Here is a 246,972-nt window from a genome sequence, read left to right as displayed (position 1 = left end):
CTATCTCTCTCTACATTCCCCCCTCATCTCTCTCTACATTCCCCCTATCTCTCTCTACATTCCCCCCTCATCTCTCTCTACATTCCCCCTCACCTCTCTCTACATTACCCCTAATCTCTCTCTACATTCCTCCCTCACCTGTCTCTGTCTTACCCCCTCTCTTCATCTCTCATTCTGATTCCCCCTCTCTCTCTTCATTTCTCCCCTTCATCTCTCTCTACATCCCCTATCTCTCTCTACATTCCCCCCTAATCTCTCTCTACATTCCCCCATCATCTCTATACATTCCCCCCTATCTCTCTCTACATTCCCCCCCTCATCTCTCTCTACATTCCCCCCTCATCTCTCTCTGTCTTACCCCCTCTCTTCATCTCTCATTCCCTCCACTCTCTCTCATATCCCCCCTCATCTCTCTCTACATTCCCCCTATCTCTCTCTACATTCCCCCCTATCTCTCTCTACATCCCCCCCTCATCTCTCTCTACATTCCCCCCTATCTCTCTCTACATTCCCCTCTCATCTCTCTCTACATTCCCCCCTATCTCTCTCTACATTCCCCCCTCATCTCTCTCTACATTCCCCCTATCTCTCTCTACATTCCCCTCATCTCTCTCTACATTTCCCCCTCATCTCTCTCTACATTCCCCCCTCATCTCTCTCTACATTTCCCCCTCATCTCTCTCTACATTCCCCCCCTCATCTCTCTCTACATTCCCCCCTATCTCTCTCTACATTCCCCCCTCATCTCTCTCTACATTCCCCCGATCTCTCTCTACATTCCTCCCTCATCTCTCTCTACATTCCCCCCCTTCATCTCTCTACATTCCCCCCTATCTCTCTCTACATTCCCCCCTCACCTCTCTCTACATTCTCCCCCATCTCTCTCTACATTCCTCCCTCACCTCTCTCTGTCTTACCCCCTCTATTCATCTCTCATTCCTTCCCCTCTCTCTTCATTTCTCCCCTTATCTCTCTCTACATTCCCCCTATCTCTCTCTACATTCCCCCCTCTCATCTCTCTCTACATTCCCCCTATCTCTCTCTACATTCCCCCCTCTCTCTCTCTACATTTCCCCCCTCATCTCTCTCTACATTCCCCCCTATCTCTCTCTACATTCCCCCTATCTCTATCTACATTACCCCCTATCTCTATCTACCATCGCCCCTCATCTCTCTCTACATCCCCCTCATCTCTCTCCACATTCCCCCCTATCTCTCTCTACATTCCCCCCCTCATCTCTCTCTACATTCCCCCCTATCTCTCTCTACATTCCCACCTCATCTCTCTTACATTCCCCCCTCATCTCTCTCTACATTCCCCCCTATCTCTCTCTACATTCCCCCCTCATCTCTCTCTACATTCCCCCTATCTCTCTCTACATTACCCCCATCTCTCTCTACATTCCCCCCTCATCTCTCTCTACATTCACCCCTATCTCTCTCTACATTACCCCATCTCTCTCTACATTCCCCCCTCATCTCTCTCTACATTCCCCCCTATCTCTCTCTACATTCTCCCCTATCTCTCTCTACATTCCCCCTCATCTCTCTCTACATTCCCCCCCTCATCTCTCTCTACATTCCCCCCTCATCTCTCTCTACATTCCCCCCCTCATCTCTCTCTACATTCCCTCCTATCTCTCTCTACATTCCCCCCTCATCTCTCTCTACATTCCCCCTATCTCTCTCTACATTCCTCCCTCATCTCTCTCTACATTCCCCCCCCTCATCTCTCTACATTCCCCCCTATCTCTCTCTACATTCCTCCCTCACCTCTCTCTGTCTTACCCCTCTATTCATCTCTCATTCCTTCCCCTCTCTCTTCATTTCTCCCCTCATCTCTCTCTACATTCCCCCTATCTCTCTCTACATTCCCCCCTCATCTCTCTCTACATTCCCCCTATCTCTCTCTACATTCCCCCCTCATCTCTCTCTACATTTCCCCCTCATCTCTCTCTACATTCCCCCCCTATCTCTCTCTACATTCCCCCCTACTCTCTCTCTACATTACCCCCTATCTCTCTCTACATCCCCCCTCATCTCTCTCTACATTCCCCCTCATCTCTCTCTACATTCCCCCCTATCTCTCTCTACATTCCCCCCTCATCTCTCTCTACATTCCCCCTATCTCTCTCTACATTCCCCCCTCATCTCTCTCTACATTCCCCCCTATCTCTCTCTACATTCCCCCCTCATCTCTCTCTACATTCCCCCTATCTCTCTCTACATTACCCCCATCTCTCTCTACATTCCCCCCTCATCTCTCTCTACATTCCCCCCTATCTCTCTCTACATTACCCCATCTCTCTCTACATTCCCCCCTCATCTCTCTCTACATTCCCCCCTATCTCTCTCTACTTTCTCCCCTATCTCTCTCTACATTCCCCCCTATCTCTCTCTACATTCCCCCCTCATCTCTCTCTACATTCCCCCCTCATCTCTCTCTACATTCCTCCCTCATCTCTCTCTACATTACCCCCATCTCTCTCTACATTCCCCTTATCTCTCTCTACATTCCCCCCTCATCTCTCTCTACATTCCCCCCTCATCTCTCTCTACATTCCTCCCTCATCTCTCTCTACATTCCCCCCCTCATCTCTCTCTACATTACCCCCTCATCTCTCTCTACATTCTCCTCTATCTCTCTCTACATTCCCCCCTCATCTCTCTCTACATTCCCCCCCTCATCTCTCTCTACATTCCCCCCTATCTCTCTCTACATTCCCCCCTCATCTCTCTCTACATTCCCCCCTCATCTCTCTCTACATTCCCCCCTCATCTCTCTCTACATTCCCACTATCTCTCTCTACATTCCTCCCTCATCTCTCTCTACATTCCCCCCCTCATCTCTCAACATTCCCCCCTCATCTCTCTCAACATTCCCCCCTCATCATCTCTCTACATTCCCCCCTCATCTCTCTCTACATTCCCCCCTATCTCTCTCTACATTCCCCCCTTATCTCTCTCTACATTCCCCCTATCTCTCTCTACATTCCCCCCTCACCTCTCTCTACATTCCCCCCTCATCTCTCTCTACATTCCCCCCTCATCTCTCTCTACATTTCCCCCTATCTCTCTCTACATTCCCCCCTATCTCTCTCTACATTGCCCCCTAATCTCTCTCTACATTCCCCCCTATCTCTCTCTACATTCCCCCCTATCTCTCTCTACATTCCCCCATCACCTCTCTCTACATTCTCCCCCATCTCTCTCTACATTCCCCCCTCATCTCTCTCTACATTCCCCCCATTCTCTCTCTACATTCCCCCCTATCTCTCTCTACATTCCCCCTCATCTCTCTCTACATTCCCCCCTATCTCTCTCTACATTCCCCCCCTCATCTCTCTCTACATTCCCCCCTCATCTCTCTCTACACTTACCCCTTATCACTCTCTACATTCCCTCCTCATCTCTCTCTACTCTCCCCCCAATCTCTCTCTACATTCCCCCCTCATCTCTCTCTTACATTCCTCCCTCACCTCTCTCTGTCTTACCCCCTCTCTTCATCTCTCATTCCTTCTCCTCTCTCTTCATTTCTCACCTTCATCTCTCTCTACATTCCCTCCCCTATCTCTCTCTACATTACCCCCTATCTCCTCTACATTCCCCCTATCTCTCTCTACATTCCCCCCTCATCTCTCAACATTCCCCCCCGTCATCTCTCTCAACATTCCCCCCTCATCTCTCTACATTCCCCCCTCATCTCTCTCTACATTCCCCCCCTATCTCTCTCTAGCATTCCCCCCTATCTCTCTCTACATTCCCCCTCACCTCTCTCTACATTCCCCCCTCATCTCTCTCTACATTCCCCCCTCATCTCTCTCTACATTTCCCCCTATCTCTCTCTACATTCCCCCCCTATCTCTCTCTACATTCCCCCCTAATCTCTCTCTACATTCCCCCCTATCTCTCTCTACATTCCCCCTATCTCTCTCTACATTCCCCCCTTCACCTCTCTCTACATTCTCCCCCCATCTCTCTCTACATTCCCCCCTCATCTCTCTCTACATTCCCCCCATTCTCTCTCTACATTCCCCCCTATCTCTCTCTACTTCCCCCCTCATCTCTCTCTACATTCCCCCCTATCTCTCTCTACATTTCCCCCCTCATCTCTCTCTACATTCCCCCCCTCATCTCTCTCTACATTACCCCTTATCACTCTCTACATTCCTCCTCATCTCTCTCTACTCTCCCCCCAATCTCTCTCTACATTCCCCCCTCATCTCTCTCTACATTCCTCCCTCACCTTTCTCTGTCTTACCCCCTCTCTTCATCTCATTCCTTTCCCTCTCTCTTCATTTCTCTCCCCTTCATCTCTCTCTACATTCCCCCTATCTCTCTCTACATTACCCCCATCTCTCTCTACATTCCCCCGCTCATCTCTCTCTACATTCCCCCCTATCTCTCTCTACATTTACCCCATCTCTCTCTACATTCCCCCCTCATCTCTCTCTACATTCCCCCCTATCTCTCTCTACATTCTCCCCTATCTCTCTCTACATTCCCCCTCATCTCTCTCTACATTCCCCCCCTCATCTCTCTCTACATTTCCCCCCTCATCTCTCTCTACATTCCCCCCTCATCTCTCTCTACATTCCCTCCTATCTCTCTCTACATTCCCCCCTCATCTCTCTCTACATTCCCCCTATCTCTCTCTACATTCCTCCCTCATCTCTCTCTACATTCCCCCCCCCTCATCTCTCTACATTCCCCCCTATCTCTCTCTACATTCCTCCCTCACCTCTCTCTGTCTTACCCCCTCTATTCATCTCTCATCTCCTTCCCCTCTCTCTTCATTTCTCCCCTCATCTCTCTCTACATTCCCCCTATCTCTCTCTACATTTCCCCCCTCATCTCGTCTCTACATTCCCCTATCTCTCTCTACATTCCCCCCTCATCTCTCTCTACATTTCCCCCTCATCTCTCTCTACATTCCCCCTATCTCTCTCTACATTCCCCCCTATCTCTCTCTACATTACCCCCTATCTCTCTCTACATCCCCCCTCATCTCTCTCTACATCCCCCTCATCTCTCTCTACATTCCCCCCTATCTCTCTCTACAATTCCCCCCTCATCTCTCTCTACATTCCCCCTATCTCTCTCTACATTCCCCCCTCATCTCGTCTCTACATTCCCCCCTATCTCTCTCTACATTCCCCCCCTCATCTCTCTCTACATTCCCCCTATCTCTCTCTACATTACCCCCATCTCTCTCTACATTCGCCCCCTCTATCTCTCTCTACATTCCCCCCTATCTCTCTCTACATTACCCCATCTCTCTCTACATTCCCCCCTCATCTCTCTCTACATTCCCCCCTATCTCTCTCTACTTTCTCCCCTATCTCTCTCTACATTCCCCCCTATCTCTCTCTACATTCCGCCCTCATCTCTCTCTACATTCCCCCCTCATCTCTCTCTACATTCCTCCCTCATCTCTCTCTACATTACCCCATCTCTCTCTACATTCCCCTTATCTCTCTCTACATTCCCCCCCTCATCTCTCTCTACATTCCCCCCTCATCTCTCTCTACATTCCTCCCTCATCTCTCTCTACATTCCCCCCTCATCTCTCTCTACATTACCCCCTCATCTCTCTCTACATTCTCCTCTATCTCTCTCTACATTCCCCCCCTCAATCTCTCTCTACATTCCCCCCTCATCTCTCTCTACATTCCCCCCTATCTCTCTCTACATTCCCCCCTCATCTCTCTCTACATTCCCCCCTCATCTCTCTCTACATTCCCCCCTCATCTCTCTCTACATTCCCACTATCTCTCTCTACATTCCTCCCTCATCTCTCTCTACATTCCCCCCCTCATCTCTCAACATTCCCCCCTCATCTCTCTCAACATTCCCCCCTCATCTCTCTCTACATTCCCCCCTCATCTCTCTCTACATTCCCCCCTATCTCTCTCTACATTCCCCCTCTTATCTCTCTCTACATTCCCCCCTATCTCTCTCTACATTCCCCCTTCACCTCTCTCTACATTCCCCCTCATCTCTCTCTACATTCCCCCCTCATCTCTCTCTACATTTCCCCCCCTATCTCTCTCTACATTCCCCCCTATCTCTCTCTACATTGCCCCCTAATCTCTCTCTACATTCCCCCCTATCTCTCTCTACATTCCCCCTATCTCTCTCTACATTCCCCCCTCACCTCTCTCTACATTCTCCCCCATCTCTCTCTACATTCCCCCCTCATCTCTCTCTACATTCCCCCCATTCTCTCTCTACATTCCCCCTATCTCTCTCTACATTCCCCCCTCATCTCTCTCTACATTCCCCCCTATCTCTCTCTACATTCCCGCCCTCATCTCTCTCTACATTCCCCCCTCATCTCTCTCTACATTACCCCTTATCACTCTCTACATTCCCTCCTCATCTCTACTCTACTCTCCCCCCCTATCTCTCTACATTCCCCCTCATCTCTCTCTACATTCCTCCCTCATCCTCTCTCTGTCTTACCCCCTCTCTTCATCTCTCATTCCTTCCCCTCTCTCTTCATTTCTCCCCCTTCATCTCTCTCTACATTCCCCCCTATCTCTCTCTACATTACCCCCATCTCCCTCTACATCTCCCACTATCTCTCTCTACATTCCCCCCTCATCTCTCACATTCCCCCTCTCTCTCAACATTCCCCCCTCATCTCTCTCTACATTCCCCCCTCATCTCTCTCTACATTCCCCCCTATCTCTCTCTACATTCCCCCCTATCTCTCTCTACATTCCCCCCTCACCTCTCTCTACATTCCCCCCTCATCTCTCTCTACATTCCCCCCTCATCTCTCTCTACATTTCCCCCTATCTCTCTCTACATTCCCCCCTATCTCTCTCTACATTCCCCCCCTAATCTCTCTCTACATTCCCCCCTATCTCTCTCTACATTCCCCCCTATCTCTCTCTACATTCCCCCCTCACCTCTCTCTACATTCTCCCCCATCTCTCTCTACATTCCCCCCTCATCTCTCTCTACATTCCCCCCCATTCTCTCTCTACATTCCCCCCTATCTCTCTCTACATTCCCCCCCTCAATCTCTCTCTACATTCCCCCCTATCTCTCTCTACATTCCCCCTCATCTCTCTCTACATTCCCCCCCTCATCTCTCTCTACATTACCCCTATCACTCTCTACATTCCCTCCTCATCTCTCTCTACTCTCCCCCCCAATCTCTCTCTACATTCCCCCCTCATCTCTCTCTACATTCCTCCCTCACCTCTCTCTGTCTTACCCCCCTCTCTTCATCTCTCATTCCTTCCCCTCTCTCTTCATTTCTCCCCTTCATCTCTCTCTACATTCCCCCCTATCTCTCTCTACATTACCCCCTATCTCCCTCTACATTCCCCCTATCTCTCTCTACATTCCCCCTCATCTCTCTCTACATTCCCCCCTCATCTCTCTCTACATTCCCCCCTATCTCTCTCTACATTCCCCCCCTCATCTCTCTCTACATTCCCCCCTCATCTCTCTCTGTCTTACCCCCTCTCTTCATCTCTCATTCCTTCCACTCTCTCTCTTCATTTCCCCCTCATCTCTCTCTACCTTCCCCCCTCATCTCTCTCTACATTCCCCCTATCTCTCTGTACATTCCCCCCTCATCGCTCTCTACATTCCCCCCTATCTCTCTCTACATTCCCCCCTATCTCTCTCTACATTCCCCCTCATCTCTCTCTACATTCCCCCCTCATCTCTCTCTACATTTCCCCCACATCTCTCTCTACATTCTCCCCTATCTCTCTCTACATCCCCCTCTCTCTCTCTACATTCCCACCTCATCTCTCTCTACATTCCCCCTCATCTCTCTCTACATTCCTCCCTCATCTCTCTCTCAACATTCCCCCTCATCTCTCTCTACATTACCCCCTCATCTCTCTCTACATTCTCCCTATCTCTCTCTACATTCCCCCCTCATCTCTCTGTACATTCCCCCCTCATCTCTCTCTACATTCCCCCTATCTCTCTCTACATTCCTCCCCTTATCTCTCTCTACATTCCCCCCCTATCTCTCTCTACATTCCCCCCTCACCTCTCTCTACATTCCCCCCTCATCTCTCTCTACATCCCCCCCTCATCTCTCTCTACATTTCCCCCTATCTCTCTCTACATTCCCCCCTTATCTCTCTCTACATTCCCCCCTATCTCTCTCTACATTCTCCCTCACCTCTCTCTACATTCTCCCCCATCTCTCTCTACATTCCCCCATCTCTCTCTACATTCCCCCCTATCTCTCTCTACATTCCCATCTCTCTCTACATTTCCCCCTATCTCTCTCTACATTCCCCCTATCTCTCTCTACATTCCCCCCTATCTCTCTCTACATTCCCCCCTCATCTCTCTCTACATTCCCCCCTCATCTCTCTCTACATTTCCCCCTATCTCTCTCTACATTCCCCCCTTATCTCTCTCTACATCCCCCCTATCTCTCTCTACATTCCCCCCTCATCTCTCTCTACATTCCCCCCTCATCTCTCTCTACATTCCCCCCTCACCTCTCTCTACATTACCCCCTATCACTCTCTACATTCCCTCCTCATCTCTCTCTACATTCCCCCCAATCTCTCTCTACATTCCCCCCTCATCTCTCTCTACATTCCTCCCTCACCTCTCTCTGTCTTTACCCCCTCTATTCATCTCTCATTCCTTCCCCTCTCTCTTCATTTCTCCCCTTCATCTCTCTCTACATTCCCCCCTATCTCTCTCTACATTATCCCCCTATCTCCCTCTACATTCCCCTATCTCTCTCTACATTCCCCCCTCATCTCTCTCTACATTCCCCCCTCATCTCTCTCTCTACATTACCCCCTCATCTCTCTCTACATTCCCCCTATCTCTCTCTACATTCCCCCCCTCATCTCTCTCTATACATTCCCCCCTCATCTCTCTCTGTCTTACCCCTCTCTTCATCTCTCATTCCTTCCACTCTCTCTCTTCATTTCCCCCTCATCTCTCTCTACATTCGCCCCTATCTCTCTCTACATTCCGCCCTATCTCTCTCTACATCCCCCCTCATCTCTCTCTACATTCCCCCCTATCTCTCTCTACATTCCCCTCCTTATCTCTCTCTACATTCCCCCCTATCTCTCTCTACATTCCCCCCTCACCTCTCTCTACATTCCCCCCTCATCTCTCTCTACATTCCCCCCTCATCTCTCTCTACATTTCCCCCTATCTCTCTCTACATTCCCCCCTCATCTCTCTCTACATTCCCCCCTATCTCTCTCTACATTCTCCCTCACCTCTCTCTACATTCTCCCCCATCTCTCTCTACATTCCCCCCTTCATCTCTCTCTACATTCCCCTAGCATCCCCATCCTCTCTACATTCCTCCCCTACTCTCTCTCATTTCCCCCTATCTCTCTCTACATTCCCCCCTATCTCTCTACATTCCCCCCTATCTCTCTCTACATTTCCCCCTATCTCTCTCTACATTCCCCCCTATCTCTCTCTACATTCCCCCCTCATCTCTCTCTACATTCCCACCTCATCTCTCTCTAACATTTCCCCCTATCTCTCTCTACATTCCCCCCTTATCTCTCTCTACATTCCCCCCTAATCTCTCTCTACATTCCCCCCTCATCTCTCTCTACATTCCCCCCTCATCTCTCTCTACATTCCCCCCCTCACCTCTCTCTACATTACCACCCCTATCACTCTCTACATTCCCTCCTCATCTCTCTCTACATTCCCCCCAATCTCTCTCTACATTCCCCCCTCATCTCTCTCTACATTCCTCCCTCACCTCTCTCTACATTCCTCCCTCACCTCTCTCTGTCTTACCCCCTCTCTTCATCTCATTCCTTCCCCTCTCTCTTCATTTCTCCCCTTCATCTCTCTCTACATTCCCCCTATCTCTCTCTACATTCCTCCCTCATCTCTCTCTACATTCCCCCCCCCTCATCTCTCTACATTCCCCCCTATCTCTCTCTACATTCCTCCCTCACCTCTCTCTGTCTTACCCCCTCTATTCATCTCTCATCCTTCCCCTCTCTCTTCATTTCTCCCCTCATCTCTCTCTACATTCCCCCTATCTCTCTCTACATTCCCCCCTCATCTCTCTCTACATTCCCCCTATCTCTCTCTACATTCCCCCCTCATCTCTCTCTACATTTCCCCCTCATCTCTCTCTACATTCCCCCCTATCTCTCTCTACATTCCCCCCTATCTCTCTCTACATTACCCCCTATCTCTCTCTACATCCCCCCTCATCTCTCTCTACATCCCCCTCATCTCTCTCTACATTCCCCCCTATCTCTCTCTACATTTCCCCCCTCATCTCTCTCTACATTCCCCCTATCTCTCTCTACATTCCCCCCTCATCTCTCTCTACATTCCCCCCTATCTCTCTCTACATTCCCCCCTCATCTCTCTCTACATTCCCCCTATCTCTCTCTACATTACCCCCATCTCTCTCTACATTCCCCCCTCATCTCTCTCTACATTCCCCCCCTATCTCTCTCTACATTACCCCATCTCTCTCTACATTCCCCCCTCATCTCTCTCTACATTCCCCCTATCTCTCTCTACTTTCTCCCCTATCTCTCTCTACATTCCCCCCTATCTCTCTCTACATTCCGCCCTCATCTCTCTCTACATTCCCCCCTCATCTCTCTCTACATTCCTCCCTCATCTCTCTCTACATTACCCCCATCTCTCTCTACATTCCCCTTATCTCTCTCTACATTCCCCCCTCATCTCTCTCTACATTCCCCCCTCATCTCTCTCTACATTCCTCCTCATCTCTCTCTACATTCCCCCCTCATCTCTCTCTACATTACCCCCTCATCTCTCTCTACATTCTCCTCTATCTCTCTCTACATTCCCCCCTCATCTCTCTCTACATTCCCCCCTCATCTCTCTCTACATTCCCCCCTATCTCTCTCTACATTCCCCCCCTCATCTCTCTCTACATTCCCCCCTCATCTCTCTCTACATTCCCCCCTCATCTCTCTCTACATTCCCACTATCTCTCTCTACATTCCTCCCTCATCTCTCTCTACATTCCCCCCCTCATCTCTCAACATTCCCCCTCATCTCTCTCAACATTCCCCCCTCATCTCTCTCTACATTCCCCCCTCATCTCTCTCTACATTCCCCCCTATCTCTCTCTACATTCCCCCCTTATCTCTCTCTACATTCCCCCTATCTCTCTCTACATTCCCCCCTCACCTCTCTCTACATTCCCCCCTCATCTCTCTCTACATTCCCCCCTCATCTCTCTCTACATTTCCCCCCTATCTCTCTCTACATTCCCCCCTATCTCTCTCTACATTCCCCCTATCTCTCTCTATCATTCCCCCCTATCTCTCTCCTACATTCCCCCCTATCTCTCTCTACATTCCCCCCTCACCTCTCTCTACATTCTCCCCCATCTCTCTCTACATTCCCCCCTCATCTCTCTCTACATTCCCCCCATTCTCTCTCTACATTCCCCCCTATCTCTCTCTACATTCCCCCCTCATCTCTCTCTACATTCCCCCCTATCTCTCTCTACATTCCCCCCCTCATCTCTCTCTACATTCCCCCCTCATCTCTCTCTACATTACCCCTTATCACTCTCTACATTCCCTCCTCATCTCTCTCTACTCTCCCCCCAATCTCTCTCTACATTCCCCCCCTCATCTCTCTCTACATTCCTCCCTCACCTCTCTCTGTCTTACCCCCTCTCTTCATCTCTCATTCCTTCCCCTCTCTCTTCATTTCTCCCCTTCATCTCTCTCTACATTCCCCCCTATCTCTCTCTACATTACCCCCTATCTCCCTCTACATTCCCACTATCTCTCTCTACATTCCCCCCTCATCTCTCAACATTCCCCCCTCATCTCTCTCAACATTCCCCCCTCATCTCTCTCTACATTCCCCCCTCATCTCTCTCTACATTCCCCCCTATCTCTCTCTACATTCCCCCCTATCTCTCTCTACATTCCCCCCTCACCTCTCTCTACATTCCCCCCTCATCTCTCTCTACATTCCCCCCTCATCTCTCTCTACATTTCCCCCTATCTCTCTCTACATTCCCCCCTATCTCTCTCTACATTCCCCCTAATCTCTCTCTACATTCCCCCCTATCTCTCTCTACATTCCCCCCTATCTCTCTCTACATTCCCCCCTCACCTCTCTCTACATTCTCCCCCATCTCTCTCTACATTCCCCCCTCATCTCTCTCTACATTCCCCCCATTCTCTCTCTACATTCCCCCCTATCTCTCTCTACATTCCCCCCTCATCTCTCTCTACATTCCCCCCTATCTCTCTCTACATTCCCCCCTCATCTCTCTCTACATTCCCCCCTCATCTCTCTCTACATTACCCCTTATCACTCTCTACATTCCCTCCTCATCTCTCTCTACTCTCCCCCCAATCTCTCTCTACATTCCCCCCTCATCTCTCTCTACATTCCTCCCTCACCTCTCTCTGTCTTACCCCCTCTCTTCATCTCTCATTCCTTCCCCTCTCTCTTCATTTCTCCCCTTCATCTCTCTCTACATTCCCCCCTATCTCTCTCTACATTACCCCCTATCTCCCTCTACATTCCCCCTATCTCTCTCTACATTCCCCCCTCATCTCTCTCTACATTCCCCCCTCATCTCTCTCTACATTCCCCCCTATCTCTCTCTACATTCCCCCCCTCATCTCTCTCTACATTCCCCCCTCATCTCTCTCTGTCTTACCCCCTCTCTTCATCTCTCATTCCTTCCACTCTCTCTCTTCATTTCCCCCTCATCTCTCTCTACATTCCCCCCTCATCTCTCTCTACATTCCCCCCTATCTCTCTGTACATTCCCCCCTCATCTCTCTCTACATTCCCCCCTATCTCTCTCTACATTCCCCCCTATCTCTCTCTACATTCCCCCTCATCTCTCTCTACATTCCCCCCTCATCTCTCTCTACATTTCCCCCACATCTCTCTCTACATTCTCCCCTATCTCTCTCTACATCCCCCCTATCTCTCTCTACATTCCCACCTCATCTCTCTCTACATTCCCCCCTCATCTCTCTCTACATTCCTCCCTCATCTCTCTCTACATTCCCCCCTCATCTCTCTCTACATTACCCCCTCATCTCTCTCTACATTCTCCTCTATCTCTCTCTACATTCCCCCCTCATCTCTCTGTACATTCCCCCCTCATCTCTCTCTACATTCCCCCCTATCTCTCTCTACATTCCCCCCTTATCTCTCTCTACATTCCCCCCTATCTCTCTCTACATTCCCCCCTCACCTCTCTCTACATTCCCCCCTCATCTCTCTCTACATCCCCCCCTCATCTCTCTCTACATTTCCCCCTATCTCTCTCTACATTCCCCCCTTATCTCTCTCTACATTCCCCCCTATCTCTCTCTACATTCTCCCTCACCTCTCTCTACATTCTCCCCCATCTCTCTCTACATTCCCCCATCTCTCTCTACATTCCCCCCTATCTCTCTCTACATTCCCATCTCTCTCTACATTTCCCCCTATCTCTCTCTACATTCCCCCTATCTCTCTCTACATTCCCCCCTATCTCTCTCTACATTCCCCCCTCATCTCTCTCTACATTCCCCCCTCATCTCTCTCTACATTTCCCCCTATCTCTCTCTACATTCCCCCCTTATCTCTCTCTACATTCCCCCCTATCTCTCTCTACATTCCCCCCTCATCTCTCTCTACATTCCCCCCTCATCTCTCTCTACATTCCCCCCTCACCTCTCTCTACATTACCCCCTATCACTCTCTACATTCCCTCCTCATCTCTCTCTACATTCCCCCCAATCTCTCTCTACATTCCCCCCTCATCTCTCTCTACATTCCTCCCTCACCTCTCTCTGTCTTACCCCCTCTCTTCATCTCTCATTCCTTCCCCTCTCTCTTCATTTCTCCCCTTCATCTCTCTCTACATTCCCCCCTATCTCTCTCTACATTATCCCCTATCTCCCTCTACATTCCCCCTATCTCTCTCTACATTCCCCCCTCATCTCTCTCTACATTCCCCCCTCATCTCTCTCTACATTACCCCCTCATCTCTCTCTACATTCCCCCCTATCTCTCTCTACATTCCCCCCCTCATCTCTCTATACATTCCCCCCTCATCTCTCTCTGTCTTACCCCCTCTCTTCATCTCTCATTCCTTCCACTCTCTCTCTTCATTTCCCCCTCATCTCTCTCTACATTCCCCCTATCTCTCTCTACATTCCGCCCTATCTCTCTCTACATCCCCCCTCATCTCTCTCTACATTCCCCCCTATCTCTCTCTACATTCCCCCCTTATCTCTCTCTACATTCCCCCCTATCTCTCTCTACATTCCCCCCTCACCTCTCTCTACATTCCCCCCTCATCTCTCTCTACATTCCCCCCTCATCTCTCTCTACATTTCCCCCTATCTCTCTCTACATTCCCCCCTCATCTCTCTCTACATTCCCCCCTATCTCTCTCTACATTCTCCCTCACCTCTCTCTACATTCTCCCCCATCTCTCTCTACATTCCCCCCTCATCTCTCTCTACATTCCCCCCTATCTCTCTCTACATTCCCCCCCTATCTCTCTCTACATTTCCCCCTATCTCTCTCTACATTCCCCCCTATCTCTCTACATTCCCCCCTATCTCTCTCTACATTTCCCCCTATCTCTCTCTACATTCCCCCCTATCTCTCTCTACATTCCCCCCTCATCTCTCTCTACATTCCCACCTCATCTCTCTCTACATTTCCCCCTATCTCTCTCTACATTCCCCCCTTATCTCTCTCTACATTCCCCCCTATCTCTCTCTACATTCCCCCCTCATCTCTCTCTACATTCCCCCCTCATCTCTCTCTACATTCCCCCCTCACCTCTCTCTACATTACCCCCTATCACTCTCTACATTCCCTCCTCATCTCTCTCTACATTCCCCCCAATCTCTCTCTACATTCCCCCCTCATCTCTCTCTACATTCCTCCCTCACCTCTCTCTACATTCCTCCCTCACCTCTCTCTGTCTTACCCCCTCTCTTCATCTCTCATTCCTTCCCCTCTCTCTTCATTTCTCCCCTTCATCTCTCTCTACATTCCCCCCTATCTCTCTCTACATTACCCCCTATCTCCCTCTACATTCCCCCTATCTCTCTCTACATTCCCCCCTCATCTCTCTCTACATTCCCCCCTCATCTCTCTCTACATTACCCCCTCATCTCTCTCTACATTCCCCCCTATCTCTCTCTACATTCCCCCCCTCATCTCTCTCTACATTCCCCCCTCATCTCTCTCTGTCTTACCCCCTCTCTTCATCTCTCATTCCTTCCACTCTCTCTCTTCATTTCCCCCTCATCTCTCTCTACATTCCCCCTATCTCTCTCTACATTCCGCCCTATCTCTCTCTACATCCCCCCTCATCTCTCTCTACATTCCCCCTATCTCTCTCTACATTCCCGCCTCATCTCTCTCTACATTCCCCCCTATCTCTCTGTACATTCCCCCCTTTTCTCTCTCTACATTCCCCCCTATCTCTCTCTACATTCCCCCCTATCTCTCTCTACATTCCCCCTCATCTCTCTCTACATTCCCCCCTCATCTCTCTCTACATTTCCCCCTCATCTCTCTCTACATTCCCCCCTTCATCTCTCTCTACATTCCCCCCCTATCTCTCTCTACATCCCCCATCTCTCTCTACATTCCCCCCTCATCTCTCTCTACATTCCCCCTATCTCTCTCTACATTCCTCCCTCATCTCTTTCTACATTCCCCCCCCTCATCTCTCTACATTCCCCCCTATCTCTCTCTACATTCCCCCCTCACCACTCTCTACATTCTCTCCCATCTCTCTCTACATTCCTCCCTCACCTCTCTCTGTCTTACCCCGTCTCTTCATCTCTCATTCCTTCCCCTCTCTCTTCATTTCTCCCCTCATCTCTCTCTACATTCCCCCCTCATCTCTCTACATTCCCCCTATCTCTCTCTACATTCCCCCCTCATCTCTCTCTACATTCCCCCCTATCTCTCTCTACATTCCCCCTATCTCTCTCTACATTACCCCCTAATCTCTCTCTACATCCTCCCTCACCTCTCTCTGTCTTACCCCCTCTCTTCATCTCTCATTCCTTCCCCTCTCTCTCTTCATTTCTCCCCTTCATTTCTCTCTACATTCCCCCCTCATCTCTCTCTACATTCCCCCCTATCTCTCTCTACATTCTCCCCTATCTCTCTCTACATCCCCCCCTCATCTCTCTCTACATTCCCCCCTATCTCTCTCTACATTCCCCCCTCATCTCTCTTTACATTCCCCCCTATCTCTCTCTACATTCCCCCCTCATCTCTCTCTACATTCCCCCCTATCTCTCTCTACATTCCCCCTCATCTCTCTCTACATTCCCCCCTCATCTCTCTCTACATTCCCCCCTTTTCTCTTTCTACATTTCCCCCTCATCTCTCTCTACATTCCCCCTCTCATCTCTCTCTACATTCCCCCCTATCTCTCTCTACATTCCCCCCTCATCTCTCTCTACATTCCCCCTATCTCTCTCTACATTCCTCCCTCATCTCTCTCTACATTCCCCCCCCTCATCTCTCTACATTCCCCCCTATCTCTCTCTACATTCCCCCCTCACCTCTCTCTACATTCTCCCCCATCTCTCTCTACATTCCTCCCTCACCTCTCTCTGTCTTACCCCCTCTATTCATCTCTCATTCCTTCCCCTCTCTCTTCATTTCTCCCCTCATCTCTCTCTACATTCCCCCTATCTCTCTCTACATTCCCCCCTCATCTCTCTCTACATTCCCCCTATCTCTCTCTACATTCCCCCCTTATCTCTCTCTACATTACCCCCTAATCTCTCTCTACATCCTCCCTCACCTCTCTCTGTCTTACCCCCTCTCTTCATCTCTCATTCCTTCCCCTCTCTCTCTTCATTTCTCCCCTTCATCTCTCTCTACATCCCCCCTATCTCTCTCTACATGCCCCCTTAATCTCTCTCTACATTCCCCCCTCATCTCTCTCTACATTCCCGCCTATCTCTCTCTACATTCCCCCCCTCATCTCTCTCTACATTCCCCCCTCATCTCTTTCTGTCTTACCCCCTCTCTTCATCTCTCATTCCTTCCACTCTCTCTCTTCATTTCCCCCTCATCTCTCTCTACATTCCCCCCTCATCTCTCTCTACATTCCCCCTTACCTCTCTCTACATTCCCCCCTCATCTCTCTCTACATTCCCCCTATCTCTCTCTACATTCCCCCCTATCTCTCTCTACATTTCCCCCTCACCTCTCTCTACATTCCTCCCTCACCTCTCTCTGTCTTACCCCCTCTCTTCATCTCTCATTCCTTCCCCTCTCTCTTCATTTCTCCCCTTCATCTCTCTCTATATTCCCCCCTATCTCTCTCTACATTACCCCCTCATCTCTCTACATTCCCCCCTCATCTCTCTCTACATTCCCCCCTCACCTCTCTCTACATTCCTCCCTCATCTCTCTCTACATTCCCCCCTATCTCTCTCTACATTCCCCCCTCACCTCTCTCTACATTCCTCCCTCATCTCTCTCTACATTCCCCCTATCTCCCTCTACATTACCCCCTAATCTCTCTCTACATTCCCCCCTCATCTCTCTCTACATTCCCCCCTATCTCTCTCTACATTCCCCCCTCACCTCTCTCTACATTCCTCCGTCATCTTTCTCTACATTCCCCCCTATCTCCCTCTACATTACCCCCTAATCTCTCTCTACATTCCTCCCTCACCTCTCTGTCTTACCCCCTCTCTTCAACTCTCATTCCTTCCCCTCTCTCTTCATTTCTCCCCTTCATCTCTCTCTACATTCCCCCCTATCTCTCTCTACATTCCCCCCCTCATCTCTCTCTACATTCCCCCCTCACCTCTCTCTGTCTTACCCCCTCTCTTCATCTCTCATTCCTTCCCCTCTCTCTCTTCATTTCTCCCCTTCATCTCTCTCTACATTCCCCCCTCATCTCTCTCTACATTCCCCCCTATCTCTCTCTACATTCCCCCCTCATCTCTCTACATTCCCCCCTCATCTCTCTCTATATTTCCCCCTCATCTCTCTCTACATTCCCCCCTCATCTCTCTCTACATTCCCCCCTCATCTCTCTCCGTCTTACCACCTCTCTTCACCTCTCATTCCTTCCCCTCTCTCTTCATTTCTCCCCTTTATCTCTCTCTACATTCCCCCCTCATCTCTCTCTACATTCCCCCTCATCTCTCTCTACATTCCCCCTCTCATCTCTCTCTACATTCCCCCCTAATCTCTCTCTACATTCCCCCCTCATATCTCTCTGTCTTACTCCCTCTCTTCACCTCTCATTCCTTCCCCTCTCGCTCTTAATTCTTCCCTCATCATCTCTCTGCCTCATCCCCCCTCTCTTAATTTCCCCCTCGTCTCCTCATTCCCCCTGCTCTCTCTTTCCCTCATTGTCTACCTTCCTCATTCTAAGCCTTTGTTTATACGTAGACATGGCTCTGTGGTGACTGACACTTGGAACTGCTCATTCTGCTGCCAGTATGTATACTGATGGATGATTGGTTGGCGGTGCGGTTCTGGTCACTGAGTGAGCACGAGGTGAGAACCATTGTGTTTGGTTCACTTTGGTAACATGGACTGAGGTAATGGCTAGGAGTGTCCTGCAAAAACAATTCCACTCAAACTGAATGGTTGGTGTAGAAGGGCCAGCTCTGCAAGGTTCCCCCATCCTAAACAACCACTATCACCCCTATATAACCTAACATCACCTCTCTATTACAGATTGCTTTCCATACCTGTTACTGCAGATTCCCGGCCACTAACCCCACTGTAATACACTGCCAGTATAGGAAATCATAATCTTACAGCTACCAAATCCAAGATGGATGAGTAAATAATTTGTGATAATTAAACATGGGTGAATGTGTAAGGAATCTACGGAAGTCATACACTCTCATTAATGTTCATTATTCTATGTTTGCACCATATCTATAAATCCAATTGGGGTTGGACTGGCCCACAGGGCACAGGGGAAATCCCCAGCAGGCCCCACTGCCTGTAGGCCTATGCCCCTCCTCTAGGTGTCAGGTTCCAGACCTCAAATTATAGATTGTTACTCTATTAGACAGTCAGTTACCTGGTGGAGCAGGACCACTGATCAGCATGGGGGCTTGGTTCGCTTCTATAGAAACTACACGAGATTTGCCTAATAGTTAGCCAAGTGCCAGTGGTGGCTGGCCACACCCCTTCTGGTGGATGACCACACCCCTTAAGCATGGGCCCCTCCCACTGTATTCCCCCGGTGGGCCTTCATGTCCCTGTCTGACACTGAATCCAGCCAGTGGCAAATGCAGGATTTCTAGAGGGGGGTTTCCAAATGCTTAATTTTAGAGTGAGTGTGGCCTGTCCACGAAGAAGGCATAATTAGCACTTATCCAGCTTTAATATGTTACATACAAAGTATATTGTGTTGCATAATGCAAGCATATACAGGACCAGTGATCATAGTGAGCCATTAGATGCGGCAGTAGGTCCATCCTGTCTGAGCAGAATGTTTTTTTTCAGATGTGGGCACCATTCCTGAGCATTGGAACAAATCCAGGAGTCTGAGAGAGCAGCAGAAGAACCTAGCACTGCCCTTGACATATATGTACATATCAGTCTCCTTATGTACTGGATAGTGTATTATTATACAATATTAATAATTAACCCTATTGATGGTCTATAGCAGTGCACCCCTAACAGTGCATGTTTTCCACATCTTCAAGTTGGCGCACAGGTGTATTTATTTATTTTAAAAGATCCATAGGTGGTGCTAATCATTTCATTTGTGATACTGAGAAGAACATGCAGCACTAGTAACATTCTATTATATTACTATTTCTATTGTGGTCATGGTGTGTGCTGGGGAGGGGGGTTTCCAGGCAGATGGAACCCCCCCCCCCCCTGTGTTTGCCTATGAATCCAGCCCTGTATTATTCCCTCTAATATTTATTAGATACCCTTCTAGAACAGATTTTATATATACAGTGCAATAGTTAAGATAACATTTCTGTGTTGCCTGTATCTTTTCTGACGTATTCAAAACTATGATGATGTAAGTTTAATGTAGTTGACAATGGCAGAGGTCTTCGTTCTAGCTAGGTACCATCCCTGGGGATTTTCACCATGTGTGTGGGTATATAACGCTATGACACCTGGATCCTGCACCGTCAGTGTGTGCGTCTTTTACCGGTATTACTTCCGAGACTTTATGCTAATGCGGCTACAAAGACCTTCCCCGGTGTACAGCCGTGTGTCTGCGTGTGCAGGGACTGAGACGCCCACTTTGAGCGTCTTTAGATGCTCAAATACCGCTTGCTGCGTCTTTAGACGTAACCGTCACTTGCGCAATTGAAACTAGTGCCAGCCCCATGCTAGGTATAGCCTCCCAGTTAGAGTATGGGGTCCAATGTGAGCGGTTCTGCGTCTGAGTTTGCAACCACAATCAGCGACACTCCCATAAAATGGACCATCTCCGTGCGTCTGATTAGCCACCTCCCAGCACATTGTCAAGACAATTCTGAGACCGTGCGTCTCAATCGAAACTATGACACATGTCGCAGTGCGACATCAACATCGTGTCTAAAACAGGCCCATGAACGCTGCGTCATTTCTCTGCGATCAATTCCCTACGATGCACAACATAACCAGCCTGAGCAGTCATTATTCTTTTGTTTTATCGACGTACTTTGTGTTTGCATTGTTTAATAATTATCAGAGCTTGGTCCAGTGACTTTACCGTTCATTGCTCTGTCCAGGTCAATGTCACCAAATAGGAACTTGATCTTTTCGGCAGCGTGGTCTGCGTTAGAGGAGCCGTGGACGGCGTTCTCCAGTACAGTCTTCGCGAACAAGCTCCTCAGAGAATTGGGAGAACTTTTCTGAGCCTCGGTGGGGTCTGTGGGCCCCATTAGTGATCTCCACTCCTGCACTGCGTTTTCTTTACTAAGGATCATCATTAAACAAGGACCCCTGGAAGCAAATGAAACAGAGAAACCCTTCAGTGGTGGCATATTCTCTCACTCTGGGCAAAATTTACTAAGCGGCTGGTTCTAAACCCCGGTTTGGTGGCGGTCTGACGGCGGGTTCTATTCTGTTCTAAACCCTGGGGGTTTGGTGGCGGTTTTGCAGCGGTTTCTAAATGACAGCCTTGTTCTATTCTATTCTAAAATGTGTTTTGATGGCAGTTTTGCAGCGGTTTTGGCCTTAGTAAATCTGCAGATAGCAAAACCGCCGCCAAACCGCAGTCAAAACACATTTTAGAATAGAATAGAACAGGGCTGTCATTTAGAAACCGCTGTAAAACTTCCACCAAACCCCCGGGGTTTAGAACAGAATAGAACCCGCTGTCAAACCGCCACCAAACCGCCGGGGTTTAGAACCAGCCGCTTAGTAAATTTTGCCCTCTCTCTCTCTATATAAAAAGCCAAGTAGTAATTAAAATGATGTAATCAAGGCATGTAAAGACAGTTGGTCTGAACTCTGACTTCTCCCACCAGTGTCAGTGATGTCACTTTCAGAGAGTTCCAGCATAACTCACATCTCCAGCCTCCAAACACTTCTGTTATTTCCCAAACTTACTCATCACATACCGCCTCATGATGAAAATACAGTCACTCCTGATAATCATCCAACAACAACAAATGTATAACAGCATAGAAGAAAGGTAAACGGCACACAGCGATGCACAGGCCATGTACGGAAAGAAAAAAACTCTGTAGAGGAGAAAAGATGAGGCTAATCCCAAAATGTACAATAGTAAAAATGAAGTACTGATAAGAGAAATAAACAGATGAGGGAGAGAGGGAGGTGGAGGTTAGAGATAGTGTAAGCGGGGAAGAGAAAAAAGAAAAAGTGGGAGGGGGGCGCTTAAGAGAGACAGGAGGAAAAAAAGCCAGGCAGTGTCGGGGATAATATCTAGTAGAATATAATATCAAAATATGTAATTTTGTGATTTTTTTAACCATACCATAAAAAGGAAACACAAGCTGAATAAAAGCACATAAAAGTTAACTAATTACTAACTAAAAATATTAGTGTCTAAATGTGATGGCACCAAACGAAATCTCACTTGTCAGACTAACCTACCTGCACATATAGTCGACAAGTTGGTCATAAAATGGCTTGCCCTTGTGTTCTCTGTAAAACTCCTCAGCCATTTCTTTGCTCAGGCTGGTCTCCTTTATTTGAGAGATGTTAAATCCAGAAGCTTGAATCCTTCCCATGATTTCCTCTGTAAATATAAGTTTATTTAAGCACGAGCACATTTTGTCAGTATACACAAAATTCTTTCACTAAGAGGTGTTTAATTCCTCTGTAACTTTTTATCTTGGATAACAGGAATTTGTGAGGACATTCCAGTATAATAAAAAAAAACATGGGGAACAACATGAGCTACCTCAGTACAAGGGGAGTTATTGTATGTAAAGCAGCGGACAGTCAGAATGAGAAATCTCACTGGTGCAGATGTGAGACAGAGGGTAGAGGAAGCGCTGATCAGGAGAGCTTACAGATTAGCGGGCAATGCTAAGTCAGTAGGAGCTACTGAGATTCGGATTGTAGCTGGTAGAACATGCTGATGGAGTAGAATCACGTGATTGCAGGATAGGCTACAGGGAAGAGGTGGATTCTGAGAGAGCAGAAAAAAGATTGAGACATGATCAATGTCTCATCTTGATAATATAAGTTTTTCCACCGCTGCCCAAGAGCCACCTTTTTCCCACCACAGAACGGATATGTAACCATTGCCTGGGAGTCACTACATCACCACCACAGAACAAGTACATAACCGCTGCCCAGGAGCCACCTTTTTCCCACCACAGAACAGGTAAGTAACCATTGCCTGGGAGTCACTACATCACCTCCACAGAACGAGTACATAAACGCTGCCTGGGAGACACCTTTTTCCCACCACAGAACGGGTATGTAACCATTGCCTGGGAGTCACTGCATCCCCACCACAGAACGAGTACATAGCCGCTGCCTGGGAGTCACCTTGTCGCCACCACAAAATGGGTACTACTACCTGGGAGCCACTTTGTCCCCACCACAGGACGAATATGTAACTACTATCTGGTAGCAACCTTGTCCCCACAAAAGGACCAATACCTAAACTGCTGCTTTGGATTTACCTTGTCCTCACTACAAGGCGGGTACGTAAGATAATAATGTTAGAGGTGAGGGGGGGCAAAAGTGTTACAAGGGAAGAGCTCTGCAAGCCCCCCTCCCTATGTGACATGACCACATCCCCTCTAGGTGTGCTCAGAACTCAAAGACAATGAGTGGACTCTCACTACCCTGAGAGGTATGGTATAACTGCAAAGAGGTGTAGACAAGACTTGTAAACAAATTAGGACAATCGCCCAATGTGGCCCTTAGAACGAAAATGGTTGTGCACTTCTACAATCTATCAGTTTATGGGTCCGATTCAATTAATTAATTGTCACCCTGGAACTGTTCAATTAAGTGCACATCTCCACATGCTAAGCCCCAGACGGTGCCCCTAGGGCCTGATTCAGAGTAGTACGCAAACCCAAAGTGCATGTGCAGGTCTCCCTGTGCTAGACTGCTCACAGTTTCCCCAACCTGCAGCCTGATGAACAGGCTGCGGCCATTTGGGTACGGGGAGTGGGTGGGGCTGGCCTACGTTCCAGAAAACTGTGGCGTGTCACCCTTTTCTTCAGGGAGTGCTGAGGCCAGGTTCTTCAGCTTCCAACACAGACTTCCTGGCCTCATCAATGGAGCTTCGAGGGGCAATCTGAATAGCCTCAAATGGTGCAGCCTCAATTATGTGTTAACGTAACCAATTCAGGGGACAAAGAAGTTTGTTATATTGCACGTGGCACTTTAGTGTATTTGAATGTTTTCATCATAACAGGTGGAATCAATCAAGATTGCTAATTAGCTTCTGTCTACCAGACAGAAGCTATGAACCTGGGGCATATATGTATCTCCCTTGATAACTTACCCAGTGCTTTTGTCACAGTATGTACAGCACGGAATAGCCATAATTCAAACAACTCCTCATATCAAAATATGTTACATTTAGCCCCACCGTAGACACTGCCATCTTGTCCAGCAAATCCTTGCCTACTATACATCATGGTACTTTATAGATAAGCTGTCCCTGGCAGAATCATCTTTACACACTTCTGTATAGTCCTCAGCCCTTCTCACCTTTGTGTTCTTCCAACGCGTCAGGTTTAATAGCTGCTAGGGTGTGCTCCACTGGGAAGAAAAAACTGATTTCCTTTTCTGCCTCATCTGAGGTTGAACTTCCATGGAGTTGGTTAATTGCACTTTCCTGGGGAGTAAACTGAGCTCGCAGGCTAAGATCAGACACATAAATGTGATAAATTAGTCCTGAGGCAAACCAGAAACAAGCAAGAAGATGGAGGCAAACCAGAAACATGACAAGAAGATGACGGCATACCAGAAACATGACAAGAAGATGTAGGCAAACTAGAAACATGACAAGAAGATGGAGGCACACCAAGAACATGAAGATGGAATTAGCTGAAGAATTATCTACACAGTTTCACTAAAAGTCAGTACAGAAGTCCCCCACTGGTTCTCGCTTGCAGGGCAATGTGATTTGTTGGCTGTCCCAAGGCAGGATATATGTAATGTTTGTCTGCCATAACTGCATGACAAATTTGAGTGTTAGTATACAATGGGCCGGATTCAGAGGTGGGTGCAGAAGCGGCTGCATCTATTGGTGATCTGCCGCCTGCGACTTTTCCGCTACAAGGTCCTTCCCTAGTGTACATTAGAATGTGCAAGGACTGAGACGGCCACTGTCAGTGTCCGTGGATGCTGTAATACTGATTGATGCGTGTTTAGAGGCACCATCGAAACTTGCACCTGCTCACCTGCAGGTGAAGTTTTTCCACCCGAGTTCGAACTCCTATGTGAGTGGTTGAGCGTCTCTGTAGGTAGCCACCGACAGTGTATAACATTATGGGACAGATGCAACTATAACTATATTGGTCAGCTATAGTCAGCTGGTTCTTGACTTTATTCACAAAGTGATTGACAGGCAGGGACTGTTTGTGGCCGACAAAGGGGAGGGGGAAGACGCGACAAAAAACGTTGGGACCGTTTTCGGAGCATCTTAGCATGCAACCGCAATCCCGTACGCAGTTAAAATGGCTCCAGTGTCTCAGTTCTTACGCCCATTTTGCACGACCATACAGTTACTCAGAAGTCCGATAATCGACTGATCGCCATCTTTGTACGCAGCCACTTGGATTTGTGAAGCCTCCGGTGGGCTTCTCGGAACAAATCCGGGCGGCTGGGATATTTGCATATTTTTGCACAGCTGCTGCGTACAATTTTTTTTAGCTACGGCGGCATTAGCGACCATTTATGAATCAGACCCTCTGTTTACACCTCCACAGGCTGAAACCAAAATCAGGTAGTGGGCGGTAAAGCGCAAGACGCCCGGAAGCCGATCCGTTGGCACCTGCTCTTAATTGAATCTGTCCCTAGATGTTACCGTTAATAGACAGGTTATTTCCTGCCCTCAATAAAATGTGTCACATTGTGGATGCGGGAGTGTTGGGACCAATAGACATGTAACATCACTTCCTGGACAAACAAATGCTGATGTCCTTACTTAGGAGCGAAACTTATTATTTTGATAGGTGAAAAAGTTAGAAATACAGCGTATTATGGTGTAAACATCTAAAAAAATTAATTATATATTTATTTTTTTAATTATTATTTATTTATTTTTTTTATGTTTTTTTATTTATTATTTTTATATTATTTATATTATATTTTATTGTGATATTTCTAATGTTATAAAAAAAACCTGAAATATCACAATCTAGTAATGTTACTCAAATAATTTACATTCCCTGTATTAATAAAATGAGCAGCTATACAAATATAGGGCCTGATTCACCAAGGAACGCAGTTGCTAATTTGCACGCAATCAGTCGATTGTTGCGTACTGGGCATGCATATGCATTGCAGCGCGCGTGTGTGAAATAGCCATAGCGATCCAAACTGCGATGGCAGAGGCTACGCAGACCCATCGCAGAGTGATTGACAGGAAGTGCCGTTTGTGGGTGGTGACGGGGGGGGGTGGTCTGGCAAACGCAGACGTGTGCCAGTGCGTTGCAGCATAAATTACGCAGCCTGGGGCCTCATAGCGTGCGCTGAAGTTAGCAATTCCTGAGTGAGGTCTGACCTGCCTTATCTGTGCGTATGGGTCCGATAATACTCGATGTTACTGATTATTTTGCTATGTTGCCCAAGTATACGAATGTGAATAAGGGAAAGTAGGCGTCCTTATGTTAGGCTGTGGACCTCAATGCGACTGCAGACATATACATATCACCGATGATATTACCGTAGCATGCGTATTAGCAGAACTGCGATCCTTGCTGAATCAGGCCCATAAACAAGGACAAGATGCTGAAAGCTGCCGTTAGCGTCATCCGAATGTTCTACAGACCTGTCTGGTTTCTCAGTCAGTGCCTTGGAAACATTAGCAGGTCCTAGCAGGTCCCTCCAGTGCCTCACTGCATTTTCCTTCACCAGTGCCAGGGCCAGAACGGGGCCACTGATAGAAACAATGAAAGAATGACAATGCACCACACGCTATGATCATTATATTCCTTGCACCAAGCATCTGGAGTAGGACAAGAATAGGTTGGTGTTTATTCCAGGGAGTAAAAGAGCCTCTCACCTGGTCATTTGCTGCTCCAGGGCTGGGTAATAGTCTTCATCTACATGCTCCTTGTAGAGCTCCCGAACCTGATGCGGAGTCAGCATGATCTCCTTCTGCATTGCTATAGAGAAACCAGCTTCTCGGATACTTTGTAGGACCTCATCTGGAACACAGTAATGACGGACGAATGTTCCACGCACCTGATACCAAGAAGGATTCACAAACTCTTTGTACCACTCAGTCCTGACGCCAGCGCTCTACTAACACATCGCCATCCGTTATGGCAGCATATTTTAGATACCATTTGTTAGAGCTGCAACAGTTTGTCCTACAGTTGACTATTACATATTGGCTTTCAAGCATTCTTGGGGCCATTAAGCACATAAGGTGGAAGCAGAATTGAACGCAAGTCGGTTTTGCTGACGGATCCTGCGTGTTTTTGCACCGCGCAGGCTCCGAAGCAGAGCGCAGGTATCTAGGAGTTGTATGCAACTCAGTCGCAGGCTAGCCAGGGGCGCGTCGTTGCAACTGCGCAGACTCGGGCGGCTGTGAAGACATGCCTGTATTCAGGCTGGTCCAAGTGTGCACTGACAATGATGGCGGCTATGAAACCAAGCGTACGGAGAGAGGAGCATTGCGGTCACACTGACGTACGCATCTCGGTATTTGGTCATATATCTGGAGTTCAGTGTTTTCAGATTAATCTTTTCCGGAAGGTCTAGGTCTGATAATCCCTGATAATGATGCAGAGCTGGAGCAGGGCTCACTGCCATCCTGTGCCGGCAGGAGAAAGTGAAGAGCTGCTCTGATGCTCCAGAAGGCTCTACACTCTGCAGCACCACTGCATTCAATGCACCCTGCTAGCCAGGTGCTGATGCCATGGGGCAGCGACAGTGATGTCCTCAGGGTCCTGCACCTTGTGTAGTGGCACTGCTCGCACACCCCTCCCTATGGGCCTGTGATAATGACGGGAATGAAACCAAGTGTATGGATAGTGGCGATGCGGTCTTATAGACAGATACATCTCGAACAACCACATCTTTCATCATGCGGTAATACAGGAGCAAGCATGGACACTTTGCATTCATCTCTGCACCGGCCTCTTTATATTTGAATGCATGGTATAGAACTGTACAGCCTCCGTACCTTTCCTATCCTTCAGGACCTCCGGTCTGATCAATGCTAAGGTCCGTTCTGGGGTGCCGGAGGTGGTTTCCTCTGTGAGCTGTTGCTGAAGCTTATAGTTGGGGAAGAAGAAGGCCAGCTCCCTGCTCGCTTGTTCCCGGTCACTGCTTCCATGTACTGCATTATACAGGACCTCCGTGCCATACTGAGCTCGCAAGCTGTCAGATACAAGGTGTTTGTTTTATATACCATTTTTAGTATAAAGTACAAGGTACAGTAGTACAAGTTCACAAGTCATATTGAAAATAAAGTAAATAACTGACAGAAGCATTTATAACATATAATCATGTAATGTTACAGAGTTACCCAATATACCCAACTAACATTGTTAGGAGGAAACAAGATTTAAAGAATAAAGTAAAACACAATTATGCTAAAGAAATATACAATTCTTCCTCTTATAATGCCACAACTGGTGTTATAATGAGGCTGGAGGTAAATAGGGCAATGTGTCATACAAAAAATAACTAGACTTAGGGCCAAATGTAATAGGGTGAGAGTTTAGAAAATGTGAGAGTTTAGCAGTAATCTCTCACATTGGTTGAGTTTTATCTTCAAAATGGGAAAACATCTGAATGAGATTTTAAATCGTGAGAGTTTTTTAAGTCTAAAAAAACATGCAAGTTTGCTCTGTTACTTTGTTTTTGGACACTATTACATTGGCAAAGTTTAAAAAGTGTCAGAAACTCTCACTTTTCTAAACTCTCACCCTATTACATTTGGCCCTATATCTTATTGCATCTCTCAGGAAAGAACAGATGTAGTAATATATGAAAGTGGCGTTATAAATGGTCATGGTATAAAGGGAAGTGCTGTAGAATAATAATTAAACATCATACTGATGCCTCTTAATCCATGTTATACCGGAAATATCAAATGATTCCAGAGATGATCAGCGCATGTTACATAAATCCTAAAACATCAGTCTAGGTCAGTGGTTCTTAAACTCGTCCTCAGGACCCCACACAGTTCACTTTTTGCAGGTGTATTCATTAGTCACTGACACGTTTTAAAAGATCCACAGGTGCAGCTATCAGTTTCACTAGTACTTATGTGAGGAGACCTGCAAAACATGCACTGTTTGGGGTCCTGAGGACCGAGTTTGAGAACCCGTGGTCTAGGTTAATTAAGTTTATATCTCTAAGCTGATTGGTTAAATGTAATAGCCTGCGTGATGCAGGCATTAGCGTGTTCCCGTCGAGTCTGCCCAATGTTTTAAAGGGGCTGCAGCTATCGCTTTCAACAGCTGCAGTTTTCGTTGCTGCAAACATAGCACAGTCCCTGGTTATTAATACCTGCTGCTGTTATCAGGACCGGCTTCACCATAATCCAGAGGTGAAACGGGCCCACACAAATAACGTCCGTTAGTCGCCGGATAATACATCTCCCCCTCTGAGCCTGATACTCCCCTAGGTCTGATCTATGCTCCGTAACCTGCACCACACTTGTGTCAAATGTCAAGATTTTTTTCAATTCCATATTATCACATCTTCTACTTTTTTTTCCCCCCCAGTTATGTGCAACTGAGATACAGAAGGGACAACGGGTGCGAGAACAACTCTCCCTGCCAGTCTCTACCCTGGAACATGGGAGGAGTCTTTCACATTATCGAACTGGCACATTGGAGGGTCTAGGTAAGCATCCTGATAAACTTTCCATACATATTCCCAACGCTGCCAGATGCTTGGTTACCGGACACTGGAAGCCCCTGGAGCCCCCTCCCGACAATAGAATCTTAGTAATATTTGTTGCTTAGTAACGATGGAGAAAATCTCGGCGTATTTGAATAACAAATTTTAAAAATTATGCCCAGATGAGGTGGCGACTGGTTAACTTATAATAGTTCATCCCTTCCTGGGCTTGTCAGACCTTATACTATAGACACATTAGTAGGTGCTATCCTGTCAGCCACACTTGAGTGCTTTCTTCTCTTTCTCTAAGTAAGACTGCAGGGATCCTGGTCTCAGCCTCTATCCCCCTCCCCCTTTTTCCCTATCCCATCCCACCTACATTTCCTTGCTGCTGCCAGTATTACACCTTAGGGCCTAATTCAGAGCCGGACGCTATTTGCCGTATATTAGGGCCGTATATTTAAATTAAGCGCTCGCTCTTTGCGGTCTGTTGACGCCTCTATGTCTGAACGAGCGAACGAAACATGCGCTCCCTATTTAAAAAAAAAACGCCCCCTGGCCGCTCGCATCATACGTCATCTCCGCTATTTATTAGATTAATCGAGTACATCGAACGGCGTATGAACTGCTCGCTATTCTTGTGGTAGCATTTTCCTACCGCAATCATGCGAGCACTTCAGACTAAAAGACAACCAAGTGACGTGGTCAATGACGCTGCTTTGTTAATTATGCACACCCTTAAAACGCCCGTTTTGACCGTTTGGCACGCCTGCGTTCGGATCTCCACTCCCCGTTTTCAAGCACCTTCCCCTGTTACCCACCCACAAACGCCTCATCCTGTCACTCAAATTAGCAGGCATTCTCTATTTTGCGAGCACACGATTTCCGACCGCACTGACTAGTTTGCGCATGCGTATTACAACCCATACGCATGCGCAGATGTGCGAACATCGCTCGGAGCGAACGAGCGGCCACTTACGAGCGGCTCTGAATCAGGCCCTTAGGCCTGATTCAGAGATGGACACAAGGCCGATATTTACTTCATTGTGTGATTATTGACAAAATGTGCACACATCTTAGGGGTCTATGTACAAAACCTTGGAGAGAGATAAAGTGGTTGGAGATAAAGTACCAACCAATCAGCTCCTAACAGTCATGTTTCAAACACAGCCTGAGACTTAGGAGCTGATTGGTTGGTACTTTATCTCTATCCAAGGCTTAGTAAATAGGTGCTGATTCAGAGCCGCTCGCTAGATGCGATCGCTCGCATGATGTGTATGCAAATTGCGTAGGAAGTACAATCGCACAGCAATGCGTTAGCACGCCCAGTATTTCTTAGGGAGCGATCACATAGTGTATGCAGACGTCCACCAGCCTGTCTTAAGACGCCCACTTGTGCACATCATGTCCAGGAAGTGTATGCAACCATCGGTACATCGGGTAACATCGGATGCTATCGCAGCGCTTGAGGTTGACCATACCCTTCCGCAAGCACTTCAGTGTAAGAACCAGCCAGGTGACGTGTACTATGATGCTGTCCTATAATTTTGCACACCTCTAAAACGCCGTTGAGATGCTCAGGCACGCCTGCGTCTGCACCTCCACTCCCCCGTTTTTAATGGCCAGCCCCTGTTACCACCTACCAAACGGCTTCTCCTGTCACTCACTCTGCTGGGCTGTCTATGTGCAGCGAGCGAAGGCATTGTGAACTTTCGCTAATAATAATAAGGTATGCGCACAATGCATACACAATGCATAACATCGGCAGCAGCGAGCGTTTGCATCTTAGCGAGCGGGTCTGAATGAGCTCCATAGACCTCTAAGTCGCACAGCACATGCTGCAAAGTACATTACCGCAGTCGCTCGCAGCTACTTGCAGTGTAACTGACAGACATTATCCTATTCTGCTGCTTGACAATTAGCCCTTAAATATATAAAGGCTTTTTCAGGACATCGAGTCCATTTTATTGAACTGCAATAAGCAATTAAAGCAAGCGACATATATCATTATTTGGGCACTTATCATATTGGGGAAAATGACTCGTCTTAATTGTTATACAATCCCTATTCTGTTATTGCTGTGCGGCTACTGTTGAATTTTATTTGCTCTAAAACCAACATAATAAATATTTTATTTCATCTAATACCTTTGAGTAACTAACTATTCACATTGCTTGTTTTCTGTCAGGCTGTAGGTCTACCAGACACTGGCCTCTATACACTCACCTGTCAGGCTGTAGGTCTACCAGACACTGGCCTCTATACACTCACCTGTCATCCTGTAGGTCTACCAGACACCGGCCTCTATCCACTCACCTGTCAGGCTGTAGGTCTACCAGACACTGGCCTCTATCCACTAACCTGTCAGGCTGTAGGTCTACCAGACACCGGCCTCTATACACTCACCTGTCAGGCTGTAGGTCTACCAGACACTGGCCTCTATCCACTCACCTGTCAGGCTGTAGGTCTACCAGACACCGGCCTCTATCCACTCACCTGTCAGGCTGTATGTTTACCAGACACCAGCCTCTATCCACTCACCTGTCAGGCTGTAGGTCTACCAGACAACGGCCTCTATACACTCACCTGTCAGGCTGTAGGTCTACCAGACATCGGTCTCTATCCACTCACCTGTCAGGCTGTAGGTCTACCAGACACCGGCCTCTATCCACTCACCTGTCAGGCTGTAGGTCTACCAGACACCGGCCTCTATCCACTCACCTGTCAGGCTGTAGGTCTACCAGACACTGACCTCTATCCACTCACCTGTCAGGCTGTAGGTCCACCAGACACCGGCCTCTATCCACTCACCAGTCAGGCTGAAGTTCTACCAGACACCGACCTCTATACACTCACCTGTCAGACTGTAGTTCTACCAGACATCAGCCACTATACACTCGCCTATCAGGCTGTAGTTCTACCAGACACCGGCCTCTATACACTCAACTGTCAGGCTGTAGGTCTACCAGACACCGGCCTCTATCCACTCACCTGTCATGCTGTAGGTCTACCAGACACCGGCCTCTATCCACTCACCTGTCATGCTGTAGGTCTACCAGACACCGGCTTCTATCCACTCACCTGTCATGCTGTAGGTCTACCAGACACCGGCCTCTATCCACTCACCTGTCAGGCTGTAGGTCTACCAGACACCGGCCTCTATACACTCAACTGTCAGGCTGTAGGTCTACCAGACACCGGCCTCTATACACTCACCTGTCAGGTTTTTCCTTCTTGGCAATTTCCACATCCGTTGGGCCAATGAACTCCCGCCATGCAGGGATCACATCCTCCTCTCCTGTGTTAGAGATTATTAGGACGTGGCACGGGCCACTGGACATGAACTGTATCAGCTCCTCAAACTTTTCCTGGTCAAACAGATATCAGCTGTGTTACTTTGGAAAATCTCCTGTTAAACTGTCAAATGTAAATGTTAAACTCTACAAATATACATATACCTTAGGAGTCAATGGGTCCGATCCAAATACGCACGCAATGCAGATGTTCCATATGTATATCGCAGTGTCTCCTTCCAAACATTCTCTAAACATGGCTTCTGTGGCTGCGGCTCGCTGACTCGCCAGTGACGCTCCCATAACACGCTCATGAGACGGCTTTAGTATGCGTTCAGGCCACCTTCCAGTAACCGACCAGAAACGCCCATGGCTGCCCGCCGCCAGCTCAAATGGAAGCAACCCCAAACACAACAGTTGCCTCTGTGTAGGCTCAGGGGTACGCATGCGCCGTAGGAGTTTCCAGGACTTTTCACATGTGCGCAGTAGCAAATAGTCACTAAACTGCGCAAACATCTGCTCCTTTACATTAGTGATGACCATCGACGGGTCTGTCAATAATGGTCGATGGTTTTCCACCATCAGCAATTGACCATCGAAGGTAAATGGTTAGACTATGCTCACAGGGGGGGTCAACAGGCACCATCAGGGGACAGCCACTGATGTCTATCCGACAGTGGCCCCCTCATCGAAGGTGAAAACACCTCACCATCATAATTAGACCATAGATGGTTGCTAACCATTGATGATCGATGGCCACCCTTACTTTAGATACTGTTTTGAAAATGCAATGAACGGGTATATAAAACTCCTCCCCACTTTGTAATTTGTGGACATCATTGATGGTTTCCAACATCCAGTGACCTTAGCGTATAATACTTGGCATTTCATTGACATTAATCTATTGGGAGAATGACGTGGTGGGAGCTGATCGTGTCTTGTTTTACGGAGTACTCACCTCTCCCGCTCTGTGCTGATACAGGTCTCTGGCTTCAGACTCGGTCATTGTCCTCTCTTCATTGGCCAAGATTTCAAATCCAGCCTCCTGTACCTGAAAATGAGCCCAACAGCCTCATGACTCCTGTACTACTCCCCAAATGAGTATACTCAACATACAGCTAGAAAATGCTATAGATGATCACCGGCAATACATATATATACAGTATTTGTAGTCCTCACCTTCATAATTATTTCATCTGCCTTCCCATGAGCGACGACATCAGGTTTAATGATGGCTACCGTATAAGATTTTCCAGATGGAACTATAAGTGGACAGTAAAAAGATAACATTAGTAAGAGACAATACAATGATATTTTACCAACGGGGCATCTATGGTTTACTATATTATATGTATGCCAGGCCTCCTGACTAAAGGCACAACCAGGCCACATTCTTTGTTCTGTTTTGTTCTTGGCTTTACAAAATAAAGGTAGAGGAATGGCACTGGCATGTAATAGGGCAACGGTGACTACCTCATATCTCCGCATGCCAATAAAGAGAGCCGAGAAGGCACAAATAACGGTGACAACTACAGTAACAGTTATATCTACCTGTCCTTACAAATTATATATTCATTGTATAATGCAGACTGTGCCATATACAAGGGTGGGTTTAATATACATTGTAGAATTGAACGCATTTCGCATTTATATACTTGTATATATATCACACTTATATATGCATGTATCGCAATACTTTGTTTTCTCCATGATAGCTCCCATATAATATACCTGTCCTACTATACTGCTTACGTTGGGAATCCCTCCTGCCTGAATGGAGAAAGCCAGATGGCTTACCGGAATTCTCATTGTTAATGGGGTATAGGCTGAGCTCAGGCGTCCCGCTGTCACACTTTTTTGCTCATATTTTGCTATTTTTAGTATATGCAGGATGGGGATCTGTTTCCGCTCAACCATCCATTGGTGGTCTTCAGCGTCTAGGCTTGTGCAGCTCCTCTCTCGCTAGCCCTCTCATTTTCCTTCAAGCAGACCTCTGTTACTGTGGACATGTCTATGAGGACATCCATCACTGTGTCCCTCCTGGTCTGCGTATCCACAAATAAGCCGTCTCTGTGCCTAAATCATAACCTAATGCTATACCCAGTTGCACAAAGCCAATGTCTGCCCAAGATGCACCGAAGCCAAGTGTACTGGGCACACCTGTCACCCACGCAGCTGCTCATAAATGTATTTGCCCTTGGACTCCACAGAGCTAGCTAAACCTGAGCATTTTGTGTATTGCTAGCACAACAAATATTGACATGTGCATTGCGAATAAAAAAACATACAAGGTTTGACATGACTATTCTTCTTGTACTCAACATTCTCAGTTGCTGCAGTTACACCTCTCCTCGCTTATAGGTGCGACAGACGTCTCTTACTTGGCCATGCTGGAAGCGGTGTCAGTTGACGTTGCACCGCCCACCATGCTGGATATCGAGTCAACTATATGGCTGAAGCCCCACAGAATTGGGATGGATACAGTACGATCTTTCCTCTGTGCTGGGCGAGCTATTGGCAGTTGACATGTGTGGACTCTTCTTGTGATCTGGTCACTGCCTTCTTTTCCGCTTTTGGCCAATGTCATGTCGGTGATGTGGAGGATGCTAACTGTAAATCAATGGCGATGGAAGGATACCACAATCATAGCAGTCAAGCTCTGAGCTTTGTAGTAGCCCCCCACTTCCTGCTGACTCTGATGGACTGGTGTGCCTGGATGAGGTAAGGTGGTAAGGGGTGGGCAGATCCAGTTGCTGCTGTCCTAGGGTCTTGCTTCTAATCTGCTGCTGCTGTTCCTTGTATAGGTCACCAGTCTTGCCGCTTCATACGTCATGTTTGCTGCTTTGCTTTGTTCTTCAGGCTTTTTGGTCACTTGGGTGAAGTTGGTCTCTCTTTGTGGCACCATTACAGGATTAGCACCTAAGAGAGGTGGAGTCATCCTCTGTAGCTACTTCCTGAAATTGTCAGGAAAGGATCTTCCTCCGTGTTGGTCTCTGGCCGGCAGTGGCAGGCTGGACACCAGACATAGCAGTAGTCTGTTTAGTGAATGGGTCGCGATGACTACAGACTGAGGGAGGAGACACAAAAATACTATGTGATAGAGGCAGAATCCGGAACTGGAGTGCGGCCTGCCTCCTACCATGCCTCCTACCGTGCCTCCTACCGTGCCTCCTTCCATGCCTTCTATCATGCCTCCCTGCAGCTAACTGCCCCCCTCAGTTGCAAAGGTGTAAAAGGGAGATAGATTTAGTAGCCCCTTCCCCCTTCTTTCCTGCTGTTGGACCATGGTCTTACTCCACCATATCTTGCTTCTCCTCATTTCTCGGCAACACCGTGGTAGCAAATCAGGAACCATTGCTTAAGATTTTAGCGTTTAATGGAAGTTTTTTGGGATTGCCTTTGGGCAATATAACACAGTTTTATGAAGTGGTTATAATTAATTACAATTTATAGACCGCAAACTCAGACAACAAGATATTTATTTTAGTGTCCATCCATAAATAATGAGATGAGATAATGACGTACAAGTTATACAGATTAATATAAGTAGGTGATGGTAAAAGTCACTCACCTAATTCGTCATCATTAGCCTGAGCTGGGAGAGGGGACGTCTCCTCCTCTTCCTCCAGGAGAGCCGCATCTTTTATCTAAGACAGATATCAAAAGTACAGAATATTATTCAAGTAGCTCATAATGTGTTGCCACAATCTGACTAATTGTTTAATTGAACATCTACAATCACAGTACTCAGAAATGTAATATCCTGTGTTTCCTTAAACAAAGTACCAACAGCCGAATACACCATGAGAAGGGAATTCTGCTTTCTGACTGTTGCTAATTATTAATTGCAGTACACAGCAATATACACCAGGGGGCGCTAACAGTTTTCGCCATATTCTGTACACTTTGCAACATGTTGCTGATCCCTATTTAATGTCACTTCTTGTGTTAGATCTGTAGAGACACCATAACATTGCGATTTCATTATGAAGTTATGGACACAGGGCCTGATTCAGACCCGGACGCTATGCTGCGCTCGCTCGCATTGAGCGATTTTTCGCAATCTGCGCATGCATATAAGTCACAATGCGCGCGCGCGAACCAGTCATTGCGATGGGAGAGTGGTCGCCCGTAGCCCGCAGTCGGGCCGCTATTTTGAGTGACAGATAGTGCCGTTTGTGGGTGGTAACAGGGGAAGGTGCTTGAAAACGGGGGTGTGGATGTGCGAATGCAGGCGTGCCCACCATCAGAATGGCATTTAATGGGCGTGCATAATTAGCAAAGTAGCGTCATTACACACGTGACTGGGTTGTATTTTAGCCTGAACTGCTCGCAATGTTGTGGTGGGAAATGGCTACCACAAGCGCTGCGAGCAGCTCCGATGGCTCTCGATGTTCCCGATTAATCCTACAACTGCCGGAGATGACGTGTGTTGCGAGTGGCAAAGGGGCGTCTTTATACAGGTGCGAGCGCATAGTGCGGCCGCTCGCTATTACTTAGTGGGCGGCTTTACGCGACGAGCACATGATTTAAATAGCCGGCCCCTTTTAGCCAGCGAGCGGACGCAAATAGCGTCCGGGTCTGAATCAGGCCCACAGTGTGGATGCCGCACACAGATGGCTGACGTTGTTAGTCTAGGCATGCGACCGAGTGGCACTGTGCACGCACCACAATAGTAATGGAAAGCGGGCGCCCCTTAACCACGCATGTGACCGAAAATGGGGTGTGGTCTAATTACCATAGGCAACACCCCCTAAATTACACTATTTGGGGGTATGCCCGTATGGCACGCCTCTTGTTTAAAGTCAGACTGGGGGCGAGCCCAGCACTCCGTCAGTAGTTGGGCTGCCCCCAGCCCTCTCTCTTCACTAAATGTGCGTGCCATCCATTCAGAGTCCGGTACCAACGCGCAGCTGCAGCAGTGTGGGTCCTCATCCTCCCGACCACCCGGGGGACACTTCGGCCTGCAGGTGGAACAGCGGGACTGTGCCCGAAAAACGGGACTGTCCCGCTGAAATCGGGATGGTTGGGAAGGGTGCACCCTCTAAAGGGTGGCGCCTCTGTTCGACAGCACTGGTCACACCCCCGAAAAGCCGACCCTAATACAGAATATGTCTTCTACAGTGGCCTAGGGTGACAATATAGCAATAAAATAATACAATATGTACATACACAATGGTTCTTATCTTATATATTGACATAAATGAACACTTACCACATTGCGTTCCAGGCCATGGTTCAATACCTTCTTCTCTGCCTCTAGTTGGTCAATGATTGTTTTCTGCAGTAAAGGGGCATTGGCGCCTCTCACCACTGCAACCAGCTCTCCACCCTGCCAGGGCGCAAACAGATGAACTCCGTCATATAAATCTCTAAACCTGGGCAAAGCAACAGAATCAACTGTGCAAACCAAAACCATAGCACAATGTAGCAGCCGGTTTTATTTCAGGCAGAAGGGGGTCTCTCCTCCCATGAGAACCATGCTCCCAGAGTCATGAAATGGTACATTTACTGTATTACAGGAGGCTGTAGTTCCCCTGATGTACCTATTAGGTTCTTTGTGATTTTGGAAAGTGTCCTATTAGCTGATCTTTAGGGGCATTTCATGTCACCCCCCCCCTCCTGTGAAGATGTCTCAATGTTCTTCATTTGCAAACAATTCTAATCAGTGCAGAACTATGGACTATGCGTCTATGCACAGAGGCGCTGTTGCGATTGAGAAATGTTTGTAATGTTGTGGGCGATCCTGATAATGCATCTTTGTACGTCGGGTGTCTCACATTACAGCAGCTGCAGCGTACTAAATCGCAGCAGCAACGGGTTTAGGGCCTGATTCAGCAAGGAACGCACGGATTCACACGCACGCACCCGGCCGCTGCGAGAATATGCTAATTAATGCATACGCACGGCAATCACAGCGCAAACATGCCGATGCCCAGCACTACATAATGCCGCCCCCTTTACCGTCTGCTAACGTCCGTATTGATGCGCAAGGCTGAGAAAACATCAGGAACATCGAGTAACATTGGAGCCGCACGCAGACTAAAGGTATACCTGACCCTGCCTCTCTGTGGCTAATTTATACACGCCCCTGTAACAGGGTGCGAACGCACTGGCACGCCTACATTCGGCCGATCGCTCCCTGTATCCACCCACAAACGGCACTTCCTGTCAAATACTTTGCCCTGGATCTGAGTATTCATTGCGCTTGCTTTTGCGGAGGCAGTGAACGGTTCGCGCACTGCGATACAGAAGCATGCGCAGCCTGCGAACATCGGCCGATTGCATGCGACTGCATCCGTGCGTTCCGTGGTGAATCAGGCTCTTAGTGTACACCTCTGTATCAGGCCCTTAAGTGGGAATGGGATTGTATTGCCGGTGGCTATTTAGCCGCTGGTTCAATTCCCGACAACGCGAACCGGCAGGTGTAAATCCCGATAGCGGAAGTAAGTAAACCTAACCCTCCCCTCTCCCCCCTTAATCCTAACCCTCCCTTATGGGTGCCTAACCCTAACTTCCTCCTGTTAGTGCCTAAACCTAACCCCCCCCTCCCCGCCCCCTAAACCTAACCCTCCCGGGGGTTGCCTAACCCTATACTCCCCCCAGGGGTGCCTAACCCTAAGTTATCCCGGGAACTATCATTAGCCTACCATTAGTCCCATGCCGGGATTTCACAGTCGGGAAGCCAGTGGTCAGGGGGTGCCTAACCCTAAGTTCCCCCCAGGAGCCCCCTAACCTATCCCTTCCCCCCCCGCTGCTAAGAGGATGGGTGGGACGGACTTACCTCATTCGGTCCCGTGTCGTTCTGGATTCCGGCGTCGGGATTATGATAGGCGTCAGTATCTTGACGCCTATCATACATCCCCCACCGCATTTTCTCGTCAGGATTGTGACCGGCGGCCTTGCGACCACCGGTCACATAACTACATCCCCCTTAAGTATTCTAAATAAATTCCAATACGAATCTCTGTATGCCTGTGTCCTTTATCGTTACAGTAGCTTCTGTGCTGGAATCTAATGGGAAACAACTGTCAGGAAACATGCAAAGGAAAAACCAGGTTATTCCCGCAGCCACCTAGGACTGACTCACCGCGAAGAAGAGGAAGGTAGGTTCACATTTTCCTCTGTATTTCTCAAGAGCATCAATACTGTCAGCTTCAGCCTGGTCAATAGAACACAAGTGTGACAATAAACATATATGAGACTACAAAGAAGATGTGAACAAATGAACTAGTTAAAATACAAAACATTAGCAAAAAACAGCCACACGATGTAAAAGCAAGTTGCATGGAAAGCTGGTAACACACAAGGAGAAATAATCAACCAATCTGCCCATTACCACTTGTCTTGGAGTCACATGTGGAACCCAAAATACCAGTAATATTGGCCAAAATCCAGTTGTGCTTGGCCGAGATTGGGGCAGAGGCTTTTATTTTCCTATGTGTATGGCCATTGGTCAATTGCGCTCAAGAGCACAGCTGGGGGGAGGCAGGTGGGGCATGTGCCCTTGGTGACAAAGAGATGGACTTCAGCAGGGAATTCAGAGGCGGGTTGGATAGATGGAAAAAAATGCTGTAAACCCAAGGAGGAGGAGGAATAGAAGTTGACAGTATATCCTCATCCCCTCCCATGGGTCGTGCTCTGCAGCAATAGGCACCACAGCCTGTCTCCCTTCTGATGACCCCTTCTCCTCACTCAGCCTTCCTGAGTCCTGTGGCTGCAACAAGATGACAAGATGAAATTACCAGCGATTAAGTTAGGGTATAGGGGAAGGGAGGTTAAGGTTTTAATAGGGTTAATAAGATTGTGTTTTTCTTTAACAAGATTGAGGAAAGAAATTACTAGAATTATTTGATGATGGTGGCGCTAATTAATAATGGCGATTATTAAGGTAATGACTGGAGGGGTTAATTGCATTATATGAATGTCATTAATGCTCTCTGTATTACATGCCTGTCACTGATGCTCTCTGCATTACATGGCAGCCACTGATGCTATCTGTATAGCATGGCAGCCATTATGAGATGTTTTGAATTATATGGCAGTCACTGTGATATTCGTTGCATTACATGGCTGTAACTGATGCTCTCTGCATTATATGGTGGTCACTGATGCTCTCTGTATTACATGGTGGTCACTGATGCTCTCTGTAATATATGGCGGCCACTGATGCTCTGCATTATATGGTGGTCACTGCTGCTCTCTGTACTACATGGTGGTAACTGATGCTCCCTGTATTACTGTATACAGCTGTCACTGATGCTCTCTGCTTTATATTGCGATGACTGTAACATTCTCTGTATAGTATGGCGGTCACTGTAATGCTCTGCAGTAGGTGTGGTAGTGTAGTATATATATATATATATATATATTATATATATATATATATGCAGCTTACATTTAGTTTTTCTGAAAGTCGAATCTGAACAGGGAACAAACTATGGGCCTGATTCAGACCCACTCGCAAGCGGCTGTCTGCTCGCAAGTGGGTCGATGTTCTGCACTGAGCATGCGCACGACGGAGGGAGCTCCGTCGTGCGCATGCGCCAGACGCGACGAGCGAAGGAAAGTCCTTCGCTCGTTGTGTCTGATCAAAGGGGGCGTGCTGTCGATGTTGATTGACAGCACACCCCCTTTGGTGGGCGTGCCGGGGGCGTGCCTCCCTGACGGGGGCGTTCCTAAGGGAACGCCTACCGTCAGAAGCCGACCCACTGACATCACTAGTGATGTCAGTGGGAGTGATTTTGGCTCTGATAGAGCCAAAATCACTCCGGGCCTTGCGGTTGAAAACCTCAACCGCAGGCTCCGGCTCGCAGTTTCGATGGTCGCGATGGTCACGACCATCGCGGCCATCAAACTGCACGCTCGTATAGGCTGTGGGTGGTGACCCACAGCTATACGAGCGTCCAGGAGGACGCTCCATTTTTATGGAGGGCGGCCCTCATTCAGAGCGTGCGCTCTGCTCAGAGCGTACGGCTCTGAATGAGGGCCTATATTAGAAGGAAATAATTACAATAGTCTACAGTCTGGATGACTTTTCTTACTAACAACAACAAATATAAAATCTACATTTACTGCCTGTTAGCACTGTGCTGTGTTACCCCCTAAGTAACAGCCATTGTCTATAGTCACTGTATATTCAGTAATGACTGAATGACTGCAAGAATACTTACTATAATATAAAGCAGTTGCTATTTGGTGTTACTCCAGAAACACTATAATCCATTATTATTGAAAAATCTATTTTATACTCTTCAACAACGATCAATGGACAGAGGGCCTGATTCAGACCCGCTCGCAAGCGCTATGCGTTCGCAAGCGGGTCGATGTTGGGGCATTGCGCATGCCCCGGAGCGAGTGAGAAATTCACTCGCTCCAGGGCTCGCTACAAACGGGGCGGCTGTTGATGTCGATCGACAGCTTGCCTCGTTTTGTAGGCGGGGAGGGGGGGTGGCTGGCCAAACGGAGGCGTTCCCGAAGGAACGCCTGCCGTTTGAGGGCGGCCCCACTGACATCACTAGTAATGTCAGTAGTTGAGCTTCCTGCTCTATTAGAGCAGGAAGCTCACTGGGGCTTGCGGGAACGAGACCCTACCACAAGGGTCTCGTCGCAAGCCCGATGGTCACGACCATCACCTGGCCGCTCGCAAAAGCTGTGGGTGGTCACCCACAGCTATGCGAGCGCCAGGAGGCCGGTTTTTTTAAAAAAGCGGCCGCCCTGATTCAGAGCAAGCGCTCGCTTTTTGCAAGCGGCTCTGAATCAGGCCCAGAGTAATTAAACTTAGGGAACAAATGTTTGATCTTTATATTACAGATAGTGCCAGCCTTACTACTCTACATGTTTACATGCACAGACAGCAGTGACCATGTTACTCGTTCATATCATTCATAGACCACATCATAGCAGTGGCCAAATAATTACAAAAAATTGTAGCCCACTTTTGCCATAACAAAAATGACTCTTACATGCTACTGCCTTTATGGCATGGGTTTCCACGTTGTGTCACTTTCTGAAGAAGCCAAATTTGAAAAAAATAAAATTTTGTTGTTAGCACGGGCTAGACTCAAAGGCAAAGGTTACACCAGATGAAAATTTCAGTGCAGGTATACCAAGGTATTATAATGACAATATTCATAAATATGATACTTGAAATAAAGATATTCTCTATGTCTCCTTTTTGTGTCTAGAAATATCTAAATAAAGGCCAAGCAAGAAGTATATTTAGAGAGAATATGAAAAGGTAAATATGATGGGGAGGAAGGGCACAGCACGTGGCAACCTACAATGGGTAGATCGACCCGTATGTACCCTCATGTACCCTCAGGGCCGTATGTACCCTAAGGGCTGCCGAGAGAGTGGGAAAGTGGGTACTCTTACCCGGCCCAGGCCTGTTGGAGGTGCCTGGCAGGGGCCCGGGTCCTGTAGCCCCGCCCCCCTGCCCACATAACAAATGCAGCAGCCAGGGCAGGGAGACAGAAGAGAATTCTGTGCCCTGGGCCGGGGATGGAGGCCCCTCCCTCCCTCTGTAATGTGGGGGGAGGAGCGCTCACATTCGCACACACCACCCCGCCTCTCACCCTCTTTGCCCTTCTGCTCCACGGGAGGTTTCTGTCCTCCCTGAGCTCGCCTTACGACACCTGCGTTACGGTTTTACAGGTGTACCGCCCCAGTCAAACTCCCCACCAGTTAGTCTGACACCGATGCCTAACTGTGTGGAGTTTGTATATTCTCCCTGTGCTTGCGTGGGTTTCCTTCCGGGTACTCTGGTTTCCTCCCACACTCCAAAAATATACTGGTAGGTTAAATGGCTCCCAACAAACATTAACCCTAGTGTGTAAGTATGTGCATGTACATGTGGTTGGGAACATAGGTCCTGATTCAGAGGCGCTCGCTATTTACGAGAGCTCGCTCTGAATCAGGGTGGATCTTTTAAAAAAAAAAATCCGCCTCCAGGCGATGGTCGCGATTATCGCGACATCGTGCTTGCGACGAGACCCTTGTGGTAGGGTCTCGTCCACTGCAAGCCCCAGTGAACTTCCTGCTCTGATAGAGCAGGAAGTTCACTACTGACATCACGTGTGATGTCAGTAGGGCCGCCCACAAACGGCATGTGTTCCTTCGGGAACGCCTCCGTTTGTGCAGCCTCCCCTCCGACCCGCCTACAAAACGAGCTGTCGATCAACATCGACAGCCGCACCGTTTTGCTGCGAGCCCCGAGCGAGTGAAGTTCTCACTCGCTCCGGGACTTGCGCACGCCGCACGTGCGCTCTGCCCGACCATCGACTCGCTTGCGAGCGCTATGCACTCGCGAGCAGGTCTGAATCAGGCCCGTAGATTGTAAGCTCCACTGGAGCAGGGACTGTTGTTAATGGACAAATATTCTCTGTAAGGTGCAGCGGAATAAGTGAGCGCTATATAAATAACTGGTAATAAATACATTTTTCTGGCGTAGTCTATAAAATGACAGTTAAAAGCTGACTGGTAAACAGATTTTAGAATTGAATTTCTAATCTATGCTAGGAAGAGGTAGCTATACTGTGAATGTCTAACAGCAATATGTTATTCATCTATGAACACCGCCAAGCTATCTTGCAATTGATTTAATATGCTTAAATTATTTCATATTTCATATTATTTTATGCTTTATTGGGATTCTTACCACAGCAAACTGCAGCAGGTCATCGCCTAGTTCATTTTTAATTTTTCGGAACAAGCTGACCACTGTTTTACATGGACCACACCAGGCCTGATAGACGTCCACCACTAGAGAAAGAGCCAGGGAAGCAAACATTAGCGAGTTGTGATGTTACAGACTATGTCACCCAATAACAAACTCCACAGACATAAAACCTTAAACTAATTAAGAATCATTTATTTGTCCAGGTGATCGTGTAATTTCAGTTAACGCTACCCTAACCTCCCCGCTTAGTGCCTAACCCTAACCTCCCCCCTTAGTGCCTAACCCTAACCCCCCCTCCCCGCTCCCTAAACCTAACCCTCCCAGGGGGTGCCTAACCCTAACCCCCCTCCCTAGTGCCTAACCCTAACCCCCCCCTTCCCCTAGCCTAACCCTAACCTTCCCTGGGAAGCCGCAATATAACTTGACCATCGCGACCATCATCATGGCCGCTCGCATAAGCTGTGGGTCGCAACCAAAAAAAAAAAAAAAAGCCCTGATTCAGAGCGGGCGCTCGTTCAGATTGTCCGGCTCTGAATCAGGCCCACAATACCATATGCTAGATATTGGCTGCAACATCTTAGTTAATGTGGCCAACACTATGCATTGGTATATATAATTAATTTATACCAGGTTTGTTCTAAGCTGCCATAACTGATAATGGTTCTCAAGACACTGGCCTCTGGGCCTGATTCAGAGCCGGACGCTCTGACAGAGCGCTCGCTCTGAATCAGGGCGTTTTTTTTTTTTTTCATGGAGCGGCCTCCTGGCCGCTCGCATAGCTGTGGGTGACACATACACATAGATAATAAATAAATGACAGTATTTACATTTAAGGCACAAAACACATTGATGACATTACAGTGTACAAGGGATTACCCAAGGGTTACTCTAAGGCACAATGACAAGGCCCAGATAATGATAGTACATTGCAGTAGTCATATACTGTATTATTAATGAGGCTTTTGGATACTGCTACAGGTTCTAGAGATAAAGTAAAGACATAGATCCGTATTCAATTAGTTTTGCGTACGCAATAAAGTTTTGCATGCCAGAGTTTTCGCCTACATCGCGTATTTTAACCGCGGAAACTTATCACACGCGTACCCGCGATTCGCCCTATTCAATTCCAAAAGACGCGAAAACGGAGACATGCGAAGTCAGAACAGGCGAAAAGTGGTGTCTGAATCGGGGAAATCAGCCTGACACCCCCAAAAAAGATGCAGAAACATTGGGGATCAATGTAGTAGTGCCCGATTAGTCCTAATGAAACAGTTTGGGGTACTTAAGCTCGCACAATTGCCTCTAATTAGCGTCTTTGCACAAGTGGTGAAGAATGGCATAAAGTAGTATTTTTAGGAGAAAATAAGTATTTCTGACACATTTTGGGTACTTGGAAATGGGTGCACGCATATTTAAAAGTTGCTAAAATTAAGTTATAAGAAATGTCAACAACGCACCTTCAGCAAACACCCGCAATAACAAAAACACCTCCCCCATACTTGCAGAACCCCCAAAAGTCAACTTGCTACTTTTTAGGTTTGTACCCCCACTTTGCACTTTTTCGCCCCCTTTTTCAAAGTGGCTTTTTGGGGTGTTCCTCACTTTTTTGTAGGTTTTTTGACGCAGTTATCCTTTGGGGGGCTGTCCCATGGGCGCTGAGTGGTTTCCCCACCTTTGCACCCCAAAATAGCAATTTTTCTCCACCTATTCAGAGGCAAATATTTTCGCTTATTACATTGCATTGCGTTTTCGCGTACGCGAAAAGTGTTTGCAGTTGAATACGGAGATCATTTTCCGCCTGCCGAAAAGTCGCAATCAGCGATACTTTCTGGCGGATCTCGGCTTTTCACTTCGAATTGAATACGGGCCATAGAGAGCTAAATTAACTAATTAATGATTGCAATTTGGAAGAAAAACGTAGCTTTCATACATATGAGTCCTTTGGAAGACAGAACCTCCTCCCAATGTTCTTGGTTAGTCACTGCAATCTGATAAGAGAAACAAAACAAAGTTTAGATTATTATGTGCATGGTCATACACAATGTTACAACCAAAATGCAAAGAGAAAGTGTCTGTAAATGTTGCAAATGAAGATAATGTAACTTTTATTTAAAAAACTGGTAACAATAAAATATTTTGTTCATGTATAAGAACAAACAGTGAAATACAGGTTGAGTCTCCCATATCCAAAATGCTTGGGACCAGGGGTATTTTGGATAACGGAATATTCCGTATTTTGGAATAATTGCATATCATAATGAAATATCTTGGGAATGGGACCCCAATATACACACAGAATGCATTTATGTTATATACACCTTATACACACAGCCTGCAGGTCATTTTCTACAATATTTTCAATAATTTTGTGGCTCAAGCAAAGTTTGTGTACATACATGAAATAAATTTATGTTTAATTTCCACCCTATACACACAGCCTGAAGGTTATTTTATACCATATTTTTAATAATTTGTGCCTTAGACAAAGTTTGTGTACATTGAACCATCAAAAATCAAAGGTTTTATTATCTCAGTCATGCGAAAATTATTCCGTATTTCGGAATATTACGTATTTCGGAATATTTGGATATGGGAGACTCAACCTGTATTTATTATAAAATGACAGAAAGTGTGTATTGGAAAAAAACATATAGAAATTGTGAAAATAAAATATTTATCAGCTGTACTCCTGTCTTGTGTCTTCTCTTTTTGTAAATGCAATCTTTGCAATGGTGGGATGGCTGTACTCGATACTGCTACAGTCCAACCATTGCAAAAGCAATATATTTTTATACCTCTGAGACAGATTTAAATATTAAAAACAAATTTCGGAATTAATCTGGCCAATGGCGATGCTTAAGACATTTGCACAAATTATGCAGACATAGATACTCCATTAATTTAGTGATCAGCAAAATGCCATTATATAAGGGTTTATTTATAAATTGGTCATTTCATTTCACAAACATCGGCAATGATCCTTCTGTACGGTGTGTGTTGTGGATTCTAAATAGTGCAAATAATACAGGTCAAAATTCACTTGACAGTAGTATTGCTTAAGACATTTGTACCAATTAGGCAGTCATAAATACTCCATTAATTTATTCATAAGAAAAATGTCATTGTATAAGGGTATATCTATAAATGGGTAATAATCCTATTTCACAAACACTGGGAGGGATCCCTTTGTATGGTGTGTTTAGGAATGTGGATTCCAATATTCTAAATACATCACCAACGGAATAGTGAGGGGCCATAGTGTTAAGACTAAACACCCTGTTTAAGGCGCGATAACGGGCATTCCCCGACCTATCTTCCCGCGCGATGCTGTTTTCCCCGGCGCTAAAGGCAGAAAACAGCCTCGCGCCGGGACTGTTGTCGGATTTCTGCTCTCATCCCCAGGGAGATGCGAGAAGAAATCCTAGTCAGACTTGGCAGCGTGGTGTATTGAATAGCTCCGGGAGCTCACTCCCGGCGCTATTCACATCGCATAGAATAGAATCGTGCCCAAGGTCTCGTACGCACATGCGCACAACTAACCGTACGCATGTATGGTTTGGAAACATCGGATACGTACGACTGAGCGGCCACTTACGACCGACTCTGGATGAGGTCCAGAGAGAGAGATGAGAAAGAGAGGGAGGGAGAGATGGGAGAGAGAGAGAGGGAGAGATGAGAGAGAGATGAGAGAGAGAGAGAGGGAGGGAGAGATGGGAGAGAGAGAGAGAGAGAGATGGGAGAGAGAGAGAGGGAGAGATGAGAGAGAGAGAGAGAGATGAGAGATGAGACAGAGAGGGAGGGAGAGATGGAAGAGAGAGAGAGGGAGAGATGAGAGAGAGAGAGAGAGAGAGAGAGGGAGGGAGAGAGAGATGAGAGAGAGAGAGAGATGAGCGAGGGAGAGATGAGAGAGAGAGAGATGAGAGAGGGAGAGATTAGAGAGAGATGAGAGAGAGAGAGAGAGAGGGAGGGAGAGAGAGATGAGAGAGAGAGGGAGGGAGAGATGAGAGAGAGAGGGAGAGATGAGAGAAAGATGAGAGAGAGAGGGAGGGAGAGATGATAGAGAGAGAGAGAGAGAGAGAGAGAGAGAGAGAGAGAGAGATGAGAGGGATGAGGGAGGGAGGGAGAGAGAGAGGGAGGGAGGGAGAGATGAGAGAGAGAGGGAGGGAGAGATGAGAGAGGGAGAGATGAGAGAGAGAGAGATGAGAGAGGGAGAGATTAGAGAGAGATGAGAGAGAGAGAGAGAGAGAGAGAGAGAGAGAGAGGGAGGGAGGGAGAGAGAGATGAGAGAGAGAGGGAGGGAGAGATGAGAGAGAGAGGGAGGGAGAGATGAGAGAGGGAGAGATGAGAGAGAGAGAGATGAGAGAGGGAGAGATTAGAGAGAGATGAGAGAGAGAGAGAGAGAGAGAGAGAGAGAGAGAGAGAGACGAGAGAGAGAGAGAGAGAGAGAGAGGGAGGAGAGAGAGATGAGAGAGAGAGGGAGGGAGAGATGAGAGAGAGAGGGAGAGATGAGAGAAGATGAGAGAGAGAGGGAGGGAGAGATGATAGAGAGAGAGAGAGATGAGAGGGATGAGGGAGGGAGGGAGAGATGAGAGAGAGAGGGAGGGAGAGATGATAGAGAGAGAGAGAGAGATGAGAGAGAGAGGAGGGAGAGAGAGAGAGAGAGAGAGAGAGAGAGAGAGAGAGAGAGAGAGATGAGAGAGAGAGGGAGGGAGAGATGAGAGAGGAGGGAGAGATGAGAGAGAGAGAGAGAGAGAGAGAGAGAGAGAGAGATGAGAGAGAGAGAGAGGGAGAGATGAGAGAGAGAGAGAGAGAGAGAGAGAGAGAGAGAGAGTGAGAGTTAGAGCTGTCAGTAAGTAACATTCGCGATAATTGCTGATGTATTAGCAGTGGTGTAATGCTGTCCCCTAGGATAACCCCCATGGGAGCAGTGTGTCTGACTTTGGGGGTCTCACCTGGAAGGTCAGGTCTTTCTTCTTGCCGGCCATGGCTGCTGGCTCCAACCTGCGGGTCCCTGGCTGCCGGCCCCGCGTCGCCTAGCAGCACAGACGCTGGCTCCGGTTACCATGACTACACAAACAGCGGATACTGGGCTAGGAGCAGAGAAGAGGGGGGAGGAACATCAGTGCGTGGAGCCAATAGCTGAGCGCCGGCACATCGCTCTCCCCGCCCCGAGCGTAACGTCACCCACCAATGCGTCCAGATTTCAAAGCCATCCGGAGTTGCCGTTACCATGGTGACCGGGGTGTGTGGCTCTGGCGTGATGACGTCACACGCTGACTGCGCTCCACCTGACCTGTTCTGCTGGTTACTTACTTACCGCAGCTGGATGCGCACCTTACTCCCAGCCTTGCGCACCGCTCGCCGTCTGCTGCTCCAGGCCGTGGCCGGGGTGATGAGCGTGTGTGCGGGAGTGAGCGCTGCCCTGGAGCCCGTCCCGCTGCTCCGGCTGCCGGCGGTGGCCGGGGCTGAGCCCAGCAGATGCAACGACGTGTTGCTGTGCCCGCCGCGGGGGAGAGGGCAGCGGCTGCACCACGTGGTCTACTTCCCGGGAGACGTGCAGGCGAGTGCGAGCTCTGGGCGTCATGGTGGTGGTGGGTGCCTGGCTGGCATTAGCCTGGGTAACTGACATCAGCCTGGCTAATTGACTGGCATTAGCCTGGGTGCTTGGCTGGCATCAGCCTGGGTAACTCTGGCATTAGCCTGGGTAACTAGCGCGTGGAGCCGGTAACTAGCATTAGCCTGGCTGCATCAGCCTGGGTAACTGGCATCAGCCTGGGTAACTGGCATCAGCCTGGGTAACTGACAGGTTCTGAGTCGCACATGGGCTGTGAATGGAATGCTGCTGGTCTCTGCGATCGCCCAGCGTCCGCCAGTGCTGGTGTCATCACTCTATAGAGTGTAAGCCAGCGGGCCGGGTCCTCATACCTCTTTTTGTCTGTTCTTACCCAGTATGTTTTTTATTTTCAATTGTTCAGTGCAATGGAATATGCTGGTGCTATATAAGTAACTGCTAATAGCCTCCTTACATCTACCTGTGCTGGGTGTAAGAGATCTGGCTGAAATGGGGATTCCCTTCAGCATACGTGGGCCTCAGTATAGGATGTGGCTTTGGCTACATGCCCTAGTGATGGGTTCGCCACCCATGGTGCTTTCTATCGATGGCAGGAAACCATCAGAGGGGAGCTAAGGCTGGTCTGAACCATTGATGATCATCCCTGCTGGGGGTTGAGGGAAGGTTTCAGGGCTCCCATGGCACACGAGACCTTTCTCTGTGCGTGCGCCCAGCTGACACCCAGAAACACCCATTTCACAGACTGAAAGAAACAGCAGAGATGTCTGACTCTGCATCGTTTGCAGACTCCTCGATACCCGTGTGTTCCCTGCGGCTCCTGCGCAGCCTGCTAAATATTGCTGGATGTGGCCGCACTTGGAACTGCGTGCGACTCAGAGGGAGGCCCAATAGGTGGAAATCAGCAGATAATGGACCCACCTGTGGCAGCTGCACCTGATAAAGGGCCATTCATTTCCCTCTAGTGTACCCAGAACATAACTAGTAATGACAGACTGGATGCTGTGCATTATGCAGGGGTGACACGTGCGTCCTGACTGTAAACCAGTGGTTCCCAAACTCTCTTCAAGGCACGTAGCAGTTCAGGTTTTAAGTATTTCCATAGTTGAGCACAGGTGGTGTTGGCTGAGGCACGAATTAAGTCACCTCATGGATATCTTTAAAACCTGAACTGTTAAGCTGGCCACACACTAGACCAACTTACATCCAACCAGCCAACTTGTTGATTGGTTGGAATGAAAATCTGGTAATGTATGGGAGTAACTGATGATCAGCAATTTGCTCCTAAATGCCAGAAAACAGATGAAAATGATCTTCAGACAAATTTGTTAAATTTTTTTATCTAAACAATTTGTTCAAACAGTTTTTGTTCATTTTCCGATGTTTGGGAGCAAATTGCTGATTGTCATTTGCTTTCATTCCTTACCAGATTTTCATTCCAACCAATCAACAAGTTGGCTGGTTGGATGTAAGTTGGTCTAGTGTGTGGCCAGCTTTAGAGGACAGAGGGCCTCATTCAGAGGCGGTTGTAGGATGCAAGCGGTCGTTCTGAAACAGGGCGGCAGCTTGCATCCTGACCGGCCGCCTCCATGTCGGTCGTTAGGCTGTGGGTTAACACCCACAGCTCTAACGACCGCTAAGGGTGATGGTCGCGACGGTCAAGACCATCGGGGCTTACGACGAGACCCTAAGGTAGGGTCTCATCAACCTTAAGCCCCAGGGAGCTTCCTGCTCTGTTTGAGCAGGAAGCTCCCCACTGACATCACTGATGATGTCAGTGGGGCCGCCCCCAAACGGCATGCGTTCCGATAGGAACGCCTCCGTTTGGCCGGGCACGCCACCGGCCTGCCCAGCAAACGGGGCGAGCTGTCACTCAACATCGACAGCTCGCCCCGTCTGCAACAAGACCCCTAACGACGGCTCACCCGTCGTTACCCGGGTCTCGCGCATGCGCACTGGAGCAACATCGACCAGGTCGCGAGCTCGTAGAGCTAACGACCGGGTCTGAATAAGCTCCAGAGTTTGGGAAACTCTTCTGTAAACTGATGGGTTAAGTTCAGTATTGTGTATACAATGGGGTCACTTCAATTATAAGTGAATAAGTGCATCTATATGACGCACGTATGGTACCACCGGACTCAGACTTTTGTTTACAGCCCCATAGGGCCATGTACAAAAATCCACAAGATCGGGCCACGAGGGGGGCGAGTTGCTTGTCGTTGGCGGCATTGCCATGCCGTTACAATGGTATCTCGTTCTAAATTAATTTGACCCCAATATATGCTTGTATCTGACCGTGTGTCTTTAAACTGGCAGATAGCAGCTTTGTAAATGCACCTCTTGTTACTCAACCTTGAGTTGCACCATTTTAATTGGGAAAATGTATCCCAGAAATAATGAAATGTATTTGTCATTAGATTCCTAGTGAATCGATAGGTTCCAGCGTCATGAATATATATTCAGCCTACAGAACAGCGGTCTTCTCTGTGGCTATAGGGGAGTATTTTACCGGATGACACCTACAAATATTGTGTAAGGTATTAAATCAAATATTACAGGTACAAATATTAGTGCAGGAAATCACAGACACGATAATGGGTCTGGGTTTTAAAGAACCACTTACACCTAACATACAAATTCACAATTAACATTTAACTATTAGTAACTTGGAAAAGAGTTTCAGGAACTGAACACGACTGATATATTTTAGATAAACTTGCATTTGTAGAGGGAGATCTTTCTGTATAAACCACATTTACTATCAATAACTGATGGACACTGGAGCCACATATTGCAGAAAAGGACTGATACCAGAGAACAATAGCTTCTCAACAAATGTATGTATTCGTCCCTATTTAAGTAGAGTTGGGAGTAAATCTGTTCAGACTTGCTATTGGACAAATCATAGGCCCGATTCTGGTGTTGGCAGTATTTTTCAGTCACAAGGAAGCAGCAGTACAGTGTCGTCCAACTAAAGTGCAAATGCAGCAGGAGGTGTCTGTAGGAATTAGATTGCCTCTTACATGCATCTGCGATCAGAGTGCAGCGTCCATAGACGCTGCTTTGGATCACCATTGCGACCGACGGTCTCTGCCCTCGGCCAGGCTGTGTAAGCTGAAGCTTACTCAGCCAGGCTGTCAGCACCCCTCTGCCTGGTCTAGAAAGTCTGACTATGCAGACCCTGGGCTCGGCACGCCTACAAAATGGGGTAGACACGCCCCTATTTTGTATAGTGGTCCTGATTGCCACCCACCAAACGCTGCAGCATGTCCATCGGGGCACTGCAAGCGATCACACAGGACCCGTTCTGCACATGAGCAGACCCCCAAACATAGTATGTAAGCTATCAGGTTTAGATACACATCCTAATCAGGCCCTATGTTGCTATGTAAGGGGTGCAAATGAAATGTTTACTACATATAATAAAATGGTCTGTCTTTTTATTAATTGGTTTATGGCTTATTGTGGTTCCAGAATCATCGTGATGTCATGGCGAGTCACTCTGAGAATTTCCGCTGGAAACATTGGAGCCTGGAAGACATCGCCGCCATTCTTTCCCAGCGCTTCCCTTCCAGTTACATCTGGGTGGTAAAACCGTCCCGCATGCATCTGCACAAGTTCAGTTGCTACGACAATTTCGTGGAGAGCAACATGTTTGGGGCACCACAGCACAGTGTTGGTCTGGAAGCTTTCAGGCAGCTTCATTCCTTACTTGTAAACGCTTTCACCGTGGCACAGAACATGCTGATCTCCCAGAGTGATGAGTATTGTGTCGGCATAGGCCATGACTCCTCTGGGCATCCCGCAAATGGCTGCCATTCAGAAGGAGAAGATATTGCTCACTACACCAACCACGCTGCAACCTACCTCGGCTCACCATCCGCCAAGGGATCCCTGACGCTTACTCTGATCGGCTTCAGCAAAGGATGTGTCGTATTAAATCAGCTGCTTCATGAATTGCAAGAGGCCAGAAAAGATAAAGAGATCGCTTCTTTTGTAGGCAACATAGAATCAATGTATTGGCTGGACGGGGGACATTCCGGGGGCAGCAACACGTGGATTACCTGCCCGGATATATTAAAACTGTTTGCTCACACGGGGATTGTAGTCCACACTCACGTCACCCCTTACCAAGTCAGCGACGCCATGCGATCCTGGATTGGTGAGGAGCACAGGAAGTTTGTAGAGCTTCTAAAACGATATAACGTGATGGTGGATAGCCATTTGCACTTTGCGTATGAAACACCTTCTTTGGAGAACCATTTCCGGGTTCATGAAGTTTTCTGAGCTTCCCTAGTGTGTGGTCTACAGACACGATTGTGCTTCCAGGGACTTGATCGGTATTGGAGTTAAATGAACTGGTTTGCGTAATTGCAAGTTGTACTTGTTACTAGCACTGATCATTCTACGCTGATGTCTAATTAAGCTCTGCCAGCCTACAGCTTACAGTCATCATGTATCTGTGGGCATTTTGTTAGTGACTTAACCTGGGATTTATGGAGATGTTGGCAGATCCTTTACGTCTATGATGGATTGTCGTCCTATATGTTTCTAGGTGAATTTAATCCAGTCCTGTCCTGCATCATCAACAAACTGTATTAAATGTGGTTATGGGAACATGTACCAGGCGGCAAATGCTGGTCTTACGCTGTCGTTCTTGTTTCATGTCTGTGTTATATGATATTATAAACTGCAGCATGAGAGGTAATGCCTGTACATTCTATACTTCTTATCAGGAGCTCTGGGGCTGCAGTTTGTTGTAATATGTGGTAATGGACAGTCCAGACCACATCCCGCACATCTGTAACCACTATTGAGGTGTCCTCTGCAGTATTACCACTATAATTGTCATTCTAGGAATTTCGGTTGTCCTTTGGATTTGTCTGTAGTAACACTTGCAAAATATGAGGGGGTTCTACTTCTGAAGACCATGAATCGTAGGAATGCCAATGTGCGAGACCTAGGCCAAGGACACTGCTGTCAGCGGTATAACCTTAATAAAGGCCACCTACTCCGGTCCATTGTGTGTTGTCTAACTTTGGTTTTACAGATAAATAACGGTTTCACCATTGCTCTTGTCCCTGATAGTTATTAGACGGGTCACTGGATGCCTGACAGTCGGTTTGTTTTGGGGTTTGCTAAGAATAGAAATTATGATTATATTGGTAAATATTAACAAATCAGAGTGGAATCGGTATTAGCTGTAAAATATTGCAGGATCATGGGCAGCCTGCTAAGCCGAGCCATCTGCCAGCCTCATCCTGCACGTAGTGAGCAGGGAGGTAGTGTTCATTCTAGCACCCTGCACCTGTCACACCCTGTGCAGTTCCTCTTTCCTGCCTGGGGTGTCACTCTTTGCTCTGGTGCTTCTAGCACACTCAGGTAATGCAACAAACTGCTTAGATACAGGCCAGTGTGTGCTAGAAGCACCAGAGCAGAAAGTGACACCCCAGGGAGGAAAGAGGATTGTGACAGGTGCAGGGTGCTAGAATGAACACGAGAGATATAGGGGAGAGCGCTAACATGTAGCTAAGCAAGGTTCCTGGCATTACTAGTCAATCTTATGCTAAAATTAAATGGTTTTTACGTTCTCTCTTACTGCCTACAAATATTAGTCTGTATGATGTCTTAACCCATTCCCTGAGTACCCCCAACTACTGGGGCTGGATATTTCTGAGTCTACGCCCAAACCAGGGTGGCTTTTCTTACCTGCCCTGAACAAGCTGCAGACACCTGACCAAATAGACACACGTACACACACACACACACACACACACACACACACACACACGTGCGCCCTGGATCTCCCACTCACCTGAACATTCGTATAAATCACCTGCTTGCTGTGCCTGTGATCGTTTCAAACCAAGTTCACTCTGTTTTAGACCGAACTGAAGTAACTGTGATGTAGCTACGGCTGCCTGTGGATGCTGTACAGTAATTGTAACATTACAATAGTGTTATTTTACTTTTTGGTTAATGGGTAATCTGCCTATAATGTGCATTATGCCAATTTTCTCTTTGGTTAATGAAGCCTGTTTGCATGAATTGCATTTGATGACTGAACTCTAGGCCGGGTTGGCTGCTGTATTCGCAGTGTGTTCCGAAAAGACGTATAATTTTATTGATACTATGCAAAGGAAGATTATACAGTGCCACGAAACTTTCTGTACATTTATAGGATTTAACTAAGTTTAACAAATGTGTCCTTAATCTGCGTAAATAAAAACATTGGGCAGCTTTTGTTGCACCCCTGCGCTGACTCTTGTTACTGCCTCCAAATGCTGCATTTTCAGGGATTATTGTGTTTTGTTTTTTTTTGCACTCGAGCAGTTTGGGAATATTTCACCCCACCCTGTTCTAGATGGGATGTAAATAAGTCGCATGTAATGTGTGACCGAGGTTGCCGAACTTGTCTATTAGTGCCTTGGTGGGTGGAAGAGGGGCTCTTGGAACAAGCTGGAGCTGCTGAAAGGACCAGAATAGAAAATTGTGAACTGATTGTCCCGCTAACAATACAGGTATTCTGTTCTCCATACGGTACAGTTGTATTGCTTTTCATTTATACTCGGGTATATTGTTTCCCTGGGATATTCAGGGGCTGCGAGTGCGTTTTTCTGGCACTGACGGCATTAGCCGCAGCTGTGAATGGCGAGTATATGTTATGACCACCGGGCAGCAGGTGAGTGGTCTGGCACGTCATCAGTGACATGGACAGGGACGAGTGACCTGGGACAGAAGGCCACTATCCCTCCTATCTAGGCAGCAGCAAACGTAACTGTCTAAACTAGCAGAGGAAGCAGAAAGCTCGAACACTATTTTGTTTTTTACTTGTCCATGCTGAAATGTTAGGTTAGCGCTCAGCAGGAGTGTTGGCAATCTCATCCCTTAGTTCAGTCTTAAACTGCAGCAAGACCTCTACGCAGTCCCGTTTAGGGCCGGTCACAGCAGGTGCTTTCTCTTCCACAGACTCATGGGAGGAGATAGTGGCAGGCTTGGGACTTGAGAAGGCTTGGATGGGTGGAACCAGGCAGTGTTGTTCTGATGTAGAGTAAGGACAGTGAGTGTGCTCATGTAATTTTTGCGAACACACGCAGACCTGGAAAGAGATGGATAGACACCTGAGAAAGCCGGGTGATATGGATAATGATGACTATAGACATTTGAGAAAGCCAGGTGATATGGATAATGATGACTATAGACAGATGCCTGAGAAAGCCAGGTGATGTGGATAATGATGACTATAGACAGATGCCTGAGAAAGCCAGGTGATATGGATAATGATGACGATAGACAGATGCCTGAGAAAGCCAGGTGATATGCATGATGATGAAACATCTGTCAGCAGAACTAGAGAACCACTTGTGATTTGCTGTAGGCAAAAACTCCACCAACACTGATTGGTGCTTTCCACACTGCTCGGGCCCAGAATATTAGTGAGCGCATGTGTTAACATCTATTTATTTTGCGCACCCAAAACAACTTTTTTGGCTGTGTTAGAGCAGGTTTAACAAACTAAATGGTGTCTCATAGCAAATGCGTTTGCGGCAAATAAAATAAATGGTTTACTGTATGGTTGTAAGTCTTGTGCTCTGCAAAGGTATTTGTTTTTTTGCATGCTTTATTTTTTCTGTGTAGGAGTAATTAGAGCTCATTTTTCCAAATCTCCATGAACCCCAAAAATGAGACATATGGTAAGAACTTACCTTTGTTATAGCTCTTTCTGTGAAGTCCATAAGGTCCACAGGGAGACCTTGGGGTTTAGGTGATGGCAAGGACATCCGGGCACCACGCAGTTAATTTTTTCTCCCCTGATGCACTGGGCCTCTCCCTATACCCCGTGCCAGAGGCACCTCAGTTCATAATAAGCCAAAGGCCGGAGGAGTATTAGAGAGAGAAGAAAGTCTGGAACACTCCAGAATCGCATATAACGAGACGGAAAACCGGTGACCAGAGTGAAGCCCATCTGAAGCAAGGAGCGTCAGGGTGGGTGCCCTGTGGACCCTATGGACTTCGAAGAAAAAGAGATGGCAAGAATTTACCTTTGTTATATCTCTCATTTTCTTCTTCAGGGTCCATAGGCTCCACAGGGGAGACCTTGGGGATGTCCCAAAGCAGTCCTTCAAGGGTGGGACTGCTCTTGATCTGGCAGGAGAATCCGGCGCCTGAAGGAAGCATCCTGAGAAGCAAATATATCCGCCCGTTCCTGGTGAAAAATCAGAAATGGGGAATGACAGGAAAGCGTCCCTAAGTCTGACACCCGTCTGGCCGAAGCAATGGCCAGAAGAAAAACAGCCTTCGCTGTCAACCACTTGAGATCCACTGAGGGCAGTGGTTCAAATGGAGGGCTCTGGAGAGCCTTAAGGACAACAGCCACTGGCCAGGAGGAGAGGTATTTAGGGGGACCCAGGCTCCGCGTTCCCGAGAGATCTGCGACTTTGCAAGCGGTGATCCACTGTGACTTACCTGCCTCCCCGTGAATCCGGCTATAGTCCTGGGAGTCCCACTGGGTCTAGCTAGCACAGACCCTGGGCTGCCGCCGCGTTCCCCAAATCAGTACCAGCGTCTCGCTGCCGGCGGGGTGTAGAGCGGCCACTAGTAAAAACAATAGTAGAAATCTTCAGGGGATATTTACACAGCCCCACTGCGCTACAGTGACCCGACTCCGGCCGGGCACCAAACGAAACTGAGGTGCCTGGGGGCGGGGTTTAGGGAGAGGCCCAGTGCATCCTAGGAGAAAATTTTAACTGCGTTATGCCCGGATGTCCTTGCCATCACCGAAACCCCAAGGTCTCCCGGTGGAGCCTATGGACCCTGAAGAAGAAATTTAAACTTTGATGCAGCAGAGACTAAAAACTTTGTAAGGGGTCAATTTAATTTAGGCGCGAGTAAGTGCAGCTATATGTCGCGCTTACTGTACCACCAACCGTGTGGATTTTGTTTGCAGCTGGGGCGGGGGGACAAGTTTCCATGCCAGTGTTTCTACAGCGTTGCAACAGCAACTCACCACTCCCCTCGCTCCTAATTGAATTGATCACTAATGCTAGCCATACGCCTACGTGATTTCAGGCCGATTATCTGATTTTCAACGCACCGTACAATGAAACGTGTGGTTTTTTTTTTAGGTAGGATACGATGCGCGCTCCCACAGCCTTCGAAACGGGAGACCTCTATTACTGGGAGGTCCTGGAAATGTTGCACCAAGAAACCTGTTATACCTACTTTTACACTGAAGTTCCAGGTCTGAACTGGGATTTGGAACATGTTTCCAACTCTGATCAGACCTGGGACAGAGACTTACTGACTGCGGCGCCGACCCGGGGTATGGCTGGGCTGTCACCGTTCACACCAGAGCCGGGTCTGCAGTAACCTGGCTCTTCCGGCATTGCAGTGGACGCTTGGAGATGTCATCTCCAAGCACCACTTAAGCCGGCCTATCGGGTAGCATGTGGCACGATCCTGGTCATAGTAACTCGGATCTCGCCGTGTTTACTGCAGGGTAACACGGGAACGACCCGTGGCCAACCCTGCAAACTACCTGAGTTGGGTCCCTGGTCTCGAGTGGATACATTTACACTGAGAAAAATCCTGGATTGATGCCCGTTCATGTGCAAAAACCCAGGATCTTGAAGCGGTGTAAAAGGTATTAGTGATACTGTCACATCTCTTTCTTTTATCTGAGACAGATTTTTCTTGATTATTAGGAATGATCACCTCTATAACTGAGACAATTGCTGTTGGGATCTCTTTAAGTGAGATTAGTGCAGTTTATTAACCGCTATAAATTAGACGACCGCCTTTGGGCTGGGTACATGCTAGACTAGTCAAAATGCCATATCCCTGCTTAAAACCAATAAGGAACAGGTTGGAAGGGGTGTTAGCCTAGATTGAATTTGTCTCATACCTTCAGGTGTGCATAAGAGCATACTAAATAGACTATGTAGAAAGGGGCCCCAGACTGCACACCAGTGGATATATATATATATATATATATATATATATAATATAAATAAAATGGGAGGTGCTACCTATGGAGACCAATGTTGCAAACAAGAAGAAGAGTTACAGGTGCACAACTCCAACATTACTAATTATATATTGTCACAGTCGTGTTCCCGGGCTGGGCCTTGGACCTGTATTACTCAGTTCAGATGCTCGCTGGAGGAGACTTGGTTTGATGAAGTTCCTCCACATGAGAGGGTGCAGACGACTGGTAGGGGATTGATGTAACACGGAAGTTGCTTGATGCGGCTGGAAAGCCGTATAAGGGATGCTGGAAGCATGGACTGCTAGGTGCAGCTAAGGAGCCGTATGGTAAAGGTGGCAGCACAAGCTGCTGGGTGTGGCTAAGGAGCCGTAAGGTGATGGTGGTAGCTTGGACGCTACTTGGAGCGGCTTGGAAGCCGTATGGAGATGGTGGTAGCGTGGAAGCTACTTGGAGCGGCTGGGTAGCCGTATGGAGATGGTGGTAGCGTGGAAGCTACTTGGATCGGCTGGGTAGCCGTTTGCAGATGGTAGCGTGGAAGCTACTTTGAGTGGCTGGATAGCCGTTTGGTGATGGTGGTAGCGTGGAAGCTACTTGGAGCAGCTGGATAACCGTTTGGAGATGGTGGAAGCTACTTGGAGCAGCTGGATAGCTGTTTGGAGATGGTGGTAGCGTGGAAGCTACTTGGAGCAGCTGGATAGCCGTTTGGAGATGGTGGTAGCGTGGAAGCTACTTGGAGTGGCTGGGTAGCCGTATAGAGCGGTGCCAACACCTACGGAGCACAGTGGTGAGGCTCACTTAGTTAGACTAAGGGACTTGTTGCACTGGCAACTTGTGTCAGCCGTAGGGATCCTCTTATAGGGAACGCAGGGTGCTGGTAGGCTGAGAGAGAAGGAGAAGCCTCCTTATTGGTGGTAGTGGAGACACATGGGCAAATCCAAGATGGCCACGGAAAGGTTAAGTGTAAAACATTGTACATTTTCCTTTCTTGCACTTTTAGCACATCTATTGTTTGTTTAATATATATGTATTTTTTTTACATCTTTTATTTTTCACCTCACTACATGCAGCAGTAGCTGCTCTTATCTATCTAACACCTTTTTACACTTCACCTTTCCTTATTGGAGTGATGCCCTGGGGTGGCTCAGCTGGGCTTGTTTGGGGGTGTCCTGCGCACTGGATTTCAACCCCAGTATGTTAGGGACCTACCCTCAGAGGTTACCTGGGTGCGGTGGGTAGGCCCATAATCATGTATTTATTGCAAAATTCTATTGCAAAATGTATTGTATTATATATAATTGGTAATGTTGGAGTTGTGCACCTGTAACTCTTCTTCTTGTGTTGCAACATTGGTCTCCATAGGTAGCACCTCCCATTACATATCTATATCCATCCAGGGTGTGCAGTCTAGGGCCCCTTTCTACATAATCTCGTTAACGACCCTATATCTATAACGACCTATGCCGTTAGGTCGTTGGTCAGATTGCACAGTGTGTATGTCCGGGAGTACCGGGGAGTTCAAGGGAAATTGTTGATGACATTGCATCGATTAGGACAGGTTTTGACAAGTCTCTATTACCCCTTTTACACCGGAGCTAAAACCTGGGTTACTGCAGGGTTTACCAGGGTAGCTCCTTGGTGTAGAAGGGGAGAGGGTTGGATCGCCGGGTCGAGTGGCCCGGCAATACAACCCATGTAACTTGCAGGGTTTAACACTGGAGTAACCCGTGAAGCCCTACAGTGTGAACGTCGCGCTTCAGATCACGATGACCTGGAGCGTGCTGCATGCCGGCCGATTGGTCCGGCTTCAGTGGTGCTTGGAGATGACGTCATCTTCAAGAGTCCACTTCAACGCCAAAAAAGCCGTGTCTATGCAGACCCGACACCGGTGCGTGAACGGCGCCGACACAGGAATGTCCTGGGTCGGCCCCGGCTAAATTCCGGGTCTGATCCGGATTGGAACCCTGTTCCAACTCTGGGTCAGAACCGGAATTTAGGTGTAAAAGGTTTATAAGTGTACCTGGACTTAGAGGGGTATCCCCTTACACATGACTTTCATAGAACCACTGAGTCAACCTGCATAAGTAAGAACCTGTATAAGTGAGACAAACACTTCTTGAACCTGGATAAGTGAGACACTGGATAAGTCATCCCTTGAGATCCCACTTATCCAGTTTCGGCTGTATATATATATATATATATATATATATTTATACCCTGTGAAAGAATGTAACTTGCACTCTAATTACCAGTCAACTGACAAATGCTTGAAATGAAGTTGGTTATATTTAGAGATGGAATCCAATGTATGTGGCTTCAGGAAATCATGTTTCCATTTCTGTAACTAGCCCACAACTTATCTCAGAATACATCATTAGAATTTTCAATCTAACTGGCCAACGAGACCATTCTATCCATATATGACCCAAATACATTCATATCGCTTCATTGTGCTGAAAGGGTATAGAATTAGTATAGTGTAGGCTTACAACAACTGTACAGAGGGGCGCTCCAATATCTGACAGGCCTGGGCTGAGGTCAGTAGACTAGAATGTGTTTTGGAAATCCAGATCTTAATAGGTGCCATTAATGCTAGGTATACACTAGATGATTTCTCAAACTATATGGCAAATTGGACTGACATATCATCCGGATCGTCTGGTTTGTATGCACTATGCGCGCTCCTGTGTGGTGACATCAAGGTCGTTCCATCGGCTGTGCATACACGGCAGAGGAAGCGACCCAGCTGCCAACGCCAGGAGGGTGAATGGGGCAGGTGAACGATATATCGGATGGTTGGACATCGGATCATTCAGTGTGTACGGGCTGCCCAATATATCGTGCCATCAGACGTCGCATTAGCTGGTCGGGTAATGTGTGCCTGGCTTAAGTCCTTCATCCGCCACCCACAGAACTTTGTGTGTTCCATGTTTCATATAAGAACTCAGTATAGCCTGTGATAATGTCTTAGTACCTCTGGACAGAATGCTTTGGTAACATTAGAAAGACAATGCTGATTCTCCAGCATGTACAGCACCAGTTGTTCCCAATTCATGGGGTTTTTTTATATTGATTTTGCTTTAAACAAAACTCTGGGAAACGTGTAAAAACTAGCTGTAGAGCCACACTACCCTAGCACATGTGTGTACTGTATACTATACATTAATCTATGGGTGGGCAATAAGCCGCCCCCCCAGCTGTTGTAGAACTACACATCCCAGCATGCCCTGCCACAGTTTTGCTACTTGGCTATGCTAAAACTGTTGCGAGGCATGCTGGAATTTGTAGTTCAACAACAGTTGGATGGCTGCTTATTGCCCTTCCCTCCATTAATCCCTTGTGTGTACCCTGCATGGTGCAGAGGGTTACTTTGCTGGAGCATGTCTTCACACCAAATTTCAGAGGTTCCTGGAGAGATGGCCTTTTTGAAGCAGGTGCTGGCTCACATGTAGATCCTGAGTAGTGAGTCCTTGGAGACTGATACAACATGGAGGATGGATGAAGGCGTCAGTGCTGCAGTGAGTGTGCGGGAGGGGTCCCGGCCGGGAGGTGCTGCTCAGATTGCATACATGGTGATGGGGGATCTGTGGAGAGGCTATTTACATCCTTCCTTTACATGGCTAAACCCGGGGTGAAGAGGGCGATAATTAATGAGTGCCCAGAACAATTGAATTGCAACACTGGGCGCTCATTAATAATCACACCTAAAAAAACAAATGAATCGCCCCCATTGACTTCAAAGTATATCCAATAATCACTTAATCGAACTACTGGATATATATTTTAGATTAATTACCCCAACAAACAGTCTGATCATATTATTGCCAGATGGAAGGGCCTATTCATCATACGATAAATGGACCGTTAACCATGCAGAAACGCTAGTTATTTAGGTTACCGGGCCAGTCTTCATCAGGGGTCCAAATAGGACCACCTGATATTCAGCAAACTCAAAGATTTGGATTTTACCTGCGAGAACAAGCGCCATCTTCAGATGGCGCTTTTTCTCGTGGCCCTGCTCTTTCCTATGGGAAGGAGTTCCCAGGTTGCGAAGAGGGTTCCGAGCGGATCCCTCCGCCGCCTCCTCACTGACTCCTCGGCGGCTTTGCTCATGCGCAAAAGCCAGGCGTGTGGACAGGTAAGTAACGCAGCTACTTTTGTATCGGCGCTACTAATCGTGGGGACAGCTGCTTTTTGGAGCAACTGTCCCTTAACCTAGTAGCGCACGCAGGGGGGGGGTTTCTGAGTACATAGAAACCCCCCCTGCCAGGCCAATCCGTCCCCGCAGCGCACAAGTATTATTTGTTTTTTAAAGTGAGACAGAGTTTTGTCTCTCTCATCAGGCCGGTGAGGTCTGTGAGCTCTGAATGGGCAGCTTCCGCGTAGCTATGGACAGGGCCGGACTGGCCATCTGGCAGTTCTGGCAAATGCCAGAAGGGCCGATGCCAAGATGGGCCGGTCCGGCTACTGAGATGCCCGGCTGAAAATCCCTCCCAAAATGGCCGCAATGTAATGCTCAGAAGGAGAGGTGGGCTCTAGTGTCCGTTAGGGAAGCACATGCTCGGCTGGAGGCGAAGCTCTTGCTTCCCTGGGTGCTACACATCACAGTGCACCCAAATCCCCCCCCCCTGCGATCACTAGAGTGCCAACACCCCCTGATCACAGCAACCACCCCCTGATCACAACAAGCGCCCCCCCCCCCCCGGGGGTTACTCCCACGATCACAACTGCGCCCCCCCCCCCCCGTAGGTGCCCCCCCACGATCAAAACAGAGCCCACTGAGGGTGCACCCCCCCACGATCATAAGAGTGCCTACCCCCATGAAATCACCGGAGCACCACTGTCCCCATCCGGATATCACAGCAGCACCAACTTGCAGGTAGGTGCTGATGCTAGAACCCCCTTACAGTGCTATATAAGTGTGTGAGTGTATATGTGTATATATATATATATATATATATAATGTGTTATGTATGTAAGTGTGTGTATGTGTATATATATATATATACACACATACATATAGGTGTGTGTATATATATATATATATATGTTGTGTGTATGTATATATATATGTGTATATATATAGGTGTGTGTGTATATATATATATATATATATATATATATGTAATACATGTATATAGGTGTGTGTGTGTGTATAGGTGTATGTATAGTGTGTATATGTGTGTGTATATATATATATATATATATATGTATATAGGTGTGTGTGTATATATATATATATATATACACACACCACCCACGGCGGCACTCGCAGAGATAACAATACAGGGTCACAACGACCTCTCAGCCGTTCAACGGCCGAGAGGTCGTTATGACCCTGTATTGTTATCTCCGCGAGTGCCGCCGTGGGTGGTGTATATTTCTCTGAGGAGTTGGAGGGCACCCGACTTTTGTTTTTATTTACATTCAGCCTTGCGGAGTGCTGATATTTGCATTTTAAATATATATACATTATATATATATATATATATATATATATATATAAACAGAAAACTCAGCACTCACCATTGTTAAATCACTCACAATAATACATAAATAATGGGGGTTTGGTTCATGGATTGATCAATGCATTTAAGCCTGCAGCCCACATCACGGGACCCCATTTCTATGCAGGTCCTACAGTATCCGTCATACTTATGGAAACCTGGTAGCTGCTATCACAGAGTTTAAAGTGAAAACATGTTAACTGGTTTAAAGCTCACCTGCCAACTAACTAATGGCTTGCCTTGAAAAGCCATTAGTTAGTTGGCAGGTGAGCTTTAAACCAGTTAGAGCCGCTCCCTCCACTCCATCTCTGTCCACAGTTAAAGCCGGTTGATGTAACCTCAGGTGATGTAAATCGGCACCCATCTTGACCACAGGTCTGTGTTCCGAGCCTCTCTTTCATGCTCGTCGTGTCACTTCCGGTCACCTGTTACATCAACCGGGAGCGGCTCTCTTAACAGGGAAACCATACCTTTAGTCTGGCAAGTTGATCCATGTCTGGCAATAGGTTTAGCTTATGCTTATTAGGCGGGGTATATATATCGGAAGGCTTTGCATGTCTCCTCATACCTTGAAAAAGATACAATAGTATCGAAACGCGTTGGTGGAGGAGCTGCGTGAGGACTTTTTTGGACACTTCCCAGTTGGTCCGTCTAACAACTACCGGGGACGCCTGAGATTTCGGACTTATGCTTTGTTGTCTACTGATTGGGTAGACCAATTCATCTGGTGAGGGTCCATTTATTCCACACTCGCATTTGTTTCATTCATTATGTTTTAAATCTGTATTTGGAATTAAAAATAGTATTACACTATTTTTGGAATTATTTCTCTCTTTACATATACAACGTTGGAGATTGTGTTTATTAAAAGAAAAAGGAAAACCATTTATTCGGAAGAGAACTACAAGTTTTAATACATGCTGTTCTGTCTACTTTTTATAGTAGACCATCCATAATGGTACGAGTCTGAAAAAAGAAGGGGGTCATTGTGATATAAAAGAGATCTTAAATGTATTGCACTATGAAATTTCTTCTGGTTTTTTTTTTTTTTTTGAGGTCTAGTTTATCTTTAAGCGCCTGAGGATTATTGTTGGTAATATTTTTTCAATATGATTTTCATATTAGGCTAGAACATTTATCACTTATTTCAAATAGTGATGTTTGTACATTCAAAGAATGTCCCCCCTATAGTGGCCATTTTGTTGGAGTACCTTTTAACATTATAACAGCAATCGCCCTATAGTTTAAAACACATATTGGCATGAACATATTAGCAATAATACATATATATCAGCATATTTCTTTAAAAACACTAGCAGCAAGATGGAGTTAAAATCAAAATAAAAATTGACTAAAATGAGGATGTAAATAGAGGAGGATACATTAAAAGTGCAAAACAGATCAGTGCATTGACATTAAAACGCATATACATGCGGGCATCATAAAAAATAGGGTTATAAATATCACTAAATATTACAGATATGCAAAATAAAATTATAAAAATGGTGCGATCTCATATGTTTCATTCAGACCAAATGGGGCCATTGTGTTTAGAGTATAGATCCAATACATTTCACGTTGTGACAGTTTCTTTTCCCCATCTCCGCCCCTATCCCCCAGTGAGACACATTCTATAGCTTTATACTTTAAACCAGTGGGGTCTGCATTGTGATATTTGCAAAAATGTTTGGGACAGAGTGGTTGTCAACCCTGTTTCTTATTCCTCGTATATGTTCTTGGATTCTCAGTTTCACATTTCTTTTTGTCTTGCCTACATATTTCAAATGACAAGGACATTCAATTACGTATATAACCCAATTGCTCATGCAATTCATCAGACTCTTGATTTTAAAAGAAGATGTATTATCATGATTGGAGAAGTGGCTGTTATTGATATTCACAAACTTACAGATATTACAATTATTGCATTTAAAAAAACCTTTTGTTTGCCTAAGCTATTGTGGGGGTTTGGTTTCTAATGTTTTTAGATTGCTGGGAGCAAGAGAATTTTTTAGATTATTTGCTTTCCTAAAAGCCAGCAATGGTTTGTCCGGGAGTACTTTTCCAAGAATTTGATCAGTTTTTAGTATATTCCAATGTTTAATGAATATTCTTCGTATTTCTTTTTCTTTGCTGTTATATTGAGTGACAAAAATTGGGTTGTTTTTGGTTGTAGTCCTAGGTCTGTAGACCAAAAGATCTTCCCGTTTGATACTGGCCGCTCTTTCTGTAGCTTGGCATACGATTTCTTCTGGATATCCCCTTTCCCGAAACCTGTTGGAATAGATTTCCGCTTGTTCTTTAAAAGTCTCCATCGATGTACAGTTTCTTCGTAGACTACAGAATTGGGAGAATGGTATATTAGTTTTCCAACTATTTTTGTGTCCTCTTTTAAAATGTACATAACTATTGGTGTCAACCGATTTTATATAGTTACGACTCTTGATTCCACAATTGTCGCTACTTAAAATTAGATCCAGGTACTCGATTTCATGTTCATTAAATTTATGTGTAAAACATAAATTATAATCATTTACTTTAATATACTCCATAAAAGACATAAAATCGATTTCCGTGCCATCCCAGATAATTAAAATATCGTCTATGTACCTGGTGTACAGAAAAATTTGTTTTTTAAAAAAAGGGTTTCCATTAATATATTTACGCTCCCAGCTTCCCATATGGAGATTGGCAAAACTGGGAGCAAAAACGGTGCCCATTGCTGTACCTTCGATTTGAATATAAAAATCATCCAAAAATTTTAAATAGTTATGGCTTAAAATAAATTTCATTAAAAGGCAGATAAAATCCTTATGGTTTTCATTGATTAAGACATCTTCATCTAAAAATTCACGGCAGCTAGATATACCTTTGCTGTGTGGAATCGAGGTGTACAGGGATTGCCCATTTATAGCCTTCTTGCCACTGTATGGTATTCAGTATCTGTAGGATCGACGTAGTGTCTTTCACAAAGGATTCTAAAGTGCCCACATACTTGTTTAGGAACTTCTCCACATATTTTGAGCATCCCGAGGTCAAGGAGTCAATCCCTGATACTATGGGGCGCCCCGGGGGATCCACTAATCTTTTGTGGATCTTGGGCAGATAATAAAAAGTAGGGATGACTGGATTATTTTTTATTAAAAATTGGTGTTCATCCTTCGTGATAATGTCCGTGTGGAGTGCTTCCACTAAGATTTTACGTAGATCCTCTAAATACTAGAGTGGGATCTTTTTCTAATTTCCTATATGATGTTGGATCTCCCAGAAGTCTGTGGGCTTCTTTGATATAGTCCTTCCGATTAAGGATGACAAGTCCACCCCCTTTGTCTGCCTGTTTGAAGATAAGTTGTTCATTACAATCCCTGTACACCTCGATTCCACACAGCAAAGGTATATCTAGCTGCTGTTAATTTTTAGATGAAGATGTCTTAATCAATGAAAACCATAAGGATTTTATCTGCCTTTTGAATGAAATTTATTTTAAGCCATAACTATTTTAAATTTTTGGATGATTTTTATATTCAAATCGAAGGTACAGCAATGGGCACCGTTTTTGCTCCCAGTTTCGCCAATCTCCATATGGGAAGCTGGGAGCGTAAATATATTAATGGAAACCCTTTTTTTAAAAAACAAATTATTCTGTACACCAGGTACATAGACGATATTTTAATTATCTGAGATGGCACGGAAATCGATTTTATGTCTTTTATGGAGTATATTAAAGTAAATGAATATAATTTATGTTTTACACATAAATTTAATGAACATGAAATCGAGTACCTGGATCTAATTTTAAGTAGCGACAATTGTGGAATCAGGAGTCGTAACTATATAAAATCGGTTGACACCAATAGTTAAGTACATTTTAAAAGTGGACACAAAAATAGTTGGAAAACTAATATACCCTTCTCCCAATTCTGTAGTCTACGAAGAAACTGTACATCGATGGAGACTTTTAAAGAACAAGCGGACATCTATTCCAACAGGTTTTGGGAAAGGGGATATCCAGAAGAAATCGTATGCCAAGCTACAGAAAGAGCGGCCAGTATCAAACGGGAAGATCTTTTGGTCTACAGACCTAGGACTACAACCAAAAACAACCCAATTTTTGTCACTCAATATAACAGCAAAGAAAAAGAAATACGAAGAATATTCATTAAACATTGGAATATACTAAAAACTGATCAAATTCTTGGAAAAGTACTCCCGGACAAACCATTACTGGTTTTTAGGAAAGCAAATAATCTAAAAAATTCTCTTGCTCCCAGCAATCTAAAAACATTAGAAACCAAACCCCCACAATGGATTAGGCAAACAAAAGGTTTTTTTAAATGCAATAATTGTAATATCTGTAAGTTTGTGAATATCAATAACAGCCACTTCTCCAATCATGATAATACATCTTCTTTTAAAATCAAGAGTCTGATGAATTGCATGAGCAATTGGGTTATATACGTAATTGAATGTCTTTGTCATTTGAAATATGTAGGCAAGACAAAAAGAAATGTGAAACTGAGAATCCAAGAACATATACGAGGAATAAGAAACAGGGTTGACAACCACTCTGTCCCCAAACATTTTTGCAAATATCACAATGCAGACCCCACTGGTTTAAAGTATAAAGCTATAGAATGTGTCTCACTGGGGGATAGGGGCGGAGATAGGGAAAAGAAACTGTCACAACGTGAAATGTATTGGATCTATACTCTAAACACAATGGCCCCATTTGGTCTGAATGAAACATATGAGATCGCACCATTTTTATAATTTTATTTTGCATATCTGTAATATTTAGTGATATTTATAACCCTATTTTTTATGATGCCCGCATGTATATGCGTTTTAATGTCAATGCACTGATCTGTTTTGCACTTTTAATGTATCCTCTATTTACATCCTCATTTTAGTCAATTTTTATTTTGATTTTAACTCCATCTTGCTGCTAGTGTTTTTAAAGAAATATGCTGCTATATATGTATTATTGCTAATATGTTCATGCCAATATGTGTTTTAAACTATAGGGTGATTGCTGTTATAATGTTAAAAGGTACTCCAACAAAATGGCCACTATAGGGGGGACATTCTTTGAATGTACAAACATCATCACTATTTGAAATAAGTGATAAATGTTCTAGCCTAATATGAAAATCAGCCTTAATTCAAGGACAAAATTTGTTATAGGTGATTTTAACAGCATCGCTCATAACAACTTCTTATAATGCATTACAATAGCATGTCTCCGGCGAAGTGTTTACCGCGCATGCGCGGGAAACACAAAATGGCGCCACGAGTCACGCGTGATGCTTCATCTCTCTTAGAGACCCACGAGATGTCAGGGTGTTTCGCGCATGCGCGGGGAAACATAAGATGGCGCCGCGACTCACGACATGGAGGTATGCATCTCCCGGAATTTCGCGAGTGTGATATCAATCCCGCGCATGCGCGATACCCAACAAAATGGCGCCAAACAACGGAAATACCAGAAACACCTGTATTAGACACTAATAATTGTATCTAAGGGTATATAAGACAGCATGTTAGACTAATGTGTGTGAATCCTCCTGAAGAAGTCCAGCTACATTTGCAATAAGGACGAAACGCGTTGAGGACTGTGGATGTATTCCTAACTCTGAAACCAGCTACTATCAGATAAGCCTATTTGAATCTTTATTAATGTAATTCTTCATTTCTTTGTGTGTTGTGTGTATTTTTGATTAAAATCTTTTAAACGTACTACACTATGAGAAGTGTCCTCTTTCTCCTTAAATCCTATATTTGGAGGATGTAACAAGCTACGTTTGGGGAATATAAGAGGACTACTTTGGTGAAGCCCGAATAAGGACTCATATTATTGCCTGTTGCTCTGGGTTATAACGGTACGCATGCCAATTTTAAATAGAGTGTGCTGTATATTTCATATAATACTACACTATATAGGCGCTTGTTCTCACCTTTTGTTTTCCATAAACCTTCCTGGATCACACAACAATTGATTCTCCTGGAGAACATACAGCAGCCACCACAAAAAACGGGACTATAGTGGACTATATCATCCATATCTATAGAGATTAACTGCATATACACAGAAACTTATGGGATTGAGCGCTGTCTCAGTATCTCACTATAATATATATATATATATATATATATATATAAATAAATATATATATATATATATATATATATATAAATATATAGATATCTCCCCAGAAATTTTTTCCAGCCAGGTGGTATCCAAAAGTAGCCGGGTGGGGGCCTCGCAATTATGCGCGCGCCGGGAAAAGGGGTTTATCCCTTACCAATCCAGCCCGACAGGTCTCAGGCTGCTCCCCCATTGGCTCTCAGTCGAAAGTGCCCATTATGCAGTGCCCCCTGTATTTGTGCCCTTTATACAGTGCCCCCTGTAGTTTTCTCCTTTATGCATTGCCCCCTGTAGTTTTAGCTTTGCCCTTATGCAGTGCCCCCTGGCTGAAGTAGTGTCCCTATGTAGTGCCCTCAGACTTGTCCCTTATGTAGTGCCCGCAGGCTTAAATAGAGCCCCCAGATTGGCCCCTTATGCAGTGCCCCCAGGCTTAAATAGTGTCCCTTATGCAGTGCCCTGTTAGAGCCGAAATCTCTCTGGGGCTTGCAGCAACGAGACCCTACCACAAGGGTCTCGTCGCAAGCCCGATGGTCTTGACCATCACGACCATCTTCCTGGCCGCTCACTATAGCTGTGGGTGGTCACCCACAGCTATGCGAGCGGCCAGGAGGCCGTTCTAATAAAAAAAACAAAAACGTCCCTGATTCAGAGCGAGCGCTCTGTCAGAGCGTCCGGCTCTGAATCAGGGCCATGGACACCGGTTCCTTCAGCAGTAGAGCTAATGTAATGCTCTTATAATTGTTACTGCTGGAACCAATGTAACACTGATATAACCCATAATGCCAGACTTTAACTGACTAATAATCTCTGAGTTTATGTAATGCTCATATATTTTATGTTCTTAGATTGAACTTAACCATTTACTATTACTGAATTGACGTAATGCACGTATAACTCTGGTTGCCAGATTCATGTGTATGTCTATTTACAGCCTAATGAACAGTAAATTATCGTCTGACATTATGACAGGGTAATATGCGGGGATAAGGTGACAACATCAGATACCATTCTCCCACTCCCATATGACATTTGAGATACAAAGTGGAGCAGTGTGTACAAATTTAACCTACCGTATGAGTACAATTATACTAGCGGCTCCATATTGATTGCATGGTTCTAGCTTCTAAGATGTTAGAAGCTACTGGTTCTTTCAGCAGCTAATAATTTTCTTTCATTATATGTATGAGATCCTACGTTTATTCCAGTCTCAATTGGCGACCTAGTTATATGGACACATTGCGGCCATAACCTATATGCATGTCCTAACAATTTCAATATGCAGTGGATATTGTAGAATTACCCTACCATTGTTAGGGATGTTAGGCTAACAGTATTCCACATATAATTGGTCCCAATTCAATGCATTTTGATTTGCTATTTTGGATTCATATACTGTATATTTATGATCTCCTTGTGATAGATTTCTTACCTACCAGTATCCATTCTTGGTTTACCATTACACGCGCAGGTGTGGTAATAAGGCAATTTAATAAGTAATAAGCACACAAATACGTTTTATATTTAATATTTCACTGGAGAAAATACAATTAATTCTATATATATTTTTAATATTTATCAATAAAAGTTAATTTTCAATTACATTTCATGAAAGTGTGTCAACAAAAGGACATTTCTGTCTTTTTTTTTTTCTCCTTGTATGTGTGTAATGTGCAGTGTGTGTATTGTGCAGTGTAAGTGTCTGTGTGTAATGTGCAGTGTAAGTGTCTGTGTGTAATGTGCAGTGTAAGTGTCTGTGTGTAATGTGCAGTGTGTGTAATATGCAGTGTAAGTGTCTGTGTGTAATGTGCAGTGTAAGTGTCTGTGTGTAATGTGCAGTGTAAGTGTCTGTAATCTGCTCTGAGTGTCTGTGTGTAATGTGCCGTGTAAGTGTCTGTGTGTAATGTGCAGTGTAAGTGTCTGTGTGTAATGTGCAGTGTGTGTAATGTGCAGTGTAAGTGTCTGTGTGTAATGTGCAGTGTGTGTAATGTGCAGTGTAAGTGTCTGTGTGTAATGTGCAGTGTGTGTAATGTGCAGTGTAAGTGTCTGTGTGTAATGTGCAGTGTGTAATGTGCAGTGTAAGTGTCTGTGTGTAATGTGCAGTGTAAGTGTCTGTGTGTAATGTGCAGTGTGTGTAATGTGCAGTGTAAGTGTCTGTGTGTAATGTGCAGTGTAAGTGTCTGTGTGTAATGTGCAGTGTGTGTAATGTGCAGTGTAAGTGTCTGTGTGTAATGTGCAGTGTAAGTGTCTGTGTGTAATGTGCAGTGTAAGTGTCTGTGTGTAATGTGCAGTGTAAGTGTCTGTGTGTAATGTGCAGTGTGTGTAATGTGCAGTGTAAGTGTCTGTGTGTAATGTGCAGTGTAAGTGTCTGTGTGTAATGTGCAGTGTGTGTAATGTGCAGTGTAAGTGTCTGTGTGTAATGTGCAGTGTAAGTGTCTGTGTGTAATGTGTAGTGTAAGTGTCTGTGTGTAATGTGCAGTGTAAGTGTCTGTGTGTAATGTGCAGTGTGTGTAATGTGCAGTGTAAGTGTCTGTGTGTAATGTGCAGTGTAAGTGTCTGTGTGTAATGTGCAGTGTGTGTAATGTGCAGTGTAAGTGTCTGTAATCTGCTCTGAGTGTCTGTGTGTAGGGGGGGAGGAGGGGGGCAATCCAAATTGGGAATACAACTATACTTACACACATAGGCGAAACTAAGGGGTGGTCCGGGGGTGCACCGGACCACCCATTAGCCTCTGGTGCTGATTCTAAATTTTTTATATGTAATTAATGGGCACCGCCACCCGGTCAGTAACGCGTTACCTCCGCGTCTGACCAGGAGGACCTTCCCCAGATCCGCCTCCCCCGCATCGGCACCAATAGGATCAGTCATCTGATCCTGCTGATGCACAAGCGCGCGGTGACGTCATGAGGTCGGGCCGCGCGCGATCGCATTCTTGTGAGGACTGGAGGAGCGGAGTTGCAATGGCAGTCCAAACCACTCAGGACCGGCATCGTGGTCCCGGCCGGATACTTGGGGGGGCACCTCCCACGCTCTGCCTACCTACTCCAATGGCCGGACATTCGGGGGTCCTGCGGCCGCCCGCTACTACCCCCAGAGGCTGCCTGGACACGGCACTGATAGTGTGGGCATCAGCAGCATCTTCTGCATTGTCTGTCCTGGAGAGAGCTGAGCAGAGCATCACCGGAGTGGGGGTGGAGCCCAGCTGCCTGATGACAGCTGCAGCAGCCAGGCTCAGAGGAGCAGGACTAAGAAGTTCCCTTTCTGGCATGCGTTGTCATAGGTAAGTGAGGGGGACAGAGTGTAGGTAAGATAGGGGAAGGGGGGCTCAGTGTAGGTGAGATGAGGGAGCACGGTGTGGGTGAGATGGGGCAGAGTGCGGGTGAGATGAGGGAAGAAGGGGAGTGTAGGTAAGATAAGGGAAGGGGGGCTCAGTGTAGGTGAGATGAGGGAGCACGGTGTGGGTGAGATGAGGGAAGAAGGGGAGTGTAGGTAAGATAAGGGAAGGGGGGCTCAGTGTAGGTGAGATGAGGGAGCACAGTGTGGGTGAGATGGGGCACAGTGTGGGTGAGATGGGGCAGAGTGTGGGTGAGATGAGGGAAGAAGGGGAGTGTAGGTAAGATAAGGGAAGGGGGGCTCAGTGTAGGTGAGATGAGGGAGCACAGTGTGGGTGACATGAGGAAAGAGGGAGCACAGTGTGGGTGAGATAATGCAAAAATAATATATGTTATGATGGCAATAGTAATGTTAGTATAAAGGATATATATAAACCTCAAAATATCTTATGAAGAAGAAAAATGGGACTAATATACATTATACTAATATACTAATGCAATCATAATATGTATTCTTTTTACATGTGTATGAGTAAGTGTGTGTGTGTGTATATATATAGAGAGAGAGTGAGAAAGAGAGATCTTATAACGGCTTCAAGTTATGTCGGTCGGGCGTCAAGTAGCCGGTGAAGTCAAGCTACCGCCGATAGGCAAGTAAGGATCCAGCGCTTGGCAAGCTGAGGAGCGGCGCTGACCCCTGCAGGGAAGGGCTGGTGCAGAGGGTACCCTTCTGTGTCCGCCAAGGTCAGTAGAGCAGGTAAGGTTCCAGTGGGACAACCCTTCGTCATTATTGAGATATAGATATATATATATATGCACAAGTTTAGGGTCACACTCACATCATAGATAGTCATCATCACTGGGGTGCATCCAGGACTTGGGGTCCATAAATACAGAGCAGAAAAAAGGAGCACTCACCAGATTTTTCTTAAAGATGTATCAATCAGGTTTATTCCATATAGAGAATATAGGTTAGGCTGGAAAAAAGATATCCCAACGTTTCGGTCCATATAGGGCCATCTTCAGGAGGCACCCCAGTGATGATGACTCTATCTATGATGTGAGTGCGACCCTAAACTTGTGCCTATATTGAAGGAAATCTCCTGGTGGAATTTTCTTCTGGTCTGACACCCATCGTTCTCTTAGACATTTTGCTCAGTATGCCCAGATGCTGTTCTTTTTGCACTTTTTTTGTGGGAGTTTTCTAGTGTATTTTTTCTATTTTTCTTTTATATTTTTTTCTGGTGTATTGGTCATTCTCTTCAGTGCCTCTCTTGCGTGTTGTTTTGTCTTTTTATATTTGTATTTTTACGGGTTGCCGTCGCGTCACTTCCGGTGCTTGCTGTGCGACACTGGAAGCCTGTGTTTGTTCTTAAGTGGTTTCAGGTGAGGTTGATTTAGATTAATGGTATATGCTATGTTCCTGTCCCATTACTGGCCGTGCTCCTGACGAAGGTGGTTGTTACCCCCGGAATGGCTGTTGGGCTGGCTACTACTGGGATGGCGTACATTCACATATGGATATGATGAGTACTTTTCTCATATTAGATTCTACTGATGTTGATTTACCATGATCCTTAAAGCCTCCCTTCTCTCTGCCTTGATGCAGTATATACTATAATGCACTTTACGCTTGTGCACATAAATGTTTTTTCTATTCTTCATTAATCTGGATGTGCTGACTCTTTTTTTGTATGTACATTAACCTTACTTATGTGCCAGGCACTCCTCACTATGTGTGTATATATATATATATATATATATATATATATATATAAAACGGCACTAGAGAGCATTATTTAAATGTAGCAAAAAGTTGTATTGACAAGGACATCAACGTTTTGGAGCTGCTGCCATGTCGTCAGGACCAAACAGATGATACAAATGAATAACATAACACTTACCGACATATATACCAACACCAAACACCTCCCATCACTGCTCCCACGCTAGTGTCCTGCTTCCGGAAGAGTCATCAAGAAGCAGACTTCTGGTTACTCACCCGGCCGTAACCAGAGGAACCGCAAGCTTACGTTCCATCTGGACCACTCGGGCAGGTTCCGGATTGCTGCCCTGACTCCACCCAAACAGGAAATCCCAGCTCAAAAATTAAAACAACAAGTAAATAAATACATATATTAATGAATAAATACACAGACCAACCATCAATCCTCTATGGGTAACATGTCACATTACATAGCTCAAATTCCACATATCATAGCCAATTCGGCCATCTGTTATTTAACATTAATAACAGCTCAGTGGAAAAAAAAAATCTCCCCACCATACATGGCAAGTACAAAGAAAACCAATAAAGGATATGTGAAAAAACAGAAAAGGATAAAGCAAAATAGAAACAAGTAACACAAATACCATAATACTACATCAAATGTAAAAAATTGATAAGAAACCACAATACATAATACCAATAGCAGGTTAGTCCCTCACATGGAATTCCAGTTAATGTTATCATTCAACCTTTTAGGGGAAATAGTCCCTAATCCTAGGATCCACCGTGCTTCTTTAATGAGAGCCTTAGCTAGAGATATAGGTACATGATCAATGGCAAAATATTTTAAAGATTCCAGAGTGTGGTTCAGGTTCGTGTGGTCCAGATCAAACGCAAACTTGCGGTACGGCCTGGTGAGTGACCAGAAGTCTGCTTGTTGATGACTCTTCTGGAAGCAGGACACCAGCGTGGGAGCAGTGACGGGAGGTTTTTTGTGTTGGTATATATGTGGGTAAGTGTTATGTTATTCATTTGTATTATCTGTTTGGTCCTGACGACGGGGCAGCAGCTCTGAAACGTTGCTGTTCTTGTCAATACAACTTTTGCTACTTTTAAATAATTCACTAGGACACGCCCCCTCCCAGTCAGTCAATCCCCCTTTCCAGGAGTGCGCGCGCCTCCGGCGCGCACATGATAACTCTGCCTGCATCTTGGCTCCCTGCCCTAACCCTGGTCTGGCATGAACACTAATAGGAATAACATTACAATTCTTTGCTGCCTAAATAATGATCACAAACACAGCGCCAAACTTCCAAGGTAACAAGTTCTGTTAATGGGCTGTAACTGGGACCACCCATTACCAAATGTCTAGTTTCGCCTATGTTACACAATACATTGTAAAAATGTAACTATCCATGTGTGAGAGGCATGTGGGTGATATATATATACATACTGTATGCAGAAACCCCCCCTTCACAAATCCTGCATTTGCCCCTGTAACTGGAGGAATGATGAATGCTCTGTGTAACGTATCCCCCGCGGCGAGGTGAATACGGCCCCCAATGATAAATAGGCCCCTAGTAAGAGATACATGGAAATGCTACTGAATGTATAAATATTTGTCGAAGCCGGATGATTGGCTGAGCCAGAATCTGTTTAAAATCAAGATCTGCAAGACGCCATTTTACGACTAGTCGCAAAACGCCATTTTAGCTATAACAAAAAAAAAACTTACATTAAACATTCAGGGTTGACAAGACGGGTTTTGTGGATTTGTCTGTGACAAGTGATTGAAGAATATACAAAGATACAGTGAGCGTTTGCTCTGCACACAGAACAGTATGCCTATGAAAACTGAACCACAATACAGACATTGCTATACTCAGACAGAGTGAATTAGGAAACCATTGTTAGGCATTTAAGCTATCGATAGCCATTGTAGGACGTTAGTATCTGATGTGGTTTAAGCTAAATAAACCAGTGTATTTATGTCTGAGGCTTAAACGAATTAGCCTTGCCTTTGTGATTTTATTAGACATCCGTTTGATCACCTGTGTAAACCCCCATTACCTGTCATTTTTGTAAATCCAGACAAGTAATGTCAAAACCAAGTAATGAATTAATATAGATATATATTATATATATATATATATATGTATTAATTCATGATAAATACATGCAAGCAAATAGACAATCAAATCGCATGTGTACCCACAATGCGTGTATATATATATATATATATATATATATATATACAGTTGCTATTTCATACACACGAACGCATATCTGCACAGCGCTAACTAGCGTCTTTTCCTCATATTCCTAATGCTCATATATTACACAATTACATAAAAAAGGTTCCGCAACAATAAAGGTTATTACCCAAGGTTTTATTTATATTTGCAATACTGTGAAATGTATGTTATATGATAACTATGTTTTAGTACATGATAAGCAGATCGTGTTTGGTACTGTTCTAAACTACTGTGTCTTTGCAGATCTCCGGATCCATCGTTGGGGATATCGTAACATGTGTCTGCGAATTATGAACTATAAGAGAGTTAGGGCTCTATTTATTAACATTATTTTTACTAAAATAAAGTGAAAAAGGGTGTTTTCACACCCTTTTCACATTATTTTAGTTTCACCTGTAGTTACTACAGGGCAATTGGAGTAGAATTAGTAAAATTCTACTCCAACCCCCAGTATCACTTATTTTTAGTAAAGCAGATCGCATTTCCCATAATTGTAATGGGAAACGTGATCCGACCTAAGTTACTAAAAATAAATTGTAAAAAAATACCGGGGGAAGCCCTGTGATAATAACGCCACCTGGAGGTGGCGTTATCCAGGGTCTCCCCCGGTTACCGGGCTCCCACTCTGCTCTAACGGGGAGAGCAGAGGCGGGAGCCGGTACCAGTAATCACCTATGTGGTCTAAGCAGACCCCAAGCTGATTACTGTAAAAAAAAGAAAAAAAAAATTAAACATTTATTTTTTACTTACCTGAATCCAGGGACCGGTGATCGGGCCTCCGGTGATGGCTCCTCTCCGGTCAGCTGGTCTCCCATAGTACACTGGGGCCCGTTCATCAGGTGATCGGGCCCCAGTGCAGTATGGGAGATCACCTGATCGGGAAGCCCGGAGAAGATCACCGGAGGCCAGGAGGATGCAGGTAAGTGTAATGAAGGGAGGGGGGGGTCCGCGATCGCGGGGGCGTGGCTTAGCGCTGGGGGCGGGGCTTAGCGTCGGTGGGGGGGTAGTAGCGGTGGTCGGTCGGCGCATGCGCGGGCTCTTAGTCGCGGTATTTTTTCCGAAAATACCGCGACTAGAGTGCGGATGGGATCCGCAGGGACAGAGCTTTATCGCAAGCTCTGTCCCTGCAAGGGATTTATAGTAAATCCCTGTGATACTGCCTGAATTCGCAATGCGAATTCACTCGGTAATATCACACTACAATCCGCATTCAATATGCGGATTGTAGTAAATAGAGCCCTTAGACATTAAAATGTACTTTGTAATGTAACTAGATTAGATTTATTATGCAGCAGGAAAGTGGACACAATGGGCTGTTGGAGGCTGGATTGTGATCTTTGCACTGACCTATGAACTGTACTGTAACAGAAGAAGCAAGAAGAAGAACCAATGGGAACATGCCAACGTGTTTTATTGTGTTGCTTATCTCGGTAAGGGTATATATGTAGATGCTCTGAAACTGGACTCCCAGTCTTCCTGCTTTGCTGTTGACGGAGGTTTCATCTTGATGCCGGGATCTGGTTCCAGAGCGCATGCGTATGTATCGACTGTACCTTGTGACTGTATCATTTATTTGCGCTAATTGTATTAGATCACAGCGTGTAACTATCTGTACTTTTCTTGAATAATAGCTTTTGTGCATTGGACCACAAGGCCAAAGTCTGAAAGCATTTATTGTTGTGTGCGACTGTTCATAGCGCTAATTAGCACCACCTATGGTCTAGAGGTTATAGGCAGGATTCTGTAGAGGTTTATAGGCAGGATTCTGTGAAGTTATAGGCAGGATTGTATAAAGGTTTAAATAGGCTATAACAGTTGGGGGCTCGCAGTGTGAAGCACGCTACCGCACACGGTAACACACGGTCAGCGTTCTCTCAGCAAAAGGGTGGAGGCGCCATAACAGGAGATGCATTTAGCCATCGCCTGTTACCATTTTGTTGCTGATAGCGCGCTACCCGTTATTGTTAAAGGAGAGCTAATTAAGAGTCCAGGGACAAGGGAGAAAAAAAGTTTTGTTTTCCTTCATTGATTAAATTTCAGATGTAAAAGGGGAAGTCGCACAATAGCGTAACACGTTTTGTGTAGTAGTCGCATAATTGTATATGCGACTAATCGCACAATAGCGTACATGTATTTCCGGTAGTGCTGCCACATGTTTTAAACAAAGCCGTTGAGATTGCAGTTTGTTATTGATAGCATTGTTGTAAGTATCTCGATCAGTGTTGCCGTACTCTGGGAGAACGTTTATTTTTCTGCGCAGGAAAAGAGTGTGTAACAGTGAGCATTTGTTGGTTTAGGGTGTAACACAGTTCCTAAGGTTAGACATATCGTATGACCTTTAAGTGTTAGGCGCAGGAGTTCGCCTAGTAGCTCGGTAGTAGCTACCGTTCTATACACATCAGCAGGTGTACATGTTGTCTTTGTTGTAGGGATCGGCTCTCAGTGTGATTGCAGTGTTCAGTAATCAGTTAGGGTTATTTGAGCATTGTTATTGAACCGCACAATTGTGGAAAATTGTGATTGTGAACTGAGTAGAGGGTTGATGAAATCACTGAGAAGGGTAGGGATTAGTGGAATTTCTACATGCTAGCCGTTGGAAAGTAGTCAAAAAGGGATCAGGTGAGTGGAAGCAGCCTTATTCTTCCATAGGTGCGTGGAAGCAGCCTTGTTGTTCTTCCATAGGTTTGTGGGCGCGTCCTGTTAAGACGTCCACAGGTAAGTGAAAGTATCTTGATTGTCTTTCACCAGTTTAAATCTTTATTAAAAAACTTAGGGTTCTCCCAGGATGGGGGCCAAGCAAACAGTAGAGATGTTAGATGATGTGCTGTTGTTGGAAGCGCCGCTTGGCTCGGCACGGCATATTATGCACACTAAGTACGGTGTCTATGCAACTAGGTATTGTGATATATGGTTTAATATGACTAGGAAGAGTGTTAGACCGTTTCCCAGAATTGGCAGCTTTGATAAGGAGATATTGAACAGTGTCCGAGAGAACATCTGTTTGATGCGTTCTCGAGTGAAAAAGATAAAGTATAATGATTGTTTAAAACTGTGGCAGCGCGAGGGGGACGCGTGGCTTAAGGGTGTGCACGCAACGCAAAACAGCGTCGCGAGCACAACACAGGGCAATGTGCATGCGACGCTAAGCTGCATCACGCACGCATCGCTCAATAGCACGCACGCACGCACCGCAAGGTAGCGTTGCGGAAGGTAGTACCAGTAGTTCACGCGCACCACCACCGCCCTATGCAGATGGAGGTGTAGGTACAGTCGATGTAAAAACCCATAAAAATTTAACAAATAACTTATACCCTCTCTTAAGCATGATAAAAACATCATCAAAAAGAGAGAGACACAGAGCGAGAAGCTAATGGCTGTTAGTATTCTAGCTTTAGAAGGAATGAATGTACCATCACAGCCACCAAACACACAAACACCAGCACAGATACACGCCCTCACAAATCCTATTCAGCCACAAACACAACCCTATCCCACATATCATACACAGCCACAAAACCCATACTATCCTCAGCCACCATATTATCCTCAAAATCTTTATCCTCACCCACAATCTTTCCTCACCGCTCAACCCACACAACAACCTTTTCACCCACCCCACTCACGAAAGTGCTTTAACTGCAACCAAGTGGGACACATAAGTAAGAACTGTAGAGTGAAGAAGGTGGGACCCCCAAACCAGGGAGTACCTGTATATCCTCATAGAGGTTATACACAGAATACCGGAAATTCCCAACAGTCACCAGCTCCAATAGTAGCCTTAAATGCTGTATTGGAGAATGAAAGTCAGCGCTAGGGGTCAGGTCATACCTGTAGTCTACAGATAGTCGGGTTAACAGGAAGTACTAGGGAAGAACCGGTAATGATGGTTGATGTAGCTGGTACTAAACATCCTTTTCTTGTAGACACAGGGGTGACCAGATCAGTGACAAAATATCCAGCTAATTTACAGGTGACCAGCGAGACAGTACCAGCAATGGGCGTAACGGGTAAAAATGCTACATTATCCTTTGACAGAACCTGCAGAAGTTACTATCGGTCCATTGCACACCAGGCATTCTTTTCTCCTGGCTGCAGAGGCTCCTACTAACTTATTGGGAAGAGATTTATTGTGCAAGATGGGATGTGTCATTTATTGTACCCCTGATGGTGTATTTATAAATGTCCCAGAAAGATTTGCACATGAGGTGAGGGATGTATTGGACACTCCCCAAAGGTTAATGTTTCACTCTACTGTTACAGGTAAAAATCCATCTCAGGTAGATCAAATGTTATCCCAAATCCCAGATTCACTTTGGACTAAGGATGGACAGGACACTGGATTAATGGCAAACGTAGCTCCCATAATGGTAAATCTAAAAAGCGGTAGGCAAGCTCCAAAAATTCCCCAGTATCCCTTAAAACAGGAGGTAGAATTAGGGGTTTATCTCATAATTGAGAGGCTATCACAGCAGGGAATTTTAGTCTGTACAGCAAGTGTAGCCAACAGTCCCATTTTTCCAGTAAAGAGCAATATAAAAAGTAGCCAGGGGCAGCGCACAAACCTTAAACTAAATAGATGTATGTTAATGTGATGTCACAAAACATGGGAAATGAGTGGGAAATAAGTAAAAGAATAATGTTTAATGATATATTAATAACAAAGTCCTAAATGCCAAGGTCTAATCAATTAATGAAAATTGATTGTGATCATATGTGAATCCAGAACAAATGTCCTGTTGAGGATATTACACATATAGATGAATCCAATGATAATGAAGGATGAAAAAGAACCAGAAGAAAAATCCCCCCGGGCAACGTGCATAAAGACTAATCATAAGGTACTGTAGATAAGACTAGCGGGACGCCGCTAGATCTTTTTCAGACGATACTCTTGCATACGTTTCTCTTACAAACCACCAACAGGAAGATGCAGGTGGATACACGGCATATGTGACTTTTTCATCCTTCAAGTTTTTTTGCCCATCAATCTTACACCTCTATATTATTTGTTGAACATTATCATTGGATTCATCTATATGTGTAATATCCTCTACCGGACATTTGTTCTGGATTCACATATGATCACAATCAATTTTCATTAATTGATTAGACCTTGGCATTTAGGACTTTGTTATTAATATATCATTAAACATTATTCTTTTACTTATTTCCCACTCATTTCCCATGTTTTGTGACATCACATTAACATACATCTATTTAGTTTAAGGGTTGTGCGCAGCCCCTGGCTACTTTTTATATTGCTTCTCGGTGGATGAGGTCAGACATCCCCCAGGACAGCAGCACACCTTTTACTTTGAAGTCCACACTATTTACACAAGGTGCGCTAGTCCACCATCCCGCATAATATTTTCCAGTAAAGAAGGCTGGTGGTAGGGGTTATAGCTGGTACAAGACCTTAGAGGGGTTAATAAAGTGGTAGAGAGCCGGGATGCAATCGGAAAACCGACTGTCTTAATCCCGACAGCCGGCTTCCCGATTGCTTTATCCCAGCGTGGGATAAATGACCGGCGTCTATATCTAGATGCCTGTCATTTACCTGACGCTGGGAGACCGGCGCCCGGCATCCCGATCGAAGGGATGCCGGGCACCGCCAGCGGACAGCCGTGGGGGGGAGGGTTAGGTTTAGGGCACCCGGGGGTGACTTAGGGTTAGGCATCCCCCCGGGAGGGTTAGGGTTAGGCTAGGGGGAGGGAGGGTTAGGGTTAGGCACCCCCGGGGGGGACTTAGGGTTAGGCACCCCCCCGGGAGACTTAAGTTTAGGCAGCGGGGAAGGGGGGGTTAGGGTTAGGAACTTAGAGAGGGGATTAGGGTTAGGGTTAGGCACCCCTAATGAGGGTTAGGGTTAGGGGGTTAGGTTAGGTTAGTAGATACTTACCTATCCACGATCGGGATTTCCAGCGCTGTGAGGCTTCCGCTACCGGGCTCTCTGCTTTTGTCGGCCAGGCGCTGACGGGATTCGAACTGTCGGCCACAGGGCCGGTGGTATTTCATACTGATTCCAGAGAGCCAATTCCCCGTAGTGCCAAATCCAGCTGTCATCCTTATGCAGATTCCACCAAACGCAACCCATTTCACTGTCATTGACCTCTGTTCTGCTTTCTTCTCTGTACCTCTTCATCCTGACTGTCAGTACCTCTTTGCCTTTACATACAGGGGTGTACAATACACATGGACACGATTACCCCAGGGTTTCATAGACAGCCCCAGTATCTTCTCCCAGGCCTTACACGACTGTTTACAATCTTTTCATCCTTCCAATGGATCTGTTCTAATACAATATGTGGACGATTTATTATTGTGCCCTGATTAATTTATATCATGTTTTAATGATACTAAACTGTTCTGCTTCATCTCTCACACACAGGACACAAGGTTGCTAAGGACAAATGCAGCCATGCCAGGCTAAGGTCAAGTACTTGGGATACTGTCTCAACCCAGGGGCTAAGACACTACCTAGAGCAGTAGCTATTAATAACAGGGTTTAGTTGTACAAAAGGCTGCTCTCTGGCCGTGACTGCTGTAGATATGTCACAGTCTGACATGTCTGGTACAGCGTAGCCAGCTGCAGCAGCAGTGCCCGATGCCCACCCCCTTTCCTCTCTGCATGGTGACTGCTCCCTGCCCCGGGACCAGCCACTCATCTACTGTTGCTTTCCTGTCCCTTCTCCCACTCCTCATCATGGCTCTGCCCCCTCCCAATCCAAGGCTCCACCCACTATTACACTCACTGCCTATATGATTTCTCCTGGGTCCTCAACCAGCTGCTCTGTGGGGTGATCATGAGGAGCCTCAGAATCTCCTACAATCACAGGTAAGTATCTGTGGTGGGATGGGTACTTTTTAGTTTTATATGGGAGTTGTGGTATATATTAATATTATTAGGGGTGTATTAATGTTATCTTGATGGGGTGGGTTGTATAATGTTACGTTAGGGAGGGTGTATTACCATTACGGGACTGTGGACCTCCATTCAGAGCCGCTCGCAAAATGCGAGCGCTCACTCTGAATGAGGGCGGCAGCTTTTCTTTTGAAAGGTGGACACCTGGCTGCTCGCTAAGCTGTGGGTTACTACCCACAGCTTTAGCGAGTAACTAGGTGATGGTCGCGATGGTCGAGACCATCGGGGCTTGCGACGAGAACCCTTGTGGTAGGGTGTCGTCTACCGCAAGCCCCAGACAGCTTCCTGCTCAGAGCAGTGATGTCAGTAGGGGCGCCTACAAATGGCAGGCGTTCCTTCAGGAACGCTTCCGTTTGTCTGGCCACCCCCCCACAACACGCCTACAAAATGGGGCGAGCTGTCGATCAACATCGACAGCCACCCCTTTTGTAGCGAGCCCCGGAGTGAGAGAATTTCTCTCTCGCTTTGGGGCTTGCGCACGCGGCGTGCGCAAGCGACATGTGCGCATTGCCCCACCATCGACCTGCTTGCGAGCGCATAGGTGCTTGCAAGCGGGTCTGAATGAGGCCCTGTGTGTTAATGTTGTATTGGGTTATATTGAAGTTATTTGGGGATGGTGTAATGTTATGTGGGTGGAGATGGGTTCTAGTAATTTCTTTTTGGGAGTGAGTAAGGAGATGAATTTTATACGTATAGAGCACAAAGGATTTGTTTTATTTAGACACACACACATATATATATATATATATATATATATATATATACACAGTATGTCGAAGCCGGATAATTGGCTGAGACAGGATCGGTTTAAAATTAAATCTGCATGACGCCATTTTGCGAATGGCAATGAGACGCCATTTTGCGACTGGCCGCACAGCGCCATTTTAGTGAATCTCACCCATTATAAGTACATACGGCGATGCTATTATTTAACGTCATGCGATTCCCACGCAATAGAAAGAAGTTAAAAGTCCTCACCATATAAATACAGACAGTCACTAAAACATATAAAATGATCAACCTGCAAAACATGTACCATGGCGTACTCCACAAACACGTAGCCGCACAGCGCTAACTAGCGTCTTTTCCCAATTCCCCAATACTTACACACTGCACACTTACATAAAAGGTTCCCTAGTATTAAAGTGTAATATCCAAGGTTTTATTCAGTATTATTAATGTGAAATAAATATAATTTGATATCTAAGGTTTAGTACGTGGTAAGCAGACCGTGTTTGGTGTTGTACTGATCCACTGTGTCTTTGCAGATTTCTGGTACCATCGGTGAGAAGATCGCAACATGTGTCTGCAAACTGTGAACTATAGAGAGTTAAACATTAAAATGTACTCTGTAATGTAGCCAGCTTAGATTTATTATGCAGCGGACACAAAGAGCTGTTGGAGGCTGGATTGTGTCCATATGAATTGACCTATGAACTGTACTGTAACAGAAGAACCAGGAAGAAGAACCAATGGAATCATGCCAAACTGTTCTATTGTATTGCCTATCTCTGCAAGAGTATATATGTGGGCTCTCCAAACCTAGATGCTCAGTCTGCTGCTTTGCTGTTTGACAGAGGTTTCTACTTGATGCCGGTATCTGGTCCAGAGCGCATGCATATGTAACAACTGTACCTTGGGTCTGTATGATTTATTTGTGCTAATTGTATTTAGATCACAGCGTGTAACCATCTGTATTTTATATTGAATAATAACTTTTTGTGCTTTGGAACCACATTCAAAGTCTGAAGGCATTTATTTCTGGTGTGACTCATAACGCTAAATAGCGACAATTTTAGAAGGTATAGGCAGGAATCAATACAACTTTAGAAGGTATAGACAGGCAGGAATCGATAGTTGAGGGCTCGCAGTGGGAATCACGTTACCAATCAAACGGTAACACGGTCAGCGATCTCTCAGCAAAAGGGTGGAGGCACCACAGCAGGCAAGGACGCATACGTCTTTGAAAATCTGCTACCATTTTGTTGCTGAGAGTCCGCTACCTGTTATTGTGTGAGGCCAAGGGGCGCTGATTAGAATCCAGGGACAAGGGCGAAAGAAATGTTTTTTTCTCCGTTGATGGAAGTTTTCATGCTTAAAGGGGAAGTAGCATAATAGCGTAAGGGTAATAATACGTTTTGTGTAGTAGTCGCATTATTGTGTATGTGACTGGTCGCACAATAGTGTACACGTATTTCCGGTATTGCTGCCACGTGTTTCAAACAAAGCCGTTGAGAGTGCACGGTGATATTGATAGATAGCATTGTTGTAAATATCATGATCAGTGTTGCCATAGTCTGGGAAAACGTGTATTTTTCTGCGCAGGAAAAGGGTGTGTAACAGTGAGTATTTTATGGTAGGGGTAACATGTTCCCTAGTTAAGTGTATCGTAGGACCCTAAAGTGCTAGGCGGCTGGTGTTGGCCTAGTGGCTCGGTAGTAGATACCTCAGTCTATACACATAAGCAGGTGTAGTTGCTGTCTTTGTTGTAGTTTCGGCTCTCAGTGTGATTACAGTGTTCAGTGATCAGTTAGGGTTATTTGAGCATTGTAATTGAACCGCACATTTTTGGCTAAATTGTGATTGTGAACTGAGTAGAGGGTGGACGAAATCACTGAAAAGGGTAGGTGTTGATGGAATGCCTACATGCTAGCAGTTGAAAGGTAGTCAAAAATGGATTAGGTGAGTAGAAGCAGCCTGTAGATTCTTCCATAGGTGAGTGGAAGCAGCCGGGATTCTTCCACAGGTAAGTGAAAGTGTCTTGATTTTCTTTCACTGGTTTAAATCTTTATTGAAAAGCTTAGGGTTCTCCCAAGATGGGAGCCAAACAAACGGTAGAGATGTTAGATGATATGCTACTATTGGAAGCGCCGCTTGGGTCGGCACGGCATGTTATGCATATAAGGTACGGTGCTTATGCAACTAGGTATTGCGATGTATGGCATAAAATGACGATGAAGAGTGTTAGACCTTTCCCCAGAATTGGCAGCTTTGATAAGGAGGTATTGAACAATGTCCGGGATGGCATCTGTAGGGTGCATTCTCGAATGAAAAAGGTAAAATATAACGAGTGTTTAAATTTGTGGCAGCATGAGGGGGAGGCGTGGCTTAAAGGTGTGCACGCGATGCAAAATAGCGTCACGAGCACGTTACAGGAGAGTGCACACGCAGCGCTAAACCGCGGTGCGTGCGCGCTGCGAAATAGCGCACACGTGATAGCATTGTGGAAGGTATTGTCAGTGGTTCACGCGCACCACCACCGCCCTATAAGGAATGGGGGTGCAGGTACAGTTGTTGTAAGAACCCATAAAAATGTAACAAGTAACTTGTACCCTCTCTTGAGTAATCACAAAGAAAATGTTTATGATGCGGATGATGAACCTGTTGTTATGTCTGCCATTTCCCATGCTGTACACATGTTAGATGTTCCATCACAACAAGCACGAGTGGTGGCCCATCTTCATCAGTGATAGTACAGGAAGTGTTAACACCCACTGCACCCGTAGAGCAAGTTGTTAACCCTGTACATAGCAGTAGTAGACTGAGGGCCTGATTCAGAGCCGCTCGTAAGTGGCCGCTCGTTCGTTTTCAAGCGATGTTCGCACATCTGCGCATGCGTATGGGTTGTAATGCGCATGCGCCAACCAGTCAGTGTGGTCAGAAATCGTGTGCTCGCAAAATAGCGAGTGCCTTCTAATTTGAGTGACAGAATGAGGCATTTGTGGGTGGTAACAGGGGAAGGTGCTTGAAAACGGGGAGTGGAGATCCGAATGCAGGCGTGCCAAACGGTCAAAACGGGCGTTTTAAGGGTGTGCATAATTAACAAAGCAGCGTCATCGACCACGTCACTTGGTTGTCTTTTAGCCTGAACTGCTCGCATGATTGCGGTAGGAAAATGCTACCACAAGAATAGTGAGCAGTTCATACGCCTTTCGATGTACTCGATTAATCTAATAAATAGCGGAGATGACGTATGATGTGAGCGGCCAGGGGGCGTCTTTACAAAATTGCGAGCGCATGTTTCGTTTGCTCGCTCAGACATAGAGGCGTCAACAGACCACAAAGAGCGAGCGCTCATTTTAAATAGCCAGCCCCTTTTTCTGAACGAGCGTCCGCAAATAGCGTCCGGCTCTGAATCAGGCCCTGAATCCCCAGCCAGGTAACAAGGTTAGCAATGCGGTCGGTCTGCATCCCATCCGGACAATAACTGTTCCGAATGTGAATGCAGATGCGAACGGTGTAGTACCCACAAGGAATGTAGCGATGCATTGTCCTTGGACAAGAACGGAGCTAAATTCCATAATGAATGATTTCCCTGATCCTAAAAAGGAATTAGCCAAATGACAAAGATTTTTGAAACATTTGGGTAATGCTCACGAGCCAACCAATAAAGATTGGAGAGTGGTGTTAAGGGCTTGTCTTCCACACAATACCGATGTGAAAAAGTTTATCACGGATTGCGTATTGGACGGAGACGGTCCATTAACAGACGAAGATAATCAAGGTAACATTACCCGCATAATAACTCAATTGGGCGTATATTTTCCAGTAGTAGTTAACAGGAGTAAAATTTTCACCATAAAACAAAAAGAGAGTGAATCTGCAGAGGATTATTGTAACCGAGCTCTGCAGGCTATCACCCAGTACACTGGGATAGAGGATATTAAAGATAGCACTCATCACAGGGGAATGATCATTACGGTACTTATGGATGGTCTAAAAGACAATCTAAAGACCCGAGTTCAGACCTCACTACCTGGCTGGAGTTACTGTAGACACACTCAGGGAATCCGCTATTGAACATGATAAAAACATCCTCAAAAAGAGAGAGACCTAGAGCGAGAAGCTAATGGCTGTTAGTATTCAAGCTCTAGAAGGAATGACTGTAACATCACAGCCACCAGACACACATGCACCTGCACAGCTACACGTCCTCACCAACCCTACACCTCCATAAACACAGCCCTACCCCACTTCTCACACACAGCCACAAAACCCATACTATCCACAGCCACCATACTACCCTCAAAATCCCTATCCACACTCACAATCTTTCTCTACTGCTCAACCCACACAGCAACCCTTTCACCCACCCCTCTCACGAAGGTGCTTTAACTGCAACCAAGTGGGACATGTAAGTAGGAACTGTAGGGTGAAGAAGGTAGGACCCCCTAACCAGGGAGTACCTGGATAGCCACCTAAAGGATATACACAGAGCACAGGAAATTTCCAACAGTCACCAGCTCCAATTGTGGCCTTGAATGCTGTATTGGAGGGTGAGAGTCAACGCTAAGGGTCAGGTCATACCTGTAGTCTACAGATAGTCAGGTTAACAGGATTGTGCTAGGGAAGAACTGGTGGTAATGGTTGATGTAGCTGGCACTAAACATCCTTTTCTTGTAGACACAGGGGCGACCAGATCAGTGATAAAATCTCCCGCTAATTTACAGGTGACTAGCGAGACAGTACCAGCAATGGGTGTAACGGGTAAGGTGCAACATTATCCTTTAACAGAATCCACAGAGGTTACTATCGGGCCATTGCATACCAGGCATTCTTTCCTCCTGGCAGCAGCGGCTCCTACTAACCTACTGGGAAGGGATTTGTTATGTAAGATGGGATGTGTCATATATTGTACCCCTGATGGTATATTTCTAGATATCCCAGAGAGAGTTGCGCATGAGGTGAGGGATATATTAGACACTCCCCAAAGGATAATGTATCACTCTACAGGTTCAGGTAAACATCCATCTCAGGTAGAGGTTATCCCAAATTCCAGACTCTCTTTGGACCAAAGATGGACAGGACACTGCATTAATGGCAAATGTAGCACCCATAATGGTAAATCTAAAAAGCAGTAGGCAAGCTCCAAAAATTCCCCAGTACCCATTAAAACAGGAGGTAGAATTAGGGGTACAGCAGGGAATTTTAGTCCGTACAGCAAGTGTAGCCAACAGTCCCATCTTTCCTGTAAAGAAAAGTGGGGGGAGGGGTTATAGGCTGGTACAAGACCTTAGAGGGATTAATAAGGTGGTAGAGAGCCAATTTCCCATAGTGCCAAATCCAGCTGTCATTCTTATGCAGATCCCACCAAATGCAACCCATTTCACTGTCATTGACCTCTGCTCTGCTTTCTTCTCTGTACCTCTTCATCCCGACTGTCAGTACTTATTCGCCTTCACATACAGGGGTGTACAATACACATGGACATGATTGCCCCAGGGTTTCATAGACAGCCCCAGTAACTTCTCCCAGGCCTTACACGACTGTTTACAATCCTTTCAACCTGCCAATGGACCTGTTCTAATTCAATATGTGAACAATTTATTGTTATGTTCTGATTCGTTTATGTCATGTTTAAATGATACTAAACTTTTATTGCTTCATCTCGCAAACAGGACACAAGGTTGCTAAGGACAAACTACAGCCATGCTAGCCCAGGGTTAAATACTTGGGACATTGTCTAACTCAGGGGTTACGACATCTGACAATCAGAATCCACGCCATACAGACCATGACACTGCCGCAAAATCAATAGCAAATTCGTACCTTCTTGGGAAAGTGTGGATACTGCAGAATGTGGATCCCAGGTTTTTCTATTTTGGCCTTGCCATTACAGGACTTAGGACCTCATTCAGAGGCGGTCGCAAGAAGTGAGCGCTCTCTCTGAATGAGGGCGGGCGCTTCATTTTTTAAAGTGCGGCCTTCTGGTCGGAAGCTAAGCTGTGGGTTACCATCCACAGCTTAGCTTGCGACCAGGTTGATGGTCACGATGGTCATCACCATCGCGACCATCGGGGCTTACGACGAGACCCTAAGGTTGTGTCTCAGCACTCGTAAGCCCCAGGGAGCTTCCTGCTCTGTTTGAGCACTAAGCTCCCCACTGACATCATTGATGATGTCAGTGCGGTCGCCCACAAAATGACATGGGAACGCCTCCGTTTGTGTTGCCACACCCCGCCCCGCCTACAAAACGAGGCGAGCTGTCGATCACCATCGACAGCCGCCCCTTTTGTAGAGAGCTGCGGAGCGAGAGATTTTCTCTCTCGCTCTGGGGCTTGCGCACTCACAGTGCAGCTGTTGTGCGTGCGCAGGACTAACCATCGAGTCGGTTGCGAGCGCATTGGCGCTTGCGACCGACTCTGAATGAGGTCCTTAGTCTCTTCCTCAAAGCCCGATCGTGTCATACACACAGAGGAATCAGAGCAGGCTTTCCTTAACCTTAAGGATAGTCTGACAAGAGCACCTGCATTGGGAATACCTGATTATGAAAAACCTTTTGATTTGTATTGTACAGAAGCTGACGGTTGTGCAGCAGGTGTCCTCACACAAAAACACGGTGATGCCAGTAGGCCCGTAGCATACTACAGTGCACAATTGGACACTGTGGCAAGATCACTCCCAACATGTTTAAAAAGTGTAGCAGCAACTGCTCTATTGGTCAGTAAGAGTGAGGATGTGGTATTAGGCCATGATATGATTGTTTATATTCCCCATGCTGTATCTGCTTTGCTGAACTCTGCCCAAACCAGACATGTCTCCTCAGCTAGATTCACAATGACGAGGATGTTATAGAGGCCGAACCTTTAGGCCCACCACACTCTGCCCAAGTGGCGGAACTGGTGGCATTAAAGAGACCGTGTGAGTTAGCGGAAGGTAAATCCGCTAATATCTACCCTGACTCTAGGTACGCCTTTGGGGTAGTACAAGATTTTGGCACTCTATGGCGTCTGAGAAAGTTTATGACAGCAGCAGGCACACCAATTGCACATTCCAGACATCTAAAAGGACTATTGACAGCAATCCAATTTCCTAAGACAGTGGCGGTAATTAGTAAGCCCATACATGTGAGGATGATCCGGCGTCACTGGGCAACAACAGGGCAGACGAAGCTGCAAAATGGGCAGCATGGTTGGGGTGTGGCCTAGGAGCGCATGGAGTAGCACGCAGGGTGAAGTGCTCTCCAGGTCTCATCTATCCGCCTTACATATCCTGCTTTCCCCCGGGACCCAAATTCTAACCGGCTGGTGTTGGAAGGTGCGGTGATCCTCCGGGCTGACGGCTGAGTCACTGAGCCACGCTACCGGTGCTGCCGGAGCCTTCTTCTCTGGGGCCTGCTGCCGGGACTGGCCACGTGACACGCCGGCCGCGTTTCCGTCGGACTTCACCGGACACAGCGCACTGAGCTGTGCTCTATACATACTGAGGCGCTGAAGAGGTGAGACCATCTGGGGACTGCTGGAAGAGGGGCTGAGGAGAGGTGCAGAGACACCACGGTAGTGCAGGCTGCTAGCCCGGTCACGTGATGGGCCGACGCCATCTTTCCTTAGTGGAGGGGTTTACCCTGAATCGCTCTGTGGTGGCAGGGGTGACTGCTGAATAACCGGGAGGAGCTCAATACTGTGTTTTCATCTCTCCTGTCCTGCTGATATCTATTAAACCTGGGTATCCTATACTGACCTGCAAAGAGGGATATCAAGTCTAATCTGATTAACATATCTCAGCACTTGCTGCTGCAAGTTATTTTTCTCTTACAAATAGCCCTGTATGTGCTTTATATAGCTCACATCAAATATTCGTTGCTTTATCTGTGCATAAGCGCATAATTGTGCGGACTGTATTATCTGCATATAAACATGGTGAAGTGCCATCATCCAGCTGTGGCTGCAAAATTAGTACAATATGCATAGAGGCTCTGGCGCTCAATCTAAAGCTGCTGATCATGGGAGTGAATCTCCTCCTGTTTCGCCCGCTGAGTCGGCGGCCTCAACTTCAGATACTCCCTCGGATATTGCGATGCAGAGGGTTATTGATGCAGTTACGGCATGTGAAACTAGACTCTCTGATAAAATTGGTGAAGTCCAATCGGACCTATCGTTGATACATCATGATTTGCAATGTGTCAGAGAACGTGTGGGCGAGCTCGAAACCCGCACGTCCACTCTAGAAGATCAAATAACACCTTTAGGTGTCAGAGTTGGATCCCTGGACACGCAGATGCCAGCGGTCCAGAAAAAACTGTCAGATATGGAAGGGCGGCTGAGAAGAAATAATGTGAGGTTCGTGGGTCTGCCAGAAAAGGAAGAGGGCAATAACCCAGAACAATTTATTGAAAAATGGCTGACCGGCACTTTCGGTAAAGACTCCTTTTCACCATACTTTTCAGTGGAGAGAGCCCATCGTATCCCCTTTAGGCCTCTGCCACCGGGGGCCCCGCCTCGCACGCTCATTGCGAAGCTCCTTTACTACAGAGATCGGGATGCTATCCTTCGCTTGACCCGTACGAATGGCACTCTGACGTGGAATGGGACTCTGATTTCCGTGTTTCGAGATTTTGCCATAGAGATTCAAAAAGAGAGGGCACAGTTCTCAACTATAAAAAGGCGCCTGAGAGATCTCAACATACCTTATGCCATGATTTATCCGTCTAAATTGAGGGTGGTTGCTGATGGAGAAACGAAGTTCTTTGCATCCCCATGGGACGCGGCCCTGTGGCTAGACCGGCGCAGGCTGGCGAGACTCCCCTTAGCCCAAGACTGAATCTTGCATACTTCCTTCCTGTTGGTGTGCTTTTTGAATCGTTACAACTATCTAAAGTCCGTATGTATACGAATATTTTGAATGTGATAAATGCTGTTTGAATTGTCAAAACATGTACTATGCAAATTAAAATTTTTATTATTTTTTGTATGTTAAGGTACAGAGAATATTTTCCAATGGAGAATTTTAATTTTTTTTTTGAATTCCCGGGTACACATTTATAGACCTGGGGACCTCATTGTGTTATGCCTTAGGGCCATTATATTTTTTTGCTCTAGTTACATTGTGTAGGTAGAGGGACAGTGGGCCTGATTCAGAGCCGCTCGTAAGCGGCCACTTGTTCGCTCCGAGCAATGTTCGCACATCTGCGCATGCATATGGGTTGTAATGCGCATGCGCCAACCAGTCAGTGCGGTCGGAAATCGAGCGCTCGCCAAATAGCGAGTGCCTGCTAATTTGAGTGACAGGATGAGGCGTTTGTGGGTGGTAACAGGGGAAGGTGCTTGAAAACGGGGAGTGGAGATCCGAACGCAGGCGTGCCAAACGGTCAAAACGGGCGTTTTAAGGGTGTGCATAATTAACAAAGCAGCGTCATCGACCACGTCACTTGGTTGTCTTTTAGCCTGAACTGCTCACATGATTGCGGTAGGAAAATGCTACCACAAGAATTGCGAGCAGTTCATACGCCTTTCGATGTACTCGATTAATCAAATAAATAGCGGAGATGACGTATGATGCGAGCGGCCAAGGGGCGTCTTTACAAAATAGCGAGCGCATGTTTCGAACGCTCGCTCAGACATAGAGGCGTCAACAGACCGAAAAGAGCGAGCGCTCAATTTAAATAGCCAGCCCCTTTTTCTGAACGAGCGTCCGCAAATAGCGTCCGGCTCTGAATCAGGCCCTGTGTTAACTTATAATTACACATTCCTAGTTGATTATTACATGGTGTAAGGAATAAGAGGGGGGGAGGGTTTTGTTTAGTTTAGGGATGAGGTATGCCGTAGTTCAGGCTGGTATACAGGGTGGGGGGTGGTTGAAGGGGGTAAAATGTTTGGAATTTCTTGTGCTATTTTGTTTCTGTATCCTTCATAGTTCACAAAATTTTGTACTATCTGAGGATTGGACGAATGGTCTCTCCATTTATAAATATTATAATATTTCAAGATGGCATCACTAAATGTCAATTTTTTATTGTGGAATGTTAGAGGGTGAAATGACAAGATCAAGTGCTCTCTGGTCATTAGACAAATTAAACAATATACAGCGGATGTTATTTGCCTAATGGAGACACACTTAGTTGGAGGACGATTAATGTCATTAAAGAAACCTTGGGTGGGTTGGGCGTACCACTCAACGCACACGTCAATGTCTAGGGGGGTTTCGATACTGGTACGTAAGTCAATTCCCTTTGTATTAGATCAGATACAATCCGATGTGGGGGGCAGATATGTTTTTCTAAAATGCAGAATACACTCTGTCATTGTTGCTTCTGGCGATATATATCCCTCCCCCGTATTCACACGGAATTCTTAAAAAGGCAGACGAATTTATAGCTATGTTCCCAGGACTACCAATAGTATGTGCCGGTGACTTTAACAATGTAATGAATTTGTCACTAGACAGATTTGCTGGCACACGCCAGGACGGTGGAGACCGGGGGACTGGGTTTGCGAACATGGTGCGTGAGATGGGCCTACTGGACGCATGGAGACTTAGGCACCCGCATAAAAGGCAATACTCTTACTTCTCATCTACTCATAGATCATTTTCCAGAATTGATTTGGCCCTAGTATCACCAAATATTATGCCCCGTATACAAAGGATCCACTACCAAACTAGGGGCATCTCTCACCACTCTCCTATTTCACTGACCATTGACTTAGAAGGCCATAGAGGACAATCATTCTGGAAATTAAATCCGTTTTGGTTAACACGAATGGGTGCTGGTCTCGAATTGGAAGCTGCATGGTCAGAATTATTTTATTTAAATAGTGAACCGTCTTTTCGACCTGGTTTGTGGGATACTTTTAAAGCATTCCTTAGGGGTACGTTGATACAGAGGGTGGCTAGTCTTAAATCGTTCTATAAAAAACAGGAGCTTGAATTGGAGACAATGTGTAGAACGCTGGAGCTGACTTACCTTTCTGATAATTCTGAATCTAACAGACAGGATTGGGTAAATGCGCAAAAGGCATGGACAAAATGCCTGGAGGATAAGGCAAACTTTAAACTGCTATTTTCTTCTCACATCCAATATGCCTTAGGGGATAGACCTGGATCATATCTGGCCAATTTGGCTAGAGGCGAGCGACCATCTATAAATGTAGCCCAAATTATTGACCAAGATGGAGTGGTATATAACAAGGTACCAGATATAGCTAAAGAATTTGCGAAATACTACAGTCAATTGTATAGTTCTCGTTTGAATGATGAGATACAGGATATTCATAACTACTTGGCAGATATAGATCTTCCAAGACTTAGTCTAGAAGGCCGTGATAACCATAGAGGAGATTGAGTTAGCCATTAACTCCTTTCCCACCAGCAAAGCTCCAGGGGTGGATGGCATCCCTATTGAGTTGTATAAGAAACATAAAGCCTTTTATTTGCCTTGCCTGCTTAAACTTTTTAATCAAATATATGAATATAACAAACTCCCTTACTCTATGTCAGAAGCTCTTATAATTGTTTTACCCAAGCCTGGTAAAGATGCCTCACGTACAGATTCGTACAGGCCCATATCATTACTACCTACTGATGTAAAGATAATAGCAAAAATTCTACCTACTAGAATTAACCAAGTTATACTACAATTAATTCACCCGGATCAAACGGGCTGCATGCCTGGCAAATCAACTGCCATTAATCTCAGACGCCTGTTCGCCCATTTGCAAAAAGCCCAAAGTGATGACTCAACGTCTGTCATAATGTCCCTTGACACCGCTAAGGCGTTTGATTCAATGGAGTGGGAATACTTATGGGAGACACTGGAGGGATTTGGAATTGGTCCGAGATTTACAAAATGGGTTAAATTACTGTACTCAGCTCCAGTGGCAAGAGTTGCGGTAAATGGATTTGTCTCCTCCCAGTTTCCGCTGTTTCATGGTACTAGGCAAGGCTGTCCCCTGTCTCCTATCTTGTTTGCCCTTGGCATGCAAAATTAGAGTCTGCCGTCATATATCAGGACTTACCGTGGGAACTAAAATAGATAAGATTACGCTATACGCATATTTTATTGTTCATTTCAAAATATGCGGTTTCCATACTGTATGTTTTGAGTACTATTGATACATTCGGTAGATACTCCGGTCTATGCATGAACTGGGACAAATCCTTCGTGCTCCTATTTGTAGATCCTGGCCCAACTGATCCACTGCAACGCTTCTCGCTAAATTGGGTAAATTCTTTTAAATACCTTGGAATCTGGATTACAAAGGATCCCTCATGGTATCTGGCCCTTAATATTAATCCCCAGCTGGTGTTTATTAAAACTCGAGTCTCTGCTTGGGGCAAATTACCACTCACTATGACAGGCCGGGTAAACATAGTTAAAATGGTCGTACAGCCCAAACTATTGTATGTTCTACACCATTCCCCAATATATATTCCACAGCGAATATTTAAACAGATTGATGGCCTGCTTTCCTCTTTAATTTGGTCGGTATGGGAGAGTTCGAATTAAAACTGACACATTGACTAGACGAAGAGATTCAGGTGGTCTGGCATTGCCCTCATTTAAATTATACTACTATGCCATGCAACTGGCACACTTATGGGAGTGGTTTCAAGTAATACAGGCAGATTCAATGCTAAACTACATTATGGCTATGAGCGGCACGGGTTTGTCTCCGGTTCAACTACTCCTTAGCGATAGTTTGGGAATTGTCAAAATTCCCCTGTTTAAACAAGCTCTCATGATTTGGAGATTGACCTCGCGGATTTTAAAGGTGGAGGGATTAGATCCGGATACTCCGTTGGCTCACTCAAGGACGTTTACTGAGCTTTCTGAGTTACAAGTTGGGGAAGTGTGGGGAAAATGGGGAGTGACATCTGTTGGGCAGTTATATCGAGAGGGATATCTCAGCAAATTCAAGATGAGTTTAAAGTCCCTGGGGAGTATTTTTACAGATTCCTTCAATTTAGGCATGCACTTAATGCTCAATTCAGAGGGGCCCCTCTGCTTCTCCGTGACTCACCGCTTAAAATACCGATGACGTCTATAGGTTCTCACCGCCTGATCTCTATTTTATATAATAAACTATTGGATGGGCATCATTCATCTGACCTAGCCCATATTAGACAAAACTGGGTAAATGATGTTGGTGTAATTTCTGACGAGGCGTGGCAAATAGCCTTGGCCAGTCCGTGCACTGCCACAGCATCTGCTCGTTTTCAACAGATACAGTTGTTTATACTTCACAGAGTATATATGACACCTGCCAGGTTATACGCAATTGGGGGTAGGGCAAACACGCAATGTCCCAAATGTAACTCAATGGAGGGAAATTTCTGGCACCTTATGTGGCAATGTCCACAGATAAACACTTTTTGGCAAAAAGTATGTCGCATTATATCGGATACAGGTATACCATAAGATGTCCTCACTCCGGTATCGTGCGTTCTGGCTAACACTGAGGATGATTCTATTAGTAAATAACCTAAAATATTTGTAAACAACATGTGCATGCTTGCTAAAGTGTGCATAGCGAGGGAATGGATGGCACCTAGTGGCCCGAATATTAACACATGGCTATCACTGGTAAACAAAACAGTTTCACATGAAAAATATGTATTTATAGCCAGGAAGTCAGAAAAGAAATACCTTAAAGTATGGTCTAGGTGGCTTGAATCGTCACATGCCCGTCATACCAATTAATAGTCCGTCGGTGATTAGTAACTGTTTAATGAGTCCTGCTGATAATTATTAAATACTTGATATAATAATTTTTCTATGTATAATGTTTCATTGTGATTCATAAAGTTAAAAGACACATGTATTTAAGGCTTGCTAGATCGAAATAATTGCAATTGATCATGTTTGGTCCTCCTTTTTTCCCTCTTTCTATATATTTTACGTTGATGTTTAAAATATAACAAATAAGAGGCCACGTCCATGTTATCTTTGAAAAAGAATATATAACTTTATTGTGAATTAACAACTGTCAATATAATATATTGTTTTTACAACAATTCAGCAATGTCAGTTTAATTTTATGTTTGTGTTGTTTATAAAAATCAATAAAAATGTATTGAATTAAAAAAAAAAATGGGCAGCAGGGTTAAAAATGAATGTACCAACTGAACAAATGATGACTTTTCAAACGATTGACATGCTGAAATTAATTGAGATGCAAAATTTGTGTTCCATTAAGGAAAAGGCAGCCTGGAGGTCCAAGGGATGTGGGCAAGAGTCCAAGCCTGGCTGAGGCAGCGCACGGTCTGACTCATTTGGGAAAGCAAGGTATGTGCAAATTGGTGAGAGCATACTGGTGTGCACCAGGTTTTTTGTCTCAAGCGGAAAAGAGGGCAATGTCCTGTCTGACCTGCTTGAGGAAAAACATTGGGAAAATGATCCCTACCGAACCATCCCACATTCCTCCGACTGATGGACCTTTCCAAGTAATACAAATTGATTTCATCCAATTACCACCCTGCAGGAATCTCAAGTATGTATTAGTGTGCACTGATGTGTTTTCTAATTGGGTTGAGGCATACCCAGTGGCCACTAATACTGCTGCGTTTACTGCCAATAAAATTGTTCAGGAGTTTGTATGCAGATACGATATCCCTAAAATTATTGAAAGTGATAGGGGTACTCATTTCACAGGTGATGTTTTCCAAAATATGTGTAAGGTGATGGGTATTAATAGCAGACTTCACACCCCCTACCGACCGCAAGCCAGTGCCAAGGTGGAGAGGATGAACGGGACTATTCAAAACAAATTAAGTAAAATCATTGCGGAAACTGGACTGGGTTGGCCAGAAGCACTACCACTTGTCCTTCATAGTATCAGGACAACTCCTAGACCCCCTCTCAATCTGTCCCCCTTTGAAATACTGTTTGGTAGACAACCTCATTTGATTATAAGTCCACAGGAAGATTTGAAAGGTAACAACGAGGTAACTGTAAAGTATCTTATAATAATGAGTAAACAGTTAAAACAGCAACAGCAGAAACTGAAATTGTTGTGACATGAGATGCCTGAAACAAACTGTCATGATGTTGAACCAGGAGAATTTATGATCAGAAATTTCTTGCATTCAGGTTGTCTAACAGATCGGCGGGAAGGTCCGTATCAGGTGTTGCTGATGAGTACAACTTCATTGAAGGTGGCGGAGAGAGATCCATTCCACTCACTGTAAGAAGGTCAACCAACCGGTGGAGAAACAAGGCGGAATTGAGGCAGATAACGTAGACCTGTCAATTGCGAGTCTGTTCCGGGCAGGTTAAAGGTTACAGTGAGATACCTGAGGTAAAAGAAATTTTGTACATCTTTATTTTCAGCAATGGATTGGCCTGCTGTGGTTATTTTTGTGTTTTCTCCCAGAGTCCTCATTATTCTGGGTTGTTTCGGGATCTCTGGTTTCTGTGACGGGGGAGAGAGGACGGAGAGGGGAGCTGATGGTGATATCATTTAAATGAAGTCGGGAGACGGAGTGCTAAACATACAAGGTGTCATGGCCAGGGTTTCTCGGCATGGTTGTCACCGGGTATTACCTGTGAGGTCGTTATGGTGGGGGTCTCTGGCAGTAGTGCTGGTGTTTGGCAAGGGGCATTGGCTGCGCGTAGTTCTGTGCGGGCACATTGTCAGTAGGCCTGGTGAGGTCTGACGGTGTTTCTGTTCCATTGGCATGGGCGCCGCCATCTTGCCTGCGGCCATGTGATTCCAGCTGTCCAATCCTGGTAGGTCATGTGCTCATTCCAGCCAGTCACAGCGCGGCACTGAGTGTTTAGGAAGGTCCAGAGCCTTCCTTCCTTTGCCAGTACAATGTGTTTCTCAGCTGCTGCTGAGAGTACCTGTGCCTTACCTGCCTGTTTGTTATATGCTTCTAGCCTGAACTTTGCCTGCTCCAACCTGCTGGACTTACCCTGCACCCTCCATATACCTTCTTACCTGCCTGAGTACCTGAACCTGCTGTTTCCCTGCACCTTGCTTCATTTCACTCCCAGCTGGACTTCACTACCTCTGCTTGCATCAGTTACAGCTCACCAAACCTGCATTCAGTTACAGCTCATCAAACCTGCATTCAGTTACAGCTCATCATACCTGCATTGTTTTCAGCTCACCATACTTATTTACTGGACTGTTCCTGCCTGTCACTATCTGGACATTTCCCCATTAACCCCCACTACAGTTATCAAGTGCACTTTAGTGCTATACCTGGACTTTTCCATTTGCCATTCTCATGTCTTCTAAGTCACTTATTAAAAACTCCACTTTTTCATTTAAGTCTGCTTCTGTGTCTGCTCCTATCACCACCCCGGGTCCACAAAATATTCAGAACTTCACGCAAGGGCAGTATCTGACCAAACCCAGTACAGTAACTGTTAGGAGATCTGTTATTCAGGATACTCGGAGACAGTGTGAAGGTCTATTGTCTGAGGATTATTGTATGTGTGAGTTCTGTGGGTCCGTAGTCGATGAGAGATGCATCCAACAGTGCCAACCCAAGTATAACCAGTATTGGGGTGGATATCCTTTAGAGGATTATCATACCATGGTGGGCAAAATTCTAAACCAAACCGACTGTTGGGTGTGCTCTCACGTGCCCCAAGGACAACATAATGTAGGGTTAGTGCCATTCCCATTGAATGTCTCTGAAATTTTTGAATCACAAAGAGGGCATGCACTGGATGGAAAATTTCTTAAGTCCAACCCACCTCATTTTAAACTCCACCAGTACCAAGTAGATAAATCACTCTTATGTTTAAACATCACCAACTCCAATGACCCAGGAAGTTGGGAGGTGACTGGGAATAACCAGACGATGACCTTCTCACTAAGAGCTGACCGTGAGCCTATGAATTATGAACTGTTACGCACAATTAGATCAGGTGGAAGACATTTCCGGTATAAATATATACGCTAACTAACATCAAAGAAATGATTGGTAAGGTACCAGAAGGATATTGTGCCAAGATATTACAATGAGAAACCTGTATGAGTCAAATGGGAGAACCGGAAGTAGGATCACTTGCAAGGGAAATTTGTGGGTTACTGATGTCTACTATTCCTTATGTTCTCCCCAATGATGTATATTTTATATGTGGTAGAAAAGCGTATAAGTGGCTCTCTCCGAGTTCCGAAGGTTTGTGTTACCTGGGAAGAGTAGTCCCAGAGGTTATGACCCTTACACATGGTGAAATGCTTGGTATTCATAAAAACACACCATCACCAAATCTTCACACATAGTATGAACACAGAGACAAAAGAAATATGATACCTGGTGACGTGCATAAAGCCACACAGTTAATTAGTGAGACAACTGGCTTTCAAGTTTTGGTAGCATTGGATCCCACCAGGATCGCTCGGGGTACACTAAATTTTAGATATATCCAAGATCTTGCTAAATTAATAGATAATATCACCGAGATGTATGATGACTCATTTAGATATACAGGTAGGGAGATGCAAGCTTACAAGAAAGAACTGGTACAACATAGACTAGTGTTAAATTATTTAACAGCTGTCACTGGGGGGTATTGCGTAACTTTAGCCACCCAATTTGGAGTAAAGTGTTGCACTTACATTACCAACGATACAAGTGACCCCAAGGAGGTGATAGACAGGAAGATGGATGAAATTCTGCAGCTGAAATGGGAGTTTCGGAAGAACCATAATGCTTCAGTGGCTGAAGTAGAGGAGAAGGTAGAGGAATGGGTTTCATGGTTGAACCCAGTGAAATGGTTCTCAGGTCTAGGAGAGTGGGTCCAGGAAATGATTGCGAGTATTATAATGCTTTAGTGTACTATAAGCGCCTGTATTATCCTGGTGTCTTTTAATACTTTACATGTTCTATGTTGTTATTGTGAATTATAGTACAAGTGGAGATCTATTGCGCACTGGACTAGTGCAAAGGTAAGAGGTATGGCTGCACTAATGAAAGGGTGTCCAGCCTTTCTAATATAGAGAAAAACAAATGTGAGCAAATGCGCTCTATACCCCTTACAAATATATAAGTACGTATGATTGCATATGGTGCATACAAAATGACCCAATTGGCTAAAAGATATATATTTACTGAAGAAAAACATACATGAATAAAGAGCAAACAATATTATCAAAGTATTGTAGTGGATGGTGAATGAATCGTCAGATTATACACATGCAGGTGAGTATGGTGTACAGCTGTATGGGGCAAGTCTCGAGGTGCGTGCCTCTCTGTAAGAGAATGAGTCCCCCACTGTTACAAAGTGGGATATGATGTGATAAAACAACACACTGCTGGGATCTGGAGATAATTTGGCTGGGAAGAGTTAATGTGTAAGGGGGGGGAATAAGTTGGTGCGGCGTCCCGCACGATAAAGTCAGTGGACAGCGGCGTGTAGGATGAGTATAGATGCCCGGGGTGATGTTCTGGGGTAAGCAGTACGGGTATATACCTGGATAACAGTGGGAGGCGTAGGACACTAACACCGAGTCCGGGCCGTGGACCTCGCCGGAGAGCACCGTGCTGACTCCGTGACCACCGGCGCGTCCAGTCGGACGGGACTGCGTGGTGTAACAGAGACGGATGATCGGAGATGGCTCTGGTGGGAACAGTCCCCGTTCTCCAGACCTGCTAAGGCACTCACCTCCTCCTGCCTCGACAGGACTCCGCTCTTACCCCTGCCGGCTCGATGATCTCTGGGATCCTCCTCTCTGGTCTGGTGTCCCTTGTTACGTGTCCTGGCAGTAAGTGTCAGCCGACACTGTGGATTCAGTGTTTCTCTCCAGTCCTCGCTTGTGGGTTAAATAGGATTATGGTTCTGGTGCCAACGCGTTTCGACCCACAGAGGGTCTTCTTCAAGGCAATGTGGTTAATGTCCAGTCTCAAGGGTGTGTTTTTAAACTTGCAGTCCCAGTCACAAGCTCCATTGATTGGTGCTGGTGTAATGGGGCGTGGTAACTTGATTGCTAATTGAATCTGATCTCTTAAGTGTGTATGAGCATCACTTGGTAGAATTGACAATATACCATGATTGCAAAGCAAATCACAGACATAATAAAAATATTTTCGTCTGATTAAATCCACGGTGGATATAACCCTGATGTTGAATACCAATGTATTCACCTCATACGGCCTTATACTCTATGCCGTGTGTCTTGTGTCCACTTTATATAATTGTATGATATAAATTTTATTTTATTCTGATTCATTAAAGGTTATGTTTTAACTGTCTTCTTCAGATTATACATAGGAGTGCACCATTATAGAGTACTTTCGTTTGGTTGCTTTACAACCAAACGCTTCTTTTTCTAGATCATATTTTACTCTAGGTAGAACCACCAATTTTTGATGTTCGGGCATATAATTAATGTACTTTCAAATTGAAATATCGACATTTAACTTTGGCTTTACTTGCCTATGTTAATATCTTAATTTTGATCAGTGCAGTGATTTCCCTTTCCGGGGATAATGTTTTGCCTAGGGTGCTGTGACACCTTGCATGATGATACGTATGCGCAGTATGCACCATTAACGGATCTACGTACGCGGTTGCATTTGCAATCCATGCTGAATCAGGCCCAATATACAGTTGCTTGTTATAAGTAAACCACATATTCCAGTAGGTGCAATTAGAATATTCAAAAATGCATGAGGACTATATCATTGTGATAACACTGTGAGCGGCAGCGTATCTTACACCCCAGTAACCTGTCACTCACACTTTGGGCCGCATTTATCAATGAGTTTTATCATTCATAACGAGAGATAAAACTAATTGTGTATGATAAATGGTGCTCCAGCCAATCAGCTCCCAACTGTCATCTGTTTAAAAAATGACAGTTAGGAGCTAATTGGCTGGAGCATAATTTATCATACTCAACGAGTTTTATCTCTCCTTTTGAGTGATAAACCTGGTTGATAAATAAGGCCCTTTATCTTTCCATAATATAACAGACAATAATCACAGAGATCCGGGTCACTACTACTAATACACTTCTTTGCAACATAGTATAATTGTGCATATAGCAGAATATGTAGATAGTATTCACTTATACCCCCCTTTCCCCCCACATACCAATTGGGAAAATCACTGGGAATGCATTTGGACCCATTGCTCTACTCTTTTAGCATTGCCTGGGCCTCTCACCTCTGGGCCCCATAGCCATTTGCTGTTGTGAGTGGCCTAAGATAGGATAACTGCAAGTTTTCTCAGTAGACCTAAACACAGGAAAACTGGTATGCATATGACAAAATCTTCCACCACAATTACTGCCTCATGTCACATATATTAATTGGTGACAGGTTACTAAGATAGATGTGATTATGTAATTGTAAATATTACTATTAGTTCATTTATGTAATGCAGCATTTTAGCTTCAGTGGCCCATTAAGTCATGCTGTATCCATGACAACAGCACTAAAACATTAGTCATCAAAGGTTGTCATTGTGACATCACTTGTGATTGTTCAACCTGGCTAAGAGCTCTGGAGTCTTATGACATAACAGCCAGACCACTGAAGAGCATCAGACTTTAGCTTCATTTATTTCTTTATTGATTTATTTAGTTATATATTTAGTTTATTATTCATATATTTCATTTATTTTATTATATTTTACGTAGAATTAGGTATAGGCAGTAGGATAAGTTTTTTTTATATTTATTTATTATATATTTCATTTATTATATTGTACTTAGAATTAGATATAGGCAGTAGGATAATTTTTTTTCTATTTATATTTATTTATATATATTTCATTTATTATATTGTACTTAGAATTAGGCAGTAGGATAGGATTTATTTATATTTTTATTATATTTTTATATATTTATTTTATTATTTTCTACTTAGAATTAGTTAGTGTTAGTTAGTATTTTATTATATTTATTTAATTTTTAGGTAGATTTTAGTTTTATTTAGTTTAATTAGGACTCCAGTCCTAATTAGGACTCTTCAGTCTTTGCTGGTTGTGAGTGACAAGCAGAGTTATGGACAGTGGGTAAGTACGATAAGCGAGTCACTACAATAGTAAGCTATAGGGTGAATAGTAATGGGGATCACATTGGTAAGGGGTTACAAATAGTGTATAGGTGACTGTGCACATAATAGAGTCAGATATTATGCAGACATACAATACCACTGATTTCTGCAGGCCAGTATAGAGGGTACAGATTTGTAACTAAGGGGTCTGTTTACTAAGCCTTGGGTGGAGATAGTGTATGAAGATAAAGTACCAGGTAACTAGCTCCTAACTGTCATTTTTCAAAAACAGTCTCTGACATGGCAGTTAGGAGCTGATTGCTGGTACTTTATCTCCGTCCACTTTATATCCATCCAAGGCTTAGTAAATACACCCCTAACTTTGTTATAGTTTTAGAGCTATTCTCTTAGCAAAAATTAAATATAACAAAATGTATTTAGTCAAGGAGCCGATATCACCCTCAAAATTATTCCACATGCAAATGAGTCTTCATTTTGTGGGACTAAGTATTTAAATAAGATTAAAGCACATTTACAGAGGAATGACCTGATCTGTGGGTGGCTGCAGAGTTTCTACCTGCAAAACTATTTGTATTACTATTAGCACTTAGGAGAGGCCACTAATTGGGGATTGCTGTTATACTCTCAGTAGGATGACATTATAACCTCAAATTATAACTGTTATCACTATGAGCATATTAGCCAGAACTACAATCCTGCAAAAGTAGCTGCACCCCCATTTTATGATGGCATTTCCCAAAAGCGGTATGTTACCCTCCTGTGCTGGGCGCACACAAAATACAGCAAACAATGAATTGCAGAGGGGCATGTAAGGATGCTAAATAGTATCCATTATCTTCATTTGAAAATACTGTAACTGATCATTATTATCATATATAATAGAGAAAACTTTCTAATCACAGGACGCCAGCCGAGTTACATCCTGCTAAGAGGAGGAGAGTAGACAGCAGCCGAGATTCCCTGTCTACTTTCCTCGGACAGAAGGAGAGAGAGGCTTTCTGTGAATTGCTGGGTAAGGCTTATTCTCTTATTATTTATTATCACTTACACATAATGTCTCAGGGTGCACTTCACTATTGATGCTTAATAATCAGTATTTACTGATAAACTCTACTTGGAAGAACCAATAGTTTGTAGAATCCACTCATTCCATTTTCTGGAGATGGATGAATTTTACCAACTATTGGTTCTTCCAAGTGGAGTTTATCAGTGACTACTGGGCCTGATACAGGGAAGGACAGATGTGCAGAGCGGCCCACAAGCGGCTGTGCAAATACTGTTAAAAATTAGTTCCTAAACACCATTGTAGTGTTGTTATAATCCCAACCCCCATATCTGGACCCAGGGGTGCAACTAGGTATTTGGAGGCCCCATAGCAAAAGTTTGTAAGGTCACTTATGTACCACCCATTGAGCACTGGGGAGCATTCATCTGCCTACTTCGCTGGCACAGACCCACAGCCAGGACCTCAGAAAAACCTGGGTAATAAGTAAACACACTGTCACCATTATCTTGGCGCCCATTGGTGAGCAGTTAACATTCAAAGCTGGAGAGTTGCTGGTTTGCCCAATGGGTACAAAGCATTCAGCAAACCCCAATAAAGCATGGTGGCAGAGTAAGCTCCTCCCAGCACAATGGGTACAAAGCATTCAGCAAACCCCTATAAAGCATGGTGGCAGAGTAAGCTCCTCCCAGCACAATGGGTACAAAGCATTCAGCAATCCCCTATAAAGCATGGTGGCAGAGTAAGCTCCTCCCAGCACAATAGGTACAAGCATTCAGCAAACCCCTATAAAGCATGGTGGCAGAGTAAGCTCCTCCCAGCACAATGGGTACAAAGCATTCAGCAAACCCCTATAAAGCATGGTGGCAGAGTAAGCTCCTCCCAGCACAATGGGTACAAAGCATTCAGCAAACCCCTATAAAGCATGGTGGCAGAGTAAGCTCCTCCCAGCACAATAGGTACAAAGCATTCAGCAAACCCCTATAAAGCATGGTGGCAGAGTAAGCTCACCCCAGCACAATGGGTACAAAACATTCAGCAAACCCCTATAAAGCATGGTGGCAGAGTAAGCTCCTCCCAGCACAATGGGTGCAAAGCATTCAGCAAACCCCTATAAAGCATGGTGGCAGAGTAAGCTCCTCCCATCACAATGGGTACAAAGCATTCAGCAAACCCCTATAAAGCATGGTGGCAGAGTAAGCTCATCCCATCACAATAGGTACAAAGCATTCAGCAAACCCCTATAAAGCATGGTGGCAGAGTAAGCTCCTTCCAGCACAATGGGTGCAAAGCATTTAGCAAACCCCTATAAAGCATGGTGGCAGAGTAAGCTCCTTCCAGCACAATGGGTGCAAAGCATTTAGCAAACCCCTATAAAGCATGGTGGCAGAGTAAGCTCATCCCATCACAGGAAGATTTAAACTTTAATAAGAGAAGATTCAGTTGCAAAGTTTTGTTTATATGCTACATTACTTTATGTATGACATGTATAGCATAATGAATACTATTATATGGATAGCTATGTAGAAAGTCAGTTACCTATCAACCAATGAAATTCTGTCATGTTCCCCACTATATCCTGTAACATTATTACATTTCATGCTTTTCATTTCAGGATTACCTATAATCCAGCGTTTCCTGCAGAGGGATAAGAAAATGTGGATGTCTGACAAGGTATTTCCTTATTATTATTAGCCAGTACTTCTCTCACTATACAGCACTTTATAGGGGATTCCAACTTCATACGTTTTTTCTTTCATATGGAAGTACCCCATATCGCTTCCGGTAATGTACATATACCAATGACTGTCTCTTCCGACGAAAGGTTATTTGTGTGTAAGGTTATCTCAGAGGCATGCTAAGAGATGAGGGGGCTCTCATAGTAAAGCACCCCCCATACCAGTGCTGGCTGTGCTTGTGCCCATGTAGTGCCCCTCCCCATACTTGCTCCCGGCTGTACGGCCATCTTTCCAGCAATGTATCTCTCACAGTGACCGATTCTTTACTATCTGTTGTGAGGGCTCCATCTTTCCCAATATGTTGCCGGAAAGATACTTCTATTGGATGACCTGTACCCTTGAGGGCACTATTGTGTGGCATATTATGAATTGGTGGGGGCACTATTGTGCGGCATATTATGAATTGGTGGGGGCACTATTGTGCAGCATATTATGAATTGGTGAGGGCACTATTGTGTGGCATATTATGAATTGGTGAGGGCACTATTGTGCAGCATATTATGAATTGGTGAGGGCACTATTGTGTGGCATATTATGAATTGGTGGGGGCACTATTGTGCAGCATATTATGAATTGGTGAGGGCACTATTGTGTGGCATATTATGAATTGGTGGGGGCACTATTGTGTGGCATATTATGAATTACTGAATTGAATTCAAAAGGGTATAAATAATATGTGCCTATTTAAATGCATGTCCATAACTATATGTTTCGGATTTAGCAAGGCATCGCGCCCAAAATGTTTCCCATTGGTGGTCAGCACCCTGCCAAACAAATCCTAGAGTGGGCACTACTAGATCACATTTAGATCCACCAAAACTAAGCTCCCAAATCCCATATCTATGTTACCAATAGTACAGCTGGTGTATGTATACACGCATTTTTCCATCTAATCATGTATCTGGTTATTCTATTCTAGTACTTACTGGCGATGGCCCTCATTTATTTCAAGAGGGCTGGTCTCACCATGGATGAATACACCATTGGCAACTTTTACTGCGCACTGTAAGTATTTTAACTCATTGATTCATCAGATGAGACTGGAATGCAAAATGCAAGTCAGGTTTTAATTATTATTTCCTGTGTTCCAACTTAAATTGACAAATGTATAATTTGCTATCAGTGTAACATCAGGACACAGCAATGTACTGGCCAGTCTAATCTTTTTATCACTGATTATCATGGCAATATAAGTGTACATATCACAGTGATTTAACAGTGATTTATCACCATGGAAGGTGAGCACCAATACCCAGCTGCCATGGAGACAAAAATCCAGAGCTGTAAAAGTTAGTTATCACTCTAGAGACCTCCGTTCTCCTCTGAGTATGTACGTGGCCAGGACATCAGTATAACTGACAGCGTAATATAAAAATACAACAATATCCCCCAAAAATACTATTTATTTCTGGGAGAGGAACGATATGCCCATTGTTTTAAAAAGATCAAGGTGATTCTTTCTTTTACTGCCATCCTGAGATGGCGCTAACAAAATAGGAATCGTTTTGGATAGTTGATAAATGATACAATAGCTGGAGAGGAAATTATCTATGGAAATCTCATTACTAAATTGTGTTCAGTAAAGAGAGGCCCTTTACACCATTATGCCCAGAGAAGGGCTGTACCCTTCCATACCACAGTCTATCCATAGCCTTATACTTGGCATACAAGGAGCTGTGGAAAACATGGTAGGTCCTCTGTAATACTGGTAATTTAGACATGTTTGCAAATTTGATGGTTATTATGTTGCAAAAACTTACTGTGGTCTTCTGTTTCTGTAGTTTTCTGGCCAATCAAACAGAGGAAGACAAACTTTTTTACAAAAGAATGTACGATGACATCGCTAAGGTGTATCCACTAAGGTTCTTCCAGAAGAAAAAAAATACATTTTGGGTCAGGATTCAGCGCCGCACATACGTGGCTCCAGAAGAGCTGGAAGAGGTGTGTAATGTAGTAGATTAAGGCCCTCATTCAGAGCCGTACGCTCTGAGCAGAGCGCACACTCTGAATAAGGGCCGCCCTCCATGAAAATGGAGCGTCCTCCTGGACGCTCGTATAGCTGTGGGTCACCACCCACAGGCTATACGAGCGTGCAGTTTGATGGCCGCGATGGTCTTGCCCATCGCAACCATCGAAACTGCGTACAAAAGCCTGTGGTTGAGTTTTTCAACCACAAGGCTCGGAGTGATTTTGGCTCTATCAGAGCCAAAATCACTCCCACTGACATCACTAGTGATGTCAGTGGGCCGGCTTCTGACGGGAGGCGTTCCCGTGGGAACGCCCCCGTCAGGGAGGCACGCCCCCGGCACGCCCACCAAAGGGGGCGTGCTGTCAGTCAACATCGACAGCACGCCCCCTTTGAAGAGACACTACGAGCGAAGGAAAATCCTTCGCTCGTCGCGTCTGGCGCATGCGCACGACGGAGCACCCCCCGTCGTGCGCATGCTCAGTGCAGAACATCGACCCACTTGCGAGCGGACAGCCGCTCGCGAGTGGGTCTGAATCAGGCCCTAAGTTCATAGGTGAGAATGTCATGGATCACACTGGGAGTAAAGTTACCTACACACTATACAATGATTGGGTGATCGGCCTTATTTATGTTATAGTGTGTATGAACGATTGTTTTAGCGATTTGCTGATAAAACGGTTAGAAAACATCCAGAAACGCATTCCTTCCACTGACCGATCTGTTGGTCAAGAACGAAAATCTCTGCCTCAATTTCCCGATATTGAGCAGTGTGTGTGCTTTCTCCATAATCTGCACGTATCCCCTGTATTCTCCTGTCACTGTCATCCTCCATAATCTGCCCGTATCCCCTGTGTTCTCCTGTCACTATGTCATCCTCCATAATCTGCCCGTATTCCCTGTGTTCTCCTGTCACTATGTCATCCTCCATAATCTGCCTGTATTCCCTGTGTTCTCCTGTCACTGTCATCCTCCATAATCTGCCCGTATTCCTTGTTCTCCTGTCACTATGTCATCCTCCATAATCTGCCCGTATCCCGTGTTCTCCTGTCACTATGTCATCCTCCATAATCTGCCCGTATCCCGTGTTCTCCTGTCACTGTGTCATCCTCCATAATCTGCCTGTATTCCCTGTGTTCTCCTGTCACTGTCATCCTCCATAATCTGCCCGTATTCCTTGTTCTCCTGTCACTATGTCATCCTCCATAATCTGCCTGTATTCTGTGTTCTCCTGTCACTGTGTCATCCTCCATAATCTGCCCGTATCCCGTGTTCTCCTGTCACTATGTCATCCTCCATAATCTGCCCGTATCCCCTGTGTTCTCCTGTCACTATGTCATCCTCCATAATCTGCCCGTATTCCCCGTGTTCTCCTGTCACTATGTCATCCTCCATAATCTGCCCGTATTTCCTGTGTTCTCCTGTCACTATGTCATCCTCCATAATCTGCCCATATTCCCCGTGTTCTCCTGTCACTATGTCATTCTCCATAACCTTCCCGTATTCCCTGTGTTCTCCTGTCACTATGTCATCCTCCATAATCTGCCCAGATCCCGTGTGTTCTCCTGTCATTATGTCATCCTCCATAATCTGCCCGTATCCCCTGTGTTCTCCTGTCACTGTCATCCTCCATAATCTGCCCGTATTCCCTGTGTTCTCCTGTCACTATGTCATCCTCCATAATCTGCCCGTATTCCCTGTGTTCTCCTATCACTATGTCATCCTCTATAATCTGAACGTATCCCGTGTTCTCCTGTCACTATGTCATCCTCCATAATCTGCCCGTATCCCGTGTTCTCCTGTCACTATGTCATCCTCCATAATCTGCCCGTATCCCGTGTTCTCCTGTCACTATGTTATCCTCCATAATCTGCCCGTATCCCGTGTTCTCCTGTCACTATGTCATCCTCCATAATCTGCCCGTATCCCCTGTATTCTCCTGTCACTGTCATCCTCCATAATCTGCCCATATCCCGTGTTCTCCTGTCACTATGTCATCCTCCATAATCTGCCCGTGTTCCCTGTGTTCTCCTGTCACTATGTCATCCTCCATAATCTGCCCGTATCCCCTGTGTTCTCCTGGCACTATGTCATCCTCCATAATCTGCCCGTATCCCCTGTGTTCTCCTGTCACTATGTCATCCTCCATAATCTGCCTGTATTCCCTGTGTTCTCCTGTCACTGTCATCCTCCATAATCTGCCCGTATTCCGTGTTCTCCTGTCACTATGTCATCCTCCATAATCTGCCCGTATCCCCTGTATTCTCCTGTCACCCTCCATAATCTGCCCATATCCCGTGTTCTCCTGTCACTATGTCATCCTCCATAATCTGCCCGTATTCCCTGTGTTCTCCTGTCACTAGGTCATCCTCCATAATCTGCCCGTATCCCCTGTGTTCTCCTGGCACTAGGTCATCCTCCATAATATGCCCGTATCCCCTGTGTTCTCCTGTCACTATGTCATCCTCCATAATCTGCCTGTATTCCCTGTGTTCTCCTGTCACTGTCATCCTCCATAATCTGCCTGTATTCCCTGTGTTCTCCTGTCACTGTCATCCTCCATAATCTGCCCGTATTCCGTGTTCTCCTGTCACTATGTCATCCTCCATAATCTGCCTGTATTCTGTGTTCTCCTGTCACTATGTCATCCTCCATAATCTGCCCGTATCCCCTGTGTTCTCCTGTCACTATGTCATCCTCCATAATCTGCCTGTATTCCCTGTGTTCTCCTGTCACTCTCATCCTCCATAATCTGCCCGTATTCCGTGTTCTCCTGTCACTATGTCATCCTCCATAATCTGCCTGTATTCTGTGTTCTCCTGTCACTATGTCATCCTCCATAATCTGCCCGTATTCCCCTGTCACTATGTCATCCTCCATAATCTGCCCGTATCCCCCGTGTTCTCCTGTCACTATGTCATCCTCCATAATCTGCCCGTATTTCCTGTGTTCTCCTGTCACTATGTCATCCTCCATAATCTGCCCGTATCCCGTGTTCTCCTGTCACTATGTCATCCTCCATAATCTTCCCGTATTCCCCGTGTTCTCCTGTCACTATGTCATCCTCCATAATCTGCCCGTATCCCGTGTTCTCCTGTCACTATGTCATCCTCCATAATCTGCCCGTATTCCCTGTGTTCTCCTGTCACTATGTCATCCTCCATAATCTGCCCGTATTCCCTGTGTTCTCCTGTCACTATGTCATCCTCCATAATCTGCCCGTATCCCGTGTGTTCTCCTGTCACTGTCATCCTCCATAATCTGCCCGTATTCCCTGTGTTCTCCTGTCACTATGTCATCCTCCATAATCTGCCCGTATTCCCTGTGTTCTCCTATCACTATGTCATCCTCTATAATCTGAACGTATCCCGTGTTCTCCTGTCACTATGTCATCCTCCATAATCTGCCCGTATTTCCTGTGTTCTCCTGACACTATGTCATCCTCCATAATCTGCCTGTATCCCCTGTGTTCTCCTGTCACTATGTCATCCTACATAATCTGCCCGTATTCCCTGTGTTCTCCTGTCACTATGTCATCCTCCTTGTGGGTGGACATATGCAAAATGAGTGTAGTGTGGTGGAAAAGCGGGAGTAATGGGATTATACATTAGTATGGGGATGTGGAAATTGTGTCATTCATCCAAAAAAGCATTTTTCTTTTAAGTTGAGTGTGTAACTGTACGCCGCCTTGAGATGGTGTACAGGCCCCCGACAGCCTTCGTAAGTGCAGGGAGGGATCTTTGCAGATTCCTCCCTGCTCTATCGACACCATCTTCAGCAGCTGTCTACTACTGCTCCCTTCCTCCTCCTCCTCTCGACAGAACATGCAGGCTATCTTACAAGCTCTCTCGGTGCAGGGAGAAGAGGGGGCTCCACACAGGAAACACAGGGGAGAGGGGAGACACAAGCAGGAGCTGCAGCCTGAGAGCAGAAACATGCAGAGGAGGTGCAGGCAGGGAGTGGAGACATGGGCAGAGGAGGTGCGGGCAGGGAGTGGAGACATGGGCAGAGGAGGTGCGGGCAGGGAGTGGAGACATGGGTAAAGGAGGTATAGGCAGGGAGCAGGGACATGGGCATAGGAGGTGTAGGCAGGGAGCAGGGACATGGGCATAGGAGGTGCCGACAGGGAGTGGAGACATGGGCAGAGGAGATGCAGGCTGGCTGCGGAGACATGGGCAGAGGAGGTGCAAGCAGGGAGAGGGGAGACATGGGGTGGAGGTGCTGGCTGGGAGTGGAGAAATGAGGTGCGGGCAGGCAGAAGGGAGACATGAGGATGAGGTGTTTGCTGGTAGCGGAGACAGAATATATTAAAGGGAAAAGTATCACGATTCCAAAAAGTTGACTCCGCAGAAAGAGCAGTTTTTCGGAAGTGGTACTTTAGTTAATGAGGCATGATGAATGAGGCATGATGAATGATGCAGAGTATTCAAAGCATAATTTTCACCATTGATAATTATGTAATGATGAATACACCCCTATGTCCCTGAAAAGTTGAATTATAGTTTTCTTTTGTTTTTATGTTTTTTTTAACTAGGTGATGAGAGGGGACGATCACTGGGCGTGGAGACGAGAGAGGAATATCCACCTAGGAGGGGCCATAAGGCACTATATGCCCAGGAACACCATACCTGCTGGCCCACCTCCTGTGAGAGCAGAGGGAAGCCCAGCTGCCAGCGCCCGCCTTGCCGAGGTGCCACAGAGGAGGCGGAGTGGAGGCTGCCGCTGTGTATAAATCATACCATCACCCACATCTCAGACACAGCAAAGAAAAAGATCACTTTCTGCATATTTTTAATAAAATGAATGAATGTATACTTTTTGGAGCTGATATTTATTAATGTACATATAAGTAGTGTAAAAATACATACATGCTTGTTTCTAACAATTGACACATTTTGATAAAGTGTTACCATTTGTCATCTGCAAACTCTTTGTCTCCTCATTGCCTCCTATCTGACTCTGCGATGTCTTTATATGAGCATTTTCTGTGCATTACCCGTCAATGGTAGCATACAATATGCTTTACACAGTAACAATCCCCCTGTTCCCCTGAGCAATACTGGGCAGCCTGTCATGGAGCACAAAATAATAAGCGCCACATGGACAATAGGTGTTCCTCACTTACGGGCGGATTCAATTAGCCAGGAAAAGCCGCGGTTTGCCAAAAAGGTGTATCGTGCTATGCTATTAGCCGCGGCTGCACAAAGCTGGCGAGTGTTAACTATAAAAATGATTGCAAAAAACAAAGCAGATGTTTATAAGTTATAAATATATTCTTTGTATTATTCTCGTCATTTTTATATCACATCTCAGGAGTAGTACAGGGGAGGCTCTGCCTGCACGTCCCTGCTGAACACCCCTAACACCTCTGTACCAGCAGTTACATTTCCAAAGCCGTTCACATATAATCTGCGACAAGATCCACATAGCCTTGGATATAATAATATTAGTGTGCAGCACGGATGAAACAGACCCTTCCCTCACTATAAAGTCTGCAAATTATAATTTTTTCCACCAAATTCAAATAGTAATAAAATAAAAAGTTAAAAATGCAAAATGGTCACAGAGCGATGGTCGCCACGATATTTACAAAACAATACCGCACCCCAGCATTAGTCCTTCCAATTACAGCTTCATTATGCAGACAGAAGCTTTGTAACCATCTGCAGTAACTGTACAGTATGACTATAAACAGGCAAAAAATGAATCTACAATACAGAACATTGTCCCTGCACCTTATCACGGTGTCACACCTTGTATACAGTGCACATACTTCTTCTACCATACTCTGTAGTACTAGCTGATTACACAGCTGTACAGCGATACGAGATATAACTGGTACAGCAATAGTTGTGTAACAGTAACCAGGGGAAGAGATGTGGGAATGGGATAGATTTCCAATATTTCCCTATAACAGTTCCATACAATATAAAAATAGATTTATTCCATTTTTCAATTACAAGAAGCACTAACAAACAATAAAATAACAAAAAATGAAAGAACATGGAAATTTAATTCCAGGCGATGATCAGGGATGATACAACAGACCCAGTAAAATATATATATACATCTTCATTTGCAGTCTGTGTATAAAGTTCTATTCAAAGTTTGCACTGTAGGCTTTGGCCTGTACACGTAATACCATTTTCCTAGCATAGAAATCTTTATACTCCTCAGGCAGTTCATCCAGAGTCTTCAGTGCCCGATCTAAGATCTGCGCTGCCCTGGAGGCCGCCGTGAGGTCCTTGTTACCGTACGTGTCCGTTTTATCGTAGAACTCAGGGGGCAGGTGCTTCCAGAACACGTTTACTCCCACGCCAAACTCTTCCGCCACCGTATTGTGAAACCACAAAGCTAGAACCAACAAGAGGAATGAAGTAACATTTGCATAGACAGATTATAGTAGCTTTAGTGATTCTAGGTTATAAAAAACGTGGTCATATCTAGAGTTCTAATTCCGGACATGCAAAGACTGAATACCAGTCACCAGCTGGGACCAGATGGGCTAATAGTCCGGTACAGCCATCTAGCTCCGCCTCTCTGCGCTCTGCTCGGCCGGCATGCTTAGACGAGGCATGCCGCCAGGCCACTCCCCCACGACTAACCTCACGCTCCCACTCCTCTGTTTCCATGCACACACGCCTATGCCGATCGTCTGTAAAGAATGCCATGGCTGATTTGTAGCACCAGTCCGTCCCTGGTGAGGAAAGATGGCGAATGCACTGGGCCTGATTAAGAGTTGTATGCAAGTCCGCTTTCCAGGCGGATCTCGCGATTTGTCGGCTACTGCACATATGTCAGAGCCTGCATGCACAACTTTACGCAAGTACGGGCAACTTAGAGTCGTACCACATCTCCGCTTGTGGTTTAATGGGCGCCACTAGGCGTTCGCGCGCAGACTATGTGTTCTGTGGGCGTGTAAACAGAATTGCCGGATATTCAGACGTGGGTGTACGAAGAGGCCTAGCTGATTTTAGGCAGATCTCTTCCACCAGGAATAGAGCTGGCGCAAGTCTGCGCCAATAGTGACGATGGCTACTTTCACAAGCGGAGGGATGTCGACGGTGCTGCAGCATAATACAGGCAACTCTGAATCCACATTTATTTTCGAGCAGACAATGTCGCCATATAGCGTGTGTCGCTAAGTCAGGCCCATTGTGACTGAAGGGCTGTAAAACACCTCTGCTGGTAAACAGAGATACACATCTGTCTACAGATGGACAGTGTCCTGAGCCTGCTTGTAATGTAGCATGGTAAACACGTGTCCTTACTCAGCTTTGCTCTCAGCGCAACATGTTCACTAGAGTGAACATGTCACCTCTCCGCTCAGCACAAGATCTGCGTCTCTCATCCCCACGCATTACTTGCTCCCATTCACGGTTACGGGACTTTCTTCGGGCTGCACCCACTCTATGGAATGCCTTAGCACGCACAATAAGACTTTCCTCTAGTCTCCTATCCTTCAAGCGTTCCCAGAAAACTCACCTCTTCAGACAAGCTTATCAGATCCAGAACCGCCCACATAACCTTCATAGCTTCCATGTCTAATTACATCCCCTCTCACAGTCCACACACAACCTCACATATTGTCTTTCTTTCACATCCTCCTGACATTTGGCCGACATTCCTGTGTGACTGGATCATGCAGGCCACCAAGAAACTCTGCAGTCTGGCTGGACCAAATTGCAATATATAGCACCTAACCTTGTGTATCAATGCCTATTTCCCTATAGATCAGTGGTCAGGGAACAGGGGTAAATTACCCCACATGGGGTAAAAATTAAATTCCTGGGGGTAATGGATGGACAGCCGGGCATGCATATGAATCATTCTATAATATAGAATGATTCATATGCATGCCTGGCTGTGCCACAGGGAGGCTCTAAGCCGGATGCCCGCTGAGATGTTATTACCAGCGGGCGCCCGGCTCCTTCCCTGTAGCGCCGAGTTAGCCGGAGGCTGGAGTTCTCTTCTGAACTCCAGCTTCCGGCTCTCTCCATGTGCACTCCTTCCTTTCAAATCAAGGGGGTAACGGCAGCGTATCTAAATATATTTTGGGGTAAAAGGTAAAAAAGTTCCCTGACCCCTGCTATAGATAGTAAGCTTGTGAGCAGGGCCTTCCAACCTATATATCTGTCCATTATTACCCAGTTTTGGTCTATTAATGTTCCAATTGTAAACGGAATATGCTGCGCTATATAAGAAACTTAATAAAAATAAAATAGAGTGGCACCAGATTTTGCGCTAAAGTTTTTGCAAGTGTTCTGTATTTTCCCCTTTGCCGTCACTACTGTACTGTACTTAACGCAGCACTTTCAATTGCACAAAATTCACACAAATATTTGCGTAAAAGTACCATAATATTAGTGACAAAATGAAGCATCATATTACTGACAACGCAGCAGAGAGCGTGAAGACTGATCAACATTCGTCTATACAGAAGCGTGACAATGCGGCTAAACATAGGGAGATCATATCATACACATGCTACAGTGATCTATGACATACATGACACACAATGTACAGTAGGACATGACTAACACCTATAGCCGCATTCTCAGTCTTCTGCCTCATTGTAGCACAGCTTAGTAAGGACACATCTGTACACGTATTTATCTCCCTTCTACAACTTCCATAATAACCACTGTAAAGCCCACCGTCATAGCAGTCTCTCTCTGCCTGATCCTTGCCACATCAATATCACCACCGCACTATGGGCCGGATCCAATTAACCGCGGTAAATTATCGCGTGAGGAAAAGGGTCGTATCCTTAGGCTTTTATTCCCGAGGTTATTAAATTACAACCCCTTTTCCCTCGCGTGATAAAACTGCGGCTAACACTTGTTAACCCATAGGTTCCGGGTAAAGTACCCGGAGCTATGGGTTAACGCATTCTCGGCACCCGCAGTAAGGGCACGCTGCGGATTTCTGTTCGAGCCTCCCTCAGACTCGAAGCCTGTGGGTTGTAACTGAATAGCCCTGGCCAACCAATTAGCCCGCGGTTAATTACCATGGCTAATTGAATCCGGCCCATGTGACTCGGTGTAAGGACACCTTCATATAATAGCGCCTGTATTGTGCTGTGAGAAGTCCGGCCGGGTCTGCCCATCCCCTCCCAAACTCACAGGCAACTCTGGATGCCTGTCCCTGCGTTACCCGACATCACAGCTGGGCGACGGGGTGGGCCAATGAAAGCCCGTTGCATCATCAACCCCAGAGGGCTGTCTGGCGGTCTATTTAAACCACTGTGTGCTTCAACTTCGGCTGACCTGGTAGGCCCTCAGTGAGGCCCCATTTTAATTGTTAGGTGTCCGATTCCTATTTTGCCACCCCTGCCCTCTACTATACCACCACCGTCGGCGCTAGGCCAAAAGGTATTGGTTAGGCAGACTGGAGGCCTGAACCACAGCGGGCACAAGGCACCATTTGCTTCTCTGCTACTTTGGGCAGGCGGAGGCCTAAGCAACAGCAGGCACTAGGCCCCATTTGCACCCAACCCCCTCACTTTAGGCTGCGGTTATTGTTAAGTCGGCGCTAGGCCGTATGTATTGTATTGCTCAGCACTAGGTCGCAGGTATTGTTAAGTCAGCATTAGGCCGTGTGCACTGAATCGTTTGGCACTAGGCCACTGGTATTGTTTAGACAGCTCTAGGCCGTGTGTATCGCCATTGTCGTGCTCTCCTGATCTAAGTAAATGGCCCCGGTCACCGGCTGGGCCCCATCCCCCGCAGTCCGTCCCCCATTGAAGGTAGGCCGCTCAGGTAATCATCTGCTTGCTAGGGTATTGTGATTATCGTATTGTCCTAAAACTGATATGCCGCTAGTTGTCGGTAGGAGCGTCATCAATGAAAGCCGTTAGGTGTGAGGTAAGTGACCGACTACACCTGCAGAGCAGCAAGCGTAGATCCCGACACCGCCTCTAACACTGCTTAGTGTAAAGACGTGGGATAACGGTGAGGTAATAGTTCCTGGAGCCTGGAAATGGCTGTAGAGGTAATCCTAGGTGTGGTCAGGGAGTGAGTACGGAATGTATAAAGTGCCTCACCTGGGATAAACAGCACATCCCCAGCGTGTAAGGTACATTCATATCTCCGCGCCTGAGAGAAAAGCGGATACTTGGCAAAGTCTGGGTTATCCACATTTAACACCTCAGATTTGTCACCTGAAAACAAAGTCCATACATATCAATGTAATATGACATAAAGAGAAGCAGGAGTGCTGAAACTATTCTGTGAGACTAATATAAGGAATGTGTCATTATAGGGTGAACGTAACAGGATGCTTTATACTGTGTCCTTGGCAGGAGAAGATTTGGGAGAGGAGGGGAGAATGGGGGAATCACTGCAGCTGCAAACTTGTAACGTACCGTATGCTGCCCGTGGTGTCCTGTGTACAGCAATAGTACCGTGTGATGCCCGTGGTGTCATGTGTACAGTAATAGTACCGTGTGCTGCCCGTGGTGTCCTATGTACAGTAATAGTACTGTGTGCTGCCCGTGGTGTCCTGTGTACAGTAATAGTACTGTGTGCTGCCCGTGGTGTCCTGTGTACAGTAATAGTACAGTGTGCTGCCCGTGGTGTCCTGTGTACAGTAATAGTACAGTGTGCTGCCCGTGGTGTCCTGTGTACAGTAATAGTACAGTGTGCTGCCCGTGGTGTCCTGTGTACAGTAATAGTACAGTGTGCTGCCCGTGGTGTCCTGTGTATAGTAATAGTACTGTGTGCTGCCCGTGGTGTCCTGTGTACAGTAATAGTACAGTGTGCTGCCCGTGGTGTCCTGTGTACAGTAATAGTACAGTGTGCTGCCCGTGGTGTCCTGTGTACAGTAATAGTACAGTGTGCTGCCCGTGGTGTCCTGTGTACAGTAATAGTACAGTGTGCTGCCCGTGGTGTCCTGTGTACAGTAATAGTACAGTGTGCTGCCCGTGGTGTCCTGTGTACAGTAATAGTACAGTGTGCTGCCCGTGGTGTCCTGTGTACAGTAATAGTACAGTGTGCTGCCCGTGGTGTCCTGTGTACAGTAATAGTACTGTGTGCTGCCCGTGGTGTCCTGTGTACAGTAATAGTACAGTGTGCTGCCCGTGGTGTCCTGTGTACAGTAATAGTACAGTGTGCTGCCCGTGGTGTCCTGTGTACAGTAATAGTACTGTGTGCTGCCCGTGGTGTCCTGTGTACAGTAATAGTACTGTGTGCTGCCCGTGGTGTCCTGTGTACAGTAATAGTACAGTGTGCTGCCCGTGGTGTCCTGTGTACAGTAATAGTACTGTGTGCTGCCCGTGGTGTCCTGTGTACAGTAATAACAAGAGATATGGTAAGAACTTACCTTTGTTATCTCTGTTTCTACGAAGTCCATAGGGTCCACAGGGTTGACCTTGGGGTATAGGTTGGGAACCAAATCCGGGCACCACGCAGTTAAAGCTTTTAGCTCCCAGGATGCACTGGGTCCACTCTCCCTATAACCCCACCCCCAAGCCAGAGGCACCTCAGTTTGATAGTAGCCAAAGGCCGGAGGAGGAGAGAAAAAGAGAGAGAAAACTGGAACACTCAATAACCATACTCACCGAAATGGGAGACGGAAAACCGGTGACCAGCCACACAGCCCATATGAAGCCAGGTGCGTCAGGGCGGGCGCCCTGTGGACCCTATGGACTTCGTAGAAACAGAGATAACAAAGGTAAGTTCTTACCATATCTCTTGTTTTCTACTTCAGGGTCCATAGGGGGTCCACAGGGTTGACCTTGGGGATGTCCCAAAGCAGTTCAACCAAGGGTGGGGACGCTCCTGTGCTGAGAGGAGAATCCGTCGCCAAAAAGGAAGCATCCTGAGAGGCAAAAGAAACCAATGCCTAGAACCTTAAAAAGGTGTGGACAGAAGACCACGTGGCCACCTAGTAAGGCAAAACAGCCGAGGCGCCACAGCGAGCCGCACACGAGGGTCACATGGCCCGAGAAAAAACAAGCATCAACAACAGGAAGGCCTACCCATGGGTAGGCCCCTGAGGAAGACCTACGAGGCCATCCAAGTCAACATTTGGTTATAGGCCGGCCATCCTTTCCTGTGAAAACCAGAAATCTCAGACCACCAATAAGGAGTCCGATTTCCGTAAGGAACCTGAACGGATCACATAAATCCAAAGAGGCCAGACCACAGTCAATGAGGCCACACCAGCCGAGAGGACTGGGGACAGAATGGCCGTACCATAAGTTCCAGAATAATATGGAACCTGAAAACCACTAAGAAGAAACACAGGGCGAGAGCAACTCCCACCCTGACATGATGCCCTCCAGAAGAGGGAGCCACATGAGAACGCTCCCAATTCAGACACTCTCCTGGTTGATATAAACACCCTGAGAGAAAGAGAGAGCCTAAGCAATAGACCATGTAATGGCTATCACAACCAGCGGTTCCATTGACTGTCCCCGGAGGTAACGAAGAACCACTACTTACTCCCAAGGAGTCCCTAGGGAGGACAAATGGAGGCATAATCAAGAAAACACTCCAAAGGATGAACTGGATACCAGAGTGAAGCAATTCCATATCTTAACCATACTGACAGTGTAGAGATCCGCACTGTCAGGAAGACCAGGCCAAGTGTGAAACCCAAGCCAGCCGGAAGGAATGCCAGAATATCTGGAAATCCTGGACACCGGAGGATTGTATCGACAGGTACAATACCATAAGATTTATGGCTGCCACAGTTTGTGGTAGGTCCCAGCAAAAGCTGATCCATGTGCTCTAATCATTCCAACGATGACAAAGCCAGGGAAGCCGTAAGACCACTGTAAGGACACAGTCAAAGACAAACGACCCAGGTCCAAGGCAAAACCAAGGACCCTGAGACAACAGGTCCGGGCAGTGAAGCATCAGGGATGGAGTATCGATGTAGAGACTCCGAAGATCCAAGTACCCCTGACATCTGGGGCAATCAGGAGCCACCAGCAGGAAAGCATCTCCGTCTCGATTGAAAACACTTCCAAAGACCTCGAGGAAGAAGGGAGACCGGAGAACACAGGTACACAAAGTGGAAGGACCACTTCACCGACAAAGAGTCGCTGAAGTTTGCTTCAGAATCCCCAGAGCTGAACTGTAACACCCTAGTGTGATAAAGTCAGAAGGCCATGAGGGTCACCTCAGGGGGGCCCCCCCTGCTCACCAGGAGATGAAACCTCTCTTGGGGAAGAGACTAGTCCCCGGGATGCACGTCGTGACGGCTGAGGACTCCCGCTGCCCAATGGAGAGCTCCTGAAATGAACGCTGCCGAGATGGTCGGGAGGAGACCCTCGGACTATGTCCGAATATGTGACATACCTGTCATTGCCACCCAACGAACAGTGTTGCTAAAAAGGAAGCCACTGTCCTGACCCTGTCGGACTGAACCTTTTCAGGTTCACCGGGAAACAAGAGTTATGCCAGAGTAAGTTAATTGACAGGGTGGAATCGACAGACGTCCAACTGCACTGAAAAGGATTCGGTCCAGACACTGTCCCTAGCAAAGAAAACCCTGGACGAGATGGCCATAGCCACCCGGACAGGGACCGACTTGCCTCCGGAGAGAGCATCATCGTTTGAACAGTTATCCGACAGAAAAAACTCATTCCATCTGGAGATGAGCCAATTATGGAAAGGCCTGGAATGGAACTGAGCCCATTCCACCATGCATCCCAGAGTGTAAAGACATCTGTCGACTGCGCAGACAACCATGTACTCCTAATGGAGGAGATTCCGTCTTACGCCAGAAGAATTCTCAGATTCTGAGAATCCAGCAGGGATCCTAGATGAAGAATACCCAGAGAGGGATGCAGGGAGGACTTTTTCCCCGTTGATTAAACGTCTGCACCCTGAAGAAGCCACAGTCATCCTGACCTGGCCGTAAAGTACCCCGGTGATCCCGCTAAGAGCAGGAGGCCGTCCAGGTACAGGAGCATTGGGATATACTGAACAGAAGAACTGTCAGAAAATCCAAAACGCTGGTAAACCCCTGTGGGGCTGAGGACAGTCCCAACAGGCAGAGCCCGAAAAATTGTAAGTGTTGCTGTGATACAGCAAACCTCAGCCCATGCTGAGGAAAGGTCTCTGTAAGTACCCGTAGGCACGCGTCCTGTATATCCAGTGATACCCTAAAGTCCCCAGGTTCCAAACATCGTATGATGGAGCATAGGGATTTCCTCCTGAGCCCAGGTAGCTTTAGGAACTGGTTCAGGGAATTGAGACAGAGAACAGGCCAAAGAGGACCATTCAGCCACCGCACCAGAAAGAAAACAGAACAACCAGTCCCTCACTGAGATAGTGGGGATGGCCCAATTAGCTCCGCTTACCGCAACAACTGCATAGCTTTCTGGATCTGTAAGGCCCTTGTAAAGAGGGCGTACCCTCCTACCCACGTAGCCGCGGCAACTTGACACTAATACCGGGCGAACTGAGAAAATCGGTATCTCCCAGTTGTAGGCCTGTCCCGTCAGACTGAAGAGATATCCGTAGGTTCAGAAGCAGGATCGGCTGGCAGTCCAGGCCTGCTCGGTACTGGATATGTCGGCCCTTGTAGATGCCGACAGTCTACGAAGAAACAGACCTTTAGGCTGACCGAGAGGACAAAAAAGACTTAACAGACTTAGTCTGAGGCCTTGTAGTGTGCATAGCTGAAAGCGGTAAACTTGTCGTTAGTAATACTGCCAATGTTACTACAATCTTGTCAAGGTCAGGACCAAACAATATCAACCCTAAAGATGGTATCTGCACCTCTGCATTCTCAGAGCGCAGCCATAGGGTATTACGGAGGATACAGTCGCAGCCGGAACTCTGAAAGTTAGGAGACTGGTATCCAATATAGGCATGTCCACCTATGACAACTGCATATATTACATGAGCGACCAAATACATTTGAACCCCCGACGTGTTGGAGGGGAAAAAACGTTACAAATGCATCAACCCAATATGCAATAGTATTAACCAACCATGCTATAGCCATGGTAGGATGGGTAACAACTCCTGAAAGCAAGTATACTGATTTCAGGCAGAGTTACCACCTACGGATCCGAAGAATCCGACCACGCAGGAATGGGAGGCGTAGTAACGTCTGTAATCAGACGAGTAACACGCCCATCCCCCCCAGGAGGGGCTCGTGATGACCCTCAGGGAATTTGGGACAGGAGGCCAAACACTGTTGTAACACCTCCTATCTGGCAACAGCCAGAGTCCCGCTATGCGATCCACCCGCTAGTCAGCAACAGGTAACCCGAAGGCACGCAATACTGAGGGTGTATGATACAGGTGCAGGTCAACATTCACTCTAACCAGAATGGACCTGCTACCAGCCCTAAAGCAGGGATAATAATACCTGAAATAGGCTTCCCCCCGTGTAAGAGGGAAAGAGCCCCGAACAGTACCCAGTTCACGGCAGAGCCAACTGGGAAGTAACCACAGGGCGTCAACCACGCCAATTAGCGTTTCGTAGAAAACGACATCCACCCAGGGTGGCTGTTGTGGTAATCCCTGCAAGGGGAATGACAGACTATTGTGGCACCAGGGGGAATTCATATACTGCGAAAAACCCCTGCAGGGAGCGGTAGTCTGTGTCACAGGGGAAGAGTGCAAGAAGCTGCGAGATACCCTGAGATGAAAAGGGCAGTATGGTGAAGTAACCCCAAGTGAGGTACAACAATGGGGCCCGCCCGGCGATCCGCAATTGAGAGGATCCCGAGAAAACAAACCGCCCAAGGGGGTCGTGAAAGAGGCCGGCACCAGATGACGCCACATACAGAACCCTTTATGAGTCAAACCCTCCGCACTAACACCTGCAGCACATGACTTGCAGGATAGTAAAAATGGGTGCAGTATAACGCTCTATCTCCTGGTCAGACATATCTGACCCATCTTGGCGGAAATATTAAGCAGCGCTATACTGGTCCTGACTGATGCCAAAAATTAGCTGCAGGGACCCATTTTCAGCGTATGCAACACACAGTTCCATCTAAAATATGGCAACGTGCAGCACGCAACAGTATGTGACAAACCACACAAATATTAACAAGTATATAAATGTGAGGTCTCAGAACCACCCTAAGTACAGCTGTATTAGGGCAGATAAAGAAAAGGGATAGATATACACTGACAGGTGAGAGAATAAAGTACAGTCAGCACTAGCATAAGTCACATACAATGCAGATATATACATATATACATAAACATGTCATATAATATACTGCACTATTACACTGCATGCAACTTACCCAGATTCAGTGTCTGGGAAGGCTACAGCGCTGTGTACACTGACCTGATGGTGAGGTACGCAGGGGGACTGGACTCACTGCCATCTCCGGAGATTTCTGCTGCACCACAGAGATAAAATGGCCGCTGGAGACCTCAGAGGAAGCGTGGCCCGCGGAGGAAGCAGCTCAGCGACGCCAGACTATAGATACTGAAAGGCGCGCTGAGCTGAGGGGAGGAGCCGCTGTAACAGGGAAGGCTGCCTCCCCTGGCCGGCTATTAACCCCCGGGACGCCGGCTCCCTGCACCGATCGTTAAGTCCCTGGTGGTCTAGTGGACACACGGGGTATGGGGGGCCCGCCGCCACTGCCGGCGCCTCCGGTCTGTCCCCTGAGACCGGAGGCACATGACTGCATTTGAAATGCGCGGATCACCGCAAGCGGTGATCCGCGACCTTACCTGCTCCCCGTGGATCCGGCAGCAGTCCTGGGCGCCCGCAGAGTCCGGCTAGTACAGACTCTGGGGTCCCGCTGAGATCCCCAGATCTGTACTGGCGTCTCAGCGCCAGCGGGGTGACGGAGCGGCAGCTTAGACGTCCTATGGACAGTCCGACGCTGCCGCTCTGAAGAGTCCAAAGTCCATGAAAAAACTTTGTCCCTAAAAAAAATAAAATAAGCTTAGGGGCTGCTAATCAGCTCCCCCTGCGCTAACGGTGACCCGACTCCGGCCGGGCACCAACTTAAACTGAGGTGCCTCTGGCTTGGGGGTGGGGTTATAGGGAGAGTGGACCCAGTGCATCCTGGGAGCTAAAAGCTTTAACTGCGTGGTGCCCGGATTTGGTTCCCAACCTATACCCCAAGGTCAACCCTGTGGACCCCCTATGGACCCTGAAGTAGAAAGTACTGTGTGCTGCCCGTGGTGTTTTATGTACAGTAATAGTACTGTGTGCTGCCCGTGGTGTCCTGTGTACAGTAATAGTACTGTGTGCTGCCCGTGGTGTCCTGTGTACAGTAATAGTACTGTGTGCTGCCCGTGGTGTCCTGTGTACAGTAATAGTACTGTGTGCTGCCCGTGGTGTCCTGTGTACAGTAATAGGACTGTGTGCTGCCCGTGGTGTCCTATGTACAGTAATAGTACTGTGTGCTGCCCGTGGTGTCCTATGTACAGTAATAGTACTGTGTGCTGCCCGTGGTGTCCTATGTACAGTAATAGTACTGTGTGCTGCCCGTGGTGTCCTGTGTACAGTAATAGTACTGAGTGATAACAGGAGTGTAGTGTGACTGGGTTATCAGGTGATATAAGGGGGTATAAGGGGCTGCACATAACATCAGTGCCTAAGACAGTCTACAATTACCCAGCAGCTGCGCACGCTGAGGTGGCCCCACTGAGATCAGATATGTTATTGTGTAGCTAAGTAGCTGCTTACTTAATAAATATCTATATCTTTTTCACAATAGTGGCTATTGTTGTGTTACTTTTTGCTGCCGAGCCCCTTACCCAGACAGTTAATGTCCCTTTAGTGACAAATGTGCTGATTTTTTTTGTTATTTGTGAAATACTAAACAAAAAAAAACACCTTTTGGTACCACAGACGCCAGGGGAAAGTGTGTCTTCCGTACCTGACAGGTATAAGTATGGCGCATCCCGTGGACTATACAAGACGACTCTTTTTTTCCCAGTCACCTGAATGAGCAGGTTATCCATCACCTGAAAGTAGAGTAATTGCCTGTCGGTCAGGAGAGTGACGGTGAGCGGTCAGACTGATGGACAGACGCCATTAATGACAGCAAATAATAACTTGTAAAGTCTTCTGATAACTACAATTAATTGTTGAAGAGACTTTGGTCTAAGCAGATTGTAGAAAACATACCAGCCACTAAATAATCCATCTGTATCAGAGATAGCCCCCAATCTTATACCCCTTTTCCACTGCCCCAAAAAACCCGGGTTATTGCCGGCTCGCCACCGGGTCAGGCTGCAGTGGAAACGGCTCCCAAAAAGATAACCCAGGGTCAATTTACCCACCAATCCTACCAAGTTCTCGACCAGGGTTGAATACGGGTATGACCCGGGTTACATGCCAGTGGAAACGGACCCTACCCGGGTTAGGCGACCCTGGTAACATTTCTAGACGGTGATTGGAGCTTCTAAGGCCCTTTTGTGACCTCATCTTTGTGTGCCTCAAAAAATACAGAGTGCCGATGTGTCCTAGCATAAAGAAACTGTACTTTGGGCGCTGTAGAAGAAAACGGAATCCATGCTGGGTAGGGGCATAACGTAGGAGGGAGTACAAGCACGGACAATCATTTCAATGCCTGTGTGCTGGTGCTTTAAACTCATACCCCATGGTAACAGTGTCATTCGTAGGATGAAACAGATATAATGTTTTAGTGTGGCCTATCTGCCAATGCATTTTTAGGTTTGCCAAAATCCCTGCCCATGGCACTTGTCTATCCCCCTATACATTCCCGGGTACCATACATCATAGTGCGTCCAGAGCTGAAGTCCTGGAGAGCTGATACGGAACACACTGGAGAAGAATTGGTCTTTCTTGAAGAACTCCGGAATCTGGATGTCAGCCGCCAGCTCTGGGAACTGCGTATTGAGGTCTGCAATATCCTGCATACACAAATAGGTGACAAACACAGAGATAAGGTGTCAGGAGGTGACAAGAAAGGACAGAACATCAGTGATCTTCATAGTGCTCAGATTTGCTGTGACTACAGCATTCTCACTTTTATTCACCCAGTATTCATATAAAGCAGAACAGGTTATCTGGCAATCAGTGCTTGGTGCAAGGAAGCAGGATTAGGATGAAGAGATAATTATATGCAGGCTGGGGCAAAAGAGAATAAAACATAGGGCCTGATTCAGACCCGCTCGCGAGCGCTATTCGCTCGCAAGTGGGTCGATGGTGGCCCAGTGCGCATGCGCACGACGGAGCCGGCTCCGTCGTGCGCATGCGCGAGACCTGGATAGCGACGGGGAAGCCGTCGCTCCGGGTCTCGCTACAAAGGGGGCGTGCTGTCGATGTTGAGTGACAGCACGCCCCCTTTGGTGGGCGGGCCGGGGACGTGTCTGCCCAGATGGAGGCGTTCCCGTGGGAACGCCTACCGTCTGGGGCCGGCCCTACTGACATCACAAGTGATGTCAGTGGGAGTGCTTTTGGCTCTGATAGAGCCAAAAGCACTCTTGGGCTTGCGGCAACGAGACCCTACCACAAGGGTCTTGTCGCAAGCCCGATGGTCGCGATGGTCTTGACCATCGCAACCATCATCACTGGCGCTCGCATAAGCTGTGGGTGGTAACCCACAGCTATGCGAGCGTCCAAGAGGCCGCACCATTAAAAAAAAAAAAAACGCCCTGGTCAGAGCGGGCGCTCGTTCAGAGCGTCCGGCTCTGAATCAGGCCCATAGATCTATGTGACGTTATGCAGTTTATGCTGAATTGTGCAAGTTGTAAATACCTTTCTGCTTCTTCAGAAAACTTTGACTTGTTAGGAAATAGCATTCTTTTATTTATTTCCCCATACACATCAACTAAATCTACCCAAAATGACCAAAAACAAGTTCTTATTGATGGTGCAAGAAAGAGAACGAAAAAGCAAATGTGTGTATTTCTTTTTGTTTTTGTTTTTTTTGTTTAACACAATCATGAAATACTTTGTGGTTCTTGTTTCGGCATTAATCCACCTTCCCAAAACAGCCAGAAGCAGGATTCTACACATCGGTTTTCATTAAAAAATCTGCACTTAAATATGATATTGTTATTATTGTATAACTCCCAACTTCTTAAAATTGTCTGCTAAATGGGGTACTATTATCTGCTGACCACAAGGGGGCTTACTGTCTTTCAAATGAGGATGCACCCAAGTGTGGATGTGCCAGGATGGGGGAGATTGGCACCTTTAAAGGCCTTCCCAGTCCCTGGCTCTGCTAGTATTTCTGCAGGGCAGGGTAATTTTGTCTGGTGATCAGACAGGCAATACCCACTAATGGTGCGTACACACTGGGCGATTAAAGTGGACGACTGAACGATAACGATATCGTTATCGTTCAGTCGTCCACTTTATCGTCCATTTTTAACACAAAAAAGATGAACGATGACGACGACGCGCGTTCCCGTCATCGTCATCGTTCATCTTTTTTGTGTTAAAAATGGACGATAAAGTGGACGACTGAACGATAACGATATCGTTATCGTTCAGTCGTCCACTTTAATCGCCCAGTGTGTACGCACCATTAGAGGGCGACATCAATTGAAAGAGGATTTACCGAGTTCTCTGAGTTTATTGAAGCCAGGATGGGAAAGATTTCTCCATTCCTGATCATGATGTCTGTAGTTCGGAGGGCCAGACAAGGAATACTAGGGGGGCACATGGTTTGAAAGAAGGAGAGCCTATCATTTAAACAAGGGTGTCACAGAGTCTGTAGGCGCCAGGATGGGAGAAAGTTTATCCCGATTCTCTGGCATTTTACAGCATAGTATAGTGACTGGGAGGGAGCCAGGCTTAGTGAGGTCACCATGCCTCCTGGTGCGATGACCTCATCCAACTTCGTTCCTCTCCCATCTCACCAGCAGTAACTAGCAGTGGGGGACTTTTAGGTAAGTTTTATAGGCGGCTTAGGTATGCTGATACATTGCGATCAGTAGGTGGTCTCTATAGGTCAGTAAGAACCTTATTATCCTGAACAAGCACACCTGTGTCTATAAAGGATTTTGGTGATGTGCTATCAGGACAGGGCTCCCTTCCTCCCGATTCAACTTAGTACAAACTTTACATTCCAGTTGTCCAACACGGATATTGGTGCGGCATGCTAATTGTGAAAATATATATCAGCATAATGCTTTAAACAACTACAGTCAGGTCCATAAATATTGGGACATTGACAGAATTTTCAGATTTTGGCCTCTAGTCACCACCACAATGGCTTTGAAATGAAACAAACAAGATGTGCTTTACCTGCAGACTTTCAGATTTAATTTGAGGGTAATTACATCCAAATCGGGTGAACGGTGTAGGAATTACAACGGTTTCTATATGTGTCTCCCACTTTTTAAAGGGGCCAAAAGTAATGGGACAAGCTAAACAATCCTAAATCTAACTTTCACTTTTTAATACTTTGTTGCAAATCCTGTGCAGGCAATTACAGCCTGAAGTCTGGAACGCATAGACATCACCAGACGCTGGGTTTCATCCCTGGTGATGCTCTGCCAGGCCTCTACTGCAAATCATTGGTACAATATATTCCTGTATGCTTTTGTTACCCAGAAAACAGGATAATGTCGGCAGGAAAAAAAAAGTGCAGTGAGCGGATTTAGTTCTACGAACCAATATACAGTATGTACCGTATACACGCAGGTTATACAATAGCATCTCAGCTGCTGTTTCTATGCTTGTTTGGTGTTTCTGCGTGCGTAGTAATATTTACTGTGTGCGCTTACTTTTTACCTTGCGAGGGTCTTCACCCAAAGATCTGAGATAGTACTTCTCATCCTAAAACAGAGAAATAAAGGCACATTTGGAGAAATTAGTTGTCAAGTGTAATGTAGTCATAATTAACGATAAGTTACTTTTTTTTTTACTCAACTAAAGTACATTTCACACATTTTGGGGGCTTGACTTAGGCAGCATCATGTGGTATAGGTTTTAACTTCAACTGTAATAAATGGGTAACCGTAAGCAAAACCCCCCCCAAAAGTGTGTGGAGGGAGGGGGGGGGATCTGTTTCGCCATACTGATCTAGGCTGTTTAGTAAATGGCTTTTACCGAGTAGGGTATCAAACGTGTGTTCAGTTCTCTTACAAAAATAATTGTTATAGTTAGAAAAAAATGTACCTTTTCTTTTCTAAAGGTTTCGTTCACATAGATCAGGAGTGTGAAGGGATTAAAACAAAATATAGAAATGTGACATCACAGGGTCAGTCCTGATGCCCCCTTAAACATGTGACTTATTGACAACGTAAATCAAGCTCCAATGAGCCGTACTTTAGGAGAAAAGGGAACGTTTGTAATTACTTAGCAGTGGGTTAAAAGAATTGCCGGCAGTAATTTAAAATCCCTTTTTTTTTTTTTGTAAACAACTCCCGATATAGTCATAGCCAACAAACACAACCCAATCTCCCAAATGGCCGAGCAGAGCATCGGCAGGGGTGCGAGTCATAGAGCATAGTGCGGCAGCCACCTGACTGCGTTCATAGATGACGAATATACCCCCTCTTTTACCGTCACCATCCCCCATCATGTTATATAACCAGGAAATGAAAGATAATTAGCACTAAAGTCCTAGGTTACGGTTCCAGGTTTGGAGTATAATACCCAACATCTTCTCTTCAACACGCATGTATGAGGAGACAGGTATGAGACTTCATATGTAATTAATAATGATGTATTGGCTGCGCAGACTACTTATAATGATTCAAGGATGTAAAAAAAAGAAACATTTAATGATATGCATATATAAAATAACAATATAATCTCACAAATGATACATCTAAAACTGTATTCTGAAATTGAATAACTATAATGTAATGTCCCATACAAAAATAAATAAACATAGAATGATGCCTTTGAATTAGGAGGTAAATATTTACCATGTCCAGATAATATTACTGCGTTTGATGCCAACCATTCTGGAAAAAACTCCGGAGTAATGTCTTAGATAATGAAGCAATGAGATCCGAGATATCCACAGGTAGTGTAGAAAAGATAGGTATCCCGCTTATATGTCTCATAGGACGGCGTCCCACCTATGTACAGTCCGCTTGGAACAAAACAGCCAGTGTGTTCCAGATGTGAGCAATGTGGTGGAAGCTCTGGTCCACTATAACAAGTGAAGGATCAGACAGGGCAGTCCAATACAATGGGGATATGTACTGCCGCGTGTACTGACCAGGTGAGAAACGCCAGCACTAGGTCCCGTTCAGCAGTGTGATAATGACTCTCAAACACTGCAGCTGGATGAGGAACCAGACGGGGAACTCTGCTTCAATATAAATACACACTGCCGTAGGATATAAATGATCAATTATAGCCGGCAATGTTCCGTACGGCAGTCTTACTGTAATATGGACAGCAGTGTAGCATCCGGCACCAGGCTGGTGGATAAATTCCAACTGAAAGACTCTTCCACCACATTGCTCACGTCTGGAACACGCTGGCTGTTTTGTTCCAAGCGAACTGTACGTAGGTGGGATGCCGTCATATGAGACATATAAGCGGGATACCTGTCTTTTCTACACTACCTGTGGATATCTCGGATCTCATTGCGTCATTATCTAAGACATTACTCCGGAGTTTTTTCCAGCATCATTGGCATCAAACACAGTAATATTATCTGGACATGGTAAATATTTACCTCCTAATTCAAAGGCATCATTCTATTTTTATCTATTTTATTTTTGTGTGAGACATTACATTATAGTTATTCAATTTCAGAATACAGGGCCTAATTCAGACCCGCTCGCGAGCGCAGGAAGCTCGCGAGTGGGTCGATGGTGCCCTAATGCGCATGACGGAGGGAGCTCCGTTGTGCGCATGCACGAGACCCGCATAGCGACAGCCAAGCTGTCGTTATGGGTCTCGCACCAAAGGGGGCGTGCTGTCGATGGTGAGTGACAGCACGCCCCCTTTGGTGGGCGTGGCTGCCAGACGGAGGTGTTCCCATGGGAACGCCTACCGTCTGAGTCCGGCCCCACTGACATCAGGAGTGATGTCAGTGGGAGTGATTTTGGCTCTGATAGAGCTAAAATCACTCCAGGGCTTGTGGCTGGGAGACCCTACCGCAGGGTCTCGTCGCAAGCCCGATGGCCGCGATGGTCTTGACCATCGCGACCATCATCATGCCGCTTGCTATAGCTGTGGGTGGTCACACACAGCTATACGAGCGGCCAGGAGGCCGCTCCATTTTAAGGTAGGAGGGCCCTGATTCAGAGCGAGCGCTCTGGTCAGAGCGTCCGGCTCTGAATCAGGCCGACAGTTTTATATGTATCATTTGTGAGATTATATTGTTATTTTATATATGCATATCATTAAATGTTTATTTTTTTACATCCTTGAATCATTATAACTAGTCTGCGCAGCCAATACATCATTATTTGTTTCTTGGAGACATAGCACAGTTTTCCTTAATTGGCAGCTGCATTTTAGATATTTAATCGGATATTCCTACACATGCGAGCGCCACTGGCACTAATATATTTGCTTTTCATATGTAATTAGTCAGGACAGCAAACCCCGAAAGGGCCGCGCCGTAGACAGACGTTACCTCTGTCGAAATCAAATAATCGGATATGAGCGTTTGTAATTATTATCTGACGATTTAGTCATCTATGGTCGGATGACGAATTGCTTGGACGCTACCCTGCGACAGCACAATTCGTATACGCACAAATATATTTTATATCACTACAGAATTGGTCAGAGTGTGGGAGACAGGTCTGGTGTGTATGTTTGTGGGTGTTTGCATATGTATTGAGAAGGCTCCGCATACTGAAACTAGTATGCCTGTAACAAACAATTGAAATGTACACAGAAACTAGCATGCTCAAAAGAAGTTATCTAAATGAAAATTTAAGGGTTGTTGTAAAAGAACCTGCAAGTCATTTGCAATTGTAGGCCTCTTTGTTCAGTACTAGCCTAGTCCAAAGGAATTGGAATTTAGACTAGGGGAATTGGTATGAAATACCGCCGGCCGCATTCCCGGCAGCGGCAGCCCGACATCAGCAGAGATCCCGGCAGCGGAAGCCCGACAGCGCTGGAAATCGCGATCGTGGATAGGCAAGTATTGTCTAACCCAGGGATTCCCAACCACGGTCCTCAAGGCACACTAACAGTCCAGGTTTTAAAGATAGCCATACTTGAGCACAGGTGACTTAATTAGTACCCAAGTTATTTTGATTTAACTGCCTGTGCTCAAGCATGGATATCACTAAAACCAGAACTGTTAGTGTGCCTTGAGGACCGCGGTTGGGAATCACTGGTCTAACCTAACCTAACCTAACCCCCCTAACCCTCCTTAGGGGTGCCTAACCCTAACCACCCCCCTAAATGCCTAACCCTAACCACCCCCTTCCCCGCTGCCTAAACCTAAGTCCCCCGGGGGGAATGCCTAACCCTAAGTTCCCCCCCCCGGGGTACCTAACCCTAACCCTCCCCCTAGCCTAACCCTAACCCTCCCGGGGGGGTGCCTAACCCTAAATCCCCCCCGGGTGGCCTAAACTTCACTCTCCCCCCCGCGGCTGTCCGCTCATGGCGCCCGGCATTACTACGATCGGGATGCCGGGCGCCGGTCTCCCGGCGTCGGGGAAATGCCGGGCGTCTACATCTAGATGCCCGGCATTTCACCCTTGCCGGGATATGACAGTCGGGGAGCCGGCTGCCGGTATTTAGGCAGTCGGCTTCCCGATTGCATAGCGTGAATAGGTAGAGGAAGACCATTGAATTAATTAGAATGTGGCACCTACAAGCAGCTGTGGGTAATAAGCTTCTATTTACACCTTAGAACTAGTCCAGGCAATACTTGGATGTTAAAATATGTCAGAAATAGGGAGGAAGCCGCATCATGTATTCCCGAAATATGGATCATCGAGAGAATTTGGTTATATTGGGAAATGTTGTATGCATTAAAGGGGTTACTTTTAATTAGTTATGCAGAGGGAAGACTACACAAAGAAACAGCTCCAAGACCAAGCCATCCCCCTAATGACACTATATGAACTATCCAATGAGAAGATCAAGCTGGAACAAGAACCAATGAAACAGTGTTTGTCTGTCCCCATTGTGTTGATACATCTTGGAAGAGTATATATATGTTTGCGCAATGGACTAGGCCAGTAGTCGTTACCTGTTTGATGACCACAGACGTCAGGATTGATCGGCTGGGACCTGGTACCAGGGTGCAAGCGTATGTATTTGGCTGTAACCTTGTATGATAATTGTACTTGCGCTCATTGTCTAGATCAAAGCGTGTATTATTTCTTTTTGTCGAATAATATAACTTTTTGTGCTTTGGAAACACAATCGGGCTGGTCTGCAATTATTATTGTGTGCAACGCTAAGCAGCGACTTTAGGGGTATAGAGATAGGTAGGATTCCATACCTCTGAGATGAAGAAGTCCGTGTGCTTGTCCTCCGCTGCCCTATGCACAAATACGTTAAATGGCAGAGATCTGAAAGAGAAAAAGCCGGCAGTGAGAAGAGACATCACGTTTTATTAGTCTTCATTCTAGCACCTTGCACCTGTCACACCCCGTGCAGTTCCACTTTCCTGCCTGGGGTGTCGCTCTCTGCTCTGGTGGTTCTAGCACACTCAGCTGATGCAATAGACTTCTGATATACAGACCAGAGTGTGCAAGAAGCACCCGAGCAAAGAGCGGCACCCCAGGCAGGAAAGAGGAACTGCACGAGTTCTGACAGGTGCAGGGTGCTAGAGTGAAGACTATTTTATGTTTTCAGCAGCTTATGAATTGTTTAACGGACCATGTAAATGTAAATGACAGACTGACACAGATACAGAAAAAACGGGAATGTTAGAAACAAAGTGAACATAGATAGGCGTTAGCGGATGTCTCCAGGTATGGTCAATCCCTTCTACCTAAATATAAATACATCATAGTAACGTTAATAATGCTTCATACTGTATCAGTAAGTGGTATTTCTCATGCATTTCAGAGAGATGGGAATAAGTAAAGGAACAGTGTTACCGTCCCGGCCTCATCACCTGTATAAGAAATTCTTCTGGATAAAATCCATCTGTGGCACCTCAGACACGTGGATTTTCACCTCTCGCCCGCCACCTTTCCTGCTCATATAATCCAAGCTCCACTGGGTCTTACAGGCTCCCAAATCCAAGTCTGTCAGCACCGCCGGCTTCCTCTACGAATCAAACGTCATCCAGTTACATGCAAACCTTAAATGTTCCATAATATCTGTTGATCGGTGTAATGGCTCCGTCATGGCACCCTCACTGGACATGCCTAGATAGGTCAGAGTTACTTGTGTTGGGAATGGGGTACACCATATCTGAGGGGGGCGTATGACCCTGGACTTAAGAGTTTTCTACTGATGAATCTCAGAATATAGAATGACCATTAAGGTTGGGTACGATTACAGATAAAGGGGTAAATTTGTTACACCAAGTCGTCGCTTCTCAATGTGTGTAAGCATGTCATTTATACACAGCGTGTTTAGCTGTGATTAGTATTGCCATATAAAAATACAAGTGTCCTATATACGGGCTCATGCTCAGCACACCGCTGACGCTCGGTGATACCTCCAGGCCACTTTACGCCGGTCTCAGCTCACACGAGATGCAGCAATCATGCGCCATTTGCGAGTTCGGATGCATTGCGCGGCACATGCGTACACCGTGATTTGTAGTTCAGGCGCATGCGTAGACGGCACGAAATCAGGAGGTGCCTCTGTTTTCCCAGATACGTCCAAGGCAGAATGGGGCACAGTATGGGCAAAGCATGAATATAACAATACCGCAAATGACCAGTCACAGTTATTTATCATTATTTTAGGCTTTGATTCTGTCAATGTGTTATTATTGAACGGTTTATAGTAGTTATATATATATATATATATATATATATATCTCCACCGCCGTCACAGCAAGGTGTTATTAGCTCATTATGTTTACCGTGTTTTTTAAAGACTCAAAATATAAATAAATAAATATATTTACTTATTTATTTACTGACCCAGGCATCTTTTTTTGTCTAATCGCCCACACTACCTTTTCGGCAAAAAAATGCGCCCGACGCTAGCAAAGTAACACAGGACCTGGCGACTCACTCACTCACGCCAGGCAAGTCGCGCTACGTGGTGTATTGAGGCTAGATGTATGAGGACACATCTGTACTTCTAAAGCAGGGGTGGGGAACCTTTTTTCTGCCGAGGGCCATTTTGATATATATAACATTATTTGCGGGCCTGGTTTAGGCCATGCCCCCTCCGCATGATGTGACATGGGGGCGGGGCCACAATCGCCGGTGATTACAGCAATGCCTGGAGCATCCTGAGGATGCTCCGGGGAGCTGTAAGGGCAGCTGTGTGACTGAAGCATCTTAAGGACGCTCCAGGTGGCACTGCTGATTCAAATGATCCCGAGGGCCTTATAATCCCCCCCGGGCAGGAGGTTCCCCATCCTTGATCTAAAGTATTGCAGCAACAGCTACACTGCTTCTACAGCCATTTCCCTGTGCAATTCATGATGCCATTCCAAAGTGTGCACCTGCTGACTGTAGAGTAACCTAATGTTAAATTGCTATGAACAAGCACATTTTGAAGAAAAAAAACAAAGGAAGGGGGGAAACTACCAAATCCATTTATTCCAAGCTGAATTTTATTGTTTGGGAACACATATTACAGAAAAATCCCTTTTTAAGCATAGACACCCATTAAGTAGGAACTTACGCTGAAACCGGGACAGATAGGGAGGGAATAATACAAACACAGCCAAATCTTAAATTCGTTTGGAAAATGGATGGTGACCGTACAGTATAAATATAGTTAATGGACAGATCTGGCCACTGTCCCAAGCACTTTGGGCCGGAACCAGGTGAACGTTAACTGCACGCAATGGCGATATACACGCAGCTCGCCGATGTTAGAAATACTGCGCATGCGCCCGCGTTGCATCCCGATGGTTACCGCCGGGAAACGCAGAAAGAATTTGGACGCAAGAGCCGTGAATTTAACTTGACGTTCCTTGGGGGTAACAGGGGATTGGTTAGAGAGACCAGGTGTGTCGCTGTCTACAACTACATCTAAAGACCTAGTAGCGCTGACACACGACGCCATGTTCAGACAAAGAAAATGCATCCGCCATAGGCCTAGTGCAAGCTTCGATGGTGCAAATGACGATGCATCTAAATTTCCCCTCGGGGAGGCTTAGCGCCACTGCAAGTATGCGTCTGAGCTTGAAGATCATAGATAGAGGAATTCGCATAGCGTCGAAGACACAACTGGGGCAAAAGACGCGGCTGCGTCCACCTCTAAATCAAGCGCTAGGTGTCTAGATCTAGGTGTAATCTGACCACACACAATGAATAGATTTGGCTGTTTTGCTTTGTGTCTGATGTGAACTGTGATCGCCAATTATTTTGGCCAAAACAACCGGCAAATTGGGGTGTATCTGATCTAAGGCTAGCGGGCCAGGCCTCTGCATGAATGGACAGATTTACTAATAGAATTACTGTTGCAGATTAGTGTAAGCAAAGCAATAAGGCAACACAGTGAGTGGTTAGCATTAGCAACTCACAGCCCTGAGGTTTTGAGTTCAATTCCCAGCCAAGGTACTATCTGAATTAAGGGTCTGATTCAGAGCCGGACGCTATTTACGCTCGCTCATTCAAAAAAAGGGGGTGGCTATTTAAATGAACAGTTCGCTCTTTGCGGTCTGTTGACGCCTCTAGGTCTGAACGAGCGAACAAAACATGCGGACGTTTTTTTCGAAAAAACGCCCCCTGGCCGCTCGCACCATTCGTCATGTCCGCTATTTATTAGATTAATCGAGTACATCGAACGGCGTATGAACTGCTCGCTATTCTTTTGGTTGGTTTTTCCTACCGCAATCATGCGAGCAGTTCTGGCTAAAAGACACCCAAGTGACGTGGTCGATGACGCTGCTTTCTTAATTATGCACTCCCATTAAACGCCCGTTTTGACCGTTTGGCACGCCTGCGTTCAGATCACCACTCCCCGTTTTCAAGCACCTTCCCCTGTTACCACCCACAAATGCCTCATTCTGTCACTCAAAATAGCAGGCATTCACTATATTGCGAGCACACGATTTCTGACCGCACTGACTGGTTCGCGCATGCGTACTAAAACCCATACGCATGTGCAGATGTGCGAACATCGCTCGGAACGAACGAGCGGACGCTTACGAGCGGCTCTGAATGAGACCCTAAGTTTGTATGTTCTCGCCATGTTTGTGTGGGTTTCCTCCGGGTGCTCCGGTTTTCTCCCATGCTCCAAAAACATACTGGCAGGTCAATTGGCTAATCTGCTGCATTAATTGACTGTTAATAAATAATTTTATGTGTTGTGCTTAGTGCAGAACATTAATTCATATGTTAAGCATTTACCAAAGGATAGAGTTCATGTAGAAACCTGTTTTTATCCACTCCGGAGTATCTCGGCACAAGGACTTTTGTTGATTTAAACTCCATAGCACCTATACAAGAAATAGATGGTGAAAATAGTTTCCGGACAGCTGCATTTGCAAAGGTTAATAAAAAAGACAAACATTCATTTTTTTTGTCTATACGTATGTTGAGTGAAATCCCAGTAAGGTATAGGACACCATTTGCAACAATGCAGACTCAGCTCACAGTAGCGACTTCCCCAATAGAAAAATCGAAATAAAAGAGTATGCAGCAGCAGCAATATACAAGGCTGTGGTTCTTTTATTCAAAAAGCCGGGAATAGCGGCATAAGGGAGTCAGAAAAATATGGCAGTGTGCAGTAAGCAATTCTGCAGAACTCTTTGATAAACCAGAGTTCTTGTCGCCTTCAAGAGGAGGTAAAACGATACAAGTCATCCACAACCATCAGACGTAAGGTCGCACATGCGCAGCACCAGTGCCAGGACAGAACCCAACAGCGAAAGCTTTTGCCGCTGTCATAAGGTTCCCCGGGACAAGTGCCTATCTGAGGGGCTGTACTGGCTCAAGGGCATTGATTAATAACCTTGAAACGCATTCCCAAATCACTGTGAATAGAGGAGATAAGGGATATTAGTTTTTTGGGTATTTTTTCCAATTATAATATATAGAACCCTCCTAATATAAAAATGCATTGCCTGATCATCAAATGATTCACACAACTGACACCCCACTTATTGGAGCAGTAACGCGTGAATAAGTGCGTCAGTGGTAAATAGTAGCCTCAGTCACAAAGGCTAATACACAATATATTTGGTATACTAAGGGCGGTATTCAATTGTTATAGCGCGCCCGATCTCCCGTCTAAAGTGACGGGAGATCGCGGGGCGCTATTCAATTGTTGCTGTTTTCCGTGCTGATTGCACCCAAAGTGGTTGGGTTTAGCCGCGTAAAATGGCTACCCCCGACCAAAGTGCTGGGCGCGATCGCAAAAAGTGCTGTTTGGGCCCTGGGACTGCGAGCTGAAATGGTGCGCTGGCAGCTGATCGCGCCCGACAGGAGGAGCAACTGAATAGCTCCAGTCAGGCGCATAAAGGGGAAAAACAATTGAATACCGCCCATTATCTCCAAAAAGGGTGTTAGTGCTCCGTCTCAATAAAATTATCACTGTACATGAATGAGTAACAAATAGTCAATGTTTGCCGACACTCTGACACTAAAGAGCCTATTTACTAATACTCCTTTTCCACTGCTGCAATAACCCAGGTTATTACCGGGCAGGGTTGCATAAAAATCAAATTTTTAAAAAAACCATCAAAAACGGATTTATTTGATTTAAATCAGATTTTTTTGGTGTTAAATAGGATTTTTTAATTACATTTTTTTTTTAAGTAAACGTTTTACATTTTAAAACATTTATTTAAAGAAAAAAAAATTTAATTAAAAAATCCTATTTAAATCAAATAAATCCATTTTTGATTTTTTTTTTTTTTTTTTAAATCCAATTTTCATGCAACCCTGCTACTGAGTCTTCCCGAGTCACGGCTCAGTGGAAAAGGGTCCCTGAAAAATACCCAGGTAGCTACCAGGGTTGGTCCCAGAATGGACCCAGGTAATGGTGCAGTGTAAACGGCGCGACCCGGGTTATCTAACCTGGGCCATGCCTAAAATTAGCTGATTGGTGGTTGTGGAGCAGTCACCTCCCACTTTTTATGACCTCACAAGTTTAGCAGGACAGACCCGGGTTCAGTGTGAACGTGGCTGAGCTGGGAATAACCCTGATCGAAGGTGCAGTGTAAATATGGTCTAACGGTATACAATCGGGAAGCCGGCTGCTGGAATCCCGGCAGCCGGCTTCCCGACTGCTTTATCTCACCGTGGGATAAATGATTGGCGTCTATATCTAGACGCCACTCATTTCCCCGACGCCTGGAGACAGGCGCCCGACATCCCGATCGAGCGGATACCGGGCGCCGCGAGCGGACAGCCGCCGGTGGGGGGGGGGGGGAATTAGGGTTAGGCACCACCCCCGGGAGGGTTAGTTTAGGGGGAGGGAGGGTTAGGCACCCCCAGGGGAGACTTAGGGTTAGGCTTCCGCTGCCGGGCTCTGCTGTTTTGTCGGGCTGCCGCTGCCGGGATTCGATCTCCCGGCCATGCGGCAGCCGGCATATCATACAGATTCAGGTCTAACCAGGGTTGGAACCATATCCGAAAACCCAGGTCAGACCCAGGTTTTTGGTGGAAAACGGGTATTAGAGAGAGCGATAACAAAGATTTTCTATTGACGCTTATCACAGAAATTAAAAAATATATTTTTTTTCACCAGATTTAACAACAAAATATTGCCGAGGCAGCTGGAAGATTGCACCTTCCATTAAATAAATATTTTAATAATTTTTTCTTCAGGGAAAACTGTAATATTTTAATAATAGAGCATTTTTGCCTATCCCGAGATGGTGATCTTGGCAGGAGGACAGCCGCTGTCTCTGGTAAATATGCTTTCCCATGCTGCTGATACCTGTGTTCACCGGGGAAATGGGTTTTTACCCTGTAATAACTAGGCCTGCCAGTAAAGTATAAGTAAACAGGCAGCAATCAAGTCTAGATATCGTGTTCCCACTAGGCAAGTGTGACACAAGGACACACCCCCTCCCCAATTGACCATGCCACATTTTTGGAGCACTTGCGACAGAGGTGCGAGCAGAAAGCAAGTGCACGCACCCTCAGCGCCCTGCCCGCAGTCTACCGGGAACCCTAAGATATAAAATTATACCTTCCAACATCGGTTTTCGGAATTAACGGACAGGTGGCGTAGCCACGACGTGGAGGGGACATTTCTGCAGCACTGATGGGTGAGCTCAGCTGCTCCTTTACTAGTGCCAGCCACACTACTGTAAACCAGTGGTTCCCAAACTTTTTTGAACCAGGGACCCCTGAGAATATACACGTTTATCACAGCACCCCTAGGCCAATAGTTTGTTATTGATAAACACAAAAAAATTATTCAACCAGGTAAACTGTGCTGACCTGTCATCTTTAGGTTCAGTATGTGGCGGTGGGCAGGGACCAGCTTCTTTTCGTCCACATATTTTATGTCTGGCAGATGTCAGCGCTGGTTTTGCCTATCCTATTGGCCAAAAATAATTTGATTTGGTCATGGACCACCAACCCATGGCATCCCTGTAACTGCTCCAGCCAGTCTGGGAACCAGTGCTGTAAACCATTAAGTGCTGCGCACACGGCGGATATTCGCTCTTTGTCTGCGCCGCTCCTCCAACATGTGACATCATACCAAGAAGGACCAGAGTAACCTAGTGACGCTACGGTCGGCTCTGCGGAAGCTCACCGCTGGATCCAGGGAGAAAATGAGCACCTTGGAGCGTTCTAAGGACACTGCAGCCAATGGCTCTCTAGGCTGTAAGGTGCCAATTCTGTCACCCTACATGTAGGATTGCTAGATCATCCCTTTAATAAGGGACACATATAGATTACACAGGTTCTGTGGCTGCTTAAAGGCAGGTGATATGGAGACTTGAAATCAGTCATAGAACCTGTGTAATGTATGTGTCCCGTATTAAAGGGATGAGGTGGCGACCCTACGCTGCATGCCAAATACATGAAGAGATGGTGCCGCCTGCTAGTGGCACTGGCACTGCTCGCCCACCTCCAGTGACGGCCATGACCAGGCGTATCAGTGGTAGGTGCATGCAGAACCCATTCACAGCTCTGCGGAGCAGCAGGGCACAATCATACCTCACCCAAGGGCCTCATTTATAAAACGCGCTGTGTATGATAATGGTGCTCCAGCCAATCAGCTCCCAACTGTCATTTTTCAAACAGGTGACAGGAGCTGATTGGCTGGAGCACCGTTATCATACGCAATGAGTTTTATCTCTGGTTGCGTATGATAAAACTCGTTGATAAATGAGGCCCAAAACGGGCAGCCCCAGTGGTGACGGAGCACCCCCAATAGGGATTGTCCTGCTGATATTGGGACGGTTGGGAGGTATGGGCTATACCAGTGTTGGCTAACCTGGACACTCCAGCTGTTGTGGAACTATATATCCCAGCATGCCCTGCCACAGTTTTAGCATGCCCTAATACCAAAACTGTAGCAGTGCATGCTGGGTTATGTAGTTCCATAACAGCTGGAGTGTCAAGGTTAGCCAACACTGGGCTATACCAATATATTTCTGACCTGCCATACGCTGGGTGGTTAGGGTTAGGTGGTAGTGGTCCCGGCCTTGAGGGGGGTGGAGGATGCAGGTGCTGAAGCTCCCACTGCGCATGATGGAGAAGGGACAGACCATCCACCATTACTATACAGACTTCTATCTGGCCTGAGACCATGTTCCACATGGATGAGGCAATAATGACATTTCATTTTAAAGTTTTGAACTACCCTCTACATGAGGAATACAGTGTCAGGGAGAGAGATCACTTCCAGGCTTCACACCCAGCACTTCTACCACTCACTGACTGCTCACTCACACTCACACTCACTCTCTCCGTCAGAGGGAATAGTCACCCGGCCAGGGACGCCTCTCTCTGAAGCAGCAGGGCGGAACTCTCGCGCACGGTTAGTGTTTCCGGGGAGACAGATGAGGTGACGCACAGGGGATCCCGGTGTGAGAAGAGCTGGATCCCCTTCAGTTTATGTACAATGACGTCATCAGCCACTGTCCATCGTCATTCCCTGCCATCCAAGTGGGCACAGAGGGGGAATATATTCCTGTGGCGAGCGAAGCGGATTTATACCTTTCCCACCCGGTGTGTACCCCGGGGCGGCTGCAGCTGTGTCATGCGGTTTTGGTGTGCAGCACTCCGGGCAGCCTGGTCTCTGTAGCAGGATGTGACCGGGGCTGAGCTCAGGGGGTTATTATACAGGTCCTGGGAGAGCGCAGAGGCCGCATCACCTGCTAGGTCTGATTCCTGCAGTCCCGGGGCCGGAGGGTGTATCACCACTACCCCCACCCAGGGGCTATCCTGTGTCCTCACCACTACCCCCACCCAGGGGCTATCCTGTGTCCCCACCACTACCCCCACCCAGGGGCTATCCTGTGTCCCCACCACTACCCCCACCCAGGGGCTATCCTGTGTCCTCACCACTACCCCCACCCAGGGGCTATCCTGTGTCCTCACCACTACCCCCACCCAGGGGCTATCCTGTGTCCCCACCACTACCCCCACCCAGGGGCTATCCTGTGTCCTCACCACTACCCCCACCCAAGGGCTATCCTGTGTCCTCACCACTACCCCCACCCAGGGGCTATCCTGTGTCCCCACTACTGCCCCCACCCAGGGGCTATCCTGTGTCCCCACTACTGCCCCCACCCAGGGGCTATCCTGTGTCCCCACTACTGCCCCCACCCAGGGGCCATCCTGTGTCCCCACTACTGCCCCCACCCAGCTGTCATTTGTCCCCACTACTGCCCCCACCCAGCTGTCATTTGTCCCCACTACTGCCCCCACCCAGCTGTCATTTGTCCCCACTACTGCCCCCACCCAGCTGTCATTTGTCCCCACTACTGCCCCCACCCAGCTGTCATTTGTCCCCACTACTGCCCCCACCCAGCTGTCATTTGTCCCCACTGCTGCCCCCACCCAGCTGTCATACGTCCCCACTACTGCCCCCACCCAGCTGTCATTTGTCCCCACTGCTGCCCCCACCCACCTATCATACTTCCCCACTTCTACCCCCACCCAGCTATCCTATGTCCCCACTACTGCCCCCACCCAGCTGTCCTATGTCCCCACTACTGCCCCCACCCAGCTGTCATATGTCCCCACTACTGACCCCACCCACCTGTCATACTTCCCCACTTCTACCCCCACCCAGCTATCCTATGTCCCCACTACTGCCCCCACCCAGCTGTCCTATGTCCCCACTACTGCCCCCACACAGCTGTCTTATGTCCTCACTACTGCCCCCACACAGCTGTCTTATGTCCTCACTACTGCCCCCACACAGCTGTCTTATGTCCTCACTACTGCCCGTGTCTCCTCTCTCATCACCTCTCACTGTCCTCAGTGTCTCCCAGCATCAGGGTTAGGCTGTGTGTGTGGTGTGGGGTAGGGTTAGGGTAGTTACTGGCAGATGTTGGTATCCTAAACTTGTTCGGGTGTCGGTGTTGGGATTCTGACCAATGGGATCCTGAGTGCTGGTAACCCTTAGGGTGCAATAATTACAATACACATTTGGTACTAATTTTTGGGAAAGAATAAAGACACAGCCGGACAATTTGTTTTAAATAAAATTTCTTTCTGTAATGCGCATTTTTTTTAGACAAATTATGTTTATGGTTTTAGAAATATTTTGCTGGTTTGTCAAAATACCTTTTTATTATAAATACATAAAAAATTATGTTTTCATCGAGCACCAAGACAAGGCAATCACTATGCTTTCCCTTCTTTTCTATGAAAGTCTAACAAAACACCTGGGCTAGTCAGCCTTATATAGGGAAGGATAGATCCCCTTCCTTAGATGTATGATGACATCATCTGCCAGTGTCCAATGTCATTCCCTACCATCCAAGTGGGCATAGAGGGGGAATATATCCGTGACCATTTTTACTGGATTTTTAATATGGCTCTGATTCGTCATTTGGATTTGCCAAACCTGCCGGGGCTGCTTTTGGATTTGTATTTTTTACAAAAATGGACAAAAAAGCTAAAATCACATCATTTGGGCATTTTTTTGTTCCTAGAGTATTATTAACCTCAATAACATTAATTTACAGTCAATTTATTCTTTTCACCATTATTGGCCAAAGGCTGCAGCAAGCTGGCTGGTTACTAAGCGACAGAGCAGCGGCACAGACACTGCAGTTTAAAGCACATCTATGAAACACACAGTACTTGTATACACAGTGGTCTACGGCCCAAGGAGTCACAGTGCTTGTATACACAGTGGGCTTCGGCCTGCAGAGTCACAACACTTGTTCACACAGTGGGCTAAGGCCAAAGAAGTTACAGTGCTTGTATACACAGAGGGCTACTGCCCAAGGAATCACAGTGCTTGTATACATAGAGGGTTACTGCCCAAGGAGTCACAGTGCTTGTATACACAGAAGGCTACTGCACTGCCCAAGGAGTCACTTTAATTAGCAGAGTAGCGCAGCATCAGCGTACAGTGTGTCCCCCCCTACAGTCACTTAACAGCGCAGCCAGTAGCCACTAGCGCAGCAGGTATGCCGAGGGAGTCCGACTAACAAATTGCGCGAGTCCCGGCCACGCGGTGCCTTATATAGAGGCCGAATGTCAACCAAGTCTCGCGAGAATCCGACGTCGGGAGGATGGCGTTCGACCTCGAAGTGGGATCCGAGTCAGACGGGAACACCCGAGCCGGGACTCGGATCCCCGGAGTTCGGAGTGGTTCGCTCATCTCTAGTGTGTGTGTGTGTGCATGTATGTGTATATATATATATATATATATATATATATATATATATAAAATTTAGCACTTTCAAACCATTTTTTGGCGTTTTGGGCGATTTCTGTGCCTATAACAATGTCCAGAAATAAGACTCCCAAGGAGGTAGATGCTTCAGATACGTGCTCCTGTAAAGCATGTATTAATGTTACCTCTCCTTAGGACCTAGAGCACGACAGCCTTTGCGTCAGCTGCTTTACAGCCCTGCAACAGACTATTTCTGGCACTGTATCCAGTTGGGGGCCAGCTTGGGCGTCCAGATTAACACAGGTAATGTTGCAATTTGTAGACCGGATGGCAGCTCCAGTGCCCCCTGTCCCTACCGCGGTGCGTCAGCTTCCTATGGCGGAGCCACCTTGGATGCAGACATTTTCTCAGTCCAGAGGCTAGCGCAGGTGTCCGCATCTTTTCAACAGATGCTAGATAAAGATTCTGATAATGGTATAGTTGGACAATGTAACCGCGGTGGCTTACATAAACCATCAGGGCCGCACTCGCAGTCAAGGAGCAATGCGGGAAGTCGGCGAAATTTTCCATTGGGCAGAGTATAATCTTCCAGAATTGTCCGCAGTCTTCATCCCGGGAGTCCAGAATTGGGACGTGGACTTCCTAAGCCACCAGGACATTCATGCAGGCAAGTGTGCACTGCATCCAGAGGTCTTCCAACTACTAGTTGGAGCCTGCTGGACATAGACATGATGGCGTCTCGTCACAATCATCAGCTACCGAGATACTGCTCCTGCACCAGGGATCCAGAAGCTCTCTTGGTAGATGCCCTGGTAGCACCTCTAATTTACATTTTCCATCCGATCTCGATGATTCCTCGGGTCCTCAGCAAGTTCAAGCAGGAGGGAGGCACGATGATCCTGGTGGCGCCGGATTGGCCTCGGCGGGTGTGGTACGCAGATCTGCTGGGCTTCTCCATAGACACACCACGGCGTCTTCCTCTGCGGCCGGATCTTCTGTCTCAAGATCCGTGTTTCCATCCGAATCTGACCTGTATCACTTTGACAGGGTGGATCTTGAGACATCCGTCCTAAGAGCGAAGGGATTCTCCAGGAGGGTAATTCGGACCATGCTGCAGGCTAGGAGCCTTCTTCGGCATGTATCACAGGGTTTGATGTGCCTATTTTCTTGGTGCACGACTAGGGGTTTCAACCTCAGGTCTTTCCGCTTTTCCCGTATCCTTTCTGCAGACAGATTTGGTTTTGGACCTCAAGCTCTCATCCTTGAAGGTCCAGGTTTCAGCCATGTCCGTTCTCCTCCAAATGCAGATAGCACTGCTCCCAGACGTGCAAACCTTTTTCCAGGGAATTCTCCACGTTTAGCCACCGTGCGTGTCTCCATGGGACCTGCCTCTGGTTCTTTAAGCTCTCCAGTCGGCTCCCTTTGAGCTGTTACAGATTGATTTGCACTGGCTCACATGGAAAACTGTTTTTCTTCTAGCCATAGCGTCGGTCCAAAGGGTGACTTCAGCACCCTATCATGTCGCTCCCAGTTCCTTTTTTTCGATTTGGATAGGGCTGTGCTGCGGACTCTCCTAGGTTACCTTCCCAAGGTGGTGTCACACTTCCACATAAATCAAGAAATTGTGCTACCTGCTTTCCAGACTTCGGACTCTTCTCAACCAGAAGCTTCCTTGAATGTGGTGAGGCCTCTCCTGCTTTATGTCATAAGGACTAGAGATATTCAAAAGTCGCATTCTCTGTTCATCTTGCTACTAAACAGACCTTGGCCTGCTGGGGGGTGTGTCCTTGGTGACCATCCAGCTGTTGTATGGTTCTGTGTCTGTGTCGGACCTCCTCCTTCTCCTCTGCCTCGCTCCTGCCGTGGGCTTGCAAACTAAACTGAGGTCAAGTGGCTGGGGGCGGGTTATAGAGGAGAGGGAGTCTAAGCTTGTGGGTAATTTCAATTAAATATTTGGTGCCCAGACTCTCCTCTCCATGCTATACCCAGTGTTATCCCGTGCCCCCTAAGGAGTCGAAGAAAGAGACTTAACAGGTAAGAAACAGTAATCCTGTTGATGAGTTTGCGATGCTGGACAAACTGGACGATCTAATAGAGAGGTGAGCTTTGTAAGTTTGATGATAGGGATCACCAAGGAGAATTGCTTGTCAACCTTACAAACAAAGCAGACTTATTCTAAGAGGACTGCCCTGGAAACACTGCTTTTACACCTAACTCCTGGGTCCAACCAGGAATTTTGAAAAAGGGTGCATCCCGGTTCGGACCCGGCTTCAGACAGCGTTTACACTGTGCTTCGACCCTGGTTATTCCGGGGTCAGCCGTTAAAACCTAAGGGACAGTAGGCAGGTATGTGATCTCCAGAGAAGGACAGCTGATCCAGATTTGGACTTAGGTGGATTCGTCTTCCTGGGAGGTACCTAATATATGTCCTAAGGGCCTGTTCAGACCCGCTCGCAACGAGTCGATGGTTCTCCACTGCGCATGCGCCGCCTCCATTACTCAGGAGGCACTACTATTGAGGGCATTACTAGGGGCAGTACTACTGGGGGCATTACTATTGGGGGCACTACTACAGGGGGTTTACTAATGGGGGCACCGCATAAGGGACACCACTCCTGGGGGCTCTGCATAAGGGGCACCACTACTGTGGGCTCTGCATAAGGGGCACTACCACTGTGGGCACTGCATAAGGAGCACTACCACTACTGGGGGCACTGCATAAGGGGTACTACAACTACTGTGGGCTCTGCATAAGGGGCACTACCACTACTGGGGGCAATGCATACGGGGTACTACAACTACTGTGGGCTCTGCATAAGGGGCACTACCACTGTGGGCACTGCATAAGGGGCACTACCACTACTGGGGGCAATGCATATGGGGCACCACTACAGAGGGCACTGAATAAGTGGCACTACCACTACTATGGGCTCTGCATAATGGGCACTACCACTGTGGGCACTGCATAAGGGGCACTAATAACTACTGGGAGAACTGCATAAAGTGCACGACCACTACTGTGGGCTTTGCATAAGAGGCACTACCACTGTGGGCACTGCATAAGGGGCACCACTACAGTGGGCATTATGTGTAAGGGGCACCACTACAGTGGGCATTATATGTAGGGGTACTACTACTGTGGGCATTGTGTATAAGGGGCACTACTACTATGGGCATTGTGTAAAAGGGGTACTACTGAGTGTCATACATGAATAAGAGTCTACTATGTGGTGTATTGTCAAGAATGTGCTACTGTGTGGCGTCATTTGTACCGGGAATACTATTATGTGACCACGCCCTTTCTTTTGAGACCACGCCCTTTCTTTTGAGACCACGCTCTTTTGGGGGCTTTGCATATGGGGCGCTGCATAAGGGGCACTACCCCTACTGGGGGCACTGCGCACGCTGTCCCTTTATTGATATTGCACTGAGGGGGGCGGCAGTGAGTGCCACCACTTCTCCAGGACCACTTTAAGCACTGGATTTTCCCTACAAGAGGTAATCCATATTTATACTATCAGATTCCAGGGAAGCAAAGATTGTCAGTTTCAATGTTGAAAAAGCTCTTGCTTTTGAGGAGGGGACCTCTCCCCACGGCTATACAATCGGGAAGCCGGCTGCCTTAATACCGACAGCCGGCTTCCTGACTGTCGTATCCCGGCGAGGGATGAAATGCCGGGCATCTAGATGTAGACGCCTGACATTTTCCCTATGCCGGGCGCCGCAAGCGGACAGCCGCGCGCGCGGGGGGGTTTAGGTTTAGGGCACCCGGGGGTACTTAGGGTTAGGCACCCCTCCGGGAGGGTTAGGCACCCCCCGTGGGATTTAGGTTTAGGTAGCGGGGAAGGGGGGGTTAGAGTTAGGCACTTGGGGGGGGAGGTTAGGGTTAGGCACCCCTAAGGATTTTTAGGGGGGTTAGGTTAGTAAGTACTTACCTATCGACGATCGGGATTTCCAGCGCTGTTGGGCTTCCGCTGCCGGGAACTCTGCCATGCGGCCGGTGGTATTTCATACCGATTCCCTCCCCACGCCCCCTCTCCCCTCAACAAACCCCACCCCCTTCACAGACCCCACTCCCTATGCTGGGCTTCTTTCAAAAATTTCCCAGGCTAGTTTTCCATCCCAATCTGCTCCTTTATAAAATGGTGTATTTTCCATAAAAGGTATCCATCATACATTCTGAAATAAACACCATTCTATCATTGACATGGCATGTATCATGATTACTAATTCTATACTTAAAATTAAATATGGTCATATTCTTTATATTTCCTAATTACACTTAAGGGAATTAGGCCCTGATTCAGAGCCGGACGCTCTGACCAGAGCGCTCGCTCTGAATCAGGGCCCACCTCCATAAATATGGAGCGTCCTCCTGGACGCTCGTATAGGTGTGGGTCACCACCCACAGCATATACGAGCGTGCAGGATGATGGTCGCGATGGTCTTGACCATCGCGACCATCGCCACTGCGAGCAGAAGCCTGCGGTTGAGTTTCTCAACCGCAAGGCCAGGAGTGATTTTGGCTCTATCTGAGCCAAAATCACTCCCACTGACATCACTAGTGATGTCAGTGGGGCCGGCTTCTGACGGTAGGCGTTCCCTTGGGAACGCCTCCGTCTGGCAGGCACGCCCACCAAAGGGGGCGTGCTGTCAATCAACATCGACAGCACGCCCCCTTTGATCAGACACAACGAGCGAAGGAAAGTCCTTCGCTCATCGCGTCTCGCGCATGCGCACGACGGAGCTCCCACCGTCGTGCACATGCGCAGTGCAGACCATCGACCCACTTGCGAGCGGACAGCCGCTCGCGAGTGGGTCTGAATGAGGGCCTTAGTCGGAGACATTTGTATTATGTGTTGTCATTCCCTTGAATTCTGTGTATTGTTCTCCCATCAAATAAACTGACAGGTCTCACATCGGGTGACTCTTTTCTATTACATAACCCCGCACAGCATCCTTTTGTTGCACGTGTTTACGTGTTACATGCTGATGGGCATGTAAGTAGGAATGACACAGTTATTGGAGCAAGAGCTCACCAAAATAAAGTTATACAGAAGCAATAAGTAACCTGCAGTCACGCAGGGAGGAGAGGGCTCACAGTATACGTTTCTGCTGAGTCATACTGTATGAAACACCTCTGTACTTAGGAAAGATTCTTAAAGAGAAAGAACACATACAATCTAATATATATATTTATTACAAAAATGATGTTGGAGAAAATGTGTTTGAGAGACATTAAGAACATTCACTGAAGAACTAATTGATATTGCATTGAATCATCCCAAATCAGAGTTTCTGAAAAGGCTTAGAAGAAAAAGTTTTCAGTGATATCATTTAAAATATTACATGTAAATCTCATAGTTGACTAAGGACTTCCAGTCAGAATGAAATTGCTGATAGGAAGCATGTGTAAAACACAGGGGTGTATCTACCCATTGGCCAGGATGGCACTCGCCAGGGGCACCGTCTGGCAGTGCCACCAGCAGCCAATGGGTGGACTACCCCAGGGGCTTGAACTAGTCCCCACAAGTGTAGGGCAGACTGCAGTGAGAGCGGTCTGCCCTACACAGTTACAAAAACACAGCTACCAGCTGTTATAGCAGTCAGCCAATGAGAGTCAGACAGACTCTCATTGGCTGCTGCGTCCACAGAGGGAGCTCCGCCTTCCGGCTCCCCCCGCATGGGAGAGACGCCATCCCATAGTGCAGAGCGAGAGCGGGCCCGGAGGAGTGGACGTCGGCAGGAGCGGGGATCAGGTAAGTTGCTTTTTTTTTTTCTGGCACAGCACAACGGGGAAGTGTGGCTACTAGGGGGCACTCTATAGGGGATGCCCGCTACTGGGGGCACTTTATGGGGGGGGTGGCCGCTACTGGGGGCACTGTATAGGGGGGATGCTACTGGGGGAGGTGGCAGCTACTGGGGGCACATTATGGGGGGATGGCCACTACTGGGGACACTGTATAGGCGGGGACCGCTACTTGGGGCCTGTTATGGGGGTGGTGGCCGCTACTGGGGACACTGTATAGGGGGCCACATTATGGGGGGGGGTTGGCCGCTACTGGGGGCACTGTATAGGCATGACTGCTACTGGGGGCACGTTATGGGGGAGATGGCCCCTACTGGGGTGACTGTATAGGGGGGACTACTACTGGGGGCAATGCATAAGGGGAACTACTACTGCGGGCACTGCATAGAGGGGACTACTAGGGGCACTTCCTGAAATTAAGAGGGGCGCCAGTCCATTACCTTGCCAAGGGTGCTCGGATCCCTAGATACACCCCTGGTAAAACAAGTGGGCAGTCCTACTGGTATCCCAAAAACATAAAAATTGATGACCAGGATAGATGTTTACAGCGTTTCACAGACTGTTGATAATCTCGCTACATCAGGTGTGGATCCTTTGTTCTACACGCAGTTGCCGATAACTTACTTAGAGTGGAGAGTGTATTGGATGAAGGGGCAAGCCGGTGACTTCTTTCGTTAAACACAAGCAAAAAACCCCAGCCTTTCTACCAGCAAACTAGGGATGGACATCGGAAGCAACCATCAATGTTTCCAATTCGATGGAAGTACTTTTTCCATCGAATACCGGGAATTTGCGATGGTTACACTAACTAATGGTTGCAATGCGATGACTAGCTGCCATCGATGCCGGGCTTCCGATGTCCATTCCTATAGCAAACTGCAATGGAAAAATGGGCGGGACAAACACCCTGTAGGAGTGGTTTGTCTAATGCGAGTGTGGACAAATAGCCATTGGAAAATTGTTATGTCAAACAGCTATAATTAAATGCAACTTACCAGCCCCATCTGACAAAGCAGACGATTCAAGGTACCGATCCACACTACCAGCAGCGTTCTAGTGACCGATCTAAAGTATAGTCACCATTAGAGTAACTGATCTATGGTACAGGGAACATTCTAGTGACCGATCTAAAGTATAGTCACCATTAGAGTAACTGATCTACGGTACAGGGAACATTCTAGTGACCGATCTACAGTACAGGGACTTGATGTTACCGATGGTTTTGCAGTCTAAACATTACGGATATGTGTAAGGTACAGTGGGCATCCTTATGTTGTGCTGTGATGACATAGCGTTCGCAATGGATTAGCATACTATTGCATTCGCAGTTGCGATCGGTAGTGAATCAGGCCCTATGCGTGAGATGGCGTTAGCATTGCATTCCGAAGCTTGGTCAATTCTGAAAAAAAAAAGCATGGCTGCCAGGAGTAGGAAGACGACTTTGGAGGATCGGCTTCCGCCGGGATCAAATAAGTAATCTCTGGGCACCAGGGGCATTGGCTCAACATTCGATCATGTCGGCATGTTATCCGTTCAGACATTTGGTAGACATGGGGGCATATCCAATTAGCCGCAGGGTTTACCCCGTGGCTAATTCTCGCGTTGGTCAGGATTCAATTTAGCAGGGATTCCACGCGTGGGTGTCCCCGAGACCCTGCGCGCGAATCCCCTATGTCGGACAGTATCTCGCACCTCATGTTGATGCGAGGTAAAATCTGCGTCAATATGCCTTATCCCGCCTCACGCGAGAGGCTACAACACAGTTTCTGCATTTCCCGCGGAAACTGTGTTCCCGTGCGCGAGACCCGATTTATTGAATAGCTTACCCTGCGCCGCGGGACTTTCGAGCCACCATTACTCGCGGGTGAAGTCCCGCGGCTAATTGGATATGGTCCCTGTTGACACGCTAAGCATGTCTACATTTCGATCATGCTCACATTCTCATGTCGACCGAATGCATGTCGACATGACAGTTGCCAACCTAAAATACCACACCCTTTACTGATGCAGTTGGATTTATTCTCTGCAGGGGATGCAGTTCATGTACCGGCGTCCGGAATGCCAGACGTCGGAATCCCGATGCTGGAAGCCCGACTCTGTACTAAAGATAGGCGTCTATACCGACGCCTATCTTTAGCCAGACGCCGAAATCCCAACGCCCGGCATCTCGAACGAAGGTAAGCGGGGACTGTTAGCCATGGGAGGGGGTTAGTTTTAGGCACCCCCAGGGGGGACTTAAGGTTAGGCAACCCCCCGGGTAGGGTTAGGCTAGGGGAATGAGGGGTTAGGCCCCACTGGGGGGAGGTTAGTTAGGTATTCCCCTCGGGAGGGTTAGGTTTAGGGTGTGGGAAGGGGGTTTAGGGTTAGGCACCACTAGGGTTAGGGTACTTACCAGCCCCAGTTGGGATCCTGACGGTTCGGGCTTCCAGCATCGGTGTTTAGTCCACCGGCAATACATCCGGCAGCATTAAATACCGATTCCCTCTGCAGCATACTGGAAGAAACACAATGTGAAATTGGGCTCCCAATAAAAAAAATAACCCAAGTGCCATGAAAAGAGACATTTTGCAAAAAGATCGAGGAGGCTGAGCTACATAAAAAAATTTAAATTCACCAACTTAGGCCCGTATTCAATTGCTGGTGAAAAGTCCTGGACTTTTTCGCCTGCCGGACTTCCTGTCATCACCGCTAGTTTTGCCTCCGGAAAAGTATCACGCTCGTCCCCGCTATTCGCCCTATTCAATTGCAAAGGACGCGGGAACGCGTCCCAGCGAAACTCAAACAGGCGAAAAGTTCTGTCAGATTTGGGGTAATCAGCCTGACACCCCCCAAAAGATGCACTGACATGGGGGGTCAGTATGTATACCCCCGAATAGCCCTGCTGAAGGTATTTGGGGTACTACGTATTTGCAGATTGGGTGAAGAATAGCATTTAGCAATATTTTTACTTCAAAACAACTAGTCCCAGGAAATTTAGGGTACCTTAAAATGGGGGCTAGCATATTTAACAGTTGCTAAAGTGAAGTATTATAAATCATGAAAAATCCACCTGCCGCAAACAAATGCAAAGAAAAAAACACCTGGGGCATACTTGGGTACCCCCTGGAGTCTATTTCGCTAGTCTTCATGTTTGTCCCCCAACTTTGCACTTTTTCACCCCCAAAACGCAAGTACTTTTTTGGGGTGTTCTAATGGTTTTTTAAACTTTTATTGCTGCAGTTTACCTTTGGGGGACTGACCTAACACTGCACGGGGGTTCCCGCAACTTTGTACCCCTAAACTGCACTTTTTTCTGCCGCCTATCTGAATGCATTGACTTTTCGCCAAAGCGGAAAGTCAATGCAATTGAAATTGGACGGAAAGTTTCCGACAGGCGAAATGACGTCATCGGCGAAAACTTTTCGTGTAGAACGGCTTTTCGCCAGCAATTGAATACGGCCCTAAATATTGGTTGTCCACTAAGTACAGGTTGTGAGAAACATATACATCGTAAATTTACAATAATAGTTTTAGGCAATATAAAGTTATAGAAAAATAAACCTCAATTTACAATGTATTATTCTCTTAGAGCAGCAATCTGTGCATTTCCCCTCAGATGTTATTGCACACAGCAGAGCACATGGATGCAATGCTTCCCCTGTACTGTCCAGTGTCTACCACTATACTCCTACATAGCACACAGCAGAGCACATGGATGCAATGCTTCCCCTGTACTGTCCAGTGTCTACCACTATACTCCTACATAGCACACAGCAGAGAACATGGATGCATGCTTCCCCTGTACTGTCCAGTGTCTACCACTATACTCCTACATAGCACACAGCAGAGCACATGGATGCATGCTTCCCCTGTACTGTCTAGTGTCTACCACTATACTCCTACATAGCACACAGCAGAGAACATGGATGCATGCTTCCCCTGTACTGTCCAGTGTCTACCACTATACTCCTACATAGCACACAGCAGAGAACATGGATGCATGCTTCCCCTGTACTGTCCAGTGTCTACCACTATACTCCTACATAGCACACAGCAGAGCACATGGATGCAATGCTTCCCCTGTACTGTCCAGTGTCTACCACTATACTCCTACATAGCACACAGCAGAGAACATGGATGCATGCTTCCCCTGTACTGTCCAGTGTCTACCACTATACTCCTACATAGCACACAGCAGAGAACATGGATGCATGCTTCCCCTGTACTGTCCAGTGTCTACCACTATACTCCTACATAGCACACAGCAGAGAACATGGATGCATGCTTCCCCTGTACTGTCCAGTGTCTACCACTATACTCCTACATAGCACACAGCAGAGCACATGGATGCATGCTTCCCCTGTACTGTCCAGTGTCTACCACTATACTCCTACATAGCACACAGCAGAGAACATGGATGCATGCTTCCCCTGTACTGTCCAGTGTCTACCACTATACTCCTACATAGCACACAGCAGAGAACATGGATGCAATACTTCCCCTGTACTAGCTCTATACTGTCCAGTGTCCACCACTATAGTACTACAGTATACTACAGTATAGTACACTATAGTACTTCATAGCAGACAGGGGGAGGAGTTCCTGAAGCTGCAAGTTATGCACACAAACATCCACACACACACACACCCACTGACACACACACACTCCCACACACCCACTGATACACACCCACCCACCCACTGACACACAGCTAACACACACCCACTGACACACACACAGCTAACACAAACCCACTGACACACTCACACAGCTAACACACACCCACTGACACACACACAGCTAACACAAACCCACTGACACACTCACACAGCTAACACACACCCACTGACACACACACAGCTGAAAGACATGACAAGCTCTGCGGAAGGCAGTGAACTGATATTTTTTGTTAATGGAAGGAAGGTAAGTGCTGAGCCTGGTTTTACCATGTATTGTGATTTGCTACAGAACGCAGACTTATGCAAGTAAAGTAGTATAAAACTATGTACTGTCTATACAGCTGGGGTGAGTTACATCACAAGTCTTACGGGCTGGTTATAGATGAGTTTGCAGCCTAGCTAGGACATTGATTCAACAGCCCTAACACAGATGCATTCATTTAACCAGTAGCAGGTATTAGAAATTGTCTGTCTCTCACTATGTAGAATAGTGATTTATGGTCAAACTGACACTTTGTTGCTGTGTGGCTCCTGTCTTGTAATATCTTTATGATGGATTATTTGTACTCCTAAAGCTGTGCACACACACACTGTCGCAATATCGGCCTCGATATGGCGTTTCCGGATGAATCGCAACGACATATCGCCCGGATCGTTCATTGTGTACGGCCAGTCTGCGCGCTCCTGCGGTCGTTAGCGATATCTTCCGGTCGGCCGTGCTGCACGGCCTGGATTTGCTTTAAGTACTTAAATCATACTCGCCGACATTCTGGGGCAGCGAGGTCGGCACAGCGAGGTCACGATGATGTGATTCAGTGCGAGTCCTATCATCAGCCCTCCCTCTGCTGCAGGGATGTGCGGGAGGGCCTCCGGTGGTATGTGAGCTGGTGGCGGCCAGCCGGGAGTCTTTCCCACTTTTCCGGGTGGCCGGGAATGGCGCCCGATTTTCGGGAGCCTCCCTCCTGTTCCAGGAGAGAGTAGTCAAGTATGACTTAAGTACAGCACTTAAATCTGAACTGCTCACTAGGACATCGCCACGGAGGAGGAATGTCAGGAACCTGGGCTTTCCAACAACAAGGATAAGGCCATGATACATCACACTGAGGATAGATTCTGTTACCTGGAGGCAGATTTACCCACATATTGCATCAATTATACGTGGGCTACCTGTTAACCCCTCTCAGCATAGGCTCAGGAATACATGCACCATGGGGTGGATGCAGTAAATAGGCAGGAAATCTGGGATAATGGAATAGAAACAAAATATTCCGTTAAGTAACTAGCGTAACCTACCACCCGTTGAGACACGTTCACAGCATACCTTCTAACCCCCCATGCAGAAAGCCATGAGTGGAACCTGGGGATTAGAGTGCAGCCAGTACCTGCATATTCTCCTTACCTGGGGTGTAGGAAGCAGGACACGGCTGGAATGAGGTTGGAGGTCACAGTGAGAAGGTGGGAGTGTAGCAGATGGAGAAGTCCGGGCAGGTCACCCAGATTGCAACACTCACAGTCCTGTTACTCAGATATCTGGAGGACGTATGAGGGACAGTGGGCCTGATTTAGCAGAGGACACAGTTAAGAAGCCTAACGCTGATTCTGCACAAGTGCAGAACAGATCCTGCGAGGTTGCATACAGCCCCATTTATGCCTCTGCCTGATTGACAGTCACAGGCATTGGTGGGGTGGGGGCGCGGACGGTCTGTGTTTGCAGGAGTCGAAAGGCATGGGTCTACTCTGCATCCATGGATGCAGGCTATCATGACCAGGGCAGGCCGCGGTAGGCTTCACCTACCGCAGCCTGACCAAAGGGTGGTCGTGAAGGTGATCCCAGGCAGGGGCACCGAGAGCGGGTACTAATTACTCGGGCTGCTGAAGGGGCCCGGGTCCGGCGCCGTTCCCTCTTAAATCACAGCAACCCAGCACACACTGTTGTGTGCTGGCCCGCAGTGGGAGACTGCTCGTGGCTGCTGAGTCTCCTATGCCTGTGGGGGGGAGCGATCAGGCTGATCGCGCAAAATCCCCCCAACCCCAAGGTTGACATGGTTAAAATGTCAGCATTATTATATTGGTATTTAACATTTCAACCTTTTTACATGTCGACATATGTTTCTTTTGCTTATTTTAGCCTAAACCTATCCCTAAAAAACCCCATTGTTACCTGTTTTATTAAAGTGCTTTTAGTTTTTTTTTATTTCTGCTCTCCTTCAAAAAATTTGGTTCCTGATCTTATTTTGGGGGGTATCAAACCTTCAACTTTTTTTTATGAATATTATTTTTGATCAAATATTGTGAAAACGGGTGTGTTCACACTCTTTTCACATTATTTTATTATCTCTTAAATGTACTAAAGGGCAATTGTAGGGGAATTTGCAAAATTCTCCTCTAAGCCCTAATTATCGTTTTTTTTTGTTTTTTTTAGTAAGCAGATCGCATTTCTCAAAATTATAATGGGAAATGTGATCTGCTCAGATTTACTAATATTGAATTGTGAAAAAATAACGGGGAGCCCTGCGATAATAACTCCACCTGGAGATGGCATTATTAGGGTTTCCCCCATTTCACCGACTTCTGCTCTGCACTGACAGGCAGAGCAGAGCCGGGAGCCATCGTGTCTAATCAGCCTTGTGTGTCTAATAGACCAGAGGCTGATTACAGTGCAAAAAAAACCTATTTAAAATGAAAAATAACACTTGCACCCAGAGACTGGGGAGCCCCTCCGTGATCCCATCAGTTGATCGCCGGGCTCCTGCTCTGTGACCCGGCATCTCAGTTTACAGCAGAACGGAGCTGACCGGATCACAAGTCCCCTTGGTACAGGTAAGTGTTAGCTTAGCGGGGGAAAGGGGCCGCATAGGATGGGGGAGCTAGCAGGCGGTACATGCATGGCATACTTGCCTAGACTCGCGGGAGGCTCACGATTTTTCAGGTAGTCCCCGGCACCACAGGAAGTGTAGACGGATCTCCCGCATCCGCGGGCAGGATGGGGAGATTTAATGGGGAATTTGCGGGTCCGTGAGGAGGGGGCGGGTCTAAACAACTCGATATGCCTCATTTAGCCCCACCCCTCCTCACGGATCTCTGACTTTTCAAGGAAAGGGGCGGGGTCTAATTACATAAACAGTTTGACCCCGCCCCCCAAACCGGCCTGCAGCAGTAGCTCTCCGGTCTGATGGTGATAATAATTAGTTATATTCAATTATTTGGTTCCACGTGTGGCCACAGTAGAGAGGATGTGAATAACAGACAACACAGGGAATATTCATGATCATTGACACATAATGACTGAGACATTATTATTGGGTTCCATTCAACTTTAATAAATTAATGAATAAATGTGACATATATCCACAATAGGTGAAATTAATAATTACGTGGGTGGTAAACACTGGATTTTAAATCCCTTATACACATGTTTTATACAAATGAATAAAATCATGAGAAAAACTGAAAATTAATAAAAAAATATTTAGCTGACCTGATTTTAGGGAATTAATAAAGGCTATGTTGTAATATTTAGTGAGGGTCACTAGGCGGTATAGGAACTATTGTTGTCAGTCCATGAGTGCCCCTTAATAGGAATACTTTGTTTTCTTTCTTTAAACTGAATCTGTCTCTAAACCTGGGTGCCCCTCCCCGCCACAGTGATGTTTAATAATTTAGGGAGATTACTGGGGAAGGATGATGGTTATTTAGGTCTATGCGGACATTCTTTTGTTCTGTATAGCCATTTTATACAAAGTCCGTAAGTATGCTGCACGGTCACTCGTAGGGTATTTTTCACAAGTGCGAGGGAGAGATTTGTGGGGACAGAGGGCCTGATTCAGAGACGGACGCTCTGACAAGAGCGCTCGCTCTGAATCAGGGCCCTCCTACTTCTTATTGGAGCGGCCTCCTGGCCGCTCGCATAGCTGTGGGTGACCACCCACAGCTTATGCGAGCGGCCAAAAAGATGGTCGCTATGGTCAAGACCATCGCGATCTTTGGACTTGCGACGAGACCCTGCGGTAGGGTCTCGCTGCCGCAAGCCCAGGAGTGCTTTTGGCTCTATCAGAGCCAAAAGCACTCCCACTGACATCACTAGTGACTAGTGATGTCACTAGTGATGTCAGTGGGGCTGGACCCAGACGGTAGGCTTTCCCATGGGAACGCCTCCGTCTGAGCAGCCACGCCCCCGGCACGCCCACCAAAGGGGGCGAGCTGTCACTCACCATGGACAGCACGCCCCCTTTGGTGCGAGACCCATAGCGACAGCTTGGCCGTCGCTATTCGGGTCTCGCGCATGCGCACGACGGAGCTTCCACCATCGTGCGCATGTGCACTAGGGCAACATTGACCCGCTTGCGAGCGCTCACGAGCGGGTCTGAATCAGGCCCAGAGCTCGCTCTCAAACTCTGGGCCTAATTCAGACCCACTCGCGAGCGCTGAACACTCGCAAGCGGGTCGAAGTTGCCCAAGTGCGTATGCGCGAGACCCGAATAATGACGGCCAAGCCGTCGCTATGGGTCTCGCACCAAAGGGGGCGTGCTGTCGATGGTGATTGACAGCTCGCCCCATTGGTGGGCGTGCCGGGGGCGTGGCTGCCCAGACGGAGGCGTTCCCATGGGAGCGCCTACCGTCTGGGGCCGGCCCCACTGACATCACTAGTGATGTCAGTGGGAGTGCTTTTGGCTCTGATAGAGAAAAAAGCACTCCGGGGCTTGCGGCAGACGAGACCCTACCACAAGGGTCTCGTCGCAAGCCCGATGGTCGCGATAGTCTTGACCATCGTGACCATCATTTTGGCCGCTCGCTATAGCTGTGGGTGGTCACCCACAGCTATGCGAGCGGCCAGGAGGCCGCTCCAAAAAGTAAGAGGGACGGCCCTGATTCAGAGCAAGCGCTCTGTCAGAGCGTCCGGCTCTGAATCAGGGCCTCTGTCCTTGCATTCGATATTTAATACATCCTTGTGATGTATTCAAATATCGCATTGCGATTTTGGTGTGACTTTATCACAACTCATCCGCATCTAATGAATATGCCCCTAAAAGTGGAGAAGTTGCCCATAACTATCAATCGGCTGCTGTCCTTTACCTAGCACAGTCTATAATGTGATAATTGTGCAGTGCAAAAATAAAAAAAAAGCAAAATCCATCAGCAAAATGGACATCATGTGTGCAATACTACATCAGACCCAATGTGTTACAGGATACAGCAATAGAACATTACAGCTTGCAACAGTCACTGCTAGAGGAACAGATTGATTACTTATTTGTTAAGCTTCATACACACACAACGATTTAGTAAATGAACGACTTTAATAAACGATTTTCGTTAATTTTTTCAAGGGAAAAATGAACGGAAATCGTTTACTAAAATCGTTTATTTACTAAATGTAATGAATGATTGTTTTGAACTACAAACAATTTTTGCATATTCCCTTACTGAAAATCGTTGAGTTGGTCAGTCTGACTAAACTACAAACGTGAACGCACATGAACGATAATCGTTCATCGTTTTAACTCAGAAAGTGAACAAATTTTTGAACGATAAACGATATCGTTATCGATAATCGTTCAAAAAATCGTTGTGTGTGTATGCATCTTTAGAACTAACTACCTTTTCTTAACTCTCTTGCTGTAGATTCTTGAGAAAAATGCTGACCCGGAGGTCTTGCTTCTGCCGTACCTGCGTAAGAGGCGTATCCTTTTGGCGACTAAATAGGCTGAAAAAACAGGTATTTGTAACTTTCCTGTGCATTTATTTTATACAGGAACGTAAGCTCTCTGAAAGCACCAGACATGTAATATCTCACACAGGGGGTCATTCAGACCCACTCGCGAGCGGCTGTACGCTCGCAAGTGGGTCGATGTTCCCCACTGCGCATGCGCACGACGGAGGGAGCTTCCCATGCTCTGGGTCTCGCACCAAAGGGTGGCGTGCTGTCGATGTTGATTGACAGCACGCCCCCTTTGGTGGGCGTGCTGGGGGCGTGCCTGCCAGACGGAGGCGTTCCCATGGGAACGCCTACCGTCTGAAGCCGGCCCCACTGACATCACTAGTGATGTCAGTGGGAGTGATTTTGGCTCTGATAGAGCCAAAATCACTCCAGGGCTTGTGGCAGGGAGACCCTACCGCAGGGTCTCCGTCGCAAGTCCGATGGTCAAGACCATCGCGCCCATCTTTTTGGACGCTCGTATATGCTGTGGGTGGTGACCCACAGCTATACGAGCGTCCAGGAGGACGCTCTATTTTCATGGAGGAGGGCCCTGATTCAGAGCGAGCGCTCTGGTCAGAGCGTCCGGCTCTGAATCAGGCCCACAGTGTGTAGGTTTTGAACCCTACACACAACACACATTTTTGCACCTCGGCTGAGTTTTGTGGACTATTCTGTATTTTAAAGGTGGGAATTCTCCTTCCTCTCTTCCCACTTGGCAGCATCTTCTCTTTAGGAACACAAGCTGAAGAATAGTGCGGACAATAATTGGGTACTTTGCCATTAAAGGGACTAAATATGTTTTATTGCTATTTTAAATTTGTATGACTGTTATTGTTATTTTTTCGTCACGCTATTGGCTATGTTTCAATAACATCTTCCTAACAAAACTGTATCAATTATGGTTTGTAGCGTTTAGATTTCTATTTAACCAAATGCCAAGCAGTGCTCAGTATAACTTGATGACATGCAGATTTGGTGAGCATCCTTACACTGCTGAGATTGCACTTCTGTTGGAAAAGTGTCTCCGTCCAGAGCAATTCCCGGTGTTTAGGGAGAGTATGAAATGCAGTTTGTGGAAGCTTCATCATAGACCTGAGGCTAGATGGCACAAACTAAGGGCAAAATTTACTAAGCGACGGTTTCTATTCTGTTCTAAACCTCGGGGGTTTGACGGCGGTTTCTATTCTATTCTAAACCCCGGCGGTTTGGTGGCGGGTTCTATTCTGTTCAAAACCCCGGGGGTTTGGTGGCGGTTTTGCAGCGGTTTCTAAATGACAGCGCTGTTCTATTCTATTCTAAAATGTGTTTTGATGGCAGTTTTGCAGCGGCTTTGGCCTTAGTAAATCTGCAGATAGCAAAACCGCAGTCAAAACACATTTTAGAATAGAACAGGGCTGTCATTAAGAAACCGCTGCAAAACCGCCAGCAAACCCCCAGGGTGTAGAACAGAATAGCACCCGCCACCAAACCGCCGGAGTTTAGAATAGAATAGAAACCACCGTCAAACCGCCGCTTAGTAAATTTTGCCCTATGTATCAGTGGATCCATTCAGTGCTGGAACAGGGTGATTTTGCGCCATGTGTTACCCTGCTCCGTACACGTGACATTATCATGTGACTCTGAGGGGGCAGGGCCGCAAGCATTAGGAAGTACAGCGCTTCTCTGCAGCAGAGCTACACGCTGCAGGACGCAGTTCCAGGCACCCTGCAAACCAAAAAAAGATGCCATGGTGCAGTTATGCTTAATCGCTAAATGGAGCCATAGAAGGACACTTACCCTCCCTGTGCCAGCCCCCACTGCCATCCATCCCCAGAACATGTGACGTCATGACATCATAACCCAGGGACAGGGTGTGGAGTAGCCAGGTAGCTGGGTTGTCCTAAGAAGGCACGTGCGAGCGTTATTCCAGGGAAAACAATAGCCAGAAAATGGCTGCCACTGGAGCAGTGACCTTGAGCCTTGCACCCTGGATATTTGATAGTATTATATTATAATTAAACATTATTCTGATATGTTGTATGTTACCTTAACTGCTCTTCTACCAGTTCTCCTTACTGGAACGAAGTACGGATGTGGAGGAGGCGGGTGCGGAGCCTGCACTGTGATGGTATCGGTCATCCATCCAGTTACCAAGAAGATTATGTATCCTTAGCTTCAATACTGCTATAATGCCAACAGCACATAAACTGGCACAAACACCCGGGGAAGACTGAATCTGGTACTGATTCCAATAGGACACTTATTATTCCAAGTCTTTGCATATTGTATTGCAATTGGTTTGACACTGACAAAAAAATAACTTTTAATTATAATCCATTTTCTATCTCCTGACCTTGCTGACATCATGTGCTTGGTTTCAAAGGCAAAAGAAGAAAAAAAAAGAAAAGGGGCTTGCTTCTATAGTGCACTTGTCCCCAATGAGCATACAAATATATCTGTTCAAATGTAGTACAGGTTGAGTCTCCCATATCCAAATATTCCGAAATACGGAATATTCCAAAATACGGAATAATTTTGGCATGATTGAGATAATTAAACCTTTGATAGTTGATGGCAGGGCCGGACTGGCCATCGGGCACTTCTGGCAAATGCCAGAAGGGCCGATGGCCAAATGGGCCGCTTTGGTTGAGCACAGGCTCACCCGGCAGTACAACCTCCCAGGCGGCGCCTTGCTCAGTAAGCAGATTGTACGAATGCGCGACCGTGTCATGACGCAGTGACGTCATCACGCTGCGTCATGACGCGGCCGCGCGTTCGTGAAATCTTCTTGCTGAGCACGACGAGGTACGGGAGGTTGTACTGCCGCCACCAGGGCCACACACACAGCCGCACTGAAGAGTCCGGACGCCGGCTGAGACCGGCCTCCGCGTCCTGCTGCTGGCTGCACTTGTCAGTCTGTCTGGGCTGTCCTCTCTCTGGACGGTGGTTGGGGCCAGGCTGTCCACTCCCATCTGCCATGCCCGCCCTCCGAACTGGGCACTGACTGGGCAGGATCATGAGGCAAGCGCACAGCAGGGAGATGTGCTGCGCTGCGCATGTGCTTGTTGCAGCTTCACCAGGTAACTGCACCTCCACGGGGGAAGCAGGGGGAAGGAGGGGGGGTGAGCAGCATGCGTAAATAATGTCAGTTGTGCGGGGTGCAGTGTTGGGGCCTGGGGGGGTGCACGCGCAGCATGTGCTATGTCATTTGGGGGGGGTGTGCAGCATGTAGTATCTCTGTCTCCCTCTCCCCCTTCCCCCTCCCGTCTCCGTGTCTCTCTCCCCCTCCCGTTTCCCTCTCCGCCTCTCCCCCCTTCCTGTCTCCCCCTCTCCCGTCTCCCCCATCTCCCCCTCTTCCATCTCCCGTCTCACTCTCCCCCTCCCGTCTCTCTCTCTCTCCCCCTCTCCTGTCTGTCTCCCTCTCCCCCCCTTCCTCTCTCTCTCTCCCCCTCTCCCCCCCCTCCCCCCTCTCTCTCCACCTCTCCCATCTCTGTCTCCCTCTCTCCCTCTTCCCCTCTCCCATCTGTCTCCCTCTGCATCTCTCCCATCTCCCCCTCTCCTATGTCTCCCCCTTCTCTCTCCCAGCTTCCCCTTTCTTCTATGTCTCTCCCGTCTCCCCTATTCCTCTTCTCTCTCTCGTCTTTCCCTATTCCTTCCTACTCTCACCCAGCTCCCTTCTCCTATGTCTTTCCTAGCCTCCCAAATTCCTTCTCTCTCTCCCAGCTCACCCTATTTCTCCCTAGCTTCCTCAGTTCCTCCTCCCTTTCTCTCGGCTCAACCTGTTCCTTCACTCTCTCGCGGCTCTCCCTATTTCTTCTCTCTCTTCCCACCCCCCATATTTCTCCTATGTCTCTCCTGGCTCCCCGTATTCTCTCTCTCTACCCCAGTTCCTCCTATTCCTCCTCTCTCTCTCTCCTGGCTCTCCCTAATTCTCCTATGTTGGGTTCCCTCTTTCCTTCTCTCTCCCCAGCTGCCCAAATTCCTCCTCTCCTTTTCTCCTGGCTCCCCCCTTTCCTCCTCTCTTTTTCCTGTCTCTCTATTCCTTTAAGTATGTTGCTCTTTCAAACCTGCAGATCCATGTAGTATTAATATTGTATACAATATATTGTTTATTATATTTCTATTTTATAATATTTATGTGCAAATATTCATATATGTGTATGTGAATAAGGGACACTACTGTGACATAACGTGAAAAAGGGACACTACTGTGTGACGTAACGTGACTATGGGGCACTACCGAGTGACGTAATGTGAAAAGTGACACTACTGTGTGACGTAATGTGAAATATTAGGTGGCTACGCCCCTTCCCAGCAAAACTACGCCTGAATTTTTTTGCGCGTGCCTTAGGCACGCACTCTCCCTGCTTCCCCTATGGTTGGCGGCACAAATGTTCTTTTGTTAAAATGTGTAGTTGTGGCTCTGCTTTGGTGTGCACAGAGGTGTCCTCTGCATTCAGCACCCCTGCCCTAAAAAACTCCTACTGTGAACACTATCTAATCTTCTACAACTGCTAAAATATCACTTGGGAAAATGCCTTCCCCTTTCTTGTGTATGACCTACACCAGTGAAGTGCCAGCTTTATCTGTCTGGTGGGAAAGAAAATCTGGTCCATTTTCCAGCATCTGGGAACAAATTTCTATTGTTATTTGCTCCCATACATACATACAACCACACGAATTGGACAGATATATCTATAGGTGTCTGCACAACTTAACAGAACCAACACAATACCAAATGTTTGACTCCCCTGCAGGATGTGCTCTGTTGTATGTATTTTAATAGATAATGATGTGTACTTGTCTGTTGTTCTAATATTAATTATATTTGTAAGAGCATAGACTAACAAGTGGGAGGGGTCAGGAATAGTAAGGGGAGGAGTCTATGCCAGGAGACAGATGCTGACGCGAGGTGGGCCTGTGTGCTCTTTAAATGCCAGGGCCTATTTTTGGTCCCAGTCCGGCCCTGGTTGATGGTACCATGTACACAAACTTTGTCTAAGGCACAAATTATTAAAAATATTGTATAAAATTACCTTCAGTCTCTATGTGTAATGTGTATATGAAACCTAAATGAATTTCATGTATGTACACAAACTTTGCTTGAGCCACAAAATTATTAAATATATTGTATAAAATGACCTGCAGGCTGTGTGTATAAGGTGTATATAACACATAAATGCATTCTGTGTGTATATTTGGGTCCCATTCACAAGATATTTCATTGGGTCCCAAGCATTTTGGATATGGGAGACTCAACCTATATTGTACAAACATAAAACATGACTTTTATTGTTGTAATTTATTAAAATAAATAGCCTGCACCCCTGGGAGTGTCCTCTAAAAATAAACTGTGTCAAAAAAAAAAAATTCAAATCTTCAGGAGCCCCCCAAAAATGTACTTTAATTTTGGGGGTAAAAAAAAAATTAGGAGAACAAAGTGGCAAACTAGCGAAATTAATTCAGGTGGGGTTCCCAAGTATGCGGCAGGTGTTTTCTTCATTGCGGGTAGTAGCGGCAGGTGCATTTTTGAAGAATTTAAAAAAATAACTTTAGGGACTTAAAAATATGCTTACCCCCATATTCATGTACCCCAAATTTGATAGCTTTTTTGGGGGGGAAAAATAACTATTCCTAAGTGCTATTCTTCACCACTTCTTCATAGCCGCAAATATGCACCTGCTGTGGCTATTTAAAAAACCTGATTACCTTCAGCAGGTAAAAAACGGGGGTACCCATAGTGATCCCCCATGTCTGGACATCTTTAGGGGGGTGCCAGGAACATTTCCCGAAAATTCCAACATTTTTTCGATACTTACCTTTCCGCTGGCTCCTGTTTTCGCAGGATCCTAATTGAATACGGGGATAAAGCGGGCGTGCGCCCGATACTTTATCCCTGGAAAACCTCCGATGTGGAGCGAAAAGTCCAACACAGACTTTTTGCTCCAAATTGAATACCCCCCCTTAGTATCTTTTTGACCAGCACACTGTCTAATTATACGGATACAGTGTATCTTATCTCTGCTTTGCACGGTGGAGAATAATTCCCCACTGGTTTTTAGAGTTCCACACTTGTGTCAGTGAGATTCCACCTCATGATCTGTCATCAGCCGTGTAAATCCATAGATGTTTATATTATGATCATATGCTTCTAATGTAACTTGAATATTGATTAGTGCGTAGAATAGTTATTTATCGTCACACGGTAATCACATGGTAATCACACGGTAATCATGCAGCTCACAGTCAGCAGTCTGTTGTTATCAAGCACAGTATTTCCCTGCAAGAAATGTATTTTGGGCAGGATATTTAAGAGCAGATATTTAAGGGATGTAATATGTACAGATTTCCCATCAGCCTGATAAAGTGTAGATTTAGCTGTGATTTAACCACCATTGCATCTAATTGACACTAGAACATTTTATCCACTATCAACGGTCTGCTGTGTATAACCGCGGTTGTACTCTGCAGGAATTGTATTCTATGCACATTTCCCTCTGATAACCTGGTGGAGTATTTATTGTGATATGATTGCTGTTATTATATAGAGCATTTCTGATCGCTTTTAATTATACAGCAATCATACTCTGTTGCGCAATTCACTGTCATAACACCACTTACAAAACTATAAGATAAGTGAGTGACTGGTGCTGGAATAAAACTGTATTTAAAAAATATTATGTGCTTGGTGCCAATTACTGTTACTGATTCAGTAGAACGCAGATTAGCTGAAACAGTAATTACCCGTATCTGTATACTTAGAATATTTATTTATCTGTTTTGTACAGTTTAATACTCTGTTTCCTTAGTTACAATTTAATCTACTAGGAAAATGACTATTTATTTGATGGTATATTAAGCCATAACATCTAAATTATGCAAAAAAAACAACAGAAATAAACATAACTTACAAGGATAATGGTGCTTTACTGTATTGTGCTCTGTATATTATTATTGTACATTATATTGACATTTGTGATGCCAAATCTATCTCTCTATCCATCCAAAGTTGCATATTACAGGTATACAGGTATGTCTCCTCTGTCTATGATTGTTAGTTGTTTTGCATATATGGGGTCAGACTTTTTACATGACCTATAGCTCGCAGCCCTACACAAATCTACTTTAGGTCTATTTACGTATATAGACTGATCAAAACATTAACTTGCACTTATAAATAAGACAAAGGGGTGAAATGCAGTAATTACAGCAGCTGCTCAATGGTACACACGGAACGATGTGCTGCATCAACGATATCGCTGAGCGATTTCCCTGGAACTTTCTGTAGTGCAGGACAAACGATATTGGGTGTACACACTGACAGATACTGTATCTATGATAGATATCTTTCAGTGAAGTCATCCTGCCCCATCTCTGAACAGGCAATTCTTGACGATATCGTTGGCCGTTCATTGCATACACACGGAACGATATGAACGATGTATCGTTGAACGATATCGTTATCGTTCAAAGATATCGTCTCATGTGTATGCCCCTTTACAGTAACTTGCACAAGACTGGTGAAAGCTAAAGGGTAACCGGATGCTATAGGTGACTGCTTGTTTAGGATGGACTTTGTGGTAGAAACAGCCCAGAGATTTATTTTGCGGGTATTGTACATAAGTTGCATGAAAATAGGCTTCACTAAGGGTCACGTGCTGAGTTGGAAAGAATTTGTGTTTAAATTGCAAGTGCAAAAGTCACCACAAAAAAGGCAGGGGGGAGAGAGACATAGACAGGGGGAAGAAGAGAGAGATAGACAGGGGGAAGGGAGAGAGAGATAGACAGGGGGAAGAAAGAGAGAGAGATAGACAGGGGCAAGAAAGAGAGAGAGATAGACAGGGGGAAGAAAGAGAGAGAGATAGACGGGAAAGAAAGAGAGAGATAGACAGGGGAAGAAAGAGAGAGAGATAGACAGGGGGAAGAAAGAGAGAGAGGGGGAAGAAAGAGAGAGAGATAGACAGGGGGAAGAAAGAGAGAGAGGGGGAAGAAAGAGAGAGAGATAGACAGGGGGAAGAAGAGAGAGAGAGACAGGGGGAAGAGAGAGAGATAGACAGGGGGAAGAGAGAGAGAGAGAGATAAACAGGGGGAAGAGAGAGATAGACAGGGGGAAGAGAGAGAGAGAGAGATAGACAGGGGGAAGAGAGAGAGAGAGACAGGGGGAAAAGAGAGAGAGACAGGGGGAAGAGAGAGAGACAGGGGGAAGAGAGAGAGAGAGACAGGGGGAAGAGAGAGAGATAGACAGGGGGAAGAGAGAGAGAGAGAGATAAACAGGGGGAAGAGAGAGATAGACAGGGGGAAGAGAGAGAGAGAGAGATAGACAGGGGGAAGAGAGAGAGAGAGAGATAGACAGGGGGAAGAGAGAGAGAGACAGGGGGAAGAGAGAGAGAGATAGACAGGGGGAAGAGAGAGAGAGATAGACAGGGGGAAGAGAGAGAGAGAGATAGACAGGGGGAAGAGAGAGAGATATATAGGGGGAAGAAAGAGAGAGATAGACAGGGGGAAGAGAGAGAGAGAGAGAAAGAGATAGACAGAGGGAAGAGAGAGAGAGAGATAGACAGGGGGAAGAGAGAGAGATATATAGGGGGAAGAAAGAGAGAGATAGACAGGGGGAAGAAGAGAGAGATAGACAGGGGGAAGAAAGAGAGAGAGAGAGAGAGATAGACAGGGGGAAGAGAGAGAGAGAGAGATAGACAGGGGGAAGAGAGAGAGATATATAGGGGGAAGAAAGAGAGAGATAGACAGGGGGAAGAAGAGAGAGATAGAGAGAGAGATAGACAGGGGAAAGAAAGAGAGAGATAGACAGGGGGAAGAAAGAGAGAGAGATAGACAGGGGGAAGAAAGAGAGAGAGGGGGAAGAAAGAGAGAGAGATAGACAGGGGGAAGAAAGAGAGAGAGGGGGAAGAAAGAGAGAGAGATAGACAGGGGGAAGGAAGAGAGAGAGAGACAGGGGGAAGGAAGAGAGAGCGAGAGAGAGAGAGAGAGAGGCAGGGGGAAGAGAGAGAGAGATAGACGGGGGAAGGAAGAGAGAGAGATAGACGGAAGAGAGAGAGAGAGAGATAGACGGGGAAGAGAGAGAGAGAGATAGACAGGGGGAAGAGAGAGAGAGATAGACAGGGGGAAGAGAGAGAGATAGACAGGGGGAAGAGAGAGAGATAGACAGGGGGAAGAGAGAGAGATAGACAGGGGGAAGAGAGAGAGAGACAGGGGGAAGAGAGAGAGAGAGACAGGGGGAAGAGAGAGAGAGAGACAGGGGGAAGAGAGAGATAGACAGGAGGAAGAGAGAGAGAGAGAGATAAACAGGGGGAAGAGAGAGAGAGAGATAGACAGGGGGAAGAGAGAGAGATAGAGATAGACAGGGGGAAGAGAGAGAGAGAGAGATAGACAGGGGGAAGAGAGAGAGAGAGAGAGACAGGGGGAAGAGAGAGAGAGAGAGACAGGGGGAAGAGAGAGAGAGATAGACAGGGGGAAGAGAGAGAGAGAGATAGACAGGGGGAAGAGAGAGAGAGAGATAGACAGGGGGAAGAGAGAGAGAGAGAGATAGACAGGGGGAAGAGAGAGAGATATATAGGGGGAAGAAAGAGAGAGATAGACAGGGGGAAGAGAGAGAGAGAGATAGACAGGGGGAAGAGAGAGAGATATATAGGGGGAAGAAAGAGAGAGATAGACAGGGGGAAGAGAGAGAGAGAGATAGACAGGGGGAAGAGAGAGAGAGATAGAGGGGGAAGAAAGAGAGAGATAGACAGGGGGAAGAGAGAGAGAGAGAGATAGACAGGGGGAATAGAGAGAGATAGGGGGAAGAGAGAGAGAGATAGACGGGGAGGAAGAGAGAGAGAGACGGGGAGGGGAGAAAGAGAAAAAGACAAGAGAAGAAGAGAGAGACGGGTTGGGAGATACGTGGAAGGAAACAGAGAATAGCGAAACAGACGGATTGGGGGAGAAAGGGGGAGGGAAAAGGAGAGTCAGTGAGAAGGGGGAGGTGTCGGCAGGAATAAAAGAAAGAGAGAGAGAGAGGTGGGTTAGAGGGAAGAGAAGGGAGAAAAAAAGAGAAAGGGGGAGGGAGAGAGAGAAGGATGAGAGTAAGTAGGGGGGAGAGATGGGGGCAGGAAGATGCAGTGAGAAAAGGGAGGTAGAGACCTGGTCAGTGGGAAGAGAGAGATGGGAGAAGAAGAGGGGGTCAGGGAATGGGTGAGATGGGGAGAGAAAGGGGATGGAAAGAGAAAGGGGGAGGTTTAGATGGGTGGGGGAAGGGGAGGTAGGAAAGGAAGAGGGGGAGGTGAGAGAAAAAAAAAAAAGAGGCAAAACTACACTCCCGGAACGTAGGGAGCCTCCCGAATTGCATGGAAATAATATTGATGGGATGTAGTCGGCATCCCGACAGCCAGAATCCCGACGATCATATACCAGCTGCAAGTATTAGGGGGAGGGTTACGATTAGGCTGCCGGCGGGGGTGGGACCTAATGTGCTAGGCCAAAATGTATTTTCCATAAGATAAGTTTTATTTTAAAGTCCCTTTATGTGCCTTCTTTTCTAAATACTATATATATGTTTATATATAACATATATATTTAAATAATTGCTTTTCTATAGCTCCACCCCCCAGTAGCTCCACCCACAGTTCCTTGACCTATTTGTCCAGAAAAATAGCCCTGGGTGTTAGCATAAAGCCATAAATAGCATGCTCTTGCCCTGTTACTGTTCTTCGGCCCTGCTTACACGCACCCACCAACCCCTGTCCCGGCCCCTTTGGCGGAAGGAGTTGTGAGCATGAAATGCATTGGATAGACTAAGGATGCGTAAGAATTGTTAATGCTCGTGCATAGTAGAAAAAGGTGCAATTTGCAGTGATGAAAGGTTCAGAATGAGGACCTAAATCTGCTTGGATATGCAAATAAGGTTGTACAAATTCTATGACATAAATGTTATATAAGAAACTGTAGCAAAGCTTAACACACTTTGTCCATGGCCTAATAACATTAATCAGATAATGGCTCACACCTGCTGTTTAATCTAACCCGCTGTTTAATCTAACCCATGTGATGCATACTGTACATTTCCAAGGTTAAGTTGTGTCTTAACCCCTTGAAGCCATTACTCGGCAAACGCCTGCCTGCTGCCAATATGTTGTCTGCACGGCGCTGCTGTCACCACGGTGGAGGGCATTGGAAGCACAACCACAAGGGTGCACCCAGTACAGGTAAGGCAGAGGTAACAGCACTACATACAGTATTGGCAAATTGCCACTGGCAGTGTTAGAATAACCATTCAAATTTAGCACTTGCCGTAAACGTGTTCTTATTATCCGAGTCTCGCTCTGAAAACCTCTGGCTGATTTCTATACTCTGAAACGTAGTGTTTATATATATGTGCTTATTACAGTTACTGCATTTGCATTGCTATTACACTATGGCCGGGATGTACTAAAAGAAAAATGAGGTAAAAGCCCAGTTTTCGGGGGTTTTACAGCATTTCCATATGTACTAAGCTCCGGACGCACTTTTATCGGTGCAGAGGGTAACGCCAGAAAAACCTGGCATTACCCTAAAAAGCCTATGGGCTTCTTACCGCTCTCGAAGCTTCGCCGCCGTCGCCCAGCGCTGGCCCCCAGTCACCTCCTCTCTATGGTCGCCGGCCCGCGACTCCTCCTGAGTCCTCCGCCTCCTAATCTTACGGGTGCAGGGAGGAGGAGGAGCCCGGGGCTTCATGCACAGGTCACCAGCAGGAAGCTCCCAGGGCTCGGAGGGGGCGGGGTCCCACGGAGACCCCGTCACCCGGCGTCGGCTGCTTCGCGAGCGGCAGCTCTTATCGCAAGAGCTGTCCTTTGCGATATGTTAGTACATATGCGATTAGTAAGGTTGCGGTGAGTGGCGGAATGGTCACCGCAACCTTAGTACATCCCGGCCTATACATTTAGTAATTAAATGATATGTTGTTTTTTTATTATTATATGTGTAATATATGATCACTTTAGCTTCTGGCTAGCCTGGGTATGATATTCCTTTATGGATGGGTTGCCAGCATTTGGAATGAATTTGTGTATAATCAGGTTTCTGTGCAAGCGCACCTGAATCTCATTTACTGATATCCGCAATATCCCCCTCACATAAATACCTCTCAGTCCCTAGTCATGCTGTAACTGGTTTCTATCACAAAGGCCATTGGCTCTTCCTGTTACCAGAAACCCTGTTCTCTTTCTCCTGTTACATGCACCATACATTCATGGGCCTGTCAAGCACGTTTTATTTATCAGAGGAGGGGGCCCCTGTGCAGTCTCCGTGCGATGACCCAACTTGTGCCAGCGCATGTGCTGAGAAGCCGCTCTGACAGAGTTTACTGTGTATGCGCCTATCTCCAGGAATGCGCTCGACCTTTGTCCAGTGATTTCTGTACCGCTCAAAGCTGCACTGCTTGGTACCGAGTGTGAGCACTGGGCCACCACGATGTACTATACACAGCTATTATGCTCTCAGTACTGCAGCTGGGCGTGGCATAGGTTCCAGCGGGCCCCCGAATACTTGGGTGCATAACACAGGAATGCATTAATTAAACTCCAGCACCATAAGCATAATGGTTACGTCATAGATTATTTTAAAATTGCAGTAATTGCAAAGGTTACATCAGGACACAGTAGGGCACGCTGACTTCCTCCAGCAAAATACTTTGTTACCCTGGCATACAATATGTTAAAAAACAGGCAACAGTACATACCAAGACATTCTGGGACCAGTAGTGCCACAGCATCACAGTAAGTTGCTGTTTCTCACACATCACAGCCCACATTGATCTGTAATATGAGGTTACTGCACCATGTCCCCGACAACAGGGACTCTGCAGGGCCATCTCTTCCATTGGGCTTGTTGGGCAGTTGCCCAAGGGCCCGAAGCTTGTAGGGGCCCGCCAACCCACCCCCCTGCATCCGTGGCCAGTTGGTAAATTTGTGATATTTTTTTAAGCCGGCCGCCGGAGCCCTGTATTCTGATCTAACCTCCCCCCACCCCATCCCCCCTCTGGTGACGAGTACTCCCCTCAGTCCCAGTTTCACTTCATCCGCTATCTTCAGACCAGTCAGACAGAGTCTTTCTGCATGTGTGGGAGGTCTGATGGGCATGCAGGAACGTTTAATTTTATTGACCATTTACAATTTTAACCCGTGAATGGGTGGGTTAGGGGCTCCAGTGCATTGCTTTGCCCAGGGCCCACACTGCTGTTAAGATAACCCTGAGACTCTGCAGATCCCTCACCCGGTAAACTCTGCGGGGTGTGGCATATAGGCTACAATGGCTTATGCCATTTCAAGGTGGCGTTAGCTACCACGACCAAGCTTGGTAAATTTGGAATTTAAACAGCCCCCAGAGAAACAGGGCTACTTTTACGAATTAAAACTGGTGGACCCGTAGACACACCCGTGGGACACTTAAAATTTGCGGAAATAGCTAAATAATACATGTTTAAATTCAAACATCATTATAACAGATGGAGCCCAGCAGCGATCTCCCTGCGATCTCCTGTCTATTGTCTAGTGAGATTTTCTGGTGCATTTGTCGATTTTTCAACTCGTTTGTTATAACATTATATGGCGAGTTGTATGTTTATCATTTAGAAACATCTGGATGGCGATTTATAGTTGCCGCAAGATTGATTGAGGAGTTAATTCCAGCGCGTTTGGCGGTAGTCACATCCTATGACATACGCCGACTTTAAAGTTGCTGGAAATACACCGGAATTGCGCCACTTTACAAAACTCGGGCCCTGTTACGTTTACTCCCATGTATTTGTACAGCGCTTGTGGTCATTTCATTATTGCTGATGTGATATTAAACATTTCCTGCAGGAAAGGATCGCAAAAGCTCACGGGTCTCAATGCGGCTTCTGTACACCTGGGATGGTGATGTCTATGTACTCATTGCTGAGGAACCACCCGGATCCCACCATGGAACAGATACACGAAGCACTGGGAGGTATGAGAATTGCGTGAACTGTGTTGTGACTGAGGGCCTAATTCAGACCCTCTCATGAGCGCTGAGCACTCGCAAGCGGGTCGATGTTGGCCAAGTGCGCACGCGCACGACGGAGGCGGCTCCTTCGTGCGCATGTGATCACAAGTGATGTCAGTGGGAGTGCTTTTGGCTCTGATAGAGCCAAAAGCACTCCAGGGCTTGCGGCAACGAGACCCTACCGCAAGGGTCTCGTCGCAAGCCCGATGGTCGCAAGGGTTTTGGCCGCTCGCTATAGCTGTGGGTGGTCACCCACAGCTATGCGAGCGGCCAGGAGGCCGCTCTAAAAACTAAGAGGGACGGCCCTGATTCAGAGTGAGCGCTCTGTCAAAGCGTCCGGCTCTGAATCAGGGCCTGAGAGCGGAATTATTAGGTGTCCCGAATCACTCTGTAGGTCACACATGCTGCATAGGCTGTTTCATGTATGAGGACAGTAATAATCAGCCATTCTCTAGGTGTGCCCTAGAATAATGGCCACTGTACTGTATATCTGCATTGTATTGTGGGGCTGATTCAGGAGTGGACGCTAAATTCATTTTCACAATGTTTGCAGATCTGCAGGGGCACCGAGAGGGGGGAGCGGATTAGCTGCTAAGGGGGTCAAATGTCCCTTTGTGTAGCCATCGGCGCCCCTCTTTTTGATAAGAAGGCACAGTCACGATTCCCCAGGATTTGGCCCCCTCAGTACCTGAGCCCCTGGCAGCTCTCTGCGCCCCTACAGATCAGCGCTTGTGCAGCCCCGGTCATGCGATGTCGCTTACAGTGCCCCAAAAGCCGCAGCAGAACTGACACGCTGCTGGCGTTTGGGGGCGGTGATGGGCATTGTTCCAGAAAATGGGGGGGTGTCAGCCCCATTTTCTGGGTGGGCTGAAGTCGGTGGCTGTGCCTTTAGCATCCAACTGAATTTGTCCATAGGGCTGTACATGGGTATAATTGATGTACTGGTTTCCCATTGGTCGTTCTGTGCTGAGGCCGAGCACTTTTTGCCCCTAGTGACTGTAACCGGACTCTCTATCTATTTATCCATTCTGAAGAAGGAAAAAAAAAAAGTCAGTCAGGGTCGTTCTTAATCTCCGTTTCCAGTACTACAAGTGTATTTATTTTATCCAGGGCAATTTTCCAACTTAAATGAAATCTTGGTCTTGAGCCACTTTAAGGTCGGAGAGTGTCCCACTGACAAATATTTGCCTTCACCCCCGTGATAGTGTAGCATGTACTGTATGTCCACAAAGTGCTTGAAATCCAGCACAGGGCAGTGATCATTGAAGTCACATGGGATAAATTATTTACACACCACCAAACGTGTATATCAGAGTCAAAATTTTTCGGTACGGGAAATAGGACCTTTCTCAAGACTTTCCAACGTGAAGCACGTTCCCACACCACAGACAAAGCACAAACAACTCACCTGAGCATATATTTCTTAGCTGGAGACTCACAGGTGCACAGATTATTTAATATAATGCCATAGTATTATGCAGAGCTGTGCAGGGAATTATGTTCACCTGTATTAAACTATTTGCTTTTCGTGAAAATAAAAGTATGGAAGTTGATATCATGGTAAGATGGACAAAGAACCGCTCAGTACATAATATATAATCGGCAGATTATTGTGCCTAACATATTTGTGTGCTTTCTACAGCTGAAGGCTATATGCACTTTTGTTCTGGAATGACTCTTGATTTAAAATATATATAATAAGTAAACCAGTTTTATTTCGATCTTTAAATCCTGTCCTCTACGTATTGTGTCCTTCCTATTAGGTAATCTGTGCCGTTGTACTGGATACAGACCGATAATAGATGGATGCCGCAGCTTCTGTACTGTAAGCAGTAAACACTTTATATAAAGTGTATATAAAGGGATTTCTTGGCACAAGATAACTTTGTTGGTTTGTTACGTGACCTTTTGCATCTTTTACAGGATGATTCTGTTGCTTTATTGGTCTGGCATCTCTATTACCATCTAAGATTTATAGGGGGGGTAGAGTTATTTTCTTGGCTGTTAAATGTGAAACATGTCCACTCTGAACATTTCTATACAGCTATAGAAATGGTGCCAAATATAATTAGGTGAGAGTTTAGAAAATGTGAGTATAGCAGGAAACTCTAACACTATTACATTGGTCGAGTTGTATCTTCAAAATGGGAAAACATCTGGATGAGAGTTTATATCATGAGAGTTTTTATAGTCTGAAAAACATGCGAGTTTCCATGTTCTCGGACTCTTACATTGGGCGAGTTTGCATGTACTCTGACTGTATTACATTTGGCGAGTTTCCATGTTCTTTGACTGTATTACATTGGGCGAGTTTCCATGTTCTCTGACTCTATTACATTGGGCGAGTTTCCATGTTCTCTGACTCTATTACATTGGGCGAGTTTCCATGTTCTCTGACTCTATTACATTGGGCGAGTTTCCATGTTCTCGGACTGTATTCATTGGGCGAGTTTCCATGTTCTCGGACTCTTACGTTGGGCAAGTTTCCATATTCTCTGACTGAATTACATTGGGCGAGTTTCCATGTTCTCTGACTGTATTACATTGGGCGAGTTTGCAGGTTCTTGGACTCTTACATTGGGCTAGTTTCCATGTTCTTTGACTGTATTACATTGGACGAGTTTGCATGTTCTCTGACTGTATTACATTGGGCGAGTTTCCATGTTCTCTGACTGTATTACATTGGGCGAGTTTCCATGTTCTCTGACTGCATTACATTGGGTGAGTTTCCATGTTCTCTGACTCTTACATTGGGCGAGTTTGCATGTTCTCTGACTCTATGACATTGGGCGAGTTTGCAGGTTCTTGGACTCTATGACATTGAGCGAGTTTCCATGTTCTCTGACTGTATTACATTGGGAGTTTGCAGGTTCTCAGACTCTATTACATTGGGCGAGTTTGCAGGTTCTTGGACTCTATGACATTGGGCGAGTTTCCATGTTCTCTGACTGTATTACATTGGGAGTTTGCATGTTCTCTGACTCTATTACATTGGGCGAGTTTGCATGTTCTTGGACTGTATTAAATTGGGCGAGTTTCCATGTTCTCAGACTCTATTACATTGGGAGTTTCCATGTTCTCTGACTCTATTACATTGGTCGAGTTTCCATGTTCTCTGACTCTATTACATTGGGAGTTTGCATGTTCTCTGACTCTATTACATTGGGCGAGTTTGCATGTTCTCTGACTCTATTACATTGGGCGAGTTTGCATGTTCTCTGACTCTATTACATTGGGCGAGTTTACATGTTCTCTGACTTTATTACATTGGGAGTTTGCAGGTTCTCTGACTCTATTACATTGGGTGAGTTTCCATGTTCTCTGACTCTATGACATTGGGCGAGTTTGCATGCTCTCTGACTCTATGACATTGGGCGAGTTTGCAGGTTCTCGGACTCTATGACATTGGGCGAGTTTCCATGTTCTCTGACTCTATTACATTGGGCGAGTTTCCATGTTCTCTGACTCTATTACATTGGGCGAGTTTCCATGTTCTCTGACTCTATTACATTAGGAGTTTGCAGGTTCTCGGACTCTACTACATTGGGCATGTTTACTGCTAAACTCTCACATTTTCTAAACTCTCACCCTATTACAGTTGCCCATGGAAAGCACATCCACAAGAGCTGGCTGACACTGTAGAGGAACTAGGGAAAGATCTGGACATCATCTTATAAAAATGTGGAAATTACAAAGCTCCTGTGTAATGTGATTAGCGATATAGGGTCAAGATGAAGGACGGAATTATAGCCATTAACAGTGTCATGTCCAGGGCTGCCATCAGAAATTTTGGGGCCCGGTACTGACAAAATAGGCAGGGCCCCCCGGGGTATAGGGCAGACTTGGGTGGAGTTGTGGATAATGTGGGTGGAGCTACTTCAGGGGTGGTGCATTAATTGGTATGTAAATCAGGGATGGCTAGACATGGTGGATGGGGGGGCACAGGGTAGAGAAGGCTGGATATTAATGGGGGCACAGGGCAGGGAAGGCTAAAACTTTGGGGGCACTTGGCTGGGAAGAGTGGATTGGGGTGGCAAAGGGCAGGGAAGGCTGGCTCGGTCTGAGGGGGGCAAGGGGCAGGGAAGGCCGGCTGGACATAGGGGTGCCACAGGGAAGACTGGCTGGACTAGGACAGGGAAGACAGGCTGGCTGGACTAGGGGGGTGGACAGGGAAGGAATTCTTGCTGCACTGGGGGAGGGTGGGCAGGGAATGAAGGCTGGCTGCACGGCGGGGAGGGTGGGCAGGGAAGGATGCTGGCTGCACTGGTGGGGGGGGTGGGCAGGGAAGGAAGGCTGGCTGCACTGGTGGGGGGGTGGGCAGGGAAGGAAGCCTGGCTGCACTGGTGGGGGGGGCCTGGAAGGATGGCTTTCTGGACTGGGGGAATAGGCAGGGAAGGATGGCTTGCTGGACTGGGGGGGTGGCCAGGGAAGGAATGCTGGCTGGACTGGGGGGTGGGTAGGGAAGGAAGGCTGGCTGCACAGGGAAGGAAGGCTGGCTGCACTGGGGGGGTGGGCAAGGAAGGAAGGCTGGCTGCACTGAGAGAGTGGGCAAGGAAGGAAGGCTGTCTACACTGGGGGGGTGGGCAAGGAAGGAAGGAAGGCTGGCTGCACTGGGGGTGGGTGGGCAGGGAAGGAAGGCTGGCTGCACTGGGGGGGTGGGCAGGGAATGAAGGATGGCTGGGATGGAGAGGGCTTAGGGAAGGAAGGATGGCTGGGATGGAGAGGGCTTAGGGAAGGCTGGCTGGACTGGGGGAGGGGCAGGGAAGGCAGCATGGCTGGCTAAACTGGGGGGGATGGCAGGTTGGCTGGACTGGGGGGGCAGTGCAGGGAAGGCTATCTGGACTCGAGTGGGGGCACAAGACATGTACAACAGAAGTACCTGAGAAAGGGGCCATCTGATAGCGGCGAGTAGTGCAGCAGGCGGAGAAAAAGAGCATCTGCGTTGCAGCATTTGAACTATGGAGCCGGTCATGAGCCAATCATAGCTCGCAGAACAGCAGCCAATCAGGAGCAGCCACTGGCTGCTGTTTCACGAGCTATGACTGGCTCGCGGCCAGCTCAATACTACTATTGAGCTGGCCGCGAGCCAATCACAGCTCACGGAACAGCAGCCAATCAGGGTGGCTGGTCCTGATTGGCAGCCGTTCGGCGAGCTGTTATTGGATCGCAGGCGGCTCCATTGTAGTTCAAATGCCGCAGCACCATTGATGCTCTTCCTCACTGAGTCGCCGCTGCCAGCCGGGCCCCCTCTCTCTCCGGGCCCGGGACATGAGGCCCGGCAGTCCCCCCCTGATGGCGGCCCTGGTCATGTTTGTAATGGGTGCAGGGTGTGGTGCAAACAGTATGGATCCGGCACAAAGTACCAAACATCAGTATTTTGCACTAGCGCAGCACCTCCGCCAACATCTGAATAAGGCCTATTTGGCCTTATTGGCTCCTGATTCGGGATTGAATAGACATTGTGGCAAATATGTGCCTGATTCAGAGGTGTATGCAATGGAGCAATGTTTTACTACTGCACATGTGCCAAAGCTGTACTGTGCACGCACGGCGATGGATTTGGCAGGTAGTCAGGATTTGGGGGAGTAAATTATGCTGACCTGTCATCCTTACGGTCAGTATGTGGTGGTGGACAGAGTTCTGCTTCTGTTTGTCCACGTATTTTATGATAGGCAAAACCAGTCCTGTTTGCTGCCAATTACATTTACCTTCAATTATTTGATTTGGTCCTGGACCACAAACTCGTGGTAACCCTGCAGGTGCCCTGTGCCAATTCAGGGTTAGGGTTAGTTTGGGAACCTCTATATAATTATGTAAAATACAGGGAGGTTTGCGATGTAATGAAACACAATAAAATGAAGTTACTTTGTCCATACGGTACTTAAGGGTTTGTTAAAATAACAAATAAAATACAAAAGGACTTGATTTTCACACTAGCTCTAGGCTGGCGGAGATATACTGTATATCTATTGGGATTACTTTTGCTCTTTCCAGTTGGAGCTTGGCTCAGAACTCATTTTTGGGCACAGTTTTCCCAATATAATTAACCAACAAGCACTCATGTAATAACGTCAGTCCCAAAGTCCCCTCACTTTGTCCCGAGACCTTAGATTAGGCCTGCTCATTAATGTATGCAGGGCACTTCATAATTAAGGTCGCTTGTCTGTCACCAACCTTGCCACTAGTAATCTCCTGTGACCCCAAACAAGAGGTTAAGGACAAATTATAACTGTAACACAGGACGTTGTACACTGATTCTGTGAAATTAGTGCTAAAAAGCTGAACAATGGCAAATTGTACTGTATGTTGGTGGTTCAATGCATACTACAACATAATTTGTTAAATTCATATGCCGCGCAATTTAAATGGCGCACAATTCAGGGGTGAAACATAGAACAAAACAAACATTTTCCTCAGCTTTCCCTCTTCAGCAGTACCCAGGCAAGTTTAATGGTAGAAATGTAATTGTTTGCATTACCATTCGGTGGTCTCTGGTCTAGCTCAGCCTTAACAGTACCGTCCAGGAGTGCCACTAGCAGGAGGCCCGAGAAAGGGTACCCGGGCCAGCGCCTGCCAGGATGATACAGCCACAGACTCAAGATGTGCTGCCCAGTATGTAAAGAGGGCCCCAAGTACCAGGGCCTCAAAAAGTCCCTATATTGACTCTGGCGACTGATGGGGCATGTGTGTAGGTGTGGCAGGATATTGGGGCAGAGGCGAAATAGACCCACACAGATATATTTTCAGTGGGAGGATATGTGTGACCAGGTGCGTTTACTGTGCCACCTGGTACAGGGGTCGTAGAGCAACCCGAGTGGGTTTACTTCGCCAGCTGGGAGGTATTAGGATTCCCTCTTACTGTCAGGAACTGACTCCTCCTCCTGCGTTCAATTGCTGCCAGCACCAGGCCCCTACACAGGATCATTTACTGTACACTCCCGTGCTGCACTTAAGGTGATAAATTGAACGATTTGAGTGATAATGATATCGTTATCGTTCATCGTCCGCAATACCGTGCAGTGGATATGCCGTCAAAGACCAGCGATGCGCGCTCCCGCTGGTCTTTGACGGTATCTTCCATCGCCCATACAAGCAGGTCATCCTGACCATATTGTTAGGTTGTGCAAGTACGGGGATGAGGGAGGGTGACGTCACTGAACGATACAGTATATCAATCAGTGTGGGTGCGTCACTGCCGGGGAAACACTAGACGATATCGCTCATGGAGCATATCTAGTGGATACCCGCCTTTTAGTCTTCTCCTGAGTAACTAGGTAAATTAGTACAACGCCTGTGAATATCCCACTACCTCGCCACCACAACTATTATCAAATTTGTGTATGAAAAGATAAGTAAAGTAATTATTTTATCTTTACAGAAAACAGATTGCTGTCAGCTGAAGGAGAATGGGACTTGCTGTAAGAATGGAGACACGAGCCTGAGTAATGGTGTAAATGGCCTGGACGAAACGCATAATTCTGCTTCTGCAGATGTACGATCCTGCAATCATCATCTCCTTACCTCCCTATCTATCTATATAATACGTAATACATTCCTATTCTGTTTTAGTTATGTTTAATGACTATTATTTATGTGCTGTACACTTCATCTTGTTATATTTTCCACCTACATATTATTTGATAGACGACATAATTATGATCGTATGACTCTCACTAGATTCGATTACACCGTATCCAGCAAAGTATTTTGCGTTTGTATTTCAGTGCAGCCAATAGTTCATCTGAAAAACCTCTCATTGTTAGTAGCACAGTATGGACTGCCCAAAATATTTCTGTTGTCAGTGTCTAGTCCCAATAGGAGGTAGGAAGGTCCCCGTGTTTCACCAAACAAAAACCACATCCTTCTGTGGTCATGGACTGCACACCTACTGTAATGTAACACGCAGCCTGTGGTCATGGACTACACACCTTCTATAATGTAACATGCGGCCGGTGGTCATGAACTGCACACCTTCTATAATGTAACACGCGGCCTGTGGTCATGGACTGCACGCCTTCTATAATGTAACAAGCAGCCTGTGGTTATGGACCGCACACCTTCTATAATGTAACACGCGGCCTGTGGTCATGGACTGCACACCTTCTATAATGTAACACGCGGCCTGTGGTCATGGACTGCACACCTTCTATAATGTAACACGCGGCCTGTGGTCATGGACTGCACACCTTCTATAATGTAACACGCGGCCTGTGGTCATGGACTGCACACCTTCTATAATGTAACACGCGGCCTGTGGTCATGGACTGCACACCTATAATGTAACACGCGGCCTGTGGTCATGGAGTGCACACCCTCTATAATGTAACACGCGGCCTGTGGTCATGGACTGCACACCTTCTATAATGTAACACGCGGCCTGTAGTCATGGGACCGCACACCTTCTATAATGTAACACACGGCCTGTGGTCATGGACCACACACCTTCTATAATGTAACACGCGGGCTGTTGTCATGGACTGCACACCTTCTATAATGTAACACGCGGCCTGTGGTCATGGACTGCACACCTTCTATAATGTAACACACGGCCTGTGGTCATGGACTGCACACCTTCTATAATGTAACACGCGGCCTGATACAGAGCTGGCCGCTGGTAAAGCATCGGGTTTTACTTCTGCGCATCCGTTTGCGATGTACTGCACACGTATCCCAATGGTTATCGCCATGGGGACACAGATCAAAATTGCATGGAGATTGAAAGCAGCGGCCATGGACCCACGGATGTTCTGCGCCTGCCAGGCAGATGCAATGTCCGATGGAGCCGCTGATTAATTTGCCCGATAGCTGCCACCTGTAGGTGTCTCAATAGGACGCCCATCGGCTGTGGCATTAGCATAAAGACAAAGTTGCAGCCGCTACCCCAAAGGCTGATTCTAAGTCAGACGCTGCAGCGTCCATGTGTGTGTCTTTTGCTGTAATTGCGACTGCGCCATTATGCTAAAGCCCTACCCTGGTATACATCTATGTGCCTGCATGTGCAAGGACTGAGACGCCCACATTGAGCATCTTTAACGCTCGAACACCACTTGGGGCAACCATTGGGTCACACCATTGAAACTTGCACCAGCCCCGCACTAGGGCCCTGATTCAGAGCCGGACGCTCTGACAGAGCGCTCGCTCTGAATCAGGGCCGGTCTTTTTTTAGAACGGCCTCCTGGCCGCTCGCATAGCTGTTGGTGACCACCCACAGCTATAGCGAGCGGCCAGGAAGATGGTCGCGATGGTCAAGACCATCGCGACCAACGGGCTTGTGACGAGACCCTTGTGGTAGGGTCTCGTTGCCGCAAGCCCCAGAGAGATTTCGGCTCTAACAGAGCCGAAATCTCTCCCACTGACATCACTCGTGATGTCAGTGGGGCCGCCCCCAAATGGAGGAGTTCCCATGGGAACGCCTCCGTCTGGGCAGCCACGCTCCCGGCCCGCCCACCAAAGGGGGCTTGCTGTCACTCAACATCGACAGCACGCCCCCTTTGGAGCGAGATCCGGAGTGACTGTTTGCCCGTCGCTATCCGGGTCTCGCGCATGTGCACGATGGAGCCGGCTCCATCGTGCGCCTGCGCACTGGGCCACCATCGCCCCGCTTGCGAGCGCATAGTGCTCGCGAGCGGGTCTGAATCAGGCCCTAGGTGCGGATTCTCCGTTCCTAGTATGTGAGCGATTAAGTGTATGCAACCAGTCCATAGACACCTGTGACACTACCATAACATGTCCATAAGATTGTCCTTATTATTATTATTACCAGTTATTTATATAGCGCACACATATTACGCAGCGCTTTACAGAGAATATTTTTACCATTCACATCTGTCGTGACCTTCTCTGTAAGTCCGCAGAGCCACCTCCCTGTCACCAGCCAGGAGTGCCCAGAACATTTTCAAGACATTTATAATTATTATTTATTTATTACCAGTTATTTATATAGCGCACACATATTCCACAGCGCTTTACAGAGAATATTTGGCCATTCACATTACGGTAAATTTTTGTTGGTAGCCAATTAACCTACCAGTATATTTTTGGAGTGTGGGGAAAAACGGGAGGAAACCCACGCAAGCACAGGGAGTATATACAAACTCCACACAGGTTAGGCCATGGTGGGTTTCGAACCCACGACATCAGTGCTGTGAGGCAGTAATGCTAACCATTATACCGTCTGTGCATTTCTAAGGCCGCCAGTCTCGGTCGCTGCTGTGCCACAGTGCACACACAGTCTGGACGCAACTTAGCTGCATGCGCAGAAAAGAAAAAAATCGCTTAGTTGCGTCTGACATTGCGTGCGACTCAGAATCAGGTCCTTAATTGCTCCACAGTGAAGGAGTCGATTTACAAAGTGGAGATAAGCCAAATCTCTGGCAAAAATGGAGCGGAAAGACACAAATTATCAAACGTTTAACCTCCGAGACATCGCCGATTTCACCTGCGGTCCCTCATGTTATGATATGAAGCTTGACTAATATGCACCTCTATGGGAATGGCATTCCGTCAGTTCACCGAGTAGTGAAAAGTTTTTAGCTCTTCAATGTAAACTAGCTCAGTCTCTGGACGGCGTTCGCTTTACCCGCGCAGGCTCGTATTACTTCCTGCTTTTGCCAGCAGCGCTATGCAGAGGCCCGGCATAGTAATTGAAGGGAAATAGCGCCATGCATTTCTACAATATGCAGGGTTCCATACAAAAAGTTGCAAATGAAAAGGTCGACATGGATTAAATGTCGACATGACAAAAAAAGAAGTAGCAGTGCAGAAGGTCGATAGGTTCAATAAGTCAACATGGAAATGGTCAAAACATGTTTTTTTTTGTTGATTAGGTTTAGACACTTACCGTACGGTTAGGTTTAGGCAGCAAGGGGAACGATTAGGTTTAGGCACCACGGGGAACGGTTAGGTTTAGGCACCAAGGGGGATGGTTAGGTTTAGGCACCAGGCAGAGGGTTATGTTTAGGGCTAGATTGAAGATTAGGGTTAAAAAAATTTATGTGTCGACCACTTCTGTGTCAACTATTTGACCTTTTGAACCTGTCGACCTTATGTACTGTCTAACTTTTGTCATGTCTACCTTTTACTATGTTGACCTTTTTGGTGTCAACCAAATGATTATCAACCTTTTCAGTGTCATCCTGTTGTATCACACCCACTATGCACCCTCACAAATGCCCAATGCAATCAATGGTAAATAATAATCCCTGAAATGTGACATTATCCTTCTAAACTCCCATCATGCTTCACCTCCCATCTCCATGTGATTAGAATTCTGCCTATCGGCTAACACTGTACCAGTAACCAAACCTTTCCTTGGCAGATTTGCACAGGATTGTTCCAAGAAGACAGCTTCTCGCCACTTGACCCAACACAAGAGCTGATCTTCCCACCAGAACTGATAGTAAGAAATTGCATTATATTTTATCAATCTATGCTTTAAATGTATGAATGAAGAAGGAACTTATTATGGCCTATGCAGAAGTCTAACAGAACACTTCTTAATGGTCAAAAAAAGGAAAGAAATACTTGCTTTATTCATTATAAGAAAATAAGATATTTTTGGAGTGATTTTTAAATTATTCTAAAATTCATCTCTGACTTTAGTAATAGTAAGGACACATTTTGAAGCGAGCGCTCAAAGACTAAGGGGTACATTTAATAGTCTGCGAGTATGGCTAATGTTTCTATCCAGTAATAATTGAGTCTGTCATATGCACCTCAATAAACGTGTTGTTTGGGGCAGCTAGCGAACGGGACAAGGCTAGACTACAGAGAGTGGTCAGGATTGCAGAAAGCATTATAGGAGTTGATCTTCCTCCTTTTCAAGAATTACACCTGTCTAGGGTTAGGAAACGGTCCGGAAATATTGTGGCGGACGAGGCAGGCGATACAGATCATGCAGGGTTAAGACCTCCAGACATTTAAAGAGTTTCTTCCTGCAGGCAATTTTGTCGCTTAATCCTTAACTAAATGTAGTTTTTTTTATAGTGCAACTGTTTTTTTTTCTACATTTTCTATTATGGTTTTTTGTATATTGTGAATATATGATTGAAGTGTTCAACTGAGTACTTGGTCAGCAGTTACCGGAGTCAAATTCCTTGTATATGTGTTTATACTTGGCAATAAAGGTGATTCTGATTCTAATGTTTTAAAGAGGCAATCATTTAAAAGGCAATACCAACCTGGTTTTGCCTTCTAAATGATTGCCCCTTTAAAATATCGGGCAGACACGCTGGGAAATCGCCATTTAATTATATACAACAGAGTGTTTCACTTTTACTTTCTTGGTAAGCGTTGAGAATGTTACTTTATAGATTTTCTCATGTTAGATTTTCCTACCTGCAGTTGCTGAATAATGAAAGCCAGGGGACGCTGACGTTTCGGGGGGAGCGCATGACGTGGTTTTCACCTGCCAATCTCCCAGAATTGCTGCAACTGAAAGTACAATATCCAAAGGCTCCACTTGTCGTGGGAAACACCATAGTAGGTACGTAGCTTATATCCGGGAGGTAGTTGAAATGCTGGCAGTCTGCATACCGGCGCTTAGAATGTCGGCGCTGTAATCCCGACACTAGTCAGAATTCTGGCACTGGCATCCTGATGGTAAGTAGTGGGGCCAGAAGGAGGGTTAGCATTAGGCAGTAGGGGGGATGGTTATGGTTAGGCACTGGGGGGAGGGTTAGGGTAAGGCATTAAGGGGGAGGGTTAGGTCTTGGGTAAGGGTTAGGTTACGGTACTTACCGGCCGTTCTCTGTATTTTAACCTTGATGGGATGCCGGCGTCGGGATTCTGACCTCCGGGATCCCGAGCGCTGGCATCCCGTACCCATCCCATATACCCCTTTGTTAAGGATCCTTAAGTTGTAATCCCAATTGGGGGAATAGATAATAATGCAAAGTATCTCCCCATCCTTTGTCATAAATTACTGTACAGATAAGTTTCCTTTAGTGCAATTAGTGTGAACATTGAGACATGTAGTTTGGCTTTAGGGCATAATTATAATCGGGCAAATAGCCCACACTGTACGGCCTATTTGTCATTGCCAATGGGCCCGTTACCCATGCAGAAACTGTGTTTTTTTTTGTTATTACAATAATCTTGGTAGTGCTGCACATGCCAGTATACTCTGGTCTAAACTTGTCATGTTTACTTGTTGCCGCTGAAGCTAACTGTGTTTAAGGTTACAATTACAAGATATTCCAGTTTCTACTCTCGCTGCCTCATCTCCCTTGTACTCCTGAGGGAAAAGGGGCGTATGTTTGATTTGCATGTAACCAGTGGTAGCTTCTAGCTATCATTTATCTAGCATGGTCTATAAAATGTCAGTTTGAAGCTGAGTGGTTGCTCTGGGCAACTTCTCCACTTTATCTCTCTCCAAGGTTTGGTGCATCTCCCCCTTGGTCCCTCTCAGTGGACAGACTGGCCAATGCCTTGATCTTGTTTTCTCCACAATTCGCTCAGTCTTTGATTTATTTAACACTGCTGTCCCTCTCTCTGGCCTCCACCCGATCACCTGCGAGCTGACCTCTGTGACCTATAACTCTAACAAGACGGCACATATCCGCAGATAACCTCAGCTCTGTTGTCAACCACTTTCCCTCTTCTCTACAGAAACTACTCTTCTCAATTTCTACACAGTGCCGTAATGGGGCTCTATGCCGCTCTGTGCTGGCCCCGCCTCCTAAACCCATGACATCATGGTGTCACTCCTAAGGAGGCTTCAGGCAGCTCCACAGGCTCAAGAATGCCTGTCAGGAGCTTCCCCTGGACACGTCGGGCAGTTCTGGAGCAATACTAGTGGTTGTGGGATGCCAGGCACCCTGAGAGCCACATGCAGGTGCCGTGGGGCAGCAACGGTGCCACCCACAGGGTCCTGGCGGCACCGTTTGCACACCCCTAGTTATGGCCCTGTTTCTACACTCTCCTGTCCTGATGTGTCATCATGATCAAACCCTAGCAACAGCCTTTGATCAAGGGGCCTCACCTACTCTTTATCTCTCTTTGTTGGCCAAGATCTTAAAACCATAGTTTGTAGCTATGGTGCATGGCCAAGCCTGCTCGGCAAAATCTACACCTCAATGGGTGGCCCGGGTCCCCCAGACAAGTCAGGGCCCTATTAATTAGTGCCCCCTGCCCCTTGGTGCCCTTGTGTATCAGCCCCAAAATGTCTGACTGACAAACAACAACCCGTAGATAAGAAATAAATTATAAAGTTGTATTAATTTTTTTTTTCCTCCTGTAGGTCCAGAAATGAAATTCAGAGGAGTTTTTCATCCAGTAATTATCTTCCCTGTAAGAGTTGTGGATCTCAATCTTGTGACTGAGAACGATACAGGTTAGACCATTAGACCGCCTTACGTTAGGTGGCATGTACTAATCTTTCCTACTATGTGCTTGTCTAAAACAGCTTCAGCTCACTTGTTGTATTGTAGGAATAACATTGGGAGCAGCCTGCAGTCTGACAGTACTGAAAAACGCACTGAGCGAAGCTGTCTCTCGTCTGCCAGAGGAGAAGACCCAACTGTTTTGTGCCCTCTTGCAGCAGCTCTCCACGCTGGCAGGGCCGCAGATCCGGAACACGGCTGTAAGTGTACATGAGCATCACTTTGTGCATTGCCAGCTGGGTATGCACTCTAATTGGTCACATACTTTACTCTCTTCCAGTCTTTAGGAGGAAACATCATTAGCCGGTCTACAACATCTGACCTGAACCCTGTTCTGGCTGCTGGTGGCTGTATGCTCAATTTAGCTTCATCAGGTAACGCGGCTCAGGGGAATCTGTCCTCTGGGAGTAACAAGTTTTGGGATGTAGATCGTCATGTGCATTGCTCTTGTGCTTTGCAACAGAATCATTATTAATTCTAGGGAACTCCATAGAAACCCTCTAGAAATACGTATATATCATCCACCCAATCTCTGTCTTACCCTGAATATTCCAAAGGCGCCGTACATCTCCTAAGTATTGATACCTCTTTATATTATGGCCAGAATCCATCTAATTGTAACCAGAAGTCATTTACGGGCAATTAATGGAACATTCTGTTTTCTGCCAAGTTTTATGTATAAAATGGCACAAGTGAAAGTATTACAAGATTGCTTTCTAATAGATGGTGTTCGCCAAGTTCCTTTGGACGAGACTTTCTTTGCCCCAACGGGAACCTCTTTCCCCAGAGCTGAAGAAATCTTGGTATTTGTACATATACCATATTCCAGGAAAGTAAGTCAAACTCTTTCTTATACAAGTAGGTTGTAGAGGTGGCTGCAGTACTTTACATAGTGAGAACATTCCTTCAAGTGCTAACATAGTAATTAGTTCTTCCTAGTTTTAAAAGTAGAGAAGTTCTAGAAAGTAAATATCCTTGGCCCAGTGGTGTAGAAAGTGGGGGTGGGGGGACGATTGCAGGGGAAGCGTCTACTCCACCATCTGAAAATCCGCACCTCATTGGCATCTATGCTGGTCCAGCAGCAGGGGCGTTCTTTCTTTTTTTACTGCAACAACTGGCAATGCACAAAAGGGGCATGTGGAAAAGACTGATGGCACATAATGGACATGTGGAGGGGTCTGATAGTACAAATGGGGCATGTGGAGGGATCAAGTGCCACATAATGGACATGTGGAGGGGTCTGATAGTAAAAATGGGGCATGTGGAGGGATCAAGTGCCACATAAAGGGTATGTGGAGGGGTGTGATTGTAAAAATGTGGCATGTGGAGAAGTCTGGTGGCACATAAGGGGCATGTGGAGGGGTACTGATGGCACATAAGGGGCATGTAGAGGAGTTGCATGACACAATAGGGGTATGTGGAGAGATCTGGTGGACGTTGGACACATGGGAAATGCCAACGGCGAGGGCATACGCTTTCTTTTTTTTTACTGCACCAAATGGAATTGCACAAGAGGGGCATGTGGAGGAGAATGATGGGACATAAGGGGCATGTTGAGGGACCTGATAGTACAAATGGTGCTTCTGGATGAGTCTGGTGGCATATAAGGGGCATGTGGAGGGGTCTGGTGGCACATAAGTGGCATTTGGAAGTATCTATTGTCCTATTAGGGCATGCGGGGGAGTCTGATGGCATATAAGGGGCATGTGGAGGGAAATGATAGTAAAAATGGGACATGTGGATGAGTTGTGGCACATAAGGGGTCTTGTGACAAATTAGGGGCATGCAGAAGTATCTGGTGTCATATAAGGGTCTTGTGGATGAGTCTGATGGCACATAAAGGGCATGTGGAGGAGTCTGATGGCACATAAGGGGCATGTGGAGGAGTCTGATGGCACATAAGGGGCATGTGGAGGAGTCTGATGGCACAATAGAGGTATGTGGAGGAGTCTGATGGCGCATAAGGGGCATGTGGAGGAGTCTGATGGCACATGAGGGGCATGTGGAGGAGTCTGATGGCACATGAGGGGCACGTGGAGGAGTCTGATGGCACATGAGGGGCATGTGGAGGAGTCTGATAGAACAATAGAGGTATGTGGAGAGGTGTGATGTGCTATGGACACGTGGGAAACACAAGAGCCTGAGGTGCCTATTATTCTATGTATGCTCTCCTTTATGTCACTGCCTTATACATGACCGTGAGTTGCTGGCATCATCGTTTGGAGCTCCTCAAAGATCATCTTAGAGATAAATTAAATGAGCGTAATAGAAGTAGTGAGCACTAAGCAAGTGACACAGGTAGTATAAATATATTCTGTTTCTGTCCATGCAGAGTGCTCCCAGCTTAGAAAGTCTACAGTAACTGTACAAATGGGAAAGGGATAGTACACAGCCACCCTGAGCCTTCATCGTACAGAACAGTATATTGGGTTACAGGAGGGCCGCTGGCCATGTTTTCAGTACACTTCTTAAACTCCTCACAGGAAGGCAGAATAAAGTCCTGTAAATTGCACAAGCTGTGGAATTACACACATGCAGTAGAGCTGAATGAAGCAGGCGGATAAACAGACCTCCCCTAAACCTTGTTTGTGTTCACAGGGAGATCATGTGTCGGCTTTGAGACAAGCACAGCGGCGAGAGAACGCTTTGCCCATTGTCACTGCTGGAATGAGAGTCCAGTTTGAAGAAGCTACAGATATTATTAAAGCCCTTCGTATATACTACGGGGGAGTTGGAGCAACCACTGTCTGTGCAAAGGCCACCAGTCAGGCTCTGGTTGGAAAGTAAGTTATCAAACCATGTCTACGGCTGTGATACCTTCTAATCTGTTCTGACATTACTCATATCCATTACCATTATTCTACTGACACATAAGTGACACTGATATAGGAAGAATGTCAGGACTCTGCAGGTGTTTAGCGCTGGTTTGCAGGGGTTACCTATCCAGGCATTGGTGATGCGGTGGCGTGGCGTTGCGGATTCCTCATGGTTGACTGGTGAGACGACAGAGATCTAGGCCATGACGGCTGGCAGAACTGGCTGGTGTGCGTGGCCGGAGACCTGGGGTGGTTTGGTGTGCATTCCATGTGGCTGGTGTTCCTGTGTGTCTGCATAGCGAGCGCCGCCATGTTGGAGGAGACCATCAGCTGACTGCCAGTAACCCAATGGTCAGCCAAAGGGAGTTCCTGGGACAATCAGGGTGCTGCTATGCCTATAAAGCCAGTTTGTCCCAGAGGGGAATTGCCATTGCAACAAGTCACTACTCCTGGAAGCTGCTTGTTACTGTGCTCCCCACTGCGGTTGTTGGTTCGGGCCTAGTGCCCTTTGGAAACCCTTGTAGGCGTTGTGCCCGGCTAATGCATGGTTGAGTCTCTGTCCTCCCTGCCTGTATTGTTGATCCTATTGTTCACCCCTGCTGCCCACATTCGGTCTAGTAACATCCTGTATTGCTGGTTCTGCTACGCAACCCAGCACATCCCGTATTGCTGGTTCTGCTCCGCAACCCAGCACATCCCGTATAGCTGGTTCTGCTCCACAACCCAGTACATCCCATTTAGCTGGTGCTGCTCTGCAACCCAGCACATCCTTAATAGCTGGTTCTGCTCCACAACCCAGCACATCCTGAATACCTGGTTCTGCTCCACAACCCAGCACATCCCGAATAGCTGGTTCTGCTCCGCAACCCAGCACATCCTGCATAGCTGGTTCTGCTCCGCAACCCAGCACATCCTGTACAGCTGGTTCTGCTCCGCATCCCAGCACATCCTGTATAGCTGGTTCTGCTCCGCAACCCAGCACATTCCATAAAGCTGGTTCTGCTCCGCAATCCAGAGCATCCTGTTTAGCTGGTACGGCTCTACATTCCAGCATCTAGTACAACACTTTGAGAGCACACAGTGCATCTAGTGAACTTCACCATCTTGGATACCCTACATCTATTATACTCACCTGATACCAACAGCATTCAGTATCCTGGTTCCATACTCCCCTTCTTCCCATGACGTTTGGCTTCCAATAGTATATACCCCATCCATACAGCTAGTACATGACGAGAAACTACATACTACCTCCTCGTTTATGCTAGAGACTCCCCCCACTACTACCATCACCTCATCGTTGACCAAAACCCACCGAGATCTGACACAGAACATCCTATAAATAGCTGTGCTCCCTGTGTGGTCCCATAGACAGGGTTGTCAGCGCTGCTTATTATACAAGCGCCGCTGTGTTCATCTCGGCGCCAGCGGGTAAGAAAAGGGGGCGGAGCTACCACTCTGACATAGTTACGGGTCCACTCGTTACTAATCCTCAATGGTGCTCCGACCAATCGGCTCCTATGTCTTTAAGAAATGACAGGAGCTGATTGGTTGGTTGGAGCACCATTTAAGATTAGTAACGAGTGATAACAAGAATATCACTGCGTTGGTAAATGAGGCTTTAAAATGACCATGTTGTGAGATAGAAACTATAGGGATCATACCCAGTTAGTGAGAAGTGGATGTAGGGAATAGGGATCTTTTATGGAGCAGAAAAGCAGTGTATCGCATACTATATAGTGCAACTGCCCCTACATGTCCTTTGCTACATACAGATATAGGGGTCTATTTACTAAGCAGTGTTAGGAGACTGAAAAGTGATAAGAAAGTGATAAGGTGCCAGCCAATCAGCTCCCAACTGTCATTTTTCAAACACAGCCTGTGAGATGACAGTTGGGAGCTGATTGGCTGGTACCTTATCACTTTTCACTCTGTCTCCTAACACTGCTTAGTAACTAGACCCCATAGACTCTACATTCCCCTTTGTCATGTGCATCTCTACAGGAGCCTTGTGTGACCATTTCTAGCATTGAGATAAGGCATAGGGACGCACAAGTCTGCAAAAGAACACTTCAGCTCCTGAAACGCAGACAGCATGTTATGGTGATTCTATAGCACTCTCACTGACTTGTTTGCCCCTCAGGCACTGGGATGAGGACATGCTCAGTGACGCCTGCAGGCTGATCCTGGATGAGGTGTCTCTCCCTCCTTCGGCTCCTGGTGGGATGGTTGAATATAAGAGAACACTGACAGTCAGTTTCCTATTCAAATTCTACCTGGAAGTGCTGCAGACACTGAAGGAAATGGTATGTTCCCATCAAGCTTATCTAATGCTTCACTGGCAAAGCAAAATGGTGTAACCCTGGAGCTCTGAGCAAACCAATTTCTTTTTCAGGATCCCAGTAATCCAGATCTCAGTGCTTTGCAGGCGTTCCAGTCATCATCCCACGAACACATCCAGACATACCAGGTACAGTATGCCAGTGCAGGCTGTAGCCAGGTCTGAGTATCCCAGCCTTACCCAACCAAAGTGTGATACCGAGGATTAGCCATTGTGTTTTCCTGCACACTGTATGGTATAATCTAGCAGGTATTATTTCCAAGCAAATGGGGATCTCCATATCACTTAACTCATTGTGTAATTATTGTATGAGCCCTTACACTTGGGGATCACCATATCACTTAACTCATTGTGTAATTATTGTATGAGCCCTTACACTTGGGGATCACCATATCACTTAACTCATTGTGTAATTATTGTATGAGCCCTTACACTTGGGGATCACCATATCACTTAACTCATTGTGTAATTATTGTATGAGCCCTTACACTTGGGGATCACCATATCACTTAACTCATTGTGTAATTATTGTATGAGCCCTTACACTTGGGGATCACCATATCACTTAACTCATTGTGTAATTATTGTATGAGCCCTTACACTTGGGGATCACCATATCACTTAACTCATTGTGTAATTATTGTATGAGCCCTTACACTTGGGGATCACCATATCACTTAACTCATTGTGTAATTATTGTATGAGCCCTTACACTTGGGGATCACCATATCACTTAGCTCATCATTGTGTAATTATTGTATGAGCCCTTACACTTGGGGATCACCATATCACTTAACTCATTGTGTAATTATTGTATGAGCCCTTACACTTGGGGATCACCATATCACTTAACTCATTGTGTAATTATTGTATGAGCCCTTACACTTGGGGATCACCATATCACTTAACTCATTGTGTAATTATTGTATGAGCCCTTACACTTGGGGATCACCATATCACTTAACTCATTGTGTAATTATTGTATGAGCCCTTACACTTGGGGATCACCATATCACTTAACTCATTGTGTAATTATTGTATGAGCCCTTACACTTGGGGATCACCATATCACTTAGCTCATCATTGTGTAATTATTGTATGAGCCCTTACACTTGGGGATCACCATATCACTTAACTCATTGTGTAATTATTGTATGAGCCCTTACACTTGGGGATCACCATATCACTTAACTCATTGTGTAATTATTGTATGAGCCCTTACACTTGGGGATCACCATATCACTTAGCTCATCATTGTGTAATTATTGTATGAGCCCTTACACTTGGGGATCACCATATCACATAGATCATTGTGTAATTATTGTATGAGCCTTTACACTTGGGGATCACCATATCACATAGATCATTGTGTAATTATTGTATCAGCCTTTACACTTGGGGATCACCATATCACATAGATCATTGTGTTATTATTGTATCAGCCTTTACACTTGGGGATCACCATATCACATAGATCATTGTGTAATTATTGTATGAGCCTTTACACTTGGGGATCACCATATCACATAGCTCATTGTGTAATTATTCTATCAGCCTTTACATTTGGGGATCACCATATCACATAGCTCATTGTGTAATTATTGTATCAGCCTTTACACTTGGGGATCACCATATCACATAGATCATTGTGTAATTATTGTATCAGCCTTTACACTTGGGGATCACCATATCACATAGATCATTGTGTAATTATTGTATGAGCCTTAACACTGGCGACCTTGAATTAGAATCAAATTGCAAATAATTCACTACATAGAATAAGCTGCTCGCTGCCGCACGCAACTGAAACCACTCTGATTTAACGGTTCAATTGCTAAAACGTCAAAGCGCCAATAAAAGTATAGTGCAGTGAACTCATTATGAAATAGGGCCCCAAAGGTTATTTATTAAAGTGCAAAACGATTCACATGCTATTTATTGCTATGCACAAACATACGTATTTGTTTGCAGAACTGCACTCTATTGCCACTTTCGCTGTAAGTCTTTTATACGGAATTGGTATGTAATGCCGTCAGACTAAATACCAACGCTAAGAACCCTAACCCTTCCCTCTCCAAGCCCCCCCTGGCCCGTAACCCTAACCCTCCCTTAGTGGTGCCTAACCTACCCTGGTGGTACCTAACCATAACCTCCCCCCGGTGATGCCTAAACCTAACCCCACCCCCCTCCCCGGACCCAAATCCTAACCCTCCCGGGGTGGTACCTAACCCTAAGCCCCCCCGGGGGTTCTCTAACCTAACATCCTTCCCCCGCCCCCCGTGGCTAAGTCCTAACACTGTCCGGCTTACCTTCATTCGGGAAGCCGTCTGTCTAGTCTTCAGCATCGGGATCTAGACTGGCGTCAGGATTTCGATGCCTGTCTTTTGTCCCGCATCAGGTTTTAGATGCCAGGATTTAGTGAGACGGCTTCCGGGCCGTCGCCATTTAGACCGCATCCCTTTTATACAGTTCTTTTGTCACATTGCGGCTGAATATCAGGGCCAAATTAACAATGAGGCGGATGGCGCTACAGCTCCAGGCCTCCACGTGAAAATAGGTCCAGCATTATGACCAGCTGGCTACACAGTCGGCCATAAATCATAAGCATTAAAATTGTTTGTACTAGTTTTCTCAAAAAATTATGGAACTTTTATGCATTTAGTGAGACATCGGGTCTGATAGTGCAGGGGATGTAATAACCCACGTGTCACTGGCCACACCCACACAGCTCTGACCACACCTCCTCATTATAGGTCCTGGAACATTTTCAGCTCATGTGGCCCTTAATGTTGTAACGAAGTGCCACTGCATGGTACAAAGCCTTCTCAATGAGAATACAGATGACTGGTAATTACTGAGCGTATTCTTGTCGGGAGGAAGCTACTCTGCGTTGTACACTAATCATGTTTGTAAATGGGCCCTCACTAACCAGGGTACTGAGGTGAGGAGGGGGCAGGGACAAAGTTGTGGCATGTCTGGTGGCTCCGGCCTCCCGGGGAGGCGTAACCACACCCCTATATACTATGGCCATGCCCACCTCAATGCGCAGCTTCTTAGAAGATGTCCATATTCATAACGAGAAGTAGCCTCACCCCTCACTTGGCCACACCCCCTTTCATGTTGTATTTTAGGCTAGTTTAATTGCCTTCTATATGATTAATGCGCCTTTACTATTTATTAATAATATAGACACATACTGGCTGATTTTATTTTTCTCCTCTCCAGGATAAGCCCAGAGAGGAGACGCAGCCTATCATTGATGGGGCGGGGCTGAGCATTTTAAGTCATTAGGCCCCACCCCTATCACCGCATAATGCTGCGAATAGCAGATCTGTGAGCAGGAGGCAGGGCTAAAATGAAGAGATTCTCATAGATTTGCTTCATACAGGCCCCTCTCCACGGAGACACGATTCCCATCATTACACTGGAAGTGGGTGGGCTGCGGGAGGACCACCCACTCTTCCAGGAGCCCGGGGGACTGCTCGAAAATTTGTGAGTCTCCCAGACACTCTGGGAGAGTAGGTGAGTATGCACAGACTGACTGCATTGTGTATGAATTGTGTACTGTAAATCTAGCATGTAATACTACCTCTATCAGTCCATCTCCAGGAGAATAGGCCAGCTCTGCACACTAGGCGACCACGTCTTACGCTTACGATGTAGACACAAAATACGTCCGACTCTACATGAGCCCCTGTATGTTCAATGATGATCGGAATCTATTCCTTTTACCAGAATGTGCCTGAAGATCAGCCCACACGTGATCCTGTCGGGCGGCCTATTATGCATAAGTCGGGGATCAAGCACGCCACTGGGGAAGCGGTATACACGGATGACATGTCTTGTGAGGATGGGGAACTCTTTCTGAGATTTGTCACCAGCTCCAGAGCCCATGCTAATATTGTGTAAGTCAGGCGTTATAGGAACACTGGGTGACAAAGGGCCACAAAGCTTGTGCTCTTCTTGTGGGTCTCTTCCTGCTTGTTGAATAAGATGGATTTATAACCCTTCAAGAGAACATGAAGCCTGTATTTATGTTGTATGCACAGTACAGATGTACCGTGGAAGCAGGCTGGATTTTTGGTAAGTTCTTATCACTGTGGCTTCAACCCTCAAAGGGACCAGATATAGTAGCCCACAAATTGCGGGAGCTGACTGGATTCCAGCCAAATACTGTAGTCACTAAGTTTAAGCCATTTTTTCCCACTGTTCCCAAATGAGAACACACTACTTCTTGTCCTGGTGTTCCCGAATGGGAAAAAAGGATACGACCCCGTTTGATCCTGGTGTTGCCAGTTGGAAACAATGTTTTTTTTTTTATCGAAATGGCTTTCGAAAATGTAAGAATTTTTTTGTTTTGTATGATATACGTAGCAACAGTGTAATTTTACATAAAAACTCAGGCAAAAATAGGTTAAAGCAGTTAACCTGGTTTTGCTTTTAAACAAATTGCAATCGAAAAGAAGGGATACCTGCGATATTTGCTGAGGTCCCCCATAAATACATTTAGGGGATCCTTAGCATTTGCGAAAATGCTGTTTGATAAATGTGCCCCCACAAGTGGAAACTGGAGTTATAATTGGCTGATTCGTGTTCTTTTTTTCTTTATTTTGAATCCTGAATGATTAAATATCGTATAGCGCTTATCATTTATTATTTCTCCCCATCACGAACATGTGGGAAGCACTGTATGACTATGTATTGCCTTTTCACAGTACCGTAGTTTAGTAGATAATGAACTTATCAGGATTATAGACTGTTTTGCCGCCTGAAGTGGGTCACTAGGAATATATGTGGGCCTTATTTATGGGTTGAACGTATGCGCAATTGCGGGGCATACATATTTTCACATAGTGTATACTCCGGAACTAAGCATACATATATATGGGCAATGCAGAATTGTACGGTATACATTTTTTTGTTGGTGAAATTCGCGCTTTTTTTGTGTACTGTGCATGCACGCAAAATTCGTAGTCGTCTATAACAGTGTAGATTTGAACGCCTTTTGCGCTTAGGGAAGCGCGTGCAGACATTGGCCAAATACAGTAAGATGATGTTTACACAAACGCATCCAATGCAGACCACAAAGCACTTATTCGCCTGTCATCAAGATCTAGCAGCAGTATACCACGATGATCATGCCGGCAGCCGTGATTGGCTGAGTGAGCCTTCCTATTAATAATATTATAATTGTTACTGTGGCTGAGACTTGCCTAATTCTTCTGGGCATCTCCGGAAAGCCAAATTCAAATTCAGGAGTCTCCCAAATGTTCCAGGAGAATAGGGCAGCGTGGCCCAAAGCGTACCTATTATAATATGACGATACACAAGCAGGTATAAGTCATCTGGGGTAGAGAAAGCCATCAAGATCAGAGCACCAAACTCCTAAGGGGCTTAATGAGGGGCAGTCACCGAAAACAAAGAACATGTCTCCAACCTGCACCAACAAGACTTAAAGAGTTGGGGGCATGTTTTAAGCATTAGCCTGTCTGTCTGTTCAATAGCTTGATTTGCATTTCAAAGTGGTTTGTACAAGGTGACAACCAAAAAACCGTCATGTAAACAGATCCCCTCTGATGGTGAATTAAGCGGCAGTTTTACATAAGGGTTATCAAAAAGTTAGAAAATAAAGGAGTAAATTGTGAACATTTATTTTCATTTTTCATGCCTAGATCTTTGGACTTTTCAGAAGCTCTGGCCCAACCTGGAGTATATGATGTAATAACCGCAGATGATATTCCCAGCAATGTGGAGTGTACTCTTGATCCTGAAGAAGCACCAATGCTGGCTCGTGGAAAGGTAAAATATCATGTGTACACAGTTTTTCTACATATTATCATACATACGTGCATTCTGGCTTTTATGGGCTGCTTTCAACATTGTTTAACGTATAACTAACACTTGCCTACGTTTGGGACCTCTCTTCTGGGAGATCCTGGAAGAGAGGAGTAGATGGCATGTGCAGGGGCTGTGATTTGCTCCATTATTACCCTGGCCCCCTCTGCACAATGCTTTTCATAGATAGGGGGAATCCTCTCTATCGAACAATGGGCCTGATTCAGAGCCGAACGCTCTGACCAGAGCGCTCGCTCTGAATCAGGGCCCTCCTACCTGTTCTTGGAGCGGCCTCATGGACGCTCGCATAGCTGTGAGTTACCACCCACAGCTATAGCAAGCGTCCATGATGATGGTCGTGATCACGGTCAAGACCATCGCGACTATCGGGCTTGCGACGCGACACTGCGGTAGGGTCTTGCTGCCGCAAGCCCTGGAGTGATTTTGTCTCTATCAGTAGTGATGTCAGTGGGGCCGGACCCAGACGGTAGGCGTTCCCATGGGAACGCCTCCGTCTGGCAGCCACGCCCCCGGCACACCCACCAAAGGGGACGTGCTGTCAGTCACCATCGACAGCACGCCCCCTTTGGTGCGAGACCCCGAGCGATGGATTCCTCGTCGCTCGCCGGGTCTCGCGCATGCGCACGACGGAGCTCCCTCCATCGTGCGCATGCGCATTCGGGCACCATCGATCCGCTTGCGAGCATCCTGCGCTCGCGAGCGGGTCAGAATCAGGCCCAATGTGCCCTGGTTATTGTCTGCTGATCCCCAGCAATGAAAAGCAGTGATGTGATTATCATTGTTCCTGTGAATTTAGAGCATAAAACAAATTGTATTTCTTCGTTTAAATTGGAAACGACCTCTACGAGGAGTTATTTAGTGATGTTAGTTAGAAATAGTTATTAGATGGTTATTCGCTTATTTGCCTCAGTATTAGACCATCAGCGCTATCACTGCAGAAACAGCAATTCTTTAACAGCCCAGATATTTATTTTATTTATTGTGTGTAGATGACTATGGATTTCCCTCCAAGTAGGCCATGTGTGAAATGGAGAATGACATTATCTTCTTTCCAGAACATGAGACTATTCTTGGAAATGTAATAATTGAATGGAAATTTACTGCCTAGTACCTATTGCAACATTCAGTGACCTGGACCCTCTCATATTGACTTTTTGGATGCTATCTGCATTGCAGGTTTTCTGTGTGGGCCATCTTATCTGTGCAGTGTTGGCTAACACTCCCGCTCAGGCAAAGAGAGCAGCTGACAGAGTGAAAATAGTCTATGAGAATTTGGAACCTGTTATTCTCACAATTGAGGTGTGTAGTAATCATTTAGTATATAATAATTATAATATAATCATCTTTGACTAAAACAATCTGTTAAGGACTGTACAAATATATTTACCACACTTCTAACTTAGGTTCTGATTTACAGATAGGCGTAATGCCAATATTTAAACAATTGAGCGATTATCCGTAAACTGTGTGTGCGTCTAAGTCACACCGCGCATGCGTCAAGGTACATTACCATCGTCACTCGCAGCGACTATTTACCCACAGTGTGAGTGACAGCCAGGGAACGTTTGGCGAGGGTAGCAGGGAAAAGGTGGCAAAAAACGCAGGTTCGTCGCAACTTTTTTCAAGGCAGGTAGCAGCCTTCGTCTACAATCCCATACGCAATAAAATGCAGCGTTAGCGGCCATCTCTGAATAAGACCCTTTGTCAGAATTGTCATCTCCGAGTGTCACAACGACAATCTCATTGAATTAAAATTAAGAAAATAAATTTGCATAACATGACACAGATTATATCGAGAGAATTCCCACTCGCCGAGAGACTCTGCCCCAGTGAGAGCTCATCAGTGCTGGTCAGTGAACCATTTTTATTTAAAAAAAGGAAATTTGAATAATTTGAAATTTGAATAACGTCCGCATGCGCGATACCCGGATATCGGCGGGCAAATCGTCGCTCCGGGTCTCGCTCCAAAGGGGGCGTGCTGTCGATGTTGAGTGACAGCACGCCCCCTTTGGTGGGCGGGCCGAGGGGGGTGGCTGCCCAAACTGAGGCGTTCCCATGTGAACGCCTACCGTTTGGGGCCGGCCCCACTGACCTCACAAGTGAGGTCAGTGGAGAGATTCCGGCTCTGTTAGAGCCGAAATCTCTCTGGGGCTTGCGGCAACGAGACCCTACCACAAGGGTCTCGTCGCAAGTCCGATGGTCGCGATGGTCTTGACCATCGCAACCATCTTCCTGGCCGCTCGCATAGCTGTGGGTGACCACCCACAGCGTTCTAAAAAAAAAAAAAAAAGACTGGCCCTGATTCAGAGCAAGCGCTCTGTCAGAGCGTCCGGCTCTGAATCAGGGCCTATGTACTAAGCCTTGGAGTGAGATAAAGTGGATGAAGATAAAGTACCAATCAATCAGCTGCTGTCACGTTACAGGCTGTATTAGGAGCTGATTGGTTGGTAATTTATCTCCATACACTTTATCTCTATCCAAGGCTTAGTACATAAACACCTATCACTAATAAGTAACTATGACAACTGTCTGTAATAAGATACCAGCAGGGCTTTAGTGTAAAATAAACAAGTGTGACAAACTATATAACAAACCAATCTGCCTATAAATCAGAATGGAGCTGGGGGTGCAGGTGAAGTCTCAGAGGGCCGAGACGGCCCTAGAGCCACATGTTATCCGTCTCTACGGCAATCAAATTTTAGTTGAGGGCTATATTTATCATAAAAGCCCTAAGGAAGGCTAAAATGTATGTTTCTGATGATTATAGAGCATTGCCCTGTAGATCATGGAGTCGCTGCCAGCAATCGCACTGCCAGCTATGAGATTTACTGGGTTTTGCCAGAGATAAGTTTAAGCCACAGGGATCGCACAATCATTGTTCTGTTACCGCCATCTTAGGTTGGCAACCGCAGTCTGTATAGAGTGACTGAAAAAAATTACTTATTTTGCAACTAAGTTTGACATTTCAGTTCCACTATGCGCACGCACGCACACGGGCCTGATTCAGAGATTTCCTTATATCCGATATTTATGTAAATATCTGATGTTTAATGATCTGCACAGGAACAGGAGCTGCACTGCACATGTGCAAATCTGGTCCTGCGGCATCGCTCGCAGTGCCCCAAAAGCTGCAGCATAATTAACACGCTGCTGGCGTTAGAGGCGGCGACAGCGAGCATGTCGACCCCATTTTCTGGGCCTACCGAAGCCAGTGGCTGCATTCTTGGACGCGGCTCTACTGGCCCAGGCAGCGTGATGTTGCCGGACATCCTGAGTAATCTACTTAGATGTCCGATGTTGGTGCAGTTGTTCCGATGCTGCGTCTTCAGACACCGAGGCTGATCAGAGAAGCCGGCAGTGAGCAGCCTAATCACAACGTAATAATAATTAGATAACATGGTTTCTTTATTTCACTTGTAGGTCACATCTATATAAGGAGATTATGACAACCGGTTTTTATCCCTTGATAAAGTGTTTTTGCACGGCCTCACCCACCAAAGCCATTGACCTGTTATAGAGCCGCAGCTAACAAGTAAAGACATTGAGTAGACATTATATAATCACTGATACATTTTCCTTTGGTTTTCCACCACAGGAAGCTATTAATAACAATTCATTCTATCGACCGCAAAGGCAGCTGGAGGTGGGGAACGTGGAGGAAGCATTTCAGACGGCTGACCAGGTGCATGAAGGTACAGTACACGCTGCTGCTATATCTGCGTAACTCATCAAGTCTACAATCTGTACCAGGGCCGTAACTAGGGGTGTGCGAGCAGTGCCACCGTGCAGAGCTCTGTGGGCGGCACCGCCGCTCACCCACAGCCCCTGCAACTGGCTAGCAGGGTGCCTGGAGAGGCCCCCTGCAGCCAGAATCTTTGCAGCAGTGCTGCCTGAAGTGTCCTTCAGACGTGCATACCGCTGTCATTACAGCTCCCAGGAGCATCCTGGCCCCGCCCCATCTGTGTGACGTCACACGGAGGGGGCGTGGCCTGCACTAGGGGGCCGGGACAACTAGTTACGCCACTGTTCTGTATTACCCCATAGTTGATCATTGAATTTAGTTCTTGTTTGGTAATACTTGCAGCTTCTTTGTAAATCTTACAACAAATCTCATGATGGGATTTTTGGTGCTCGAGTACCAAGCAGGTTAAAATTGATTTTACTATTTGGAAACATGTTGCAGTTTATTTCAATACATCGGCTACAAGTGACTGACCATGTGTATGTCCCATCTTGTGGCCATTGCAGGTGAGGTCTACATAGGCGGCCAGGAACATTTCTACATGGAAACCCACAGTATCCGGGCTGTGCCTAAGGGGGAGGATGGTGAAATGGATGTGTACCTGGCTACGCAGGATCCAACACACGCCCAGGTAACGGTAATCTGATAGACAAAGAGAATGCTGTGATCTTGCTGCCTAGATTAAGGAGCTGCGGTCCTGTGGTTCTAGGTGGGACTATTTATCCACAAGGCAAATGTTTTTGTGTAGTGCGTGGTAAGAAATGGTGGTGTCTGTGGGAGAACCAGTGGCCTTTCATTGGAAGTGCTGGTCGAGGTTATGGTCATCTGGCCACCCAAGGGTGGTGTTCTTAGTACATATTCTGCGGAGAGAGACTTACTTTATGGGGCAGGCGGTTTGGTGGTTGAGTTACTGTGTTCCGTGCAGCAAGGTAGAACATTGTATGGAGTATCCTTATAGAGATGCTCTTGTTCATGGATACTGAATATTTTTTTCTGGTGTCTATAGCACTTACATTTTCTATTTATAGTCAATTAGTAGTGTGTAGTACATAACTATTGATGCGGGTGAATCTAGAAGGAGGTGTAGGTTATGGTGTGGGGGTGGGAAGGGGGGAGTAGTGGGGTGAAGTGGTTTGAATTTTATTGGTAAGTGTTATGCTATGGTGAAAGATTAAAGTTATTATTTGGGTGAAGTGATTGAGAGGATCACCTCTCTCCTCACTCCTTACACCACCCTCATAGCTCACCCTGCATTACATATCATATAAATACCCAATCGCTAGTTAACTGCAGCACATCCCGATGAAGTCAATTAACTGCAAGGACTAAACGCGCTGGGCAATTCACACTCTGGACCCCAATTCACCCCACAGACGACAGAGTACTTCACTTTTCTTTCCCCTTCATGCTAGCAGCATCTACCATGATGGAACACTAAAGTGCATTGCATTCCACTTGCAACATCAAAAATGAGCAGTGAGGGAGAACAACGATTTTTTAATTAATAAACGCCGCAACCAAACGCTCCCAAAGTCACACCACCTTAAGGGTCCTCTACACATTCAACAGCCTTTATATCTACTGACACACCAAAGTTAGGGATAATACATTACATTGAGCTACAAAATTGAAGACACTCCACTATATACCGAATATCATCCAACTTAGCATTGTCACTAAGGGGTTTATGTATCAAGCAGTGAAAAGCATGGAGAAGTGAACCAGTGGAGAAGTTGCCCATAGCAACCAAACAACTCCTACCTATTATTTTATAGGCTGTACTTGATAAAAGCTGATTGGATGTTATGGACAACTTCTCCACTCTTTTCACTGCTTGATGCATAATACCTTTTAGTGTTAAGTAACAAGAGCTAAACACATATAGAAACCTTTAAATCAACACCACAAGGTAGGTGTCTCTCCGTCGATCCCACACTACATGTTTGGACAACCAGAGAACCATACCCATGAACACAAAGACCCGCCAATAGTCCTCAGAAGTGAGTATGTCTTCGAGGTAAAGATATCACTCTCTCCCTCACAGAGAACATGGTGGAATGTATTAAACCTTTCTTAAAGAGTGGAAATATGGACAAGTAGAGATGTTGCCCATAGCAGCCAATCTGCTTCGAGGTAGCATTTATCAAATACATTCTATAAAATGATAGGTAGCTCTAAGCTGATTGGGTCTCCACTTGTCCACTTTTAGACTCTTTAGATGGTTTGATACATCTCCCCCATTGTTTCCTACCAGGGCCGAAACTAGGGTAGTGCGACCAGTGCCATGGCACAGGGCATTGCAGGGCAGGGGGCGCTGTTCTGACCTGTCAATTTTCCTGTTTATTATCATTCTCACTTGTAGCTTCCTCTTCTTTTATCCCCAGCATCTCCTGGCCTCCCCTATCTCTTCCCTGGCCCTTCCCCATGAGGCCATGGCCCTTTTTCAGGTGCACTATTTTATGTCCCTATTTAAAAAATGGGGGGAGGCGCCAATGCTCTCTCTGGCACAGGGCACCAAAAAGTCTAGTTACGGCTCTGTTTCCTACCACCAATTTGGCAAAGAACATTTGTGCTACGGGAAAAAAACACTCACATCTCCTGTTAATATCGTGGTCTCGGGTAACCCAGGGCATTTGTGTACTTCTCAGGAACAAGTGAGCGCAGTGCTGAATGTACCCTCCAACCGGATTGCATGTCACGTGAAGAGAATCGGAGGGGCTTTTGGGGGAAAAGCAACAAAAGTAACTCACCTCGCAGCAATCACGGCAGTTGCCGCAAAAAAGTATGTCTTCTCGCAACGATCATGACCTGGATTTGCGTGTTTGCGTGTTTTGTCACAATCTTTACAGTCCTGTAAACCAATATTTTTGTTTAGAGAGACCTGGTAGTGTTTAGTGTATTCATCAGTGGTTCCCAAACTGGGTGCCGGGGCAGGGGTGCCAAGGGCTGGTAGTCTAGGAGATCAAATTATTTTTGGACACCGTGATAGGCAAAACCAATGCTTGTGCCTGCCAATTATAAAATATGGGGACAAACGGATGCACAACCCTGACCACCACCACATAACTGGTCCTGAGGATGGCAGGTAAGCCCTTACTTAATGTTAGAATATTTTATGAATTCTTAATAAGATAGGGGTGCCGTGAAACAAAATGCTGATACTCTAGTGCGCCGTGGAAGTTTGGGAACCACTGGTACACATTTTTTTAATGATTGTATTTGTTTAAAATTGTTCCATAAAGAACTGTGTAACATTGTGGCCTTTGGGGGTCGTCTTATATGCTGCGGTGCTGAAAGTCCCTGAGCCTTTTAGAATGTTCTGAATTTCTGCATAAATATGACCCTAAAAATGTGCAGATCTTCATCAAGGGAAACCCATACATCTTCAGGGCGATTCACCGTTCTGACGATTAAAAACGACGATCATCGAGCCAAATACAGCACGTTAAAAATCCCTAACTCGCCAATCCCAACTATTATTTGGTCGGATTCAGCAAATCGAGGATTTTTAACATTTTGGATTTCTCTGATCCCACCGACCCAGAAATCGGCAGAACTGGGAATTGCCCCAATAACTGGCAGATGGTATAGGCCCGATAAGTCATAAAAACAGAGAGCGCTGACAAAATAAATCATATAACACACTTAATATTTTCATTTATTTATTAATCAAAATGATCCAACATAGAATGTCTTTGTCGAAAAATGTCCCTCCTAAGATGATCATTCCAGTTAAAGGGATAATTAGTCAGGCGTATTAATCAATCGGACGATAATCGGGTGTTTGTTCGGCCTCCCTGCCTCATTTAAAAACATAAACTGGAATCTTCACTACCAAAGTCTGGTCTTTACCACATAGAAAAAGAGTTCTTGGTGCTTATACGGCTGCAAAATAGCTACAAAAAGAATTCTAAAGCTTTCACTGATTCGCTAGTGATTTCAGGACATTGAAAATGGATATTTTGGCTGCTGGACACCCCGGTTTGTCCCAAACTGTATTTAACATTGTTTCTATGTTCTGTTCACCATGTATTCACTTTTCTGTAAGGAGGGATGGGTCAAAATTTGCCCGAGCTGAAGTGCATGACTAGCTAACAATTACCATAAGTGCTTGGTGAAAGTCATTGATGCTTAAGGGGGTCACACCAGTTACTGAATTTACTGAATCCCAGAGATTCACATAAATTTTTTTTCAACAAAGAAACTTAACGTTGGATCGTTTTGATCAACAAATGAGAAAGATGAAAAAAAATTTGTTAGTTAATTTATTGAGTCCTCTTTATCTATTTTTATGACATAGATAAATGTTTCAACACACCTCAGGACATGTGCATTCTTGCAGAAAGACAGAAAATTCTAAATGGTTCACAAACTTTCTAGCATCTCTGTGGGTACAGCATGCTAGGACAGTGGTTAGTATCCCCATTTCGTAGGTCTGATGCGTTGTGTTTGATTGCAGTGAAGCGTGCTTTCTAGGACGTTTGCATGTGCTCCCTGTGTAAGTTTCCTCCAGGTCCTGGTTAGGACTCGCAGTCCAAATATATATTGCTAGGTCAGTTATTGTCTGCAATAAAATTTTTGCTGCGATGGGTTCGGGTGGAATCAGTATGATTTACTGCCGGCTGCATGGCCGGCGGTCCTAATCCCGGCAGCCCGACAGAGGAGGAAATCCCGATTGTCCATTAAGGTAAGTATAGCTAACTTATCCTTTAGGGTGCCTAACCCTAACCTCCCCCCCAGTGCCTAACCCTAATCCCCCCTCTAAGTACCTAAACCTAACTCCCCCTTCCCCGCTGCCTAAACCTAAGTCTCCCGGGGGGGGTGCCTAACCCTAACCTCCCCCCGGGGGTGCCTATCCCTTGCCCCCTTTCCCCTAGCCTAAAGTTGTTGGAGATTGTGGGACCTATTCATTATGTTTATTATCAGAGACCGGGCAGCTCCCAATAATTAACATTCTAACTCGCTTTGAGCACCTGAGCAATTCAACAATAAACCATTTAGTAAAAAGCGACTCCAAGTCCCTAAATTTTCATTATTTTAGTAAGCAGTTCACATTTCCCATTACAAATATAGAAATTGCGATCTGCTCAAATTTATTAAAATAACATTTTAAAACAGTAACGGGGGAGCCCTGCGATAACGCCACCTGGAGATGGCATTATTAGGGCTTTCACCCGTTTGACTGAATCCTGCTCTGACAGGCAGGGCAGAGCCAGGAGCCCGCATCTACAATAAGCCTTGTGTGTCTAAATAGACCACAGGCTGATTACAGTTAGAAAAAAAAATAAAAAATAAGGAAAAAAACAAAACACTTGCCTGTACCCAGGGATCGGTGATACGGTGAGCTCCTCTGTGACTCTCCGGTCAGTTGATCGCTGGGCTTCTGCTCTGTGACCTCGGCATCTGATATGTGCTGTAAACCAGCATATCAGTTTACAGCACACATCAGATGACCAGAGTCTCTGAGCAGGAGCCCAGAGATCAGCTGACTGGAGCCACAGAGGAGCTCAACCGTCCCTGGGTTCAGATATGTGTTCGCTTACAGGGAAGAGGGGGATGATCGCGCGGGAGAGGGGGGGCTAGCAGGCAGCGAATGCACAATAACATTCTCATGGTATAATTTGCAAAAAAATACCCTGAGAAGTGCAGGGAGAGGGTTCGCAGGGACAGAGCTTTCTCGCAAGCTCACATTGCGATTTTGGGGCAAATGTATCACATCCCATCTACATCTGAGATGTCTAAATATGTCCCTAAGTCCCTGCTAGAGGCAAACTCCGCCCAACTGGGCAAAATCACTTTTGGAACATTGTGGCAGCTTTTGCTGGACGGTTGCTGGTGCTGAGTGTATGGCCGCCAGAGTTCTTATTTTTACTATTGTTGAGTGAATTAAATTTTACTTCTAGGACAAAGCGTGCAGTTCGCTGCGTTCTGGAGCGTGGCGATGACATGTTAATCACAGGAGGACGCCATCCACACCTCGGTAAATATAAAGTAAGTAGGCAGTGAATAATAATTTATCGTATTATAATACCATGAATAGGATGGCAGGCGTACGTAAATAAACTGAAGGATGGATCCCGGCATTTAGTCATTACTGGCCGAGGAATGTTGTCAGTTTAGTTTGGCAAATTACTAATACTGACGGGAACAAGCTGAGGTTCTAATTAACAAATGTATTTAATAAATTGTGGAAACGGTCTCCTGTCTTGCAGGTGGGCTTTATGAATGATGGTCGTGTTACCGCCCTGGATGTGTCTTATTTCAATAACGCTGGGTCAACTTCTGAGGACTCGATCCTTGTAAGTTCCAGTACGCGGTGATTGTCATACCTATATTTGCTTCGTTGTCTTACTTCAGCATGGCAGTAACAAGAGGTGAGAGAGTGGTGCCGCCTCCCAAGACCTGAAACTGCGCCCTGCAGATCTGCCAGAGAGTTGCCCGCACATCCTTAGGATGCTCCGGGAGCTCAGTTTCCTGGTTCCACTGGTTGCCCATCCCCCTCTTTATGGCTACATGATGCCACTTGTGCTGGGGGTTTGGTGAGAAAGATAAATGGGAATTATGCTGCCCGTCCACTTTTCGATGCGGGGACAATGGCACGATTACGACGCCGTCGTCTCAAGCGGGGTGAAGTGCATACACTGAACGTTCAGACGTTCAGTGTATGCAGATCAATCATCCCCGAACATGGCAACCTGACAGCGGTCGTCAGGTTGACCGTCATGTTCGGGCGATGATTGATGTTAAAAACTGCCAGTGGGCGCGCGCATCGCTGGTCGTTTTTTCAAATTTTTCTGCCCGATTTGCGGGCGATTACCAAGCGATGGAGCGATAACGACGGTCGTTATCGCTCAATCGCTAGGTTTAATCGCCTAGTGGATGGGCAGCATTAGATAACCATGTCTAGATAGACAATAGATGTTAGACAGGCAATAGGTCGACAGGAACAAAATGTCGACATGGATAAAGGTCAATAGGCACAAAAAGTTGATGCAACAATGGTGTCACAGGCGCTCACTCAATTGGGGACTCTGGGCCTGATTCAGACCCGCTCGCAAGCGGGTCGATGTTGCCCAAGTGCGCATGTGCACGACGGAGGCTGCTCCGTCGTGTGCATGCGCGAGACCCGAATAACGACGGCCAAGCCGTCGTTAAGGGTCTCGCACCAAAGGGGGCGTGCTGTCAATGGTGATTGACAGCACGCTCTCTTTGGTGGGCGTGCCGGGGGCGTGGCTGCCCAGACGGAGGCGTTCCCATGGGAACGCCTACCGTCTGGGTCCGGCCCCACTGACATCACTAGTGATGTCAGTGGGAGTGCATTTGGCTCTGATAGAGCCAAAAGAACTCCAGGGCTTGCGGCAGCGAGACCCTACCTCAAGGGTCTTGTCGCAAGCCCGATGGTCGCGATGGTCAAGACCATCGCGACCATCATTTTGGCCGCTCGCTATAGCTGTGGGTGGTCACTCACAACTATGCGAGCGGCCAGGAGGCCGCTGCAAAAGTAGGAGGGACGGCCCTGATTCAGAGCGAGCGCTCTGTCAGAGCGTCTGGCTCTGAATCAGTGCCTCTATCTTTTGGCTGCAAGACCTAAATGAAGAAAATCCCTTATTCTTCTATTACAGTAATATAAAAAGGGGATTATGTTAACACATGCAGAAGGTCTGTGCCTAAATGTTCCTCTCTGTATGTGCTGAATAACTGTGAAATGTTTAACCAAAATAAATTGAGGCCAAACACAGTCTTAATGTAAAAGTCCCCTTTATTGAGTCCCAATGCTCATGGGATTTTTTGTATAGTATACAATATGTGCACTTGGATACAGATACTTTATTGGCTCTGCGTAAATGAGTGGGGGTGGGTCGGTGGGTACCTGGTGGTGGTGTTGGATTAGAAAGATCCAAATGTTTAAAATGCTAAAGGTGGTATATAAATGGAGACTGGCTGGGTGGTGAGGCATCCCTCACCCCCAGAGTGCAAGTCGTTATGTTCTTGGAGTCGGTAGGTAGATGTCCGCAACCTGTCGACAATGCAACAAACTCCCTAACGAAAGCCACACAGCCGACACGCGTAGGTGATCCACAGACACTCCAGTGAGTATCAAAAGGGACACCCAAACGACACCAAGTCTCCTCCCTAACGAGGTGAGTAGAGCGCGCAGACACCCCGGAGCCCCATTCCCATCAGGACTCTGCTATCTCGCGATAGCACTGTGCTGGCCGTCGGACGGAGATTTGGAGGAGACTACAGGGACCAGGCTGGTGAGCGGCGGATGTGCGCTCACCGGAATATGGTCTGGATCATCAGGAAGAAGACAGAAGACTTCAATAGGTGAGGCCTCATCAGAGACTTTGTTATATTGTCGACAGGTTGTGGACATCTACCTACCAACTCAAAGACTCACCTCGTTAGGGAGGAGACCTGGTGTCGTTCGGGTGTCCCGTTTGATACTCACTGGAGTGTCTGTGGATTTCCTACGCGTGTCGGCCATGTGGCCTTCCTCAGGGAGTTTGTTACATTGTGGACAGGTGGCGGACATCTACCTACCAACTCAAAGAACATAACGACTTGCACCCCGGCTGGAGGTATGCCTCACCACCCAGCCGGTCTCCATTTATATACCACCTTTAGCATTTTAAACATTTAGTGTGGATATTTCTAATCCAACACCACCAGGTACCCACCCACCCAACCCCTTACTCATTTACGCAGATCCAATAAAGTATCTGTATCCAAGTGCACATATTGTATACTATACAAAAATCCCATGAGCATTGGGACTCAATAAAGGGGATTTTTACATTAAGACTGTGTTTGGCATCAATTTATTTTGGGTAAACATTTTACAGTTATTCAGCACATACAGAGAGGAACATTTAGGCACAGACCTTCTGCATATGTTCGCATGTGTCCCTTTTTATATTTTTTTATAGGCACAAAAAGTTGACCCAAAAATGGTCGACACTAATTTTTTTGTCTTCAAACCCTTTTCTCTAACCCTCCCCTTGGTGCCTAACTAACCGTCGGGATAAGTGCCCGACCCTATCCGTCCCTTCTATTGCCTAACCCTAACCCTCCAGTAAGTGCCTAATCCTCCCTTCTAGTGCCTAACCCAAAATGTTGATAATTTTTGTGTCAACCATTTTTGTGTCAACCTTTTGTCCCTGTTGACCTATTGCCTGTCTAACATCTGTTGTCTATCTAGACATTGTCTACCTTTTTACTGTCTTATCTATTGACTGGGAGACGCAGTGCCCATTACCGCCCATTATTGCCCTGCTACGTCTCTGTACTTTAGGGTTCAGATATGAGCTTCCCTCTGACTGAATGATGTTTTTATGGCTTTTTTTTAATGGTAAAATAGAGGTCATGGACTAGATTTACCAAGCGGCGGCCGCTGCAAGCTAACAATGAGTGACTAAAACGCCAATAATATTGAATGCAATGCCAGGAGTGTTTTACATTTAATATTATTGAACCCGTTTGGGGTCAGAAGCCCTGAGAATTTGGTCGGGGCGCAAAAGTAAATGTAGCCCCCTATATCTCCCACACATACCTCTACGATCAGTTTCACGGGTACTTAGAGCTCTATTACTATTTTGCAGGTGATAGAGGTTAGTTTAATGAATATGGACAGTGCCTACAAACTACCTAACCTGAGATGCAAAGGAACAGCCTGCAGGACTAACCTACCATCAAACACTGCGCTCCGAGGATTCGGGTATCCGCAGGTTGCGTTTGTAACTGAAACATGGATGAGCGAAGTATGTGTTAAGACTGGGCTGCCGCCAGAGAAGGTTAGTGGCATGTACTTAGAGGAGGAGTAAGCGCAGTCTCTCCCTTCCATTGCATTGCATGATACAGGGACCATGGGGTACAACTAGAACACCTCAAGCCTCCCAGCCAAATTAATCGGTATGATTTACCGCCAGACCCATGCGGTTGGAATCCCGACAGCGGCATCCCGGCAGAGGAGGCAATCCTGATCGTCAAAGGTAAGTATATACTGACCTATTTCTACCCCCTAACCCTCCCTTAGGGGTGCCTAACCCTAACCTTCCCCCCCAGTGCCTAACCCTAATACCCCCTCTAAATGCCTAAACCTAACCCCCCCTTCCCCGCCACCTAAGTCCCTCGGAGGGGTGCCTAACGCAAACCCCCCTTTCCCTAGCCTAAACCTCAACCTCCCATGGGGGTGCCTAACCCCAAGTCCCCCCCGGGAACCCTAAATCTACCCCCCCCCTCTCTTTTGCAGCTATCCATGCTCGGCGCCCGGCGTCCCTTCGATCAGGATGCCGGGCGTCGGGCTCCCGGGGTATGTCTAATGACAGACGTTGGCATATCTACGCCTGTCTTTAGACCCTTGCCGGGATATGACAGTCAGGAAGCCGGCTGTCTGGATTAGGTCCGCCGGCTTCCCGACTGCATACCTTGCATTTAAGTGTCTCAGACGGATAGGGAAGTCAGCTAAACAGAGACCCTACGCTATTATTGGCTATAAAGTCCACACCACAATGGATGCCAGGTAAGTGGCCCATCTAAGGTGCGTGAACACAGACTACTCTGATAATAAACCTGTTCTGAATTTTTTGGCTATCCCCAATGATATACAGTAGGTGCCTATTTATTAAAACATGTGTACTAACTAAAAATCTTTATCTCCGCTTAGTGTAGCAATGCACACATTACTAGTCCCCATTTCCAGGTATAGGGTAAAGCCATAAAGGGTGGTTTTGCAAACTGCCCTTTTTTTTGGTGTTTTTCCACCTTCTTACTTCGGTTCCTCCCTTTGGCGCAGGAAATAACAACATTCGCGGAGATGATGCACTGCGTTCAGGAATGTCACCACGGCTTCCTGCATGCTATTATAACATTGGCGCTCTTGGCTCTTGCTTTGTCACCTCTCCTCATCCGGTGAATGTATCTGATTTTTTTATCAGGTGAGGGAGATAAATCTGCACCGAGGAATCGGCCAGACGCACCTGAAACAGGAGATAGACGCCAGAACCCTGACCATGTGCTGGAACGAATGCATGGAGAAGTCCTCTTACCACAACAGACGGCTGGCCATTGAGGAATTCAATCAACAGAGTTACTGGAAGAAGAAGGGATTGGCCATCATCCCCATGAAATTCCCCATTGGCTCTATAGTGAAATTTTTTGGCCAGGTAAATGTTTTTGTGATTTTCAGCTAGCGATGACTCTTCTGTGTGCAGTTGTCAAGGACCCAAAAAGAGGCATTCCCTGATAGATTAAGAACCGTATTCGATATGGGAGCAAAAAGTCCATGCTGGACTTTTCACTCCACATTGGAGATTTTCTGGGGATAAAGTATCGGGCGCTTTATCCCCGTATTCAATTTAAAATGAGCGAAAATGGACCCGGCAAATTAGGATCGTCGAAAAAAACTGGAATTTTCGGGAAATAATTGTAGGACCCCCCTAAAGATGTCCAGACCTGGGGGATCACTATAGGTACCCCCGTTTTTGCCTGCAGAAGAAAGTCGTGTTTTTAAATAGCCGCGGCAGGTGTTTTTTTCCCAACATTGAAGTGATGCAGAAGAGCATTTTTTTTTTTTTAAGTGATCCCATCAAATTTGGGGTACATGAAAATGGGTACTAGCATATTTTTTTAAGTACCTAAACTAATTTTTTTTAAATTCTGCAAAAATGCACCTGCCGCTAATAGCCTATTCTAGAAAACACCTGCCACATACTTACAGAATACCCCTGAACCTATTGCGCTATTTTTAAACAGTGTTCCCCATATTTTTTTTTACCCCAAAATTAATTTTTTTGGGGTGTCCCGATTTTCTTTTTTACACATTTCGTTTTAAGGGGCCATTCCCAAGTGTGCAGGCTATTTTTTTTAAAGCCTGCACCCCTAAACTCCATTTCTGCCCTTTTTATCACCTGCTAAAGGGAAGTGAAAATGTATCCCCGTTTTTTTCTATTTACTTATTGCACCATCTACAAAAAAAAATGGGAATTTTCAGGAAATGTGTCTGGGACCCCCCTAAAGATGTCCAGACATGGGGGATCACTATGGGTACCCCCATTTTTGCCTTCTGATGGTAGTCGAGGTTTGTAATAGCTGCGGCAGGTGCATATTTGCGGCTATGAAATAGGGGTGAAGAATAGCACTTTGGTTTTTTTTTTGTTAAAATAAATATTCCTATCAAGTTTGGGGTACATGAAAATGGGGGTAAGCATATTTTTAAGTCCCTAAAGTTATTTTAAAAAATTCTGCAAAAATGCACCTGCCGCTACTCTGCGCAATGAAGAAAACACCTGCCGCATACAAGGGAACCCCTGTGGATTTAATTAGTCTATTTTAGAAGTGTTTTTTTTTTGTTTTGTTTTTTTTACCCAATAAAAAGGTAAATTTTTGGGGGGGTCCCAATTTTTTTTTATATATATATTTTTTTTTACACAGTTTATTTTTAAATGACATTCCCAGGGGTGCAAGCTATTTTTTTTAAGCCTGCACCCCTAAACCCCAATTCTGCACTTTTTTTCGCCATGTAAAACATGGTGAAAACTTATCCCCGTTTTTTTTCAAAGACTTTTTGACCCTGCGAAAAGTCTTTGAAATTGAATACGGGGATAATGGAAATAGGCAAAAATTTATTGCTGATTTCGACTTTTCGCAGCCTAATTGAATACCCCCCTAAGTTGCATATCTGAGAATCATGGGTCCTCAAGTATAGTTTCTAGGACACCACTGGGGGCTCACAAACCCCAGGTTGTGCCCCTCTCCTAATGATTATAGGGCTGATTCTAAGTTGGTAGCAAAGTGAAAAAAAAAAAAAAAGCAAGTAAGTTACTAGCCCTTTTTTTTGCATTGCTCACATCTCAGAACCAGGCTCTGTAAGTGGTAAAGTATAATAGCAGGTAAATCCGCTGGGCATCAGTGTGTATAAAACTGTGAATTAATGAGCAAATTAATGTAAAAGACATACTTGCCTACAGATGTGCCCAGCTACATCGTTGCTGTGTACGCAGCAAATTGCTTTACGCATGGCGCGAAGCATGCACTGTGTTCCCACCTGCGCCTCCATAGGATTGCATGGCGCGATCGCAGTACGCACTATAGCTTACCGTATCGTATGCAGCTGCGGGCAATCGCATGGCGCGATGCGCTGGACACATCTGTACTTTTAGTTGCTCCTCTACAGGAGAAGCCCTGAGAGGAGATGCAGCTGACCACTTCAGAGGCGTGGGCCTGACTCTTCACGTCAAACGATGCATCATTTTAGACCCAACCCCTCCAAAAAGACCTGCGATTCCCGGTATTATCTGCCCACTTTACTAGGAAGTGGGCGACCTGCGGGAGCGTCACCTACTCTTCTGGGCATGCGGGGGACAACCTGAAAAATTGTGAGTTTCCTGCAACTTCCGGGAGAGTAGGTAAGTATTGTAAAGAGCAAAAAAAGCAAAGCCACAAGCGCACAAATCATTTTTACACATTAATGAACAAATGAGTGTGTGTTTGTTTGTTTTCCCATGAACAAGGTGCTAGCACTCAGCAGGAAAGGCAGCTCCCAAACTATTGTAGGTGTACACAGATGCTTATTTTATTCATTTCTGAGTTCACTGATTTCTCTCAGTTTACAGAACTAGTTATGTCCTGTCCCCAATATTTGGCTTGATTTAGAATTAGACTGACAGCATAACTGCTCCTACTTTTCAATCATTTTTGTAGATGTGAAGATGTTTATTGTAGTACAGGTTGAGTCTCCCATATCCAAATATTCCGGAATACGGAATATTCCGAAATGCGGAATTATTTTGGCATAACTGAGATAATGAAACCTTTGATTTTTGATGGTTCAATGTACACAAACTTTGCTTGAGCCACAAAATTATTGAAAATATTGTATAAAATGACCTGCAGGCTGTGTATAAGGTGTATACTGTGTGTATATTTGGGTCCCATTCCCAAGATATTTCATTATGATTTCCAAATATTCCAAAATACGGAATATTCTGTTATCCAAAATATCCCTGGTCCCAAGCATTTTGGATATGGGAGACTCAACCTGTAGTAGAATTTGTTTGGTAAAACTAATAAAAATATAACGATGAGATTACAACATGAACAGATGTAATACAATGCAAACATAAAACATAACTGAATTCTGAACTGTAGCAAACCTACCTATTGATGCTGTGCTTAGGGGAGGATATACTGCGCCACTTAGCTGATACCATGTGAGATTTAAAATGGAGACCTCCCCTGTCTTCTACCCAGGGTGCATTGGGAAGATTGCTACGGGGGCCTGAAAGGTTCAGTTTCAGCTGATATTTGCTGGCCACTCAGTGGAGCTTACACAGAAATGAATGCATATAAAAATTACGCTGAAGGCATGGCAAGTTGCTGGCATCACAAGGGGGGTGCAGGTCGCACCCGGGTGTCACCCGCCGAGGGGTGACACCAAAGTGCCAACTCCCTCCTCAGTGACAGGAGCTGGGTGCTGCACTGTAGCATTACATGCAGAACTCGGCTCCTGACACAGTGAGGGAGCCGGCACTGAACACAGAGTGGTCCCCGGGGGCAGTCTGCACCTCCAGGACTCCTGCAGTGACTGACTAAAACAGGGGTTTGGCCTGTGAGGCCATGCCCCCTGTCAATGAGGCCACGCCCCAGCATGTGAGGCCACATCCTTTTCCGGATTTGCCGCGCGCACTACAACCCTCCCAGGTGGCTACTAGTGCACGTAAAAATGGTCCATTCAGTGGGCGTGTTATGTGAGTGTTATGGGCGTGTCATGCAAACGGATGCGTTCCCAGACGCGCAGCCACAAGCACAGGAGGCCATAGTCAGACGTAGAACCTGCACCCGCAATAGGGCTGGTGCAGTTTTTGTTGGTGCGGCCAACTGTGGCACATAAGGATGCACCAATCGGTCTTGCAGCATGCACAGGCCCTAAAAGTGGGCGCCTCAACCCATGCACATTTGACCGCACAGGTGTATGCAAGGGAAGGAGTTAATATTTAATTTGTATAAAAACGGGTAACCGCCAGGAGCCACTGTGTTTTTATTATTTTTTTTTTTTATCTCTCTGTGCCAGTGGGGGAGGGGGGGCCCTGACAAGATTTTGCTATGGGGCCCACAAAGTTCTAGCTGCGCCCCTGTGAGAGGAGTGGACCCGTGACGGGGAATGCACACGGGCTCCCTCCTCTCTAAAAGACGCCCCTGTGTAAATGGTTCTGAAAAATCACAACTTCTAGGAGTAGGTGACTCTGGCTAATACTATTGTACATGAGAGATTTGCCCAGACTGGTAGATGCTGCAGTATAAAGTACATGCATATCCAGTCCTAGATGGCTGATTTATCATATATTATTGAGAGCCAGCATCCGCACCTGATGCCGGGAAGCAAAGATACTGGATGCAAATACTGATTTATGTAACCGTACAGGATACAAGATGGAGTATGAAGGGTAACAAAAATGATTTACATATTTGTACTAAGAATATTAAAATATAGGTTATGTTATAGGTATATTATTTTATTTAAATTTTTTTAAATTGAGTACATTTTTATTGGAATTTACAAAAACAAAAAAACACCCAATACAATCAATAATAATAACATATTATTATTTTGGTTTTACATTTTGGCTATGGGGAAATTTGAACTTCGTTGTATGTATGTACTTTGTATGAAAAAAAGAAAAAGAAAACAATCTTGATTCAAAAAGAAAAAAAATAAACACACACATAACTGTTGGTGCACTCTTCCAGCAGTGGGCAGTGTTGTACGATTTTCACTAAACAAACGTTTCTGTGATTCATAAATTTGCAAACCGCTGAGTTGTAAAACTGCTGCCTGTCGATGTCCATCTGTTTTATGGCCGTTATGTACTGGAGTGATTTTTTTTTTTTATAATGGGATTTGACCAAATCACTATAAAATTACCATAAAACCACTTTTAAATCACCATAAACTGCTGCATCTATCAGGCCAATGAGAAAGTGAGGAATGACAATACATTTATAAAGAGGGCAATAATTATAATATGGGGAAATACTATATGATCAGTATACTAGGAGGGAATTTATTGTATCATTTTATCAAGAGATTGCAATATGATTTATTAATTATATTAAAGGGGCAATTAATTGTAAAATAGGTGTAACATTTATTATTTTATGATTAGGGCACCATTTATATAGCCATAAAATAATAAATGTTCCTCCACCATAAAAATAACTTTTTAACAACAAATATTAATACTTTATTATAATAAGTAATATTCATCTCTTAATAAAATGAAATAATTATATAATGATACAACAGTATTTGTCCCATTAGAGAATTATCAATGTTTTTTTTGTTTTTTTTTAGCTACCTCGTCTCACAACTACCTAATTTGTTTTAATTTTTTTATCAAGTTTGATGGCAGGTCTGCAGTGGTTTCTAAACCCGCCGCTTAGTAAATCTGGGTTTTGTATACTTGTACTGGTAAAAATGTATCTAATCTATTCTAAAGTTTGATTTCTCTGTGGTTTTGCAACTGGTTTGAGTTCAGTAAATGTGCGGGATGCCATCACGCCAGTAAAGGGGCCTATCCATTAGCAGATGTTTTTCTGACCGATGAAAGACAAAAGATATCTATTGAAAATTCCAGTGACTGTGCTGAAAGATATCTGTCATGTACATGACAGATATTTGCAAAAGACGAACGATGAACGATTTCGCATGACATCATTCAGGGAGTGGATTTTTTTCTCTCCAGTGCTTTGTAGCTGCTGTTAATATCGTTCGTCGTTTACCGCATATAAACTATATTAGAAATATCTGGCAGCGATATGCGATAATTGACCAACATGTTGGAGAGACGAAAGATAAAATTTATCGGGCACGGGAGTGCGCATCTGTCAGGGCCTATCCATTAGCAGATAAATTGAACGACTGAACAATATATCGTTGAGTCATTCAATTTATCTGCTAATGGATAGGCCCCTTAAACCGCAGCAAACCCGCTGGGAATTCAACCTTGCAGCTTAGTAAATTTTACCAAGAGAAAAAACAGTATTAAAGGTAGCGCTATATGATAATTCAAAAAATTCCTCTATCCCTGGATGCTGCAGCTGCTGCCAACAAATACCAGTTAGTGTCCTGGTGAAATAAGGAATTATAAAGCACAAATATAAAGCAGCGCTTGTAGCATACAATTTAATAGGGAAAAAAATATTTGTACATATATTAATCAAATATAATATATAAAATGACATATGTAGTTACAATCAAACTAAAAACAGGGGGAGAAATAATCCCCACATATACAAAAAATCACAGCCTATACATAAAAATGTCACTGAGGGTGAAACAGTTAGTAATATTGAAAAAAGGAGCTGGTATGTACTCAGATCAATGTCCTTATGTGCACAATTTGTATCCAAGCGATTTGTATCCAAGCAAAGTCAGTGTATCTAATTCTGTTGGTAACAATTAGTTACTGGTGTGAAAAAATTAACTCAAAATAATGTCCCAATAAGTGGAGGAGCAATGCGGGATGAACGGAGTGTCTAACAGCCCCGTGTCAACTCTTAGGGTATCTTCACAACCAGGTGAGGGGACAATCACCTGGGGTAAATACCTGTATTGTCCCTGATGTGATCACCCAATGGAGCTGTTAGATGAAAAGCTCCGGCAGCGGTGAGGTCAGCGGTGGATCCGTGCCGTGGGATGTAGTCTCTCGTGTGAGACTTAAGCTGGCCACACATCTAAAGATTATCTGTCCAACCAGCCAACTAGTTGATTGGTTGGAATGAAAATCTGGTAAGGTATGGGAGTAACTGACAATCAGCAATTTGCTCCCAAATGCTGGAAAATGGACAAAAACTGTTGTTTGAACAAATAGTTTAGATCAAACATTTAACAAACTTGTCTGACGACCATTTTCATCTGTTTTCTGGCATTTAGGAGCAAATTGCTGATTATCAGTTACTCCCATACCTTACCAGATTTTCATTCCAACCAATCAACAAGTTGGCTGGTTGGATGTAAGTTGGTCTAGTGTGTGGCCAGCTTTATTCTTGCAAAAGAACTTGTCTAGTCCATTCTTGTTGTCTGACAAAGATGAAGGAGGTCATTCTGGGTCGGACATAATGCAGATGTTTAGGGAATTTGGCGGTGTTTCTCGACTTTGTATGCGTCTAAATTCCTAAAAAGTCGCACTGCGCATGCGTCTTTTGGTGTTGCAGGACGGATTGAGCCGCACTGAATCTAGAATGTATTGGGCCTTCCTGGGCAGACTCAATGCCCAATCGTGTCCACTAAAGGCCATACTCTGATTGGGATTCTGCACTTAGCATGGGGTTGTTACAAGTCCTGATGTTGCGTCTGCAGCCATTCAAAGTGGGCGTCGCCGTCCTTGTGCATTGAGGCGCACAGATGTACACCAGAGGAAGGGCTGATACTAGCATTGGCATACAGTCCTACCTGCGACTACGGCAAAAGTCAGAATCTGTCCCAAACTTTCTCGTGTCGCCTCTAGTTACATCTTAGAATCCTAGCAATACCCACTATAATAATAATACCTGAACAATTCAACTCTTCCTGAGTATCACAAACTTTGTATTACAACCATCGTCTTTGATAACTTTCCCCCAATGCGACGCTTTTTGTGTCGATGCGTGCAAAAGAAAGTGTCAAAATTATATTGTGTCACTGGGATCCAAAACCATGACACAATATAGTCAGCACGGATTAATAACCAGCATTGCTCAAAGATACAAACCTGCACTACAACTGTCGAAGCCAGTGTAACATGCAGGTTACACTGAGCTGTCACTGCGATCCTGCATGTTGGTAAATAACCTGCAATCTGTATCTATAGATTCATTTAGCCACCTAACACGATCACTTGCAGTTGTTGGTCAGTTTTGAGACTGGTCATTGATGCAGGATTCGCTCTGCTCTTCTTAATTCCAGGCAGCTGCTCTCGTTCATATCTACTTGGATGGCTCGGTGCTGATTAGCCACGGTGGAGTGGAGATGGGACAAGGCGTGCACACAAAGATTATGCAGGTACATTACTAGTTCTATGTTTGGCGATTACAGTTGTTACATGACGCTCGCCGCTTATAAATGATTGAATACCTGTAGTAGATCGTACTTGCATACTTTACCGGAATGGAGAACTCTCGGACTCAAGAAGAGCAAGGCAGGGACACCGGGAGGAAGGGGAAGAAAGCAGGTACTAATTACTCAGGCCTGGGCTTGTCCAAGGGTCCTGGGCCAGCTGTCGAGGAGGACAAATGCCCCCCTCCGCAGCGTGCGTCCTCATTTCGCAATGGCGAGCATAGTATTTTCATTGATTGTTTTCTAAGGGTGCTGTAGCTACACCTCCCCGATTTGGCTACGCCCCCCCGGCATCTCCCAGGCCCACTGTCTGAACGCCGTATATCTGGATCCTGGGCCTGATTCAGAGCCGCTTGTAAGCGGCCGCTCGTTCGCTCCGAGCGATGTTCGCACATCTGCGCATGCGTATGGGTCGTAATGCGCATGCACCAACCAGTCATTGCGGTTGGAAATCGTGCGCTCGTATAACAGCGAGGGCCTGCTAATTTGAGTGACAGAATGAGGCGTTTGTGGGTGGTAACAGGGGAAGGTGCTTGAAAACGGGGAGTGGAGATCCGAACGCAGGCGTGCCAAACGGTCAAAACGGGCGTTTAATGGGTGTGCATAATTAACAAAGCAGCGTCATCGATCACGTCACTTGGTTGTCTCTTAGCCTGAACTGCTCGCAGTGATTGCGGGAAGTAAAACCTACCACAAGCACTGCGAGCAGTTCAGACACCTTTCGATGTACTCGATTAATCTAATAAATAGCGGAGATGACGTATGATGCAAACGGCCAAGGGGCGTCTTTACAAAATAGCGAGCGCATGTTTCGGACGCTCGCTCAGACATAGAGGCATCAACAGACCGCAAAGAGCGAGCGCTCAATTTAAATATCTGTACGAGCGTCCGCAAATAGCGTCCGGCTCTGAATGAGGTCCCCTGTCTATACATTAGGGTGGAGACTTGATGACGCTATTAGCTGAGGATTGTGTCATCCTGGCCTTGTCCTCCACACTGTATTGCTGCGAATCAAGGCAAGGTTTAGGGGGCATGATGAAGTAGGCAATTATGTTACACTACATATGTCCCTATTTGAATGTAATTGAATAAACTTCCATTGTAATTTCCTGCTTTCCTTAGATTGCAAGTCGAGAACTGCAGATCCCCATCTCAGATGTACACCTTTGTGAGACCAGCACAAGTTCTGTTCCCAACACGATAACATCTGGGGGCTCCTTAGGGACCGATGTCAATGGGATGGCAGTAAAGGTGACTGAACACAGTGTTTCGTTTATTCTGTGCCCCATGAGTGTAGAAAATAATGAGTATGGGAAAAAAAACTTTATTTTGCAGGTTTTACTTATACAATAAGGGTCTGATTCTGAGGTGGGAGCAAAGCAAAAAAAAATAGAAAAGCAATACAAAGGGGGCACATCCATTTATTATGTTTGCATGCAGGGTAAATACTTTCTGCTGCAGCATGCAGAGCACAGATGCTAGACAGCTTTATTTTTACACTGCAATTTAGATCTGAGTAAGGATACGGCTCTCCCAGATCTAATTCTCTCTTCACTTGTTACATCTCCCCCCTACAGTGCGATTGCATCTTGTTCACTCACTGTGCCCACCTAGTTATGTACAGATGGAGTGGACTTCATTGTATATTATGCTGCTCAATAAACTCTTAGGGGTTGATTCAATTAGGCACAATCGATTTGTGCCCACGAGCAAGTGCAGTTACATGCCGCACTTATGGTAGCTCCAAATGCGCTGAATTTTCTTCGTAGCCCCACACGATGTAGGAGGAGAGACACTATATACCTTACGGGGGTGTAGCAGGAGAGACACTATATACCTTCCGGGGGTGTAGCAGGAGAGACACTATATACCTTCCGGGGGTGTAGCAGGAGAGACACTATATACCTTCTGGGGGTGTAGGAGGAGATGCCTTCCGGGGGTGTAGGGGGAGTCACATTATATACCTTCCGGAGGTGTAGGAGGAGTCACACTATATACCTTCTGGGGGTGTAGGGGGAGTCACATTATATACCTTCCGGAGGTGTAGGAGGAGTCACACTATATACCTTCCACGGGTTTAGGAGGAGTCACACTATATACCATCTGGGGATGTAGGAGGAGTCGCACTATATACCTTCCACGGGTTTAGGAGGAGTCACACTATATACCATCTAGGGATGTAGGAGGAGTCACACTATATACCATCTGGGGATGTAGGAGGAGTCACACTATATACCATCTGGGGATGTAGGAGGAGTCACACTATATACCATCTGGGGATGTAGGAGGAGTCACACTATATACCTTCCGGGGGATGTAGGAGGAGTCACACTATATACCTTCTGGTGGTGTAGGAGGAGTCACACTATATACCTTCTGGGAGTGTAGGAGGAGTTACACTGTATACCTTCCGGGGGATGTAGGAGAAGTCACATTATATACCTTCTGGTGGTGTAGGAGGAGTCACACTATATACGTTCTGGTGGTGTAGGAGTCACACTATATACCTTCTGGGGATGTAGGAGAAGTCACACTATATACCTTCCGGGAGTTTAGGAGTAGTCACACTATTTACCTTCTGGGGATGTAGGAGGAGTCACACTATATACCTTCTGGGGGTATAGGAGTCACACTATATACCATCTGGTGGTGTAGGAGGAGTCACACTATTTACCTTCTGGGGATGTAGGAGGAGTCACACTATATACCTTCTGGGGATGTAGGAGGAGTCACACTATATACCTTCTGGTGGTGTAGGAGGAGTCACACTATATACCTTCTGGTGGTGTAGGAGGAGTCACACTATATACCTTCTGGGGATGTAGGGGGAGTCACATTATATAACTTCTGGTGGTGTAGGAGGAGTCACACTATATACCTCCTGGGGATGTAGGAGGAGTCACACTATATACCTTCTGGTGGTGTAGGAGGAGTCACACTATATACCTTCTGGGGATGTAGGAGGAGTCACACTATATACCTTCTGGTGGTGTAGGAGGAGTCACACTATATACCTTCTGGGGATGTAGGAGGAGTCACACTATATACCTTCTGGGGATGTAGGAGGAGTCACACTATATACCTAATGAGTGTTTCTTTTTCCTGTCACTATTTCTTGTCTGACTAAGGTGCTCCCCCCCCATGTGTGACAGCCGCTATGGAGTATTTCAAGGAAAATAAATTAACAGTAATAATTTGCTTAGTATTTCCCTTCTCTGTATTCACAGAACGCATGTCAAACTCTCATCCAACGTCTGGAACCTATTAAGCAGGCAAACCCGAAGGGCTCATGGAAAGACTGGGTGAGCATGTCCTGTTAGCTGCAACTGAGTGCGACCTTGTTAGCCAGGAAATGATCTGTAGGATCAGAAAATGGTATATAGCAGTTGTATATAGCAGTTATACCATGTAATGGACATGTAACTCCACACAGGTTTAGGGGCCATAGAGGGATATAAATATGCTTTCTCTGTAGAACTGATCACCCAATACATGGTATAATGCACACGCAGGTTTTGTTGTTTTTAATATAATACAAGATTGCGGAGCGGGCTGCTGGGTATGAAGGGCGTCTTACCTTCCTCAATATTACAGGAACAAACAATGGTGAACTCAGCGCTCAAACCCCAAAATAAAGATAAATCACACTAATGCAGGATAAATCTAATTGCGCTCTGTGTATAAATGACAATATGTCTGTGTCAGGTAAAATCGTACTTTACTAGTTAATAAATGAAACATCAATATAAATTATGCAGATCAGTAATTCTCTCTAAAATGCATAGACCACATCAGGCTGTATAAACCAGATAGACGCTGTTTTATCACTAATAGTTGTAGTGAAAGTTCAAGATCATCCTGGGATAACAGGTGCTTTAATACTGTGATTGTCTATTAGAGGTGCATTGCGGCGTCCCGCTACTTACCTCTTATTGGTACTTTCAGTCCAATGTATTGGTGTTGCCCGGGATATCTTTAGACCAGGGCGGAGGAGAGCCACTCGGACTATGGTGCAGAGGTTTTTAATACTGCAACCAAAGTACAAACAGTGATACAGCCAGAGGGAGATGTAATCAGGGTGTCGGCAATTACAATACTGACAGTCAAAATGGTCAGCACCATAATGTCAAATGACCGTGCTGCTGTCATCATCTAAATTTCATTTTGTGGCATTCCACTTCCAATCTTATCCTCATGTCACTGCCCCTGTCACATGTAGCCCTGTTATCACTAACACATACATCACTCTGTGCTGCTGTGGGATCCTGCTCCTTCCACTATATAATGTCCACTCTGTCCTGCTGCCTCCATCCCCCTCCTCACATCATGTCACTGTGCCTGTCACATGCAGCCCTGTCCTCACTAGCACATCACTCATCTGCTGATACACTCTGTGCTGCTGGGGACCCTGCTCCTTCCACTATATAACTCTCAGGGCCTCATGTACTAACGAGTTTTATCACCAAAACGAGTAATAAATGTCACTGTGTATGATAAATGGTGCTCCAGCCAATCAGCTCCCAACTGTCAACTGTTAGAAAAATGACAGTTGAGAGCTGATTGGCTGGAGCACCATTTATCACACACAGTGACATTTATTACTCGTTTTGGTGAGAAAACTCGTTAGTAAATGGGGGCCTCAGTCTGTGTCAACCTGCTGCCTCCATTCCCCTCCTCACATCATGTCACTGTACCTGTCACATGCAGCCCTGTCCTCACTAACACATCACTCATCTCCTGATATACTCTGTGCTGCTGGGGGACATTACTTCTTCCACTATATAACTCTCAGCCTGTGACTTCCTGCTGCCTCCATTCCCCTCCTCACATCATGTCACTGTACCTGTCACATGCAGCCCTGTCCTCACTAACGCATCACTTATCTCCTGATATACTCTGTGCTGCTGGGGGACATTACTTCTTCCACTATATAACTCTCAGCCTGTGACTTCCTGCTGCCTCCATTTCCCTCCTCACATCATGTCACTGTCCCTGTCACATGCAGCCCTGTCCTCACTAACGCATCACTCATCTCCTGATATACTCTGTGCTGCTGGGAACCCTGCTCCTCCCACTATATAACTCTCAGCCTGTGGCTTCCTGCTGCCTCCATTCCCCTCCTCACATCTTGTCACTTCCCCTGTCACATGCAGCCTTGTCTTCTCGCTATAGATGGTGTTGTCCAATAGAAACCTATGGGCTTCTCTTTGCATTGTGCACCGAGAGGGATCCAATCAGATCCATTCCTGTGTCCCCCCGCTGCCGTGTGTCATATGATGCATGCACACAAGGACCCCCTTGTCATAAATCCTCAAATCCTGTCATGGCACAGGACAGCTTGTTATATAACTCCAGTATGCACCCGATTAGTGGCGAGATGTACCACATCCAAATTGCGTAATAATTGGTTACTGCAATATGATCCTATGACTGGATATGTTGTCATGTGAGTGTTGCGAAGTCGCTTTATATATATATATATATATATATATTTTTTGTCTATTAGGTAAATGAAGCGTTTTTGCAATCAATCAGCCTCTCTGCCACCGGATATTTCAGGTAAATATATGTCTGTATTTATATACTGTATGTATTCATTTTGGGCTCACATCATAGTTAGACATACTTACCAAGGGAACTGTTTACATGACAAACGGCCTGATTCTGAGTCACACGCAATCTGCGCGCAATGCCCACGTTTACGTAGTTGAGCGATTTTTATCAAATTTGAAAAATTCCACATGCCCCTCCGGAGCATGCGTCACACTGGGCGTATCAGAAATGGGGCGATAAAGTGATGGGCGGTGACTGGAAAGTGGCCAGAAGTGGATGCAAAAGCCGCCTCATGGGCGTGTCACTGCAAGCGACTGCGTTCACAGACGCACAGCCGCAGCCATAGGCGGCCATTGTCAGACAGAGACAGTACACCTGCCCTAGTGCTGTGATGGCGCACGCCTAATCACCGGCGGTGTTACAGCGTGCAGAGACGCAGAAAGTGGGTGTGTCAGTCCTAGCATATTCAGATGCAGTCTATTACACTAGAGGAAGGGCTGGTACCAGCATTTGCATATTCTCAGCCGAGACTCCAGCAAAAGAGCAGACGCAGCGGCCTCCATCTTTAAGGCCAGAGTGCAGTTTGCCCGGTATTAAAATTTTCAGAGCTAATGTGTCAGTAATGGAGCAACTCACTGCTTCAGGGCACTGCAGTACTCCGGATGGTACTCGCTCCTGTGTGGCACCGCCCTTTGGCTAACAAAACTATCACACTATTTATTATTTATCTAGTTACATTAATTCATGTAGCGCCAGCATGCTGCGTTGCGCTTTACACCTGGGGACTCAGTAATAAAACAATACTGGCAGATAATAAGCAGAGAGGTAAGAGGGCCCTGCTCGCAAGCTTACATGCTATGGGCAAATAGGAACTTTATACATGATATATATATATATCTGCTTAGTAGGCTGTATGTTCCCGCCATACATCACTGTTGCCTGCAATTTTGACCTGAGATCAAAAAGGTTGTTTGAATATGGATAGAACACATGTAAATTTACTTTGCACTGTGTAGAGAGGAGGTAATTGGGTAGAGTAGCTTCGCAGGGGGGTAACGTGGATGGTTCTGAATATTTGACGAGCTGTCTGAAGAGGTGAGCATTAGGGGACACCTGCTATAAAACATATGCATCGTTAGAACATGAGAAATGAAGAAGTCAGCAGAGCCCTGGTAGGCAGTGTCATAACTAGGGGGGTCGAGCAGGGTACGTGCTTTGGGCGCCGCCCGCCGCAGTCCAGGACACTGTCCAGTATAGTGCGGACTGCCACCGGGTAGTACACTGTAAAAGGGGCACTACTGGGGTCACTGTATAAGTGGCACTACTTGGGGAACTGTATAAGGGGCACTGCATAGGGGGGACCACTACTAGCGGCACTGTATAAGGTGCATTACTGGAGGCACTGTATAAGTGGCACTATTGGGGGCTCTGCATAAGGGGCACTGCATAAGAGGCACTGTATAAGGGGCACTACTGGGAGCACTGTATAAGGGGGCACTACTGGGAGCACTGTATAAGGGGGCACTACTGGGAGAACTGTATAAGGGGGCACTACTGGGGCACTGTATAAGTGGCACTACTTGGGGAACTGTATAAGGGGCACTGCATAGGGGGACCACTGCTAGCGGCACTGTATAAGGTGCATTACTGGAGGCACTGTATAAGTGGCACTATTGGGGGCTCTGCATAAGGGACACTGCATAAGAGGCACTGTATAAGGGGCACTACTGAGAGCACTGTATAAGGGGGCACTACTGGGAGCACTGTATAAGGGGGCACTACTGGGAGCACTGTATAAGTGGCACTACTTGGGGAACTGTATAAGGGGCACTGCATAGGGGGGACCACTACTAGCGGCACTGTATAAGGTGCACATTACTGGAGGCACTGTATAAGTGGCACTATTGGGGGCTCTGCATAAGGGGCACTGCATAAGAGGCACTGTATAAGGGGCACTACTGGGAGCACTGTATAAGGGGGCACTACTGGGAGCACTGTATAAGGGGGCACTACTGGGAGCACTGTATAAGGGGGCACTACTGGGGGCACTGTATAAGTGGCACTACTTGGGGAACTGTATAAGGGGCACTGCATAGGGGGACCACTACTAGCGGCACTGTATAAGGTGCATTACTGGAGGCACTGTATAAGTGGCACTATTGGGGGCTCTGCATAAGGGGCACTGCATAAGAGGCACTGTATAAGGGGCACTACTGGGAGCACTGTATAAGGGGGCACTACTGGGAGCACTGTATAAGGGGGCACTGCATTAGGGGAACTGCTACTAGGGAGATTGCATTCGGAGCACTACTACAGTGGCCACTGCAAGAGGGGCACTACTACTGGGGGCATTAAGGTGCATATGGAAAGGAATGTTCCCAGAGTGACGAGAAACAGTGGTCTATCATGTTGACGCACCCCCATTTTCCAGTGACCACTCTCCATGTGTCACGTGACCATGTGTCATGCGCGCACATAGGATGGGGCTCCATATTTTAACTTGCCCTGGGTCCCAAATGCCCTAGTTACGCCACTGCTGGTAGGTGCCAATCTTCTGCATGGCACTGATGATCATGGCAGGACCACCACCTCTTCATGAATGATGTGTCCCCAACTAGCCACAAGGCAGCAGAGTTCTCTCTAGCAGTCCCTGGTGGGTGGACATTTAACTATTGCAGGTTCCCTTTAACTTTCTCATTGATCTTTACAGGGGATTTGGCAGAGAAATGAACTGGGACAAAGGAGAGGGTAACCCAGCTCACTACTTTGTGTTTGGAGTTGCGTGTTCTGAAGTAGAAATAGACTGTCTGACCGGAGCTCACAAGGTACAGATATCATGACGCTTGTATGTTTCAGGTCTACCCTTCATCGGATGCCAACATTTACCATCCACTCTCTGAGGCAAACATCTTCTACCCTACATCAATCCGTATCTGACACAGGGCAGTTACAGCCATTGTGCTGACCACTTGGGTTTATTCATAAGAGAGATCGATAATTATCCCTTAAAAGTATTGTTTTAGTCCTATTATTCTCATATATTACACACCATGTAGTTTAGTGATGTGTTTTACATGTATGGAAGCCAAATGCCGATGGTAATCCATACTGTTTCTGCGCAGCAAGTATTGGCGATAATAACTCAGTTAGAGGTACTGAAATAAACAGTGATATGTTATTTGGCAAATGAAAAATTTTTATTTGCAATTTTATTTTTGTTGAAACTTTGATAAACATGTCTATCTCTGTAAGTAAGTTGGTGTAAAGCTTCTGTTACTTTACCCTATTCGTACACAATATTAGGAGGGGATAGTGTCTTGGCAGTGTTATTAATAAATAATGCTGAAAGCTCACTTTTAGGGAGTTCTATTTAAGAGGTGATGTTGCCCATAGCAACCAATCAGATTGCAGGTATTATCTTCTAGAAGGTGCTAGATGAATGAGAAGTAGAATCTGATTGGTTGCTATGGGCAACATCACTTCTTAAATAGAACTCCCATCTTAGTAGATTTAAAGAGAGGCAAATTCAGCGACGTGTCTAGGTGGTAACAGGGGGTGGCTAGGCAGACGCTGGCAGGTCGCCGTCTTAGACTACGTCTTTTGCCGCAGTTGCATTGGTTTACACGGCCATAATCAGATAGACATTCTGAGCCTCTTTAAGGTTGGTGCACTGTTTCATGCTGGACCGATGTGCGTCCACCTCAGAACCAGCACCTGGGTGTCTTTTACCATTTTATAAACCAAATGAGAATTATTTTTTTTTCCTGCCATCATCTACAAAGAAATGACCAGTAAGAAATCCAAACAGATGGCTGCAAGTTGATATAATGTAGCGCAAATCTAATGAATTAAGTACTGTCAGCTGGATGGGTCAATACTCAAACAGGTGATCGGAAGCGGCTGCACGCACATCACGTGTGTCTTTACACCAGCCCTCTGCGGATACGCCAAGAAACTCACACAGCTCCTCACCTAAACATGGACACCCAGATCTCTGTGAGCCTCATACTGTATAGAACGTTCTCTCTCCATTACATGTGCTCCTTTATCTGCTGTCACCTACAGCATGAGCATAAAGTCCCAGGTCACTGGCAGACCTTCCTCCGGTACCTGCAGTAAGCCCGCCTCTCAGGACTCCAATCTGCCATATAACATAGCCCCCATTAGCCCAGACCAGGGGTATATTGGAAGAGGAAGTGACAGCCGTTGCCTGACGCAAATAAATACATTTTTAAAAAGTTGCACATGTGTAGATTCACCGTTCACGGTATGAACATGTAAATCAGAGCACGGGAACGACTTGCTGCCTGACTGTCATATAATACTTTCATATGCACACCTGTGGTTTTCAATGCAGCATGTCTGTATTTACGTGGCTATGCTGCTGTGAGCTACATATGATGCATCTCAAAAATCCTATATTACACATTAATATCCCACCTCCCACTTACATAGCTTTCACCCTCATACATCCATTATCTATGAAATCATGTGATACAGTTGGATATAACTCTGGTTGTCAGTGTCCATCTGTGTAACAATGTAGCATTGATCCTCTTAAATAGCGGTTGCATTTGTTTCTTCTCTTATTAGAACCTCCGCACAGACATCGTTATGGACATAGGCTGCAGCATCAACCCAGCTGTGGACATAGGACAGGTACAGAGAACACGTGTTACGCTAACATGCAGTAGTATCTAGTCTTGTATGTATTTGCAATATTAAGAAAATCTCGCCACCAGTTAAAGAATAGCGGAGTATGGCACGGCCTATGGCGAGTATAGGTACAGCTGGAGCACAGCAGTTAGAGGGGGCCCTGCGCACTGGATCAGACTAAACTGTTCGGGGTGTGCTGCAGATAATTGATATGTCACCCTGACCATGAACAGATGAAACAAATTGGTAAAAGGGGCAGAGAGCAGTGTTACCAATGTGTTACAGCTGGAGCATGAATGATGCACGATGGCTGGTTTTACCTGTGAATAGGGTTGGACATTATATAAACATATAATATAAAAGAGAGAGCAAAGTTTGGCGCCTATATAGGGATGTATTGCTACACACAATTGTAATTGGCCTTACTAACAAATGAACGGGTCCCCAAATAAATTATACGCTGTAGGCTTATCTGAGAGGTAGGGTAGAGCGCCTCTTGCCAGGGTTTGCCGTCTTCCTATGTACATCTCATAGATAAAAGAAATCAAGAGAGAGAGAGTTTGGCAGAAAGTGGCAACTTTAAAAATCATCTGGTTAGTATATATGCCCCATAAATATTTATTTAATTAATATTAGTATTATATTAGTATTATTAGTATTCATTTACTTTTTATTTCATTAGACACAAGTTTTCAAATATTCTGTAGGTTCCTGACATCCAACTGATTAACTAAAAACTGTGTAGACGTGGAAACAACATGGAAAGTAAAAAATTGGTTTATGGCGGCGTCGGCTGTCTGCCAGGGCTTCCAATAAGCCAACCGATCCAACTCACGTAACTCCCCCACCCAGCTATCCCCATTTTCAGGAGACAAACCAGACTTTCCAATGGAAAAAACGGTCCCTGGTAGGCGTCTGTCTGTGTGTCGGGGCTAATGTCGAGAACCACTGGACGGATTTTTATACAGTTTTCACTAGTCTATAGAGTATTTGTGGAGGAAGGTTTAGGTGTAGGACATATTAATGTATGACACAAGGGAGCCGAGTAGTGACTATTATATGGAAAGCAAATAAAAACAGACGTCCGAGCGCTTTCTTGGCTTATGCTGCCTAAACCGTTAAAAATATATCACAACGATTTTTTTTTATACCATGTAGAGATTGATACGTTTATACAGTTTCTCCAGAGAAATTGATGTAAGCCCTGATTCCTGACATTTTTTTGTTTTTTTTCCATTTTGTTACGGTTTCTATTTTATTTATGTGAAAAACGATTCTTTAATTTAAACGAGTCCACTTCCCGGTAAGAGTCGGCTTTGGCATGGCAATAAATAAAGCACAGGGACAGACACGTAACGTGGCTGGAGGTGACCTAAGCGAAGACTGTTTTGCTCATGGACAACTTCACGTGGCCCGTTTGTGTGTTACGTCAAAACTAAATCTTTTTTGTGTTGCTGTCAGGAGGAAAAATGACTCGTGTCTTATGCAATCTTATAAGACCTCGGTTAAACAAGACTATCGCTGTAAATTCAAAATCAGTGCGAAGCTGGGGCGGGTCGCTAGTATGAAATATATTTGAATGTGGCACTAAGTTTACCAGCTCTGTGAGTGTCCCTTGGATGGCGTGGCTTTCCCAAGATTAACCACTTGCCTGGAATGGACGTAAGCTTCTGACACACCAGGCAGTTCTTTATCTGTACTGGACGTAAAATTTTGTCCAGACAGATAAACATGAGGGCGGCTGCAGAAAGAGAATCTTCTCGCAGCTGCTGCTCTCAGAGGGACCTTCCGGCACCTGCAGAACTGAGCTGCCACTGGGGAAAAGTAAGTTAACTTCCCCCCCCCCCCCACTCACTCCCCTTACGTACCTGGTGCCCGGATCCGGTCTCAAATTGAACATCGCGATGTTTCCGATGTTCCGATGGTGGTTCCGATATTCCAGTATTTGAAAAAAAAACAATTAAAAAATTTTTTTTTTAAATTTAAAAAAAAAAAATTTTTTTTTTTTTTTTTTTTTTTTTTTTAAGATGAAACCATTTTAAATAAGTTAAAATGGATGTTCCTCACCTAATTCACTAAAAAAACAAAAAAACAAAACAATTTTGGAGCGGTTTTTAGAAAAAAAAATCGTCAGTTAAGTGGTTAAGATAAGGATGAATTATTTAGGACTTTAAGGAATTTAAATTTTCACCAAGAATATAATGCAGAACAGTTAATAATACTAGTGATATATAATGTATAAATGTATTTTGTTCTGACCTGCTCTTTGGGTTTGTGTTTCCCAGATTGAAGGAGCTTTTGTTCAAGGCCTTGGACTGTACACAATAGAAGAGCTGAAGTTCTCTCCTCAGGGAGTCCTGTACACCCGCGGCCCAGCTCAGTACAAGATACCTGCTGTCTGCGATGTCCCTGAGCGCTTCACTGTGTCTCTACTCACAGATTCACCCAACCCACATGCCATATATTCTTCCAAGGTAGTGCGCACAGCAGTTAAACACCAATCCCTGCAGCTCCAGCAGTACATGGGACTGTCCCTAAAGGCCACCATACATCAGCAATTGAATGCAGCAATCGTGCAATTTGCAATCGATTGTGTATAAAAAATCTTTTCTGTTTTCAATCGATTGCAGATTGCAGAGATGCCACAATCGATTGACAAAGGGAAAGATTTTTATACACAATTGATTGCAAATTGTACGATTGCTGCACTCAATTGCTGATGTATGGGGGCCTTAAGACTTTAATATATCACTTTCTACATTTTATTAAGATGAAGGTTTAGTGCAAATGGCAACCAATCAGATTCCGGCTATCATATGCCCCCACTGAAGCGTACGCAGCCCGACATCCGCGCATTGGATCCCCCGCAAGATGTAAGCATCCGCAGGATGTAAAAAGGAGGGACCACAGAAGGTATCTGAGATATCTGCCATGGTCCCTCATTTACATCCTCAAAAGCTACCCCCTATCAAAACGGTCTTATTTACTAAGCACTGGAATATGAAGCTGGCGTTAGCCCACAGGAGACTACTTTAATGCAAATTCTTTTGGAGATGGATCCTCCTCCGGATCCCTCTCCATCTGCCCCCACTGTGGCATAGCCCATGGCCATGGATACTCAGTACGTGCACTGGATCCCAACCCGTTAGCTATCACTATGCTTCCAGCTCTTCGCCGGGATGCGCCCTGGAACAGAGTACTGATACATTTACTTGAAGACATCGTATCCACATAAAAAATGTGGAATGTGATCAAAAAGGGCCCTGTGTACACCTGTGTTACACATACAGCATTGTTACATGGTCAGGCAGCTTTGCATGTCAGTTTCCATTACAAGAACAGTATATATAGTATTGGAAGCCATATATATTATTACGACACAATAGTGCATAGGGAGATATAACATCCACACCATCACATAACACCAGCCTGACCAGGTCCCGTTATAGCATGACGGGCAGATTCCTATGTCTCTGACAATATGTCGCTGCTTTGCTCTGCAGGCTGTTGGGGAACCAGCTTTGTTCCTGGGCAGCTCCGTGTATTTCGCCATAAAAGATGCGGTGACATCTGCCCGAAAAGACAGAGGGATGTCCGATCTTTTTACTCTAAACAGCCCGGCGACCCCAGAGAAGATCAGGATGGCTTGTGGCGATCGCTTCACCGACATGGTACTGTATCTCTTACCGAACACATCCTCTTCCATCTATACGTAGCAAATATTTGCCTATGTACATTACAGAGCCAGGCTTAGCAATTGTGCTACCAGAGGAAGGGTGACACTAACTTGTATGTTAGTATTTATTATTTATTGTCATGTAGATTTTTATTTTTTTTTATAATCTATATCAAATATATTTGGTTGTTTATATGCTATTTTAATGCTTTAGGATCCTAAGGGGGCTATTTATTATTAGGACCCAAATGCCCCACTTACTGTACATTACGTGTCCGACTCATTGGGCCAGATGTACTAAGCTCTGAAAAGTGATAAATTGGGGAGTGATAAACCACCAGCCAATCAGCTGCTAACTGTCAGTTTTCAAACACATCCTGTAACGTGACAGTTGGGAGTGGCTGGCGGTTTATCACTCTGCACTTTATCACTTTCCAGAGCTTAGTACATCTGGCCCCCTGTGAGTTCAGGATTGCTCCGGTACCTGGACACCTTCTCCGAAAAAGCAGCCGTCCAGTCAGCGCCATTATTCCCACTTTTGGCGCTAATAGGTTTCCACCGCTGGACATTGTTACTGCGCATGCGTGATTTTAGTTGATGCTTGCACACAGCGAGGGCTGAAGGGGGCGGAGGGATAGGACTGACCCAGCAGATCGATTCACCTTGTTTGGCTGGTTCGCTGACTCCAGCGGTGTCTTAAGGGTCCGGGGGTGACGTGACGATGACTTCCATCAGCGATTGAAAGATTCTGTCGGAGAGTAACGCACCTGACCCTGATCCTAACCCTGAACCATAACTCTCCCTAGTGTCTAACCCTAACCCTCTAATGCTAACCCTCTGCTCTCTGCAGAAGTCGACATTTCATCAGTGTCGACATTTTCTCGACATTCTGATTCTTGACAATCAGACTGACGATCTAGTGACTGCATCATGTGTGACGCTATCATTTAATAGAAATATGTACGTGCACCAATAATATTTCCAAATGTTCTTTATAATGTACATAACATTTTGTCCGTGATTCTACACTGCAGATTCCAAGAGATGCGCCGGGCACCTACGTCCCCTGGGCTATCAACGTATGAAGAAATACCCCTGGATTCACTAGCATCCAATATCCCACTGGAGCATACGTGCCGACGTTCTCCTGGCTTTGTGTAGGAGGAGCACAGTACAATAATATTATAGTAAACCTATGGCATTTAACTAATAATCACTTGAGAAGGCTAATTACTATTCCATATAAGTCTGATGTTTTATGAGCACTTTCTTTTCTCGCTTCATGGTTTATAGAGATAGAGATTATTCCCCTGTAAGACCTCAGGAACTGTAACATTCCATTAGCAGATTATCGCTAAGAGGGGCTGGGTGGGACCAAGCCATCCATATATCTGTATTTGTAGGCAGGTAATACATCTGTCACCACTGATTCCTATAACATTACAGGGTTTACGGACGCCCACATGGGGCCTGAGGGCCTGATTCAGAAGCGCTCGCAAAAAGTGAGTGCTCGCTCTGAATCAGGGTGGGCGCTGGTTTTTTTAGGAGCGACCATGATGATGTGGTAGGGTCTCATGGCCGCAAGCCCCAGAGAGCTTCTGGCTCTAATAGAGCCGGAAGCTCTCTCACTGACATCACTGGTGATGTCAGTGGGGACGCCCACAAACGGCAGGCGTTCGCTTGGAAACGCCTCTGTTTGTGAAGCCACCCCCCGGCCACGCCTACAAAACAGGGCGAGCTGTCGATCAACATCGACAGCCGCCCCTTCTGTAGTGAGTCCCGGAGCGAGCGCTTTTTGAACTCGCTCCGGGGCTCGTGCGTGTGCACTGGGCAATGCGCTTGCGTCCGGGTCTGAATCAGGCCCTGAGTGCGAGTCGGGCGTAATTTGCTCCCAGATTGTGTGCAGGAAATAAGTGTGTGACTTTACCCCTGTACAGAATTGTATGTATATGTCCGAGATACTCGCAACCATCATCATCATCAGTGCCCGGTTGCACCAGACGTTACTTGCTGGATATTATATGCCTGGAAACGTACGTCCAATTTATTGTGGAAATTGGTGATGCTGTCATCATTGGAGACAATTAATGGTTAACCCTTTGATGGACAACCATATTCTGCGGGTACAGTGTCTATAAATGAAGCTCTGTATACGCACTTTCTAGTACATTAATCATCCAATGGGAGCTGGATTATAAAACTCAGCATCAGGTTGTTTAGATTAAAGACAGGACACAAAGGCACAGCTAAGAAAAGAGAACATCCTAATGTTTCAAATAAGTGAGTAATTTGCTCCTGGAATATACTGCACTGCAAGGGGTTAAATACATGTATTATGTTTGCATGCAGGGTAAATACTGGCTGCTTCTGCATGTAGCCCAGCAATGCCAGACAGCTTTAGCTTTACATTGAAATATGAAATTGTTAGGACACGCTCCTCCCAACGTTTTACACCTCTGCCCCACCCCCAGCGCAGCATGGCTTTACCAAGGTGGAAATTGCTGCTTACGGTCCACTGTGTGTCCAATGCTTACTTGATGTTGAGAAAAACTGCTACAGACCCTTCTCTTGTATCAGGGCTGTTGAGCTGGGGGCAATTCATACTTCCCTACTCTGCCGGAACGGCCGGGAGACTCCCGAAAATTGGATGGTGCTTCCAGCTGCCCGGAAGAGTGGGCAAGTCTTCTGGTTGTCCCTCCACCACCCACAGCTGCACACTTACCAAGCAAAAGTGGGTGGTTGAAGACGCGTTTCGCATTGAATTGCGTCTTTACGTCCCTGCCCCTTGCTTCACAATGTGACACGCCCCTGATAAGCCGACCTGGCTGCCCTCGCCCAGAGGGAAGTCGGCAAGTATGGTTCAATTTATGTCTTGTTTTTTTTTTTTTGCATTTGTTAGCGTTAAATGTCAATATACGTGTATCTATAAGCTTTTGCTTATTACCTTGTTTAAAGCACTTATGTTTTTCATGGGCTATAATTAACTACTGTTTTCAAAAATAAGCACATCTTATAATACAGATTTGCATTCACGTGAAATATATGGTAATATTTTATTGCACTGCATGAAAAAAAATAATAAAACATAATCCCATAATAAATCATAATTGCAAAACATCTTTTATCGTATGTAACCTGTAATTACCCCACCACTGCATAAATAAATATATAAGTAGAACAGTCTTGATAACAATTGTCTTTCATTGATAACAATTGTCTTTCATTGTCTTTCTGTTGTTGAAGCATCTGAATTTGTATGCAAATGCCGGTTGGTACATAAATATTAAAATGGGTTTGGTTCTCATTTCTAGTGAAATATTACTGAAACAATAGAATAAAGTAATGTTTGCACCACCTCGAGAGGCGATCGCAGTGAGCATGCAGTCCAAGTGCTAAGTGATTTACAGGAAGTGACCATTCGGGGGCGGTCAGTGAAACGTAGGCGTGCCTGTGCGTTTGGACGCTGTTAATTAAGACCTTGCGACGGCATACGCAGCCTGAGCTCTAGCTACCGACAGGAAGTTTAGCAGTTTGTGAGTGAGGTCAGGTCAACCACAACTGTACGTTTGGGTCCGATGGTTCTCGATGTTACCGATGTTTTTGCACACTTGCAAAGGTATGGCGGATGTAAGTAAAGGGAAGTGGGCGGCTTGATAAGTGGTGGGCGTCTTTGTATAGTGCTGCAATCGCATTGTGATTGCAATCATTTGCATAATTTCACAGCGGCAGGGTGCATGCGAACGCAGCCTTGCAAACCGTGCTGAATCAGGCCCTACTCTATGTACGCTATACTGCCCACATATGCTCAACAGCACCAGGGCATTAACCTCAGTGCCACATTATGGGCCTGTTCCAGTGGTGCACGTAATGCCGATGTTAGCGCAGTTGAGCGATTACTTGCTACTGCGTATGCATTAAATATTTTGAAAACCCCCCTACAATGCCAGCATCACCCTGTGTGAGTGCACAAATGCGCTCTTACCTGTGGGACAGTTGGCATTAGGAATGGTGAGGCAAAACCATAGGAGTTTCTGGGTAGTGACTGGGAGGGAAGGTAATGAAAAATATCTGCTGCGTTGGCGTGTTGCGGGCTTGTCAGTGAAAGCGGCTGCATTCTCAGAAGCGGAGCAGCAGCCACAGAGGCCATGATTAGACTAACTTCAGAAGGCGATACTTCTCCTGCCACAGGCTGGTGCAAGTGTCGATGGTGAACGCGTTGATGTATCGATAGTGAAGTGTTCACAAGAAGAACAGTTAAAACTACCATTTGCATATTATCACCTTGCAAAACCGAAAACTGCCCCAGCCATGGCTGCAGTAGCGTGTACCCGATGATAAGGCATGTATCTAAATGCAGCCAGAAGATGTGACAGCTACTGACTTGACCACTCACATAATTATTGGACCAAATCCCTGATTAATTGTTTGGCACAATTACTAAACAACCAAATATAGGAAGGACAAGTTTTGGACAGGATAGACCAAATCATATAGATCAAGATGTTTATTTGTTATATCAGAATTATGGTTTTTTTTTAAGTGCAGAAATCTTCATTACACTGTAACCCATACAATAATTGATAATGATTTTGGAGTTGTTAGCCTAGAGAGATAGATCAGGATTGCACACTGGTAGCAAAGTGTCAGAAATTTATGATAGCATATGGGTACCAGAGTATGAGGTACTCAAGACTGGAACACCAGATTATATACAGTTAGCAGTATGTCAGGGACTCAGGA

At 46.1% G+C, this 246,972-nt stretch overlaps 5 protein-coding genes across 11 annotated transcripts; 3 read left to right on the top strand and 2 right to left on the bottom strand.

The window, feature by feature from the left end:
* Window positions 1-20,650: 20,650 nt before the first annotated feature.
* Window positions 20,651-49,470, bottom strand: NME9 (NME/NM23 family member 9). The gene is made up of 15 exons (XM_088475561.1): window positions 49,377-49,470; window positions 46,355-46,412; window positions 44,404-44,507; window positions 39,835-39,906; window positions 37,960-38,076; window positions 36,316-36,391; window positions 33,924-34,006; window positions 33,703-33,795; window positions 32,668-32,819; window positions 27,782-27,978; window positions 26,654-26,798; window positions 26,420-26,527; window positions 24,133-24,284; window positions 22,045-22,189; window positions 20,651-20,928 (listed from the first exon to the last, which is right to left on the bottom strand). Exons 1-15 carry the CDS (start codon window positions 49,407-49,409, stop codon window positions 20,661-20,663), a joined length of 1,803 nt encoding a protein of 600 aa, XP_088331687.1. The 5' UTR covers window positions 49,410-49,470; the 3' UTR covers window positions 20,651-20,660.
* Window positions 49,471-49,640: 170 nt separating this feature from the next.
* CUNH2orf69 (chromosome unknown C2orf69 homolog) lies at window positions 49,641-57,438 on the top strand. Its single transcript, XM_088475532.1, has 2 exons — window positions 49,641-49,984; window positions 53,468-57,438. The coding sequence occupies exons 1-2, from the start codon at window positions 49,655-49,657 to the stop codon at window positions 54,278-54,280; spliced, it is 1,143 nt and encodes a 380-aa protein (XP_088331658.1). The 5' UTR covers window positions 49,641-49,654; the 3' UTR covers window positions 54,281-57,438.
* Window positions 57,439-110,220: 52,782 nt separating this feature from the next.
* Window positions 110,221-116,995, top strand: LOC148521213 (speedy protein 1-B-like). The gene is made up of 4 exons (XM_088475572.1): window positions 110,221-110,232; window positions 111,217-111,302; window positions 112,079-112,238; window positions 116,798-116,995. The coding sequence occupies exons 1-4, from the start codon at window positions 110,221-110,223 to the stop codon at window positions 116,993-116,995; spliced, it is 456 nt and encodes a 151-aa protein (XP_088331698.1).
* Window positions 116,996-117,037: 42 nt separating this feature from the next.
* On the bottom strand, window positions 117,038-161,863 carry TYW5 (tRNA-yW synthesizing protein 5). Of its 7 annotated transcripts, none has more exons than XM_088475531.1 (9): window positions 161,846-161,863; window positions 142,563-142,651; window positions 139,187-139,341; window positions 138,566-138,635; window positions 133,918-133,962; window positions 130,947-131,084; window positions 130,085-130,172; window positions 122,309-122,425; window positions 117,038-118,617 (listed from the first exon to the last, which is right to left on the bottom strand). In XM_088475531.1, the coding sequence occupies exons 2-9, from the start codon at window positions 142,644-142,646 to the stop codon at window positions 118,361-118,363; spliced, it is 954 nt and encodes a 317-aa protein (XP_088331657.1). In that variant the 5' UTR covers window positions 142,647-142,651; window positions 161,846-161,863; the 3' UTR covers window positions 117,038-118,360. The 7 variants fall into 7 exon arrangements, with proteins under 7 accessions (XP_088331657.1, XP_088331655.1, XP_088331654.1 ...); XM_088475529.1 differs by lacking the exon at window positions 161,846-161,863 and adding an exon at window positions 147,339-147,549; XM_088475528.1 differs by lacking the exon at window positions 161,846-161,863 and adding an exon at window positions 147,072-147,327.
* LOC148521211 (aldehyde oxidase-like) lies at window positions 160,497-245,415 on the top strand. The gene is made up of 35 exons (XM_088475523.1): window positions 160,497-160,690; window positions 166,069-166,126; window positions 168,190-168,286; window positions 177,213-177,321; window positions 179,956-180,082; window positions 181,882-181,943; window positions 187,497-187,610; window positions 191,436-191,516; window positions 192,461-192,602; window positions 194,358-194,450; window positions 194,548-194,699; window positions 194,780-194,873; window positions 195,223-195,332; window positions 197,098-197,282; window positions 199,459-199,621; window positions 199,711-199,785; window positions 203,392-203,561; window positions 205,329-205,455; window positions 206,689-206,811; window positions 209,108-209,204; window positions 209,761-209,885; window positions 211,903-212,036; window positions 215,158-215,245; window positions 215,467-215,553; window positions 218,857-219,048; window positions 220,192-220,419; window positions 228,198-228,293; window positions 229,470-229,598; window positions 231,575-231,649; window positions 233,854-233,906; window positions 236,611-236,725; window positions 238,494-238,559; window positions 240,842-241,030; window positions 242,060-242,227; window positions 243,267-245,415. The coding sequence occupies exons 1-35, from the start codon at window positions 160,637-160,639 to the stop codon at window positions 243,315-243,317; spliced, it is 4,029 nt and encodes a 1,342-aa protein (XP_088331649.1). The 5' UTR covers window positions 160,497-160,636; the 3' UTR covers window positions 243,318-245,415.
* The last annotated feature ends 1,557 nt before the right edge of the window (window positions 245,416-246,972 follow it).

The sequence above is a fragment of the Taudactylus pleione genome, unplaced genomic scaffold (assembly GCF_031769625.1).
Source record: "Taudactylus pleione unplaced genomic scaffold, aTauple2 ptg000173l, whole genome shotgun sequence".
Lineage (NCBI taxonomy): Eukaryota > Metazoa > Chordata > Amphibia > Anura > Myobatrachidae > Taudactylus > Taudactylus pleione.
This window is presented reverse-complemented; position numbering and strand designations above follow the sequence as displayed.

Excerpts from the sequence above, each read along its gene's own strand:
- NME9 (XM_088475561.1), bottom strand. The coding sequence starts at position 49,409 with ATGGCCGGCAAGAAGAAAGACCTGACCTTCCAG. Across the intron at positions 46,413-49,376 it reads AGAAAGACCTGACCTTCCAG|ATTGCAGTGACTAACCAAGA; the intron begins GTGAGACCCCCA and ends TTCTCTTATCAG. Across the intron at positions 24,285-26,419 it reads CTGACTGAGAAACCAGACAG|CCTGCGAGCTCAGTTTACTC; the intron begins GTCTGTAGAACA and ends GTCTGATCTTAG.
- LOC148521211 (XM_088475523.1), top strand. The coding sequence starts at position 160,637 with ATGACAAGCTCTGCGGAAGGCAGTGAACTGATATTTTTTGTTAATGGA. Across the intron at positions 166,127-168,189 it reads GCCGTACCTGCGTAAGAGGC|TTCTCCTTACTGGAACGAAG; the intron begins GTATCCTTTTGG and ends CTCTTCTACCAG. Across the intron at positions 228,294-229,469 it reads TGCACACAAAGATTATGCAG|ATTGCAAGTCGAGAACTGCA; the intron begins GTACATTACTAG and ends TGCTTTCCTTAG.
- TYW5 (XM_088475524.1), bottom strand. Across the intron at positions 139,342-142,562 it reads TACATGAACTCTATCCTTTG|AGGAAGCCGGCGGTGCTGAC; the intron begins GTAAATGCTTAA and ends TTTGATTCGTAG. Across the intron at positions 131,085-133,917 it reads TGGGTGAAGACCCTCGCAAG|GATATTGCAGACCTCAATAC; the intron begins GTAAAAAGTAAG and ends TTGTGTATGCAG.
- CUNH2orf69 (XM_088475532.1), top strand. The coding sequence starts at position 49,655 with ATGGTGACCGGGGTGTGTGGCTCTGGCGTGATGACGTCACACGCTGAC. Across the intron at positions 49,985-53,467 it reads ACTTCCCGGGAGACGTGCAG|AATCATCGTGATGTCATGGC; the intron begins GCGAGTGCGAGC and ends TTGTGGTTCCAG.
- LOC148521213 (XM_088475572.1), top strand. Across the intron at positions 111,303-112,078 it reads GGCAACTTTTACTGCGCACT|TTTTCTGGCCAATCAAACAG; the intron begins GTAAGTATTTTA and ends CTGTTTCTGTAG. Across the intron at positions 112,239-116,797 it reads CTCCAGAAGAGCTGGAAGAG|GTGATGAGAGGGGACGATCA; the intron begins GTGTGTAATGTA and ends TTTTTTAACTAG.